The sequence below is a fragment of the Arvicanthis niloticus genome, chromosome 1 (genome assembly GCF_011762505.2).
Source record: "Arvicanthis niloticus isolate mArvNil1 chromosome 1, mArvNil1.pat.X, whole genome shotgun sequence".
Classification (NCBI taxonomy): domain Eukaryota; kingdom Metazoa; phylum Chordata; class Mammalia; order Rodentia; family Muridae; genus Arvicanthis; species Arvicanthis niloticus.
This window is the reverse complement of record NC_047658.1, coordinates 142,556,831-142,845,188: the sequence shown is the minus strand read 5'-3', so window position 1 is coordinate 142,845,188 and position 288,358 is coordinate 142,556,831. Positions and strand designations below refer to the sequence as shown.

General features: G+C 39.3%; 2 protein-coding genes, 1 non-coding gene and 1 pseudogene across 6 annotated transcripts; 2 read left to right on the top strand and 2 right to left on the bottom strand.

The window, feature by feature from the left end:
* Positions 1-4,283: 4,283 nt before the first annotated feature.
* Positions 4,284-24,499, bottom strand: Rpp30 (ribonuclease P/MRP subunit p30). 2 transcript variants are annotated; one of them, XM_034520485.2, is made up of 11 exons: positions 24,388-24,499; positions 22,943-22,998; positions 21,402-21,458; positions 20,963-21,037; positions 19,156-19,227; positions 14,046-14,135; positions 8,230-8,346; positions 7,703-7,732; positions 7,290-7,327; positions 6,701-6,780; positions 4,284-4,563 (listed from the first exon to the last, which is right to left on the bottom strand). In XM_034520485.2, the coding sequence occupies exons 1-11, from the start codon at positions 24,467-24,469 to the stop codon at positions 4,454-4,456; spliced, it is 807 nt and encodes a 268-aa protein (XP_034376376.1). In that variant the 5' UTR covers positions 24,470-24,499; the 3' UTR covers positions 4,284-4,453. The 2 variants fall into 2 exon arrangements, with proteins under 2 accessions (XP_034376376.1, XP_076775654.1); XM_076919539.1 differs by lacking the exon at positions 21,402-21,458.
* A 32,991-nt stretch (positions 24,500-57,490) lies between these two features.
* On the top strand, positions 57,491-149,239 carry Htr7 (5-hydroxytryptamine receptor 7). 3 transcript variants are annotated; one of them, XR_013106214.1, is made up of 4 exons: positions 57,491-58,038; positions 137,970-138,725; positions 147,295-147,582; positions 147,986-149,239. XR_013106214.1 is itself a non-coding variant. In XM_034509631.2 (3 exons), exons 1-3 carry the CDS (start codon positions 57,491-57,493, stop codon positions 147,335-147,337), a joined length of 1,347 nt encoding a protein of 448 aa, XP_034365522.1. In that variant the 3' UTR covers positions 147,338-149,238. The 3 variants fall into 3 exon arrangements, 2 of the variants coding, with proteins under 2 accessions (XP_034365522.1, XP_076775634.1); XM_034509631.2 differs by having other exon boundaries at positions 147,295-149,238; XM_076919519.1 differs by lacking the exon at positions 57,491-58,038 and adding an exon at positions 59,414-59,655 and having other exon boundaries at positions 147,295-149,239.
* Positions 149,240-173,688: 24,449 nt separating this feature from the next.
* Positions 173,689-173,813, bottom strand: LOC117701797 (small nucleolar RNA SNORA17; annotated as a pseudogene).
* An 86,129-nt stretch (positions 173,814-259,942) lies between these two features.
* Trnav-cac (transfer RNA valine (anticodon CAC)) lies at positions 259,943-260,015 on the top strand. Its single transcript has one exon. It is a non-coding gene; the product is annotated as a tRNA-Val (tRNA).
* Positions 260,016-288,358: the final 28,343 nt, after the last annotated feature.

Below are 288,358 nucleotides of genomic sequence, written 5' to 3'. Positions count from 1 at the left end.
GGGAAGAGGAGAGAGGGGAGAGGGGGAGAGAGGGGGAGAGGGGAGAGGAGAGAGGGGAGAGGGGGGAGGGGAGAGAGGGAGAGAGGAGAATAGGGGATGAGAGGGGAGAGGGGAAAGGGGAGAGGGGAGAGGGGAGAGGGGGAGAGAGGGGGAGAGAGGGGGAGAGAGGGGGAGAGGGGATGAGAGGGGAGAGGGGAAAGGGGAGAGGGGAGAGGGGAGGGCAGGGGAGGGGAGAGGGGAGACGGGAGAGGGTAAGAGGGGAGAGGGGGAGGGGAAGAGGGGAGAGGGGAGAGGGGAGAGGGGGAGGGGGGAGAGGGGAGAGAGGAGAGGGGGGAGAGGGGAGAGATGATGAGAATGTGTATTCAGGAGCCGACAGAGGCCAGAAGGGGGTGTGGGATCCCTGGAACTGTAGTTACAAGTGGTTTGAGCCACCCAGTCTGGGTGCTGGGAACTGAACTCAGATCCTCTGGAGGTGAAGCAAGTGCTCTTAAGTGCTGAGACCCTGTCCAGCCCCACCTCTACTCTGTTTTTAGTTGTGGCCAGAGGTTTCCTAAAATGCAAATCAGATCCAACCAGTCTCCTCTGAAATCTTTCAATGGAGTCCCCTTTCTCTTGGGATCTCATGCAAACTCCTTGTCTTAAACTATCTTTAAACTTTGGCTGCTGCTATTCTTTATTGTTTTCAGTTCTGGGGATTAAACCCAGGGCCTCACTGACCCAGACAAGTACAGCAACCTGCTGCCCTGCAATGCTTCCATGTGCTGTTCTGTTTTCTTCTGTTGCTTTCTTGTAGCAGGATCTCCTTAAATCGCTCAGGGTGGCTTTGAACTCACTCTGTAGTTTAGGCAATCTTTGAATTTGTGGTCCTCTTACCTTGGTCTTCTGAGTAGCTGGGATCCAGGTCTGTGCTTCCAGACCTGGATCAGGAACCCATTTTCTTTCAACATTGGTTGATTATGTGTGTGCTTGTAAGTGCCAGAGCACAAGTCAGAGGGCCGTTCGTGGTAGTCAGTGCTCTGCTTCTGTCTTTTTTTTTTTTTTTTACCTGCCCCTTTTATCTACTTTCTTCAGGCCTCTGGCTGCTGCACCTGGTCCTCAGCTCTCCTCTCTCTTTCCTCCCTTCTCCCCTCACATGGCTCAGGGCCATGTCTACTCTGGACTCTCCCAGATGGCCCTGCCTCTGACTATGCTCTCCTTCATGTCTATAATAAACTTTCTCTTCCCCCAACCTAGGAATAATCATGTTCTTTCCTTTTTTTTTTTTTTTTTAATTCACAACTTATTTTAGATGTCTTAATAAATGCTACTGTTTTGTTTCAATGACTGTGGATCATTTTAACTAATTTTGTTGAGTGTTTAGGTTAATCTTCCCTTCATTTTACACATTGTAGGAATGAATACCCATATGCATGCACTGTTTCTACCCAGCTAGTTCTTTTTATTCTTTTTACTAAGACAGGGAGGATCTCACTATGTAGCCAAGGCTGGCCATAAACTCAAAGATCCTCCTAAATGCAGAGATTACGGTGAGACTGACCTTTTGAAGAATACATTGTAGAAGTGTCTATAAGGTCGACATCAAACTATGGCCACTTTCAAAATAGTCTACATCCTTTCCCAACCTAACCAGCAAACATATCACCAATGACTAGTAAACTCTGGCTTTTCATATCTGTTGAGTGCTTTTTGATCCTTATTTGCTCTTTTTTTAAAAAAATTGAAGTTGGTCCCTTTTGAAATGAAGATCTTATACAAGTGTTTTATTTATTGAGAACATGCTATGCAGAGGGGAAATAGGACAGGATGAAAGAGGGAAGGATGTCAGGAGAGAGCTATCCTCAGCTAAGCCCTTGAAATGTTCAGGCTCTGGCCCCAGGCTAACCTCAGTGTAGCTGAGACTTCCCAGGCATTGTGGGGTAAGGTTAATTCTCTGGGGGAAAAGTATTTCTTAGTATCCAACATCTGAAACATCTGGAATCCTGGGAAAGGGATCTGGACAGACACCAGCGGTATTTGTCATGGTATTGTGTTTGAGACAAGATCTGACTATGTAGCCTAACTGAACTGTGTGTATTCCCCTGCTTTGCCTCCAAGTCATGATTGGCCTGTCCCAGCTTCTTGAATGCAGGGATTACAGGCATACACCACCCACCACTGCTGGATATTTACTTTTGAGAACAATTCAGAAATGGTGACTCCAATCTCTCAAAGATAACTTGAAGGTTACTTTCCTAGGTTATATTGTTTCCAGCAGAATATTCTAATTTTGTAGTGCTATAGACTGAACCCACGATTCAGTGTGTCACCAGTGAGCCAAATTCCTAGCTTCTAACGTATTTTCATAGAAATCAATTGACATTTAATTTTCTGGTTTCAATGATCATACTTGATTCTATTACAATCCAAGATCTTTTTAAATCTACATTTTCTTTTTACTTTTTTTTTTTTTTAGAGATGGGTCTTGTGTAGCCCAGGCTGGCCTTAAATTTGCTACATACCTGAGAATGTTGGTGAACCATTGATTCTCTTGTTCCCACATCCCAAGTTCTAGGTAGGGATACAAGTTTACATTGTCTACTGGCTTATTGTTTTTCTGTGCTATTTTACAAATTCAGCTTAAATTTAAATCTTCGAACCACCTGAATTTACTGTGATTGTGTATTGGTCCAATAGAGATCTTAGGTTTTTTTGTTTTTCCTCCTAAAAGGATAAGAGTAGATAGTGAATGGATACTTTTATGTCAAGCCCTGCTCTAATGCTTCTATGAATATTATCTAACATTGGTAGTAATGCCATCTGGAAGGAAAAGAGGAAGTGAGGTAGAGGGAGGCTATAGTTTGTCTTCAGTCACTTTAACACACTGAACTTCCCTAGAGAACCAGATGTTCCAATATCACAAAGTGACCAATCCAGCATTTAACTGGGGATGTGACCCTGTGCTCCCAAGTCTTTCTGAATCTGTCTCATTAGGAAGCAGAAGTGAATGCCTGTATGTGCTCAGTTGACTTTCTCTTTATGAAGATCTAGGCCCTCAGCCCATGGGATGGCGACACTCATATACAGGGTGTTTTCCTACTTTAATTAACTAACCTAATTACTCTCAGTCGATCCACGGACTTGTCTCCCAGCGATGCTAGATCCTGTCAAGTTGACCATCGATGTTCACGATCACAATGTGTGCACGTTTTCTTTACTACTCATCTGCTGATGTCTAGGCTGGTTTCCCATGAATAGTATTCAATGAACAGTCACTGATGCTGGATTTTACAGTCACCATTATGCTTTGTGTGTGTACAAACTCCACAGATGTACCTAGACAACATTCCCCCACTATTTTTGCCTCTTTCAGTGTAGTTACATAAGCCAAGTTGGCCTCAAATTTGTGATCTTTCTGTTTCAGCCATAGTTCGGAACACCATACCTAGTACTTGTCAAGGATTTTCATTGCTATGTATAAAATTAAGAATAAATACTGGTTTTTATCACATCTTTTTCTCATCTACTTAAATATTATTTCCCTCTTATTTCTATTACGATAGAAGGAAAAAAGCATTAAAAGGAACCGAGCTAGCCTTACAATCCTGGAGTAAAGCTTCACTGACTTAACACTGTGCTTGTTAATATGTGATCTCAGCACCTATGTCTGTGAAACTAGCATAGAGCACTTTTAAACACCTGCTTTCTTTATCTTCATTGTTTTCTCCTTCAGTTAATCCCACCACATCCTTGGGGTCCTTGCATCAATATGGCATAAATGCAGATATTTACAGAAATGGCTATCTACTCAGTCTAATGAGCTTGTTATTGAAAATTATTTCCAAAGGAATTTTTCTTTTTTGAGCCAGATGCTTTAAACTTTATAGTAACTAGGAAAATCACTATTAGCTATTGAGGAATTTCTCACTAAAGGGAGGAATATATCTTAAGGACAACTTGAAGGCAGGAGGGAGTGAATCAAGGGGACAAGTAACTCTTATGAGTGCCCTTCTGCTTTTACAAGCTCAGGAGTCCTTTAGGAAGGTTTTAAAAGCAGTACATGAAAGTACAAAAAATAATCAGTTGGCTAAAGTCACCCCATAACAGTCTTCAAAATAACTACTTTTTTTTGGATAAGATTTAAAAATCTGTATGTACAAAGTAGAAAAGCATTAATTTATTAATTTTCAATGTCTTACAATACCAAGGCATCTTATTTCAGTGTACCTATTATTATTACTTACATGAAGTATAAAATAGTTTTCTCTTAAAGTATATCTAAATTAATTAAACTGTTAGTCTTTAAAAATGCTTCACTGGGTTTTATTTGCTGTTTTAATGGTTTGAATATAAAACTGCTTTTATAGACTGTTGGTTTCTAGTTTAATGAAAATATCAACTCAGCAGAGTTTTATTTTTGCAGTGACTGACGAGCTATGAAGGGGAGGAGGCAGTGCGACAGAGTCAGGCCGTCTTCTCAGCCCTCACATTTAGCTTTCTTGCACACTGGAAGAGATTCATCATCCGCTTCTGATGACCGAGGTTTTTTCACTGTAGAAATAATTCCAAAAGCAGTTTTTCTAGTTTCTGTAAGATAGAAATCACATAGAATAAAGATAAAAAACCCACTGTTACTTATTTCTGTTTTTTGAGGCAGGATTTCACCATGTAGCCCAGGCTGACCTCGAACTCCTTACACAGTCTAGCCAACTCAGATGCTCCTGCCTCAGCCTAAGAGCTGAGTCTGCAGGTGTTGGTTTAACCAGCATTACCCCATTGTCTTTGGTCTACAGCCCGGTAACTAAGAAAAGCACAGAAACCACGGGTGAGGAGCTCTCAGGGTGCAGATGCCATTCAGGATCAGTATGTTTTCCATCTAGTTCCTTTCTAAGTTGGACGTCCTCTTAGATAAGCTGCAGAGCAGGGATTCTCCATCGCTCTCTCCACGGCATCGCATGTAGTTAGAACCAGCCACAGGCACTGGTCACTTGCACTGCTCCCACAGCAAGGGCTGTGCTCACCTCACTCTACGGCACACGCCGTCACTCTCACTAGGTTACCAATGTACCTGTGTACCGAACAACAATGGTCTGGAGTACAGGAGCCATCTCACACGCTCATGCTTATCAACCCTTATGCACGCTAATAATGAAGGAAAAAGGAGGGATTGATTTGTATGCACCGGTCAGTTTGGCAGCAGAGTTAGACAACTTGTCTTAAGCACATGTTAACAGGCCAGGCACTGTCATATGCAGAATATAAGATCCTTAACAGGGGTTCTTAAATGTTCAAAATGCTGGGTAAGCACACTACAATAGAGCATTAGAGTGAAGGCACACAGGACAATCACCTGCCTGATGAACTAAGGAGCACACTGAAAACTGACTCGGAGGAAGGGTGTGGTGAGGAGGAAGGAGGAAGAGCAGCATTGCAGGAGACGTGAGCTCTGCCTCACCATGGGCCTCACACTCCACTGGGGCACACAAACCATGCATGTGCAGACCATGGAAGAAGTCCAGGAGTCAGAGGGAACTGTCTCAGGATCAAGGGGACTAATGATGGGAGGTGATGTGAGGGAGTACGCCCAGAAGGACCAGTCTGGGGTTAGGAAGGGGATCTGCACAAAGAGGACTAATGGGGGTGTGAGGGGTGTGGGAAGTGTAACTAACATGCGTGAAGGGGACTAATAGCTGTGAGGGGTGTTGAGTGGTGGGGAATATGCACAAGAGACTAATGGAGGGGTATGGAGGGGTATATGCTCAAAGCACACTTATTAAAGTTGCAAAGAAATGGCCTTATGTAACCCAATATATTTACATAACCCCCCACCCCCCAAAAAAACCCTTGGGGAAAACTTACCCAAAATATACAATAGTAAATACATGGTCATGTATGCCAAAACAAGAAACATTCTGAGTTATAATAAAAACAAAAGTTATAGATTGAGTTTAGATAGCTGGATTTTAAAAAAATTAAGTTTCTGGTTTTTTTTTTTTTTACTTAATGGTTTGATGTTTTTGTTTCTTTTCTGTTCCTATTATAAAATACTCTGATAAGAAGAGCAACTCATAGAGTAATCGGTTTATTTCACCCACAGCGCAAGGGCAGAGTCCATCGTGGTAGGGAGGGGCTCAGGGGCCTCAAGCCGCTGGCCATGTCACATTCCTAACTAAGGAGCACACGTTTGAGTGCCAGTGCTCGGCCTGCTTTCTCTATTTTATACAATCCAGGATCTCTACCCAGGAAGTAAGGTCTTCTCACACCCACTAACCACACCCTCGCACTCTCGGGGGCTCACTGTAATAGACAACCCCTCACAGGCAATTCTGGAATGAGATGGTTCTGGATCCTGTCAAACTAACACTACTATTCCCACTTGTGTTTCTCAAATGTATTGCTTTTCTTTTTAAGCATGGAGAAAGACCATCCAGAAAGAAGCAGGAGGGATGTTAAAAGCCTCTGAAGATATGGGCAGGGGGCAGTGTGTAGTTTGAAAGAACACATTCAACAGTCACTCTGTAAAGTACATATAATGCACACACTACAGAGAGGAAGGCCTGGGATGAGGGTGAGGAACAGGGTGTATGATTAGAACTGGTTGAGAAGACACCCCTATAGGAACTCTGTAGGGAGGATAATAAAAGCACATAGATCTCAATTATTTGATGATAACCTGTCTCTAACAAGACCATTTAGATTCTACTATAAGTAAGAACATGCTCACCTCCATGGAGAAATATGGCGCGGCAATTTGTGGACACAGCAGCCTTGCCTTCATTTTCAGACAGCCCAAACAGAAGCCCTCTGATAGGGTCATTAAAGACTTCAACCCAGAGTCAACCAAGGAAATGAGACAACACAAACACAAACGAAGGACTGCTCACCTGCTCTCAGAGGCACACAGACTAATTCTACAGCAGTTCTTAGCCTGAATGAGACCCGTACCTGAGAAGTCTCATTTAACTGTTTTATCCTGTACAGTCCCTTGTCTCTCTTCTCTGCTGCTTAATCCAAAAACCAGGAAAGGATGAGGAAAGCTACAACTGTTGTGATTGGCTTCTGAGGCTGCCAATCAGTCAATGTACAATTGAAGGCTGAGAAACATCAGGCTAAATTCTAATAGCTCTTGTGATTACATTTCCTAAGGGAAAATTCTAGTTCAATGTGATGGCTCAGAAGGTGAGGGGACCTGCTGACAACCCTGTGGCCTAGGATGGATGCCCAAGACCCACAAGATGGAAGGAGAGAACTACTTTCTGAAGTTGTCTCTGATCAACACCTAACAGGTTTTAAACAGGACACTGAGAGGATACAAGTTCGCCACATCATACGGTCCTCTTATTTCCAAAGGCTAAAATAAAAAAAATGGAAAATAAAATGAGATGTTATCAACATTTTAATTATTTACAGTAAGTAAGATACAACTAAGTATTCAAAGATAAGTAAGCCTTACAATTGTGGTAAGTTTTTAAAAAATATAATAAACCATAAAAAGGGTTGTTTACAAGGTAAAGGGAAAAATAAAATCATTTATTCTAGTTAATTCACAAATATAAACATATATAGGTAAAACCTGAAGGCCAAATGAATGGGTTACATTTAGCAGTTTCCATGGGCAAATCAGTTAAAAGCACAAACAGACAGTTCATCACAGTTTTGTCAGTTGTTCTAAAAGCGTAGTGAAATTTTATAACTACTGGGACAAAGCATTCCATGCTATGCTTACCCTTTCTGCAGCACTGGACAGAATTACATTCTATAAAACAGAAAGTGAGCAGTATTAATCTTAGATAATTAATAAAATAATTGAAGAATTGTATAGAACAAATGTCCAGCAACCCCGTTTTAACATTTAAGGCTGAAGTACTCAGTTTAATTAGTTAATGAGAAAGCACTGAGAGCTCTCAGGTCACACTCAAGGCAGCCAATAAGAAAAGCAGAATAAACTTTGTAAGTAAATTTTAGTGCAGATGAATTAAAAGCTGTAACTTTAATCCACTCAAGAGATATTAGAAGCCTTTACATTGTGGCAAACTACAAACCCCTTATCAAAACTAGAGGCTTTCGCCACTTCTTGCCTCCATATCTGACTCCTCCCTTGAGAGTTTTTTTTTTTTTTTTTTTTTTTTTTTACAAAATCTTGTAAAGCTCATTGAAACTGAAGAATTTAATGTCTTGAGAATTTTCTGCTTAAGGCAAGGATACACTACTAAACCACCAAGGCAGAAAGCATCCTCGGTGCTGGAACTATACCTTTCCTTTGCAGATCTGCATCAAATTGAGGGCATTGGAGATAGTGTACCTTCTCATTGTTGCGTCTCGGATAGCAGGACCATAGACAAGTTCAAAGCCCAGGCCTCGCTCAATTGCCTTTACCAGAAATAAAGAAGACAAAGTGTAAACTGTCAAAGCAAGTACATTAACTACTTCCCTCGGAAGTCTCTCTCCACCTCCCTTCTCCCCCTCTATGCATGTCTCCTACACGGCAGGAGACTGGCTTAAACAAAGACCCATAGCTCTGTACCCCTACCCAAAGTGAGACAAATAGACACGAGGCTCTACTTTATGACAGAGCTTATGTCAGTGTGGGAAGCTTCCTACATAAACAGGAACTGCAGAGGCAGAGGACAGCAAGGTGTGCGGTGTGGAGAAGCACAGGGCTACTACTTACACGGTCCAAAGAAAAGAATGTGCTTCTCATATGCAGGGAAACTGGGCCAACAGAGAGCCAAGCAACTTGACCCAGGAATGAAGGAAAAGGAGATGAAGACCTGAAGGGCCTGAGGAACGGGAGCAGGGAACCTCACGGCTATGTCACTCACTACACATAGTTGAATAACTGAACAATGGTGGCCATGGCTAACAGAATGCTACCTGTGATAAACGGCGCTACTTAGAAAAGCCCTGTGGCCGAGACTCACAGACATGTCCCCACTCCACGCTGTTTAACACTGTTTAAGGTTCACTGAAAGCAAGGGAAACATGAAGAGGCTTTAGTATGGAGGCAAGAATCAGACAGGAACTGCTAAAGTTATGTAGGTTATAGTGGCTCACTGACAAGAACAGAGAGGACAGCTGGCCCATCCAAGCAGGACGGTGCCAGTCTCTGTAGGTGAGCTTCTTTCTGTTCATCTCACTGCTCAGTCCCCAGGAGTGAAGGGACTGATCTCACAGACCTGACGTCACCTAGAGGTATACAACGAAGGCTCCTTCTGTTCTCTTCCCTTGAAACTTCTTTTTCCAGGCTCTGACCCCATCTTCCTTTCATTTCGTCCTCTATCTTAAGGCTACAGATTTTCCTACATGTTTTTCCCACTTCTAGTTCTCTGGCTTGCATTCCTTCTAGGAACGGCCTTTGCTGCAACAATGCTGGCACTGCAGTTACACGTGTACCTCACTTCCTTGCCCCCCCTTTTATAGTCTCACAGCTGCTGCAACAGCTCCTCCTTGTAACTTGCGGCCACACTCAATCCTGTTCACTGTGGAATATCTAGGAACTGGGATGAACTTGGTGAAGGAAATCCACAGGTAAAGAAAAGCATCGTTTTGGTCATTTCCAGTTAACTCCTCAGCTACTTCTTTTGGCAAGGTTAATTAGACACAGGGGCTCCCTACCCTTCCAGCTGCAGATGTAAACCACCGGGCAGTAGGAAGACGGTGGGAATAAAGGCTGTGAACAACACGGTGCTGGATGATCAGATCCCTAAGTGCTTCTAGTTGAGTGAATTTAAACTTTTACAATTGTATGGGAATTACAGCAAAATAAAAACTCCCTTTGAGTGAGAGGAGCAGGGAAAATAGGATAGAAATGCCGGCTTATTTTCTTCACATATGATTCTGGTCTTGGTACATTAATCAGGTTCCCTTTAACATTGCTAAGAAAACTCTTGAGAAAGAAATTAAAGATAATGTGGTATTGAAGGCTGTATTTCTTTCACAAAACTTTACCGTTGTAGATGAATAAAATACAGTCATTACCTGGTCTCCTGCTCCTGAGAGCATTTTTATGTAAATTGCTGTGAGCTCATCATGTGATTGTTCATAATAATGTCTTCACAGAGAATGACACAGCCTGCCTGATTGGCTTTTGTTCTCGTGTCTGAACAGAAGTGCCTGAATAGGCAGATGATGAGGTTGTTTTTTTTTTTTTTTCTTCTTCTAAGAAATAACAGTCACAATGATGTCAGCAAGGGCAGCATGTGACCCTTGGATCAGGAGATACTGGCAATAAAATTCCATGTATTAAAAACTTAAGCTAAGCTTTGGAGAAGGAAGAATGGAAACCAATAGTTTATTCCAGGACAGCATGCTGATGGCTTGCCCGAAGAACCAGTGCCTCTGCTGACCTCAGGATAGAGGGCCTTCCAGTGTATCATCCCGACTCACTGAGCAAAGCCACATAAGGAAAACAGTGAGTCCCCCTTGCTCACACTGCCCTGCCCCCACTGCTGAAATCACCTTCATTTATTTCTTCTATGTTTAACCAGTTTGGTCATATAAATATAAACAACTGTGAATACGTGTCATGTTTTCTTTTTTGTTACCTAAAATGTGGCTTGCTATAGTCTTATCTTGCTTGATTTGAAAGCTTTTCCATGTCAGCTTGTAAGTTCCATTTGTTTTACAGCTGCCTAGTACTTACTCTAGAGGTGCAAGAGGCACAGTACTTGAAAGCCTTTACTAATAGATGTGGGCTGTTTCAAATTATCATAGGATGAACACTAGAGTGGGATAGCCGGGTACTGTGAGCTGATTGTGTCCCATCCATAAAAGATATGTCCCATCGCTAACCTGCAGTATCTCAGAGTGCACCGTTCCTGGTCAGTGCAGGTGTGATCAAATGAGGTGACGATGTTCTTATACAATAATCAGAGACACACACGGAAAACATGTTTACAACAAAGACAGAGAATGGTGTTACTGGGGTCAACAAATCACCACCAACCAGGACGACTCAAAGAAAGGCTCCTTGTAGATTTTGGAGACAGTACAGCCTGCTCACACCTTGATTTCAGCCATGCTGTACTTGGAATGGGCGATCTCTCTCATATACCCATGTGTTGGTGGCACTGTAGGACTTATTTAGAGGAAGTGGGTTGCTAAGGTTTTAGACCACCCTGCTTCCTGTCCTGTATCTCTATGTTCCGGCTGCCTTGCAGTCACCAAGTAGCTGTGTGCTGCCTCACCTTCCCACCCATGCTGGGCTGTGTCCCTACAGTGTGTGAACCAACACAGATCCTTCTTCTGTTACATTGCTTTTGTTACATTTCAGCAACAAAAATAACTGATACAAAATGCAAGGAGGGAAGGAATGTCTTTTGGTGCATGCTACTGAAAACCATGTCAGGACCCTGGCTTTGTCCTTTATTTCTCTCAATTTTCTGGACATCATCAAGTGACAATTGTTGTCTTACTAAATTTTAAATGGGTGTATGGTGTGAACCACACAGTTTTTACCATGCTGTACTTACTGTCTTGGCACACCTATATGATATATAATACCTATATTATACACTTTGCCCCAAATGAAAATATAGGCACCTGTTTCTAGTTTTCTCTCTTTAATCACAGTAAGTGAATACATTAAAGGGACTTTTTTGCTTCCAGGACTGCTCACTGTGCAGGCTTCTGTACCAGATGAAGACTAAAAACGTAATCCTGGGCGGCCTTTCTGCCCACGCCTCCATCTAGCTTTTATTAAACAACATATGCAAAATGTAAAAAACAGATACCATTAAATACTGTATATCCCTCTTGTCAAATTTTTAAATTTTTCAGAATTCTTAAACTGAAAATGTAGGTGGGAATCATGCCAGAAATATTAAACACTTAACAGCAACTTTTCTGTACTTCAAAAGAGAAGTGGCGGGTGGTGCTGTCCTGTGCCAACCTTATGGGCTGCTGTCCTCACACCACCCTAGCACCCCACTCCCCTCATATGTGCCTGTCCAACACTGACAACTACCTAATGACTAACAACAAGCATCTTGGCCACAGGGAATCACATGCTGTGCACTGCTCCTTCCCATGCTTTGACGAGCACATGCCACTGTTTCTTCTCCGCCAAGGACACAAAACCATGCATAATCTCGTCCAGGCAAACTGTCTAGAAAATAGGTCTCCTAGTTATTTATATGAAAATATTGTTAAATATAACAAAAATATGCACAGTGGGCTGTACTATTTAATTCTTGGAATGCTGTTTTGTGGAAAGCACTGGCAGTTGGAGGCTGGTAAAAAGTAGAGTCAAACTTTTAAGACAGAGTCTACTTTTTGAAGACAGGAAAAATAAATACAACAAGGCCAACAAGATGATCCTAACCTCGGGTCCTTTCTACTAACGGTGGTACAGAAGTACCAAGTGCTTGGGAACTGTTCCTGTGTGTAGACCACGGAGGTCGCGCCAGTCTGAGGCCTGTGAGCGAAGCTGGATGGGTCAGCAGCCTTCACGTGCTAAGTGAGCTGCTGCACACCACAGATTCCCAATTCTGAGGGGTGGTGACTGGGGTATCCAGAAGTGCCACCACCAACTCGGCTGGGTTCAGGTTCAGCGGCATGCTCACCGGAGCTGTTGGATGGTTTTCTCTATACAGTTTTGGCACTTTTCAAAAACCATCTTAGTAGCATACACTTAAAACATAAGTCATCTCACACTTTCCACACCCGATGGACAATTCACTCCCCTCATTGTTGTCCCTAATCCTCAGGATTGAGCAGAAATTCCGCAGGAGGAAAGGGAGATGCACAGTGAAGATACAATTCTACAACAGGTAAAGAGTAAGAAAACTGTCCACTTTGAAAATAATAATTGAATCCTGACATAAGTCAACATGGGCTTTGGAATACTTGCTAAACTTTTTTTCTTGGATAATAGTTTTTGATAACATAACTGAGTTCTGGAAGTCACTATGCTAAACAATATTTTTAGGTTCTGACCAGCAAAGCAAATCGTTACCAGCTGCACTGACCTCATAACTACCAGATCAGTTACTGGTGTGAGGTAATGCTACCTTTCTATCAAGGAAACAGGGTTGGGGGGTGGGGTTGGGGGTGGGGGTGTGGAGCTGAGTGTGAGACTTAGAAGGCAATAGGGCAGATAAAAGATGAAGGAATAGAAAAAAAGAGAAAATATTAGAATAATGAGAAAAGTCTATGTCAAGAGGAAGATAAAAAAAAATCCCTGAACACATGGCTCCCCCATTGTAATGGTTCTTCTGGGAGCCAGCATGCCTCAGTGCACACTGTAATCCCACTCCCTGGTGACTTCACACCACTTCCTTTTGTATCTCAATTTTCTGGTGTCTCAAGGAGTCTCTGTGTCTTTCTTTACCTTTTCTTTTCCATCTTAATGTCAATATTGAGGTTTAAAGTATCTCTCGTTATTAAGTATTGATTTGAGAAATATTTTTTATAAATTTTAGTTCCTAAGCTTTTCAAAACACATCTCAATAGTTAACGGACTCCTTTCTTGTTTTTTGGGACAAGGTCTAAGTGCGCTGCTGCTGGTCTTGAACTTCTGGCTCAAGCGCCTCTTGAGTAGCTTGGAGCGCCAGCACACTCAGCTCAGATACTCTCCTTTCTTGTGTGTGTGTGTGTTCTCATATGTGTATCTGTGTGCACGGCATGTATAGGAGCCAGAGGCGTCTTCCTCAGTTGCTCTTTACAGTATCTACTGAGGCAGGGCCTCTCACCTGACTCAGAGCTGCCTGACTCAGTCTAGCTAGTCAGATTGCTCCTGTCTGTTTCCCCCACACTGAGATTAAAAGTAGGTTGTCATGCTGCCTGGTGTTAATGTGGGTGCTGGAGATTTGAACTAAGGAGCTCATGCTTGCACAGGAAGCACTATGCACTGAGCAACCCGGCAGCTCCCACCTTAGATACTTTCAATTTTAAGCTTTCTTCTTCTTTTGTTCAGCTTAGAAAACCAAAATTCTCTTTTCTAAAACTGCTCCAATTACCAATTACCCAGGTTCCGGTTTCCCAGGAACATAAGTTTCTTCTGTTTCTTTTCTATTAGCAGACACAAGTTTCTAAAGATCCAAGTTCAGAACACTAAGAGCAACACTTACCACATTAATAGGGGGTCTTTTGAAGTAAAATGGTAATTTCTCTGTTACAGTTATACAGACTAAATCCACATCTAAATGTGTACAAGCAACCTGCCAAGAAGAAAAAATAGATTAACAGAAAACTGGCACTCACTGGAATGAAAGACATGATTATACCCAATATACAGAACCATAAATAGAATGGCTTACTCTGCAGATGTCATGATAGTTCTGTGTTGAACTGTAATAAACCTATTACAAGGCCAGTTGTTTACTATTCTTTCAGGCGTGGCTTGGATGGTTTAATTCTCAAAAGTCAGGACCTGAAGGCCCCTAACTCAAAGTTTATATATATGAATGAGCTGGTTAGTTAGGATCAGTATCTAGAATATTCCTTTGAATATTTGAAGGTAACTGTTCTGAAGTCCCAGGAACTGGAAGGCCAGGATGAATGCATGCACGGTGCATGTCTCCAAAAGCCATTTTCCTGAGCATCTTTCTGCCAGGAGTCACCCAGGCTTGTAGTTCTAACTAGACTACTCTGTGGCTAAGAAATAGCCCAGCACGGCTGATGGCCTTTTCTTCATATACTCACAGAAACAGTTTAACAATGAGTTCAAGCAGAGCTGAGAGAAATCAAATGAGAGTGCATTTTTATCATTGTTTGTTGAGCTAAATTCTCTGCACTCACCTCTAAGAGTTTTAAAAGTACTTGTATATACCACATAAGAAATAAACAAGACAAATACGGCAGCCAAGATAAACAAAATACTCAGGGAGGGAAGCAAAGGTATTGAAAGATTATAGCAAGTCAGCAGATACTGCAAGTCAGCAGAGGTCTAGATGATAATCATTCCGCCACTGCTTTATATACGGATGAGTTCTTACATAGGAATGAGTTGGTGACTTAGGATCAGATTACAGAGGTAAAAGGAACTGGCTGCTCTGTACCATGTTGACAATATTACTATTGGGGCTGAAGAGATGGCTGGGCAGTTAAGAGCAATTATTTGTTGCTTTTTCAGAGGACTTGGGTTCAGTTCCCAGAACCCACATGATGGCTTACAATGATCAATAATTCCAGTTTCAGGGAATCCAACACCTTCTGCTAGCCTCTGTGAACATTAGGCAAAGATATGATGTACATGTACACATGCAGGAGAATACTTTTATAAACATAAGAAAAAAAATAATTAAACCAAGAGTGCTGATGCATTCTGGCTAAGTCGGTGTCTGTAATACCAGTAAGATGGGCAGAATTCTTCAGCAGCGACAGATGTCACATCTCATCCATTTTCCTCAGAATGAGAAGCTTCAGTCATTCTTGTGCCAGCCCCATGGCTTAGTGATGACCGAAGACCATCTGGCTTGAACACAGGCATAGTTACTGTAAGCCTGAGAAACTATGCCTGACAGAAACCCTTGGCTCCTAAAGAAGCTGCCCATCTCAACTGCTGCGGCTGTCTAACTCACAAGGAGTCACTGAAGAAAAGCTCTGAAAAGGCACTGAGCTGAGTCACCACTGGGCCACAGGCTCGGTAAGCACTGAAACTGATATGCTTAGTGCAGCACTATCACCTATAAACACGTATTGTACAGAGACTCTAGGATTATATTCTATAGCTAGAAATTCCACACAGGCTAGGGACAATAGATCAAGAATGGTCATTGCCAGACCAATCATAAATGAGGATAGAATTAAAAAACCTATCCATTTCACTTAAGTAAATTATGACCCTCTTGGTCTCTTAAAGAGCAGAATATGGCACTGTTCTAAAGGACGAGGTACATTTGTAATTACAGATCTCATATACTGTAAGGTATAAAAAGCATGGTAACAGGAAAGACAGAGGGAGACAGGGGACAAGAAGTAGGTATGTATTTCTGGAAAAAAAAAAAAAACACAAAAGAATGCTTGTAGTAGTCACCTCTGGAGTGATCGAGCAGGGAGCTGTATCGGGGGAGGTATTTCTGAGGAGATGTATGAGAAAGTCAGTGTTGGCTGCCTCTGGAGAAGTTTTAGTTGGGAAGGCATGGTTTTTATACATATACTACTATGCTGTTTGAAGTTACTCTCAGAAACCTAATTAGTTTTAATGAAAAGATGGTGTATTTTTAATAACCCTGTTCAATGACTCCCTAGTAAGGCTGAACTGGGTTACTTCCCATCATGCACTGCTTGTGTCTTCCTCTCACCTATGGGGAAGGCACTGGTGGAAGGATATCGCTGCTAACTTTCAGCCCCAGAGGACAGTCTCATTTGGTTCCTCTGACCTCTTGAATTTAAAATGTCTCAGACTGAATTATTTGGTGATTTAACTTTCTATCAATCCAGATGTTCAACTGGTTCATTCAAAGAACTATGTGATGCAGGGGCACATACCCATGTTCTTAGTACCTGAGGAGGCTTAATCCAATATTCCCCAAATCATTAAAATGATTGAATTATGTCTAAAATAGTTTTGGAGTATCTCAATTTTCTCAGGAAATTGGCAGGTTGTTTATGAATTTACTTAGCCATCTTTAACCTTTTTTAGGAGAGAACAGAGACATCTATGATGGTTTAAGAAAAGTTTGTTACCATGAAAATATCCAAGCATATGCATATTTTATTGTTATGGTACATAGGGCCCAGGAGGGTAGGGCTGCTACCCTTTACCCTGGGTGTCTTTGATTGGTGTCAGCATTTATCATTCCACACAAGGAAAAGTCAGGCTTGCCCAGGCAGAGCTGCCCATACACAGTACCTCTCAAATGCACCTGTGCACAGGATTCACCTAAAACTATCACAAATGGAGCTGGCGAGGCTGTATTTCCAGTGATTCAATCAGCAGATTAGAGCTAATAATCTGTAATTTAATAATTATCTCAGAGAAATCTGAAGCTGAAAGACTCAGACTGTGTCCTGAGGATGCTACCTTGGAAGATTTGTGAAGACATCTTTCAACATCATCCTGCAAAGGCAAGGTCTGAAAGACTGCAGGAGCAGGACAAGACCAGAACTTTTAAAAGCTACTTTCATGCCAGGGGTGGTGGTTGTCTTAGAACTCACTATGTAAACAAGCTGGGCTCAAATACAGAGATCTACTGCTTCTGCCTCTGAAATGCGGGTAGTGGAGTTCTGGTCGTAAAGGCCACCATGCCTGGCCCACAGAGGTCTTTGATGATTAACTACTTGCTTAATCGTTCCTTAATCTACCACAAATACTTGAGAATTAATATAACCTTGAATTTCATAAAAGAAGCCACCAAAGGCAGGGTGGTGTGGCTTGTGTGTGTACAGGCATCTGAGATACCCTAAGGTTGTGTGGTGTTTCCCTCGGTTAACATAATTAGCAGTTGAGGCTGAGCACCAAGACACTGTGACTCCTTAGTCAATGGCTCCCTCTAGCGGATAAACTCAGGGAAAAAAGATGTGCCTACGGTTTTAAAAATTTGCTTTAAAAAAAAAAAAGTTAGACCAAAAACAAAGTAATATTATATGGACTAAACAAGTTATATTTAGAGACATATATGCATGTAGTAAAAATTAATAAATATATGGCCATGGATTTGAAACAGAGTGAAGAGGGGTACATGGGAGGGTTTGGAGGAAGAAAAGGAAAGAAGAACATAATTAAATTACAATCTTAAAAATAAACAACAACAACAAAGAAAACACTACAGTTAAAAAGTGGGTGTAAGATTAAAAAAATGTAAGACCAGTATTTTTCCCTGCAATATTATTTTGGCAGATAGAACCTGTTTGAGCCTAAGTTAGAAAACCATTCATAACTCCATCTAAAAGTAATTATACCTCATTTCTGTCAGTAAAACATAAGTATTTCAGGTTTTTCTTCCCACTGTAATCATTTAAAAGGACAGGGGCAGTCCTGAAGACAAAGTGAGCTAAGCTCTCTTTCCTCTAAAAAAGGAACAAAAAGTCAATTCTAAAACAAAAGGAACTCAATTCACAAAGGCTCTCAAGAGCACCGAGGGCATCATATTGGTATGTGACTGGTTCTGAGGGACTTCTGGAAGACTAAGGGCTGACAGTCACTGGCATATGGCTTACATCTCAGAGCTTGCAGAGGAGGAAGCTGGACCAGAGAGGGGCTTGCCCCTTTTTTTTCTATCACTGGTAGGAGTAGGTAAGGCCAGAAATTGAAGTGGTTACTGAGTAAAAGAGATGATACCAAGAATAAATGTTAAGTGAACAAAGTATAGAGAAAGAAACAGGAGAAAACTCATGAGCTATTTTACACCGATTCCATCAAATGTCTACCAGGATGGCTAAAACCAAACCAAACCAAACCAAACCAAACCAAACCAAACCAAACCAACATGCCACTGAAATATGGCCCTATGACAGTGGTTTTCAACCCATGGGTTTCAACCCCTTAGACAGAGAGTTGAAAGATCCTTTCACAGGTGTCATATATAAGATATCCTACATATATTTATGTAGGATATCTTCATAATGGGAGCAAAATTACAGTTATAAGGTGGCATTTTAAATAATTTTATAGTTAGGGGTCACCATAACATGAGGAACTGTACTAAAGGGTCATAGCATTAGGAGGCTTGAGAACCACTGCCCTTTGAAATCCCAGACCCTAGATTGCAAACAGAAAGTTCTAAGTTTCCAGATGGGCCCCGATGTCAGCTTTAATTGTAAATTTGACACAACCTAGAATCACCTGGGAAGAGATTCTCAATGAGGGACTTATCTACACTGATTTGGCCATAGATTATGTCAATGGGGAATTATTCTAATTAAGACAATCAATATGTAAAAACTCAGTCCATTGTGGGAAGGACTAATCCCCAGGCAGGGAGTAGTGTGGTGATGGTAGTGTCTTGAACTGTTTAAGAATGGAGAAACAGAGCTTCGCACAAGCAACAAGTACACACACATGCATTTCTCTGCTGTGGACTGTAGACATGCTATCAGCAGCTGTTTGAAGCTTCTGCTTTGGCTTTCTCATGATGACGGACAATAACTAATCCTTTCTCCCTGTTGCTTTTTACTTGGTTCTTTTACCACAACAACAGAAATGAAATACAAGTGGAAAGAACAGGGTACCTACTGTGGTATAACAAGATTTTATATATATATTGAGAAAACGCTACTGTTTTACCTGTCACTTACATGAAAAAGTTTTTCTGTCTTTGGAAACACTGCAACAATATCATACAGCCGGACCCTTGAAGAAGTTGCTCTCTATAAGACAAGGAATGTTATCGTACAGTAACAAAAATACAAACAGATGCTCGGTCGTCTATCAATACTAAACCCGTCTCAGCCTTCTGAGTGCTGAGGTACCACACCTGGCTTCAAGTCCCTGTGTTCCCCACCACTCACTTGAGAGATGACATAGGAGAGCATACACTTAGAAGTCCTAGACCGTGGCTAGATTTCCATGACTGATTCAAGGTAACAAAGATGGGAGCTGTTTAGGGAATAAACATCCTTTTTAACCCAAATCTGTAACCATTCAGAGAATATAGAGGAATGCTAAATTACTAAATTACTTGTTTTTTTTTTTTTTTTAAATAAAACAAAGGGTAAATCCAGAGACAACTTTGTACTGTACAAAGTAATCAATGAACTTTTTTCCACTATAAAAAACATGACTAAACTCTAGAGGCTGTAAGCTTGCAGCTTTGTATGTATGGGAAAGAAAACACAGAGACAGGTGATGCCCAGTTTCTTGGAGTAAGAAAGAATGTATCTTATTTTTTATTATACAGAGCTCATAGTAAAGAGACTTTGAGTTTAGGGAGACTTTGGATATTTTAGAGAAGCTTGAACTTTCAGTACTGGGATTAAAGGAGTGTATGCCAATACAGCCTGTTGAGACTGAACTTTTGAAGTGTTTGCATTTTTAAAGACTATTGGAGTTTCAAAAGTTGGAATGTTTTATATTACGATACCATTACACATATGAGATCCTGGTGATGAACAACAAAGGAAAGGTAATGGCTTAACAGTGATGTTTTTGTGTGTCAAGCAGGCAAGAGGACAATTGTGCTGGCCATTGTCAACTTAAAGCTAGAGGCACCTGGGAAGAGGGAACCTAATTGAGAAAACGCCCCCACCAAACTGGCCTGTGGGCAAGCCTGTGGGCAAGCCTGTGGTGCATTTTCTTGATGACTGATGTGGGAAGGCCAGCTAATTATGGGCAGTGTCACTCTTAGGATGGTGGTCCTGGGTGCTATAAGAAAGCAGACTGAACAAGTCATGAGGAGCACGACAGTAAGCAGTGTTCCTCCACGGCCTCTGCATCAGTTCCTCCAGGTTTCTGCCTCAGGTTCCTGTTCAGACTTCTTTTAATGAAATGATGGAGTATGATGCTGAATTGTAAGCTGAAATACACATTTCCTCCCTAAGCTGCTTTTGGTCATGGTGTTTTATCACAAGAAAAACAATAAGACAGCCCTCAGTGGAATTAGTTTAATTTGTCTTTTCTGTTGTTGTTATTATTATTTGGTAGACATAGCTAGTTAAGACCGTTTCATATGTTGTGGGTAATTCACATGACTATGACACACAAGCTCACAATAAAAATACTGCTCAATATAAATTAAAATGCCAGATAAAAGAAAATACTTTTGGTCTAGGATAGGTGAATATGCCAATAAAACACATTTGTTTACTGTTTAACAGGAAATCCTTAAACCTGATAATATATACAAGAATGAAAAAATATATTCAAATGTACAATCCCTGAATGCTGGAATCATAAAATATTTCTTCATTGTTTGTTGGCATCTTTTAGCTTTTTGGAAGAGACACATTGTGCAGCTTCTACACACAAGGGACACAGGCAGGTATCATGGATTTGAGGGATTCAAGGGGTGAAAGAATAGAGTGAGATGGAATGCGACAATATTTAACATTAGTCGATATAGTTAATACAGTTTAAGAGGCAAATGGAGAAAAATAATAAACTCACCAAAACATTACAGTGAGATGGATCTGTAACTATAATTGTCAATCTTGTTAAAATTTTAATTGGTCGTGATTTTCCCTATGAACAAACAAACAAATTATTAAAAAAGATAAAATGCAATTGACTGTCTTTTTACCAGTGGAAAATAGTAAAAATTGTAAGGACAGTAAAGATCAACAAAGCATGCTTGCTCTACAGGAATTTATAACAGCAGAAGAAGACACTATGTTCATCCAGTAAATCACATGATGAAGAATGTAACAGCTCTAGGACTTCGAGAAGGAACAGTACCAAACATGACCTGATGGGCAGTAGGAAACTGATGCAGTGATCCCTGACTGGAAGGAGAAGGCAGGCAAGGCTCAAGTTATAGACAACAGGTGAGGGTGGGCATGTCTGAAATGAATGAACAGACACTACAGTTAAAGGATAAAATGCCTACCTGTACAATTGGTAAAGTTGTGAAGAGTTCAGAAACTGCTATTGGCTTTTCAATTTCCTACAACAAATGAGATACAGCTGTCTGGTTACATGATAAAGAATGAAGCACAGAAAAACACTTTAAGTGCCTCTCAGGAAAAAAAAAATCAAAGAAAGCTAACTTCAGGTATTCAAATTACTAAATGGCTTTTGTCTTTCTTTCTTTCTTTTTTAAAGAATTATTATTTATTTATTTTGTGTATGTGAGTACACTGTAGCTGTCTTCAGACACACCAGAGGAGGGCATCAGATCCCATTACAGATGGTTGTGAGCCACCATGTGGTGGCTGGGAATTGAACTCAGGACCTCTGGAAGAACAGTCAGTGCTCTAAACCCCTGAGCCATCTCTCCAGGGTATTCTCTTTCTTTTTTAAGGAAAGAAACTAAAGAGCAGAAACTAAGAGCAGATGCTAAGATGATAAGAGTAAAGGCCAGACTTTGGTGGTGCACGCCTGATGCTTTTAATTTCAGCACTCATAGACAGAGACAGGAGGATCTGAGTTCAAGGACATCCTGATCTAGAGAGTGCATTCCAGAACAGCCAGGGCTACACATAAAAACCCTGTTAGGAAAAACAAAACAACCCTAAAAAATAAAAAAAATAAAAAAAAAAAAAAAAAACAAGCAAATCTTTAAGTCAGAAATGACATATATATAGTTTGCCTAAAAAGAAACATACATATTGATAGTCTATCAAAGAGAGAAATCAGTCAATGAGTTCATAAGACCACAGCACAGTAAACAAGATACTATGCTTTCAGTTCATTTAACAGCAATGTACTTTTAAACATCTCTGAAAGTAACTTCGTATAAACTCATTAGAAATCCTTATGCTACATTAGAGTTTTTCACAAACAAAAGTCATTTGTATGAATATATATTCAATTGCTAAATAAACACAGGATTTTAAAAGAAATATAGTTGAGGGTTGGGGATACAGTTCAGTTGGTACAATGCCTTCTAAAATGCATAAGGCCTTCGCCATGGGCCTGTAATCTCAGCATTGGGAAGGCAGAGGCAGGAGGTCATCCTTGGCCAGAGTGAGACATAGAAGATGTTATCTCAACAGAGAAACATAGGATGACAAATCCCTGATGGCCAATTTGACTGAATTAGAAATGACCATGGAAACACATCTCTGTTTATTTCTATAATGCTGTTTTCACCCTGAATTGTGTGCTACTTCATGGGTTGGGGTCCTGAGCGAATTAACTGAAAAGGAGAAGGTGAGCCGAGCCTCAGCATTCATCTCTTTCTGCTTCCTGAGGAGAAACTGTGACCAGCCACTTACTGCTCCTACTGCCATGGCAGACTGTACCTGCAGAGTAGAAGCAAAATAAACTCCTCCTTGTTTAAGTTGCTTTTGCAGATATGTGGTCATAGCAACAAGAAAAGCAACTAGTACTTACACTTAGTTTCTAGTTCCATATTCCCAACACAGACACAAATATTTATAAATGTGTGTATTTAGTAACCAATTGGCAAGAGAAATTCTACTTTACCTGTTTCTTCTCCTTAAAGTCAACAATGTGGTTGATGGCAACAACTGAGTATCCAACTGAAAAGAAAAACAGATTACTTAAGAAATATGTGATGAAACTAGAGATGTAGCTAAGTGTTAGAATGCTTGCTTAGCACACACAAAGCCCTGGAAAATAAGGGGGTGGGGCAGGAGGCAGAGTCCTACTGTTTATTGTTACTTAAGGTGAAGTTTCAGGCTCTTCATCTGTCAAGGGATATTAACAGCAGGCAGAGCTCTCAAATGTCAAGAGAACTAAGTGAAACAGCACCAGCATTTTAGAAGAGTACACATATTTAGCTGCCACATTTAGAAGCCAGGCACATATTGAGGCTGTGGTTTATATTAACACAATGCTAAAAACTCAAGTTCTTCCTAAGTTCTTCTGCGATGCCCGTTCTTTTATTCCTACCTTTCCTAAGGAGCAATGGAGCGATGACTCCTTCACACCTCTTTTGAGGTACTCTACAATAAGAGACAAGGAATACTATAGACCTACCTTACCATCACAACAGTTAGTGTACTGTTTGTGTTAGTGCCCTGTGCCCAATGCATTGAAGTCATGACTCTTGTCTTTAAGCTGCCTAAATACTGACAGGATGATAGAATATTAATATTAAAAGATAATGCATGGTAATGGCAAAATATTGGTCCTTCTCATCAGTCAGCCCAATAACTCCCTACTTTCCTTCCTCTCGAAGGAATTTGAGAATCTATTATTTGGCAGGCCCTATGCCAGGTAAGAACTCAGTGGTGGGGCACGCCTTTAATCCCAGTGCTTGGGAAGTAGAGGCAGGCGGATTTCTGAGTTCGAGGCCAGCCTGGTCTACAGAGTGAGTTCCAGGACAGCCAGGGCTACACAGAGAAACCCTGTCTCGAAAACGCCCCCCCCCAAAAAAAAAATTGAAAAAAAAAAAAAAAGAACTCAAATGACAAAAAAAAAAAAAAAAATTGAAAAAAAAAAAAAAAAGAACTCAAATGATCAATGCTCAAGGCACTTATGATGCTCGAGAGAAATCAGGTAACACTCTTCCCATCCTCTAAGCTAAGCTTCCACAGCAGAACTGCCCGAGACTCAGCTTTCTGTATTTGACAAATGTGTGACTCAAAAAGGGCTGCTATTAAAAGCACCGGCTTAGGCGCCCAGTCCCCGTTTCTATCATTCATCAGTTCGCAGGCTCTATGCCAATCCCTCGACCCCCTTAGGCCTCTGATCTTTCCGTCTGCACGAATGATGGGGCAAACACAAGCTACAACAGCTTTGTCAAGAGCCTGGGTTTCTCACCCAGGGGATCGGAGTGATACTGCAACTATTATCTGCCTCTAGGGACGGCAGGCAGATCCTACGAGAGACCCGAATGCCGCCTGAAAAACACTACCAAACAAAGCTGGATGATATGGGGGACAGCGCGAAGCCAGCAGACTCACGGTGAGCAGCAGTCTCCACGAGTCCGCGCAAAGCCTTCAGGTCTGAGCCCGCTCTTAGATCAAAATCTGCGAACGCCGCCATGCTGACATCCCAGGAGCACCCGCGCGCCAGTCTGCGCAGCCGCCGTGTGGGCCTTAAGGCATGCTGGGAGTTTTAGGTTGTTCCTTGAGCTTCCTGGGATTTGTAGTTTTCCCTTCTCAATCTTCTGTCTTCAGAGGCTTTCCTATCCCCTAGGAGCCAGCCAAAGTTAGTGTTTTGGAAGACACAGCCTCACTTATTCGTAATTTGAACGAGAATGTTTGGTACTCTCTGATGGGGCTCAAATCTCCCATGCTTCTTTCTACCATATAGCAATGCAAAGTGATTCATTTTAAAGGCACCCATAGAGCATACTGAAATGAAGCAGACATTTCTAAGGTCTTGAAATCTGTTTAAAGTGCTGGAGACCCGGGCGTGATGGTGCATGCCTTTAATCCCTGCCCCTGGAAAGCTGAGGCAACTCTTTGAGTTTGAGGCCATCCTCCTCTACACCATGAGTTCTAGGCCAGTCTGAAATACATAATCTTAAAAGTAGATAGACTGACAAATAAATGAAGAGACATGGAAGTTGTTTTTCTTTCCTGTTTCCACAGTACATTCCATTCTTTGAAAATGGCCTTTTTGAAGTATTTGGTCTGTGGCTAAGATTGTCTAAACTCTTTGGGCTAAGGCAATCTGGTACAGTCAACATCTACAACCACAAGATGGCAGAGTGCTCTCAAAGATGATGGCTTAGCACCAACGTTCCCTTAGCCAGAGGACTTACGGAGAGGGACAAAAACGAAAACATGTTTTACAATTTTCCATGAGAACCATACAAATATCATTTGATGTTTCTCTTTTAAAATGAACTCTTTTTAAAAAATGAACTCTTTAATATTGACAGGTTAATTATTCAACAACATAGAACACGATTTTCAATCTACTTGATGTAGAGGGCCAGTCGTTTACTCCTCTCCATTAATTCTTTAGTTGACCACCGTACGAACCCTTTGCATATTACTAATAAGCAGCTCCAGCCTCATGTAACTCAATAGGACTTCTGAATTGCTGGTCTCTCAAATAAGAAAAGTCCACTGGTCATGAGATTGTCCTTTGGGATTATACCAAAGTGCTGAAAGGGTTTAAAAGCATTTTCAATTTCCGTACTGATCACAAAAAATATGGAATCTTTCCCCCTCTGACCACACTACTGTAATAATCTCTAATTTTTTACAAATTTCTGAAAGATGATTATGGTGGTGGTGATGGTGAGTGGTGAGGAGGAAGATGAGGAGAAGGAGGAGGAGGAGAAGGAGGAGGAGGAGAAGGAGGAGGAGGCAGAGGCAGTATTATCATTAGCCCAGGGTGGACTTGAATTCACAGTCTTCTTGCCTCAGTATCCTTGGTTCTGGGATGAGCACTGCTACACTGATGTCTGGTTAATTTTCATAAATTATTGTTTCTAATACTTGATATTTTCCCAGAACAAAACAACAACAAAGTAACTTCTGCAACTAGAGCAAGGCCATACAAAACAACTCTTGCTTTTCATCAGAATGTCTAGTGCTAACTTTTATAGCAGTGGAGAGTTGTCTTCATACAGGATCACAAAATCCAGATTGGTCAGTAGAATTATCATTGTGTAGTGGACCTAGATAAGATAGAATTTTAATTATTGGATGCTAAGATTAGACTCAAGAGGACATAATTCTTTAAGAGTCATGGTGATGTTACTGTGGACTTCACCTTTTTAGATTTCCTTTGCTCTATACCCGAGTGTTAGCATTTCTTCTAGGCTCTTCTCAATAGTTACCTAGCAACAGCCAGGTACAAGCCTTGCTTGCTAAAAAAGTACCGTTTAGCCTCTTTCTTTCTCTCTCTTCCTGCCTTCCTCTCCCTCCTCCTTCTCTTTCATCCTCCTCCTCTTCCTCCTCCTCCTCTCTCTCCTCCTCCTCTCCCTCCTTCTTGTCTTTCCTCCTCTTCTTCCTCCTCCTCTCCCTCTTCCTCCTCTTCTTCCTCCTCCTCTCCCTTCTCCTCCTCTTCCTCCTCCTCCTCTCTCTCCTCCTCCTCTCCCTCCTTCTTGTCTTTCCTCCTCTTCTTCCTCCTCCTCTCCCTCCTCTCCCTCCTCTTATTCTTCTTCCTTCTCCTTTTCCTCATCCACTTCTCTCAGTGTCTCTCTCTTCCTCTTTCTCTGTCTCTCTCTCCCTCTCGCTCCCCCCTTACCCCCTGCCGGCCATCTTACCTCTTTCCTTTTTTATCTCTCTTCTATCTCTGTCCTTCTCTGTTCCCTCTCTTTCTCTGCCTAGACTCTTGTCATACCATCACACCCATCTTCTCATGCCCCAAATAAATTTCATTTTATACTAGACCTGTCTTATGGCTGGAACCTGGGGGACAGAGTGCCTCAGCATGGGCTGCTTAAGGCACCTCCTCCTGCTGCATCATGACGCTGAATTACAAAATGTATCACCGAACTTAGGTGAAGAGGAGAGGTAAAATATCCAATAAAATAAAAATAAAATATCCAATAAAAAAGAAAGTATAGTAAGATAAAAGGATTAGATAACATCAAACCTGGAAAACTGGAAGCAGCAGTAGAAGGCGCATCATTGTCTCCAGAGGCAACATCATTGACAGCAGCAAAAGCTATTGGCAGTGATATTATCTATAAAAGAGAATTTAAGGTAAGGCATTTTGGCTAATGGTATACATAAGAGGTGTTTCTGATACATGATTTGGAGTATTCTAATTTGTTGGGTAATGCTTAGAATAGGATCTCCAGACTTGGTGGTGAATCCAATTTTGCTCTTTCATATGCAAAAAGTTTGTCATTTCAAAGTCAGTGTATGGGAAAGAAAAAAGGTCAACTGTTGGCCTCAATGGGTGTCAGAGGCCTCAAGGATGCCACACTTGAAGAAAACCTTAGAAACTGCTGAATGGAGTACAGCCGTGTGTTTGCTGATTTAATTCTAACAGGTCAGTGGGGATAGTGGTTGATGCTGATGGTTGATGGTGATGGTGGTTCTTGTTTTCTGGGGCTCTAGGAGAATGGCTACTAAATAATTTTCTCTTTCATGGTGAAACTTAGTGTCAGGTTCAGCAAAAATTGGGGACAAATGACTAACTCTGTTGTCTATCAGTATAGAAAACACATGGTAGCTTCCAGGTTCTCTCAGCATCTCAAGTGCTTGTTACAGAGTTCATGCTGGCTGCATCCTGCCTCTGCTCCACTCTTCTTACCCTGCTGCATACCCTAAACTGTTCCAGCTCCTGGGCTTCTCTGTAATGGAGAATAAGAAGTCCAAAACTTGAACATTATTGTATTGAAAGAATCCATGAGGAAATTGCTTCAACTCTTAATGTGTTAGTTTGTGAAATATTTCCTGTTGGCGAACTTGCCCAAGATAGATAACTTTGCAGAATGGGAGAGTTGAGCAAGTCTTTAAAAACTGCCTATCCTTGTAAATTTTACTGCTTCTGGTGTTCTTGCAAGACAACGGGTCCTGGGAACTAATCTTTAGCTATGCGTCTGTAAAAGCTGCTTGCTTGCTGGATATAGCTGAGGCATCTACAGGGTGTCTATTGTAAAAGTTAGGCATGTGAGAGATAGTTCCACAGGCCTAAAACTTCATTGTGTCTGCCCTTATAAACCTGGGGTAAATATGGCTAAGTGGTGCATTTTGAGAATCCTGGTGCAGACCTGGCACCAGAATATAATAAAGCCTCTCATTTGTTAAAATTTATTCATAGCCATGGTGAATCTCTAAGTGACCCCAGACCCATTACACTCTTCCCCCAGCTTCTCATTCCTACGTGACCTTGCTGTTTGGCCATACACATTCTCTTTGCTCTTGTGATCGTTTTTGGCTCCCCTCTCTTGGCCCCTTTTCTTCTTCGCTCTCTTCTATCTCACCCAACCTCCGTTTTCTTCTTTCATAGTCAAGTTCAGTTTTTTGGGGCATGTTTAATCTACTACTTTCTCTCCCTGCTCTAGACTCTTCCAGATGCCTCTGACTGTACTCTCCCTCATATGTATAATAAAAACCTTCTCCTCAACCATGCCTTGAAGCAGTCTTACCCTCACTTTAGACACTTAGAAGATGGGTTTTTGCATCCAAAGTAGCCTTTGATCTCTTAGTGTCTCCAAAGATGTCTAAATTTGTGGGGGGGGGGCAGGAAAGAAATATTGGGGAGTCCCAGCAGAGCCATCATATGATTTGAGGGTCCCCTTTTGGGGTTCTTAGTTTCATTAATTAAAAAATTAAGAACAGACATAAATAGGCTGGAGAACAAAGAATAAGCTCAAACAGAAACTCAGGACAATTTATTAGAATTTAAAAGGAGAACCCCAAGGCAGGCAAGCTGTATACATCAGAGCTGGCTGCAAGGAAGGAGAATAGCAAAGAACAAAAGCCACACTGCTTGGAATGAAGCAGCGTGGAGGCCAGCCACCTGCTGGCAAGCATCCCTAAGCTGAGCAGGCAAGCTTTAGAAAAAGAGCTAGGAGGCAAAGAGCACCAGTCAGGGAGCTTAAAGGCTCTGGCCAGTGTAGACATGGTTACTTCATTAGAAGTCAGGTCTCATAAAGGTAAGCAGATCCGACTGCACCTTAGGGAGGGTCAGCTAGTAGAAACTGCCCTAGTGGATAAAAATAAGAAAAAGGCATTTCTCTAGCCAGGCCACTGATATGCCAGGTTCTGATTGACCCTTAAGAGAGGAGTCAAAGGCATGTATCCACCTAGAGGCAGACTCACTGGGCTTTTTTCTCCTGCTTCCCTTCTCAGGGTCTCATACTTTCCCCACCGTTCTATTCTGCCTTAGTTATACCTAAAAGGTAAGGGTTGTTCAATGATGGGTGGGCTGGGGACCCAGGAAGAGCTGGAATTTTTTTTTAAATTTTATTATTTTATTTTATTATTTTATTTTTTCGTTTTACTAAAGCTGGAATTTTAATTCGAGTTCAAAGACAGGAAAAAGCTGATGTCCCCACTCATGGTAGTCAGGATGGAGGAATTTTCCACAAGGTGAGAGAACTCAGTCTGCACAGAATCCACCTTCAATAGACAGGATAAAGCCAGACCTCAGGGAGGGCAATCCACTTTACTCAGCCTGCTTACTAAGATGCAAATCCCATGATAAAGCACACCCATAACCTAAACTAGAAGGGGATATCCATCCCATCCAAAGGTCAGTCAAACTAACCAAACCAAAGCACAGCCAGAAAACAAACCAGCAAAGCAACACTACTATACATCACTTGAAAAAAGTTGCTCAGACAATCTTTTATTGCTGGAAAGTTTACATGGGGTATTATTTATTCAGGACACAGAAAAGAGCAGATTCTATGTAAACTAGCATTTATAAATGTAATACTTAGAAACTCAGTTGCTTAGTAGGTTGTAGTGTGGCTTAGACCTCAAAGGATATTCCCATTAAGGAAAAAAGAAACTTATTTACTCCTGGAGTTTTTCATTGCAGCTTCTAAGTGCACAGAGGCCTGAAAGCTACTTGAGCTGCTGAGAATTTTACTTTATGCCTAAATTATGTGTAAGAGTGTGCATCTGTGCAATGTGCCGTTGCCTGAGGAGTCCAGAGATGTCAGAGCCCTTGGATCTGCAGTTATAGCTATTTTGAGCCACCCAACATGGGTGATTTGAATCGAACTTGGGTCCTCTGTAAGAGTAGTAAGTGCTCTTAACTGCTGAACCATCTCTCTCCAGCCCACGTTGTGAGAATTTTGACAAGACTAAAAGCCTTTTAGAAATGGTGCTCCTCAGAGGTAAAATCTTTGAAGCAGCTTAGTTTTGTGTAGGGAGAAGAGTTTTGAGAATTTGAAAGTAGACTCCTCAGAACTGGTAACCATGACTACAGATGGGCTTCCTGCAGGGGTCTGTATTCACTTTAGACTTCTGAAACACAGCACAATGTGACATGGCTTCATCAAAGCACACAATTTAAGCCAATTTATTGTACCATTGACCAAAAGCCACTTTGGGCTCTAAATTTAAAAACCATACAAATAATAACCAAAGCATTAAGCATAACCCCCACATAGTTCATGCTCCAAATAACTATAGTGAATGTTGAGAGATGTTGGAACTGTCCAAAGAAATGTACTTGTAAATGAAGGATACAATCTCCATCTTAATGAGTTAGTAAAGAGTGGGTCAAAAACTAGGTTCTTTCGTTTGATGGGACTGTAACCTTTTTAAAAACTCCACATAGTCTACCTTTCAAGAAAACATAAAAGCCAATTTGCTCATCTATAGTAAAATGATATCTCTGGAAAACTCATTAGACTAGTAGCAACATAGCACATTTTCTTAACTGCAACTCATGTCTACATATGAAAATTAAAGACTCACTTCCTTCTGCAACACACTGTGGGGGTGACATTGGTAGATATAAAGATCTGGCGGGCACTTGCCAGGAATTCTAAGTTCTTGTGTCCCAGAACAAGTTAATTGAATAGTTACAGAGTTAGAATAGAAGCAGGGACAGAATGCTAAGGAAAGATTCGTGTCCAAGGGAAAAGGGTTGAGAACAAAAGGCAAGTTTAGGAGCTCAAACAGCACCAATGTACAAAATTTCAGCTTGTATGTCTCATAACCTGGGCTTTAAGGGTCATTTGCATTGCGGGGGATTTTTGGCACATGGTCTGTCTGACTTCGTGCATCACCTATGTTATTAGCTTCATTAATCTTTACCTAGTGGTATACAGCTTTGGTATTATAATGAGTCTTAAATCACCTGCAAACACTCTGGAATGCCGATTTTCACACTTGTCGGAAAGTAGAAGAATTATGAACATTTTCATTAGGCAAACACTTACTAGTGTTCTAAAGCCAGAAAATCCCTTTGTGATAGAGAGTACTAAAGAACAGCATCTCCTGTGAATGAGGATGCAATAATACTCAACAAATTCCATAAACCTAAATGCAACAGCATATTAAGAGTATTGTATAACCACGGCCAAGTGGGATTTGCCTCAGGAATGAAAGGATGGTTCAACAATGGAAATGAATGAATGTAATAGTTCATATTAACTGAAAGAAGCAACAAAATCACGTGATCCTCTCAATGCCAAAAAGCACAATCCTCATTCTTTGTTTCAGGATATCTCCCTTCTAACCCTTTTTCTTAAATAATATTTTCAATCTTTTAGTAATTTTTATCAAGGCAAGAATTTTATAACCCAAATTATATTTTCTTGTTCAATTATCAGTTTTGTACCTTAAAATAGAACTGACATGCCAAGCTATTCCACAGTAAAGAATTACAAAATTAAAGAATACTTTGCATTTTTGTACTCTGCTGACAAAAATTTCCCCAGGTTTGTGACACACTAATTTGTTTGTGTGCGTGTGTGTTTGCTGTTTTAAAATCAAGTAATGTAGGGCTAGCATTGTTTGCTAGACCTGGTATCTACTCTATAAGGTTCAGTTTCCCTTCTTAAACTGGGTTGAAAGACAGTAGCCTTTTTTTTCCATATACCCTTCTTTATGGTTAGGCTTTAACTGCTCCCTGCATAAACATTCCCATACCATGAGTTAATATTTTTTGTGATAAAACCATTTCACAAAAAAGGAATAGAAAAGACTTTATTGACCTGTATTTAGTCAGAGTTACTTGTAGAAGAATTTTAATCCAGCAACATGGTTTCCCTGGCAAGGAATCATATTCAAAGACCTTCTAGATCTGTATGATTCAGCTGGAATGCAGACACACCTTTGATTCCAGGAGACAGAGGCAAGCAGATCAAGCTCAAGGCTAGCTGGGTATAGAGCAAATTTCAGAAGAGAAACTTAGGATTAGGCATGGTGGTACATGCCTTTAGTTCTAGCACTCAGGACACAGGGGTATGCAGCTCTCCAAACTACTCAGTCAGTTCTGTTGAGTCTGTGAGTTGAGAAGCAGTGCAGGGGAGTGGAATCGGTGGCCAGTCAGTTTGTGGAGTTCAGAGAGTTTTTACAGGGAGAAGTTTACAGAGACATGTTACAGAGAGATCAAGCTAGACAGACTGAAGACAGAACAAGCCAGAAAAGTGAGAAGGAGTCAGGTTAGAATAGATTGCCAGAGTTTGTTTGAGGTCAAGCAGAGCAATTGAGTGAGAAGCTGAGAGAAGCCAGTTTGAATAGTCAGCTTAGAGAGGAATTTGAGCCAGAATGGATGAGTTGAACCAGCCAGTCAGAGTTCAGAACTAGGTAGAAAGGGTGACTGTATTCTGCAGGTGAATAAGAGTTACTTTTGTAGTAACTACTGCTATGATGAAACAGCATCTTGGGATGAAAAGAGTTTATTTCACTCACAGTTCCTTCAAAATCAGTGAGGACAGTAATTCAAGCAGGGCAGGAGCCTGGAGGCAGGAGTTGATGCAGAAGCCATGGAGGGGTGTTGATTACTGGCTTTCTCAGTCTGCTTTCTTCTAGAACCCAGGACCACCAGCCTAGGGGTGGCACTGTTCACAATGGGCTGGACCCTCCTTCATTGATCACTAATTAATAAAATGCCCTACTGCTGGTTCTTATGGAGACATCTTAACTGAGACTCCCTCCTCTCTGATAGTTCTAGTATGTGTCAAGTTAGCATAAAATTAGCAGTGTAACCTGGTAAAGGTTAGTTGAGAAGCTTACAACTGGCATCATACTCAAATGCAGAATGTTGAAATGCTACTCCTGGCCTTCTTCCAGAGTGAGTAACAAAATGAGGGTGTCACTTCCCACGGCTATTCAATATTTCACTGTCAAGTTATGAATCAAGAAAATTAAAGACTCCCAGATTCATAAGCCATTTTTAACCTTATTTCTATGTAAAATGTTTATGAGGCCATATACAAAAGTTTCTAGCATTAGTAAGTAAGCAAAAGCTCTGGCATTTGAGATCAATTATAAAAATTAGTTTTATTTCTATATACCTGCAACAGGTGAACCAGAAATGAAAATAAAAAGAAAACATATAGTATTATCAAAAATACAACTAGGAATCAATTTAACCAAAATGTTAATAAAAAGTTATGGGAGTATTAATAAAATTAAGACCTAAATAAATGGAAAAACATGTATAAAGTAGAGGACTTGGTATTGTTAAGATGACTATATTATCCAAATTTATTTATATTTTTTTGTCAGTTTGAATAGAAATTTTATCCAGAGACTCAGGTTTTGACATGTATTCTTTGCTTGGTAATTCTGTCTCTAGAGGTTGTGGAACCTTTAAGAAGTGAGACTGGGGCATCAGAAGAAGGTTTAAAGGAGTGGATCATAGAAAGTAATATTCTAGCCCATAGTTCTGACCCAACTTTCTGCTTCTTAATACAATGTCATGTGAATGAGGCTTTTCCATCCACTCCTGCCTCCCTTGCTATGATGCACAAGAACGCTCTGAAACCATAAACTAAAGTGAACTAGTTAGAATACAGATTCGTTTGACTGCTTGTCTTTCTTTTGGAAGTCAGACAGTTTCCCCCTCAACCCTCAGTATGTCCCTTATAAATAATCAACAGCTCCTGAAGTGACAATTACAGCACACAGATCTCAGTGGAAGGATTCTAGTCTCCCCTTAGTAAGTGCAAGACACATTTGTAGCTTCTACTCTATAACTTATCTTGGCACATAGACTATATTAGACTAAGTCACATGAAAATCTATAAAAATAAGAAAATTCTTTTGTATGTATTTTTTATTTAACTTTCAGGTCCTCTGTCATGCAACACACGGCAGCCATCTCTCCTAAAGTCGCTCCCTCTAGGCATGCCTGCTCCCCAGCTTCAGGACTCTATCTTTAATAACTTAGGTCCTTTCTGAGTTAGGGAGGAGAGGCCTTTTCTTTCTCTCAGAGGCTCATTTATGCTATATCTAGTCTGATGCTCGGCCTCTTCTACTGCTCTCCTACTTCAAGGACCAACCATGACCTTCCTTCATCTTCACAATTCTTTCTCTCCTTCTCCTTCTTCCACTCCACCTCTGCCTCCCTCCCCTCCACTCACCCTCGTCTCCCTCTGCTTCCCCTCCCTCTTCTTCTCTGTCTGTCTGTCTTTCTTGATAATGATCATTCTGCGAAGCAATTTCCTGTCACATCCTTTTCAAAACCAAGCAACGTTAAGTTAGGTCTTGGTTCTCCCTCACTACCCCATGCTCTCAGAAATTAGACTCAGACTCAAAATATATTTACATATACCTTGGGTATATAGCTAGGCTCTTCTCTGACTAGATCTAACTTAAAATAGCCCATTTACTTTAATGTATATTTTGCCATGTGGTTGGTTACCTGTCCTGGCAGCTCTTCTGCCTGGCTCTATCCCAGAATTCTTTTCACCTCCTGGATATCCTATCTTCTATTTCCTGCCTAAACCATAGGGCATAGGTGATAATCCTATACAATACACAAGACATTCTCTGTATAAACCAACTTCCATTCTGTCACTTGAAAAATTTTGAAGTCCGCCTGGGATGCCATATGTTACCAGAAAATTGGGGTCCTCTTGGGATTCTTCATCTCATTAATAAAATGATTTCATAACAAAATCAGAAGTAATCTTAAAGACGATTTTATTAGACTTTAAAAGGAAAAAAAAAACCACAAGACAGACAAGCTGATAATTTTGGTAATTGCCTAGAGGGGGATAGAGAAAAGGAAGAGAGGGCCTTGGCATTTGTGAGCAAGCACATTGTAGGGAGGAGGGCTTCAGAGACAGCGTGAGAAGGTACGTAGGCTCTGTCTAGTACCCACAAGCAAGAGACTTAAAAAAATAAACAGGAAAGTCATTCAGAGAAGTGGCCAGAGTTAATTCAGCTGTAAGGTTATGGTAACATAGTGACTGTACAAGGGACAAGTTTCTGGGAAGGAAAAGTACATTATCTCCTTAAAAGGAGAATTATTCCCCTCTTTTCTTTAGCACAGCTTCTGATGAATCCAGGAAAAATAACTGAAGTTGTTTCAATTGAGTATTTTATGATAAAGATATTAAAAAAGGTAATTAAAACAATGTGTGTGTGCTTGAGCATGTATTTGTGCCATGGTGGAGAGCTCAGAAGACAACTTGCAGGATTCCGTTCTCTTTTTCCACTATGTGGTCCTTGTGGATCGAACTCAGTCTATCAAGTTTAGAGGCCAGTGCCTTTACCCACTGAGATATCTAGACAGTCTCTTGAAATAATTTTAAATGCAGTTTAATGCAGAAGCAGGCAAGCCAAGCTTAAAGTTCCTTGCATTGTAAACAGAAAACCTAGATGAAGCAGAGTATGTTGCAGGACACACCCTTACTAAAAACACAGCAGTGTGGCAAACAGAGAATGGAGAGAGTCGAGAGTATGGGAGTAAAGCCATTCATGAACACAGGATTTTCAGCCGGGCGCCAAGACCATTTCATAGGAAAAGAGTAATGTTTTCAACAAATGATGCTGACACACTGAATACTCGGACATGCATGCCTGAGTTTTATTCATATTATACATAAAAAAGTAACTTGAGGGGCTGGAGAGATGGCTCAGTGGTTAAGAGCATTGACTGGTCTCCCAGAGGACTTGAAGTCAATTCCCAGTACCCACATGGCAGTTCAATACTGTCCATCCAAAATCTGACACCCTCACGTGCACACTGACAAACACGCAGGTAAAACACCAATGCGTATAAAATAAAAATAAATAACTTTAAAAGTATCATGAAATGGGTAAAACACCCAAAAACTTCAGTTCTTTTTTTAATTGGATATTTTATTTACTTACATTTTAGATATCATCTCCTTTTCCCATTTCCCCTTCCTAGAAACCCCATATCTTATCCCCCTTCCTCCCTTTTGCTTTTATGCCATTTTAATTACATACAAGTATTAAGGTCAGTTCTAGTTTGAGGAACTAGCAATACAATAGAAGCAAATTATAAAGGAACAAGCAAGACAATAAACACAAATAGTCAAAGAAAAAGCAAGGCATTAAACCCAATTATGTGATCACTCCCATGATCACTGTTTCTAAAGGCTTATCAGGATGACCAAAGTATCTGAGCCTACTTCCCTATCCTAACCCAAGGCCATTTTCATGTCTGAAGCCTACTTCCTTGTTCTAGCCTAAAATTTAGATTCCTGTCTGAAATTACTTCTTTTTTATAGCCTAATATTTAGATTCCTGCCAGAATTTACTTTGTTTGTTTGTTTGTTTTTTGGTTTTTTTCGAGACAGGGTTTCTCTGTGTAGCCCTGGCTGTCCTGGAACTCACTCTGTAGACCAGGCTGGCCTCGAACTCAGAAATCCGCCTGCCTCTGCCTCCCAAGTGCTGGGATTAAAGGCGTGCGCCACCACCACCGGGCCAGAATTTACTTCTTTGTTCTAGCCTAATGTCAGATTCATGCCTGAAGCCCACTTTCTTGTCCTGGGTCAATGTCATAGTCCTGCCAAGCAGCCCATTTCCTTATCTTTGGCCAATGTCAGATTTCTGCCAAGCAGCCCCCAAAGCTCTACATATCCCCCCTTTTATTTCATGAACAAGACTGAGCCTGTATTAGGACATTCTGCTAAGAATGCCTTCCTTACCTGTCGTGGAATATGCATTATCAAAAGAAATGCATTTCTGTCTTTGCTCTGTGCAGAATCTTACCCACCCTTGGCTTGACAGCCTGTTAATTTAACAACTCTGTTGGGGGGGGGGTCCATTTTCAGTTTCAAGACATGTACTTTGGCTGCCAAAATGTTGATGTTGTTAAAGACAAGCTTTAACATGATGGGCAGGAATAAAAGTATTCCCAGGACAAAAAGGGCTAGCATGATCAAGCTAAATATGCCATTCTTGAAGCTTAACCAAAATAGAAATACTGACCTCAGGCCATGGATAATTTTATCAGCAGTATCTGCTGCATCAACACTCAGCAGAGCAGCATTCTTTAAATTCATAATCTCACTATGCAAAGTTAAAACATCCAGAGAGATGTTAGAATTATGTCAAATACACTGCAAGTGTCTTTAAACTTTTCCCTAATTATAATGACTACCACTGTAAATTTTAGAACTAATATGAATCCAATGATATTTGGCATGACACTCGAGATGGCTCCTTATTCTTAAACTCTGGACCTCCTTCCAATAATTTGAATAGAATAAAAAGCATCAATCTGTTGTTCCAAATGCCTATCTAAATCCTCTTGTATATTCAACATATTAGTAACATTCTTTGCTAAATGATTAACAAAAGCAATTGTCTTAACTTCTTGTGTCAAAGCAATTGCAGAGGCAGTGGTGCTAGCAATTAATGTAATTAAAGCTGTTATACCAGCAATAATCAAGCCCACTACCCTCTTGCTTCTGCTTAAAGCCTAATTCACTTCTTCCTGTACTTGCAAGCTTTTTTTTTAGAATACCAAGGTTCTGGGATACTCAGGGCAATAAAACAACAGCTGGTTGATAGACCTCTGTAACAGACATGCCAGGTTTCAACACACTAACACAATTAGAAAGTGAACAATCAGTACAAATTACATTAAATATTGTAGAAGAAACAAAAGTAATTTTAACTTGACAATTAAAAGAGCCTCAACACATGTACTAACACTTGTTTGAAACCCAGATCCTGTTTTAATTTTATCTCTTGCTAACATAACATAACAGAGAACTGCAGCTAATTTCCACATATGTCTCTGAAAATGTCCAGAACCAGCCTTCCAAATGAAGACTGTTATTTCCAATATTGGATGAATTTCTAGACCAGTCTATGATTGATTCTTAATAACTGGCCACATTTAAGAAAAATGCAAGAGTCATTATAACTTCTCATTTTGATTCTCTGTTCCACAAGGTCTAAAAGCTTGAGGCAAGGCAGCTTGTTCCATCTGGGGTATAGCTAAGCAAAGGTAGGTCTGGAACATATGTCCAATACAGCTTCCTAGTCACCATTGTCAGGGCACTCAGAAGTTCATAGGTCAGCATGATTATTAGTTTCAGCATCAGTGTGTCTGCTTTGGCAGACACCATGCTCCTTCAGCATCCTGCAGAAAAAACAAAAACATGCCCTCTTCCCTATATTAAATACCGGATCGGGATCATGCCTTATGCCAGTAAGTGGATCCTTCCCTTTCACCTATGCATAAGTATGCCTAGTTGTAGAGTGCCATAGACACTCAGCAGAAAGTTCCTTGGCATCAAAATTTTTTAAAAAATTTAAAATAAAAGGAGCATGATTTAAATGAATTTGTGCTGTACGGGGATACCTCTCTCTTTTTTATTTTAAGGAGATATCATTTTAAAGTCCTATGGGCCTCTTCCACAGTCCCTTGTTCTTGACAATTATAACGAATCCCAGTAATATGGGTGATATTAAATTGCTGATAAAAAGTCTCAAATGCTCGACTGTGATAGCCTGGTGCATTATCTATTTATTTATTTTGTTTTTACTATTGGATAATTTATTTGTCTGCATTTCAGATGTTATCTCCTTTCCCCATCCCTCCCCCCCAAACTCCTTATCTCACCCCCCTCCTCATACTTCTATAAAGGTGTGCCCCCACCCACTACCATCTACCCACTTGCACCTTTCCACCCTTGAATCCTCCCATACTGGGGCATTCAGCCTTCAAGGGACCTAGGCCCTCCTCTCCCACTGATGCCTGACAAGGCCATCCTCCACTACATATAAGCTGGAGCCATGGGTCCTTTTGTGTGTATTCTCAGGCTAGCTGTTTAGACCCTGGGAGCTCTGGTTTGTTGGTTTTGTTGCTCTCCCCATGGGGATGCAAGCCCCTTCAACTCTTTCAGTCTTCTCTCTAACTTCTCCATTGCAGACACCATGATCAGTTCAATGGTTAGCTGTGAGCATCTGCCTCTGTATGTGTCAGACTCTAGCAGAGCCTCTCAGGAGACGGCTATATCAGGCTCCTGTTAGCATTCACTTCCTGACATTCACAACAGTGTCTGCATTTGGTGGTTGCATATGGGATGTATCCCCAGGTGGGGCAGTCTCCGGATGTTCCATCCTCCAGTCTCTGCTCCACGTATTGTCTCTTTATTTGCTCCTGTGAGTATTTTGTTACTCCTTCTAAGAAGGACCGAAGTGCCACACTTTGGTTTTTCTTCTTCTTGAGCTTCATGTGGTCTGTGAGTTATATCTTGGATATTGTGAGCTTTTAGGCTAATATCCCCTTATCAGTGAGTGTATACCATGTATGTTCTTTTGCGATTGGGTTACCTCACTCAGGTAACCCAATCCATTTTCTAGTTCCATCCATTTGTCTAAGAATTTCATGAATTCATTGTTTTTAATAGCTGAGTAGTACTCCATTGTGTAAATGTACCATGTTTTCTGTGGTACATCCATTTCTCTATTGAAGGACATCTGGGTTCTTTCCAGCTTCTGGTTATTATAAATAAAGCTGCTATGAACATAGTGTCTTTGTTATGTGTTGGAGCATCTTCTAGGTATATGCCCAGGAGTGGTATAGCTAGATCCTCAAGTAATACTATGACCAATTTCCTGAGGAACCACCAGACTGATTTCCAGAGCAGTTGTACCAGCTTACAATCCACCAACAATGGAGGAGTGTTCCTCTTTCTCCGCATCCTCACCAGCATCTGCTGTCACCTGAGTTTCTGATCTTAGCCATTCTGACTGGTGTGAGGTGGAATCTCAGGGTTGTTTTGATTTGTGTTTCCCTGATGACTAAAGATGTTGTATATATCTTTAGGTGCTTCTCTGCCATTCGATATTCCTCAGTTGAAAATTTTTTGATGAGTTCTGTACCCCATTTTTAATAGGGTTATTTGATTGTCTAGAGTCTAATTTCTTCAGTTCTTTGTATATTTTGGATATTAGCCCTCTATCAAATGTAGGATTGGTAAAGGTCTTTCTCAATCTGTTGGCTGTCATTTTGTCCTATTGACAGTGTCCTTTGTCTTACAGAAGCTCTGCAATTCTATGAAGTCCCATTTGCCAATTCTTGATCTTAGAGCATAAGCCATTGGTGTTCTGTTCAGGAACTTTCCCCCTATGGCCATGTGATCTACATGCCTGCCACTGTACCAATATCATGCAGTTTTTATCACTATTGCTCTGTAGTACAGCTTGAGATCAGGGATGGTGATTTCTCCAGAAGATCTTTTATTGTTGAGAATAGTTTTAGCTATTCTGGGTTCTTTGTTATTCCAAATGATTTGAGAATTGCTCTTTCTAACTCTGAAGAATTGAGTTGAAATTTTGATGGGGATTGTATTGAATCTGTAGATGGCTTTTGGCAAGATGGCCATTTTTACTATATTACTCCTGCCAATCAATGAGCATGGGAGATCTTTCCATCTTCTGAGATCTTGGCATTGATTCTTCTAAGCCATTATTTCTCTTTGTATAGTTTTTTGTTTCTCCTTGGTTGATTTCAGCCCTGAGTTTGATTATTTCCTGCTATCGACTGCTCCGGGTGTATTTGCTTCTTTTTGTTCTAGAGCTTTCAGGTGTGCTTTCAAGCTGCTAGTGTATGCTCTCTTCAATTTCTTTTAGTAGGCACTTAGAGCTGTGAGTTTTCCCTCTTAGCCCTGCTTTCATTGTGTCTCACAAGTTTTGGTATGATGTGTCTTCATTTTCATTAAATTCTAAAAAGTCTTTAATTTCTTTCTTTATTTCTTCCTTGACCAAGTTATCATTGAGTAGAGCATTGTTCTGTTTCCATGTGTATGTGGGCTTTTCATTTATTTTATTGTTATTGAAGACCAGCCTTAGTCTCTGGTGATCTGGTAGGATGCATGGGATTATTTCAATTTTCTTGTATCTGTTGTGGCCTGTTTTGTGACCAATTATATGGGTGATTTTGGAGAAGGTACCATGAGTTGTTGAGAAGAAGGTGTATTCTTTTGGTTTTGGATGAAGTGCTCTATAGTTATCTGCTAAGTCCATTTTGTTCATAACTTTTCTTAGTTTCACTGTGTCTCTGTTTAGTTTCTGTTTCCATGATCTGTCCATTGATGAGAGTGGGTTATTGAAGTCTCCCCACTATTATTGTGTGAGGTGCAATGTGTGCTTTGAGCTTTAGTAAAGTTTCTTTTATGAATGTGGGTGCCTTTGCATTTGGAGCATAGATGTTCAGAATTCAGATTTTATCTTGGTTGATTTTTTTTCCTTTGATGAGTATGAAGTGTCCTTCCTTATCTTTATTGATAACTTTGGTTGAAAGTCAATTTTATTAGAAATAAGAATGACAACTCCAGCATGTTTCTTTGGACCATTTGCTTGCAAAATTGTTTTCCAGCCTTTTATTCTGAGGTAGTGTCTGTCTTTGTCACTGAGATGTGTTTCCTGTATGCAGCAAAATATTGGGTCCTTTTTACATATCCAGTCTGATAGTCTATGTCTTTTTATTGGGGAATTGAGTTCATTGATGTTAAGAGATATTTAGGAAAAGTGATTGTTGCTTCTTGTTATTTTTGCTATTAGAGGTGGAGTTATGTTTGTGTGGCTATCTTCTTCTAGATTTGTTGGACTAAGATTACTTTATTGCTTTGTCTATGGTATAATTTCCTTCCTCATGTTGGAGTTTTCCCTCTACTATCCTTTGTAGGGCTGTACTTGTGGAAAGATATCCTGTAAATATGGTTTTGTCATGGAATATCTTGGTTTCTCCATCTATGGTAATTGAGAGTTTTGCTCAATATAGTAGCCTGTGCTGGCATTTGTGTTCTCTTAGGGTCTTTTTGACATCTTCCAGGATCTTCTGGCTTTCATAGTCTCTGGTGAGAAGTCTCGTGTAATTCTGATAGGTCTGCCTTTATAGGTTACTTGACCTTTTTCCCTTACTGCTTTTAATGTTCTTTCTTTTTATTTATTTATTTTATTTATTATTAGATATTTTATTTACATTTCAGAGGCCATCCCATTTCCCCATTTCCCCTCCCTAGAAAACCCCTATCCCATGCCCGCTTTCCCTTTTTGCTTTTATACAATTTTTAAAAATGTTAATTAAAGGCTTTATAAGTTTGGTAATGCTCAATCAGAAGTGTAACCCAATACCCAACCTAGATATACCAACTGTCTTTGACTGGTGGAGACATGTGAACATCTGCCTCCATGTCCCCCTCCTCTTTCTCTCTCTTTCTCTCTCTCATCACCTAGCTTCTCCTCTCCTTCTTCTCCTCCTCTCCTTGCTTCTTCTTTTCGTCTCTGTACTCCTCCCACCTTAGCTCCTCCTACATATCACCCTTCCTGTTAAAATAAAACTTTTCTCTCAAAATACACTTAGAGCATAATTATGCCAATTTGTACCAGTGAGGTACAAGATAGTCCTAAGACCCAGTCCATCATTTTGTTGACTAACCAGAGCCTCTGTCATCTCTCCTAACTAAAACACTTAGTTCTGAACCTGGCTTTTTTCTTGGCTTTAGAATGAATGTCAGCTGAAAACCATCCACTCAAATTTTTTTCTCTCAAAATAAATAGCCAGGATTGGCTATGAGACTATAAGTTTTCAACCCTGTCAGAAATCCAGAATGGCTGAGTTAACTGAAATTATGGGAAGCACAAAGCATAGCTTCTAAATCTTAGCCAATTTATAGAGACTGCTGAACACCTGGACACTCCCTATACTACAAAACGTTGGAGCATCTGATTTTCAGCCTTCTGGCCCAGGATCATCTGACAAACCTTAGTGATGCAGAATTATTAAGGGCTGATTACTCTGTCTAGGCAGATATAATCAGTCAACTATTCTGCAAGTGTGTCCTTTTCTGGACAGTAATTTGTCTGTAGCTGGAAAGAGGCAATTCTTGCCTAGTGGCTGTCTCACCACGACTGGAGTAACTCCAAAGATGCTCAATTTCTTCTTAGAATCCAAGACAGGAAGCTGTCAGGAGCAGACAAGTCTCTAATCAAAATGAACATTACTATAGAAATGCTTGTAACGTCAATTCTATGGACTTCTGAAGTTTTGAAAACCAACTATCCATGTAAGGTAATCTGGACTGTTGTCTGTTAACTCCTCTCAGCTATTTCTAAATAAAATATAGAAAACACCCTAGCAATAAACTGAAAGCCATGAATTTGCTATAGGCCCTTAACTCACAGGCTACCCATCTCAAATTAGTTAGAAAAGTTAAAGAAGGACTGGGTCTAAGCCTTATATTCCTAAATGTGTTATACAGGCACAATGCCTATGAGAGTATCAATATGCATCTCACTTTTATGTCAATAAGAAGCTCATACCAATGGAAACCTTAAATTTGAAATCAAAGTAAATTTTGTACCATTTAAGAAATTATAACTTCATCTTGATAACAATTATACAGATTTCTACCACTAGGTTATGGCTATAAAATAAATCCTAGCTAATCCTCCCTGTTCCAACAAAACTACTACTTTTCCCTAGAAAGACAGCCCAATATTAACCACTTTAGTCCCCAAGCCCAGGGAATAGGGGCGCTGACTCTTCATTAACTTCTTCAAGCTGATTACGGGCATTGAGATATTAGAAGAGGGGTAGGGGGAAGAATAAATTGATAAGCTTCTGATGCTGTGTCTTCACTGCATCCAGATGGAATTCCAGGACCTCAGAGGTTTGAGCAGGTCTGCTCATCTTGCCTGATGAGTAGATACACCAAGGCTGTGTATTCTGCAATATACAATTCTCAAAACAAATTTTAGTATCAAGATAATTTTTTTAAAGAGGGCTGACATTTTACTAAAGATGTTGGTTCTAACAGCTTTTCTTCCCCCCCCTTTTATTGGCTATAATATTTACATTTCAAATTTTATCCCCTTACTTCATTCCCCCCACCACCCAGGAACCCCTTATCCCATCCCCCTCCTCTTGCTTCTATGAAGGTGTGCTCCCACCTACCCCCCACTCCCACCTCCCCACCCTCAGATTTCCCCCGCCCCCCATTCAGTGTTCAGTCTTTATGGGACCAAATATCTCCTCTCCCACCTATGCCCAACAAGGTCATCCTCCCCTACATATACAGCTGGAGTCATGGGTCCCTCCCTATGTGCTCCTAGGCTGGTGGTTTAGACCTTGGGGAGCTCTGGTTGGTTGGTATTGTTGCTCTCCTCATGGGTCCACCAATCCTTTCAGCTCCTTCAGTCTTCTTCGTTTTATGCATTTGGTGTTTTGATTATTATGTGATAAGAAGAATTTCTTTTTTGGTCTAATGTATTTTGAGTTCTGTAGACTTCTTATATTTTCATAGGCATATGTTTCTTTAGTTTAGGGAAGTTTTCTTCTATAATTTTGTTGAAGATATTTATTGGCCCTTTAAGTTGGGAATCTTCACTCTCATCTATACCTATTATCCTTAGGTTTGCTCTCCTCATTGTGTCCTGGATTTCCTGGATGTTTTGGGTTAGGAGTTTTTTGCATTTTGTATTTTCTTTGACAGTTATATCAATGTTTTTTATGGTATCTTCTGCACCTGAGATTCTCTCTTCTATATCTTGTATTCTGTTGGTGATGCTTGCATCTATGACTCCTGATCTCTTTCCTAGGTTTTCTTTTCTCCAGGGTTGTCTCTCTTTTTGATTTCTTTTCTATTTCCATTTTTAGATCCTGGATGGTTCTGTTCAATTCCTTCACCTGTTTTTTTTTTTTTTTCTTGTAAATTCTTTAAGGGAATTTTGTGTTTCCTCATTAAGGGCTTCTACCTATTTGCCTGTGTTCTCCTGAATTTCTTTGAGAGAGTTATTTATGTGCTTCTTAAAGTCCTCTATCATCAACATGAGAAGTGATTTTAAATCCGAATCTTGCTTTTCCAGTGTCATGGGGTATTCAGGATTTGCTATGGTGGGAGAACTAGATTCTGATGATATCATGTAACCTTGGTTTTTGTTGCTTATGTTCATGCTCTTGCCTTTTGCCATCTGGTTATCTCTAGTGCCACCTTCACTCAGTGTGTCTGACTGGAGCCTGTCTGTCCTGTTATCTTGATTGTGTCAGAACTCCTCAGAGTCCAGCAGTCTCAGTGATCCTGTGATACTGAGATCCTGGGTGTAAGAGCTCCTGGGAGTCAGGCTGCTTCTGGGATCATGAAATCTTGGTTTGACCAAGCTCCTGAGATCCTGTGATCTTATTATCCTATGTTCCTGGGTGTGTTAGAGCTTCTGGGAGTCCAGCATCCTCTCAGTTTTGGGGCATTGGGTGCAGAGCTGGCACCTTAGGTCTACTTGGAGCAGACCGGAAGGATCCAAACCTACATTTCTTAGGAAGAAATATAGGTACAAATATTCATGGAGTTGGGTTACAAAATGCTAAATTTTAAAAATATATTTTGTTAGTTTATTTTATGGGTATGAGTGTTTTGCCTGTATGTATGTATGTATGTATGTATGTATATATGTATGTATGTTTATGTATGTACACCATGCATGTTTCTGATGCCTGGAGTCAAAAGAAGGCATTGGATCTTCTGGAACCAGAGTTACAAATGGTTTTGACTTTTAAATTATTTTATTATATTTCTGAGGTTATAATTTAATGACAACATCTCTCCCTTCCCACTTTTCCCTCAGAATCTGCCCACACGCTGCTCCTGCTCTTTCAAATTCACTTTTTTCTCTTTTTTGTTAGTGCATGCATATATATGTATATATATTCCTAAATATAGCCTGTTCAGTTTATATATAGCTTGTACATATGTTTTCAGGGCTGCCCATTTGTCACTGGACAACCAACTAGTGTGTTATTCCCTGGGGAGAACCATCTCTCTTGATCCCAGCTATTCTCAGTAAGAACAATAAGAAATTGTTTAAATTATTTATTAAATAATTATTTTAAAAATTATTTGTTTTATTTTATGTGCATTGGTGTTTTGGCTGCATATTTCTGTATGAGGGCTTCAGTTTACCTGGAACAGGAGTTATAGACAATTGTGAGCTGCCACATGGGTGCTGGGAGTTGAACCCAGGTCTTCTGGAATAGCAGTCACTGCTCTTTACCACTGAGCAATCTCTCCAGCCCCCCAGTAAGTACTATCAACTACTGAGTTATGTTTCTCAATACTGTTCTTAGGTAGGGCATCAAAATCCTAGGGAAAACAGGAAAAAAAGAGACAATCTGATCCTCCTCAAAACTGAGAAATTTTGGAATTAACAAGGTTTATGTGTCTTGGATTGGACTGTAATTCCTGCCTTCATTTTGAGCCATCCAAGTGCTGGGATTGTAAGTGTGTGTCATGATGCCAGGTTGGAAGCAAAAACTTTGTGTGTTAAATAAAGCACATTATCAAGAAAGCAAAATATTACTCAAAAATTGCATAAACATGTAGAAATTATATATCTGAGGTGAGTCTTACATCCAGAATATGTAACGAATTCTTACAAGTCAACATCAAAACATCAACAACTCAATTCTAAAAGGGCCAATGACTGAACTTTGAACCTCTCTCCTACTAGACACACAGTGAGCAGAGAGCATATGAAAGGATGCTTACTACCATTGATTACTAAAGAACTTTTCATGAAGTATGAAACGGTGAGATACCATTTTGTACTAAATTAAATAAATCAAAATTAAGAAAGTAACAAGAATTGATGAAGACATAACAAATCGGAAGCTTCATTATTCTTTGTGAGAAAGTAATACGATGTAGCTACCCTGTGAAATATTTTGAAACATCTTAAAACTTTACACAAAGAAGTATCATGTGATCCAACAGTTTTGCTCACAAGAATGCAAGATAGCTAAAAAGACAAATTCATTCAAAATATTATATACAAATTTTTATGATAGCATTTTCCTTAATAGTCAAAATGTGGAAACATTCTAAATGGTTGTTAACTGAGAAACAGCTAAGCCAAATTTGGGTTACCTATTCATTGGGAAATTAGGAATAGAACTATTACTAGCCCCAACATGGGAGTACATTGTAAATATTTTTCAGTGAGAAAGAAACCTGACACCAAAGGATACAAACTGTATCATTCCTTTTATATGAAATGACCAAAATAGAAAAATCTGTAGAGTAAGAAGGCTGGTTAGTGATTGCTTGGCACCGAGGCAGAGGAACAGGAGAGGAACCGCTCATTTAATGGGCAGGAGTGTCTCCTTAGCTATGGGGTTGTACCGTGTGCATGGGTTCATTGTTGGATTGAATTGTGCGTCCCCCATCTCCCCTCCCATGCTAAGGGGCTAGGGCCGCTGCTCAGAGGGACAGAGGCAAGGGAATTTGACTGTGTTCACTCCATGCTGGCATCGGGCAGACGTTGGGCTGTGTGAACTGTGTGAACGTTGGACTCGGATCCATGGGTTGGGAACACAGTCTGAAGTCCCCCAGGGATGGGGAGAAAGCTTGGCTGCCTCCCTTGGGGATGAGAGTCTTGTCGCTTGGCTGGGTCATGGCTGGCTTGGCTTGCCTGCTTGGGTGGCTGGGCCTCCGTGTCTGGTGTCTGGGTACATAGAGAAATCGTCAGTGGGAGATTAGGCGGTGGCTTGGTAGTTGAAAACCTTCTTCACAGTTTCCAGTGGAAATGGATGAAACTATACCCTTGTATTCTCAGGATGGGCCTGAGGTTAAATACCTTTTGCAGGGAGGAGGGGCTGGGAAGGAATGTTTAATTGGCTATGCCCTCTGGCCTTTAGGTATTTCATTAATATCGATATCTATCTAGAGACTCCGAGGCCTGTAGTCACACTCTCTACCTGTGGAAGGGCTAGAGGACATTGTCCTATGTGCTTGAAAGGCACGAATGGATGGAGGTCTGCTGCCTTGTGTCAGGAGCCAAGAGTCTGGGAGCATGGCGAAATGACTGCTGTTCCTTGCAGAGAAACCTGTGGGGTCTCTAACCTGCAGGGTCTCTGGTCGTTTCTAGCTGGTGCTTGACCAGAAACCATGCTGTCCTTTCACAGTCCTACAGTTAGCGTGTTGGAAACTAAACCTGATCATGGAACTATCTAGAGGTGAAGGTTGTACAACTTGTTGAATATATTGAAGATCACTGAATTGCTACTGCACTTTCAAATATTAGGTTATGTAAATTTCATATCAATAAAAATACATATGCTTGTAGCTTGTCAGGAGCATTTGGCAGTACCTGTGTGAAAGGGCATTTTCAAAGATGAAGTATTTAAAATCTCATTACAGAGCATCATTAAGAAATGAACATATCTAATTGCTTTGATGATAGGCGATCACTAATTTTGAACACCAATTAAGTTAAATGTTACTCCTCAGAATGAATGACATTCTCCTAAGTAGTAAACCTTTATTACAAGAAAAAAACACATGGTACTACTGTTACATTTTGAATTTCAGTTAAAATTTGTGGAAATGTTTTCTTCCTAGCCATTTAAATGCCAAATGGCATGATTTTGCATTTTGATCTGAAAAGCCAAAAGTATTAGCTGTTTGGCCAGTAGGATATATGAATATATCTATACAGGTATAAATCTATCTATCTATCTATCTATCTATCTATCTATCTATCTATCTCTATTTGATTATAAAACCCATTGTATAAAAGACCCATTTGTTTCACAAGTATTTATATTTCCCTGCAATCCTTTTTGGTTAAGAATATAAATAAAACTAAATATTGTTTTCAGTTACAGGATTCAAAGCAGAATCCCTCCTTCTTTTCCTATTACTATGTGTTGAGAATAATACCCACCATCTTTTACATGCTCAGTATATGCTATTCCATGGAGCTACATCCGCTAATGAATAAAAGTTCCTGAAAAGAAGCTTTGCCAGCGATAATGAAAAACTCCCTGGAAGAGGTCTGTGCTGTAGACACTGATGGACAAATTGGAATTTCAGTACTGTGAGAGAGTTGAATTGTTTAGGTTCAGAGGTACTTTATTTTGGGCCTTAGCTTTCCAGAACAGATATTCCTTGCCCCACTTTGTATTGGAACTAACATCTTGTGACAACAGATAAAATCCTTTTAGAATCTATTGACTGAGCAGAACACTGGCTTCTGCAGATTCAAAAGCAAAGAATGTCGTCCTCAAACAGCATCTCAGGACTACTTAATACCCCCCTCCATCTCACTGTACCTACCAATGTATTTTAAATTTGCCTTAATTTATGTCTCTCTTTGTTCTGTGAAACCATAAAAAACTTCATGAAAGCGCTTCCATGTTGGAACATGGAACTTGGGGTAACCTAAATCTGTGTTCCTAGTCCATGGTCACTCAGAATGGTTCCAGAATAAACCATCTTTTATTCCCTTTAAGATGACAGTTGTGGTTTTTTTTTTTTTTTTTTTTTTTTTTTTTTTTTTTTTTTTTTTTTTTTTTTTTTTTTTTTTTTTTTTTGCATCAACACCAGCTTGACAATTTTCATTATGATTCAAATATGATTTTTGAAAAATATAGGAGTCTCAACATGTTAAAAAGCTTAAGAAAAAAAGCATTAGATGAATCCCAATTCCTAGTGAAAGCCCCCTCCCCCTTTATTTTCTCTCTACCACACATTCCTGCAGCTTCTGCCTGAAGCATTGACCCCCATATTTTAGAAGAAACTCCTGTAAGTGCTGCCTGCCAACTGTCTCTATTCCTGTTCTTAAATCTGCTTCAACCTGCTTTTGTTCCTACCACCCCACTGAGATTGTTTTCTTGCCTTTTTTTTCCATTAATTTATTTATTCACTTTGCAGCTTCCCTCTTTTTTCCTCACACATCTCCTGCTCCTTGTTTCCCCTCCCCTTCTCTTTTGAGAATGGGGAGGTTCCCCCTGGGTATCACCCCATCCTGTCATGACTACATATATCTTCTCCCACTGAGTCTAACCAAGGAGGCCCAGTTAGAGGAGTGGCATTCACAGGCAGACAACAGAGTCAGTGACAGCCCACTGCAGTTTTTGGCTGCGGGGGTGAGGGGTGGGGTGGGGGGGTGAGGGGGTGGGGCTGGCGCATGAAGCTCAAGCTGCACTTCTGCTACATATGTGTGTGTGTAGCTAGGTCCAGCCCATGCTTGCTCTTTGGTTGGGGGTTCAGTCTCTGGGAGCCCCATGGGTCCAGGTTAGTTGACTCTTCTTGTGGAGTCCCTATCCCCTCTGGGTTCCTCGATTCTTTCCTCAACTCTTCCACAAGACTCCTTGAGGTCCACCTAATGTTTGGCTGCTGGTCTCGACTTCTGTTTCCATTGACTGCTGAGTGGAGATTCTCAGAGGACAGTTATGCTAAGATCCTGTCTGCCAGTATAACAGAGTATCATTAATAGTGTCAAAGATTGGTTCTTGCCCTTGGGATGGGGCTCAATTTGGGGAAGTCATTGGTTGGGCATTTTTTTTCTATCCACTCCAGTTTTTGTCCCTGTACCTCTTGTGGGTAGGACACATTTTGGGTCACAGGTTTTGTGGGTAGGTTTGTGTCCTTATCCCTCTATTGGGAGTCCTGCCTGGCTACAGGAGGTGTCCACTTCAGGCTCTATATCCCCATTGCTAGGAGTCTCAGCTAGAGTCACCTCCATAAACTCCCTGAGACCTCCCCGATCCAGGTCTCTGGCACATCCTAGAGATGTCCCCTCTCCCCTTTCCCCACCCTAGTGGCAATCCAATTTCTGTTCTGTCTCCCATGCTCTTCCTGCACCTGATCCCCCAACCCTGTTCCCTCCCTTTCCCCTCTCCCATCTAATTCCCTCCCTCCCTCTACCTCCAGACGTCTATTTTATTTCGTCTTCTGAGAAAGATTCAAATATCCTCCCTTGGACCCTCCTTTGACTTCTTTGGGTTTTTCTTAATGATGGCCCTCTTTGTGGTGGTTTGAATGACAGTGACTCATACATTTGAGTACTTGGAGAAGGCTAGTTGGTAGAACTGTTTGTGAGGGATTAGGAGGCGCCAACTTGTTGAAAGAGATAGTGTCACTAGGTGTGAACTCTAGGTTTCAAAACACTGGTATTATTCCCAGTTTTTCTGTGTCTGTCTCTGTTTCTCTGTCTCTGTCTCTCTGTCTCTGTCTCTCTCTGTCTGTCTCTCTGTCTCTCTCTTTCTCTCTCTCTCTCTGTGTGTCTTTGCGCTGTCTTCCACACTCTTGACTCCTCTCTTTCCCTTTCCACCCCCCCATCACCCCCCCCACACACACACCTCATGGCTGCAGATGATGATGTGAGCTCTCAGCTATTTCTTGCTTTGCCACGTTGGACAGTAAGCAACTGTAAGTAAGTTCTGAAACAGTTAGCAAGATTAAATGCTTTCTTTTATGAGTTGTCTTGGTCATAGTTTTTCATCACAGCAATAGAGAAGAGACTAAGACGTTCTTTTTTGAAGCGTATTCTTTCCTGAACTTCAAGTGTTTAGTCTCTGGTGGGTCTCCACATGCACTGGCCTCTCCCACGCCTTCTTCAGTTTCTCTTCCCTTTCCTTATCTCAGAACTTGGGGTATTCTCTGGTTGCTTCTCTATATTTACTTCCTCTGGAGATACTTTCCCTTGAACTTTTGTCTGCTTACTTGACATCTGCACTTGAATGTCCAAGATAATCTCAAACTTTTTCTTTTTCCATGGCTTTCCTTGGCCATGCTCTTTGTAGAATTTCCATTGTTGAATAGAATCTCCACTAGAGGGTGTACATGCATCACTTATATGTTAAAATAAAAAGGCCTAGTAAGAGAAAATATTGAGCAATTAATAAAGTGCTTTTGAATGTATCTGTTCTATGACTTTCCCTCCCTCCCTCTCTCCTCTCCTTACTCCGTCCCTCCTTTTTCTCTCTGTTTCTCTTCTTTCCTCCCTTCCTCCCTTCCTTCTTTCCTTCCTTCCTTTCTTCTTGATAAGGTCTAACTTTGTAGTCCCACCTGGCCTGACACTGGCCAGACTGCAGTTGAACTTATGATGGTCAACTCTGCACCCCGAATGTTAGTGTTACAGGCCTGTGTCACCAAGCCTGCTTATTCCCTGGTTTTCTAGTCATCTTGCTTGAAAGATTTATTTATTTATTTATCTATTTATTTATTTATGAGGTAGAGTCTCACTATGTAGCCTTAACTGGCCTGGAACTCATTATGTAGACCAGGCTGGACTGGAAATCACTGAGATATCAGCTGCATGCTTGCCTCTGCCTCCCAAGGGCTGGAATTAAAGGTATGTGCCACCATGCCCAGTAGAGGAAAAAAAAGTTAAAGGTCACAAATGTAAACTTCATTTTATAAAGAGAATGATCAGTTTTTCAATGGAAGAAAGCAAGTACATTTTTTGTACATATTTATTTTATTTTAATCCTTTTCTTTAAAAAAAAATTATTGGTTATTTATTACATTTCAAATGTTATCCCCCTTCCCAGTTTCCCCTCTGCCAACTCGCTATACCATCCCTCTCCTCCCTGTGTCTATGAGGATGCTCCTGCACCCCACCTCCACCCCCCCTCACCACCCTAGCATGCAAATGAAAGTAATATGATTGCATGGATATATCTGAACTAAAGTTCTTCTGGCCTCTTCGGGAACCAGGCAAACATGTGGTGCATGGACAAACATTCAGGTAAAGCACTTATACACATAAAAATAGAAATAAATAAAAATATAAGATGTTACACAATAGTAAGTACTATAGCAAAGATAGAGAAAAACTTCTCAAAGAGCCTAGGATAAAATAGAGTAACTATGGTGACAGGAATTGTCACAGAGAAGAAGACATTTGTGTATTCCAGACTAGCTCACTTTCATCACAGTGAGGCCTCCGAATGTCTCTGCTGACAGATTTGCGTTCTGTCTCTAGAACACATGTTCTGTTATCTGTTACTGCAGTAGAGCCCTTTAGCGGCCACAGGGTAGGATTTAAATATTTGCATACAATAATCCTGGACAGGTTTAGCATCTCTAATATGGAAATCTGAAATCCCAAATGTTCTAAAATCTGCAACTTTCTGAGTGCCTGCATGACAAAAATAAATCCCACAGCTAAAACGCAGGTGCACTAAAAAGTATCACATAGAATTACATAGAACCTTTAAGTTCTGAAGTTCGTGTGAAACGTGAAGGAATTCTGTGTATAGACTTGGGCCCATCCCCAAGATATCTCAGTATGTATAGAAAAAGAATCAAAATCTGGAAGAATCTGAACTACAAAGAATACTCTGCTCATTTAGTATTTAGCACAGTGCCTGCAAATAGGGAACTGATACATGATTATGTAAGGATTAAAAGAATGTCAGGGATGGCTTCATATTATATGTACAGAAATACAAAATCCAGAAAAATATCTGAAATGAGAAAATTTTGAGTCTTTGATAAATAACAGATACCCTCTACCTATACTATGCCCATTTAATCTCTTCTCATCTAGGCCAAAGGACACCCACATTATTTGTTCACTTGAGTTCGGTAATGGGACGTTAAAATGAGAGGCTGAAATTTTGGAGAAGCCAAAGACTAGCCATACTAAAGATGTCTGCTGCCTTGGGCCTAGGGAATTGTTGGAACCCAAGCAGACAGCCATTACCATACTTGACCGAGGGAGGGGTGAGTTGTGTTGGCAGAGGAAGCTTTACTCTTCTTCTGCACGTTAGGTAAGCCTAGATTGTCAAAATGTTCTGGTTCATGGAAAAATAAGCTGTCCTAAGTTTATGTCCTATGCACAGCCGTGTGTGGGTTTACATAGCGTTGATGAAGGATGTGCAGTTGGCTGAGCCCGCTGAGCCCGAGGGAGGAAGGGCACATAGAAAAGATAAGAATTCAAATGGCAGAGTGATGTGATGTTGAGGGCAGGAGACTGCCGGCAGGGAACGCCAGAAAGCTGCGTTCTCTCCTGCCCCTAGTGATGATTCCATGAGAATCATCCATGATTTTATAGGCAATGAGTCTGGTTGAGGATTGGTGTATTTTAAAGCTGTACTTTCTCTTAGTGGGAGAAATAAAAGGGATAAAAACTGAAGACATGATTTGATTGGGATGTCAACATTTCACTTACTTATTATCTCTAGATCGAGGAGGCAAGAGGAGTGGAAGGAGCCACCCTTGACCCACTTGTTCAACAGATCAGGAAGCTACAGGGACAGACAGCAAATTCAGAGGGCACCTCTGTGTCTGTAAATAGTTTATGAATCTATACCTTTAATTTTCCCTATGTAAGGAAAGCATTGGGAAACAGATGAGAGATGTTAGCATTTTTATTACCACACAATTATTTGTTCGTGAAGGCTGGAGGGAAGCTGCAAGAACTCCAGATTGTTCTGTCAGAATTTCCTAGTAATGCAATGATAGATGAAACTTAAAGTCGTAGTAAACAAGGCGGTACTGCAGAAGCCAAGGATTTCAATAACCATGCTTATGCATTGTGACAGCTTATAAATTAAAAATCTAGCAAATCTTAGGAAACAGACCCAGCCACTAGAAGTGATAATTTAATAGAGGTGACTGTTCTAGAAAAAAGGGGAGGTTGGGCCATGTGCTGCATTGACTTGGAAAATCACATTTCATCATTACTTGAAGTATCTCTACGTCACGTAATTTAAAAGTTGTTACGGAAGGAACGGGTTTTTCCTTCTTAAATTCATATGCTGAAATCTTGCTGGCCAGTGTTACTCTGGCATTAGGGAGACTCTTTTGTCGAGGTTAGATTGCACAGGCAAAGGTCTGATGGAATTGGTGTCATAGTATAAGAGACATCAACAGGCCTCCCATCCTTACCACAGCATGAGGACAAAACAAGATGGCTGCCTGTGGAACAGGGATTACAGCCTCACCCGACTCCGAATCTGTTGACCTCTGTTTTGTACTCCTGGGTTTCCAGAGCTGTGAGAAATTATCTCTCACCTTCATAAAGTTAGTTGGTCTATAGTGTTTTTGCTATATCAGCTCAAATGGACTAAAAAAGAGCAAAGGTGAGCAGAAGTGTCTATTAGATATTACTGAAGTAGACAAGTGTGTAGCTGGAAAATAAAATGACTATAAGATTTCAGTATCAAAACTAGCACTCTCCAAATCATGGTATAATTCACCATTCTGAAACATTATTTTAAAGTGCCAAGGCAGAACATACATGGGGGAGGAATAAAGAAGGAACAAGATTAAGAGACAAGTAGAAGAGACAAGCACATTTCTGAGTTCGAGGCCAGCCTGGTCTACAGAGTGCGTTCCAGGACAGCCAGGACTACACAGAGAAACGCTGTCTCAGAAAACAAAAAAAACAAAAACAAAAACAAAAAACCCAAAACAAAACAAAAACAAAAGAGAGAAAAGTAGAAGTGAGTTAAAATTCAAAATGGCAAAAAAGTCTCGTGAGATGAACCACTTTGAGGGATTTTTCAGAAGCCGGACGGGTCTAAACCTGACACTGAGACAGTTCAATGTAGTCACACATAATCCCGGACTATTAAACTTTTCTTAGCCTCTGTGTCCTGCTCTGTATAAATGAATGAGCAAACGGTTGCAGAGTTGCCTTCCAGGTACATATGATTATTATTTTTTTGGGTTTGAGATTATATATAGCACTAGGTGAAGCTGAAGAAGCACCACTTTCCCTCTCTTCTAATGTTAGGTACTGCTGCTTTGTGGCCTCCACACCCATGATCCTCTGACCCCACCTCTCACTCCCACTGCATTGCTTATTTCAGCAGGGACAGTCTTGGGTTGTAGATTCTAGCAAAGATGCTGTGAACGATGGACCGCCGTTTAGGATATGTATTTTCCTCTTTAATTTCTTTCAGTGTACAAAGGGAAGATTATAGACCTGCAAATTAGCCAAGCCTGAGCTTGATATAGTAGGGCATGGCAGTAGTAACTCTCTCCTTACCTGCCAAAATTACCATGAGCTATTATTATCTTGAGAACTCAGAGTATTATTTAGCACCACCTTCTTTCTCCTCCTTTTCCTCCTCTTCTTCATCTTCTTCTCCTTCCTTCCTTTCCTCCTCCTCTACCTCCTCCACCTCCTCCTCTAAATCATCAGGCCTAACTAGAAAAGAAAATCCATTTAAATTTTTTTTGGGACCATGACTATAGAAATCACTATGCCTTCCAATAAAACTTTTAAACAAATGAAATAAAACTACGCCTCATGAATAATAAAAATCCAGCCACTCTGACAGAATTTGAATACCAGAGGGGTTTTAGGCAATAGCTACTATACGACATACGTCTCTGGGTCTGCAGACCATTATAATAGGTCATTCTTTACGTGTGTTTGCAAGACTTTCAGGATGTGAAGGGAAATTCAAGCCACATCTTGATATTGTTTATTTGGAAGCCTTTATGTAAAGGTAGCCAGGGTGCCTTTTCAAGTGGAGAGGCCTGTCTCTAGCCCTCAAAACGGTTAGGAAGAGCTGACGCCACCTGGAAGCTGGTGCCCAGTGCTATCCTAAGCTGCCAGGGCCTCGGGCACCCCTACTCATTTTTTTTTTTTCTTTCTTTCTTCCTTTTCATCAGAGCACCAGAGCTCCTACACCCACTTCATCTGACTGTTTCTTCCTCCACCCCCCTCCCCTTTCGATTTCTCTCATCAGTGGTCAAAATGGGAAACGAAAGTATCTATTTGATGCTTGGTGTGGTGCTCAAAAGGTTCTTTTTCCCGTTAATTTTTATTTATTTATTTTTATTAAGGACTTTAAAAATATTCCCCAACGAGGTTCTTCACTGGTTCATTCACTGACCCCCGAGTCTTCTTGAAAAGCAAACCGCTCCCAATACGCTTGTCATTTGCTACAGTGCTGAGGCCAGGGGGGAATCTGCGGCAGGGAGAGCCAGGGCTGGGCGCTCTCACGGTGCGCCGCGGCGGGGCTGCCCAGCAGGGGAAGCCCGTCCCGGAGGGCGCGGGGCGCTGGCGGCTGCCGGAGGCGGTGGCTGGGACGCGGCGCGGCTGCCGCAGGGGAGCGGCGGCGGCGGGCGCGAGGGGCGGGGCGCACTCCGCAACTTCGGCCGCGGCGGCCGGGCGCTCTCGGCCCCGGCGCGCATCGCTGCGGGGCTGCGGTGCGGCCAACCCGGCCCCGCTCGGCTCGCCACCCTGCGCCTCCGGCGTGTCCGTCGGGGACCTCTGGCGCCTCCCGCGGGGGAGTCCTCGCCCACGCGTCACCCGCAGCGGCTGGGGGGACCCTGGGACGTGCGGGGTCGCGAGGCCGAGCCGGGCGCCCCCCAGTGGCCAGCGCCGGCCCCCCATGGCTGGGCCGAACGGAGCCGAGCGGGCAAGGTGAATCCAGCCCCGGGGCCGGCTGCCGGAGCGCTTGGCGGGGGCGCCGGCTCCATGGGCAGCGGCGCTCGGCAGGATGATGGACGTTAACAGCAGCGGCCGCCCGGACCTCTACGGCCATCTCCGCTCGCTCATCCTGCCGGAGGTGGGGCACGGGCTGCAGGACCTGAGCCCCGACGGTGGTGCCCACCCGGTGGTGAGCTCCTGGATGCCGCACCTGCTGAGCGGCTTCCCAGAGGTGACAGCTAGCCCGGCGCCCAACTGGGACGCGCTCCCGGACAATGTCTCCGGCTGCGGGGAGCAGATCAACTATGGCAGAGTCGAGAAAGTTGTGATCGGCTCCATCCTGACGCTCATCACGCTGCTGACGATCGCGGGTAACTGCCTGGTGGTGATCTCGGTGTGCTTCGTCAAGAAGCTCCGCCAGCCCTCCAACTACCTGATTGTATCCCTGGCGCTGGCTGACCTCTCGGTGGCCGTGGCGGTCATGCCTTTCGTTAGTGTCACTGACCTCATCGGGGGCAAGTGGATCTTCGGCCACTTCTTCTGCAACGTCTTCATCGCCATGGACGTCATGTGCTGCACGGCCTCGATCATGACCCTGTGCGTGATCAGCATCGACAGGTAAGGGACAGGCCGCCCCGTCCCAGCTGGGGATGTGCAGGGCGCTGAGCTCGCGCCAGCCTTTCCTGGGAGGGAGGATCGATCAAGCTAGACTTCTCGGCGGGAAGAAGGGCTGAGCTTAAAATACAACCCCGCACCCATCACCCCTACACCAACCGAGCAACTTTAAGCACAGGCTAAAAGCAAACCCTTAAAAGAAACCCCGAAATGTTTCTGGTTTAGTGTAGTGATGATTCTAAGACCAGAGTTTTAAAAGTACTAGCAATTCCACCAGGGGGTCCCTTTGCTTGTTTCTTTTTTGGGGGAAGTGTGTGTGAGAAGTTGGTTTGATACTCTTTAGCCTGACAAACCATTGCTGTGATCCATAAAAGCGTTTTTCTCTTGAAGAAATCAGTCAGAAGGGAAAAGGCGCGGTGCTTCTCAAATTTTAGGAGCTACTCTGAGGATGAAGAAAGGCCCTTGAATGATCCTAGTATTGGGCTCTTAAACGCTGCACTCTTATGACGTGCTAATTCTGAATCTTATTCTCGTGGAAGTCTGGCTTTAGTGTTTGGCCATGCTGTCTGTCGGTCTCCTGCAAGCTTACTGACTGGAGTCTTAAAGGTTGGTTCTAGTCTTTCATCATATCCCCTGGGAATCTAGGAGTATAATATCAAGAACTCCCCCAGTGGAGTAATTGAAGCAGAGGTTGACCATCTGTCAAGAATGCTGGGGCAAGAGAAAAAGAAATGCCTCTTTGGGTGTCATCACAGAGTGGGAGAATCCCCGGAGTTTCTTCAGCCTCTAAAAATACAGAATTTTGATGAAGCTGGTCTTCGGCCTTAGACATATGCAAACAACAACTTGAAATATGATTTCGATACTCCTTGGCTACAGAACAATTCTGTTTCCTTTGGGATTGAAATATTCAGCCTTAATATCTATACTTGGAATTCTGCTGGTGATTTCAACCCAGCACAGGACTATACCCTGTTGTGTTTAATGATAGAGAGAAATAGTGGCTGATTTTCTTAGTGGACCTGCAGAACCTTTAAATGTGTAGCTCTTTCAGCACGGGGAGGATAATTGATATCTCTGCATTTAAAATGACAGTGCCTCAGAGGATGGACTGGCGTGTAACTGAGATTTCCTCCCATTTTTTTTTTCTCCTTGAAAACATCGCAATGTGTGGTTTGTTATGTTTGAAATGGTCTTGTATTTTGCTTTGTGACCAAAGTTTATAATTACTAAATAAAGGGTATGATAGTAAAGGGAATGTTTGTCAAGGGAAAAAAAAACCCCACATTGTAGTTGTATTTAGGTAGTGATTTAATTTTTTTTAAAAAAATTATACTGCTGTTTTATGTGTCATGACAGGAGCTTCTGACAGCAAACAAGGAATTATTTTAAGACTGGAGCATGAACTGCCTCTGTGAGAATATTGGCACCAGACTTGGCAGCTGAAGTTCTGAATTACTGTAGTTAAAAATGACAAAAACATATGCATTTACAGTCTGGCTGTGACAACAGGAATGTGGAGACTGCACTCAATACACATAATAAGTATATCCATGAATTACGTGCACTGACACCGACTGCTCAGCCAACCAAAACAGTTCTCCCATGAATGGAGTCCTTGTAAGTGGACCTTAGTGTAAGAAAATAGATACCAACGTAGGCTGCAAGTGATGTCCTTATAACCCTTTCATCATCTCATAACTGAGAAATGATAAATGGCCCCTTGCGCTAACTTGTCAGCCTGTGCTTCTGAATGCTGAGCTGCATGCAGGTTTGGCTGAGCCCACCCTGGGATTCCTGTACTTGGGCTAAAGGCATCTGTGTGCACACGCAATTTAGTACCAGCAGGAATGTTCTGAGTACAGAGTAAAGGTTAATTCTTCTTGGCAAGATTATCAGCTTTTTATTAATTATATCCCTGTGATTATTACAAATTATGGCAATATAGGTATAGCTTGTATATTTTGTTCCCCCCAAGAATTGGCCTCCCATTGGGGATTTTTCCCTAAATAAAATTTTAGGTCTGCATACTATTCCTTTGGATAAAATGAAAAATTAATAAAATTGACAGAAATATTGATTTTTTTTTCTCCCAAGAACCTTTAAAGCTAGAAGTTGGAAGAAGACGCATTTATAACTAAAGTGAATTTAGGAAAAGGTAATTTCTTCAGCTCTGCTGTAGAACCTGCCAGATGACCCAAAGTGTACCATCAAAACAATTTATTCTTCTTTCATTCCCTGAGTAGCTAAAATAGGTGACATTGTACTCTGTACTGGACAACCTAGGATGAGTAAGATTATTCTTTTTAGCTCACACTACACCATTGTATGAATTTGGATGTCTGGTGGACATTTGACCTGACTAAACTGAAACCTGGAAAGTTTCTTCACCATGTCCTACCATGTTGGGCTCTTTCCCAAGCATTTCTAATGCAAAACCATATTGTTTTTCGAAAGCCTCAAAATTCCCATCCTGCACCCTTTCAAGAATGACTCCTGTTCATTAAAAAAAAAAAAAAAAAAAAAAAAATCAAAGGCGCAACTATTAGATTACAGAACTCTCCCTCCATCCCCTCCCTCTCAAAGACTTGCCTGTTTATTCGTGCTTCCACCTTGGTCTGTCTTTGGCTTTTCTTCTCTACAAGGTCAACTTCAGTCTTCCATCTTTAAGAACATCTCATTTTTGGACTTACTTTGTTTTTCTCGTTTTTATACCACTAGATGGTTAAGGTCAAAGAATTGTGTCCACAACTGTATTTTCTTCTGTACCATTCAGTTTATGAGTTCTATATCACCAGGGCCACTGCAATATTCAAACGCATCTTTCTAGTTTCCTTTTGCCCATCCCCATTCATTTCAAACAAAGGATCTAGAATGGTTTATTATTGTTATTATTATTATTAACATAGATTTATTAAAGAAAAAGATCACAGGAAAGGTAAAGTTTTGTGTCCTATAAAGCTCTTTTGTACCTTTCCTAGACAGTTTCTGTTATAAAGTCTGATAGCCAAGGGTGGTCTCAAACTTGCTGTGTAGCCCCTGAGTGGTCTTGGATCCTCCTGTTTCTGTCTCCCAAGTGCTTGGGTTATAGATGTGAGCCATCATGCCTAGCTTCCAAATTACCTAGTATACAGAGTTTTAAAACGTGCAAAATAAACTTGATTTATTGTTTTTGGAGTTTATATAAGATATAGAAGTATTAAAAAAATGTAGCTGGGATATGGTGGCACATGCCTTTAATTCCAGCACTCTGAGGGCAGAAACAGGCATATCTCTAAGAATTTGGGGGCGAGCCTGGTCTACAGAGTGAGTTCTAAGGCACCCCAGGGGTACATGTCTTGGAAAAAAACAGAAATAAAAGATACAGAAGTATAAAATAGTACAAAGACTTGATGGACATACAGTTCAGGAAAGAGGTTATCTTGGGTGGGTTCCATCAGGAAACAGCATGTATCGATTTTATTAAATGTTTCAAAGGTAGATACAATTGTATTTTTATAGCTTTTAATACATTTGAAATGTATTTTAAAACTTATACATTTCAAATATAGAAGATATAGAGCCATGCCTGCACCTCCTAAGTGCAGGGCTTGGTAGCTAACAGCATATCTTTATAGTCAACAGTATAAGTAAGTGCAACAGTGTCAACTCTCTCTTCACAATGCATATTGTAACCTCTGTTAGGTGCTCAGGAGAGAATGTATAAAGAGTACATTGTCTTCTCCTTTTCATTAGGAAGCCAATAACATGACTTTTAGCTTCATAATTTTGCTCAACTGGAACTTTTAGAAAGGTAGAACTGAAATTGTACAGTCTGTGTTCTTTTCTGTTGATTTTTTTTGTTTGTGACAAAGTGTGATTTTGTGGCTCTGGATGGCAAAGTTCTCCCAACTCACTCATCCTAGTGCAGGGATGATAGGCATGTGTCACCATACCCAGCTGTAGCATGCACACTTTTGAATCCTTCTTACATTCATCATAATGTCCATAAGATTCATCTATAGTTTTTAGCCTTATTGTGACTCATTTATTTTTATTTCCGAGTTGTATCTCATTGTACAATGATACAATCATTATATATATGCTACTATATATAGAGCTACTCTGAAGGTTTATTGCTCATAAAGTCACTTTGCAAACCTTGTATTAGTTACTTTTTGTTTGCTGTGGTAAAATACCATGCCAAAGGCAACTGATAGAAGGAAGGGTCTATTTCAATTTATGGATCTGGAGGGATAAGAGCCCATCATTGTCATGGCAAAGAAGCATGGTAGCTGGTAGGCATAGTAGTTAGAGTAGCAAGATGAGGTCTCACATTCTGAACCAGACAGGAAGCTGAGAAAGCAAACCTGGAATGATGAGGGTTTTAAATTCTCCAAGCCCACCTCCAGTGACACAATTCCTCCAACAAAGCCACACCTCCTAATCCTCCCCAAACAGTTCTGCCAGCTAGAGCCCAACAATTCAACTTCCTAAGACCACAGGGAACATGTCATTCAAATAGATGTAAAGCTGACATATTGAGGGGTTGATTATTTTAATTCAACTAAGGAATGAGATAGATATTACTTTTCTTATGATTTTGACAAAGTATTTGATAAGAAGCAGCTTAAAGTAGAATAGGTTTATTTTGGCTTATAGTTTGAGGGTGTGGCCCATCACAGAAGGGAAGGCATGTGGCAGGACATGACTATTTTCATTGTTTTTACAGTAAGGAGGTAGAGAAAGATGGATAATGGTCATATTACTTTCTCTTTGTAATTCAGTCCTGGATGCTAGTTGTGATATAGTCATGATATAGTGTTGCCTACATTGGTGGCAGGTCTTCCTTTTTCAGTTAAGCCTTTCTGGAAACATTGTTTCAAACACACCCAGAGGTGATACTACATTCAATCAAGTTTACAATGAAGATAACCATCAAATACCACTTTCTAATTCAATATCCAAATATATCACTTAAATGGTAACATTCTACTCCTGGCTCCTGAGGTCTAATTTTCATTTTAATGCAAAATAATTTAATCCATCTTTAAAAGTCTTTATAGACTTAATAGTTCTAATACTGTTCAGAAGTCCAAAACCTATTCTGAAACTCAAAGGCATGTCTTAACTATGATTGCCTATAAACAAAAACAACAACCACAAATAATGTGAATGCTTTCAGTTTATAGTGGCAGAGAATAAACATTTTTATACCAAAAGGGAGGAATGGGAGAATGTTAAGAACCAGAACCAGAACAAGGATCAGACCAAAAGAAGACTAAAACCATTCAGGGCAAACACCACACCCATATTTGCCATTTTGGACTCACAGTGGAATCACCTGGGCTCCCACCACATCCATATTTGCCATTTGGGACTCACAATGGAATCACCTGGGCTCTACCAGCCTTATGTAGTTCTCCTCCTCCAGCTATGGTGCAAGCAGCACATACAGACTCTTTCTTTAGTCTGAGGAGAGGAGGTCAGCTCCACTCTGTGATTTTAGCTTTACTTGGTAGATCTCCCATGTTTCTGGCATCTCTGAAATGCTGGAGTCTGTATTTTGACTTAAGCTTCACTTTCTTACCTTAATGAAATTGTCTCTTAGGATTTCTTGGGGGGTAGGGTAGGGGGCTAAATCCAACTTTGCTACACATTGGTCCTGGCCTCCTTTGCTTTCTGGAATCTTACTGAAGCGCCCCCACCCCCCCAGACCTTGTTCCCTCTTGCATCTTTTATGCCTGAAAGATCAATACTGTGAATAAGACAGTGCCTCTTGAGGTTTAGCCTGGACCCCTTGGACCCTAACTGCAGCAGCCCTGAATGACTTTCAGTCTGATCCTGGGAAAACCATAGATAGCCATTTGGGGACAGAAAATCCCTTTTCTGGTTCAATCTCTGACCTTTTATATGTATTTGATTTATTACAATGCATTATTCAGTAAGTGGGGCTTACCCTCAGAGCACCTTTCTATCATCCTAGAGCTGAGGGAGAGTTTTCCCTTTACGGTTCTAATCTCGTCAACGGCTACAGCACCCCATTTTTCTCAACTTTCACCTGTCCCCTGCTCCTCTCCTCACCAAATTGCACACACTTTTTTTTCCCTCACATCTTTCTGCTTCATTTGCTCTCTCTCACTGGATAAAAGCAGTAACTGATAACCATGTCTCAATCTGTTGGTTAGCTTGTCTTGAAATTTCCTCTGTCAAGCAAATTAGTTGATTATTTTAAACTTTGTCCTCATTCCCAGCCTCAGGGCATGGGCAGAAAGCCATCAGATTTTTTGCAAGAATGTAATATGAGTGACCTCTAGCCTAGATCCTGATAGAATCATTGTTGTAATCGGGCACTTACTGGGGTGGATCACTGAGCTCTGTTTACAGGCTGCCAGGGCTTCTGTAGCTCGAAGCTCCAGTCTCTTCCATTCTCTCCCTGCATATTAGTTCTAAAGGCCTAGGAACTAGGTTAAATTTATCATGGCAACAGTTGCACTCCCGCTATCAACTTCCTTTGTTAGGTATGTTTCTTGTTGCTGTAGCCAAAAACTTGAAGATAAGCAATTTAAGGGGGAATTGCTTTATTTTGAGACAAAGTCTTTCATGAAACCCAGAGCTCACCAACTGACTAGGCTGGCCACCAGCCCCAGGGATGCACCTGTCTCTTCTTCCTTACCACTAGGATTACAGACACATGTCACCATACCTGGATTTTCTTTACCTAGATGCTAGGGGTCCGAACTCAGCTCCTGGGATTTAATTTGCAAGCACATTCCAAACTGAGCCATCTCCCAAACCCCGAGATTCAGTTTAGTTTGAAGGAATATAATTCACTGTAATGTAGAAATCATGTTTGCAGTGTCATGATACATCTGGTGACCTTATGTTCAGTCAGGAAATAGAGATGAATGCTAGTGTTCAGCTTAGTTGTGTGTGTGTGTGTGTGTTTTAATAAAACCCAGCATATTAGCCCATGATATGATGCTGATTACACACAGGAGATCTTTTCTTTTTAGTTAAAGTTTTCTGGAAATGCCTTCTTGACACAATCAGAAAACGTTTCCATGGTGATTTTAAATCCAATCAAATCGATAGTGAAGATGAACCATTACAAGCTGTCCCTGTATGTCATGCTTTGCTGATGAAGTGTCGCTACTGGCAGATGCCCCTTTCTAGAATATAGCTTTCCTAGGAGTTCAGCTCAGAGATTTGAAGGTTCTCAGTGACTTCTCCCTCTGACTTACTTATATTTTAGTCTCTTGAGAACTGTGAGACTGTTAAAACTCCCACTGAAAACTTTTAGTACGGGAGTTCTCGGCTTCCTAGCCTCCTGCTCTCCTCAGTTCCAGAATCCAGCAAATGTCTTGAGTGGGATGTCAGATTAGTGCTTGCCTTGTCTTCTGGTCCTCCCTTCTCACTGGGATCTTGGCCTCTCAAGTCTCTAATTTTTGTCTCTCTGGTCCCAGACGTTTGCCAAAAGCTCTTCTGGTGTTTTTGACTCTTAAAAGCATCTCCACATGTAAGCTCTTTCTCGGATCCTTGGCCTTTTAGGCCTGACCCGGTTTTGGCTAGTGACCCAAGGGGATTTAAGCCTACCTTCCTGTCTTCCGTAGTGGTTTTAGTCCCAAAGTTTTAGTGTTCCAAGAGCTCTGTGATACCTACAAGAAGGTGTGTGTGCGCTTTGTGTTGTATGAAGATTTTTTATAGTTGCTTTAAGTGGAAGCACTGGTCTGAAACATCTGAAAACCTCATTATAGCTAGAAGTTAGCATGTGCCTGAAATAGTTTAAACATACAAATGTATAAATAATATCATGTAAATTTCTTGCTTAAAACCCATCATCAGCTTTTCACGATGCTCGGAATGAAATTAAACTCTTCTATCATCTGTACGAGATCCTTGATTTGTCCGTCTCTCTTCTCCACATCTTGTAGAGTAGTATGTTTTATTCTCTACATTCTGGTCATAGTGATCTCTTATTTGCTTGTTTGCCTGTTTGTGTTGTTTTTTCCATTATACCAAATGCTTTCCTCTATCAGCCAAGAAAAATTATTAATTAATATCCTGTCATATGCTATACAACAACATTTTTTTATAAATGTTTTTAATCTTTTAAAATTTTACGTGAATGGGTATTCTACCTACATGTGTGTCTGTATACCATGTATTTGTTAGATCACCTGGGACTGGAGTTATTTATAGACATATATATATATATATATATATATATATATATATATATATATAGTGTGTGTGATATATAAATTGTGGTATATATGTGTATATGTTATATAAGTTGTGGTATATAAACATACATATGATATGGTGTATATGTGTAAATAAATTGACTATAAATCAGAACTACTTAGAGACCTTACTAAAACACACAGTGCTAATTAAATCAAATTTTAGAAGTCATATTATTTTAACAATAAATATTGTAGGATCATATATATAATGCTGACAAGAAGGAACAAAGTACAAAAGAATAAATATTTATGATTCCATGCTCAATAAAAGTGAGAAATAGACAACATGGTATAGAGGTGTGTATTATCCGTAACTTAAAAAAGGAGGGAATTTTGCTAAGGAGAACATGAACAGTCATTTCTAGTTGGGAAAGAGATTGTGATCCAAGTGACGTGCTTCTGGGCGAGTGCAATGCTCTCTTTCTTGACAGGAGTTGTAATTAGAGTTTAAAATGATTGTTAAGGCATCCTCATATACTTTAGGCATTTCCTAGCACAAACACACCATTTATTTTGTAGTAAAAGGAACAAAAGTGTTTATTGAAGACAACTCGTGACGTGCATTAGTTTGGCTCTCTTGCAGATATATGATTAGTCTGAGCAGATGCAGTTATTGTTTAAGTACCCTCAGCAGTCCCTTGTGTCTAGCTCCATATGTGGGGCAGGGAGTCATCTCTGGGTGGTTCACAGTTACAGGAAGTCATCTGGTGCTTTCCCAAGAGCCACAGTGTGTAGGTCTGACTGGTGTCTGGCTGAAGTCTTGCCTTCTTGCCAGGTGCTGTGAGTCATTGCCTTCGATGATCTGAGTTCTGCTGTTGGTGTTGGTTCTGCTGTGATCAGCAGTGCAGGGGCATTCTGGTCTCTCAGGATCGCCTTTCTCTTCGAAGGAAGTCATTCTTGCTCAAGTCTTATATTAATCTGCAGCTAGTACAGATATTTTAAGAATTGTCAGAATCTTCCTCTGGCTTTGCTAAGGAAAGAGGAGAAAGAAGAGACAGACTCCCTTGTTCTTTTGAGAGGTAACACTTCCCACAAGCAGCTTTAATTTTTTCTCCTGTTAACCAACAAGATTGCTTTTTTTTTTTCATAGACCACTTCCACATACTCTCTGCCTTATTATGAAATGATTGTTCTTCTATCTGTGTACTGTTAGAGGAACCAAAGGCTCAGAGAACATAGGCGACTTGTCTAAGAATATACAGTTTATATTGATGGAACTATGTTCGAGCCAATTCAAGCAATGCATATTTACATGTTTTTATGTTATATATAAGTTTATGTATTTAATAATATTTTACACAGTTATATAACATTTAACACATGTCACTATATAGAATGAATTTTATTGTGTTAGTTATATATATATAGCACATATGATATGTAACATATGTTATATATATGTTATAACATGTTATATATGTGTGTTGTATATAAACATAAATATATGTTTGTGGAAGATAACAGGAAAATACATTTATAAAATATAATAGGACTTGGAATATGGGATAAAGGTGTGGGCAAATCTTGTCTTAGGTTGCAATCAAAATGTAGAATTAGATTGGCAGTGGAAACACCAAAAAGGATCCTAGGCAAAGGAAAAGCACTCATGATGGAGGTTCTAACTTAGCATATGAGTGAGCCCAGAGAGAAAAGCAGGGAGCCTTCCAAGTGAAGGAATAGTAAGGAAGATGCCCAAGTCAGTTAGACTTTGCCCCTTATTGCTGATTTTGTAGTTGCTTTTCCCAGTGTCCACCCTCTCCTTCCTCTTTAGTTATGGAAATACAGCCCTCACACAGGCTATGGCTACCTAGAACAAAGACTGTTTCCTAGCTTCTCTCACAGCCAGGTGTGGCCATGGCACTCTATTTTGCTCCAGGAGATGCCAACAGAGCTATTAATGTCTTTGCTTTCTGATAACATCCCTCAAGACAATTAGCACCAACTCCCCTGCCTTTGTCTTCTCTCCCTTCTGGTTGTCTAGAATAGGAGCCTGGAGAGGTCTGGTCACTTTGGTGAAGGGCCATACATTAGAAGGGGGAGGAGTATGGAGGATGGGTATCTTGGCTCCCAGCATAAGGGATGCTGGAGCCCTTAAATTCTTACCGATTAGTTGTCACCATTATGCTGTCTATCACATGATTCAACTCAATCTGAACTACTACATCTAGCTACCGATTTCTTCCCCAACTTGACTGTTCTTCCTGCAAATGTTTCCACATTTCCTCAAACCTCAGTGTAGATGTGGCATTCTCCTTTGTAAATATTTCAGATATCATATACCAGTTAATAAATGTTTCTTGTCACTGAAGCTTATAGGCACAGAACAGTAACCAATGACATCTCATTGAGTCTTCTTAGCATCCTTGTAAAGTGACTTCACTAAGTATCTGACATCAATGTCTCTTCTGATCAAAAGTGAGCATGACATGGATGACCGCTTTCAAGACTGTAGGTAAGGATGCTGAGAAACTCATGGACATTGCATAGAGGAGAAGCTGTCTGATTCCAAAGCTCATTTGTTTCTTTACATCATCGTGGCCATTGCCTACTATGTGGCTGTTAAGCATTTCTGGAATCCCAGACTTAAATAGTCTCAGATCATTCTGCACTTTTTTCTAGCAGTCACTTCAATTTGTAATTAAAGTGTTGAGAAATCAACTGTAATAAATTCATGATTCATGGGCTCAGGTGTGCCATCTACAATGGCAGGAGCTGGGCTAGTCTGGCTAGAAATTGCATTTATAGCTCTCAGCAGGATATTTGGGTTATAATAAGTGTTCAGTTATCTTTGTGGATTGACTGAGGGAAAAAGGGAAGGAGGGAGGGAGGAAGGAAGGAACAGTCTCTCAGATTCCAGAGACATCTGGGCCTAACTTCTTATTCTCCAACGTCTACAGATTCCTCTTGGTGAATGTGGAGTTTACTTGGGAAACTAAATTAGAAAGAAAGAGATTCTGTGGGGGAGAACAGAAGCAAGGTGTAGGCAGTGATAACACCAGGGAATGGCCTCCTTGAGGCACTGTAAGCTGGCGAGTCATTGATGGCTCTCTGCACCTGTGGAACAGACATTAACAAGTTGCCAGTACTGTGAAAGTCTTAGCAGCGGAAAGCAAGGGGTGGCTTTCATCATCATTGCTGTAGATCAGACAAAATTAGATGGAAATACCAAACCCTTTTCTTTCAGTGAATCAGCACATTTTCAATTAAGCTCATAAACTTCATAAAGAAAAGTCATAGGTATTAGGTATGAAGGCAATGCCTAAGCAGAGCAGCGGAGAGTAGAAATACCATTTATTGAATGTGTACAGTATACCAAGCCCAATAACAGGAGACTTACATGATTCATTTCACTTAATCCTTTTAATGATTCTGACTTTTTTTATACTGAACTCAAACCTCTCTAAGGTTAGGAAGAGAAGCACATTATTTAGCCATAGAGGGTAAATATTTTTTTCCTAGGGATATGTGGAAAGAAAGAATGAATTGCAAGGGATATATGTGTATGTGCTCTGACACCTGGTCTTTTGAACCTTCTGCAGGTCCTTTGGTGTTGGCATTGTGAACACAGTCTGTTAACCTTGTCAGCTATGGAGCATTTTCTCCTCCTTTTCAAACAAGATGATGAAGATATTAATAATAACTGTAATTATAGTGTTAGCATAATTCCTTAATGTTACATCTGAAACCCTTTGGGCTTACTGGCTGTATTTCAGGGTTCTAAATTCTTTGGAGTTTAGAAATGTAATTCAGTGAATGCAGATAACATAGCTGCTGGGACAATTAATTATGAGTCATCTTGATTATATTAAAACATACCCATGTAAACGCTAAAACATTTTCTCCCCTGGGGAGAAAAACTAAAGTCTAAAAAATAATTAATAGAAATAATAAAAATAAAAAAATAGTACTATCAGCTCACATCACATTTTTCTGTCACAGAGGCTTACTGGAAACTTAGTAGGAAAGAAATTCCTTTCCCAAGCACACCTTTATCCAAATTCCTGGAACCTGTACATATTCGACTCTTCGTCATGAAAGGGTCAGGGGAGGCCAGGGAGCAGGTGGAATCAAGTTTTCCAGCCAGTTGACTTGACAGTTGGGGAATTCTGGGTTGCCTGAGTGCACTCAATATAATCATAAGGATCTTTAAATGTGGAAGAGACAGGTGAGGGAGTTAGAGGAGGAGGTAAGACAATGGTGTGGCTCTTGTAGTGGTATTCCATGGGAGGATGATCCAAGCCGCCACTACTAGCTTTGACGATGGAATGGACCACATGCCAAGGGATGGGAATAGCTTCAAGAAGTCAGAAAGGAGAAAATGGGTCCTTCTTGAGTCTTGAAAGGACTGCAGCCTTCTAATGTCAGCTCAGTGTTAGCCAAGGAAGGTGTGCGTCACACATAGGATCCAAATAACTACTGAACAATAAACTCACACTGCTGGTGTGTGCTAAGTTTGTGGCAATAGGTGATTGGATACCACCAGTTTAAGAGAAAGATCTGATTTCAGACTTTTTTGGATGTCAGGTTTATAGATGAGAGTCCTGGGGGTTGAAATTAGTTTTAATCCACAGTAGGTGCTGCTGTTGTACTGACTTAATCCTCTCAGGAACCCCCACATGAAGGGGCTTTTGTTACTTCCTTCTCTTTTATTCCATTAATTTATTTATTCGTTTTTCATCCCAGTTGCAGCCTTCCCTTCTCCCCTCAGTGTCCCCCTCACACAGCCCTCCCCCATCCCTTCTCCTCTGAGAAGGGGGACCCCCCCATGTACCAACCCATTCTGGCACATTAAGTTATTGCAGGAATAGGCACATCAGCTCCCACTGAGGCCAGACAAGTCAGCCTAGTTAGGGGAACAGGATCCACAGGCAGGCAAGAGTCGGGGTAAAATCCCTGCTCCAGTTGTTGGGGGATCTGCATGAAGACCTAGCAGCACATCTGCTACCTATGTGTAGGGGAAGGGGGCTAGGTCCAGCCTGCGTATGCTCTTTGGTTGGTGGTTTAGTCTCTGGGAGCCCCCAAGGGTCCAGGTTAGTTGACTCTGTTGGGCTTCTTGTAGAGTAGCTCAGAAGATTATCAAACATCTCTCAGGTTTCACAACTAATGAAAGGAAACCTGGGACTTGAAGCCATTGGTGCTTTGGTCAGGGAGTGGGTGTCGATGCTCAGGACTTAGTTTAGGCTCTTGTGTATCCTAGTATGAACTATATACCTGGCCTTCCTGTAAGATACAAGATATGTATCTATAAAATCGATAGCTAAGGCTTCATTTTACAGGTTTTAATAAACTGGGTGGCATGTGGAAATCATTTACCAAAGGCCTTGTTCATACTGAGTGCTGATATGTTAGCCATTGCTATTGTTAGTATTATTGTGTTAAAGTATGCATTTCTATTTAACAGGGAGTCCATTGCTGGGCACAGAAGAATTGGATCTCTAAGGAAATATTGAACAGTCCTAGTAAGTCGAAACTTGTAGGATAAAAATTCATAAGATAACCCGTGCCTTTGTCATCAAGACTCCCTTTTCTGGTTGGCTTACGGGGAGTGTTGGAGGCTCAGGATACTTTGGCTGCATCTCAAAGTTTCTGCATATAGTTGCACTTAGCATCTGGAAACAGCAGTGAGATTAGTTTATTCCAACAAGCTGGGAATCCTCTACTTGAGTATATTGGCAAGCTTTTGGCGTAGGGTTAACATAGGATCACTGTGGGATACCAGACCCACTCCTTCACAGGAGTAAGGAACTCTAATAGGGATTGGGTGTGTGAGTGTGTGAATATGTGAATGTGTGTGTGTGTGTGTGTGTGTGTGTATGAGAGAGAGACAGAGACCGAGAGATAGATACAGAGACAGACACACACAGAGACAGACACAGAGGGCAAGGAAGGAGAGTAAGAGGTTGAGTGAGTAAGCTAAAGGATTATTTAATAAGCAGATATCTTCTTTGCTTACTAGGCATTTAGGTATTGAAGATGCAAAACTGAATAAGGACACAGAGCTAATGTTCAGTGCTATCTAGCTGCGAGTATCAGGATCATTTTATTTACTTATTAGAAACTCTGGAGCTTAAAAATCACTCAGTTGAAGACATTGTATTACCACTAATTCTTTTGCGGTATGATCTTTCCTGAAGGGGTTATGAGTCATTTAGTTGCAAACATTTGGAATGTTTTTTTTGTCTCTTCTATCAGTAAGAACCAGGTACTCTGTGATCTGTTTTCAAACAGGCTTTCTGTGCCTAAAGAATTCTTAAGAACTGCTACAAAATGATGCCCTGTTGGTCAGACATAAGACAAGGGTCACTCTTGTAATGTGTGTTGAAGTTAAGGACGCCAGTCTTGGGATGAGAAGCTCTGGGCCTTTGGGGACATCTAGAGTTCTTCTATTTAGATGACTTTCCAATTGCCTATTCATCTATTTACACTTTAATTTTCATATGGCTTCTGTTATGACTCAAATCCCAGAGTGTTCTGTATTGCTGAACACTGATACTTTTTACTCTTTAACAAGCAGCTGGATAGATGGCTTTCTGCATCTGGAAGATCAGGCAAACCAATGCACTCAGGAATTCATCACTATTTTGGTAGAAACATGAGTAGACTTACAGGGCATGCCCCAATCCAGCTGTGGTCAATATGGTTCATCTGTCTCCATATTGCAGAATTTTATTTTGAGAAATGCAATTGTATGTGTTTGGATTTAAAATGTCTCTGCTGTTCTCTACAAAAGTCCTGAAAATTCTTTCTTGCTCATGAATAGATCACTTATAGTTTTACTATTGATAGTTTTCTAGGCATTACAGGCTTCTATGATACTGGCTTCATTCTAAATTCCAACAGTGAAAGCCCTTAAAATATCTATGAAAACATTAAGACATCCCTTCATTGTTAAAAGACATATAGGAGATTCATTTCTTTACTTCTTTACCTGTATTGGTTCCCTAATCTGTATTGTTTACTCTGCCATATCCTAAGCAAGGCAAACACACTATACTCTGGGATCTTATATTTTAAAAAAACAAAATGGGCAAGGAACTGTCTATAGACAGAGAGACGAATATGTCAGGACAAAGTAGGACACAGAGAATTAAAATAGAGAGGCATGTTAAAGTGGGTGATGGTGGAAAGCCTTTCTGAGGATATAAACCAGAGAGGAAAGGGGGGTGAGGATGGCTCAGCTAGTAATGAGGATTTCTCCCATGCCTGATGACCAGACTTCAGTCTCTTGGCCCCACATAGTGGAAGGAGAAAATTGCCTTCCACAAGTTGTCCTTTAACTTACACATGTGGCACCCTCCAACACACACACACACACACACACACACACACACACACACACACACCAAAACAAAACTATATCTAGATGTAAAGGATGAGAAGGATCTATACATGTGGGAAGAACATTCCAGTCAAAGAGAGCAACTGTTATGAAGACCCTGGGCCAGTGTGATTAGAAAGGAGGACAAAAAAATAACACTGGAAGGAGATGAAAGTATCATAGTGGTCTTATATTATATTAGGGATTGAGGGCAGATAAAGAGTTTGTATTTTATTTTAAATTTAATTTAAATGTGGTAGAGCCATTGGCGCTTACGTTAGCAGCCGATTCTCATCCTGATAGTTCATTGTTGTTCCTGTATCAGTAATAACATTGAAGAACAAGACTGAGAACTGGGAGGGCCACTGACAGGCTTTTGCAATGGTTCAGGCAAGAGACAGCAGTAGTCTGAAATGGATTCAGGTAGTAAAAATGGAGACAAGTAGAGGTATCCCAGGCATACTTTGAGATGCTCTGGTATGTCTTGCTGATAGACTGGACACGAGAGCTCATCACTCTTGTGCTTTTGGCTCAAGGAATTCAAGAGATGGTGATGCTGATAATTGTGATGTGACAGCAGTAGCTTCAGTGGTCAACAGAAGGAATTGTATTTTAAATGATTAATTTGTTATCAGCAAACATTTAGACGTACAGTCCTAGAATTCCAGAAGGAACTCAAGGGTTGAGATACAAGGCTAGAGATTTGTGTGTTGTGCTGGGTAGTTTTGAATGACTACTGAAGTTCACCTGTGGGCAAGCCTGTGGTTCATTTTCTTGATTGATGATAGATGTGGGAGGGTTGGACTGGGTGCTATAGAAAGGTAGGTTGAGAAAGCCATGGGAAGCAATCTAGTAAGTAGCAACCCTCCATGGCCTCTGCACTAATTTCTTTCTCCAGTCCCTGCCTTGAGTTCCTGTCCTGACATCTCCGAGTGATAGCCTACAAGCTATATAAGGAAATAAACCCTTACCTCCTCAAGTTGACTTTGGGAGAAAAAGTAGTTTGAAGCTAAGAGAAGAGAAGGAGCCAACAGAGTTTAGGAAGGGATGGTCAGTGAGATATGAGAAATGCTTGGATTGTACTGTGGAAATTAAAGAGAGGATGTTCTGGCAAAGATATAATGTAATCAGTTTGCTGATGTGGAAGTCACTGGTGATCTTGACAAGGCTAGTTTCAGGGATGTGGTGGAAGTAGGTCCAGGAGATGGAGATGATTGCAAATGGGTGAAAGAAGCAGAAAGGACAATTAGCCATAGCACGTACAAAAAGTTTAACCATCAGGCACTCATCAGGGCACCCAGATTCCAATCCTACATCTGCTGTGAATTGTTTATGCATGTCTTGAATTCCATTGGGATAGGCAAGAATTTCAACTTCATCATTTACTTCGACACCCCAAATCTCACAAGTTCTGGGCACACAGTAGGCATCTGGTCATTTTAGTTGAATGAATGGATGGATGACCTTAGGAAAATACTCCTAGAATAGAAACACCTTAGGCTTGAGACTTGTCTCATATTTTAAGTCTCACATACAACAGCTAAGATGCAAATGTATTCCTGAATCAATAAATGAGTCTGATGGATCTGGTTGTAGAGTTGGGAAGGTAGGAAAATTTAGAGATGAGAGATGTTCAAAGCAAGGTTCCTGGAGCAATGGGTATGACCCAAGTCTCAGGCCAAAGAGCTCTGTCGAGACCGAAAGTGGAGGGTAGATTGCAGGCTCTTCTAAACTTGACTGACTCTCCAACTGTAACTCTATATATCATCCTTTAAGTCTATACCTCATTCTTCATAATTATAGATACAGAGATTATATCAATAAGAAGGTTAGCCAAGGATCTGACTCTTAAAAATCATCCACAGATGGCCAACTAAGGACTCAGGTTCTCCAGTTCATCAGGACATCTGGGATTACAGAGCTGGTGAATGGGAGGACTCAGTGATCCCCTGTTGAATCTCCACTTATTATAAAAGGGATATGTAAATCAGATTTATCTTTATGAAATGTCTACAAGTGTAGTGGTTGTTGGGATGCTGACCCTGGGCTGGGTGTTCCTCCCTAGCTCTCCTGTATTTAGTACAGCAACATTCATTTTCTACCATCATCAAACAAGGTTGTTGTTTTAATTTCTGTGTGCTACCCCATCTTTGACAAGCGGTAAGACTCTTGGTGATATATTTCTCATGTCTGTTTTTTTCCCCAGCTCCTATTGGCATTTGGAAGGTATTTGGTACATATTTGCTGGATGTGTGAATGATTAAATGTGTATACTAATCAAATAAGCAGATCATGGCTATTTAATAGAATCTTGAGTATGGAACATATAGCCAGGCATACATGAAGTGATGTAGAAGCCACAGCACCGGTGATGACCCAATTTGGACTTGTTGGGCCTGTTTCCTCCCCTTCATCACAGCTGCCAGCAGCATTTGACTTTGAAAGCACAGTTATGCTTCATATGATTTATGGAGACACTGCTGATTTTATTCCCAGGATATTCTGTCAGAAACCTCTTCCAGTAAGGGCAGTCAGTGTAATGGGGTTTTACCTGCATAGCTCATTACATGAACACCCCAGAAGCCTTATTGGGTTAGCTCCTATGCCTCAGAGACACAGCTTGACAGTGGAAATCCTATACCAGGAGCTTCTCTAGCACAGATCTTTCCAATATACCTTCGCAACATGGGAAATCAAACGGTGAACTTACTTTATCTTCAGAACCTTCCCAAACACATTGCTCACTTGGCTGAATGGCAGACAATTTTTATATGTGTGCACTAGTGCCTTTTCTGAGTCTTCTCTCATGGAACAGCTCTGACAACAGCTCCTACTCTGACAATAGACCAGTCTCCAAGACAGATCTCACTTGTATCCAGGCTTGTAACACACTGTGGAAATGGTCCGAAGGTCTTTCCATCCTGGTACATGCAGCTCTTTAAAAGTATGACTTTGTTGCCTTCACACAAGAGCTCTGGGCTTGGCCTTAGAAACATGACAGACATGATGTGACTTGAAAAAGATGCCCATTTCTCCAGTTGCTGCTTTGGTAAAAAGCCCAAGTTGGATAAGAGACCCATAGCTGCTTTCTTTGTCTTCCTGTTGCCCATTACTTGAATGAAGTTATCATCAATTATTCAGACATCAGAAGAGCTATCACCTGACCACAGACATGTAAGAAAACCCAGCTGAGATGAGTCAGACCTGCCTGGGCCAAAACAGGGAGCTGAATAAATAGCTGGTGTCAAAGCCACAAACTTTAGAATGGTTAGTTCCTCTGCAAGAGCTAATTAATGAATTTACTCTCCTGTTGCCTGAATTCATTTTCCCATATTGATTTGTACATATTATGGCACAATACCTATTCTACTCTCCAGATGGGTAAGTTTATGAGTCTGTCTCTCTAGGATATCTTGGATACTTCAATGACAGGGGCAGTACCTGCAGGAGAGAAAAACTTGGTCCAAGTCTAATGCCAGGCACAAACATCCCCTGTGACAATGTATATGTAGATAAAAACTGGATAACTATATGCAGATCAATTAAGTGTCTTTAAATCTTGGCTCCTTTGTCACCAATAGCACCTTTATGTATTTCTTCACCACTTCTTCCCATGGAGTGACACAAAACTTGGTTTTGGGAATATTATATTATCATTGTTTTGTGTTTTCACATTCTCTTTTGCAGTTACAGTGCCTTTCGTCCATCTTTATAACTTCTTAGAGAACCCACAGATCAAAGCAAAGCTCCTCCAAGTTTTTAAAAATGGGATTATATAGCCATAAAAGACATTAGCCAAAGTAAAGCCATCTGATAAAAGCCAAAGTTTCCTTTTTCTAACATTTCTCAAATGGCGTTATGGATGATTGATGTCTTATTTAGATATTTTTCTTTTCAATGCAAAAGACTCGTACTTGCAAAATGAACATTTTTTTCCTGCTGAAAGCTATTAATTTCATCTTGTCTAAGGTGGTAACTCTTCAAAGAAATTCATTTAATGTGTTGCTTCAGTACAAATTGCAGTACAAACCGATCAGTTTGTGGCATTTTGGAAATCCCGCAAGTAAAAAAGGCTTCCAAAGTCAGAATGAAGGCAAAGCAAGGCGGCTCAGGTCAAAGTCATTAGCAAACTTCCAAGAATTACTTGTTAAATAAATGCCTAATGTGAGATTAATAATAAACATTAACACTGATTAGCCAAACCCTGTGCTGCGCGATGAACATCTTATTTAATCTACATAATAACTCCATGTGGTAGGATCTAAAGTTCCCTTTCTACAAATGAAGAAAGGCTTAGAAATTTTAATCCGGGTATACAGGATAACTTGGACCCTGGAACCAAATATTATTGTATCTTATTTTAGACCTGACATCTTAATTCTCACATTTCACAGAGAAAGGGATAGAAAATATCTACTCAGCATGAATCATGTATCTTTAACATTGCAAACCAACTTACTGATCTAGCCATGGAGACTTACCTAGGGGCATGAAGTCCTTAGTTGGCAGAAGCATCGTATTTATCTCTTTCTGAATCATCTTGATGTTGAGATGGTAGGTGCTAACCTAGGTGCATATGTGGGACCATGCTATTCCCAGTTGCCTACATGTTTTTTGGCTTTGCATATATTTAGGTCACATGGTCCCACAAGCTATCAAACATCAGAGAATGTAAAATGGGAAAGAGCCTGTTGTAGTTCATATCTTCATTTCCAGTCTCCACATTTCTCCAGACTTTTCTCTTCTGGAAAACTGACCTATAGTCTGGTTTCTGGCTGAATGCTACAGCAGAGATGTCAGGGAAGGACCCCTCAGAGCATGAAGGGAGGGTGTGTCACTGTAGGGACAACCTGTACTTTCTGTACTTCTTCTTAAACAGATTTTTATTTGCATTTCTTTTTTCCCCTAAATTTTATGAGTTCCTTTGAGAATGTTGAACAGTTCACGCCCCTAAGGCCTGTGACCTGCCCAGCTTATAGGTTTCTTGATTTTAATAATGGTACTAGGTATGGGTTTCAACTTTGGGAGTGATCCTTAAATCCAATCAGAAAGTGATTGGTTACTTTCATGATATTCATGCCACTATTGTGCCAATGGTCATGTCTCTCCAGGGTAATTCACAAAATTCACAGTTGTGTGAGAGTGATGAATCATTTTTTTCCCTTTGGTATCATGCATAATACTTGCTAGCATCACGAAAGCTAGCCAGTAGGAATGAGGTTTCCTAGTGAGTAACATGATTTCTTTATGTTGTATGACTCAAGTATGACTTCATGAGCGAGGTCTTAAACATCAAGTTCTGGACAGTAATCAAGAACACTGCAATATCTTATAAAGTTTGGGTTCTATGGGACTTCATTTACCAACAATGCTAAAGAGGTAATCCATTCCTGACATTGTGCCTTTATTTGTTATTTGTTATGGTGTTAACTAGGGGGCATTGTTGGATATTTTAAATGTTTCTTGGACATTTGTATTTTGTCCTTTGAGTATTCTGTTAAGTTCCTCTCTCCCTCTCTCTCTCTCTCTCTCTCTCTCTCTCTCTCTCTCTCTCTCTCTATCACTCTCTCGGTTTTCGAGACAGGGTTTCTCTGTGTAGCCCTGGCTGTCCTGGAACTCACTCTGTAGACCAGGCTGGCCTCGAACTCAGAAATCCGCCTGCCTCTGCCTCCCAAGTGCTGGAATTAAAGGCATGCGCCACCACTGCCTGGCTCTGTATCTCATTTTAAATAGAGTTATTTTCTTTCTTGATATTTAATTTTTTGAGGTCTTTGTATATTCTAGCTACTAACCGTGGTCGGATGTATAGCTGGCTAAGATCCCCTGCCACCCCTCCCCCACATTCTGTAGACACCTTCACACAAATGTTAATCTCTTTTGCTGCACAAAAGCTTTCTAGTTTCATAAGATTCCATTTATTAATTGTTGGTCTTAATCTCTGCTCTATCTTTATCCTGTTCAGAAAGTTTTTTCCTGCCAACAAGTTCAAGATTATTCCTCACTTTCTCCTCAATCGTATCCAAGATATCAGTTTTTACATTGAGGTCTTTGATCCATTTGATGTTGAGTTTTGGCAGATTGAGAGATAAGGATATATTTTCTTCTATACATAGATATCCAGTTTGACCAGCACAATTTGTAGAAAGTAATACCCATCTGTATTACTGCCATGTATATTGCTGGCCTCTTGGTTGAAAGTCAGTAAGCTTATTTTGTGGGTTTATATGTGGGTTCTCAGTTCTATTCCACTGATCAATATATCTATTTTTATGCTGTTACTATGCTATTTTTTTTATTACTGTACTGTAGTTCTGTAGCATAACTAAAAATCTGAGAGGGGTGATATATCCAGCCATTCTTTATTCTTCAGCCATTTAGTGTTTCTATATTAAATTTAAAAATATTTCAATTTCTCTGAATATTTGCATTGAGATTTTCATGAGGACTTTATTGAATCTGTAAATTGCTTTTGATAGAATTATAATTTTTACAGTGTTAAACCAAGAGCATGGAAGATGTCTCTACTTTTTGGTATTTTTTGCAGCTTCCATTTTTGGAATACAGTTTTCATTGTACAAGTCTTTCACTTCCTTGGTTATATTTATTCAAAGATTTTTTTGGAGAATATTATGAATGGAATTGTTTCCCTGGTGTCTTTATAAGTGTGTTTGTCATTTGTATATAGGAAGGATACTATTTTTGTGTGTTAATTTTCTGTTCTCTTATTTTGTTGAATATGTTTATCATCTGCAGGGGGTTACTGATGGAGTCATTCGGATCTTTTATGTATAGTATATCTTCTGCAAATAACGACACTTTGACTTCCTCCTTTTCTATTTGTATCCCCCTTTTTCCTTCATTGTTCTTACAGTCTCAGAGATGCAGAGATGGGTCGGCTCATGTAAATCAATAAACATAATCCACCACATAAATAGATGCAAGGAAACAAATCACAGGATCATCTCATTAGATGAAGAAAAGCCTTTCACAAAAACCTAATATCCCTTCATGATAAAAGTCCTAGAAATATCTAGGAATTTAGGGGTCATATCTTATCATAGTAAAGATAGGAAACCCATAGCCAACATCTTGCTCAGTAGAGAAAAAGTAAAAGTATTTCCACTAAAATCAGGAAAAAGGCCAGGATGCCCACTTCCCTTCCCCACCCTACTTTGTATTCGATGTAGCACTGGAAAGTCTTATTCTGTTTCTTGACAGTGCGTCTCCTTGAGAAGAACTTGCTATATAACACCCCCTTCCCCCTCAGCACTGGTTCCCCATCCCTTCTTCCTGTGTGCCTCGGATCCTGACTGTTCTCTTGTTGCCACACTCTGCTCTGTGATTTCCCTACCCCAGCCCACACCCCTGAAACATTCTCCTAGAACTATCCTGAGTATGCACTCTCATTCTCACTGGAACGCTGACTGGAAAGAGAGTTTTAGAGACCATGTACACTCCACCTCACATTCTGTGAAGAAAAAGTGTGAAGCACAGAGAAGCCAGCATTTTCTGTGCCAGCTATTGAGAGGTACAGCCAGATGTAGAAGGCTCACAGACTTTTCTTTCTTTCTTTCTTTCTTTCTTTCTTTCTTTCTTTCTTTCTTTCTTTCTTTCTTTTTTCTTTCTTTCTTTTTTTTTTTTGGGGGGGGGGTCTAGCTATATTCTGCTTACCCCTGTGAGGAAAACCAGTGAGGGTGGGCACCTTCTTGATGTCCTTGTAGGCAAGCCCAATCATTTGAGATCATGGCACAGCACTGTATATACAAAGTCTATTCTTGAGAACTGTACAGCCAGTTTTTAAAAAAGAAATAAATCCTAAACATTTAAGTAAGTTTGTTTACAGTTTTGTTTGGGCCACATTTATAACTATCCTGGGGTGTAGGTTTAACATGTCTGATAGAGTATCCTCATTGCTCCAAATCGTCCCATGATGATGTTTAAGCCAGGTCTCAGTCCTTCTGTACTTGGATAACTTCTCTTATGGCATTTGCTTTTGCTTTATCCTCTATATTCCAGAATAAAAAATGCCACAAAGGGACTTTTGTGTGTATCTGGTAACAGATTTAATGGTTTGCGCATATAACTAATACCATGCAAGGTAATCTGTTTTTTTGTTCTTTAAGAAATGTAAAGTATTTATCTATTTAATAACACCCCACCCACAGAACAAAATGCTCACAAGTTAAGATCTTTCCACTGGGAGGCTTCTATTACAGCATGTGCTGGTAGCAGTTATTGGGTCATGTTTGAGCTTGGGTTACTGATAGCAGGCTGTTTGCAAGGTACTGACACAAGATAAATAGCCAATAAATACTTGTTGCATGAATGTATGTTTATGCTGTTGAGGGACTACTCTTGCTGTAGTTAATTTATACACTCTAAACTCCCTGCCTAATGTTCTGAATTCCCAAATGAAGCGCACACACACACACACACACACACACACACACACACACCCTTCTATTTTAATATGCCTTAATTAGCTCAATGGCTTGGCCACTCCCAAACTTCCACATTGCTAATGCCTCCTCTCTGATACTTCTGAATTATTACTTACTAAAATCTATGTTCCGTCTTTGCTACCCTAGACTCAATGGTGAGGGTCCTGGGGCCACTCTTCCCTGGCTCTTACATGATTGTATGCTTTCTCTTATGCAGCCCTCAAGCATGGATCTCATTCATTTTCTGGCATGGTGATTCTGCTTCTTCCTTGGTCCCCTTGCCTGTGAATCCTAAAAATCCTGCCTCTGCCTTCCTGCCCAGCTATTGACCACCAGCAACTTTACTTGGTAATTAGAACCAGCTGGGAGCAGGGACCATCAGCTTGTCACATGTGGTATTCTCATGTGGCAATTTTGGGAACCCAAATAACCATGCAAGTGTTAATATAAATCCACAACACTTCTCTCTTTTATTTGGACACTAAAAAAGCCCATTCTCTCAGATATACAATAAACACGGTTATAACAGTTATGTAAACTATAAGGTATAATATACACTAATAATATCCAGTCCATCAATTTGTCAATTTAGGTACATTCCTCTAAGATCTATCCTAACTAAAAGAGTTTACAATTCTGTACCTGAGTTATGTTTTGATTTTAACTTGCATTACCATCTGAAAATCATTCTTTCAAATTTACATCATCTTCCTCAATGTCAAACAACTTAAGTTTGATTATGAGACTATAACTAGTTTTCAACCCCATCAGAGATCCAAGAGTGAATGAAATATGACCTGAAAATACAGAAAACACAAAAACATAGCTTCCAAACACAGCCATCAGTAGACATGCGACTACTACTTGGATAGTCCCCTATTCCTCAAAACATTGGAGCATCTGTCTTTAGCTTTCTGGCTCTGAATTATCTGACAGACCTTAAATGAAGCAGGCATTATGAAGCACTAGCTGACTCTGTCTTGGCAGAGCTAAGATGTTGAGTATCCTGCATCATGCATCTTTTCCTGGACAGTAATTTTTGCCTCTAGATTAATTAGGGTAATTCTTGTCCAGTGGCTACCTTGCCACAACTGGAGAAACTCTGTATGGAAGCTATAATGCTCAATATCTTCTTTGAACCACGAAGGAGGGTAGTCAGGAGAAGACATGTCTCAGACAAAAATCTATTAATAATGAAATGATTTTAAATGTCATACTCTTTGGATTTCTGATGCTTTTGAAGACCATCTATTTATATATAGTACATCTGAACCTTGACTAGTCTTAGCTATTTCTAGTTGTGTAATAATGCAAACACCTTATTATAATTAAATCAGACCTAATATAGCCATGGGCTTACTAATTAATAAAGTAATTTAGTAATGCCCTTTACTTACATTACTTAATTATCCTAAACAGTTTGTAATAGCAGCTAGTAGAAGGACTGGGCCAAACCCTTGTATTCTTAAATGAGTTGCATAGGTGCAATGCCTATCTAAACGTAACAATACTAATTTCAAATGTATCAATATACAAAGATTTATACCAATGAAAACCTTAAACCCATATCAATATATAAATTCTATACTAATGTAAGTGATTATAACTTCAACTTTGCTTCAAATATAAAGATTTCTACTAATGTAAGAGTATGACTATACAATGCTTCGTTTAAGAATAATTTTAGTAATTCATCCCATAAATTAATTTTTAAAAATTTTTTTCCAAATCTGCTTTTATACCAATTTGATTACATGAAAGTATTAAGGTCAGTTCTAGATTGAGGAACTAGCATACATTAGATGCAAATAGTCAAGGAACAAGCAAGACAATAAACACAAATAGTCAAAGAACAAGCAAGGCAATAAACACAAACAGTCAAAGAACAAGCAAGGCAATAAACAAAGTCCTGTGATCGCTCCTGTGATTACAGTTTCTAAGGGCTTATCAGGATGACCAAAATATCTGATTAATTTCTCATAATATCACTTTACCCTCACTTTTCCTTTCAACCCCCTTACTTTTACCTAAAAAGGAAAGGATAGAGAAGAGGAAAGGAAGGACAGAAATCACCAAGTCTAAGTTCTTTATTCAATTTTCTCCCGGTTCAAGATTATGACCATTTCCAAATTATCCCTTAAAATGACAACCTAGCTGTAATTTACAAAATAACCATAGCCAGACACCCAAACCCAAGTAATAGGGATGACATCTCTTCACAACTTCTTCCTGCTGAATTGGACTGATGAAAAAACATTTTTTAGAGAGGTAGGAGGGGTAGGAAAAGTAGAAAAAATGGTTAGACTTAAGAAAGCTAGCTTTAGCATCTGTTATCCAGTTTCTGTATGCTTAGAAGGCTCGGGGCTTGACTGAAGTTCTGACTGGATCTGTCTGAAAGGCTGGATGGACCGAGTCCATCGGGAATCAGCAGCTATTCCTGAAGCTGTTCTGGAAGCAAGTCTCTGAAAACAACATCAGGAGGAAGGGAGATGCAACCGCAGGTCATTTCAGCATCCCTGCAGATGAATCTTGTCAGAGCTGTACATTCTGCAATATATGAATCTTATAACCAAAATTTAAGTACTATTAAGATGGATTATGCAAGGTGCACAGATCAGTTAAGGATGAATTTTTGCTCCTTGTTTGAGCAGCTGAAAGACAACTATTCTTTTATGAGTTAATTTGATTAATAACCAATTGTAATGATCTTCATTCATGCCATGTGAAGGATGTGTAGATAACATAAGAGCATCATCAGAGACTATCTTTCCCTGTAGCAGCTGTGTCTTTCTGGTAGCCAGGATGTCTGACAGTCTCGAGACCTGGGTACCAGGCAGTAGCAGTGGTCTGAATTCATATTTAGAAACTCCTTCTATCAAAAGATTTGCTCCCACAAAATTTTTATGGGTTCATCACCTTCTTCTTCCTTCTTCCCTCCCTCCTTTCTTTTTCTCTTCCTTCCTTCCCTCCCTCCTTCCTTTCCTTCTTGCTTCCCTTCCTTTCTTTCTTCTTCCTTCCTTCCCTTCCCCCTTCCCCTCCCTCCCTTATTTATTTTCCACCCTCTTTCTCTCCTTTCCCTCCCTCATTCCCTAGCAGTCACAATAAAATATATAAGCCAAAGACAGATTCATTATTCTCTTAAACTTCTAGGGAACAACTTAAAAGATCTTTATTATGTTATTTTTCTTTTGTAGAATAATTTATCTTTCTTCAGCCTGGGAACTCACCCCTTGTTATCTCAGTTGACTAGAGCCTTCTACTTCAAAGTCTAGGGGCTGTGTCATCTCAAACAATGGAAGGACTCTCTTTGAAGCAAATCCTACATTTTTTTTTAGAATAAAGAAGTTCCTTTCAAATATTTCTTTCTGCTTTGAATAGCAGGGTTTTTTGTATCTGATAAATGTCAACACAGTTATGATGAATAAAGTGCAAATTTACTGAACATTGAAGCTATCATAGTAGATCCTGTCATTCTGTACTTTTTCAATAAACTGATATTAAAGTATAATTACTATTGTGTGGGGGTTTGAAACATCTTTAAAAATGTTTTCAGTATTTCAAGAAGAGTGTGAATTTTTTTCTGAGATACTACCTTAACTCCACCCCACCTCAGAGATAGCAGGAAGCTAAATGGTGTCAATTTGAATGAAGTTTTTGGCCTGGGTTCTGAGCTAATATTTGGGTGGTTTTGTGCCCGAGTTATGTTTTGAAGAGTGTGGCTGAACTAAAACCAGAGGTCGGGCAAAAATGAGCTAAGGAATCTAGAGACAGTAGGAGTGGTTGGTGCCAGAGGAGGAAATGGGATCTTTTTGGAGGTGATTTGGGCTTCTAAGACTACTTACAAATTAGTGGATATTTAGGAGAAATTAATAGAGAATAGAATCCTTGTTCAAAGTGAAGGGTCCCAATCTTGGCAGATTCCTGTAGATGTGAGTTCCGGCCTACAGTAGGTAAAGAGGCAGAGAAGGTATAGAAGAAAGAATGGGAATGAAAACTTGATATTTCCACCATATTTTGATCTGTTTTTGTTGCTTAACCTTTGTGATGGTTTGTATATACTTGGCCCAAGGACTGGCACTATTAGGAGGTGTGGCCTTGTTAGAGTAGATGTGTCACTGTGGGTGTGGGCTTAAGACCCTCATCCTAGCTACCTGGGAGTCAGTCTTCCACTAGCAGCCTTCAGAGGAAGATGTAGAACTCTCAGCTCCTCTTGTACCATGCCTGCCTGGATGCTGCCATGTTCTCACCTTGATGATACTGGACTAAACCTCTGAACCTGTAAGCCAGCCCCACTTAAATGTTGTCCTTTTATAAGACTGCCTTGGTCATGGTGTCTGTTTACAGCAGTAAAACCTTAACTAAGATAAACTACTTTAGTAAGGTATAATGTATATGGCACATTTATTCACTATAAGTATACTGTAATATATAGACTAGTGTGTTTGAGTGAGAATGTTGTATATCAATACAGTTTTTGATATTTTCATTATTCCCCAAAGTTCTCAGTCTATACCTACACCTATCCTTGTTCTCTGGTCTCAACTATGCATCTGCTTTTGTCTCTATAGATTTACCTTTTTCTGAAAATTTTATAATGGATCAATACAACATATAATATGTATGTTTGTCTTTGTTCACTTGGCATTATATTTCTTTAGGTTCATCAGTATTGCACTATGCATAACTAGCTCCATTTCTGTTGAATGGATTCTATTGTATTGGTATCCATTCAATGCCTGGGAGACATTTGAAAGGCTTCTATTTTTAGCTGTAGTAAATGTAGGCAGATTGTTTTAATCAAAAAATTAAAAGTCTAAATTACTCCCAAATCCAAACTATTTGAGCTCTGATACATTGATAAATGAAAAATTCCATATATGAACATATATTCCTGTTAGGACACTGCAGGAAATACATCTTATAAAATTATATATATATATATATATATATATATATATATATATATCACATAAACACAATATATATCACATAAACACATGTATATAAAACATAAACACAATCTCATGTTTCAGCTTGAGCTCATTCTCCGAGATATGTCATTATGTGTATGCAAATGTGCTAAATATGAAAAAAATCTAAACCTTAAAAATCTAAATCTATTCTACAAATAAGAACAACTTAGTCTATAATTCTTTCTTGAGAATTTGTATACAGACTTTTAATTGGTTATTTTATTTATTTATGTTTCAAATGTTATTTCCTTCCCGGTTAAACTCCCAACATCTTTCTCATCCTCCTTGCTTCTGTGATCGTGCTTCCTCACCTACCCACCCCCTCCTGCCTCATTCCCCTAAGGCTGGATCATTGAGCCTCCACAGGACCAGGGGTCTCCCCTCTCATTGATGCCAGATAGGATAATCCTCTGCTACATATACGGCTGGAGCCATTGGTCTCTCCATGTGTACTCGTTGATTGGTGGTTTAGTCTCTGGGGAACTTTGGGGGGGGGGGGTCTAGCTGGTTTATATTGTTGTTCTTCCTGTGGGGTTGCTAACTCCTTTAGCTCTTTGGGTGGACAGAGGTTTCATTTCTTTTAGGAAGAGAGCTGTGAGTAGAATTGCTATTATATATGTTTAGCTTTGTAAACATATATAATGTTTTTGTAATAACACTGACAAATTCTTTCCTAAGGAAATTATGTATTTCTAACATCAATGCCTGGAAATTTCCATCTTTTATGTTCACACAATGATGCATAATACTGATTGTCAGCTTAATAGGATCTAGAATCACCAAAGAAACAGATCTCTAGGCAAGTCTATGAGAGAGTATCTAGACTGGGTTCATGGAGGTAGGAAGACCTAATCTAATTGTGGGTGATAAAGATCCCATGGTCTGGAGTCCAAAACAAGGTGAAAATGAGTGTGAATTACTCAACTTGTATAGCCATTTAGTGACTGAAGATGTGAGTTCAATCCCCAGGACTCATGTGTGCTACTTCGTTTTTTGTCAATTTTTCACAAGCTTGGGTCATCTTGGAAGAGGAGATGTCAATGGAGAAAATTCCCCTATCAGATGAGCTGTAGGCAAGCTGTGGGCATTTTCTTGATTAATGACTCACATGGGAGGGCCCAGCCTACCATGGGTGGTGTCCTTCCCAGGCAAGTGGTTCTTGGTTTATAAGAGGGGAGGAGGAGACTGAGTAAGGCATGGGTAGTAATTCAGTAAACTCTATTCCTCATTGGCAGTCTGTGCTTCACTTCCTGTCTCCAGGAGTGCCCGATCTGCCTTCCCTTCATGATGCACTGTGACTGGGACATGTAAACTGAACTGAGCTCCTTTTGTTCAAGTCATGGTGTTTATCACAATAATAGACAACCTAGCTAAGATACCACATGAAGGTGACAGGGAAGAACAAACTGCATCGGGTTTTCCTCTGACCCCAACAAGAATGCTGTGGCACAGGTGTCCCCACCATATACAAACACATATAATAATCATTTAAAACATCAAAAGGAGAGGATGAGCTGAGCATCCTGATTCATCTTTCTGCCTTCTCACTGTTGATGCAGAGACTAACTCAGTCTCTTGCCCTGTGGCTGACCTATGATTTACTTGTCAACTATGAAATGAAATATATCCTTCCCTTTAGCTTTTGTGAGGTATTTTGTCAAAAATAACAAAAAACAATAATAATGAATAAAAAAATGGCACCAAAAGTATAGCCACCACTGTGATAAACTTAGCCATGTGGTTCTTGGGTCTTTGGAATTGTTTCTGGAAAGAGATGTGGAAGAGTTTGAAACTTGGAGCTAGAAGATCGTAAAATGTTGTGAACAGACCTAGTTAGCTTAGAGGGTACCCAGAGGCTGGTACAACTGTGGTCAAGGGGGACAGGCAATATATCAAGTTATTAAAAGAACTTGGCAATGTAGTCTGTGCCATACTGGTCTTACAGGCATGATAGATGCATGGCTGAGAGTAATTGAACCTTGTCCCAAGGTTCCAGAAGGCCACTGAAAACAAGTGGTGTGTGAAAGGTTTAGATTCCCTGCAAAGAGGCTCTGAGAATTCAGTGTGTGAAGCTGTAAATGTGAAGCGTAAGTTTCCATGGAGACCTCAGGATGTTAGTGATGGCAGGACCATAAGATGTTGGCCAAAGAAAGCTGCATGCACAGAGAGAAGGCATGCGAGGAGAGGCTGTGTGTGTTGCACAGGTGACAGGGTCGGTAGAGTGCAGTTAGACAGTTTGGAGGTTTGATGATTCCTTTATAAGCCTCAGATGCTGGACACGGAGCTGCAAGATTTGTGTTTGTCTTGCTGGGTGCCAGTCGTGTTTTGTCGTCTTTACTTTCTATGCCTCAATTCCTTCCTTTGGGAATAGGAGTGCCTACTTTGTGCTATTTTATGTTGAAAATATGTAACTTTCTTTATTAAAATGTTATTAGGGCTCACAGTTAAGAGATTGTCTCAATTTCATAGAGACTCTGCATTTATACTTTTGAACACTGAGAAAATTGAAGACTGTGGAGATTGAACACATTTTGCATCTTGAGCTTATGGTGAGAAGTAGAACGTTATAGATTCAATGTGACTATGTTCGAGTATGAAATTGACAAAGAGTAGACCTGGGATGGTTAATACCAATGGCCAATTTAACATGAACTAGAATTGTAAGGGTCTGAAAATCGCTGAAGGAAGACCCTAGATTCATAGTATGCAAAAAGCAAAGAGCGTTTATTCTGCAGAAACAGCCAGCATGCGGGGGTCAACCATTCTCTAAAATGGTGACCCCAGACAAAGGGACGCAGGCCTTCTTGTAGAGAATGGGGATCTAGAAGGATTAGGTAATCTAAAATTTCATTGGTGGGTGCTAGGGTGTCATAGATAGTCAGTGGCTTGCATTCCTGTGTCATGAACATTCAACCATGTGATGAAATAGGGCTTCCCAGCACAGATGGCCCATTCTGAGACAAGATAGTTCCCCATTTTTGTGGTTATTCCCGGGCTGTTTTTTGGGAGGGGATTTTAAGATCTTGTTCTGGATTTTATGGTCTGTTCCTGAAGCTGGTGCCTTATGACCTTTTTTTGAGATCAGGCCTGATTCTTAAGTGGAAACAAATGGGGTTTATGTTGCCCTTTTCAGAATCATGTAGAAAAATCTCTGGGCAAGTTTGTAGGAGATTGTCTGGATTGAGTTAGTTAGGGTGGGAACACTTGGCCTAACTGGGTGGCACCATTTCATGGGAGACCAGGACTGAGTAAATAATTGTAAGTGAATTGTACATAAGTGAATTGTACATTAGCGTTGTTCATCTTTCTGCCTCCCGACTGTGGGACCCAGCTCCCACTGATCCAGCTCTCCGCTCCTGTTAGTGGTTTTGATCTTTGCAGGATCTGCTTGAAGGGTTTCTCTGAGACACTGAGTCCAGCTCAGACTTCCAAAACATGCCTGTGTGCACTGTTCTTGATGCTCAGGGGAATCTGTCCACAGGGTATAAACTGCTAGTTTTCTAAAAGCCCCCTGGTGATTCAAATGCTGACCTTTGAGAAACGCTGTGGAGAACTGGAATATGAGTGCACCTAGTCTGGAATGAGCTGCATTTAAGAAAGTATTGTGTTCGCTTTTGCAAACATTGTCTCTCCTTCTTGAATAAAAGGAAAAGAAAGACAGTCTTTTTTTTTTTTTTTTTTTTTTTTTTTTTTTTTTTTTTTTTTTTTTTTTTTTTTTTTTGGTTTTTCGAGACAGTCTTGTTTTTAGAGCATTGTTTTAAACACATGACCATGTGTGTTTAAGGTCAATTACCCCTCCAGGTTTGGTTCTTTTTTTTTTTTTTTTTTTTTTTTTTTTTTTTTAAATCTCTTCATACTGAGGCTGGAGGGGGAAGCAAGGCATAGAGCTTACTTCATCACACATAAAAGGGTTCTTCCTGTGAAAGGCCTGAGAGCTTTTGTGTTGTACAGCAAACCCACCCAAACAGGAAGATTAGAAAGAGCCATCCAAGTAAGCATGGCACCAGAGAACTTGGAAACTCCCAATTCTTCAAATAGTTCCTCATTAGATTATGGTTATTTCTGGTGCGATTCTAATAAGGTTGCTTCTCTGGCTTCCCAGTTGTCAAGCTAGAAGCAGAAAATAAGAAAAGGGAGACAAGTGGCTAACAGCGGGCACATTAACACATTAAAACGGGGTGTGGGGGGGAGGTGGTGTCCTGCCTGGAGAAGGGAAAATGGCTTCCTCCGCTGAAAAGCTACTGGGTTCAGTCAGTTAATCTCTTTGTCCTTTACAGCTCTGAAATCCAATGTGTTTGAGATAAAAGCTGTAAAACGCTGGAGAAAAGCATGCAAGAATGAAAAACCTAGAAATTTGGGCTTGGCGTGGGGAAACGTTCCTAGCCTCGCTGCTCTTGAGGGTCTGGCCGAGCCACGGGCAGCATGGCATCTGACTTCGTGCTAACGATGCTGAGTCATTAGATGGGTTTGTTTTATAGATCCCCTTTTCCAAGGCTGGAAAGCACACAAGTTATTTTAGAAAGACTGCACTTAAAAATAATACTCATCAACATTTTTGCTGCTTAAACATCCACTGCTAGGAAAAAAAAATCCTTTGAAGGACTATTTCCCAGATATATATATTTATTTATTTGTGGTTTGATTTTCTTCGTTCTTCTTGACAATTCAAATAGTTGTGACCGTATCTTGCGTTTTTGTATTGCTTTATGTTAACTCTAAACATTTGCTGCCCCAAATTGTACTTTGTATTTTGACAAGATTTCTAGTTCTTCTTACTGTGTATCTTATTGAACTAGAACCCTCTTGTTTGGTTTCAGATCCCCGGGACAAAGGGCTGAATTGCATATTTTACATATCAAAGCAAACCTGGCCTCCTGGTTCTCCCAGCATCCTGCATTCCCTACCAGGCATATCATTCTCAGCTCACTTAAAGGCAGGGCTGCCCTTCCCCCATAGACTCTTCTCTATAGAATCCAGACATTTTGCTGCCCCCTCTTTCTCTTCTTCCCCACTTTTCTTTCTCTACGCATGTGCTTTCTCTCTTTCTCTCTCACCCCTGCCGCCCTCCTTCCCTGTGGTGGCTTCCCTGGCCTTCCTTGTGGCCAGTGAACTTGCCTGCCAGAGAGCAGCTTCCCAACAAACCTGAGTTTATACACACATTTTAATCTGGCTTGAGCTAGCTAATTTCCCCTTTTAAAAATAGCCTTCTAATATGGTTTTATGGTTACTGGTAAGATAATAGGTCTATTAGAGTTTCTTTTTTTTTTAATTGGATATTTTATTTACATTTCAGATGCCATCCCCTTTCCCCATTTCCCCTCCCTAGAAAACCCCTATCCCATGCCCCCTTTTCCTTTTTGCTTTTATACAATTTTTTAAAAATGTTAATCAAAGGCTTTATAAGTTTGGTAATGCTCAATCAGAAGTGTAACCCAATACCCAACCTAGATATATCAACTATCTTTGACTGGTGGAGACACGTGAACATCTGCCTCCATATTCCACTCCCCCCCTTCTCTCTCATCACCTAGCTTCTCCTCTCCTTCTTCTCCTCCTCTCCTTACTCCTTCTCTTCCTCTAACCTTAGCTCCTCCTACATATCTCCCTTCCTGTTAAAATAAAACTTTTCTCTCAAAATAAAATCAGAGCATAATTATACCAATTTGTACCAGTGAGGTACAAGATAGTCCTAATACTTAGTCCATAATTTTGTTGGCTAACCAGAACCTCTGTCATCTCTTCTAACTAATACACTTAGTTCTGAACCTGGCTTTTTTCTTGGCTTTAGAATAAATGTCAGCTGAAAACCATTCACTCAAAGCTTTTCTCTCAAAGTAAATTGCCAGGCTTGGCTATGAGACTATAAGTTTTCAACCCTGTCAGAAATCCAGAATGACTGAGTTAACTGAAATTATGGGAAGCACAAAGCATAGCTTCTAAACCTTAGCCAATTTATAGAGACCGCTTAACACCTGGATACTCCCTATACTACAAAACGTTGGAGCATCTGATTTTCAGCCTTTTGGCCCAGGATCATCTGACAGACCTTAGTGATGCAGAATTATTAAGGACTGATTACTCTGTCTAGGCAGATATAATCAGTTGACTATTCTGCAAGTGTGTCCTTTTCTGAACAGTAATTTGTCTGTAGATGGAAAGAGGCAATTCTTGCCTAGTGGCTGTCTCACCACAACTGGAGTAACTCCAAAGATGCTCAATTTCTTCTTAGAATCCAAGACAGGAAGCTGTTAGGAGCAGACAGGTCTCTAATCAAAATGAACATTAGTATAGAAATGATTGTAACGTCAATTCTGTGGACTTTTAACATTTTGAAAACTAACTATCCATGTAAGGTAATCTGAACTGTTGTCTGTTAACTCCTCTTGTAGAGTGAAAAATTATAAAGGCCATTTTATGAAATATGTGTAGATTTCTTTGCCCTTAGACCTGGGCAGAAAAGTGCAGATTCCAGAACGAGGAACTGAAAATAAGATTTCAGGCCTTCACTTTCCCCGGGAAATATTCCGGGTGGAGGACATTATTCCCTGAATCAAGCCTCAGGTAGTAGACCCACCTATGGGTGGAAAAGGCCCAAAGCAGGAAGACACATTCCTGACCATAAAAAATACAAGCCATCCAGGTGGGGCTGTGACTGGAGGAAGCGAGAAATACTTTGTAATGACGGTATAGGGAACAGTGACTTGGTAAGACCACATTTTTGAGAAAATGATTGTACTGAGTAATTTCCATGGCCATTAACCTTTTAGGGTGGGTTTCTCTGGAATGTTTCGCTATTCTTATGTTATGTATCCTTGGCAACCCCTTCCCCCCTCCCCACTCTCCTGGTTTGTGGTTTTGCTCTTTAAAAGACCCCTTACCCATCACTCTTGGCCAAACCTTGCTCTTTCGAGAGAGCTTGTGGTTTGACCGCCGGCCATTTTCCCTAATAAAGCCTCTGCCGTTTGCATTCAGGTACGGTGTCTTGCGAGAGTTCTTGGGTGGCCAAGATTTCCCGAGACTTGAGTGAGGGTCTCCCTAATTTGGGGGTCTTCACTCTCAGCTATTTCTAAATAAAATATGGAAAACACCCTAGCAATAAACTCCAAGCCATGAATTTGCTATAGGCCCTTAACTCACAGGCTACCCATCTCAAATTAGTTAGAAAAGTTAAAGAAGGACTGGGTCTAAGCCTTGTATTCCTAAATGTGTTATACAGGCACAGTGCCTATGAGAGTAACAATATTCATCTCACTTTTATATCAATAAGAAGCTTGTACCAATGGAAACCTTAAATTTGAAATCAAAGTAAATTTTGTACCATTTAAGAAATTATAACTTCATCTTGATAATAATTATACAGATTTCTACCACTAGGTTATGGCTATGAAATAAATCCTAGCTAATCCTCCCTGTTCCAACAAAACCACTATTTTTCTCTAGAAAGACAGCCCAATATTAACCATCTTAGTCCCCAAGCCCAGGGAATAGGGGCGCTGACTCTTCATTAACTTCTTCAAGCTGATTACAGGTGTTGAGATATTAGAAGAGGGGTAAAGGGAAGAGTAAATTGATAAGCCTCTGATGTTGTATCTTCACTGCATCCAGATGGAATTTTAGGACCTCAGAGGTTTGAGCAGGTCTGCTCATCTTGCTTGATGAGTAGATACAGCAAGGCTTTGAATTCGGCAATATACAATTCTCAAAACAAATTTTAGTATCAAGATAATTTTTTTCTTAAGAGGGCTGACATTTATTAAAGATGTTGGTTCTAACAACTTTTCTTTTTTTTTCTTCTTTTATTTTATTGGATATTATATTTACATTTCAAATTTTATCTCCTTACTCCATTCCCCCCACCATCCAGGAGCTCCTTATCCCATTCCCCTTACTCCTGCTTCTATGAGGGTGTGCCCCCACCTACCCCCCACTCCCACCTCCCCACCCTCAGATTTCCCCCCCTCCCCACTCAGTGTTCAGCCTTCATGGGACCAAAGATCTCCTCTCCTACCTATGCCCAGCAAGGCCATCCTCCCCTACATATACAGCTGGAGTCAAGTGTCCCTCCCTATGTGCTCCTAGGCTGGTGGTTTAGACCCTGGGGAGCTCTGCTTGGTTGGTATTGTTGCTCTCCTCATGGGGCCACCAACCCTTCCAGCTCCTTCAGTCTTCTCTCTAACTTCTCCATTGGGAACCCTTGATCAGATCAATGGTTAGTTGTGAGTATCTGCCTCTGGGTATGTCAGACTCTGAAGGACCTCTAAGGAGACAGCTATATCAGGCTCCTGTCAGCATGAACTTCCTGTCACCCATATCAGCGTCTATTTTTGGTGACTGCACATGGGATGAATACCCAGGTGGAATGGTCTCCAGACAGCCTCCCCTTCAGTTTCTGTCCCACACTTTGTCTCCATATTTGCTCCCTTGGGTATTTAGTTACTCCTTCTAAGTAAGATCTAGGCATCTATACTTGTTCTTCCTTCTTCATGAGCTTTATGTGGTCTGTTAGTTGAATCTTTGTTGTTTCAAACTTTTGGGCTAATATCCTAGAGTTTCTTAAAAGAAGGACTCAGTTGTGTTTTGCTTGGTATCCACCAAACGTCCATAAATGAATGGGCCTTAGATAAATAACTGAATCAATGAATCAGTAAATGAATGAACTGTAAAAGAAAGATATCCTTCACCTTCTAAGGCCTGCACCTTTGTCGTCCTCACATCCCCATCCCCTGTCCTGCCATACTTTTCTAATATTAAACTGACTTTATTTTCCTTGGATTAGACTCTTCCATAGTCATTACTAAGGATTCTTTTTAGTTTATTTAAAGTTATAAGTGCGTTGTCATAGATTTTTCACTTTTAAGTCCTTATTCAACTTTCCTTGATGACATCTAAAACAATCAAATTAAAGAGAGGCTAGGTTTCTTCTGGAAGTTTCCCAGGATGATTTGTTGACTGCATTGCTTTTAGTTACATGAATCATTGGGCGATGAGAGCAGAGGAAGCCTCATCCTGCAACTGGAAGCTAAAAAGAGGAAGGGGTAGGACACACCCCTGATTACTTAAGACATCCCACTAGACTCTGTCTGGAAGCTTCCACCTTCCTTTAATAGCACCATATGCTGGAAACCAACCATATAGCACTGGGGTCTTTGTTACAAAATTGTAAACCATAATAGTACTATTATAGTTACTTTTTAAATGGTTAGGATGTAAATTCCATGATGGAATTGGACATAATTTTTTCCTTATGTGCTAGCATAGCTCTTGGATCACAGTTGGCGCTTTGTGAGCACCAGGGGAAGTGAGAGAAGGCAGAACAGATCTACATGATGGAATAGGTACTTTTCACGATTGAGCCCCGTCTAGAGCTACTTTTGATTTAACATCAGCTTTATAGTAATTTCATAAAATGATTGCATAACTTTTTATCTACTTACTTAATCCATGCATTGGTAAAACTTTAACTTAACTGTGGTAAAAACACATAGTGTAAAATGTACTTACCATTATGAATATTTTAAGCATATAATTTACCAGTGTTAACCGAATTTAAATTGTGGAACAGATCTTTAGAACTTTTTCAATTTAAAATCCTGAAGCTCTGCACTTATCAGTGGTAATACACTTCCCCTTCCCCTTCCCAGCTCCTGTCAGCCTCTATTCTCTGATCTGGTCTGCTTTAGGGACTTTGTAATTGTGAACGCACACATTACTTGTCTTTTTACTGGAGGATTATATCACTTAGTGTTGTACTCAAGGTTTGTCTATGCCATAGCATGTGACAGGGTTACTTCTTTGGGGATTAAATAAATGGGGAATTGTAGGTTTGTTTTAACTTTCTTTAACCATTTTGCCAATTGATGAATATTGGGGTAGTTTTCACCTCTTGGCCATTGTACCAAATGTTGAATTGGAACCTAACTGTGCAAGATCCTGCTTTCCTTTCTTTTGGCTGTATCCCAGATGTGAGATTGGCAGATCACATGACATTGTAACATTAAATATCATGAGGAATGTTCACGATGTTCCACAGAAGCTTCTGTTCCATTTTGTATCTCCACCAATAGTAATCTATTTGATATACGTATTAAGACTTGCCAAGAATGCTTTAATGCATTGTTCTATATCTGCAAAATATATCTTTGAGATTTTGACAGACATTGCATATAGTATGACTTTTGCTTTTACAATATAGGATTTTAATAATATTAGTTTTTTTCAGTACCTGGGTATGGGATTTTTTTTTCATTTATTTGTGTCATCTTTAATTTTTTTTTCTGTAGTGTTTTGTGGTTTGAATTATACAAGTCTTTTGGCTCCTTGACTAAATTTATTTCAAATTATTTCATTAGTTTTAATTGACAATATAAACAGAACAGGTTTTGTAATCTACTTCCAGAATGTTCATCAATAGTACATAAAAATGGGACTGTTTGTTTTTAAAGGTTGATTTTATATTCTGAAGCTCTTTTGAATTTATTTTCTGTAACAATTTTTTTTTTAAAGAGGAAAACTTTCAAGAGTTTCTGGATATAAGACTATTTTATTTCTGAACATAAAGGTAGACTTTTTTTCCAGGTTGAATGCTGTTTGTTTAGTCTAACTTCTCTGTCTAGGATAAGTGGGTCATTCTATGTCAAGTAGAGGTGGCTAGACTAGGCATTCTTGGCTTGTTTCTTATCATAAGGAAAATAAAAGCAACTTGTAGTCTTTCAGTATTAATTATTGTTAGGATGTGCATGTCCTTATGGGCTCATGGGCTCATGTGTTGAAGAGGTTGACCCCGGATGTTGATGCCATTGAGAGGTGATTGGGTCTTGAGGGTGCTAACCTTATCAATGGGCTAATAATCCCTTGATAAATCATAACAAAATGGGTCATTAGGAGGTAGGATCTTGCTCAAGGAGGTCACTGAGGACTTAACCTTCCCTCCCCTCCCCTCCCTCTCCCTCCCCTCCTTTTCTCTCCCTCCACCTTTGCTTTTCCTCTTTTTCTTCTTCATGGCTGCCATGATGTCAAGAGCTTTGCTCTTGTCCACTCTCCTCCCATCATACTTGGTCTCCCCATGGCTTAGAAACAACAGAGTTGCTCACGAGGGAAGAAAACTATGAGCCCAAACAAACCTTTATTTAATTTTATTTTCTTCAATATTTATTTTATTGTAGCAGCAGGCAACCGATTGGCAATTATGATAATATTTGTGACCTCTTTATATATTTCCTTCATTATGTTGTGGTAGTTTCTTTCTACTTTTGAGTAAATTTTTGGCTGTATGTGTCTGATCATGAAAATGTGTTGGATCTTAAAAAGCTTATTCTTTTTTTTTTTTTTTTTTTTTGTGTACAGTGTACTGTGTACAGTGACTGATTCTCATAAGTTGAACCATCCTTGTTTTCCAGGAATAAATAGTACTTATGGCATACAATTCTATTAATATGTTAATTGAATTTGATTTGTTAGTACCTTGTGGAGATCATCCCATCAACATTTAGGAAGGATATATCCAGTAGTTTTCGTTCAGTATTTTTGAGCTTGGTGTGTTTTGACTATATATAAAAATATATCAGTGAAACCATTTCTGTCCCAGAACCTTGAAAAATATTTTCAGTTTATTTCAGTATTAGTCATGTATTTACAAGGTCTACTGTTTGGGGGTAAATTAGTATATATCCTACATACATTGCAATTTAGCTGAATTTTACATTCCACATCACCAGAAGTAAATGTAATGATCTGTGTATGCTTTATTTTATTTGCCTGGTGGCTGTTTTGTTCTTTGACTTTTCAATGGGTTGTGTTTTACTTTTCTTTTCTGTTCTTTTCTTTTATTGGATATTATATTTACATTTCAGATTTTATCCCCTTACCACATTCCCCCCACCACCCAGGAACCTTCTATCCCATCCCCCCTCCTCCTGCTTCTATGAGGATGTGCCCAACCTACCCCCCACTCACACCTCCCCACCCTCAAATTTCCCCCCACTTGGTGTTCAGCCTTCATGGGACCAAGGATCTCCTCTCCCACCTATGCCCGGACAAGACCATCCTCTCCTACATACACAGATGGAGTCATGGGTCCCTCCCTATGTGCTCCCAGGCTGGTGGTTTAGACCCTGGGAGCTCTGGTTGGTTGGTATTGTTGTTCTCCTCATGGGGCCACAAACCCTTTCAGCTCCTTCAGTCTTCTCTCTAACTCCTCCATTGGGAAACCCTTGATCAGATCAGTGGTTAGCTGTGAGCATCGTCCTCTGAATATGTCAGGTTGTGGCAGACCTCTAAGGAGACAGCTACATCAGGCTCTTGTGAGCATGCACTTCCTGACATCCAAATCAGTGTCTACCTTTGGTGACAGCACATGGCATGGATACTCAGGTGGAATGGTCTCCATATGACCCCTCCTTCAGACCCCACACTTTGTCTCCATATTTGCTCCCTTGAGTATTTTGTTATTCCTTCTAAGTAGGACCGAGACATTCACACTTGGTCTTCCTTCTTCATGAGCTTCATGTGGTCTGTGAGTTGAATTTTGGCTATTTCAAGCTTTTGGGCTAATATCCACTTATCAGTGAGTAAATATCATGTGTGTTCTTTTGTGATTGTGTTACCTCACTCAGGATGATATTTTCTAGTTTCATCCATTTACCTAAGAATTTCTGGAATTCTTTCTGAATTCGAGGCTAGCCTGGTCTACAGAGTGAGTTCCAGGACAGCCCTGGCTATACAGAGAAACCCTGTCTCGAAAAACCAAAAAAAAAAAAAAAAAGAAAAAAAAAAGAATTTCTCGAATTCATTATTTTTAATAGCTAAGTAATACTCCATTGTGTAAATGTACCACATTTTTTGTATCCATTACTCTGTTGAGGGACATCTGGGTTCTTTCCAGCTTCTGGCTATTATAAATAAGGCTGCTATGAACATAGTGGAGCATATGTTTTTGTTATATGTTGGAGCATCTTCTGGGTATATGCCCAGGAGTGGTATAGCTGGGTCCTCAGGTAATGCTATGTCCAATTTTCTGAGGAACCACCAGACTGATTTCCAGAGTGGTTGCACCAGCTTGCAATCCTGTGTTTTACTTTCAAATACCTACAATCAACATGTACACAAAACAACTTAAAGAAGGGAAGGTATCTTTTGCCTCTGAGCTTCAGAGGGTTCAATCCATGGTGATTTGGCCGCTGGCACTTGGGCAGAACATCATAGCAATGGAAATATGGGTGGGGGAGGTTCTTTATGGCATACTGGAAACAGAGGCAAAGAAAGGGGTAGACTAGGGACCAGGTGTAACCTTCAAAGGTATGCCACAGTACTTACTTCCTCAAGCTAGGCCCCAGCTACTAACACAGTACCTACTTCCTCCAACTAGGCCCCAGCTACTAACACAGTACCTACTTCCTCCAACTAGGCCCCAGGTTTTAGAACTTCCCATGCACTGGGAACTAATACTTTAGACTGTGGGTGACATTTCACATTTAAACCATAGCAGGAAAGATGTGTGTGAAGCCTTGAGGCTTTGAGCATGCCAAGCAAATACCCTATCTCCCCTTTAATTCTATGCCTCATCATAACCTTTATTTTTTTTATGATTTTATATTCGTGTTTATTTCATATGTGTTACTGAGTATTTCATGAGACACCCTGAGGGTATTTGTTGATGGTAGACTGTTTACTTGTGTGACACTGTGAATGTTCTAGGTTTGGTGTTCTCTTTTATAGAGAGCTTCTCCAGGTTAGCCAGGTGCCAGTTTGGGATGCTTTTCTAACACTAAAACAACCCTTTTTGTTTTGATTATTTTTCCTTAAACTTAATATACCTTTTCCATCTGCCAACATCCCCACCTGGATCTTACTTTGATCATTTATTTGCATAGTGAAAGTTCTTTACTAACCTCTCTTTCCTTCAGAATATACTTTAGTGAAGTTTAGAGTTTTCTACTGCTACATATGTCTTCTATTGTTTCTCATGAAATTCTGACATAAATTAAGTGTTCTAGTGGAATTATTCTTCCTACATGCCTTTGCCTATCTTTAAACTTTTATGTAGCATTTATTTATTTTGAACCAAATTTCTCATGCTTTGGTCCTGGCCTTGACCGCCCCCATGGTGTTGAATTGACAGCCTCCTGATTACTGGGATTATAGTCATGTGCTACTGTATCAACAATGCAGACTCTCTGTGTTCTATTTTTGTATGTTTGAGCTTTGTCTTATTTGCATACAAATATTCTCTTCTATATAATGAAATCATGCCAACTATCCCTGTCTCAGACTGACCAACGTTTTGAATCATACATTTGTTGTTAGTGGGGTGGTTTTCACACTTGCATTTAAAAAAAGGTTTATTTATTTTTATTTTTACATGTATGAATGTTTGGGCTACATGTACATATTTGTACTGTATACATACCTGGTGTCCAAAGGAGGCCAGAAGGGGAAATGATCCTCTGGGATCTGGAGTTACTGATGGCTGTGAGCTGCCATGTGTGTGCTGGGAACTGAACCTGGAGCCTCTGAAGGATCAGTACAGGCTCTTAACCAATGAGCCATCTTTCCAGCTCTATTTGTGCTTTATACTTTCAAGAAGTAGTTTTTCTTCCATGTGAGAAAAGGGCAGGAGGAGAGGCTGATGCGGTAGAGTAAATGCAGTTGTATTCTTGTTTTGGAGATGGCTGGGTCATTTATGGTGTATGTTTCATTATTTTTAAATGTAAAATAACTAAAAATATGTAAGCAAAACGGGCCATGTGTGGACCCGTGTTCAGAGTGTTTTAAATCAAGAATTAAGACTAATCTATTCTTGGGTCACTTCGGAGAAGCCGAGCCTCTCCACAAAAGACAAAAAAAAAAAAAAAAAAAAACCCAAAAAAAAAACCCAAAACCCAAAAAATAAAATAAAAACAAAAACAAAAGCCCAAACTTTTTCCTTTATCTTATCAGTTAGACACCCGTGCCCCCAGAACCAGAGGCTTGGTGTGGTCTTACTTTAATTCTCCATCATGTCTTGTATTTTACTAGAAGCCAAGACATTTGAGTAATAGAATCATGATTATGTTCCAGCCACTTGCTTGAGAGTATGGGATGTATCCACGCAAAGAGAATTTTGTTTCACGTTCCCGTTAGTTTCCTTCTTTTAACAGTATCCTAATCTTTCTGGGAGACAGAGACTTCTAAAAATGAGGAATTTGAGTCGCATGAATTCTTTTTTCAGTTCTCTAGTGTCATATGTCTTTATATATTGTGCCAAAAACAAATTTGGAGATTTCCCAGGTAAGTACTAAATAACCACAGGAAAGAGCTGCCACATGATAATTCAGACTCAAGGACTCAAAACTCCCCAAGATGGAATCAATTTCATGTTTGGGAGATACTTCTAAGAAAGACCAGGAGATGGGGTGTTATTGAACTTCTACTTTCCAGAAATATTGAAGGAATGAAAAAATTAAAAGAGACCAGGCATGGTGGTGCACACCTTTAATTCCAGCACTTTGGAGCCAGAGGCAGGCGACTCTCTGAGTTTGAGGCCAGCCTGGTCTGGAGAGAGTTAGGACAGCCAGCAGAGAAACCCTGTCTCAAACAAACCTTAAAAAATAAAATAATAAAAAAATAAAGAGGAAAAAAAATGAACCAACCAACCAACCAAAACCCAGAAAAGCTGAAAGGAAGAACAAAGTGTCAATTTGAAAAAAACGTGGCCCCTTGGTCTTATTAGACACAGGTTGAAACATAATGTGTGTTAGGATTTAGCAGCAGAGTACCTTGGTGGATTGGAGCCAAGGAATGCAAGGGCAGAGATCACTTGAGAGGGATTTTTTTTTTTTTTCTGTTTCATTTTATTTTATTTTTACAGAAGCTGCCCCTGAACAAGATGGTAGGGGAAAGAGGGCAGAAGAGGAGGCACTTGGTTTTTATAAAGGGATATGGGGGATGTGCTTAGGGAGAGTGCATTGCGTTTTGGCGGCTGCTCTTGTTGCTGGGTTACTGAAGGTGGGCTTAGGAGGGGGATTTTCTAACAATGTGTATCTCTGCTTTAAGTAACACTTGAGGAACTTGGGGGCTGTTTTTTCCTTTGTTTTTTGTTTGTTTGTTTTGTTTTCTTTTTCTAGGCCAGCCTTAAAATCTTCTTACACTTTTGTCTTAATTTAGGATCTTCAAGATGGGGTCCGCCCTTGTAGTTATTAGGAGAGGCAAGATGGAATTATTTTGTTACTTATTTATTACTTACAGGCCAGTAAGAGCATATGGATGGATACCTGTAGGACACACATGAGGACTAGGGAGTAGAGAGAGAAGAATAGGGGACCTGTGGGCCAATGCCTTAAATGGATCCAGAACACATTATCCAGGCAGGTTTTTCTTTAGGGAATTTCCCTTAGTGGATAGAAAGGAAGCTTCAAGAACTCTTCCTGTGATGGAGACTTGTTTCTGTAGTGGCTTTGTGACAGTTGTGCAGAGTATGGAAGTAAACAGGATCTGTCAAGCAGGTTGTAACTGCCACACAGGGAAGTGGCTACCAAGAGGCACTTCTAAGAGGCAGGTGTCTGGCCTGACCGAAATGAGGAACTAGGAATGTTGTCAAGTGTCACTGGCTTCTGTTAAGAGAAACTTCAACGTGTGTTTCTAGTGGTTGGTGGGCAGTATTAAATTATAAGAATTCTCTACAATGGTTCCTTTTCCTTTCAGTACACATGATCAGCAAAATCATTCCCACACATGTGAACCGTTTATCTGTCCTGAGCACCCCCTGAATCTTCTCTGGATCCTTCTGTGGTATTTTTCATTTCCCCTGAATTCTATTCAATGTTCAGTGTGCCCCCTCAGCACTAAACTGTCCACATAACATCCTGCTTAGAATCTGTCACCCCCAAATCAATTTTCTTTTAACTACTTTGTGCAGTGTATGTGTGCGTTGTGTATGTCTGTGAGTTATATGTGTGTGTTGTTATATGTATGTTATGTTGTTATATGTGCATGCTATGTGTGCTAAGTGTGTGTAGCCCCCTTCCGAGCCTGTTTTAAATGCAGTATCAGATAAGAAAGTTTAAAATGCAAATGCTTAGAATGATTAAGGGAATTCTGCTAGTACATATTTATTAGTTAAAATCTGTGATGTTTCGTTTTTTTATAGAAATTTAGTGAAGTAGCAAACTGGTTTAAGAAACTTCAGAGGCAACCTGTGTGTAAGACATTTGCAGTCACATTCAGTTAAGTTCCAAAGTTTTTTTTTTCTGTTTTTCATTATTTTTTATATATTTTTATTGGATATTTTATTTACATTTCAGATGTTATCCCCTTTCCCCATTTTCCCCCTCCACTAGAAACCCCCTATCCCATCTCCCCTCCTCCTGCTTCTATGAGGATATGCCCTGACCCACTCACCCACTCTCACCTCCCTGCTCTAGAATTCCCCCACACTGGGATGTCTAGCCTTCATGGGACCAAGGACTTCCTCTCCCACCTATACCAGACAAGGCCATCCTCCCTTATATATACAGCTGGAGCCACATGTCCCTCCCTATGTGCTCTCAGGCTGGTGGTTTAGACCCTGGGGGCTCTGGTTGGTTGGCATTGTTGCTCTCCCCATGGGGTCACAAACCCTTTCAGCTCCCTTCAGTCTTCTCTTTAACTCCTCTATTGTGATCCCCTTGATCAGATCAATGGTTAGCTGTGAGGGCTGGAGAGATGGCTCAGCTGTTAAAGGTTAGGCTCACAACCAACTTAGTTTTTTCCTTCTTCCTTCTCTTCTTCCTTCTCTTCCTCTTCCTCTTCCTCCTCCTCCTCCTCCTCCTCCTCCTCCTCCTCCTCCTCCTCCTCCTCCTCCTTTTTTTCCTCTTCTTTCTCCCCACCCGGCTCTCTCCTTCTTGGCCTGACAGAAAGGAAGCTTCAAGAACTCTTCCTGTGATGGAGACTTGTTTCTGTAGTGGCTTTGTGACAGTTGTGCAGAAAGCCACACAGATGAAAACAGCAGCCTCTTAAAAACTGCTTACTTAATTTAGCTCTTACAGTATTTTTAATAGCTTGTTCCCTAACTGATACAGTAGCTCAAAAAGTAGGAAATCCTTGCTTAAAATTAAAGTCATGGCAAGTAAGAGTGCATGTGGTTCTGAACTGTTAGTGGTCAGCTGAAGGAGTCTATTAATGGGTTCCTCTCAGCCAGTTTAATTTGTCACCATTCGGCAGAAAAAAACATGGGAATGTATCTTGTCCCTTAATTGAGGAGAACACACAAATGTCACAGGACTGAATGCGGTTGCACAATTTTAAGTAGACATGTGTTATTACGTGGAAAAGAAAAAAGCAAGAGCTGCAGTTTCCCTAGTCAGTGTCAACTGGTAAGAAGTTCAAATATGTTCTCAGTGCAGCAAGACGGTGAGGGGCCCAGAGCAAAAGCAGTTAGTAGACAGGACAGACAGGGCCACTTGGGACCTCTGTGCTGAGAGATGAGAGTGAACAAAAGGGACTTTAACAAAGGAAAGACACAACTAACAATGAAATGGGAATCCAGGGACTGCAGAGGCCTGGCAGCAGCTTACATACCATCATCTGCCATCACAGAGGCTGGCCTGGGAAAGCTCCACCCTGTCTAACACCTTTCTTTTTCAAAGTACCAACAGTGACCATGTGGGTAAGACTTAGGCATACTGTCAAAGTGTGTGTACTAAATCCTTAGTCCTTAAAATGAATGGATGAGCAAGTTAGAAAAGAAGAAGAGTGATTGTAAACTCCACCAAATGAGTGTTTCCCGTGTGCCAAACACAAAGGTGTTCATAACAAAACCAGGATTTCAATATTGTGTTTCTTATATTATGGAAGAAAATGGAGGCATTGGGAGATTATGTTCAGGGTTGCTCAACTTATATGTACATCAGAGCCTGGATTCGAGAGTGTGTGTGTGTGTGTATGTGTGTGTGTATGTATGTGTATGTATGGTCTATGTGTGTATATGTATGTGTGTGTATGTGTGTGCATGTATGTGTGTATATGTGTATATGTATGTGTGTGTATGTATGTGTATGTATGGTCTATGTGTGATGTGTGTATATGTATGTGTGTGTATGTGTGTGCATGTATGTGTGTATATGTGTATATGTATGTGTATGTGTGTGTGTGTATGTGTATGTATGGTCCATGTATGTGCATGTATATGTATGTATGTGTATGTGTGTGCATGTATGTGTGTATATGTATGTGTGTGTATGTGTGTGTATATATGTGTATATGTGTGTATATATGTGTGTATGTATGTGTGTATATGTGTATATGTATATGTATGTGTGTGTATGTGTATGTATGTGTGTATACGTGTATATGTATGTGTGTGTGTATATGTGTATATGTATGTGTGTGTGTATGTATGTGTATGTATGGTCTATGTGTGTGTATGTATATGTATGTGTGTGTGTATGTATGGTCTATGTGTGTGTATGTATATGTATGTGTGTGTGTGTATGTGTGTGTGTGTAAAGGACAGAAGACATCCTTGAATATCCCTTCTTAGGTGCCACTTACCTTTCCTTTCTTATTTAAAAATTTTCAATTTTTGATTTAGTTTTCCCCCTTCTACCAACTCCTCCCAAATCCTAGTCATCTACCTATCCACCCAACTTCATGTTTTGTCTCTTTTAAAACAGAAACAACAAAACAAACGAAAGGAAAGTAAAAATAACAACCAAACAACAACAACCCCCCCCCAAGCCCAAATGACACAAAACACCCACAACACAGCAAAATAAAACATGGAGTTCGTTTTGCACTGTCCAACTGCTCCTGGACATAGGGCCTGTCCGGAGTATGGTTGATACACAGTGATACTTCGTTGTCTAAAACTGATTTTGCCCTTTGCCAGCAGGTAGAAACTGCAAACAGCTTCTTGGTTAGGGGTGGAACCCTGTGTCCACTTACCCCTCCTCACGCTGGGATTTTGGCTAGTTTGAATCTTTTACTAGTCCTAGACTACCACAGTCTCTGCTTGGTCATATTTGTATCTGTCCTGATGTGTTTGGAAGATACAACTATTTCTTTGCGGCTTCTGGAGACTGAATTCTGGTTCTCATGCTTGTTAAGAAACATTTTACTAACCGAGTTACCTCTCCAGACCCATTGCTGGCTTTTCAGTCTCCCAGACCCAGATTTTGAACCCCTAGAGTATGCCACCGAAACGCGTGTAGCACTATGGTGTCTTCCTGCGGATTTGCTTGTAGTTTAGCTGTAACTGATTTTAGGCAATCACGCCAGGCTGATCTTTCTGTTTCATTTCTCATTTCCATGGAAATGTGATGATTCTTAATCGTCTCTTAACCTTCTGCAGTACATTTGCCATCAGGAACTGAAGAAACAGCCCCGTCTCAGGGCTTGGATTGACGTAGGATCTGATCTTGCCAGCCAGCCTTCCCACAATCCTTTCATTGCAGATGTACTGATGCGCATGCGCATGCGGCCTCCCACCTGAAGGGTTGGGCTTTAATTCTGGCAAAAGTGAAGAAAATAGCATTTTAAAACCAAAGCCCTGGCTATTTTTCTTTCTGCTTTACATTTCAATGACTGTTGATTTTGTGGCTTGGAAAGAAGAGGTTTAAAGAGGATCTAGGAGAAAAAATAAATCTGGAAAGAGGAGTAACGGCCAAGGCGGAGGACTGCTGGGTCTTGGTGCAGTCTTACATTTTGCTGTAGAACAATGCAGAACATAGGAGAGAAAATGGCATTTGTTTCAGAGATGCTTATTTACAGGCAGTGGTCATTTAGCAACCAGATGTACTGCTGGGAAACTCAAGAAAGGGGAAGGGGGGCTCATCGCACTGACACTGTTATGGTACTTGGTGGTTTAGTGGAGAGCTGCATACTGGGGGGACCTGGCTGGAGGTGGGGGTGCAGACTGGGAGGACTGCACAGTGGAGGGGATACTTGACAGGGGCTAGAAGGTTGACTAGGAGTTTGTCAGGTTATGAAGCAGGGTTGAAAGAAGAACAGATTCTGTAACTGCTCCCCTGCCCCGTCCCATCCCCCACTTCCCTGCCCCCACCCTACCTTCTTCCTTCTGCTTCCCACCCCTACCCCTACTTTCCACCCCCGCCCCCGCCCCTGTCCTGCACCCTCTGCCCTCTACCCTGCCTCCACCTCACCCTCTGCCCCTGACTTTGATTTGCTCTTGTGTTTCTGGCGTTTTCCTATTTCTTTCTTTTTCTTTCTTTATGTAAAAGAGAAAAGACACCAGAAGATTAAAACTAATAAAGTATTCTCTCATTTTTCTTTTTGTTTTTTGTTCGTTCAAAATTTCAAACTGAAATACAGTCGATCTTGGTCATAGTCACCCCTACTCTTTTCTTTCAACTCCCATAGAGAGCTAAACAAAAGAAATGCAATCGATGTTTTTTTTTTTTTTTTCCTTTTACTCTGAATGGAGTATGCATATAGGCTTCGTTTAATTTTACACTAGTGCGTCAGTATCACAACCTGCAAATATTTAATCAAAGAGAATATGGTTCCTAGCCAAAAAACAAAAACAAAAACAAAAAACAAAACAAACAAACAAAAAACCAAACCAAACCAAACCAAACCAAACCAAACCAAACCAAACCAAACCAAAAAAAACCCCAGCAAGTCTTAGTTTCCCCTCAGACTTTGTTTCTGTATGCAGTCTGATTTCTCGTCTTCAAATGATTTGTTTTATTTGCGTTTCAAGTTAAGGGTTTGTTGTGTATAATATATGTCACATGTAGTGGTCTTTCTTGTGAGAATCTCGTCTCACTATTTTCCCCACAGAGCTTTGTTAAAAATGGTCTGCTTTACCAATATTTTAAAACTCTTTTAACAAGTTATCTGTTTGGGGTTTGGAATACTGTTTATACACCAAGAAGCTAGATATTAACCCCCCTGCTGAAAACTTGTTACTTAGAGCCTACCCAGAAAGGCCAGCCTTTGGTTTGAGCTTGTGAGATGGCTCAGCAGGTTCAAGTACTTGCAAGGAAACTCTTAACAACCTGAGTTTGATCCCCAAGACCCACATAAAAATGAGAGGAGAAAAATGGCTCTTGAAGACGCTCCTGTCACTTGGCTTCCAGACATGTGCCCTGGCACATTTGTACTGACCCCTACTGCTGCTGTTGCTATATAAAAAGACATATACATATAAATATGCATGTATGTATATTATCTATATACACTATATGCAGTATATATGTATGTATATATATATATATCATCTATACATACTATATGCCATATATAGGTGTATATATGTATATGCATGTTATCTGTATATACTATATGCAGTATATGTATATATATATGCAGTATATGTGTATATATATACTATATGTATATATAAAATATATATTATATATATATATTATATATTAAGGGATGCACCTTCGGGTAAGCTTGAAGAGGTTGTGAAAGCAACTGCCAGAGGTCTGTAGAGTGTTGGCAAAGCCCCTTTGTACAGACCTTATCCCAAGTTATCCCAAACTCTGTGTTATCTTCTTCCTGGCATTGGTTGTACTGTCACCCCCTCCATAGGGTCTTCTTGCCTGTGTCAGGTGCTATCCACTAGATGGAGCTAATTCTTGCCATTGTTGCTCCAGGCCCAGGTAAGTGGAATTCAGTAATAAACAGTGAATCAAATGTTTAGTGAGTACCCACTGACCATGCCCTGTGGGAGTGCCAGCAGTAGGTGACAAAGGTCAGCAAGGGGGATCCTTTGTTGAGTAAGGAAGGGCTGAGGACCTCTCTGTGCATCTTAGCCGAACCTGTGAGATATGTAAGTTAGGCCTTAATGGGTACCTAGCCAGAAACTTTGCAGCTTACTAAATGTCCTCTAGGTTTCTAAATGTCCTTGTCATTACAAAGAAATATCTTTGTCATTAAACAATGCCATTTTCGTGAGAAGTCTTTCTGAGAAAATTTAGCAATGCAAGGGATGGTTTCTCTGCGGGTTCTGCTGGCTGGGCAGGTGCCTGCCAAGGTCTTTTGTGAGGATGTCTTCCTGGCTGGCTCTTGGGTTGCTGTCTCCATCCCTCCTGTGTACCTCCCTTTGGTGCTTTTTATGTACATCGAACAAACATCTTGACGGCAAATGTCAAGACTGAGAATAAGAAAGGCTTAATTTGTCACATCGAGTACAGCTGTGTATGGCACTGCAATTTGCATTTTAATGTCCCGCTTATTCCAGAAAAGTGGCGTTTTATAGATTTCCTGTATTATTCATGAATTTCAAGGCTTTGTAGTTTAAAAATAAAAGTTCAGGTAATCACCAAGCACAAGGGAAGCCAAGTTTGCTCATTCTTCCCAGGTCTGCTCACTCTTCCATCTGTTGAAGCCTCTCGTAGTCCGTCCCTGTGTTCTGTATTCAGGTGTCAGGACACATACACGCAGAGATGTTAATTAATGCACCACATCTGGTTTCCTTTTGGCTTCAAATTTGCAAGAGAATCTACTTGGTAAAAAAAAAAAAATCATTGACCTGCCTGGAGAAATATGGACAGATCTGCCACAACAAGCAAATGCCTGCTGGAGAGGTGGATATAGCCTCTCTTCTGGACAGAGGCCTGCCTGAGAATCTACAGTGTGGCAGAAGCTCCTAGTGGTGAATTTGATTGTTGAGGTACATGGAGTTGGTTAGGCTGAGTGAAGACCAGGAATTAATCTGCCTCTCTTCCAAATTATGTAAACATAGGCTGGTTCTGGTCAGAGAGAATGCCAGGCTTATGTGTTGAGGAGGTCTTCTCTTCAGAAATGTCTGGAATGAGCAGAAGTCAAGATGGAAGCCAATTGGTATGAAAGTACCCTGCATAAAGGACGCCTCTCTATGTTCACATGAATTTAAGGGAGCAAACACACTCCAGGGGCAGATGTGTCCTGCCCAGGCTGCTTAGCTGGCAGCTCAGTGTTTATAGCCAGTCTTTCCAGCTAGCTTTGCAGCATAGTCTGGGCTCAGTCCTTCTCATTAGACATATGGTACAGTCTGAGGAGTAGTAAGAAATGGGAAACAAGACAGTTTGAAGGACCACGTAAAGGATAAAAACGAACCATGGACATACTGAAAGTGGATCACAAATGGAGGTTGGAGGAGGCTCCTTGTGAGTCTTCTGCTGTTACTTGATTGAAATCCTGTCATACAGGCCATGGTGGAAATGTAAGGTGCCATTCGATAATCCATGCTTAGTGCCAGGTGCTGAATCTTGCGTTGTATGGAGGTCTTGTGTGTCTATGCGTGTGTTTGTGTTTGTGTGTGTGTTGGGTAGAGGGTGGGACCAACAAACTGACAGATGATGGGAACATTACAAAGTAACAACCTAGTTACATCTAGGGTTTTAAAAGTCCCTAAAGGCTATTGGCTTTTTTGAAGAAGGCATTTTGAAATGCCCCCTTTTTCTTTTTAAGACTGGGTCTCACTGTGCATGGCGGTTTGACTGAGATGTTCCTCATTGGCTCAGATATATAAATACTTGATGTCCAGTTGGTGGTGCTGTTTGCATGTTTAGAAAGTGTGTTTAAAAAGTGTAGCCTTGCTGGAAAAATGTTATGGGGGAAGTGGGGCAGTTTTGAGGTTTCAAAAGCTGTATATGATTACTTTTAATATAATGAAAATATATTGAGAAAAATATCTCTCATGTTGGCTGCCATGATGGTTGGACATATATTTAAATCTTTTAGATTTATTTATTCTTTTATATATAAGTATTTTGGCTGAATAAATGTATGTGCACCATGTAACACCCATGGGGTTCAGAAAAGAGGGTTTGATCCCCTGAAGTTAGATATAGTTGTGAACTACCATGTGGGGTCTAGGAACCCAATCTTGGTCCTCTGTAATAAGGGACAAGTGCTCCTAACTGCTGAGCCACCTCCTCAGTCCACATATATGGTATATTTTATAATAGAGATAATTTATAAAATACAATGTATGTGTTTTAAAGCATCTAGTCAGTATGACTTGTCATTACAGGAGTAAAATTAATACTTATATTTCTTTGTATTTATTTTATCATTATATGTCAAGAATTAAATTTTCTAGAACACTTGCTTGAAGCCACAGAATAAGAATAATAATTATATAGTAACCTTTCTTCTAGAAGCAGACCAGCGAAGAACAATTCACATTAAAGAGCTGGATCAGATAAAGTAGAGAGAAGAATCCTGTGCAGGTTCATTATTTTGAGTCAGGGCTCTAAAGTGTATCTGGAACAGTACAGTAACTAGAGCAGGCAACAAGGAGAGGCAACAGGACACCATTCTAGTAGTCAAATAAGTGAAATATGGGGTGCATTTTTCCATGAAGTTAAGATCTAATGACTGGGAAGTGAAAGGGAAAAAGGAAGAGATCACAGTCCCACATCTGCTTTGAGGGTATGCTCTCAGTGACTGAAGGCTTCTCAGCAGTTCCCACCTCTTACCATCACCTTCCAATACCATGAAGTTTTGAGGATAAAATCTTTGACACGTAGGTCCTTGGGCCGCTGTTCTAAATTGAAACTATAGCAACAATTATCCCCCTTTTACTTTTAAAACATATACAGTATTCTGTGAGCACACAATGAAGAGTTACTTTATTATAACTGTGTTATGTAAGTGCCATTATTAACCCTATGCTAAAATGGAGCAATGAAGTCTTAGAGATATTAAATGACTCCCAAAAGCTTATGAATTAACAGTGATGTCTGAATCAAGTACACCTGACTTCCAAACTCACATTCCTATCCTTTATTGCTTCTGGAAGCTTCTTGGTGCCTTTTTTGAGAAGTAGAGCCAACAGGGTAGTATCCAGAGAATGGAAGGGCAAACAATAGATACCTACCTATCCATGTCTATTGCATCACTATTCACAATAGCTAAGATAGAGAATCAACATAGATGTCCACCAGTGGATGAAAGCATGAAAGCATAAAGACATTGATTATATTCACAGGGAACATGTTTCAACCCTGATGAATAATTAAATCATGAAGACATTATTTTTATGTGTAAGACCCCAACTGCAGAAAGATGAGTGATGTGTGTTTTCTTTGTGGATGTTCGAAATAATAAAAGTTGACTTTGAAGTAGAATAAAGCTTGCTACTACATAGAAGCCATTAGTATGTATAATGATAATCTAAATAAATCTTATACATGATAATCTAAAATGAGAGCATGATATAAATTATCTTTTAATTTTCAAAACAAGCCCATTAATTATATGCATTTCCCTGCCTGCTTTGGTCCGTCAAGGCTGTAGCAGATGGTTTATCCAACAGCATGTGAGAAGTAGCAGGCCAGCTTTCTAGGAAGATCCTTCTCTATGGGTGTGGAGTCTCTGAAGCACTCTTTCTCTCACATGGACATGCATGACAGAGCCCTCTCACAGAGGAGGACTGTCAGAGTTCCCTTCGCTCAGAAGGGAGGTGACGTGTTAAAATTATACTGTGATTTGGAAGTTGTCTGTGACAAGCATGTAATGTATCCTTGGACTGATAGAGTATTTGGGAAATAAAATGCAGGTAGAGGCAAGGATTGCTATGCAGTGAGGTTGGGGCAAATGCAGGGGCCTGATCAGGGCAGGCCTTGTCTGTCTTGCTGTTTCCTCTATAAGACAAAGCACTGAGCATTCCTCACTCCAAACGTTACTTCTGAGCTAATTTTGAAGCATAGAGAGTTTCATTCTGGCATACCTGATGTTACCTCCATCTTCTGTTTGTCCCAACTCCAATCTTTAGAGGAAGTAAGAAAAACTTGAAAATTCTTTTGAAAGGTCAGGGAGTGATGCCTGTTTCTGCAGGAAGTGCTCCTAGGATTGCATAGGAAAACAACCATGGAGTAGCAGTCTCATATCCTGGGTACCATCTCTCTCTCTCTCTGGTGTTCTCAGTTAGGATCTGGGCAGCAGTTCTCCCTCCACAGTGTGGTTGACTCCCTTAGTCTAGTACACAGACATTGGGGGTGCCCATCTTCCCTGCTGATAGCTGAGACTAAACACAGACTCAGAGATCACACAGAACAAGGCAGAAGATAGGGGTGCTTATGATACTTTAGATGATAAATGTCCTCCCATAGTCTCAGACATTTGAGTATCTGGCCCCCAGTTGGTGGCACTGTGGGAGGTATTGGAGATATTGCCTTGTTGGAGTAAGTATGCCCCTGTTGGTGGGCTGTGAGGGTTTGAAGACTTGAATCATTTCCAGTTCTGTCTTTCTGATGTTCAACATGTGAGCTCTTAGCTTGCTGTTGCAGCTGCCATGCCTGCCCGCCTCCATGCTTCCCTATGATGACATACAAGTATCCCTCTGGAACTGTAGCTCAAACAACCCCTTCATTCTATGCTGTGGTCATGCTGTCTATAACAGCAAAAGGAAAATAACTAACACAGTGCTTAAGACTTCATGGAGAATGCCTTGAGCTCATGTCTGGAGGGGTATAGTATCAAGGCTGAAAAAGAAACTTGAGGCTAAGTTGGGAGAAGAAGGTAGAAGAGAGCAACATGAGAAAAGGTATCTGTCTACAGAGCTTTATTTAAATGGTGTAAGAGATAGGAAAGCCCAATGTGAGACACAGTGTTAGTGAGAAGAGGGTTGGATTTACTGCAGAGGCACTGTATGTTTCTGAGGAAATCCTAGTTTATTAAAGGAACTCTGTTTGAACAGTCAAAGCAAACAGAGTTTTCCTTAAGTTCATTATAGAGTCTACGTTATAAGTTAGTCAAGAGTCTATGTGTAGGGGTCTACTCTGCTAGGCTGAAATGTCCAAGGTGAAGAGATTCATGCTATCTCCTCTCTCCCTTGGGAATGATGGATCAGCCTACAGAAACCAACTTTATGGGAAATGGAAGAGGAAAGATCTATCAGAGATTTGTCTTTATAAACAGACACAGGAATTTCCAATGCTGGCCAAGGAGGAAGAAACAAAGGGAAAGAAGAACTGTGTGATTCGGATGCTGACTGGGGCAGGGGTGGGCGACACTGTAATTGCTTAACACTAGCGGTGCTCTCTTACTGCTTCTGTGTGTTTCTCACTTCCTATTTTCTTCCACAAGACACAGAAACCCAGGAGTCATCTTTTGTTTCCTTCAGTTGCGCAGTAGCTGTCTTGATACTCAACTCCTAGATGCTGTTTCCAAATCCAGTCTCTTTTTCTTTCTTAGCAGAATTCTGGTTTTGCTCAGAATAGCAATGGTTTCCAGTTTAAATACTTTCTAGTTCTGACCAATGGGATAAAAACAGTTCTTGGGACTAGCTATCAGAAAACTCTTCAAGGTGGACCTGGCTGCCTTATTTCTTGCCTTGGCCTGACTTTTTACCTGGAACATGGCTGTGGACACTTTTTGTAGAATCTGTGTTAAGGCCACAGGTATGTCTGTTTGAGATGAATCTTGGAACTTTTTAAGGCATAGAAAGGTCTTAAGTCCTTTATGGCCTTGTAGATTCATATAACCTGACCCTGCCAACTGTCCCTGACACTGGGTAAGGTTGTTATCAGCTCGAAGCTTCCCACACTACCATGTCCTCAAGAACTCTGCAAAAGTCTTGCTTTGATTTACTGTGTCATCACAAAACTTTGTCTTACTTCAGCTAAGCAAGACTCTTAATTAATTAGATTTTCTTTTCTTTACGCCTCTGTGCATGGGTGGTTATTAGAGATCAGCATTGCTGAGACTGCACAACTCCTGGAGTCTTCAAAGGAATTCTATCATAGTCAGGAGAATATATTATTTAGGTGGAAACATGCCTAGTATAGCTTAGAAAGACATTTACAGTATGGGACAAAAATCCTAATCTTAGAATTCAGTTAGTAAGATTTATTCCACAAGTAGACTGGTTAGTCAATATTTTCACATCTGCCACTGTGATTAAATATTTATTTTGTAAGAAAAGTTTTCACTACATAGCTTAGGCCAACCTCAAGATCTTTATTTAGCTCCAGGTAGTCCTGAACTCTGTGTAATCCTGCTGCTTCAGCTTCTAGAAGGCTATAATATCATACTTGGCACACGCGTGTGCACGTGTGCACGTTTGTGTGTGTGTGTGTGTGTGCATATGTGTGTTTAGATCAGCCTGGCCTCCAACCTCACAGACATCCATCTATCTCTGCTATTTGGGTGTTGGGATTAAAGTCATGCACCTCCATACTTGACTTCATATTGGGGGTTTAAAGGTAAAAATAGAAGTCATAGCTTTTCAGCCTCGCATACATTGTGATGTTTGGGAAATTAGCTATATGAATAAATTAAATTTGTTATACAGAGGAAACATTTAATCATCTGTAAGATATCCCTACTAGAAGGTATCTGCTTGTTAAAGGACATAATGATTACCTAGAGTCTGGGTTCTTCAAATAAATATGCCTGAGGTAGAGTTGGCTAATATATAGGGATATAACTTAGTGGCAGTGTGCTTTCCTGACATATGCAAGGGCATGAGTTCAATTCCCATAATACCCGGAAGGAAAGAAAAAAAAATTCCCACCAAATCAATGGAGAATATGCATATACCCAAGCATTTCAAACTGACAAGTTAGAGGTAGCAACAGAGTGATGGAGGCAGTCTATTCCTGCCACCCAAGAGAACTAGGCACTGCTGGATATTCAAGTTAGCCATTCCTTCAACAATAAAAATAGCTTATGATTTAAGCAGCAAGTACCATGGTCATAAAATAGCACTAAAAATATATTAGAAAGAACTAGAAGCAACTGGAAACTGTCATCTTAAAAAGCCATGCCCATTATAGTAGCCAAGAAGTGTACATGGAGTACTAGAAATGAAGTTTGTGAGAATTACGGGAAGCTGTCAAAATGCAAACTAGATTTCAAAGACTTCATGCAAAGAACATAGTAAAATTCCCCGCTCATTTTTATATTGATTATATATTCAAGTTATACTGAGGATATATTGAGTCAAATAAGATATCAAAATGAACTTGTGTGTGTGTGTGTGTGCACATTTGTGAGCATGCATGTAGAAGTGTAAGGACCACTTGGGTATACTTTGCTTTTTGAGAGAGAGTCCCTCACTAGCCTGCAGCTCACCAGGTAGCCTAGGCTGGCTAGTCAATAAGCCCCAGGAATCTGTTTGTTTCTACTTTTCCAGCACATTTGTACAATTTCTAGTCACCACACCTGACCAATTTTTAATTATTTACTTTTATATGGATTTTGGGGACCAAACTCGGGTGCTTATGCTTGCCTAACAAGCACTTTCTTTTTGCCCAAGATATCTGCCTAGTCCTCACCTGTTTGTTATTTGACTCCTCCTCCTCTTCTTCTTCTCTCCTCCTCTTCCCCTTCCCCTTCCTCTTCCTCCTCCTCCTCCTCCTCCTCCTCCTCCTCCTCCTCCTCCTCCTCCTCCTCCTCCTCCTCCTCCTCCTCCTCTTCTTCTTCTTCTTCTTCTTCTAAACCTAGAAACTAAAATGCATACATGGTTTACATTTGTGGCTTGCATTATATTTCTCTCGAACAATCCTGGTCTAAATTCCATACTTGGAACAGATTATCAGAGCTCCCGTTTAAAAGTTAACGAAGAGAGTTTTACTCTTGCATGTTAAAAAGAGAGAAAGAAAGTAAGAAAAGAAAAAACAAGGGGAAGGAGAAAAAGGAAGAGGAAGAGGAGGAGGAGTAAGAAGAGGAGGAAGAAGAAGAGGAGGAGGAGGAAAAGGGATGGCCTTGAAAGATTCTTGGAAGCCTGCTTCCTAGGGTTTTTCTCTACAGAGCAACCTGAGTGAGCATCACTGAAGGAAGTCAGGCAGTTGCTGTTGCTCAGCCTTGCAAGGGCTTCTCATCACATCAGCACAGAGTGGAAGGCCTTCTAATGCCGCCTGTAAGAGTTAGTTATCACCACTTGCACCATTCTTGACTTGCCGCTCTCCTTCCCGCCCATCTATACTAGCTGCTGAGCTCTTTAGAAAAGCCGAGTTTGTTGCCACGTTTTGTTCTTGAATGGGCCTCTGAGCTAAGGATTCTCTCTCATCCTGCCTCTCCACAGGGCTGCTGCTCATTTTAGGATTTACTCAGATGCCTCTGTCAGCTAGCCCACCACCTCCTCCACACTCTGAAAGAACCAAGGGTGATGATTTGCCTTCTTGCTTTGTTACTATTGTATTTTCATTGCCTAGATCAGTATAAGAACATGGAAGACTCTTAACATACGTGAAGAAACACAACAATTTAAAATGATGCAACTGGGAAAGAGGAAACACACACACACACACACACACACACACACACACACACACACACATGAATGCACACAATATCTATTTGCAAGGTATAAAGTCTTTCTTTATATGCCAGCATGTAAGTTTTGTTTCTTCTTATTTAAAAATCTTATTCGGTTCAGGTGTTGCTGTCCTCCATGTCTCAATCAATCACTGGGAGTTGTCCCAAACTCCTGCCTGCCAATGTTCAAGAAAAGACACAGAAATATTTTGTGCCCTTAGACTGTGAGTCACAAGATGGCTTACAAACAGCACTGTATTGTTTAATTTGCTCAAAGAAGAGGTGAGGTGTTCTAGTCTATCTGTCTGTCTGTCTGTCTGTCTGTCTCTCTCACATACACACACATGCATGCACAGTGTGAAGTAGTAGACCTGTGACCTCATTTGACTATGATAATTATTTTACAATACACATTTATATTTTAAAAGATGATTAAATTAAATTAAAAGCAGACCAATAAATTAATACATTTAAAAATAAGGACTGCCAAGATAGCTCAGAATGATGGTTAGTTTTAGTTGTCGACTTGACATAATCTAGACTTGCTAGGCAAAGGAATCTCAGTGAGAGAGTGTTTAGATTAGGTTGGCTTGTGGGCCTGTCCGTGGGAGATTGTCTTTATTATAATAATTGAGATGGGAAATTCACCCACTATGGATGGCACTATTCCCTGGGCAGGAGATTCTGAGCTGTAGAAGAGTGAACCCAGCTGAGCACTGACATGCATGCATTAATTCATCGCTTTCTCTTTGTCTGTGGGTGTAACGGGACCAGCTACTTCAAGTCCTGCCACCTTGAAGTGATGCACTGCAGACTAGTACTGTAGGCCAAATAGACCCCTTCTTCTGATGCTGTGTTTTGTCAATGTATTTCATCACAATAGGATGTGAAGCTAAGGAAGTGGGTAACACAGCTTGCCATAGAAGTCTGATTGTCTGAGTTTGATCTCTGAACTCACAACGGAGGGTGACAACCAACTCTGGAAAGTTGTCATTTTGAAACATGATGGGATAAATTTGCCTGTGTGCATGTACATGTCCACTCACATACACATAACCTCTATACATACATAAATAAAATAAAATAAAATAAAATAAAATAAAATAAAATAAAATAAAAAATAACTGAAGTACTTGAGTGATGATTTAATGGTTTGGTTATCAATATTCATTATAAAATTTAAGCATTTATAGAAAGTACAAGAAAGAAAGTAAAAAAATCTAAACTATTTTTATGCAGGTAGAAGTAATGAATACTAACATTTGGTGGATAGCATTTTAGGTGTTTTTTTTATTCCTATGTCCAGTAGAAGGTAGGCTTCTTGGATAGTTGGTTGGTTTAGGTAAACAGAAAGTTCACAGTTTAAAAATTATAATAATAAAGTCATAATATAATAATAATAATTTTCACAGAATGTTAAAACTAGCTTAGCTTACTTTATTATATTTATTTTAAATTTTATTATTGATTATATTAATTTTTTACTATTATTTGTGTCTGTGTGTGCTTATTCGTGAGTACACTTGCATCACCGTGCACATCTGGAGGGCAGAGGACAACCTGTACCAGATTTCTTCTTCTACCATTCTGGGGGATCAAACTCAGGTCGTCAGGCTTGGTGGTGAGCACACTGACTGGCTCTTGCTTCACTTAAAAAACAATAAAGTAAGGACTTTAAATAAATGCTATCAATTTAAACAAATATTTGCTTGTGAAAGTTTACACGGACATTAAGAAGCAAAATGGGAAAGATGGCAAGGGTTTATACTTTGAATTTTAGCAGTCTCAGTGAGTCTGTATATGAAAGTTGAAGAGATGTATGCTCTGAGAGTACATAACTTCCCCAGCTCCTGAGTTTTGTGGCTTACAATGCTTTTATTTTGTAAACATTACATTCTTTTTTGTTGTTGGTATTGCTAATGCAATTTCTATGCATTAGTTCAGTAATTAAGTAGGCTTTGTGGTTGCTATGGTACCTCTGGTTTCAAATTCTTCAGTTTGATTCACCATTTTGTAAATAACTTTTATTCCTCTATTCCAGAAAGCCTATGAGCTTCATATCCCTTGAGGTCTTTAATGTTTGCAAATGTCTGCTTGTTAACTTTGTAGTCTTGGCTAACAGGCCCAATATTATGTTTTTACACCTTGGATCTTTTAAAATAGTTTTCTGGTATTTTCTGGTACGAGATGGTGCTATTGAGAACTAGCCTGATGGTTTTTTTTTTTTTTTTTTTTTTTTTTTTTTGCATTACATATTTCTTGTTATTTGTTTTTTATACCGAATATCACTAGAGGTCTTTCTCATTTCGTAAAGCTCAGTAACGTTTCCAGGTAGAGCTCATAGATAATTATTCTGAATAAGTTTTCCTCAGTTGTGTTACATGTGCATTTGATTTTAAGATTCAGCTTTTACATGGGAAAATACATGTCCGCTTTACATTTTCTCAAGTTTATTCTTTGGTCAGAAACAGGAGTCGCCCTTCTGATCTTTGTTCTCTCTCCTTGTGTATCACCTACACTCAGATTGCTTGAATAAACTCTGTACAAGTTGTTCATGAGTGCCTCAAGTCTTTACTTCACACAAATGGTTAACTTTTAGCTTTGTGTGTTCTATCCCAGCTGCTTCTAACTTATCATTAGACCTGCACTGATGGTGTTTTGGCCTTGATTTATTTCCCAAACTCAACAATTTCTTTTTCCATCTCATTCTGCTCTGTTAAAATCTTTGAGCCTCTGCTTCAGTGGTTACGGGTACTTGCTATATGGTTCTTTACAGTGAAAAGCACTTGCAAGAAAACTACTGTTCTAACGTGTGTTTTCTTTTTGAGTCGATTCTTTTGAAGTCCTACCATACTCCTTTCTGGTTCCCTCTGTTGTTGTAATTATTGGCTAGATTGTATTGTAACATATACAGAATTCTTTGTTGTAAGTATTCTTTTGGATGTTTTGCTCATTCTTTGTGTAGTTATTATTTTTACTTAGTGTTTGTTTTCACATAGTGTGGTAGAATGCTTCTTGGTACTATTCCTTATTTAATATCATTTATTTCTGCCTATTGCAGCCAGTATTTATCGTAGGTATTTTGTAAAGCTTGAGTAGGACTGGGAGACGGGACAAGAGTGGAATTCACTGTAAGTGAACTCCTTATTATGAACTTTCATTAAACGTCCTGGCCCAGCACATATTCCACTAGGCAGATGTGTCTGCTTTTTGGAACTTGGCATATCTCCCTGTGCAGTTCTGAGAAATGACAAGTGCTAGTGTCCTCAACTCTGCTGAATGATGTCAGGATTTCCGTTCTTCATTGGTTGTCACTTCTCTGCTGACGTCCCCTGCTTCATTTGGTTCTCTGTAGATACTCTTTCAACACTTAAGTACATTTTAATTTTCAGACATATACAACATATGGAGACAGAAAAGGAGGTAGGAAGGGAAAGAGGAAGAAGAGGAGAGAAAGAGAGAGAGAGAGAGAGAGAGAGAGAGAGAGAGAGAGAGAGAGAGAGAGAGAGAGAAAGAATACGAGATTATCACAGTTTGAGTGGATGAGTTGGAGGTGGAGTCAGGGAATAACTTTGCAGAGTTAGTTACTTTTTTCTGCCTGCATGAGGGTTCTAGGGATTGGATTTGGGTCACCAGGCTGGTGTATCAAGTGTCTTTATTCATTGAGCCACCTTGCCCCCTTACTAGCCCTATTTTTTCTTTTCATTTTTTTTGTTTGCTTGCTTTTGTTTTTCAAGACAAAGTTTATTTGTATACCCTTGGCTGTTCTGGAACTAGCTCCATAGACCAGGCTAGCTTCAAATTCACAAAGATCTGCATGCATGGTCTCCCAAATGCTAGGATTAAAGGCATGTGTCACCACTGACAGTATAAAATTTAATGATTTATTTACTTTTATTTTATGTGTATTGGTGTTTTTCCTGCAAGTATGTCTGTTGGATACCCTGTAACTGGAGCTACAGACAGTTGTGAACTGCCATGGCTGCTGGGAATTGAACCCAGAACCTCTGGAAGTGCAGCTGATGTTCTTAACTTCTGAACATCTCTCCAGCCCCCTTGTCCCTATTAACCAAATTCTAAGGAATTTATTCACTTACATTCTTTTTTCATTACTGTTTCTGTGGGTAGGGTTGGGTTAAAAGCCATGCTATCATAATCCAGAATTTGTTTTCTTTTCTAAAACCTTGTGGATTTTAAGCAAAGTTCTTTTCATTTGTCTGTTTCGTTATTTGTTGTGTTTTTACTTTCCAATTTTGTTTTTTTTCAGAGGAATAAAAGGCAAAATCTTTGACATGGGAAAATTCAATTTATTGTAAGCAATAATACAGTTGAAATGATTTGCATAATTCAGTGTCATCATTAATCTTTGATGCTACTATTCATTCTCAGGATTTTCTTCAGTTACCTAAAAATCCTTTGATAGTTTTCATATACATAAAGAAAGAGACATATAGAACTGAGTAAAAATACAGCACTCCCCCCCAAAATTCCAAAAAGCAAAGCAAAGCAAAGCAACCAACCACCAACAACAAAACAACCCACCAACTTCCTCAGGTAAAGTGCAGTTGGAAACCTTGTCTCTTATTGAGAAGGTAGTGAGTAGGTTTTGGTTTAAGTCTATTTATAGAAATAGATAATTTATATTGCAGTTTCTATTATCAAATGAGGTAGAAGTTCAACGTGGCTTCTAATCTTCCACAGCCCACATACTTGGTATAATTCTTTCCCCTTAAATGTTGGTGGACATGATCTAACAAGGTGAATCCCCTTTCAAGGAAGATCTAAGGCCAGGGAGATTCAGAGTTCTCAAGTGACCTTGAAGAGGTGTCCTTCATGAGCTTTACCGTCTCAAGGAGATGAATTGTTAATAATTATGTGTCCTTGGCAGAGAACACTGAGCCTTGTCTTGGACAACATGATTGAGCCTGGTAACACCACGGGGTAGAGAACTCAGTTGACCTGTGCCCAGAGCCTTTTAGAACTGTGAGCCACACTGGCAGCGTTTAAGCCACTGAGTCATGGCAATGTGTTATATAGCAACAGTAAGCTAATAACCTGTAAATCTTAAGTGTTTGTAGACTTAACTGATTTGCTTTAATTTAGTCTGAGCATCTCTGAAAAGGAAAGCTCTTATTTCTTGTTCTATAATAATTTATTTTTCTCAGACAGGAGGGCTTTGCTATTCTATTTCTAGACTTGGTTGGATTTTGTCACAGTTCTTTCTCCTCCTCCTCCTCTTCCTCCTCCTCCTCCTCCTCCTCCTCCTCCTCCTCCTCCTCCTCCTCCTCCTCCTCCTCCTCCTCCTCCTCCTCCTCCTCCTCTTCTTCTTCTTCTTCTTCTTCTTCTTCTTCTTCTTCTTCTTCTTCTTCTTCTTCTTCTTCTTCTTCTTCTCCACCTGCTTCTTTTCCTTTGTATCACTACTTGAGGAAGAAATCTAGAGCTTTTGCTGTTCACAATTGCAACTTGGAAATGTGGGTGAAGTGGATTAAAGGAATACTGGAATTTTATTCTGTGATGGTTTTATAGAACAGATCAACATATAGATTAATGTCAAGTGGTAGGTTTAGTGTGTTTTTAAATTAATTTTTAAAGTAGTTAAATTTTTAATTAAAAATAAGATTATTTGCATGCATTGAGAACATCACACAAATTATAGCTGAACAGCCTGTTTATTTTTTAGAAAGTTCATAAATGTATATACTATTCCTAGATAAAGAGATAGGACTTTATAGGACTCTCATTTTTTTTGAATCACAAACCCCTTTCCTTCAGTTAATTACTATTCTGTTTATGTCAGCTTAGATTAGTTTTACCTACTTTTAAAGTATGTGTTTTCTTTTGCTTTGGGATGATTTAGCTCAGCAGTGTTTGTGGGAAGCAAATGTCAATGGCTAATCTGTAGATGGTCCTTTCACATTGTTTCATAGACTCCCATCTTGTCCATAATGTTCTGCTACAACCTAGAGCTCCATGGTACTTGGGTCCCTGTGCTCATGTCTATCACATAGAGTACGATAACTTCAGTTGGGCCTGTGGCAGATTGTGCTTCTATGAACATTCTTTACATACATGTGGTTCTTTGGATAAGCTTCATTCCCTATCCAGAAGAATTACTGAATCAGAAAATGTATATTATTAACTTTTATAGGTAGTTTAATCAGATCAGGCCCAGTAACAGTTTCTCAAAGTTACTGGGCCAAGTCATCCTCCTACCAGTGGTGCATGAGAACTGTAGTTGCTTCATAACAGAACTTTAGTTGTCAACATCATTATCATGATCATCTTTAATTCTTCTAAATGGTAAGACATCTTATTATCCTTTTATGTGTATTTTTCTCTTGATATGTGGTGACCATCTTTCCATATATTTATTGAACACTATTACTTCTCCAACTTTATGTCATAATACATTATTAGGTTATAAAATCAATTTTTATATATTAAGATCAAGCATTTAAAGACTAAGGATGTTGCTCAATGGCAGAACACTTGCTCTCATGCAGAAGACTCTCAGTTTGATTGCCAGTACTGGGAATAGAAAAAAAAAAGTATCAACATTTAGAAGGTCTGAAATCAGGGTAGGGAGATGCTTTAGTTGCTAAAGAACCTAGTGTGTAGACATGAGGACCTGATTTTCAGCAAACAAACAAAGACAGGCATGGCCTCTATAACCCTAGAGTTGATGAGGATGAGGCAGATCCCTGGAGTTTGCTGGCCAGCAGTCTAGCCATTTGGCAAATGGGTTTAATAAGAGATCCTGTCTCAAAAGACAAGGTGGAGGATCATCAAAGAGACACCTGAAGTCAATCTATGGCCTCCATATGTACATGTACAAATGTGCACACACATGCAGATACACACACATACACAAGCATACTAAGTCTTAAATAGTATGGCACACAACAGAAATGAGATAGTAATTATAATGGTAGATATTTTTTGGAGAATTTTATTTCAGTTTCATATGTTTATATACATACCAATCTATTACATAAATGTGCTTGTTATATCTCTTACTATGAACTGTGGCAGAAAGGTTTACAAAACCTTGTTGTGGATTACATACCCAGGGCCCCTCTAACTTGAGTATGACATAAAAGCTAAGGCTGTCTTATTTAGTGTAGTCCTTGGGCAGAAGCAGCTGAGACTACAAACATGATTGGTCATCATCACTGGAAACTGAGATGGAACATAGAAATCAAGGTACCGTGCTTGTGAACCCACAGAAGGGGACACACTGCCAGTGTGTGCAATGAAGACCTCATGTACACAACCCCAAGTACACAGTCGTTCCTGGGTCTCCAGACTTTCTGGGAAGAGAAAGGTGGCTTTAGAACCCCATGTTTCAGAAGCTGCTCATTATGTTGATCAGTTTGGGAAACCTCTCTTTTGGCTGGAGTTTTCTTCCCCAAATGGAGAAAGTCTGTGAAAGAGGCTTTCTGAGTGTGTGAACTTATTTTAGAACAATTCCAACTATTTCTTATACTTCTTGATAGTATCCTGCAGCAGTGAAGTGCAGGAGAAGCCATTTAATTAAGGGCCATTATCTACATTTCTATACAGCTAGAACAGGAGGCAAGCAGAGGAGTTAGCTTGTTTCCAATCCCTCTCTGTGCGGATTATAGCTCCTTAATCTTCTTTCTTTCAATCCCCTACTTCAGTTGAACCCCTGATGTGAGTTGCTTGCATTTCTCAATTATATATTACTTTGGCATCTTTGTCTCAGAGACCAACTGTATTTTAATATTTGCCTGTACTTTAAGGTTTATTTCTGAAGGCTTCATAAATACTTTGCTTTCTAATTAAATGCTAGTGTTATAAATATTAACTATGCACAATTAAGGGATATTCAGAATCAATCTGTGATTTTTTTCCTATTTTTTTCATTCTCCATGTTGAAGGTAAAATTTATCCTATACAAGCTTTAGGGAGAATGAATGTATAATTTGAATAAGTACTTCTCTGAATAGCAGTATTGCTTAATACAGTTAATTATAGGACTTTAAATACTCCTGAGTTCCATTGTGCAAATCTGTGACTATAATAAAACACTTTTGACATGCTAATCAAATAAAACAATATAAGATTTAATTATCCACTTTCAAAGGATTTTATGTACTAGATTGTCTCTGTTGTTAGACTCCTTTAGGTAATTTAGGAATGTTAGAATCATCTTAAATATTTTATTTTGTTCTTAAAGTGAAAAATAACATTTTTATACACTCACTAGCTCCCAGCTGCTCAGAGGAGAAATGGGGGAGTGGGGAAAGGATTGTGTGCGTGTGGGTTACCTGGAAGGCGCAGTGATCCGTATATAAAGTGAATAAGTAAAGCAGATAAGTGAGCAAGCAAAGTGAGCAAGCAAACAAGCAAAACCTTCAGGGCAAACACTGCAAAGAGAAATTTGAAATCATCAAAACCTATACAACTCAGATAAAATTTCTATTGACATTTTGCTGTGCATTTGTGTGAATATACCGTTATATATGCACAGAAACAAACATATACCAAGTTGTACATGAATAGCCAGTGAGTGATGTAATAATCTGTGACTTAGCCTCAAAGGATGGAAGTTGTTTTCTATCCAGTCTGCTTTTTTTTTTTTTTTTTTTTGGTTTTCATGTCATTCAATATATATGTGCACAATGTCTATGGATCACTGATGACATCACATTCTGGTGTGTGAGACATGCTGATTTATGTAATCTCTTGTCAAAGTGTTAAATGGCACCTTTCCCCCTCTGTCTTTTTTTTTTTAAACGTCTTTGTAAATTAGTCATTTGGTTTTGCACAACTGTCTCAAGACAAATTCTTCAAAGTCTGGTTTCTGAGCCAAAGTGTAAATAATGACGACTGTCAATTGACAGATTGCTCCCCACCCTCAGTCTCAGCCTCTCATGTGGCAGAGGAACAGAGTTCTTGCTTTTCCAGTTTTCCAGGATAGATTTTTGTCTTTCTTACACCTTGGCAAAGGATCAGAGTATATGCCACAACTCAAATTTGCTTCTCTTTGATTATAAATAAAGGTTTACATATTTGTAAGTGTTTACTGACTGCTAGTATTTTCATCTTTGGTCATTGTCTTAGTTAGGGTTTTATTGCTTTGAAGAGACACCGCAACCAAGGCAACTTTTGTAAAGGACAATATTTAAATAGGACTGGCTCAAGTTCCAGAGATTCAGTCTGTTATCATCATGGCAGGAAGTATAGATGCACGAAGGCAGACATGGTGCTGGAGAAGGAGCTGAGTTCTACATCTTGATCCAAAGGCAGCAGGAGGATGGTCTCTTCTACACTAGGCAGAACTTGACCATAGGACCCCAAAGCTCACCCCCATAGTGACAGAGTTCCTCCAACAAGAATACACCTATTCCAACATGGATACATCTCCTAATAGTGTCACTCCCTGTAGACTAAGCATTCAGACACATAAAGTCTATGGGGGCCAAACCTATTTAAACCACTACAGTCAGTTGCTTCAACAATTTTATTGGAATTTTTGTTGTTCACTAAGGAATACGAATAGTGAGATAATGTCATTTGAATCCCATGTTTTGTTTGACTATTATTTATTTTTAAAACTGCTTTTATTCCTGTGAAAATTTCACAACCATGTGTTTTGATTTTCTTCACCCTCCCTCAACTTCTTCCCTTAACCCCTTACATATTGATCCCCATCTGCTGATCCTCAAACTTACTAATTTAAAATATGTACTAGTTCATCAACTCCAATCTGTATTGTCTATATCCTTCTGAGTGTAGATCCACCAACTGGAACATGGCCAATATAGTAGGAACTGTACCCTTAAAGAAGACTGGCTTTCCTTCTCCCAGAACTGCCCATAGCTCTTTAGATAGGGGGGATCCATTAACCCCTTCCTCCTCCATGCTTGAATGCTGACTGGCTTAATATTGTTCAGATCTTGTGTAGGCAACAAGAGCTGCTATGACCTCACAAGTAGTGGTCCTGACATGTTCAGAATGTACTGATTTCTTCTGGTTATGCCTGACTTCTGGCTCTTACAACCTATCCACCCCTTCTTCCATGGTGGTTTTTTAGCTTTGGTGAGGGGTATGATATGGATCTCCCATTTGTTCCTGAATACTCTGTAGTCATTTGCCTCTGCACCTTGACCAGTTCTGTGTTAACTGCTGCCCACTGCACAAAAACAAAAACAAAAACAAAAACAAAAACAAAACTGCTCTAATGAGATCCTAGAAATGCACCATCCCTGGAGCACAACTGGTCTGTCCCCTGAGTCTTCAGCAAGTGTTGGAACTGCTGGGAGATGTTTGTTGTTTGACTTTTAGTTGTTCCTGTAGTGGTTTTTAAAATGTAAATAAATGCCACTTGTTGATCTTTCCAGGTTTATTTATTTACACTTGTGCGATGTGTCTCTGCATGTGTGTATTGCACATGTACATACATGTGCCTATGGAGGCCAGAGCAGGGTAGGATACCTTCTGGCGGTCAGTTATAGGTCACTGCAAGCCACCTGACATGAGTGCTAAGAATCAGATCTGGACTCTCTGTAGGATCAGCAAGTGCTCTAAGTTGCTGAGTCTTCTCTCCAGACACCATCACCACCATAATTGTTATTATTTATTATTTTAAATAAACAAGTAAAAAGATTCTTGAGTTCTATAGATTATATCTCTACTTTCTTGGCTAATATCCACTTCTTAGTGAGTACACACCATATAGGTACTTTTAGGTTTGAGTTACTTCACTCAGAATGGTATTTTCTAGTTCCACCCATTTGTCTGCAAAACTCATGATGTCCTCATTCTTTAGCTGAATAATATTCCATTGTGTACATGAACCACATTTTCTGTATCCATTCTTCCATTGTGAGACATCTGGGTTGTTTTCAGTTTCTGGCCATCACAGATAAGCTTGCTATCAACATAGTGGAACACGTGCCCCTGTGGTATGGTGGGGAATTTTTTGAGTATATGCCCAAGAGTGATATAGCTGGGTCTTTAGATAGATCTATTTCCAATTTTCTGAGGAACCTCCAGATTTATTTCCAGTGTGGTTGTACTAGTTTGCAATCCCACCAGCAATGAAGGAGTGTTCTTCTACCATTCTCCACATCCTCACCAATATGTGCTGTCACCTGAATTTTTGATCTTAGCCATTCTGATGGGTATAAGGTGCTTCTGGTCCATTCTAGATTCCTCTGTTGTGAATTCTCTGTTTAGCTCTATACCCTATTTTTTGATTCAGTTGTTTGGTTTTTTTTTTTTTTTTTTTTTGGGGGGGGGTTAGCTTCTTGAATTCTTTATATATTTTGTATATTAGCCCTCTATTGGATGTGGGGTTAGTGAAGTTTTTTCCCAATCTGTGGGTTGTCGATTTAGCTGAAGGGCCCAAGTGAGGATGTTTCAATCCCACTAGGGAGGGAGAAAAAAGTAATCACGTGGGGCAGAGAGAATGAGGGACCTGGGTGGGAGAAGGGGAATATGATCAGGTATTGTGGGGGTGGTGGGACAGGAATGAAGGCCTGGGGGCCAGCACAATGAATGGAAATATACAACCTTAAGAGGTGGAAGGTGGGGGACCCTCCAGAATGTACCAGAGACCTGGGAGGTGAGAATCTCAGGACTCAAAGGGAGGGACCTTAGATGAAATGCCGAACAGTGTGGAGAGGAAACTTGTAGAGTCCACCTCCCATAGAAAGACAGGACATCAAGTGGAGGATGGGGTTGCCATTCCACAGTCAAAAACTCTGACCCAGAATTGTTCCTGTCTAAAAGAACTGCAGGGATAAAAATGGAGAAGAGACTGAAGGAAAGGAGGTCTAGTGACAGACCTAACTTGGGATCCAGTTCATGGGGAGGCTTTGAGGTCTGATACTATTACTAATGCTATGGTGTGCTTACAGACAGGAGCCTAGCATGGCTGCCCTCTGAGAGGCCCAACAAGCATCTGAAAAAAACAGATACAGATATTTACATCCAACTAATAGACAGAGCCAGGAACCCTAGTGGTTGGATTAGGGACAGCTAGAAGAAGCTGAGGAGGAGGGCAGAAAACCACCAGTCTCAACTAACCTGGACTCCTGAGATCTCTCAAACACTGAGTCACCAACCAAGCAGCATACACTAGCTGGTCTGAGGTCCAGACACAGCAGATGACTACTACCTCAGTGAGAGAAGATGTGCCTATCCCTTGAGAGACTTGAGGCTCCAGAGAGTGGAGGCCTGGCAGGATGAAATGGGTTTGGGGTGGAGGTGGTGGGGGTGGTGGGGACATCCTTTTGGAGACGGGGGAAGAGGAATGGGATGTGGAACTGCTGGAGGGTAGATGGGGAGGGGGATAAAGACTGGACTGTATAAAAAGATTAAAGATAAATATTTATAAAAAGATATAAAGGCAGAGAAATAAGCATTTGAATAACACAAGGGTAAACTTACAAAAAATATCATTGTGCCTACATACCCCCTTTTTTCCTAATAAAGGGATCTTTTTAAAGAATAATACTCTACATATAGAAGAAATAATTTTCAAACAGTTGTGAAAACTATTAAGCAAGATAATGTCCAGTTCATTTATACTTGACAACTTAAATAAAGTATTATATCATCTAAAAAGGTAAAAAATTATAAATGTATTATTTATAGTTTAATATTTTATATTGTATGTGAGTTTACTCCATCATGCTGTGTTGAAGGAATCTGTATATTTTCTCATTGTAGTCCTCAGTTCAATTTTTGGCATAGTAATGTTTGACCTACCTGTGATTATAGTTAATAAGATGAAATGAAAAAGCAAGTGTTGCTTTTACTTTGCTTGCTAGTAAGTTATAATGCATGGATATTTAACCTCTTGTTACTGATTTTAAAATGTCTCATTTTACATTACCACTTCCCTCATATATTTGAACCAATTTATGAGACATATCACACCTGCTCTTAACCAAAAAGTTCCAGATGCAGTGACTCATGGGGTCTACTGTGTTGTAGTTTTTAGTTTTTGTGGTGTTGGAAGAGTTCAGGGTCTTGTGCATGTTAAGCAAGAACTCCACTATTGAGCCACAGCCCTGTACCTTCCTATTTTTATGTAAGAACAATTTATTTCTGTGGCTTTTTATACTAGCTTCAGTGAGATAGCTATCACTTTGTTATTCCTTTTCAGGTTACATGTTCATTTTTACACATTGACTCCAACTGTGAAGACATTTGGTCATGTTAACACAAGTCCTGGACTGTTATTCAACTGGGGCTGTATGAGGCTTATAATTTTGTTAAAGGAATATTATAAATTATAAAATATCTAACACTTCCACAGTACTAGATATTCTTATTAAAGAAAAAAAGGTATTTTCTTCATGGATTTAAGTGTTCTTTTATGGGTTTTAATAGCATTGTAAGTTCTTTATGTAGGTCTTGAATATTTTTAAAGCCTTTTACCAATATTTAAAATCTTTGGTTCTTAAAAAAATATAATCTTCTTTATAGTATTTAAATTTTAATCATTTACACATAAGGTATTGATTTTTGTTTATTTATTTTCTATCTAGAAGCTTTAGGGAACAATTGAGGGGTGTGTATGTTATCTTTCAGTTGATTTTAACTTTTCTAAAGTTTCACCAATTGAAGTCCAGGGTGAGTAGAGTGTGACGTAAGAACTTAAGAGCATGTAGCCAAAGCATGACAGTGTCTATGGAACACGATTTGTACACTGAGGGCAGACTATTGCCTGGCTTCCACCCCTGAAATATGTTAAGTGTGCTAACATGTATGAGTAGGAATTGTTGCCGAGTGTTCTGAGATATCATTTAGTATTCCATTGGTTAATCTCTGATCACAAATATTTGTGAATTCTCTATATTACATAGACAGGAGAAAGACTGTATTTTCAGTCGAGCTTGAGGTATAGTTTCTCCATCTGGCTAGGGGTGTGTGAAGACAACACAGGTACACTGGAACTGCATTTAATAAATGGTTAAGAATTTGTGAATTCAGAGAGTGCTAACTTCTTTGTTTTGCAGTCATCCAAATAAAATTTGTCCTGAGCAGTTCTATTGCCCCCTGGAGGTTTTACTCACTAAGCCAAATCCCTCACCTCATAAGGAGATGTTGGGTGATCTGTCCATGCCACGTCCATGATCACTTGGGAAACTGTGAACCAACCTCGGTTCTCCAGCTCTTTGGGGAATCTTACATTGGTTGGTTAAGTTAAAGTAGATCCATATGTTCATTTGGTGGAACAACTGCATTCAGCCTTATGGCAAGATCAGCCTAATCTTGAGGCTCTTATCAGTGCAAAGGTACTTTTTCAGGGTCATTTTGATTTTATTTAAAAGATTTTCTGGATATTTGTTACCATAGCTTGCAACTGGGATAATTCCACATAAAACAAATCCTATTTCACATTTCCTTTTTCTTTATATTTTCCTTTCCCCCTTCTTCTCTGTATTTATTCCTTTTGCAGTGAAACATTTTATTACAGCTGGTTGTTTTCCTATACAACCATTGTGTAGTTTTGGTAATCAAAATGCAGAAACAAACAGGAACCAGAAACATTCTTTACAGAGACTATCTAGTAGGTAAGTGCATGTGTATGTAATTACATGGAAGAACATTAGAAATACATGACAAAGACTTTCAAAAAATTTCCCTTTCTCTCAAAACTGCTTGGTAATTATAATCTTAAAGTGTTACATTAGACAAGCTATGCCTGCAAGGATCAACCATGCAATCAGTTATCACACAGCGTGTCTGTTGTTTTTGGTTGACCATCAGCGAAGTGCAGAGAATACACAGGAGGCTCACTTAAAGTTGAATTTCAGATAAGCCTTGTTACAGTTTGAGTGTGGAGTGTCCTCCTCAGGCTTACGAGTTGCATGCTTATTCTCCAGAAGGTGGCGCTATTTCAAGAACTTTTTGAAACTTCAGGAATTGGGACTAGCTGGAGGAACTGGGTCATGCTTTTGAAGGTTGTACCTAGTCTCCTGTCACCTCCCTTTCTCTTCTCATCTCTCATGAAGGGAATAGCTTCGTGTAACCCTTTTTTTTTTTTTTTTTGGTCTGCCCAGTTCCCAAATAACAACATAAAAACTATATTTATTAATAAATTCCATTGGTCTTATAGCTAGGCATTGTTCCTCACTAACTCATAATTCAATTGTCCTGTTAATACTAATCTAAGTCTGCTATGTGGCTGGTTACCTTTCCTCAGTAACACATGCTCAATGTCCTCTGAGCCTGGGTGGCCAATCCTCTGCACTTCACTATTTACCAGAGTTCCTATCTCTTCCCTTAAAATCCTGCCTGTTCTTCTCTGCTTTGTTATTGGCCATTCAGCTTTTTATTTACAGGTGATGCTTTTACACAGTGCATAAGAGATTATCCCTACATTTCCTCTTTTTAGTCCAATAAAAGGCTCTTTCTCTAACATCAATAAATTGTACACAATATGAACAATTATGAAAACTATCAGGCAAGAATTACATGCACAATGTCCAGTTCATTTATATTTGGCAACTTTGGAGCAGGTACTCTATTCTCTATCATGGTGAATTCAAAGTTCTGCACCTAATTCACATTGTATCATAACTTGTATTTACCAAGCTAAAAATGTCTTCTTAGATCTTAAATCATTGTCTTAAATCCAAGACAACTTAGGCTTAATTGTGAGGCTATAACTATCTAGTCTTCAACCCGCAAGAGACCTGAAAAGTATAAATATTACTTGAGTAAACAGTCAGCACAGAGCAAACAATTTCCAAAATTATAGAAATGACAGATGTTGCTGGCTGCTTGGTCAGTCACCCAAGGTCCTTCTGTGTCACTAGAACATCATCTTCGGCCTTCTGGCCAAGTATATCTAACAGATTTTTCTGTAAAGCAAGAATTATGAAGGATTTGCCTATCTTGTCCTTGACAAGCTTGACAGTTGACTTATTCCATGCTCTGCTTGTACACAGCTTAGAGAACATGATGTATGCACTTGAGGCAAGGACATCGTCTTCCCCAGAGGCTAGCTTGCCATATTTGAAGCACACTCCATAAGGAAGTTCTTCAAGTCTCATTGAAATAGAATGAGAGTGTGTAGGCTTAGATTTTTCAAAATCTACTTCATTAAGGGTTCTTAAACACTTTAAACTCCCTTCTAGCTCACTGAGCAGAAGTAGGAAAGAAAGATTGTTAATAGGACCAGGGTGATGTGAACCTGTTTAGAAGAGTTCTTTGAAGGAACTACTGAAGAAATTCCAATCTTCATTGTCAGAATATCAATAGTCCAGTCAAAAATATTAAGTGGGAATAAGTAGCAGCAATCCAGTCAAATTGTCAAACACCAAACACGAATCAGTAACAGCAGCTTGATCTAGAAGAAACCGTGAGGTTCTGCCAAATTGACATGAGTCCTTGGAAGTGGCAAGAAGCAGCAGGAATACCAGGAGAAATTCTCTATGAAATTATGATAAGCAAAGATCAGTGAAGACCAGTAAAGTGCTGCAAGGAATAGCAATACAAGAGCATTGTCAGCAAAGACCAGTGAGACGTTGCAAAGTGAACCAATGCAAGAGTATCGTTCACTGTCTATTGGGTATTTTTTACTTATATTCTTTCCATCCATCACTTACTTGTCTTCTTATGTGTCTACCTCAGGAAAACATCCTCTCATGTGTCTACTTCAGCAAAACATCCTCTCATAAGACAGCTTACAGAAAAACATCACATGACATAACTGAGTCTCCAAAGAAATCAGAAATTTCCACTTCAGGGGTGGTGCCAGGAGCTGATATGTCTAAAAAAATGTCTTTTATTAAAAGTCAAAAAATGACTTTTATTAATAAAAGATCTTCAAATGCCATATTCTGTTGATCTCTGAGGTTTTTGGAGACCATCTCTTTATCTATAGTATATCTGAATAGGCAAACATTGCTTATTTCTAAGTGCTTACTATCTGTTCAACCTAGAAAGCATGGTTTTGTAATTAAGTGTACTAGTATCTAACATGACCATAAGTTTGATTGACTAAATACTAACTTGCATTTCTTAACTATCCTAAATGGTTTGTAATAGTAGCTTTTAGAAACTAGAACTTTAATTACATTTTAAAATGAGTTGCATAGGTCAAATATTTTAAACAAGAGTTGAAACATCTATAGTATGTTGTAGACAAAAATCTTAACTTTGTATTAATTATTCAAAATCCATACAAATGTAAATTATTTGGCTTGTTAATGCTTTTAAGTCTAAAAGTAGATTCAATAATCTACCCTTTATTTTATCATTACTATAACTCCTTTTGTCTTTTCATCCCTTCTCACCCTTTTATCCCTCAATATTAGATATGAGAGAAAGAAGGAGAAAGGAATAAAAGAAAGACTTCCCCGAATCTAACATTCTTTACTTTGTATCCTCCCTGATCAAGGCCATTAAGGATTTGCATCCAACCCTCATAAAATGATGACAGACATCCCTCACCCATCGAACTACCAAAACCCACCCACTCTACCTCAGGTGGCATCTCAGGCTACTCAGATCACATGTACCCCTCCCTCACCCCTGCAACATGGCAGACATCCAGACATTTCCAGTGACAGTCAAGTGACAGATACCCAATTGGCCTTTGGTGGTCACTAGGACCACAGATATTGGCACAGACTTCAGTTGCAGTAGGACCATGGACTCAACCATGGCCCTTGGCAGCAGCCTGGGCCAGGACCTCAGTATGGCCTCCCGTGGTTACACAAGCTCCTCCTATCTGTTACTCACTACAGTTGAGTCTCTGGTTCTAATTTCTCCACAGTGTACAACTCCCTAGGCTTCACTTTCTCTCCCATGTATTCACTGCAACTCCATTTTTCCCATCTCTCCATCACAATTCTCCCATCATAGTGGTGCCTAAGGCAGATGTTTGGGTGTCTTTCTTGGGGTGCCCTGGCCTTTGTGGTGGGGGTGGGTGCTTCTTGTTTGCCTTTTTTTTTTTTTTTTTAATCTTTTTGGGAGCCAAAACATGGTCCTAACTTCAGTTGATAAATCCATGGTTATGGGTAATTTTTACTATGAATGGCGGCAGCAAAGCTTGTGCAATAAGGAAAGTATGGGATGAACACCCAAGTTCCTGGAAGGCACAGACAATCCCTTTCTACTTACTCTGGCTATAGCGCTTCCCTCTGTTCATCAGGATTGCACTTTGTGTTGCTTTCAAAGATTTTTGTCGTTTTTATTTACTGCCATATACTCCACATTTATGAAGTACTTAGTATGTAGTTCTATTAATATGGTCAACATAGTAATACCGTCAACACAAAAGAACGATGTATTGTGGTTTCTTTATTGGTAGACACAATAGCTCATATGCCAAATTATTAGGTATCTGTCCTGGACATGTACAGACTTGCCTTCTTGCCATGACTCCTAATATGTTATGGCAATACGCTATCTACGTAGTGTTCATATCTTTATAGTCATCTATGGTTTATGTCAACAGCTGTCTGTCTGTCTGTCTGTCTGTCTCTCTCTCTTCCTCTCTCTCTCTCTCTCTCTCTCTCTCTCTCTCTCTCTCTCTCTCTCTCTCTGTGTATGTAGGTTATGTGATATCCACATAAAGGATGTGGACAACTTTGGTGTCTGAGGATCTTAGAGCCAATTCCAGAAATGGAATAAAACTCTGACTTGCTGATTTTTACTGCATTTCTGTTTTGTAAATGATGCAGTGATGTAATAATGCTCGTCCAGAAAGAACATGATTTTTTTAAACTTCTGCGGGATAACTTAAGCATCAGGAGCATTGGCATAGATTTTGTTTAAAAAAAAAATAGTTTTTAACTACTAATCGAGAACTTTCAGAAAAAAGCTGTTGGTTCACAAGCCAGAGACTTGCTTCCATGCACGCTTCTGTAGTGTATCTTCTTTATGCATAACGGAGGCAAACCCCCACCAGAATGACAAGCTCTTCTCAAGACTATTAAATATACAGAGAAAAATTCCAAATATTTACAAATATTAAGCCTTCAGCCAAACAGCTCACAATTTACGCTTTTGTCTGTCTGACAGCTTTGTTCCTTTGGAATTGTAAATCCACGATTAAAAAAAAAAGTAGACCCATTCTTTATCTCTCTAGAAGCATAGGTGGGGAAGACACTGGACTTGCCTATCGTTTGTGAGGACTGTCCCCTTTTTGGGGATCCATCTGAAGACTGTACAAGGCAAGCTGCTTTTAATTTCAAAGAATGATCCACTGCTGTTGCTGTTCTGTGGGAATTTTAGGGCAATAAAAATAGTCACTTCCTACTTCCGTTTCCAAATTTTAAGAGTTCTCAGAATTCTCACAAACCTGCAATCCTATAGGTACACTTCCTTTCTGCTGCAAAGGGAACATTGGAAGGCATTAAGAGCTGGCTGGAATTAAGACTGTGAAGATGAGTGGGCATGTAATATCAGTGTGATACCCCTTACTAAGCTGTGAGGATATGCCACAACTTTGCACTTGAGGAGTGATGTCTTAGCCCTGCCTGGTTTTAATGATGGTGGTCACTGGGATAGGGTAGGCAATTCGTCTTTACCTCCTTGGCTGCTTAGGTTATCAGAATCTACAAGGTATGAGTGAAAGATGGGCAAACTTTATCAAAAGGGGACTTAAAACTTGTCAGTGCTTCAGTCTAACAGAATGACATGGAATAAGACAGGTAAGGCACCAGTGCCTCAGTTTACCTTTCTGCAAAATGGAAGTAACAGTTCTACTGGGCTGTTGTGAGGATGGCTACTAGGGCCTGGCTGGTAGCACTCCATGGGTGGCCAGTGATGACTGTATTCAGTTCTTATCTTTCCATCTCTCTGCTAGGTACCTTGGGATCACCAGGCCCCTCACGTACCCCGTGAGGCAAAATGGGAAGTGTATGGCCAAAATGATTCTGTCAGTCTGGCTTCTCTCTGCCTCCATCACCTTACCTCCTCTCTTCGGATGGGCTCAGAATGTGAACGATGACAAAGTGTGCTTGATCAGCCAGGACTTTGGCTACACGATCTACTCCACCGCAGTGGCGTTTTATATCCCCATGTCGGTCATGCTGTTCATGTACTATCAGATTTACAAGGCCGCCAGGAAGAGTGCAGCCAAACACAAGTTCCCAGGCTTCCCACGTGTGCAGCCGGAGAGTGTCATCTCTCTGAATGGTGTGGTGAAGCTCCAGAAGGAGGTGGAAGAGTGTGCGAACCTTTCGAGACTGCTCAAACACGAAAGGAAAAACATCTCCATCTTTAAGAGGGAACAGAAAGCAGCCACTACACTGGGGATCATCGTGGGAGCCTTCACTGTGTGCTGGCTGCCATTTTTCCTCTTGTCCACAGCAAGGCCCTTTATCTGTGGCACCTCCTGTAGCTGCATCCCGCTGTGGGTGGAGAGGACATGTCTGTGGCTGGGCTATGCAAACTCTCTCATTAACCCTTTTATATATGCCTTCTTCAACCGGGACCTGAGGACCACCTATCGTAGCCTACTCCAGTGCCAGTACCGGAATATCAACCGGAAGCTCTCTGCTGCAGGCATGCACGAAGCCCTGAAACTTGCTGAAAGGCCTGAGAGATCCGAGTTTGTGCTGTAAGGTCATTTATCACTACCATCCTTTTATCTCCCTCCCCTTCTTGAAGGTTCTTGAATATTGGAGAAAGCCTCCTGCGTCAGTGCTAGATTTATTATTATTATTATTATTATTATTATTATTATTATTATTATTATCAACCAGTTATCAGGTATGGATTTAGAATACTTTCTTTCACACAGGATAAGGTTTAAAAATCCCCCAAGACAAGTTGGTATTAGAATGGCAAGAGGAGACTGGTCTGCTGATGAATTTATCTCATATGCCTGGTGACAAGAGAGGTGATATTCTCCATTTCTTTCATCATAAATAACATCTCAATATGTCCATCTGTGAAGCTGAATTCATACGGCATCACCATTTTAATTGCTTTTGTACTTCCATTTTCGTGAAACATTTTTGGTGATCTCATAGTTCCCATGGAAATGTCTCTTTGGGGGAAGGATGTGATTTTTTTTTTCTTCTGGTATGGAGTCTCCATGCATACAGGAGATGACATGCTGGGACAAGGCTCTCACAGCTACTGAGCTGTCACAACATGCATCTTGTCATGGTAGCCAGGGACTGATTGCTGCTGGAGTTGCTCAGTTTTTGACACTGTCTGGGACAAGCTCCCGACACTATAGGGGAGTACTGAAAATGTACTACAAAGGGCTACTGCTGATGAGGACTTGGGAGTCTTGAAAGTAACTCACACATTAATAAATTTGACATTGTCACAGAAGAGGGAAGCACGATGGTCAGGTGGTGAGCAGGTAAAATTTTTTTTTAAGAAAAAAATTACATTTTACAGCTTAGGAGATTTTACAGCTGAAAGAAAAGAGAGTTGGGATGAGGTCCTAGAGGACCCAGGGGAAGGAGAAGCTTCTGGGCACCGAGGAGTGGGAAGAGAGAAGATGAACCGAGAAGGGTGAGGGATCTGCTTCTAAGGGACCCTCCCTGTCAGCTTGTCTGCAAGAGTGATGTGCCCTATACTTCTGTCACAACTAAGTCTAGATACCGCATAGACTCAATCCTAGGACCACATGTCTTCTAAATACTAGAGTGTGCTTGTCGTAGAATGGGAAGTTGTGAGAGCATAGCTAACAACTTGAGCTGGGTGTAGCATCAGAGTATACATTTCTACGTCTGTTGTATATACTTCTTGTACCTTTGCAATCATTGACAACACAAAAGGCAGCGTTTAAAAAGGAGCATGTGACATCTGGTTCTAGAATACTCATTATAAGCAATCCCATGTGCAAGAAATAAAACTGGGTCACTGATAAGAGTTCCAGGGCTTGGACTAGGTGGTTTTAAGGTTTAAGATAGTTTAAGGTGGACTGATGACAGCTGCAGATTTTTTAGATACAATAGCTTTGCATTAGTAAGTAAGAGAAAGCGGGGTATTTGATGGGTAACCTATTTTAGTCTATGTACTGCTGTATCCCTGGAAACAGCTATTTCTTAGGACAAATAGCTAGGTTATTCTGACGGGCATCAGGATTGTTTAGCTAGAGAGAGGAAAGTGTGTTGGTTTTATTTCTTAGGAGTAGCACAGTACAGAATGTGTTTGAGCAAAGTCTTTGGTGTGAAGGGCAGAGAAGAGTTAGAGGCTAGTGGTAAGAGGTCCCATTTGGCAGCCGGTGTGCAAATTAGGGGAGCATAGATGACGTTCCGCTCATCTCTCTATTTACAGGCCTCATCAGTTCACCTTCAGGATAGTTTAACTGACTAGGTATTAAATTCAGAGATAATTAAGGTACAAGGATAGCAAGTTTTTAAAAAAGTACCACGAACAGGTTTTCCTGTTTGAAGTGATAGACCAACCACATTAATGGAGGATTCATTCTCAGACATTCCACCGAGAACCACTGAATCTTCAAAACTGTATGATGGGGTAGTTTTTCCATTCCATTTTGAAGATGATAAAACAAGAGCTTGGCGAGATCAAGCCATTTCCCCACGGTCCTTCAGATGAGATTGATAGAGTTGGATGTTGGCCCAGGAAGCCTGTGTTCAGAAGTGCTTTTAGCTTCATGCTACTGTACCCTTCATAAAAATAAATCAGCTCAAATAAAGCACAAACATTCTTGCCTGTCTGTCCTCAGCTAATGTCAGAGGCTTGGGTGCTGTTTCCTGTTGGTCCTAGACAGGGTCAGCCGACTTACGTGGTGAGGGACCAAATAGCAGCATCTTGAGCTTTTGAAAACCATATGGTTCTCTTGAAACTGCTCATCTCCGCCGTTGTCATCTACTTAAGCAAGCAAGAGAACATGGGTGTGTACCAACAAAACTTAATTTAGAGAAGAAATATTTGATCCTCAGGCAATAGTTTGTTGCCCCTTGATTTAAGAAAGGATTATGTTGCCTAATTACATCTTTCTGAGTTTGAATTCATAACCATGCAGGATGAGCAAATCAGTTAAGACTGGTGGTCTGAAAATATCCAACAACTTTAGGATGTATTTACTGTCAGAGAGATTGTGTGGAGTTCACAGGGCAACCATTTTTGAACTCTATACCAGGCAGCTTTGTTATCAGCACCAATATTAGAAGATTCATATTCAGTTTGGTTATATGACTTCACGAACTATGGTGGGTTCATAAAATACAGTATCATTCTTGCTGTTGTGCATGTATTTCTACACAGAAAGTATATGTGTATTCTTTTGTGATCTGAACATTTGTGTTTCTCCCCAAACTTGTATGTTGAAATACAGACTCTAATGCCGCAGTATCCAAATGTGGGGACTCTATGGGTGACTAGGTCATGAGGACAGAGCTCTCATGAGTGGGATGAGAGCCCTTATAAATGCAACAGAAGGAACTGGTTTATGAGGGAGACAGAGAGCCTTACCAGATACCAAATTAAACCAATAATGGACTTTTCTAGTTTTTAAACATAGAGAACATGCTCATAAACTCCACTTTAAGATTTTTCATTATTTCAACCTGAATCCGCCACAGCACAAGCACAGTAGTCCTGTTTTTTTTTTTTTTTTTTTTTTTTTTTTTTTTTTTTTTTTTTTTTTTTTTTTTTAATGAAAGTCACCAGTAGGAAACCATGTCAATCAAAGGAGAAGGAAATGTATCTAGTGCTTATACTAATCAGAGAAGACTCCCTGGAAGTAGCATCCTTGAGGCTAGTCAACACAGTTATAACTAACAGTGAACAGAAGGGACATTTATGTAGAGCCACCAACTTGAGAGCTTATGCAAAGGTCAGACTAAGAACTAAACTCTAGAGGGAGATAACAGTTGGAGATCAGAGTAGATGTGACATACAAAGTGTTACTAATGAAGTGTTACTTGAAGCCTCCAAGAATTTGGACTTTAAGTATAGGCAACGGATTCTCAATTCAGAGGAACTTTTGCCTCCTCTCCTGGTAATGGTTTTCAATGTTCGGAGATACTTTTTGTTGTCATAACAGGATCGTGTCTGGATGTTAACTACCACTTACATCTGGTGAAGGTCAGGGAGCCTTTCAGTTATCCTACAATGCACACAACAGACTCCCACAGAAAAGACTTACCTAACCTGTAAGGTAAGAGGTTTGGAAAGTCATCTGTAGACTGGAATAAGTCATCCATGTCTTCTGTAGCTAGTGGATAGGGCCATCAAAGTATGGGACACTGATTCAGTGGCCCTGTGTAGAAGGAATCAGAAGGTAAAGGCTGGATGTAGAGTTTCTTCACTGTTATTTCTAGAAATACTGGAAGGATTTCTGTGTTCGAGATAGAGCACCAGGCATGGCAGGGGTGGAAAGAGGATTGTGTATTAGTCTTTATTTCTGGAAGCTCACACTCCTGTGGGTTTAGGTCTTGTTGAGGTTAGTGATACTTTGTGATAAACGGCAACTTTCAACCAAGTAAGAACCTACATGGTCTATGGGGCACAGTTACATTCATGCAAACACTGATTGGAAAGCTGCTAATCAGTTTGACTCGACATATGTTGCTTTTTGAAGCCTCATGTTTTGGTGACTTGTTCTTTGATATTATTAGGTTTGGTGACATTTAGGGTTATACTCACCCAGGCTGAGTGATAACATAATTAGTCACTGGCCTCTAGAAGAGTGAGAAAGATATCCAATCCACAGCTCAGAATAAAGGAGGAAACCTTAGACTCCTCCTACTTTCCCAGACTCCCTCACACATCTGGTGGCCACCCTAAGGACTCTGGGAAACTCCCTATAATTTCTTCAACCTGTTTCTTCCAATCCAGCTGTTTGGGTTCGTGTGTGTGTGTGTGTGTGTGTGTGTGTGTGCGTGTGCGTGTGCGTGTGCGTGTGTGTGTGTATGTATGTGTGAGTGTGTGTGTGTTACTTTTGCTTCTTGGTCAGCCTTCTTGGCTTCCTTATTTTTCTTCTACATCTCAATTTCCTTCTTTGTTTTCTGTGTGAACAATCTAGACTGTATGTTTTTACTTTCAAATATTTACCCATTCCTTCCCATTTTCTTAATCAGCATGACCAGAGCCTCAGGAGTCCAGCAGGCACTGGAGAATTTTCCTTGGGGTAACCAAGTGAATGCAGGAATAAAAGCTGTGAATTTTGTTGCACTGGTAATTTTAATTCACTAGTATCCATTTTAAGCCTTTCACTATTTACCAAGTGTTTTCATACAGGTAATAACAAAATGTAATCATGCGGCACATGCAAGGCTTCTTTCTCTTTAATTGAATGATTTTACTCATGGACCTGAACTGCCACAAATAGTTTTTAACTATCATATCACAAGAACTTGTTCTTTGACATCATTTATGATTAGCACTAAAAAGCAGTTTCTAAAGTACTTAGCAATAAAAGAATATCATGGGATTGAAGCAGCTCTTCCTCTCTGTCTCCCTGCTTCTCCTTGGTGGCTGCATTGTCTTTCTTTTTAAAGAACCTCTTATAATCCCTGTCAATTTTAGTGGCTCTTAGCACTGACTTCTCACAGAATAACCTTGGGTTTCTGCCATGAATTCTGTCAATTTGCTGCTCCAGGCTTTAGGCTGAAGCTTTAGAATCCAACCTGATTGCATGCTTCCTTTGTGGAAAGGGGTAATTTAAAGGAAATGAAGTGAAGTACATCCCAGGGGAAATTGGGAAGAAACATCAAGCCCCCTGCAATCCTGGGTGTCTGTGATGGGTCTCTGCCTTAATGACAGAAGCAAACAAAGAGCTTGCTGTTCGTGGGCATTTTTAAGTCTCTCACAGGGATTTTTTTTCTTTATCATTAATTGCCTGAAGTTCAAGTCCAGTGCTTCGCCTTTATTACATCATCAACTAGTAATAACAATAACTTCTTTGCTTCACGCTTTACAGTTACCTAGAGTTTAGCCTTGAGGTATCTTAAAGTAGGAAGGACATTGTTCTATGCAGTATTTTATTCAATGCTGAGGATCAAAACCACGGGCCTCAGAAATGCTTCCAACTTATCCAACGAGCCCAGCCCTTGCTCTATCCTATTTTACTCCTTTCTTTGGTCTTCATTTTCCCCTTAGCTGGTAATAAATACAGGTAGCACAACATAAAGTCAAATAGTACAGAAAGGTACTCAATAAAAAAATAAGGCTCGGGGGCATTCTTTGAAAGATAATTTATATGGTAAAATCATGAAAGAAGTGCTGTCAAGGTGCTAGGCTTTTCATAAGAAGAGATGTGGAGGACGTAGCATAGGGGTCGCTCAGTGCTGAATGATAGTGCAGTCCAGAGACAGTTGCACCATGTTTGGATGGAGGTGGGCGAGGGAGCTGGAACATGTCTTTAGTAATGTCAGGATGTTGGGTAGGTTGGGGTTAGCCCAGAAAGCAAGGTGTGTTTTTGACGGGAGTGATACTAGATTGTAGTGGTCACAATGGAAGGAGAGTGTCCTAACAGCAGAAGGGGTCTGTGAGACTAAGGTAAGAGGTGAGGTCTGTGACTTGGGGGCAGTGCACTGTACTAGGAAGGTGTCACTAGGGGAGAGGCTAAAGATGTCTGAGCACCCTGGAACCTGGAATCATCACCATGGCTAGCTGGTGGGTGATAAGGAAAGATGGATCAAAAGACATTGGACTGGAGGTGACATTGGACTAGGGCCAGGAGGAATTCAGTAGAGTTTAGTCCAGGTTAGTGATACTTTTTCATAAATGACAACTTTCAACCAGAGTAAGAACCTACATTGTCGACAGGGCACAGTTACATTCAAGCAAATACTAACTGGAAAGCTACTAATCTCAGTTTTGATGGGAGCAAAAGTGAGCTAAAGGATGCTGGGTATGGTCTTTCCACTGGGTTAGAAGAACCAAAGGTCCCAGGCTAGAAATGTCTCTGGAGCATCGTTAATTGAAGACAAATCTTATTTCCAGTCTCCATCCCAAAAAGCCTTTGGGACTAGGACTTAAAATACAGCTTTGTTTTCACAAAGTATTGTTTAAAGTTGAGGGTCAAAGCCAGAGATTTTGTCATATGGAGAAATGGAGTTTATTAGCAGGAAAATTCTATCAGTGTCGTGCCCTGTATGAAGGACTGGGCTGAGAGATAAAGAGATTCAGATAAAGGGATTCAGATACAGGGGCACCTTACGTGGGGCAGGAAGGCTAAGCTGGAAACACAGTACTGGGCCAGTGACTGCCTGTTCCATCTCCTAAACACAGCACTCCTGTGGTAAGTCAGGGCCTGTGAAGGTGTGGCATTGTGGGAGTGTTGTTCTGTGCTAGGAGAACGGATACTGCCTCAGCTGTTGCTTAAACTTCTTTATGACCCAGAGCACTGCCTCAGCTGTTGTTTAAAGTTCTCTATGCCCCAGAACACTTCTGTGAGTCTAGAAGACAGGCATTGAGAAAGCAGGATTCTAGCTTCGGTGTAAGTCAATCACTAGACCATATCTTTTTAGGTTTGAAGTGGGTGATGATTCTCAGTGGAAGTAATACAATTCTTGTGTGTGTGTGTGTGTGTGTGTGTGTGTGTGAGAGAGAGAGAGAGAGAGAGAGAGAGAGAGAGAGAGAGAGAGAGAGAACCATTGCATTTAGTGTTGCTTTCTTGAACATGGGTGAGTGCTTGTTTACTTGAGAAAGCTATACAACTGAGGAATAGGACTTCTCCCCCAGTAGCCACTAAACCTCAAGAGCCCCTTGTTGACTCCTGACTACCACTACTACAAATTCATGAATGTACTATCCACTCCATGTCCAGGGGATAGTGTTCCACATCCCATCTCCCCTCCTCCTGCTCTTATTCCCCATCTCTTCCCTCTTCTTCAGTGTTCCCTGGGCTTGGGAAGAGGATGGTTTGTTACTGAAGGTTGAGAATTCAGTGCTCAGTTATTCCTAACACTTTGACTGAATGTGATTGCGTAACCATTGTCTACCGAAAACAAAAACATCTCTGACCCAGGCTGACAGTAGCACTCATCTGTGGTATAAATGTGAATATTTAAAAGGCATTTTGAAACCATGCCCATTTGGCAAATTAATAATAGTGGCTAGATTTATGATTGACCAAGTCATCAGTCTTTAATCAGTTTATGGCATGAGGCATTCTCCTATAGAGCAAATCCAACCAGAAGGTGGTTGGTTATCTTCACAACCATCGCACTACAATTGCACCAATTGGCACATTGAGAGGTAGTCACCATAGAGCGAAGGATTCATAACTAGGCATGACTGTTGATGATTTTGCTTTACCAGTAGACTGCAGCATTTTCTGGCACTATGAAAACTAGTCATCAGGGAAGAAGTTTTCAGGTTAGTTCCTGATTGATTTCAAACAAAGTCTGTGATGTCTCCAGCACAGTCTTATCATCTAATTTTGGAAAGCAACCTCAGGAATGACAATAGTTGGTATTGTTTTGGTGCCTCTTAAGCCTCCCTGGCCAAAAATTCACAGGGATGCGTCCTACACCTGGTGCTGGGCTGGCTTTTCCTTTAACAACGTACAACTTCTGAGAACAGTTATTTCCATCCATGCAGGTACCCTTCTTCAAATTACTTTTTAAAATTGTATTTTAATTAGCTAACAAAATAGGTTTTCTGGTTGGCTTTTTTTTTTATTCATCTTTATATTGGACTTAGCCTTCTTTCCTCCCTTCCACTCCCCTCCCCCCACGTGCCTTGCTTAAATCTTTCCAACCCCAACATTGCCCCATCTACTCTCACACTGCCAGGATTCTTTTAACAGTCATTATTTTCAAGTAGAAAGAAAGGTTATACTATTTTGTAAAGTTTATAAGATTTTTGAAAGCAAAGTCATTTTTGGGTACATCTGTATTACAAAAGATTTCTAAATGGGTTATCTGGGGCTCATTCTCAAATATATTACAGGCTTGTAACTTACAAAGCTTTTGACATTTATTAAAAGAGGCACATTACATTTTCTTCTCCATTAGAGATGCTCACGAAACCTTGTAAGTCACTAGTGATTGAAAGCACCAACTACCATATGAAAAAGAAAGAGAAAAAGAAAAAAGAAAAAGAAAAGAAAAAGAAAAGAAAGAGAAAGAGAAAGAGAAAGAGAAAGAGAAAAAGAAAAAGAAAAAGAAAAAGAAAAAAACCCTTACCAACTGCAAAATGAAAATGCACACTTATGGTCTGGCTAATTTTCTCGTCTTTCTCTTTTGTAGACAAAACTCTGACCACTGTGGGAACAAAGATCATGACACATGATTTGGGGTGGAACCCTGGAGATGAAATGATGCAGAACAGGTGGACATAATGAACCCAGTGGCTGAGACTGCACAACGGAACATGGCTTCTGTCTTTTTGGCATGGCTGAAATGTGACAAGGGGTGATCTGTTGTACAAAGTGTATCTTGAGGGAGATGGCAAGCTCTCTCTTTTTCCTGTGGATCAGTGATAATTGTGTTTAAACCAAAACAGTGCTCAATGTCAGACAGCCAGTCATCTCTGCGGTAAGCACACTACAGAGCAGGGTTCTGGGAGGGGAGGGAAGCAGTTTCTGGTGCTTTCCACAAGTCCACATCCATGAGAGTGGGGGAGAATCCTAACGCACAATTCCCATGCTTCCAGTCTAGGCTTTGTGGTAACTTTTCAGGAATCACTCACGAGACAGAGTACATTTTGTGGTATGACAGAAGGGTCTCTTTCCAAGCAAACTGCAGTAAGCATAGTGTTGAATGTGTTGCATGTTCATGTTAGAAAACTGAAACCAGTCATCAGCTAATACAAGCGATTCCCCAGAGCAGTGTTTGTTCACAGCTTCTGTTAAATACTGTGGCTTTTCTGCAGGGTCCTTGTGACTTTCCACCAGTGTATGTCCACTGTTAAATCCTTTATTATTATGGTGTAACTCAGGAACAGATCTCAGGATGGAGAGAGGCAGAAAACCTGAATAAAGCTTTTCCTTGCACTTACGCTCCTGAAGGCTCCTGAGAGAGAACGTTAACTGGAGAAGAGTGAGTGCCATCTCACCGCATTGTATATTAACATGATTCTCGGCATGTTGTTTACTCTCATCTTCTACAAGGGTGCAAGGAGCCCCTGGGGCTGGTCCATAACTGTGTGTTATGAGGAGGGAGTGTGACAATAGCATATTCATGAACCGTTGTGGTTGTTTCTGGAGACAGTGTAAACATGGTCATCCAACTGCACTGTTTGAATTGTGTGAATCAGCAGTCACTTGAACCCCCATTGTTAATCCTCTAGAACACCATTCTGTTTCATGTAGAGGATTTGTCTCTATGTTTTCTGTATCTTAAATCAAATGTGTGCCTGATGAATTCTGTCCTCTAACCCCCTCCCACCAATAAAAATGGTCAATGTTAAGGACAGGTATGGAAACAGAAAGGGTTCCTTTGTGGATAGTATCATTTAAATGTTACTATGTAGTAGTCTGGGTGAGGGAGATGGAAACCCACAGATCAGAAGAGTACCCATGTCTACAATGGGGACATGAATGAAAACCTTTATTTGATAAAAAGAGAACTGAAAGAGAATATTTTTTTCCTACAATTAAGGAGGCTGTCCTCTCACAGGATAAAATAGAGTTCCAAAGTGGATCATGGACTTCTTCCGGATGTCAGTGGTGTTTATTATGGAAGCAGGAAAGGGTCCCTTTCCTGGGAAGAGGAGGTAGGCACTGTCCTTTCTGACAAAGTGTGTACAAATTCTTGAGCTGCAGATTTGCTAGAGTGACCGTATATACTTATATTCATAATTTAAATAACAATTATGTCAGACACATGTTGTTAAATTTGAAAATGTTTTATTACATTACATCAAATAAAGGTTATTTGTAGCTGTAATAAAGCAACTAAGTAATTGTTTTTAATAAAAGGTCTGATGTCATACATGTTATTCTACAAAGGATGGCGGGCGGTGGGGTACATACTCTCAGCTTGTTCTTGCTTGCTAAAACCCTAACAGGTACCCAGGAATGATGGTGCACACCTGTAATCCTAACACACAGGAAGCAGAGGCAGGAGGATCTCAAGTTTGAAGACAATCTGAGTTTACATCTAGAGACATTGTCTAAAAAAAAAATCCTAGACAGTAATTGACAAGTTTATCCTAAGTTACATTTCAATGTAAAAATCTATCCATTTAGTAATTTTAAAAATTTGAATAAAAAAGTATTTGTTGGTTGGCTTGTTAAACACTTGTCTCTTGCTCCTGTTGGGATTGGCACTGCTAGGAGGGCAAAGATGGGAGTGGCATAGTTCTTATTTTAAGGTATTTGCTCTCAGGATGCTAGCAGCCATATATCAGGTCATCGATGCAGAATGGAGTGCTACAGCAGGGAGCCTGGAGTGATAGTTTTCTTTATCCCAGCATAAGGCAGGGCCGTATGGCTAGATAGTTGGATTAATTTAGACATGGTATTTGTTGACTTTTTGTATTACAGCCGTCACTGTTCAAACCAATTTCTTACCCTGCCTGATTGTACTGCCAGTGTCACATCCTGCCCCATGGTAGCTGCAGGATTTGGACTCCACACCTGCATTGCAATTTATGACTGCTCGAGAAAGAAATGGGTGTGATGACTAATCTTGTCTCTCACTTCAGGGGATCAGCCATCTTCATCGTCTGGCGAGGCTGAGCATTGGGAAACCATGCTTGGGAAGGGAAGCACTTGTAAGAGACACTGGGGCACTGTTGCCTCTGTGTTTAGCTTTATTCATAAACATTTAACTTGTGATGCTCAGAGTTTTCTTGCTCTTGTTGGAACCTGAATCATACAGAACTCATGCATAGCTCTCCAAACACTTCCATGGTATCTTGTACACGAGGGGCCGGTGTATGTATTTTATAATTGTATTTTCATATAGTTTTATTAGACCAACTGTGGACATGGATTCACCAATCTGAGTTAAGAGTTTGGGTCATTTTCTCAAATAGTTTGTGTAAATATAAAATTATCTGAATTCCCACCTGGATAGGAGTTTTTCTCTCAGCATTTATTTATCATCCAAGTTCTCAAAGGAGTATAAATGTTTGCAAGCCTTGAATCATCTTCAACAGTTGATGGTTTTTCCATCTTAGGACCTTTACACACGACCCACCCCCACCCTCAACCCCTATCCCATCCAGGATGTTTCCCCTACTTTCCATTATTCACTTGACATGTGTCTCCATCATTATTTTCATTCCCAGTGTGATGGTTTGAATGAAAATGGCTCCTATAGACTTATAGGGAGTGGCACTGTCAGGAGGTGTGGCCTTGTTGGAGGAAGTGTGTCACTGGGGGTGGGTGTTGAGGTTTCAAATGCTCAAGACAGGCCCAGTGTCTCTTTCTCTTCCTGTTGTTTTTGATTCAGATGTGGAACTCTTAGCTACCTCTCCAGCACCACATCTGCCTGCCTGCTGTCATAATTTCTGCCATGGTGATAATGGATTAAACCTCTGGACTGTAAGCCAGTTGCAGTTAAATGCTTTCCTTTATGAGAGTTGGCATGGTTGGGGGTCTTTTCACAGCAATAGAACACTGACTAAGACAACCAATAAGCCCTTTTTACTGAGCAACATGCTGGGGGCAGATATATGCTAGGTATGTCACATGTGTTTCTTAATGGGAAGAGAGAAGGAAGGAAGGGAGGAGGAAGAGGAAGGAAGGAGAGTAGAACTGGAGTCAATTTGACACTTTAAAATATTTTTGCAAGAAGTGAGGAGACTTTCGATGTTGTGGACTGCCCAGCGAGGAGCAGGGAAGGGACTATGGTTAGTGCTTCTCTGCTCCTCTCAGGGCAGGCCCCCACTGCCCAGTGCCACTTGTTTTACGTGACAAACTCATATCAAGAGAGCAACCTTTTCTCAATTTTCTGCACTGGTGGAGCAGAGCTGTGCACACGCTATAGCCCCATATGCTGAAACTTGTCTATCTATAGCCGGCCAGATGGTTGTTAACAGTACACCAAGAAGCCATTTGGAAACTTCCAGTGGGTCAGCACATTTTGGAAACACCCCAGTAATGCACACTGCGGATGTCATTTCTTACTCTAAGCTTAAAGTGAGAAACGACTTGTTCAGTATTATGTGCAAACATTTAGCCGTTGAGAACCAGCTCAGGGCATACAGCTCCCATAGCCTGGAATTTATTTGAATGGGTGGCTCTTTAAGCTGACATTGTCTACATTTTAAAAAGAAAAAAGTTTGCTTGTTTGTTTGTTTATTTTTTTTTCATCCATTCTTTCTTGTGGTTCTGGGGTTTGAACTCAGCACTTTTTACATATTAAAAATATGTGATACTTTACCTTAACCCCCAATCCCTCAAAATGATTTCTAAAGCTAAAGAGATAGCTCAGTGTCTGTGAGAGCTTACTGCTCTTGAAAAGGACCCAAGTTCTACTCCCAGCACTGCCATGACAGCTTACACCATCCTTTTACTACAATTCTAGGGGGTCTGATGCCCCCTTCTGACCTCTGAGGCCACTACAAAAATGTGGTGCATGTACACATGCACATGTATAGATATACATACATAAATATGTACAAAAACTCACACATACACATAATCAAAATAAACAAAATTTTTTAAAAGAATCAATATTTTAACACAAATAACATGGGAAAAAACTCGGATAAATTTGCAGTTGGGTTACAACTTGGAAAATATGCATTCGCCTACAGATGTGACATGATCATCTATTAAAAACGTAAAGGGAACACAGTGTGTCTAGTGAGAAGTGGAAGAGGTGAGAGGTTGGCAGTTGTCAGAAGTAGGTTTGGAGATTAAAGTTATGACAAAAAGGAATCACACCTGTGCTTTGGAGGAAAACAGCAGGTGGTAAGAAAATATCTGCAGTTTATCTTTGCTGTGTATTGTGGAATACTTTTGCTACCCAATTACCCTTCTTCTGCTGTGTATCTTAATTAGGCTATTATTAAAATTCTCTTTAGTCTATGAGCCCACACCATTTCACAGTACGAAAGGAAGCCAGCTGTAGATCTAAATGTTTTGGAGTAGTCATCAAAGTGAATGATACACTTATAGGAAAATTAGATATTCCCAGAGCTGTAGAGAATCACAGAGCCGAAGACTCTCCTAGGTGGCCCGATTCCATCTGCATTCTGCTGCAGGTGAGAAATTGATCCACAAGAGCTACTTTGTCTGCATTTGTTTAAAGAATGGCATGTACCAGCACTTTGTAAATCGTCTTTGATGAAGTAAATGCTGTACAGCTTTGTGGTTGAAGAATAAAACTGGATTATAAGGGGCCCATGGAAATCTGAGATAAGAGAAAAGGACTAACTTTTCTTAGAGGACAAATGCCAAATCTACTTTCAAAGGTGAACTGAATGATACTTTTACATCTGGCTCGAGGCCTCCCAAATAGCTTGTATTTTCTGACACTAATATTTCTCCATCTTTCCTACACTGCCGTGTTCATTCTCAGTTCAGACGACAACTGACAAAGGAACTCGAGACATTAGATGTGTAAAGCACTGTAGCAAGGATTGTAAGTTGCTTTCTGCTAGCAACTTCTCCTTTATTCAAACAATGGCATTCTAACCTGGGGTAAAGACAGTCAGAGTAAGTATTCTTTTATTCCATGTCTTTTATTTGGAAATATGACTATGGCCGAGTATCAGCTAGGAGAATATAGGTAAGCTTTGGAGTATGTTCCTCCTTTATTGTCCTGTCATCTTGTAGCTGAGTGTGGATGCCACCCCTGGCCACAAAGTTCCAGCTTTAAGTGATGAGATGAGACTATTCTGTCTTCATGGTTTTATTATTTTATTGGACATTTAATAAAAAGTTGGCTTTTGCAAAATTAAAAAAAACCTGAATTATAAGGAAACTAGAGTTAAGAAAGCACAAAATATAAAGATAGGATTTTTAAAAATTTGGTTCAACAGATAAAAAACACATTTCAGCAGATTTGATTAGATATATATATCTATGAATCATAAATTGATGATTGTAGGCATAATGTTATTTATGCTGGGTAAAGTTTACCCTTGGGTTATTCAAATGCTGTTTTCTTGGCTCTTATATCTTGTTTCAATTTGGATATAGCATTGTAATGCTTATACCAAAAATCTCCTGTCTCAAGTTTGTGTAAACAGTTCTTACCATTTATTCTCTGCCTTGTCAATAAATGCTGATCACCCCATGGCTGGGCAGAGTAGAGAGAATAGGGTGGGATGTCCGCTAGTGAGAGGAAGTGCTGAAGTCAGATCTACAGGGAACATGCAGGAAATGAAACAATGAAGAAGGGGTCGTAAGAATCAGATTAATAATAATATGCAAGTATCATGGGGTGGGGCTGGGAGGTAGCCAGATTAGCATAGAAGTTTAAGACACATTGTTTAACTGCTCAGCTATTAAGGTGCAGTCTTAAATAAATCTTGGTTTGTTTGTGAAGTTATTAAGGATTAGTATAAGATACATCAATACAGCCACCATATTAATTTACTGCATATATTTATATTAAGAATAATTCATCTTCAGACCAGTGTTTTCACTGAAAATGAGCAGTGACTGAATTGGGATAGCCTAGCAGGTACCCCTGTGTAGAGATTAGTATAGTGTAGTCATACTTTGTACAGGACGCTAAGCTTGCAAAGCATTCTGGGATGAGGCCACTCTAATGCGAAAGTTTCCTAACAGGAAACTCATCTCAGTAGTACAGACGTACTCCAATCGTGTTGGAAACATTCTTGAGCTCTCCATGGATACTATATTGTAGACTTCCTCCAGAGTGTTGTGGACTCACGGGTTTAAATCCTGTGAAGTGAGGTCTTATTGGAAAGACTCTATTGTGGACTGTTAAATCTTATGTGGCCAGTACATGTGGATGTGCTGTAATTTTGGTCAGAGAAATGAGGAAGAAGCAGTTTGACATTGGGGGAAAGGAGCCATATAAGAAAGGAAAGCGTTTGTTAAAGTGAATGTCAGAGGAACAACTTTCTTGAACAAATTCACAACAGGAAAATCTGGCAAAATCCCACATCATTGAGAGATTACTTGCATTAAATAGTTAATATTGTCACTGGTTATGGAGTCAGGTAAAATATTGATGCATTTCAGTTCTGTTTCCATAGCAAAACAACTGATCAATGTGTCATTGAAACAATCAGTTCTTTTTGAAATAGGCATTGGATATTAGCCATGGAGTATGGAATAATTACAGGTATACACTTTCAGTTTTATGGGTATTTATTGTATATTTTATGACAATGATTAATGACACTGGGTTAAGTGTGTACTACTCATCAGTTATTCTAATAATCCTCACAAGAATTCTAAGAGGTTATTGTCTGTGTATTGGGGATGAGGGGACTGAATGTAAGGAATCCTAAGGAGCCCAAGCTTGTATTTAGAAACCCTGGTATTTCAGCAGATGGATACTTTTCATTATATCTTCTCTATGTTACAAAATGCATTTCGGTTACTATTTGCCAGACTTCCCTTGCTGAGATAAATAACAAAGAGAAACAGGAGGAAATATACATTTGCCTCATAGGGCATACTTTTCTTATGGCTACCAGGAGAATAAGAGCAAGAGCAGGAGGGGGAGAGAGAGAGAGAGAAAGAGAGAGAGAGAGAGAGAGAGAGAGAGAGAGAGAGAGAGAGAGAGAGAGAGAGAGAGAGAGAGAGAGAGAGAGGAGAGAGACAGGGATAGAGAAAGACACACAGAGTCAGAGAGACATAGAGAGATAGAGATACAGAAAGAGGGGGAAAGACAGAGACAGGGCAAATATCTGTGTAATTATCAGCTGCCCTCCTTGTTTTCTTTATTCCTTCTGGGTCTCCAGCCTAGTGGATGATAAAATCTACACTTCATAGCAGCTCTTCCTGAAAGTTCATTTTTGCTTTTCTGATCTATGTTTCTTTTAACCCAGTCAGAGGAACGGTCATACAGGTTTGGCAAGCCTGAAAATTTACAGATGGGTTCTGATGGAACCTACTTTTGAGCCTCCAAATACCTGTCCCCATGTGAAGTGCTGTTGAACTCCCTGGGTCAGGTTTATATTACTGATCACTTTAAATGAGTGAAGATTATGATTGCCGCTTTTTCATCTAGGCTTCGATGTCTCTGTTTCCAGGCACCTGGTGTCCCTGTGGCTTCTCTTGGTTAGGTTTCTATTGCAGCTGCTTGTGGTGGTTGACTTTACATGTAAGTCTGGATAATCTGGACATAGAGTGCCCAGTTGTTTGGTTAAACATTGTTTTGGACTCTATTTTTAAGGATTTTTCCAAGGCTAGCATCTGAATGGTACACTATATATGAGCAGGCTTCAGCCAAGTCTCAAGAACTAATTAACCAAAGAAGCAAGGAAAAGGAGTTGGCTGACTTCTTGACTTTGTAACTAGGACATTCTTTACCTCTGTGTTAAGTTTTTAGACTCTATTGAACTATGCCACCAATCTCTCTCTCTCTCTCTCTCTCTCTCTCTCTCTCTCTCTCTCTCTCTCTCTCTCTCTCTCTCTTTCTCTCTGCATATTGTAGACATTTTGTGGGATTTCCCCGTCTCTATGTTACATGGGTAAATTCCTCACAATGAATTTCTTAACTTACCTCATCCCTCCCCACCTCTTTCCCATCCTTCTCCATAGATCTTCCTCCCTGTTGGCTCTGTTCTCTTGAAGATCTTTAGTTACAACTGCTATCATGCATAATTTTCTGTTTTTTTCCTCATCTAAACTGACCTGTCCTGTGCCTCTTCTCTCATCCCCAGGGAATCCCCTCTTCTAACAACACACATAAATATACTGTGCTAAGCAATTTTCCAAATCAATATTGGAACCTGAAGACTCTTGATGGACAGTGTGACGGGAGTCTATTGAGTAGAATTCTGTAAACCTTTCAGTTGCTTACCCACAGATTCTACCAGGGACCCCAAAACTCAAAGTGTATTCTTATCCAAAGCATCTGTGTGACTCAAGCCAGATCCCCTTTCTGATATTATTAGTGCAGATATCTGAGGGAATTCCATAGCTTTTTAGAAGGAAAATGAATGAGGGTAATTAGGTAATAGCTGAGACTTGTCAGGGTAATTTGGCCAGCTGCCCACAGCTCCTGGTCTTTGCAGAGTTCAGTGAGTCTGTGAGGCAGCTTGGGCTGTGATTCTGGCCCAAGACAGCAGTTCTAACTAAGAAAGCTCAAAACCCTCTCATTATTCCATCAGCTTCCTCATGAATGGTTTTGTTTGAAATGCTTGACTCTTTTAGAATTGGAGATAAAATTAACACCTGAGCCTATTTCTAGGTGTGTGAATCAGAGATTACTCTTCATGCTGCTTTATCTCTTGGCTCCTAAAAATTGAATTGCAGAAAACTTAAAAATATTGGCAAAAATAATAGGTTTACTCAATTGAATAAGTTTAAGTGAAATTTGGCCTGATGCCCATTCATCCATTTGGATTATTTAAAGCACAGATTTTTGGATTAACCTCCCCCCCTTTTTTAAAAATTACAATGTAGATTCTATTAGGGCCTTGGGTTTTAAGAAAAAATGCCTATTAGAAACAGAGATATGCCTTTATTTCCATTTCACCACAGAAAATGTGTATGTATGTTATTTGTTGTTAATAAAGACAATTGGAGAAAACCAGATTTTTTATAAGGAGATAATAACCAGAATTCCAGAATCATCATTGTTATGAGACAAATTTGAACTTTTGAAAAAAGTGAAACAGAACTTTAAATGTGACATTTTGATCAAACAGAAGAGGATACACTGTAATAAAACCCACTGATTTATTGTGACATCATTGTGTCTCTTTAACTTCTTAAAAGAGAAGGCTAGAAGTTGAGGGCCTTTTCCACTGCTTTTTGTTGGAGACGGGTGGCTGAGGAAAGCTGCCTCTTCCTTTTGACCTTCGATTGCTTCATCTGCAAAGAGGAGATAGAGTTCACCAGGTGTCTGTTACCTGTGTACTTCTCCTCAATCTCATTCTCCTCCTTTCTTCCCCTGGGGGCAGGCATGGTCCTGCACCTTTTTGTAATTGCCACTTAAAAGTTTTTGCCGTAAAATATTTGTGCCTTAGAGTTTGTACAAGTATACATTTTACACACATCGTACTGTGTGCATCATTTGGCAACATGCCTTTCTTTTTTCTTTGGAATTTTGATGTGTGTGGGCGTTTTGCCTGAATGTATGTCTGACATCATATGTGTCCCAAGTATTTGCAGAGGCCAGAAGAGGGAGTCAGATTCTCTGGATCTGGAGTCACAGATGGTTGTGAACCATCATGAGAGTGCTGGAAATTGAGTCCAGGTCCTCTGAATGAGGACCCAGTGCTTTTAACTGCTGAATCATCTCACCAACCCAAACAGGCATTCATTTTTCATTGCTAGTTTTCTGAGACCTCTTTATATTGGGAGACATAGGTCAAGTTCATCCATTTTAATTTCGCTATAATATTTGCTTAATTGAATACATTGCAATTTTGCCTTTGCTCTCATGGATATTTCATTTGCTACCAGTTTGTTGTAATATAAAGAATACTGCTACAAGCATTTATGGACGTGCTACTCTGTATATATTAATATAGGTGAAAGGTGCTTCCATATAGGACTTACCAACGATTTCCATCTGATTTACCAGTCTCCCGTATCACCTCATTCCATAATATGGCTGCCTTAAAGGCTAAAGAAAACAACATACCCACTTTATGCAGACCTGCTGGAAAGCTTTGCTTACAGGCACTGGTCTTTAAATTAGAGTGTTTGCACTTAGCCCCTCCCTTATTATTTACATGCACACACGAAAGCCCATTTACCTACTAAACATGTGCATACACACACTCAAACACGAAAAGTTCGAAAATAGATGATTTAAAGTAGCCAGTTTCCAATTTCTATGACTGATGTGTCCAAGAATCGCATGTACCTTTTAAGTAGAATACAGTAGAAAAGACCAATTATGAGACACCGATTTATTGGTTTATTTAACGATTTGCTTAAAGCACTATCCATGATGCTTATTGCCAAGCATGAATTCATCCTGCTACCTGGAAGAGAATGACCTAGAGAAATTGCTAAAACAATAGGTCGTTGCCCTTAGCAACGTGACCACGAAAGCCTGCACCAGTCAACTGTCACATCATATGTCTTGGAAAAACGAAAGCTAACTGCCACTTATGCTTCTGGGAAGTTCAAGTTGCTCAGCCCACCTTGTAGTTTTAGAGTATAAAGTGAGGATGCAAGATAGACTTGGGACCAAAGCCTTTCAGTAGCTTTCCGGGATTCAGTCCATTGGTGATCTCTCCTGTAGACTCATTAGCATTGGAGAGACTTAGTAGCTTAGTCCAGAGAATTTTCCATAATACCTCCCCATTTCGCCATCTTTTGTACTGATAATGAGAAGTATCTGTTACTCAGGAAAGTGGTTCACTATTGCAATTCTAGCACTTGAAAGAAGGAAATAGGAGGATTGCAAATTTGTGACTAACAGGTTTACATATCAAGATCTCATTTTAACAAAGACAGAACACAATTATATTTGTCTTTTTTGGTGAAAATTGAATTTAACTCTTACCCTCCTCCCCAGCATATGTGTATGTGTGTACATTTTAATGTATGTATAGGTGTGTATATGTGTGTGTGCACACACATGTAATCCTGATTTATAATCTGGATATCTTGCTGGAGTTATAAGTGGCATGTTGACTTATGAATGCTTTAAATTCAAATATTTTTGTAGACTGGAGGATCAGGACTTTTTTGTTAAGTATGTGATTTCACCTATTTTGTCTCCTATTTGCAAAAGAATACAACCACCTTGAATCCTGTGAGAGACAAACACATTAAAAAAGTAGAGAGGAGCTTTGAAGTGCATTGGTATCCTATCTCACCTAAGCAAAGGACTCCTGAGGATGTCTTGGTCTTTGATCACCTAAGAAGGCATGCTGGGAAACTGCAGCATGGAGGACCAATACCTTACACTGAAGAATAAGAGCCGACTCTCACTCACTAGGTTCTTGTCTTGACCCACCTGTACTATTTCAGGTTTAAATAGAGAAACACACGGAGATATCCATGTTTACTTCCTACAGAGTAACATCACACTTTGAATAAAAGAAATATATTGGAAATGAGCTTATGTTTTATATTTTCTTGAGTGTTTATTCATGTTTACAGAAGAAATGTTTCTTTCTCATTGAGAAAAGATTATTGGATATTACAAATTCATACACATTTTTTATTTGGACTCAGGTCTCTGGTTCCTGGTTATTCATCAGCCCTTTTTGTTTTCATTTTTCATGGTTACCATGCACTTATTTGATTTGTATAAATAGGTGTCTATAGTAGATTTTGATGCTTAAAAATCCCATTAATACACTATAGGTAAGCCTGGCATACCAGCCATCTTCCCTTTATCTGCTGTTAATTTGCAGTGAACTCTGTTTTATTTCAGAAATAAACAATAATTATTATTGAGTCTATAAGCTGAATGAAAAACATCGGGTGACTATTATTTCTACTAAAATATTAATTTATGATAAAACTATATATTTAATAATTACTCATTACCATTTGTAATGCATTTTCTTCTAATAAACAGTAATTTAGTAGTAATTAATATAACAGAATCACTGACATTTTATACACTACTTAAAATTAATGATAATTTTTAAATATAGAAAATTAATTTAAACTATTTTAGTTACATGAAAATAAAATTTTATAAATTTTACTACATGCAGATTTTTATAATAGAGAGAGTAATAAACCAAAGACATTCAAACATAAATACATTAAGATAAACCAGCGGGAAAGTGGAACATTGAAGAGATGCTGGAGGGTTTTTAAAATAAATCGTGAATGATTGGCCTTGAAAACACATAAAATAAATTTATGCAAACTGAGTGTGTAGCACACACACACACACACACACACACACACACTGTTACTGATGCTATGGTGTACTTACAGACAGGAGCCTAGCATGGCTGCCTACCGAGAGGCCCAACAAGCAGCTGAGTGACTGAGGTGCAGATACTTACACCCAACCAGTGGACTGAAGTTCGGGACTCCTGTGGTTGAATTAGGGAAAGACTGAAAGAAGTTGAGAAGAAGGGTGACCCTATAGGAAGACCAGCAGTCTCAACTAACTTGGACCCCCAAGATCTCTCAGTAACTAAGCCACCAAACAGACAGCATGCACTAGCTGGTCTGAGGCCCCCAACACATATACAGCAGAGGACTGCCTGGACTGGCCTCAGTGAGAGAAGACGCACCCAAACTTTGAGAGACTTGAGGCCCCAGGGTGTGGGGAGGCCTGGTGGGATGTGTGGGGGTGTGGAGACATCCATCCTGTTGGAGATGGGGAAATTTATTTTTATTAATAAAGTAAAATTTAAAAAATTGTGAACAGTTGGCCTTGAAAACATATGAAAGTAATCTTAAACAGACTGAGTAGGTAACATTTAGAAATGTGCGACACGCTACCTCGCCGATAAGGAGCACGTCACACTCAAGACTTTTTTGACAGCATCTTTTATTATTACAGCTCTTTTAGTTAGAAGGATGCAAGATGGAGAACAAAGGCAGGACCCCAAGCCCCAGAATGTACTGACTTATATACTATCAAAGAGACATGATTTGTCTTTATTGGCTTACAGACTGGGGTCTCATTTACATATCTACTGATAGTACTATTAGCAGGAAAATTCGCGCCTACGCACAGCTGCAGACACCAAGGCCAAGAAGAACCAGGAACAGGAAGCCAGCGCCATCTTCTAATGGCGAGCGTATAGCTACTTCAGCAAATGCAGCATGGCTCCTAACAGAAATGTGTGCATGTAGGCGTGTGAGCACACGCGCGCGCACACACACATATACACAAATATACATAGAGACACATACACACAAACATACATGCACACACACCGACATACACACATACATATACAGACATATTCGCACACACAGACACACATGCAGATATATTCACACACATAGACACATACACATGCAGATACATACACATACACACAGATACATCCACACACACGTACATGTATAGACACACACAGACACACACAAATACACAGACGTACCCAGGACACATTCACACATACACACATACACATATATACACACATACACACACACACACACACACACACCCACACACACACCCACACACACACACAGTGAAAGAAGAGGCCATGACTTTGAAAGAGAGTAAGATGTGGAATGTGGGAGGGCTTGAAGAGAGGAAAGGAAAGGGGGAAATGATGTAAGTATATTAAAATTGCAGAAATAAATTTTTAAAAGGAGACAGTTGATTTTTGAAGGAGAAATAGATGGCAGTAGTTACCTGATACATTTAGCTGGACAGTCAGTCTTCTGTATCTGTGAGTTCTCTGTCCATGGAATCAAACAACTTAAGGTTGAGAATATTTAAGAACAAGTTTTGTCAGTAGTGAACATACTCAGTCCCCTTTCGCTCATTCTTGTCTCCTGAATACAGTAGTGTGGTGCAGATACACATGGCACTTGCACTGCTCCGGGTTTTACAGGTTGTCTAGATTACTAAAAGTGCATGAGAAGATGTGTACAGGCCATCAGAAACCACTAAACCATTTAGACAGAGAACTTGCGCATTTCCCCAGTTTTAATGACCCCAGGCATTCCTGGAAGCACTCCTGGAATACTACTGAGACATAATTGTTCTTGTAATCACTCAAAATTACATGTTTTCAAATATTTCCATTTATAACTTGTTTAAAAAATTGGAAGTAGCTACATAGTTTCTAACATGTGCAAGAAAGCTTAGATGCTTAAGAGTTGCATTGCATGCCATAGTGGAACTGCTGGGTTGGGGAATGGGTGTCCTTGCAGATTCTGAGTGACTTTCTTGTCTCCCCCACCCACACCCACAACCCTGTGTGAGGGAGTGCTTTCATCTCCTCACAGACTTTCTAGTGTTAGCTTTTATGATTTTGCTCTTCTGAGGAGCCTACCATGGTGCTACCACATGGGCTTAAGTTTGTGTTTCCATGGTGGCTGAGGAGGTTGAATGCTTTGTGTATTGGTCATCCATCTTTATTTTTATCTTTGGAAAATTGTCTGCTCGCCGCTCTGTCAGTGTTTCTGTTGATTAATATTGATGTATGTTTGTAATGTAGGGCCCTAATTCTTAGAGCATGTTGACATTTGTGGCTTCCTTGGGGGCTATTTTTCTTTTGCTATTTCTTCTAATTCTCAATCTAGTTCTCAGCTGAACTTATTTTCTTTGACCAAGTGTTCCCACATGGGGACCCTGCTGCCAGTGTCTTACCTGCAGAAGCTAACTGCAGGCTTTTGTTTCTCTGTGAGGCATGGTACTATTCATGACATCCAACGACTGCAAGGCAAGATAAGAGCAAGAGCAAGTCAGTACCAGTGAATAAAAGCAGGAAATAAAAGCGGCTTGCTACCTTCTAAAAACCTGGAGTCATATTGATTATTCAACTAAATTTGCTTCTTTCGAATCTGAAATAATTTAGAAAGATGCCTTCTTGAGGTATTCCTGAAGATTAATTGAAATGCATGTAACCCTGGACCAGGTCTTAAGTTGAACCACTGAAATAGAACGGGCTCATAGAATGCACTGAAAGGTTCCAATTTTCCTCCTGTCATTCTTTCCACCCTGATCATTAGATCTCTCTTCCTGGTCCCTGGATATCAAACTAGGTACAAACTTTCCAGTTGCTTTAAGAGATAAGAGGATTTTCTGTCCAGTGATTGACTTGGTTTAAAGCATGAAAATGTCAAAGGTTGTTGTATGAGTTACTATTCTTGCTGCTGTAAAATTATACTTGACAAGAAGCAAATTGAGAAGGGGGGGGGAGGATTCATTTTGGCTGACATGCTGAGAAGACAATCCATCATGGCCGAGGTGTGACCATAAGAACACGAGATGCTCAGCCTGCTTTTGCCTTCTTATTGAGTCCAACACCACATCGCCTGAGATGATGCCATCACATTCAGACTGAACTTTTCCTTTTCACTGAAGCATTTCTGGAAATTCTCCTAGGCATACCTAAAGGCATGTTTCTCTGTGAGTCTAAATGCAACCAAATTGATGAGGGAGATCAGTCACCATAGTCTTCTAGGTCAATCTTCCAGTCCCAGTTTTCCTCTCCCAGCTCAGTCCTAAGAGAAGGTTGTAACTCAGAGATCTTCTTCAGTAAGAAAGAGGTGGGTCACTTGCTTCATACATTCCACCCCAGTTATTTTTCTGATTGGAAAGGTGGAGTGGGCAAAAGAGAACAAAAGGAGAAAGACAAGGGGAGAGGGGACAAGGGTGTTGTCACTTAGCTAGTGTTGTTTAAGCTTCTCATTTGTAGTAGCATGCTAGCACCTCCAGCTCCAAATCTTAACCGTGCCCGTGAAGTTCACAAGTATTTTTCCCTGGTGAAACAGCAACTGCCAAGCATTCTATCTGTTACTGTTGTCGGATTTTTTTTTCACTTTGCTTGTACTGGGGGCTCATCAGCCTACGTGAAGACAACTCACCATGAAGACTTGTGTAAAATAACCCCCCCACACACAAACAAAACAAAAACCAAACCAAACCAAACCAAAACAAAACAAAACAAAAAACACAACGAAATACAAAGGAAAATTAGAAACCACAGGTAAGAACGAAGTATGATAAATCAAGCCACCATGATTCCTCCAAAATTTTGCCACTCCCTAATAACTGAAAACAAAGATGATTGAGAGGCTAGGAAAGGATTCCACAGGGCTGGAGAGATGGCTGAGTGCTCAGGAGCACATGCTACTCTTCCTGAGGACCTGAGTGTGATTCCCAGCACCCATATCAGGCAGCTTACAACTGTCTGTAACCGCAGCTCCAGGAGGATCTGACATCTTGGACTTCTGTGGCCACTTGGATTCTTGTGTACATACCCTCCCATACACATAATTGATAATAAAAATAAATATTTAAAAATATTTCAGAATCTCTTCTAAATTCTTACAATTTTTATTAATTATTTTACTTATTCACATTTCAAATGTTATCCCCCTTCCAGGTTTCCCCTCCGAAAATTCCCTATTCTACCCTCTCTCCCCCCTGCTTCTATTAGGGTGCTCCCCCACCCACCCACCCACCCACTTCTGCCTTACCACCCTAGCATTCCCCTATGCTGGGGCATCAAGCCTTCACAGGACCTAGGGCCTCCCCTCTCACATCCTCTGCTACATATGCAGCTGGAGCCATGGGGCCCTCCATGTGTATTCTTTGGTTGGTAGTTTAGTCCCTGGGAGCTCTTGGGGGGGTCTTGTTGCTTGACATTATTGTTCTTCCTATGGGGTTGTAAACCCCTTCAGCTCTTTCAGTCCATCCCCTAACTCCTCTATTGGGGTTTCCATTCTCAGTCCAATGGTTGGCTGCAAGCATCTGCATATGTATTGGTCAAGCTCTGGCAGAGCCTTTCAGGAGAGAGCTGTATCAGGCTCCTGTGTGCAAGCATTTCTTGGCATCAGCAATAGTGTCTGGGTTTGGTGGCTGTATATGGGATGGATGCCCAGGTAGGGCAGTCTCTGAATGGCCTTTACTTCAGTGTCTGCTCCACTCTTTGTCCCAGTATTTCCTTTAGACAGGAGCAATTCTGGGTTAAAGTTTTGAGAAGGGTGGGTGGTCCTAGCCCTCAATGGGGGTGGGGGGCGCCCTGCCTAACCTCTGGATATGGTCTCTACAGGTTCTCGCTCCCCTTTATTGGGTATTTCAGCTAGTGTTATCCTCATTGGGTCCTGGGGGCCTCATGCTTTCCTGGCTTCTGGGACATTCTGTTGGCTACCTCCAGTTCTCCATCCCCCATTGCTACACACCTCTGTTCAATTTTCTGACCCTCTGTACATCTCCCCTGTCTCCTTCCACACCCGATTCTTCCCCATTTATCCCTCCCCCCTCTTCTCTTCCTCCTAAGTCCCTCCCACCCTCTACATCCTGTGATTATTTTGTTCCCCCTTCTAAGTAGGATTAAAGCATCCACATTTTGGTCTTTCTTCTTCTTGAGCTTCATATGGTTTATAAGTTGTATCATGGGCATTTGGAGTTTTTCCCCCTAGTATCAACTTATCTGTTAGTACATACCATGTGTGTTATTTTGTGACTGGGTTACCTCATTCAGGATGACATTTTCTAGTTCCATCCATTTACCTAAGAATTTCATGAATTTATTGTTTTTAATAGCTGAGCAGTACTTCATTATGTAAATGTACCACATTTTCTGTATCCATTCTTTGTTGAAAGACATCTGGATTGTTTCCAACTTTTGGCTATTATAAATAAGGCTGCTATGAATATAGTGGAGTATGTGTTCTTGTTATATGTTGGAGCATCTTTTGGGTATATGCTCAAGAGTGGTATAGCTGGGTACTCAGGTAATGCTATGTCCAATCTTCTGAGAAACCACCAGACTGATTTCCAGAGTGGTTATACCAACTTGCAATCCCACCAGCAATGGAAGAGTGTTCCTCTTTCTCCACACCCTCTCCAGCATCTGCTGTCACCTGAGGTTTTGATCTTAGCTTTTCTGACTGGTGTGAGGTGGAATCTCAGGGTTGTTTTGATTTAGGTAAGAAAATCTGCACAGCACCTGGATAAAAACATTAGCAAAGCAGATGAAAGGGTTAGTGACATGGAAGAGAACATGAAAACCATGGAGGAAACATTCAGCAAAGATGTTGAGATCATGTACAAGGACCAAACCAAAATGTTGAAGTGAATGAATTTACAAAAATACTCCACAGTGCATCATCAACACTGAAGAGGAAGCAAAAGGCAACATTGTTAGTGATGGGACATGAGGCAGAAGCTATATCATATTTTTATATCAGTAAAGAAAAAGAAAAGAATAAATAATTTCTAACCAACTCGAGAATAAAGAAAAACAGTAAAACTGCAGGAACAAGTAAGTTCTCCCGATAGTAAGCTTAAGTGGTGAATAGCCTCATTCACCACTAAAATGATTCAGAACAGTTGACCAGATTAAAAAACCAGGTCAGCTGTTTGTTGTCTCCACAATACCAACAGAAAGAGAGGAAAAGGATGGAAGATAGTTTATCAAGCAAACTGTATCTGAAACAAGCTGGCATAGCTGCTCTGATCATTGATAAATGACATGTCAAACCAAAATTAGTCAGAGGTGATAAAAGAAGGCCATTGCATAAGGAGAACGATTCTTTAAAAAGATGCGACAAAGGTAGATGCATATGTACTGAATCATGAGGGTGCTGATTTCGTAAAACTGATAATAATGACCACAAATTGTCAAACAGATCTTGGTAGGATAATGGTGGCTTATATCTGCATAGTGCATTTAAACTAATAAACCACAAACAACACTTGTCAATTGTATCATAGATCAAATGAGCTTACTAGATAACTGCAGAGTAAATATTCTAACCAACATATATAAAGTACATAATCTCAGAATCCCTTGACACCTAACTGGACCATCTATTAGGCCACAACAAAAGTCTTCACAAATAGAAAAGAATTAAAATAACATCTTAAATTTACCATAGTATAGTAGTATAAAGAGATCCTCCAAATTAAAAGAAAAAAAAAACAAATAATTACAAATGGAATTCAAGATTTATAGATAATGAGCTCAAAACCATACATTATAATCAACTTGGCTTCATTCTAGAGACCAAAGTTTGCAAATCTAGAGATGAAACCTACACAAATCAGAACATAAAATATAGGACATAAGTACAATTAATATCCTATGATCATTTTGACAGAAGTCAGAAATTGGTACCTAGACATATAATCACCACAAACCCGGATCCGTATGTGCCAGAAGAAGAGCACAATCAACAACAGGGATATATGTTACCACTAGCGTCCATCGCACTACAGCAAGCCCCAAATATTCCAACACAGTGGAAGCACAAGAAATGACCTTAAAACCAACCTTATGAAGATGATGGAGGTTCTTAAAGAAATCAAGGAAAAGACAAACAAAAAATTGAGGAAGTGAATGAGTCCCTTAAAGAAAAAAATAGTTGAAGGAAATGAATAGAACTGTTCAAGACATGAGAAGTGAAATAGAAACACAAGGAAAACACAAACTGAGAAAAATCCAGAAATGGAAAATCTAGGTAAGTGAACAGGAACTACAAATTCAGGCAGCAGCAACAGAACACAAGAGATGGAAAACATAGTATCAGGTGTTGAAGGTACAATAAAAGAAATAGATATAGCGGTAAAAAATATTACAGTTAAAAACTTCCTGACACAAAAGATCCAAGAAATCTTGGGCACTATGAAAAGACCAAACCTAAGAGTAGTATGAATAGAAGAAGAATCTCAACTCAAAGGCCCAGAAAGTATTTTCAACAAAATCACAGAAAAAATAATTCCTAAGAAGAACATGCCTATAAATGTATGAGAAGCTTAGAAAACACCAAATATATTGGACCAGAAAAGAAAATCCCTTTGGTTCAGCAAAAAAGAAAAGGCCTTTGCTGCACAGCAATCAAAGCACCAAATATACAGGACAAAGTAAAAAATACTAAAACCTGCAAGGGAAAAAAGGCCAAGTACTGGATAAAGGTAGACCCAGTAGAATTACATTTGACTCCTGAATAGAGACTCCAGGAGTCACACGGACATGTACAGAGCTGGTGTAGTTATTCTAATATCTGACAGAATAAACTTTAAACCAAAATTAACCAAAAGAGATAAGGAAGGACACTTCGTACTCATCAAAGGAAAAAATCCACCAAGATAATCTTTAAATTTTCAACATCTATTGCCCAAATAAAGGGCACCCACATTTGTGAAGGAAACATTGCTAAAGCTTAAATCACACACCAGCCCTCACGCACAGATAGTGGGAGACTTCAATACTACACTCTAACCAATGGACAGGGAATCCGAACAAATATTAAACAGAGAAATAATGAAGCTAACAAATGTTATGAACCAAATGGACCTAATGAATATGTACAGAACATTTCACCAAAACACAAAAGAATATATTGTCAGGAGCCATTTAGGATAGGCTAAGGCCAGCAGATGGTCTTCCTGGAGGTGACTGACTATTTTTGCATGGTCTGAGATGGGTGAGCTCAGTGGAAAGGAGATTTTATCTCAGGATTGCTTCTAGCCTTTCCTGTTGGTATTAAATTAATATAATTATCCCTGGGCATCAGCCCATCCTTTTGATCAGGTTTCCTGCAGATCAACATAAAGATGAACTTTCACAAATTAATGCTGTCTAGATGAGTTAATGTTCTATAGAATTCCTGATTTGATTCAAATAATTTTAGGAAGAAACTTTTAAGAGATGTCTTAGTTGCTTTGCTAGAAAGATGTAATAAAATTAGAATCAAGAAGGGAATGTGTCCATTACTCATAAATAGTAAGTGAAGTCTGCATAGTAAGAAATACAATGAAATTTCATAATCACACTAAAAAAATAGTCTTGGGCCAAATTTGTGTTCAAGGAAAAACATTTAGGTCTAAAGATAAAGCACAGGTGTGTGTTATGATAAGACAAGACCATGTAAAAACTGTTGCTCTGAATTCATCATGTGCATATTAGAATAACACACTGCTTCTAAGTTAATATCAACATCCTTCTTTATGTAACATTTTATCTATGAGGTAGTTTTTTAAAGAACTTTTTGTCTAAGATGGTATAAAAAGGCAAGAGAAAAGAAATGAAGTTGTTGATTGGATGGTTTGGCTTAGGGGGTGGGCTCTGCCCCACCCCCACCCACCCACGATCATCCATTCATCTATTTATCCATCCATTCAAATGTATATACATGTTTGTCTACATGCACATGTGTAGGTATGTAAGTGGATATATATGTCTGTTTGTCTATATGTACATGTGTAGGTATGTAAGTGGATATATATGTCTGTTTGTCTATATGTACATATGTAGGTATGTGTATGTAAGCATGCTTGCAATGAATACACTTGTGGAGCATATGATATGGGTGGTTAGGCCAAACAAAATTGTGAATGTGATAATGTGTAATGAGGACATGAATGAAAATGCAAATGTGTCTATGCATATTTGCTTGTGTAAAAGATCTCAAATATTTTCCTTCCTCTCTGGTTCACCAAGTATTAACCAGCCATGCCAGTGAAGAGCTTCTGGCTGCCTGACCAGAAAAGGGAGCACTAGCAATAAATTCTTTACCTAATCTCCTCTGGGTTAGCAACAACTGTCAATAGATCCAGAGGCCTGCAGCTTTTGGCCTCAGAGTAACTCAAAAGTCAAGATAGGCATATGTTATGATAAAAAGCAACCCTACTCTCTTGCAAGAATAAGTGTTATCCCTGCCTATGCTCTTCCCCCTTGGCTGCTTCAGAGACCCACTTTTGGGCTAGGCTCCTAACAATATACCTTCTCAGCAAATCACAGAACTTTCTCCAAAACTGAACACATATTTAGTCACAAAGCAAATCTCCTTCAGTTTCTGTCCCACACTTTGCCTCCATATTTGCTCCCTTGAGTATTTTTTTTATTCCTTCTAAGAAGGACTGAAGCACCCATCTGGAGACCATTCCACCTGGGTGTCCATCCCATGTGCAGTCACCAAAGGTAGATGCTGATGTGGATGCCAGGAAGTGCATGCTGACAGGAGCCTGATATAGCTGTCTCCTTAGAGGTCTGCCAGAGCCTGACATATTCAGAGGCAGATGCTCACAGCTAACCATTGAGCTGATCAAGGGTTTCCCAATGGAGGAGTTAGAGAGAAGACTGAAGGAGCTGAAAGGGTTTGCAGTCCCATGAAAACAGCAACAATACCAACCAAGCAGAGCTCCCCAGGGTCTAAACCACCAGTCTGGGAGCACATAGGGATGGACCTATGGCTCAACCTGTTTATTTAGGGGAGGATGGCATTGTTGGGCATAGGTGGGAGAGGAGATCCTTGGTCCCATGAAGGCTAGACGCTGAGTGTGAGGGAACTCGAGGGTGGGGAGGTGGGAGTGGGGGGGTAGGTGGGAGCACATCCTCATAGAAACAGGAGGAGGGGGATGGGATAAGGGGTTCCTGGGTGGTGGGGGGAATGGGGTAAGGGGATAACATCTGAAATGTAAATAAAATATCCAATAAAAATTTAAAAAAAGCAAATCTCAACAGACACAAGAAAGTTGAAAAAAAAAACCCTTCATCATATGAGACCACCATAGATCAAAGCTGGATTTCAACAAAAATAGAAATAACAGAAATTCTACAAACTCATGGAAACGGAACAATTCTCTACTGAATGACTATGGGTCAAAGCAGAAAGAAAGAAATTGAAGACTTTCTCCAAGTCAATGAAAATAAATACCAAACACACCTAAACTTATGGGTCACAATGAGTGGTGCTAAGAGGTAAGTTCATAGCACTAAGTGACTTCATAAAGAAATTGGAGAGATCTCATACTAGCAACTTAACAGCATACCCCAAAGCTGTAGAACGAAAAGAAAACACTTTTGGGGATTGGTTCTAATGGTTTGTCTAAATTTGGCTCCCAAAACCATGTTTCCAGATGCTGAGGGTCCCTGAGCCCAGCTGGCTTTGATTGTTAATAAAGAATTGCCACACAGCCAATGGCTGGGCAGAGAGTTGGAGGCAGGGCTTTTAGATTGGGTGATCAAGGGACCAAGGGGGATGAACAGACAGAACTGCCATGACAAGAGAGCAGAGAGATCAAAATTAAAGACCCACCGACATGTAAGAATCTGGAGCAGTGGCCCCAGGGGCCACTCCCCCACTTGGGTTTGGGGAACCAAAGATACAAAAATAGATTTAGAGAATGTTAACTCAGGAATACTGCAGGGGAGTGTCTGCTAGCCACGGGGAGGTTTAGAAGTATGCAGCTATTGAGCTAGTTAGGCATATTAAAATTAAGCTGACCTGTGTGTGCATATGTGTGTGCATGTGTGTGTCTTTCATTCTTGAATCCAGAGCTCTTGAGAGGGTACAGAGTATGTGCGCACAACTCACGGGGAGCATAGACCAGATTAATGATTCACTGCTACAAACACCTAAGAGGGCTACATGGCAGGAAATAAAATGAAGACTGAAATAAATAAATTAGAGACAAAGAGAACAATACAAAGGATCAATGAAACAAAGAGTTGAAAACAAGATAGACAAAAACTTTTATCCAAACTATCTGAAAGACAGAACGTTCAAATAACAAAATCAGAAATGAAAAAGAGAACATAAAAATAGACAACAAAGAAATCCAAATATTCATTAGGTCATATTTTAAAGACTTATACTTTATAAAGTCAGAAAATCTAAAGAAAATAGTTTTCTTAATAGATAACCACTTACCAATGTTAAATGAAGATCATATAGATGATTTTAATAGACCTTATACTCCTATGGAAATAGAAGCATTCATCAGAAGTCTTTGAACTGATAAAAGCCCATGGCTAGATGGATTTAGTGCAGAATTCTACCAGACTTTCAAAGAAGATCTAATGCCAACAGTCTTCAAATTATTCCACAAAATATAAACAGAAGGAACATCGCCAAATTCTTTTCTGAGGCCATAGTCACCCTTGTAGATGTTATTTTATTTTCTCAGTTGAAGTGATGAGATGAGAGCTGTATCCAAGCTGTGCAACCACATGGTTTGGGCTGAGTCTAGAGCATTTCCTAGCTAACCCTAGGTCTAGGCTTGGAAACTTCTAGCCTTAAACAATCTCATCTTCCAAGATGACTGATTCAAACTGCCTTCTCTTATCTTCTAATGGAATTGCTCTACTTGGCCTCAAACTAATTCTGGCAATTTGTTCTAATCTTCTGGCTCCTTCTCATTTTCTGGCTTGTTTTGTCTTCACCTGAAACCTATCTCTGTAAAACTGTCTTGATTAAGCTGCTTCCTCCTCTCCTCTCTCTCCCCTTTTCCTCTTCCTCCTCCTTTCTCCCATCCCTCTCTCTCTGAGCTGCTCTCTTAAGTTGCCTCTCTTTCCTGTCTGCTCTCATGAGAGTTGGGCATATCATATCTCTGACTCACTTGGACAAATCTTTGATTCCTCATTTTGTCTGTCCCTAAATTAGACATCACTTTCAAGAATGGAAGATCTTTCCATCTTCTAGCATCTTCAATGTTTTTCTTCCATGTCTTGAAGATTTTATCCTATAAGTCTTTTACTTGTTTGGTTAGAGTTAACCCAAGATATTGTGTATTATTTGAGTTTCTTGTGAAAGGTATTAATTTCCTGATTTCTCTCTCAGTCTGTTTGTCATTTGTATATAGTAGGGTTCCTGAGTTTGTGAGTTAATTTTCTATTTTGCTACTTTTTAAAAATAAAAAAAATATTGTTTTTTTTTTTTTGTGAATTTCACATCATGCATGCCATTCCCACTCATCTCTCCCTCCCCTCTATCTGCCTTCCACTTTTGCAACCTACCTGACAATAGAGAAAAAAATCTTATGGAAGCTGTATCATGTCACCGTGTGTCCCACAGCACACCCTTTTGCTCACACTGTTTTGCTTGGAATTGTTCATTGTGATCACTCATTGGTTTGGTTTGAGACCTCTGGCTCTGCTACTCTATCAATACTGGAACCTCACTAGGACTCATCTCAGACATCCTATTTTTCCCTGGGTCATGAAGGGCCTATAGTTTTGGATCTGTAGGACCAGACCCTTCATGCACTCCAGCAGTTCATCAGTGGGATAGATGGTGGGATGGGCCAACTCAAAACCCTGGATCTGGGCCTGAAAGGTACCTGAGCTGGTCATCCAGCCTGCTCTCCCACTCTCATGCTCTTGGGGTCAGTTCACTATCATTCTCTTTACAATCAGGGACAGTTATACCCTGTTGGCCAGGTGAGGTACAGGGTCCGACCGTCTGAGTGTTACAACCCAGTGAGGAACAGGGAAAGCTCTCCTGCTCTCATGACCTCAAAGCAAACTCCACCCCTTGCCATAAGTGGCAAGGGGCAAGGAGAGGAGAGGGCATCTCTCCCTTGTTCACGCTGCTGCAAAGCAGAAGCAGACAAGATGCAGGGTCAGCTCTCCTCCTCTCTCATTCTCTGAGTCAGCTCATGTGGCCAGCTCTACTCTGCTGCCCAGGTAAGGTGCAGAACTTACACTCCTGAGTGTGGCAGCAGGTGAAGGACAAGGCCAGCTCTTCCACTCTGATGACCTCATGGCTAGCTCTCTTGCTTTTTGTAGGTGACAAGGAGCAAGGGTGGGGCATCTCTCTCGTACTTATATCACCTTATGGCAGACAAGTGGCACGGCCAACTCTCTGAGTGTCTGGGGTCATCTCAGGAGTGGTCTCAGGTGTGCTATGCCCTGCTCATGCATTACGGCGCTGGGCAGGGGCCATCTTGGGCATAGTATGTCTCCACAGGCCTTCTTGATACTGGACTGAAATTTCAGGCTAGCTCCCTGTCCAGGCCCCATAGTGCTGATCTGTTGGTTGTCTGAGGCTGGCTCCTTGCTCACCTGAGCGGCTGATTGGTCCCTTGCAAGGGACATCTGTCTCAGACTCCCAACTATCCTGCCTGTGGTCCCAGACAGGGCTCTTCTAGTCTCAGGTTTACTCCTCATCCTGGGAGCCTGTCTGGGCCTGCCTGGCTCAGGACTGGTGCTCCGCTCAAACTTGCAGTCCTTCAGGGAATGCTAGGCTACTAATCATCCAGATGTTCATTGGTCAGAATACTGAGTGTAGACATCGCCTCTCTCCTCTCTGCCACCTACTGACCAACATGTGACACAGCAGGCATACATGGTATCTTGCTATTTGTCTGAACCTGTTTAACAGCTGAAGGAATTATTAGTGTCAGCATGTGGACTATCATAGAATTTGCAAATAAAGATACTTTGATTTCTTTCTTTCCAATTTGTACCTCCTTGATCTCCTTCAGTTGTCTTATGCTAAGACTTCAAGTACTATATTGAATAGCTATGGAGAGAGTGGACAACCTTGTCTTGTTATTGATTTTAGTGGATTTGGTTTGAATCTCTCCATTTAAGTTGATGTTGAGTATGGGTTGTTGTAAACTGCCTTTATTCTGTTTAGGTATATCTCTTGTAGCCCTAATGTCTCTGTGGCATTGATCATGAAGAGGTGATTAATTTTGTCAGAGGCCTTTCCTTCATCTAATGAGATGATTGTGTGTGTTTTTTAACTTTCAATTTGTTTATATAGTGGATTTTATTTATCAATTTACATATATTGAGCACCCCTGCATTTCTAGGTTTAAGCCTACATGTATATGGTAGATGGTCTTTGTGATATATTCATTGATTTGGTTTGCAAGTATTTTAATGAGAATTTTTGCATCTGTGTTCAGAAGAAAAATTGCTATGTAATTGTCTTTCTAAGTTGTGTCTTTATATAGTTTGGATATCAGGGTAACTCTGGCTTCATAAAACAAATTGGGCAATGTTCCTTCTGTTCCTGTTTTGTGGACTAATTTGAGGAGCATTTATGCTTGTTAACTCTTCTTTGAAAGTCTGGTAGAATTCTGCACTAAAACAATCTTGCTCTGGGCTTTTTTTCCCTATGAGACGTCTAAAAAATTTAAATGATACATTATATAATATAATATATATTAGTATATATAATATAGTATAAAATAAAATATATTCCATAATATTCTTAATTTACCATAAAGGTCTTTTGCATATATATTATTACTCTAGTACTCCAGTTCACTGTTTTATATCAGATTCCTGAGTGTGAAAAATGAATGGTTCTCTGTGTCTATATCTTTTTTTTTTTTTGTCTTTTTCTTGGGCTGGCTGGTTTCCTTCTGTTTGTTTGTTTGCTTTGTTCTAATCTTATGTGTTAGTTTCTGTTTTTTTTTTTAAATTTTATATTAGAAACCTGTTTATTTTCTAATGAGAGACTGAAATAGGGTGGATCCAGATGACAGGCATAGAGGGAAGGGAAATCATAATTAGGATAAATCATATGAGAAAAACAATCTATTTTCAATAAAGGTAAGCAAGATGAAACAATACAAAATCTACCCCAACAAAACAAAAGCAAAAACAAAAACAACAATAAAAAACATAAGTTTAAAACTACTTTACGAGACATCATTCACTATGTATATAATACCTTTTCCAGAAGCTAAAAGTAACCTTTTATTTACATCTTAATACTTTTAAAACATCTTATTCAATAAAATTAAATAGCATTTTCTGACTTTTGTATTTTATGACATTTACCAGTAACATATTATAACTATGATAAGATATATGAATTTTAGCAGCTACTGTTGTAATTAGTCATTATACTAATCATATGTGTGGATTCATATGACATCCAATGCAATTATGACTCTATAACCATAACAAGGGAGTCAGGACTCAGGAAAGTCATTGTTCCATAGGATAGAAAAAAGGTCATTTATTTCTAAATTTTTAGTTAACCCATGGTATAAAACAGTCCCTGAAGATCATTTGGTATTGTCCCAATAAAACTTTCATTCATAATAAAAAGTTTACCAAGTGCCAAGTGTAAAAATTAAAATAAAATATGTGAGCTTTCACATACATATCTTTTGCACACATATTTTTTGTTACAAGATGAACTAAGTGGTTTTTTTTTTTTTTTTTTTTTTGAAAACTTCTTCTCCTGCTTGACAGATACTCTTCTGAGTGCTACATGTTTGGTCAGAAGACAAGCTTATAAGGTGATATTTAAAAATTAATTGCTTTTGTTTTGATTTTTAGTGGCGTATATTTCATATTTGGTTAGTCCATGCATCTTGTGGACAGCTTGAAGTCTTAAAAGTGATAATGCCCATAAGACAGTTCCTCTGATGCTGAACACTTCCACACCCCAACAGATCTCTTATTTCTCTACCACTCAATAATCCCTCAATGTTACCACCATTCATATCCATATTCAAATTGATTATGTTTGCCTGTTTTAGAACTCCACATAAATGGAATCACATAACATGTTCTTTATAAACATCTGGGCTTCTTTCACTTAGCATTTGTGTGAGATTTATTTATGCTGTGGGATCTATCACCGTAGAGGAATTTCCCTTAATTATCTGATTGGCTAATAACAATGACGAAATATCCAATCACTGGGTGAAAATGAGGAGGTGGGTTTTCCAGGCAAGACAAGAAGAGAAGGGGCGAAGTTGGGTTGAAAGATGATATGGCGGACAGAGAAGGACAGAGGGAGAGAAGTTGAAGGAAGATGGAGCAGAAGCACATGGACTGGAAAAACTGCAAGTAGCAGGGATTTCATAGTTGGGGAAGAAAGTGGTATAGAGGCATGTCTGCCTAATATAGACGTGCAGTTTATAAATATACAACTGAGTTGTGTCTTCCTTGTGGCTTATTGGGGTTGGAAATTTACTGCAACATATCACTAGGTCCACTTTTTAAAAATTGTATGCATTCTGATGAACAGACGCACCATAGTCCTTCCAATAAGTCATTTCCATTTGAAGACCGTGACTCCCATATGCATACCGTTTTGTAAATATAAGCAGTCCGTTCTTGTGGGAGTATACCTAGGAGCAGTGTCGCTGAAGCATAAACTAACATGCATATTTAGCTTTAGAAAATCTCACCTAATAGATCAATTATATTTTGATGAGAGATGAATTGGTATCTTCCTCAAATCTTTTTTATTTGTCTTCAGAATTAGGACTTCCGATACTGCCAGTTTGATGCTGGCAAGTTTCTCTTAAAAACCTCTGACTAGGTGGGCCACTCACCCATCTCATAAATATTAATCCAGAATTGCTCCTATCAAAAGGAAATGCAGGGATGAAGAGTGAGGCAGAGACTGAAGGAAAGGTCATCCAGAGACTGTTCTACCTAGGAATCCATCCCATCTGCAGACACCAAACCCAGACACTATTGCTGATGCCAAGAAGCTCTTGCTGACAGGAGCCTGGTATAGCTGTCCCCTGAGAGGCTCTGCCAAAGCCTGACCAATACAGATGTGGATGCTTGCAGCCAACCATCGGACTGAGCACAGGGACCCAAATGGAGGAGTTAGGAGAGGAACTGAAGGAGCTGAGGGGGATTGCAACTCATTGGAAGAAAAACAGTATCAACCAACCAGAACCCTCAAAGCTCCCAGGGACTAAATCACCATCCAAAGAGTACACATGGAGGGACCCATGGCTCCAGCTGCATATATAGCAGAGGATGGCCTTATCTGGCATCAATGGGAGGAGAGGCCCTTGGTCTAGTGGAGGCTTGATGATCCAGTCCAGTGGTCAAGGCAATGTTAGGGCACTGAGGCAAGTGTGGGTAGATGGGTGGAGGAGGACCCTCATAGAGGCAGGGGAAGGGGTAAGGGCTTGTGGAGGAGAAACTGGGAAAGGAGACAACATTTGAAATGTAAATAAATAAAATAACCATTTTTTTTAAATGGAAAAAGCAAGCAAAAACCAAACAAAACCAAAACCAAAACCAAACAAAACCCTCTAAATAGTAAGTCCTGTTGAATGAGAAGTTTCCCCCATGATTCCTTCAGAAGTTGAAGTGGTCGGCTGCTTGTGGAGAGTGGGATTCCATTGAAAGAACTCCAACATCCAGGATGACGGTGGAGTTCACAGCCTACTTCCCTCAGACATCTTCCAGTAAATTTCACATCTGTCTGTTTAAGTTAGCTCTGGGTGGGTTTCTGAGAGTAGCAGCTAAGAAGATTTACCCTTAAAAAGACTTTGTGCTGGGAAGAATATTTGAAAGGCTTTCCCAGGCTTTCTAATATATCAGAGTTCATTATCATGAGTGAACATTTTACTTCGTCAACGGCGTAGTATAATGCTTCCCACTTCTCTACCTTCTAATTATGACGTGGAGTATGGCGTGTGCCTCACATATCAAACAGATTGCCCAAGGTGTTGCTGAAGCAGGTTTTTCTGTTTTTTTTTTAATTAAACTTATTATTATTATTATAAACAGTGCATATGTGTGCATAAGTGTGTATGTGTGGACATGTATGTAAGATATGAGTGCACATGTGTAGAGGTCTTAGAACAGCTTTCAGAGATCTGTTCTGTCTTCCACGGGATCCAACTGAAGTTGTTATGCTTGGACGGAAAGCACCTTTACCCACTAGGCCATCTCATTGGCCCTTAGTAGGGTTTCCTAGGCCTGCCTGGAATCCTATGTCTGAAATCTTTGTGAATCACTGTAACAGAGAAGTTCATATTAAAGGGAGGTGAGTATTTTTTTTTTTTTTTGGCAAAACACAGCATCATATCTTGTCTCTTGGAGGCAGGATGGATATTTGTGTGCAACAGGGTAAATTAACAGCTACTATAAATGTAGACTCACAGAATCTACATAGAACAGTGGTTCTCAACCTGTGGGTCACAAGCCTCTGGGAGTCAAATGACCCTTTTGCAGGAGTCACCTGTGAAATATCAGCTATCTGGCACACCGGATATTTACAACGTGATTCTTAACAGTAGCAGCATTACAGTTATGAAGTAGCAATAAATGGACGTTATGGTTGGGGTCACCACAGCATGATGAACTTTATTAGAGGGTCACAGCATTAGGAAGATTGAGCTCCACTGACCTACAACATCTTATGATTTGAGGATGAAGAGGGAGGGAATCCAGGTGAGGGCTGCATGTTGCCAGGATCATTTTCAATATATGTTTCTCCTGCACATAACTCAATAACCAGGATCACTGGAACAAAAAATTAACTTGGCAGTCATCCCTCAAGTCATGCTTTGATTTTAAATGATAACTGAATTTCTGTGAAGCCGTTTCCCACAACCAATCATAGTCTGTGTGTTCTTTTCCAGTTACTTACTCTCTCTCTCTCTCTCTCTCTCACACACACACACACACACACACACACACACACACACACACACACACACAAATCAGTTATTTGTTTGAAAAAAAACAAGAAAATTTTCTCTTTATTCATTGTTTCTTGAACTGGCTATGCTTGGTTTTCAATTCCATAAATGTCTGGTCTCACAGGCTGTATTGCAATTGTTACCACCGTTAAGATGGCAGATGACTGGGACCATCTGGTTTCCTACCAGCATTACAATGTGGCTAAGGTTGAGCTCACCTCAGAGATGTCAAGTAAATAAATTCACCTATGTAAGTTTATATCTACATGAAATCTAGGTCTTTCAGTGTCCAAGGGTCCTCCCTTAACTTTTGACACTGAGCCATGCATGGCAGAGAGATCCTGGCTTTATTATTATTATTATATTATAATATTATTATTATATTATTATTATATCCTTCCCAGGATTCTTCGGTAGTACAGTAAAAATTACTCCTGCTTATATTCCATTCCCACTGTTCCCACCTCAGCCAAGTCTGCATGTATCCGTATCCTCTCCCTTTGTAGATCCTCACTGATGTGTGGTAACTTGTTTCCCCCTCTGGATGCTCCTCTAGTTTTGCTGCATAACAAGATTAGATCTGGGCTAAACAACTTCAAACCATGTGTGATGCTGAGCCAACATCACTGAAGTTGTGTTTACGGCACAAGTGAATTATAAACAGACAATATTACAGTGGCTGGCTTCCTGCTCCCCAGAGTCAAGTGGCCTTTCATTAGTCAGTTTGTTTATAAATGTAGAACAGACCCATAGAGGGATATGCAGGGACCTGGGACTGGGCATCTGAGCAGCTGTCATCCCCTGACCTCAGAAGAACTCAGGGAGGGACGTGTTTCAGACACCTGGGAGGGAGAGGGTTGTGGAGCTGGCTGGTCTGAGTCAGGCAGGCTCACACAGAGGAAGGACAGGTGTTAGCATTTGGGATTCCTCTTCTTCTGTCTCCTGCCAGGTCTGCTCATCAGTTCAACTCATTCTGAAGCTGGAGGACATGGGGGATTGTAGGTCAGTCTCTTAAGGAAAGATGAACATGGAATGACAAATGAAGGCATCTCTGGTGTAGTCACTAAGAAGGAAAAAATTGTGCTGATAAAACTGGAGGCAATGTTCTTCTATCATGAAGAATTTTTATTTTGAATGTATTGAAAGAGCATTGTTAAACAGATAAGAATTCAATTATTTTTTCTTATCAGACAGTACCTTCCTGGATTAAAAATGACCTTATATTTCAGTGCTAAACAATGGTGTAATCTTTTATAAAATGGCAGCAGCTTCCCCTGAACCCCTGCTAGCAAAAATGACTGTGATGCAATTTCTAGAACCTTACCCATTCTACATTATGAGGGGAAGCCTGATTTCTTCCCTTCTGGATATCAGAGTGCTTTGGGTTTGCCTGTAAGCAAACGAAGGCAGCAGGAGGGTGCGTGCGGCATAGCTTCTGAAGACAGATCAGAGGTGAGGATGCAGCTGGCAGCTGGCTTGCTGTAAAGTGTGTCAGAGCCCGGAGCCTCCATGGCAACATTCTCAGGCCTGTGACTGCCAGGCTGGCTGGACTTCCAGAGAGTCACATGGAAAAGCCCCGAGACCACATGGAAGATGATACTGTTTTCCAGCCTCTCCTATTTCCTCCAACTTCCTGTTTGTCCGTTGTCAGCCACTGTGGGACAAGGGAATGGGATCTTAAGGGACTTCCTTATTGGAACCTCATCGTGACTCCCAGAAACAAAGGAGAAATGGTCGTGTCATTTTAAGCTGTGAAGGTTTGAGATGATTCATTACACAAAAGTAACTAAAGCAATTTGAAATGCCAGTTCGATTCCACAAGTGTCCTCCAAACGCATATAAATCATTGAAGTGACACAGCATGGATAGCCACGAGCACATCTGCAAGTGGTCAGTGGCCTCCCGCGCAGCAACCCTGCGCAGTACTGCCAATTTTAAGATCTGTGCTAAGGGAAGATATGAAGGAGAACAAACCGTAGCACTTAGGATTGATGGAATGTGGCAGTGCATGCGCAGTAGGAGAGACAAAGAGAATGAAAGCGTTAGAGAACTTGCTGGTGAGATTTTTTGTTTTTGAAAAACCTTAGGAGTTTGTAATTGAAACGACAAGAGTTTAGTAAGAGGAACGACACCACAAAAATAAAGCAAAACAGAACTGCATGACTAAAAAGACAGTAAAATCGCTGAAATTTCACCTGCAAGAAATAAACACCTAGATATTTTAGCGGGTATGGATGCATAACAGATATAGCACACATAATGATTCAGCTGAGATTGTCCTACACTGGATCAGTGTTCACACAGATATATAGATATTACATATATGATATATGTCACACCACATCACTTGTTTAACTAATCATTTAGTGGTGGATATTTTTTTTCTCTTTTCAGTTTTATGAGCAAAGCAGTGGGTTATATTTGTACATATTTCTTCTCCACTGTGTAATTGTCTTTGTGTGTGTGTGTGTGTGGAGAATTTCTATGTGTATGAGATTGTTGGATTGAATGGGGTTTATTTATAACTGATTCTAAAAAATCTCATTTATAATTGTGACATGGATTGACAAAAACGCCTCCCTGAAAAGCCCGTGTTTCCTTATCCTCTTCAGCAGCTGTTGGTGAGGGCAATTCTTCCCTCTTTGGCTGTGTTCAGGTCTGGCTATTTATGTGATGAGTTTTGTGGTTTTAAAAGATCTCCTTTTCAATGTGTCTGCATCTGGGCAAGGGATGCAATTGAACCTCTTTGTACTTTGTCAACTTGAACTTTTGTGAATCGACTCTTGATTGCCTTTGGCCATCTTTCTATAAGTAGTTTGTGGGAGCACTTTGTGTAGCAGTAATTCTTTATGCATTGTTTGTCTTGCTATTTTTTTTTCTGTCTCTCAAACATTATCATGGTAGCATTTTAGTTTCGTTGCCTGGAAATTCAATGTGAATTGATTTTACTCTATGTTTCTGGCTTCGATGGCAACATTCTTGTTCCAATTTGTTGTGTTAAAAGCATTCGCCTATGTTCATGTTTTTGCATTTATTATGAATTTTATTATACTTATAATTTATGTGATTTAACTTCTGTAATGAGGTCAATTGCCCTATATCATTTGATGAATAATCACTCTCCAGTTACTGGAAATGATACATTTATCGTGTATTAAGTTCTATTTATATTTTCATCTGTGCTTAAGATTCTTTGAAATTGTTCTTTTTTTCCCCTTCCATGCTAACACATTTCATACTAGTGTTTATGTCACTGGGAAATACTGGGAGTTACTCTCTGAAGATGAAAGTTCACGCTCTTCCTCCTGCTCTTTGAATGGTTTCCAATAGGTCCTTTACAGATACATTTTAAAATAATTGTTACAATCTGAAAAAGAGGAGATAGCACAGCCAGTAAGAGCTCTTCCTGCGCAAGCAGGGGCACTACATTTGGATCTCCAGAACTCAAGTAAAAAGTCAAGAGCAATCTCATTGGTGTCTGTAACGCCGGTGCTGGAGTGGCTGAGGCAGGAACATTGCTGGGGCTCAACTGACAGTCTCACTCTGGGGCTGGGGAGAGACCCTTTCTCATAAGCTAGGGGCAAGGGAGAAGGGCATAGGGTGTTCTCTTCTGGGTGTGTGCACCCATGTACACAAGTATGTATAAAACATATACATCAGACATATACAGATATACACTGTCGCTTCTCTATCGGTCCAGCAGACAGGAATGACCCAACTCGGAGTTCTTCTCAACGCAATTTATTCAGGAACCCTTTACAATCTTCTCTCTCTAGAAGCCCCCATCCCCTTAGGCAGTCCTTTTATCCCCATGCCTGTCCCATTCAGAACCTGCCACATGGGCATGCCTCATTGGTGCTCATCAAATGGCCCGATTCTGCGTGGCAGCGAGTCTGCACAGTAGTTCTGAGGATGTGGCTCTGTCAGGGAAAGGAGGGCGGTGCGCAAACAGCCAGGAACCGGAGCTCGAAACTCTGCAGGCGCCATTTTAGCTGGCTGCACCGCTGCACCCGCTCCTCACAATACACACAATTCATGTAAATTAAAACTATTAAAATAATCCCGTGGTGATTTTGTTTGGGGTTTATTGTCTATTCCAGAGAGCTGACTCTTTTACAGTACTAAATCTTTCTGACCAGAAACAAGCTCCATTGTTTCATTTAGCCAATTAAGTTTTCTTTCTCGGTATGATTTTCACAATTTATAGTGGTAAAAATTTCCTTTTAATTTTTCTATCTGTCATTTTCTTTATTCATTGCTATTACAAATATCATAGTTCTGTATCTGGTCGTACTGACATTTAAAACACAGTAATTGTGTTTTTCTTACCTTGAAACTGGTTATCTTAATGATTTTCTTAATAGTTCCAAAACTTTTCTATTTTACCCCTGGGGTTTTCAGGAAATTATAAATTAGAAAAAGTTATATAACAGTTTATTGACTGGAAGTAATGATATTTTTATGCCCAAACACAAATATGTATAGCTCATTTAATTTTCTTACTTGACTGCATTGGCTTGAATGATCAGAACAATGTTTGATCATTGCAATTGTCTTTTTTTGGACTTTAATAGAAATATTTTCATTATTTCTCCACTAAGTGTCATACTGGACTTAGATTTACAAAGAATTTTAAATAATATTCAATCATTGCTCATGCAAATTTATTTTACAGTTTGATTTTGAAAAGCAATAACAGATTTGGAATGAAATCAATGGACAGCTAAGAAGTATATTACACTAATTTATTTACTAATATGTAATTATGCTTAATACTTAAAATGACATTTATTCACTATCTGATATCTCTGAGGGGATTTAATTCTTCTTTCTAATACTCTGTTTGGGATTTGGGGGATGTGATCAATCTACTACTTTTTAAAAAGTGTTTATTCACTTTTTAACCCAATATCAACTCCTCCTCTCCTCCCAGTAGCCCCTCACAAAGTCCTTCCTCATCAACTACTTTTTGCTTGATAAGATTTATAATAATCTCATGTTTACAGCATGCATTTGTAATATTTCCTCTTTCTCTAAAACTATTCCAGGTCTTAGTGAAGAACCTTATTCAGGTAAATGAATCATATTTATTTATAAGTAAAATGATTCTGCCATTTCCCCTCCTCCCCCCTCCCCCCCAAGCACTGTTTTCTTTATGCAGAGTCCTAACCAGTCAGTGGCAGGAGTGGGAGTTTCCATCTTCAATCCAGGGCCTCTATAATGTCGGTTTGGTGCTACCAAACACACAGGCACATGGCATCATGGATCTGGTAAGCTGATAAGGGTGTTCAGTCTCTCTCTGCTAGGACAACAAGGCCAATATCAATCTCTGCTTCTGTAAGAATCCTGAATTTAGGATTTTCAACTGTAACTACTCCAACTTCTATTTCTGTAGGTTTTAAATCAGTCGACAGAACAGTAGACAGGCATGTAATTGCAGTTTCCGCTGTCTGTTCAAATGTCCAATCAAATTTCTTCTTCACTTTTTTTTTCCAAGAAGCTGATTGACTAAAGCCACAGCAGCAGGAGTTAAAGAGTCAACCAGTCAACCAGCTTCATTTTTTTTTTTTTTTTTTTTTGACAAGTGGCCTTTTAAAAGCCCAATTTTTTACTTACAGTTCTGGTGTCACAACAAAAGTCTTCCCACACCGTGTTTAACTTAAAGTTTGTAGCTCATGTCTACAACACCAGCACTTGGGAGGTTTTGGCAGGAGGATTGCTATAATTTTGAATCCAACCTGGGCTACATAGTGAGAACCTGTCCTCAAAACAAAACAAAAAAAGTTTCCAGGAGAGTCAGAAGTGAAAACTTATGGTTTCTTTGGAAAGTCAGTTATGTGGGATGGTTTTTTGCATGGGCAAATGTGAAGGAATGTTTTCCTGAAGCAGACACAGGAGAAAGAATCCTCTGCTAAAGCAAACATATGAAAGGACGTGTGACGAAGGATTCTTCACTAACACTATGCATGTGTTGGTTCACCTTACATTGCAGAGCTGAACTTCATTTGTCATGATTCCATAGAGAGAAATGCACCAAAAAACTTCTGGTGCTGTTCTGGTGGCTTCTTGCCACTTCCGTGGACTTGGACCAATTGTTAGAGTTATGTCTGCTGATAAGGACTCAAGTGGAGCTTTGCTAAGACTGAGGCATGACACATGGTGAGGCAAAACCAGTGGAGGACATGGTTTGGAGGGAGTACAGATAGGACTCAGTAGACAGTGATGGAGACTTACATAGCTGGCTTTGCAACACATCATTGGTCTTGCATCTTAGTCTTCGTTGATCTTCACTTTGTTGAGAGAGGCATGGCAGAGAGAGGCAGGCACCCTTCTCTCTGGTGGTCCTAATCACTCCTGTTGACTCATGCAGATTTAGCCGAGGCCTGGCTGTTTCTGCTAGGTCATGTCACCACTGCTGATTGGTATCTGCTATCCTGATACTATTGAATTAGACTGCTGGATAATCTGTGAAGTGTTTGCAAGTGGATTGAGCTGCCACTGCTGATTTCTGTGAACTGAATTGCTGATTTCCTAACAGTGCATATTGAATTTGCTCCAAAGAACAATTTCTTTCTTTTTTTATTGGATATTTTATTTACATTTCAGATGTTATCCTCTTTTTTTCATTTCCCCACAGCCCAGGAACCCCCTATCCCATCCTCCCTCCTCCTGCTTCTATGAGTATGTTCCCCCACCCACCCACCCACTCCCACCTCCCTGCCCTCGAATTCCCCCACATTGGGGCATCCAGCCTTCATGGAACCAAGAACCTCCTTTCCCACTTATGCCCAACAAAGCCATCTTCCCCCTACATATACAGCTGGAGCCATGAGTCCCTCCCTATGTACTCCCAGGCTGGTGGTTTAGACCCTGGAGGCTCTGGTTGGTTGGTATTGTTGCTCTACTCATGGGGCCACAAACCCTTTCAGCTCCTTCAGTCTTCTCTCTGACTCCTCCATTGCTGTGTCTTGCTTTGTTGTTTGGAATGTAATGACACAGGAAAACAAAAGTCAGTGCATGTTCAGTACTGGTACAATATAACTTCTGGAATATTTGCAACTTGAAATATGTAACTTGCAGATGCAGAGAGATGACTGGGTATTCTATTTTGGTTGTAAGAATTAATTATCATGGTAATTTTTTTTTTTTTTTGCAAAGAAAAATTTCTCTCAAACAGTAAAATAAATCAAACACCAGAAACAAAACACTGGGTGGTGTTGGCTGCCTTCAGTGAAGTATAAAAGATGGTAGGGGCTACAGCTGTGTAGCTGAAGAATTGCTGGAGACATGCAGGCTCACAAGGACTGTTGGAATGCCTCCTGATCTCTATATCCCACGTTTTCTTTCTTGACCATGAAGGTGAAAAGGACTAAGTCATCCCTGAAAAAGTGTCGGCCTGAGACACCAACCCACAGGCACCAACATAAGTCCTGACCTACTAATGATGCTCTGATGATTTACAAAGGGCAGAAACAATCAGTGTGGTGTAAAGAGACCAGCACAGGAGGTGGCAGGCCAGGGACATGGCCTCTGCTGCAACCCAGGTCTGTTTTGACTAGGACTGAAGCCAAAAGAGCAGAAGACTGCAACAAAGACAATCCCTCCTCCTGAGTCTGAGGGCAGCCATCTCTGGAAAGCTCACACTGGGAGCGATTTCCTCATACATGATTGACTTCATCTAAGTGAATTTAACAATAATCCCAGGACAGGATAACTCTTTCTTCTCTTGGCTACTATACACAATGGGGAAAATTTTGTTTTCCAAAGCTGAAATAAAATGCTTATCATATTAGGAGATTTTATACTGATATTTAAATGATGGAAATGCATAATTACTATAACAATGTTTTAAAGGATACATTTGATCTAGGGATATGGCCTAAAAATGATTAAAAAACCAGCATAGACATTTATGTACAGATCAATTTATCACAATATATGTGTGTAAGCCATCTCCACAAGGGATGCTGTGAGCACAGAGACACAGACTAATTATAGTAAAGAATAAAACATAACTTCAGCATAATTTATGTTCTCTATTAAATGAGGACTTTTGGTAATAAAGAGAAAAGAAACTGCATGACTAAATGTACATGGGTGGTTCATGGGCATGACACAAAACTGAATAGCTCTTGTGAAAGGGGTCTCCTTATGGTGGGAATAAGCAAAGGACTTCTATAGGGCATGGCCATCAGGGCAAATTAACTCCAACGCAGCCTTCTGTCAGATGCTTTATTTAAATTCAAGATTCATAAACCTAGGAGTGACATTCCAAGTTAGTTATTTCTGGGTCCTATGTTTACTATTTACCCAAATGAAAAATATCTCATAAGCATTATACCATAATTTTGTAGAACAGGCAATGATTCCAGAAGCTGCCTGGTTTGAGACCACAATGAGTCACATATTTGATTTTTCCTGTAGTTAGGTATGTAACTTGCAACTCATTTCTGGGCAGTAGAATGGAGCAAATGTGATGTTTATTATTATTATTATTATTATTATTATTATTATTATTTGTGTGTGTGTGTGTGTGTGTGTGTGTGTGTGTGTGTGTGTGTGTGTTGTAGGGGCATGTTTACAGCTCCTACAGAAGATATCTTTGCCTTCTCATCTCCAGATGGTACTAGCTTTAGAGACTCTATGACCATTGCTTGTCACGTGAGTTCTACTACAGTACACAGACACAAGGTGAGACACAAGCTTTAATGACTTGAAGTCATTGAGATTTAGGGGTTAAAAAAGGTAAGTTACCTCAACACTTAAAGATCAACATTGGTAAGGTAGACACTCCCCTCAAACTCGAAGCAAAAATTCTCAATAAAATACTTGCAAACAAAACATCAAAAAGATCATCTACCATGATCAAATAGACTTCATCTCAGAGATACAGGGATGGCTCAACACACATAAATGTAATCCATTATATAAACAAACTGAAAGATAAAACCCACATAATCGTCTTATTAGATGGAGAAAGGCTTTTGACAAAATCTAACACCATCTCATAATAAAAGTCATGAAGACATTAGGGATACAAGAGACGTACCTAGACATGATAAAGGGCAGTTTACAGCAAGCTCATAGCCAATATTAACTTAAATGAAGAAAAACTCAAACCAATTCCATTAAAATTAGAAACTAAGACAAGGTTGTTCACTTTATCTATTCCTATAGTACTCGAAGTCTTAGCTAGAGCAATAAGACAACTGAAGGAGATCAGGGATACAAACTGGAAAGGAAGAAGTCAAAGTATCTTTATTTTCAAATTATATAGTTTTATGTAGTACACACAACACCTCTAATAATTCCACCAGGAAACTTGTACTGCTGATAAACACTTTCAGTAAAGCAGCAAGATACATAACTAACTCACAAAAATCAGCAGCCCTCCTCTCTATATAAATTACGAATGAACCAAGAAAAAAAATCAGGAAAACAGTACCTTTTGCAAGAGCCTCAAATAATATAAAATATAAACTAATATAAAATATAAACTAATAAAAAATATCTTGGGTTAACTCTAACCAAGCAAGTGAAAGTAGTAGTACCCAATTACAGTACTTAAATCAGAGTTCCTCACTACCCACCCCAAAGTTCTGGGTTCCCTCCCAAATGAAAGACACACACACACACACACACACACACACGCATGCACGCACACACATTTTATATTTTCATATGCTTTAAACAACTCAATGGCTGGGCTACTTCCTAACCTGCATATGGCTAATCCATCTCCCTCTGATATTTCTTTATTTACTAATCAGCAGCAACTGGGGGCAGGGTTCCTCTGTGTCTTAAGTACAGATCTGTTGATTCTTATGAAAACAATCAACATAATACAAGCAGCATTAGACCAAACCCATTACAGAGTTGTATGATAAAAACGTTAAGACACTGAAGAAAGGCATGGAGGAAGATATCAAAAGATAGAAAAGTCTTGCATACCCATGACTCAGTAAGATCAATATAGTAAAAATGACCAACCTACCAAAAACAATCTACACATTCAATGTACCCCCTTCCCAAAATTTCAACAGGACTCTTCACAGATCTAGAAAGGATAACTCTCAACTTCATGTGGAAACAAAACAAAACAAAACAAAACAAAACAAAACAAAATCGAAAACAAAAAACCCAGGATAGTTAAAACAGTTTTGAATAATTAAAGAACTGCTGAAGTTATTTCCATTATTGACCTCAAATTTTACTGCAGAGCTATAATAGTAAAAACAGCATGGTAATGGTACAGAAACAGACTCACTGACCACATCAGTACCTGGATGCAGCATTTTTGACTCAGTGAAGGGTTTGCACTTGCAGTGTGTTTGTCCTGTCTTATTCTCTCATACAGCTGTTTGGAGGGTTTGCACTTATGGTATGTTCATTCTATCTTATTCTCTCACATGGCTGTTCTCACACCGCATCCTCTGAGGTTCCCAGTGCCTCCCTCCCGCCTCTCATCCTTGCCCCCATGCCTCTGGTTCTACTTCAGCTTCCTCTTTCTTGGTGTGCATAACAAAACTTCAATGAACTAATGGGCAAAATTGAACTTTTCCAGAGAGTGGGAGAATGACAGAGTCTAAGCAAGAATCAGAGGAGGGAAGGGGGAAAAATCTGGGAAATGTCATGCATTAATAATGATTATATAATATCTGTGGCATTTGAAACTTAAAAGACACTTGAATAAAAATAGTAGAAACTTGCTTACATTATTATGGTTTTTACTGGCTACATGCATAAGACTGATTTAATCTCTTTTTAGTCCTCAAGCATGTAGCTTAAAAGGACTATTTTTACAGTCATCAATGGAAATGTTGTAAAAATATAGTGAATAATACAAAAAGAAAAGTGATACCATAGTTTTGTCTCTCGTGTGTGAGCTTTAGCATGTAACAGTTGAGCCTTCTCTCCGGTAAGCATGCCCACAGTTTTGAATGGGCTGCTTCAGCTTTAAGTAAGAATTAGTGCAGCAGCAGGGTTGCAGTTGTGAAAATCTTATGTGTACATGTTGTAAATGTATGTTTGTTAAGAAAGGTTGTCTCCAGATATGGACATTACAGAAGATTTATTTCCTCTTTGACTTTTCTATAGTTTGAAAATGTTAGTAGGGGGTGGGTGACAGGTCATTCCTGCAGGGGTCAGATAAAGTCCTAAGTGAATGTGTGTTGTTGGCTTGTGTATGGCTGTGTCGAGTCCTAATGATTTAGATTCAGAGGAGTAGCGTAGTATTCCCCAGGCGAGGCTCACAGGGATGGCAAAGCCTTCCTCAGATCTGAGCACAAATGATGGTGTGTTGAGAAAATGCCCACTGTAGCTTTGATCTCCTAGATGTTTATGGTCTGAGGACTGCTCCCTTACAGACAATGGGTTTAGTTAAGCCTGTCTCCTTATTCAGGTGTGTCTACTAACCCTGTCTCCACATTTATCTACATGAAATAACCCCTCACTTTGTTCAGCTTTATGTAATAAATATCCTGTTTAGTTGTATGCAATAGATACACTGAACTTCTGTGTTGTAGCTGCTTCTCCATCAGAGAGCCCAGAGCATGCCCAGCTTTTCTTAGCCAGTTTCACTTGTCATTTCATCATTTCATCCACTGCCCCAGCTAGGCTAACCCCTGGTGCTATAAAAGGCTTGACAATATTATCTTTCTTTATTATTTTCACCCTTCATAATAAATGCCAGTAGATGCCTGCTTAGAGAAATGTACCAGTTAATTCACAGTATTTGCTGTCACCCATGCTGTCACCTGACCTGTGAGGTCATCTGGGGATCAGCTTCCCCCACTTGGTCCATCTCTCTCTCATACAGTTCTGTGGACCTGAATCTGTTCATTTCTAATTACTTACCTACCTGATATATTTGCTTTTCTGTACATCTCACTGGCTGTATATCATTTACACACATGTGTGTACAAGTACATTCGCTAATTAGAATTTCACAGCAGCCTGACTTATTACTATAGTGCAGGTCACCTAGGTTTATATCTACTGTGTCACCACAGACTCTGGTGACATAGAGCTGACCTGCTCTTCGCGACAGAATCATTGAAATTTCTATTCGATGAGGCTGAAGCAAGCTCACATGCTTAAACATGGAGATGAATGTCATTTGGTGATTTTGTCAAAATTTATTTAGCAATGTTGATGTGCTATTTTTCTTACACAAAAATCTGTAGAATATTAAAATGAAGTTTATGTTGTGTTTAAAGAAAATGAATTTTGCTTAATATAATATAAAGCCATTAAAGGCTAACTCTATGACATGTTCCCCTCATGAAACTACTAAATACAGGTGAGAGGAGTGAGTAAATTATCATAGTTGATTTCAATTTAGATTATTAAAACATTTCCATAGATATTGAAGTCAGAGTTGATTAAACTTTAAACTTAATTGATTGAAGTATTTATTATATAAAGATTATAATCAGCTGATTAGATAATTATGAATAAATAAATACAAATATAACTTAGAAAATTTGTTTCAATTATTTTAGTGATCGCTATATGGAAGAAATTAGGAAACTATAATTGTCTTGATATTGTCTGAAACTGCCAAGGTTGAAGTTTTGAAGATGAATAATTTCATGATGTGTACATGGCCATGAATTTAGATATCTTAATTATTTTTGAGATATTGTTTAAAGAGACAATTGTGAAAATTTAATAAAAAAATGTGAAAATTTGAATGCTATTAGCAAAGTATCTCTAGATCATTTTCCTAGATGAATCTTTAGTGATGGCTCCGAGCAAAGAGGCAATAAGTGTCTATATCAGTCCATGTTCTGTTACTATTGCTCTGACTAAAGCAGGATAGTCTTATAAAGAAAATTATTTTATTGAGCTCTTCATTTCAGGAGGTTAAATGCTTTATCCCAATATCATTCCAGGTCAGATCCAGACTCCAGGACTGATGACATGACAAACATGGAAGTATGACTGATAGAAAGAGATCACATCTCCAGAAAGGAAGCCAGATCTGAGTCAATAAATGCACTGTTAGCAATGGCCTGTCTGAGAGATAGCATCCTGCTCACTGCAAACTTACAATCCTTTTCTCTGACTCTCTTCAAGAGCTGTTACTGGATGCCTGACACTTCATATTCCTATCAAATCAAGTATAAACTGTGGATTTATTGACTCTGATACAGCTGACTAGGGTAGGGTAAAGAAGAAATGTGATACGGTGTTTGTTCACTTGTTTCCTTTGGTCTTAGGTGCACAAAAGCACCAAGAACAGATGAGGGTCCCTGACCTGTGACCTTGCCCTCTGGCAGATGTTAACTACACAGTTCCCCTACCCTCTAGACTGTGCTCACCGTGCTCCTCATGGCTGGTGTGAATCAGTTGTGGCTTCCCAGTACACAGCAAGAAAGGTGCCAGAGAAGAGGCCGAGCAGGCAAAGCTGCAGTTCGAATCCTAGTGGCTTCTCTGTGTAGGTTCTGAACAAGTGAGTCATGGGATGACTGTGAGCAATCAGAGCTTAATTGATTGACTTGGGACACAGATTAGCTAGGAAATTCTGTCGTACTCAAATATATATCCTAATATTAGAATTTTTCATACAATTAACTCTGCTTGCTGCATAATTTTAAACATGAGTCATTGCTATTTTTTTCTCTCTCTCCCAAGCATCCCTTTCAGTTATGAATCTTTTGGTTCTAACTAATTTTGTCCTTGTTTACCTCTGGGTTAATTATTTGCCAACTGTCTTCATTACCATTTCAATGAGGAGGAGAAAGCACTCTACTGTGGGGCTGGCTGAATGACTTGGACTTCAACAGAGGTGTCACTTCCAGGAGAGCTTCTGTCCCCATGGGAAGCTAGGAAAAAAAAAAAGGTCCTTTTTATAGTAGTGACAAGTCTGCAGCTGGGGATGTATATATTTCAACCTTTTAAAATGCATATTTTATCAGAAAGGCATTTTGATGAGGAACACAGTTCTGTAGTGGACAAAGCTGTCCAGATAGCTATTTTCTTTTATTCTGCTTAAATCAATGCTGATGTTGACACAAGTGTTAACAGCCCAGAACACAGGTGGTGGTAGATTTTCTGAGATTGGCCATGATAATAGATGGCCTCGCCCACATTTTTCCTTAGCTAATAGTTGGCCCTATTTAAAGAGAAATCACTATTTTTATTTTGAAAGAAAAAGGTTAAAAAAAAAAAAAGAAAATGCACCACAATATGAAATTCCCAAACATTGAAGAGTACAGAAAAATAAATCTGTCTTTAATGATGTTACACTGTTTTCTAAAAGACAGAGCCCTACAGATTTTGAGAAAAGAATAGCACATAAAGAGAAAAATGAATATTATATCAGTAGAAATTAGAGGAGAAGCAGAGAAAAAAATCAATACAGACACAAGCTAACTTATTAGGCAACAAGACAGAACAGTAAAACCCCTGGTGTCTCTTCCAGGTTGGAGTGATGGAAGGCGTGGGGAACCATAAGCACAGAATGAAAACAAAAGATAGTTAAGATATTTTACAAAATGGTCAAACTGAAGTCAGAGAAAGCAGAAAACACAAGGATAAATGACCACAAAGAAGAAACTAGGTACAAGGAACAAAGCACCCTGAAGCATGACTTTCATACATTCAAGGGGTATTTATGAACGCTTATACTACAACTTTATACTTATGGGGAAAACTGCCAAACCAAAAAGTACTAGAGAGTAACTTTCAAAAACTAAATAAAAACAAAAAATTGCTGATAAAAGGACAGTTTATCACAGAATGATAAAAATTGGTATAAAATTATAGACATTAAGATATATCCAGGATAAATTACTGAATGCTATGAAGGAAAATCCAATAGCCAGAAAATTAAAATTTGTACACAGAAGAAAGTTTTTTAGGCTTCTCAATAGCTCTACTCATCAACAGAAGACAAAAACCAGTAGCTACCAGTAAATCAACTAGACTTTCTGAATCTTGCTGGGAAAAATGTACTTAATGTCTCTGACATCAATAGATAAATGATGTGGTCATGGTGTGTACAATGCACAACTCATGTAAAACACAGTCCATAAGACAATAGAAAATCAAGTTTCAACAATAGACTATGCAATAAAACTTGAACATGTACAATGGCTGTCTAGTAAACGTTGTGACCTGAGGAAAGGGTAGAAAAATGAAGGATAAGGGTTCCTTCCTGTATTATCAAAATGTGCTGCTAAGTAAGTAGACACAAACAGGCCATGAAAGATTTCCACGCAGTTCAAAGAATAATCCGGTATATCTTTGTTTTGGTGACATCTTCATAAATGAATATCTCTCTCTCTCTCTCTCTCTCTCTCTCTCTCTCTCTCTCTCTCTGTGTGTGTGTGTGGTATCAGTGTGTATGCATACTCACATGCGTGTGTGTATGACTTATCAGGATGTGTATGGAAAGATGTGAAAGACTGTGTGCAATGTACACTGTCTTCCTTAACCACCCTACCTTATACTGTGGGACATGGCCTCTCACTGAACCTGGAGTTCACGGATGGAGCTAGACTGGCTAGTCAGTGAATTGCAGTCATCCACTTGTTTCTGCCCCCTTGGTGCAGTACTATAGATTTGAATCCACACTGGTTTTGTTTTGTTCTTATGTGGGTACTGGGGATCCTCCCTCAGCTCCTCATGCTTCTCCTGAATGCAACTTACCCAACGAACCATCCTCTAAGTTTTATAAATGAATATAGATTAAGGAATTAATATTTAGTTGTTCTGCAATATTTTCTAATAACAATAATAAAAAATGAAAAAATTGCTCGTTGCTCAAGACACAAACATTTTTTTCACTTATTGAAAATAGATTTTTTTTCATATAATATATCCTAAAATTGGTTTCCCCTCCCTCTGTCTCTCTCTTTAGTAAACAAACAGGCTTCTAAGGGATATTAATAAAATACAATATAATGTGATAAGATAAAGCAAAAACAAACACATTAGAATAGGATAAAACAGACAGAAGGAAAAGAGCCCCAAAAAGGGCGCAAGAACCAGGTACAGACACAGAGACCCATCTTTCATATACTCAGGCAGCCCATAAAAACACAAAACTGGAAATCATAACACATAGAGGATATTTAGGGTAAAAAAGAAATGGAAAAAAAGGAGGTAAAATTAAAAAAAGAAAAAAAAATCCCTAAAACAAAGATTTTTAAAAATCCCTCTAAATATGGCACTGAGTTCATTTTATCGGCTGTCTACTGCTGGACATCAGCCTACTCTCACGTGTGCTTCATCTCCCTAGTGAGTCTCCTTTGGAGAAAACTAAACTATCATTTGCAGGTGATTATCAACTGGAAATAGTTTCTGGTCTAGGAAATGGGCCTATGTCCACTTCTCCTTCCCCTGGGCATGCTCAGTCTTTGTGAATTCATCCTGTTTCCTTGGTTCCCCAGGATCCTCCATTTCTTTTGGCTCTCAAACTCTTTCTACCTCCTCTTCCAGAGCCTGTGCTCTGAGGAGGGGATGAGGGATTTGATAGAGACATTATGTTTAGTGTTGAGTGTTCCTCTCACTCTTTGAATAAGGTCTTTCTGTAGGTTTCTGTATTTGTTCTCATATTCTGCAAATAAAGCTTCTCTGATGATGACTAAGCAAGGCACTGATGTATGTGTATAGCAGAATCTTGTTAGGAGTCATTTTACTGGTACATCCCTTTAGTAGAACAGTATTATTTGGTTTTACCCTATGTCTCTGGCCTATTTAGTCTCAAGTTCTTGGACATCCAAGGAGAGTCAAGTTCAGGTTCTATATTGTGTAAAATAGTGGGGGACTAAGTAAAGTGGCCTTTGTTCTGTCTCTGCAGGAATAACACATCTCTAACTACCAGCCTGCTAGTTGAAGTCTCAGGAAGAAAAAGGAACACTTTGAAAAGTGATTTTAGTCTTTATTTCTAACTTTGTAGTTCTACAAAGCATTTCTATAAAAGTTCTCCTCCAAAAAGTTCTTCTAAAAAGTTCTGTCTTCTCTCTTCTTCTAATCCTGCTTTCTCCTCCTGCTCTGATGTAAGTACAATAATTCCCTTGCTCTGAATTCCTTACTCTCAATTACCTCACTCCCAATGTCTTTTCTCCCAATACCATACAATGTAATCATTCCCAGTCTTATGTAGCTTTCCCAGGAGAATAGATTACATGGTTTATCTAAACATTTTTTTAATAGAAGTTCAAACACAAATTCAAATCATAAATTGAATATATATATATATATATATATATATATATATATATATATATATATAAAACAGAGAATGTTTACATGCATATCCATTAAGAGTGATAATCTGGCTAAACATTCATTATCTGTCACTAGCTCAACAGGTTTATCGAAAGTTAAAACCATAATTTTTGTGATGAAGTTATTAGTGAAGTTTTGTATAGATAAACCTAGTCAATATTTTATCTTCTGTCCTTGCACCTATAGTAAAACTCTTAGTTCTCTTTTTATGACCTTTGGTTAATTGTTTTACAACCTCTTGGAATGTGCTCTAAGTTGTAGATGTTTACTTGCTATTTCAGAAGCAATTACCTCATAACACTTAAAGACAGGTAGGGTTCTCATTGCAGCTTTGGTTATCAAAGAAGATGTAATAGTAGTCCTATTATAAAAGAGCTTAATAATTACTAATATAATTTTAGGAATTCTTATAGAATCATCATTAAGAATTAAGAAATCATCTATTTTTCTATATAGTGTCACTACAAGACAGTACATCTTCGTTGTTCTGAAGAAATCTTCTCAAAAGGATGGGCTAATACCTAGTGAGATATATATATTAATAGCAGGAATTTTTCCTCAGTCTTGCCTAGAGAAGCAAATCCATCAATAACTTTACAGTCTATAGTGTAACCTTCTCATGAAGATCACATGCTAATTTTTAGCTTCTCCATGATGGGTCCTGGCAGTCTCTGTGTAAGGATGAAGCATTCCTTGTGCATAGTCCCAAGAGTGCTATAGCTAGATCTTGAGGTAGATTGATCCCCACTTTTGTGAAAAATTAACACACTGATTTTCATAGTGGCTATACATGTTTGCACTCCCACCAATAATGAGTGAGTGTTCCCTTCACTCCACATCTTTGCCAGCATGAGCTGTTATTTTGTTTTGTTGATCATAGCCATTGCAATAGATGTAAGATGAAATCTTAGAGTAGTTTTAATTTGCATTTTCCTGATGATGACTAAGAATGTTGAATATTTTAAAGTGTTTCTCAGTCATTTGAGTTTTCTCTTTGATATTTGTGTTTAAATTGGTTCCCTTTTAAAAAATATTTGGTTTGTTTTCTTTATATCCAGTTTTTAAGAGTTCTTTATATATTTTGGTTATTAATATCATATCAGATGTGTAGTTGGTAAAAGTATTTACACTCTGCTGATTGCCACTTTGCCTGAGTTATGGTGTCCTTTGTGGTGCAGAAGCTTTTCAGTTTCAGGAGGTTTCACTTATTAATTGTTGAACTTAGTGCCTGTGCTAATGGTGGTCTGTTCAGAAAGTCTTTTCCTGTGCCAATGCATTAAAGGCTATTTCCCACTTTCTCTTCTATTAGGTTCAGTGTATCTAGTTTTTGTTGAGTTTTTTTTCCATTTGGAGTTGAGTGTTGTACAGGTGTAATAAGTATGGATCTATTTGAATTCTTCTACATTCGGACATCCAGTTTGACCAGAACCATTGGTTGAAGATGCTATCTTTTTTCCCACTGTGTATTTCTAGATTCTTTATAAAAAATAAAAATTAGGTGTTCATAGGTATGTGGATTTATATCTGGAACTTCAACCTTTTTCATTAATTAAATTTTTTGTTTCAGTGCCAAAAGCATGCTTTAAATTTTTTTCAACTATTCTTCTGTAGAACAATTTGAGGTAGAACAGTGATACCTCTGGCAGTCTTTAAAATATCCTTTATAAATATGTTATAGGTCTTTAAAGAGGATATGAATAAATTCCTTAAACAAATCTTATGAGGATACAAACAGCAATGAAAAGAAACAAATAAAACAGTTCAACACCTGAAAGCAGAAGTAGAATTATTAAAGAAAATCCAAACTAAAGGAAATCTGGGAATGAAAAATGTAGGAACTCAAACAGGACTTTCAGAGGTAGGCCTTACCATCAGAATACAAGCAATGAAAGAGATGAAAGAGACAATCTTAGGCATTTAAGACAAGGTAGAAGAAATAAATGCCTTGATCAAAGATAACATTAAATCCAATAAACTTCAGGCACAAAAACATTCAGAAAATCTGGTACCCTTTGAAACAACCAAATCTATGAATATTAGGAATAGGAAAAGAAGAAACTGAGGTAAAGGCATATAAAATATTTCCAACAAAATCATAGAAGAAAATTTCCTAACCTGAAGAAGGAGATGTCTTATCAATATATAAGAAGTATGCAGAGCACCTTTCAATGGTGTTTGAAGGTCCAAGAGGGAAAATTGTAATACACTCTCATCATTAAAGTTATCATTACTAGGGTCACAGGAGGTGGGTCCGTAACTGACTATAAAAGAGAGGTCCACTCTCAATGATCTTGAAGACTTTTCACTTCTATTTGCCTATCTGGTTATTTCTAATTCAGGTTCAACCTAGCGAGTTGAAATCTCCAGCCACAGAGGAAGTCTGTGGTTACTTAGTTGAGGAGTAGGTAAAATGATAAGCTCATCTTTAAAACACATTATGAAAAAGAAAACATTTTAAAATACCACAGTCCATACTCATGAACAAAGATAATGTCTTCTATAAGAGTGTGTTAGCATTGGAAATGAATGTAAGAGGAAAGAAGGGATTCTCACACTCACTGTGCAAACTGAATTGTCTGTAATTTATACAGTTTTACCATTCCTTAATTTGTTTCTCCATATCTCTTAATGTTCACTTGTACATGTGTGGCCTAAATAAGTGCCTAAGCAATGTAATTCCATATATAAATATATATGTGTGTATATATGTATGTGTATATGTTATATATATATATACACACACACACACACATGGAATTACATTGCTTACATACATTATACAAGTGTGTGTGTCTATGCATGTGGATGCTTGTGTATCAATTACTATTAGTCAACTTTACAAACATCTGTTATTTGGGCTGGGGATAAAGCTCAGTCAGTAAAGTGCTCTGATGCAAACAAGCAGATCTGAGTGTTGCATGAAAAGTCTGGGTGTGGTGGTAAAATTTGGTAAAATCTGGGTATAAATTTGTATTCCTGGCATTGGGAAGGAAGAGGCAAAAGCATCCCTGGGGATCCCTGCCTAGCCAGTTTATCTTAACCACTGAATTCCAAGTCAATGTATTGTCTCTAAAAATAACTTGATGGTTCCTAAGAAGCAGTTGAGGTTGACTTCTGGCCACCAACACATAAGACACCCATACACACATGGATAAAACTCATGAAAAGTCTGTTACCTATCTATTTATGTATGCATCTATCTGTTTATAATCTATGTCTAATAATTCTCTGCATATATAAGACTTTTGTGTAATATACATATATATATGTGTGTGTGTATATAGGCATATGCATTTGTATATGAATATTGTATATATGTATATATATGTGTGTATATGAAAGAATATATATATATTGTATTTCTATATAGATTATTCAGACTTAACTGGCGTAATGTTTACCATGTATTTACAATGTATTATAATTTTCAGTAGGTGTGATTCAGTTTTATTTTTTTTACAGTACTTTGCTATTTGCTATTGTTAGAAAAATTTTTATGATAATGCATAATTTTATAAAAATAATAATTATTTTTTATTCATCACACACAAATAGGTAAAATTAATTCTTAATGATATCGTTAGAGATACAGACCCGCTCAGGAGCCAGCAATGCTAAGTAACCAAAGCTGTGAGTTTGGTCTCCATTTTTCTCTCCCTGTTTTATCTGTTCTACGTTTCTGTCGATTTCTCCTTTTGCTCTGGTTTATCTTCAGGCTATTGTCCTAGACGGGATTGACGCCTACTAGGAAGGAATTGCCTGCTTGTATTGTCAGCTTCCAAGTCTTGTTTTTCTGCATCCTCATGGTCATCTCCAGTCCTTCTTGCTTTCTCTCTGTTTCTCTTTGCCTTTCTCACTGAGCTCGTGCTCATGATCTGACCGTTTGAACTGACTTTTACCTTGTCGACAATCGGATGGGTTTACTTGCTTTGTAATCTTTATTTTTAAAAGTTTTATTTAAAATTCAATTTTAATTTTAAAATTAAGGCACAGATATAGTGATTGTGCTATCAGAGTTGTCCCTTTTCACAAACAGTCCTCATCCTGGTACCCAGGGATAGCAGAGAGCATGTTTATTAGAAGTTAAGGACCTGGGCATCAAGCCGAAAGGCTGAGATGATCCCGTTTAACAGTGAACAATTAATATCTGTTGGCAAAGATAGCAGAGAATACCTTTCATCACACCTGTTTTCTGCAAATATGTGTCTGGTAGACGTTTCTCTGCTCTTCACTTGTTCAGTGCAGGCTCCTGATTTGCTATTGGAGTTCTCCTTCCTATTATTTTTAAGATTCTCTAGGGGAGAGTTTCATATACAGCCATGGCTACTGTCTCCCCATAGGTTTCCCTGCTCTTATTAATGTGTGTTGCTCATGAATTTCCCTGAAGTGGGATTTCCTCACTGCTGATGTCTTTGTGTAAACAGTTCCCAGAGAGCTCCTGAAACAGCTGCCAAACATCCTGAATCCAGATGCAGATACTCTCTAGAGAAAAGAGAACCAGATTTGAGGCTGCTAGAGTGCTGCTCATTCCTCTAGTCTTTCTATTTAGGCCTTTATGCAAAAGCCATTTGGCCTTTTATAAAGATGAATTATTGGGCAAGTACATTATTGCAAATAACTGGGTTGAGGGTTGTATCAATCAAGACGTTCTATAGGAATAGGACCTAGAGGCTTATAAATATTAAAATAGTGGCTTTACTAGAATGACATATAATTGGCACAGGATGAGTAGGCCAACATTGCCTGGTAGTCCTCTGGAGAGATAAGTAACTGGTGGTTGTTTAGCAGTCTCAGTTTGGAGCTGAAGCCAGAAAGGTTTCGAGAGTTACTGACTAGCTTTCAGTCTACAGCAGTAGGCTGAAGATGCTAAAATCTGATGTCAGTGAAAGATGTCCACATCAGCAAAAGATGTAGATTTGCTTTCTAGAAAGAAATGATAAAGTCAGGCAAATGCACAGTAGTTTAATCTTGGATCTTGATATATCCCATTAACATGCTGGGAAGTGCTGTTCACTCTGGAGTTTTTACCCCCCAGCTCACATATTGCCTAGTCTGAACATGTACAGCCTCTTTTCCTTGGCACTGTTCCCTAAATAAGCTAGTATGACAATTATTTCTGTAGTATTTACATTGTTTTAAGTATTTTAAGTAGTCTAGAGACAATGTAAAGTGTGCAGGAGAATGTGTATATGCTTTATGCAAATACAAAGCCATTCTATAAAAATGACTTGGTCATCAACAAATTTTATTATTCTTGAGATGTCCTGAAAGAAATCCCCCATTGTTGCAGAGGGATGAACATGTATAGCAATCTTTTAATCTTACCTTGGAACAATGAGTTATCTGTGAAACACATATTCAGCTAATACTGTATACCATGCCCTGTGTCAAGTGCTATAAATATAGCAAGTGAACAAATGTACCACAGGAGTTATATTTTCTCAGGGAGAAGAGAAGAGAAGAGAAGAGAAGAGAAGAGAAGAGAAGAGAAGAGAAAGAAGAGACAGCATTTTTTTTAAAGGAAAAGAGTGGGTATTGAAATGTAGTGTGTATAGAATGAAATGCTACTCAACCTTTTTAAAAGAGGAGACTTTCATTTGTAATGTCATTTAAGATCAATTTGGATGATCCTAAAGAATGCTAAAAAGAATTAAGAAATAATATATATATATATATATATATATATATATATATTCTCATTTATATATGGAACCAAAATGTTGATATGAAATCAGAGAGTAAAACTGTGGAAGGGAGAGGGTAGGGTGGACAAAAAGTATATTCCTGTTGTGAATGCACCCTAGATATTTACTGCATGGCATGGTGACTATTGATAATAGTAATTGCCAGGATTTGCAGAGGGTATCTAACAATATGTCTCCACTGTGAGATACAAAGAGAGTCTAAAGAGCCTAAGGTTTTTAAGAGATGCTGCCTTTGGGATCCCCTTAGGGTTGTATAAGCTCATCAGAATAGGACTCTCATAATTAAATATTGATGGTAACTTGGTAACCCGAGGGGGGAGGAGAGAGAGAGAGAGAGAGAGAGAGAGAGAGAGAGAGAGAGAGAGAGAGAGAGAGAGAGAAAAAAAAAAACACACACACACACAGTTTCATGTTATGCACAGCTCTAAATCATCTTGGGATTCTGACAGAAAGAATACAATCACTATTGCTGGATGAAGCCCTTCAACATTGAATTGGAGCCATTAGCCAAAATAAGTTAACTTTTCATAATTTACTCCATATGTTGCTATTTTCAGTAATAAAATCAAACAAGAGTACCAGTACAATGCAATTCTTCAAATTTACTGAGAAGGTGCATTTTCATTGCTGTCTTTACAAGTTAGCACACACAAAAATGTTAGCTGAACTAATGTTAACTAGCTTGATTATTATATGAATAACCAGTGTAGACTCATGTCTTAGTTACTTTCTCGTTGCTATGATAAAATACCCTGAAAAAAGCAACTTAAAAGCAACTTAAAAAAAGTCATGGCTTACTGCAACTGGTAGCTTCAGGGGATGACATAGTAGCTGGCAAGGAAGAAATGGTTGTGGAGCAGGAGACTGACTGTTCCCATTGTATCCAGGAAGCAGTAGGAAGGAAGAAGAAGTCAGGTGGGGCTACAAAGTCTCAAGGCCTGCTGCAATGACTGATTTTCTCCAACAAGGCTTCTACCTCCTAAAAGTTTCACAACCTTCTCAAACAGTGCCACCATCTGGGTGGGAGGACTAAGTGTTTCAACATGTGAGCCTGTGGGGAACATTTCCATTTAAACCAGAAAACATATATAGACTCATGTCATTGTGAGCTTGGAAAATAGCTCAGTGGTGGAGAGTTTGAGATCTGTTGTCCAATCACTAGCACCATTAAAAATCAAATATAACAAACTCCACATAGGACATGCCCTTGGATGGTGAATAATCTTACTTGTCAATATTCCTCAGTAAAACTAGGATAATAAAATAAATATTTTATGTGTTTTCACAGGCTAAATAAGAAAATATCACATTTATTAAAGTTACATTTCTAAACTGCAGTAAAAGCAAAACCAGTTACCATCCTAGAAATTGCCCCTAAAGAAATAGAGATGTACAAAATGTTACATAAGACACAAGTTACTGATAGCAATAAAAAGAAAAATTTCAAGCTACTAAGAAATAAGAATTAACTTGGACTATGAAAATGGCTTAGTAGGTAGAATGTTTGCTATGAAGACTTAAGAACCCAGGTTGTATCCATGGTACTTAAATGAAAGCAGGACACGCATGCTCATGCCCTAGAAGTGGGCAGCTTGATTGACTGAACCTTCACACTACAGGTTCAGTGAGAGACCCTGTCTTAAAAATAATATGAAGAGTCATAGAGAAAGACACCTTTCCCCTGTATATGCGAGCATGGGCACACACATCTCCCCACTCCTATATGTGTACAAAAAGGGTGTATCACATGCATGTAAAAAGAATAAAGAAAAAAATGTAAATGGCATCCAGAATTTTTGTTTGTAGAAATTGTGCTTTAGGACTTAAACACAATAGAAAATTATCCCAATTATAATGGAAGAAACAAAACCAAACAACAAACAAACAAACAAACAAACAAATGGTGCCCAACATACAGAACATGATCCCTATTTTGTAAAATCTAGGACAGGTTGTAGTAGAACCTTATGATTGGCATAAACACCGTACAGGCTAGCTTTATACAGAAATAATTTAAGGATTATTAGCAGGCTATACTCAATTTTTCTTGTGCTTCTCTTCAATTTTTTTTTTTTTTTTTGCAGAAAAATAGAATTGTCATTTATTCCATGCAAACATTCATTGCTACTAATTAAAATAAACTGTAAGGAAATATGGCATTAAATTACTTTGTCATGATTATTGTCTTTGTTGAGGCTCAGACATGATACAACACATGATAAAATAGTAAATCAATATACATAATACAGCATTATGAGGAGAAGGCAGTATGGCTACAATTACTAAAGGGGTTAAGATTTCTCAGTGGCCTTGGTCTAAAAAGACAATATGAAATTTAGATTTTATGGCCAAGCAAGGTAATGTTTAAATTATTCACTATATTACAACCAGGAGCACATACAACATCTCTTAATTGGAATGGGATATGGTGTATTAAAGACCTGGTACTTTACTTGTGAATTTTAATTTAAATAGTGAATGTGTCTGGGAGTTTCTTTTGTTGGCAGTGTTAAACATAAAGAAGAACTTTGGCTTCTTGTTTGTCACTTTTATCCATTCTTCAGTAGCTAACCAATGTTCTAAGTTGCTTTTATGTTTAACATTCTGAAATATGTGCAGTAACTCTTCAAAAAATATGCTTGTATAATAGATAGCTCAATTGTTTTGGACTGTAGGATTTGTCTTGTGGATTTTGTTTGTACAGTGATGGCGTATCTCTCTATTCTTTAAACAGTGTGCTCTGAAACTCACTGAAAGGAACACATACATGGGAGTTACTACAGAGAGCCTGTGGTACACATTTCTATATACAAGCCTTTGAATATGACAATGTTTCTCCATTCTTGGCCTTTTGGAAAGTCAATCGCCAGTGGAATACTAGCAGGCATTATCAACAGCTGAACAGTGGGAGCTCTGGATAGATTTAGAACAGTGTAGGAGGTACCTGAAAAGTGAGTTCAAGAGCACTGGTTAATTAAAGGAGTAAAAAAGTGGTGTTATGCAGGTGAGAAGCCTAGAATATTCTTATTTCCAGGCAAACAAGCTCATGGAAGAACAGAGAAAACAAACTGAAGCAGAGTAATAAACCTACCATATTACACAGGAAAATGGGTTACTAAATTTGCCATACCAATGTGTGGGAGTGATTCTGGAGGCCCGGAAGGCTTTACTGTTTATTTTAACCTGGAGAAAACAGTCTTGTTCATTAATGATTCACTTTTAAAAATGAGCACTAAGGACACTACAACTTTATTGATGCTAAATGAACCACTCTGTATTACCAAAAGTTGACAGAAAAATAAATATCTTGTTTGTGTTAAAACATAAAGAAGTTAGAAAAAAATTCGGAGAACCACTCAAGAATAGATATAGATTTAAAAAAGTGAAAATCACAGTAAAAATCCTCACCAAGATCAATCATCTTAATTTTTCAAGAATCAAGCAAGCAAGCATAATTCCAAAGCAGGCAAGTTATTAAAATAGAATTATTTTTATAACAACCTTAAGGAAAAACCACCACCCACAGGGAAAGGCTAGTTGAAATATTGTGTGTCTCTACTAGTAAGGCAATGATGTTACATACACATACATGCATGCACACACACACACACACACCATATACTACACACAACACACACACACACACATGCACACACACACACACACCATATACTACATACAACACACACACACATGCACACACACATCATACACCACACACACACACACACACACACACACACACACACACACACACACCTATGTCATCATGTGATTGAAAATAAGGATTCTAATACAGCATGTTCAATTTCACTGTATTTTTCTTATTCGTGCTAATAGAATTGGTAGGGTACCTTTTTTTCTTTTAAAACAATTTCAAATGTGGTCATATGTAAACCAATTAAACATTTGTTCATAATAATCCCTCTACTTAAAAATGATCTGCTAGCCTATTCAAGAATTCTTTTCAAAGGATTATGCCCTCATTAGTTTTTTTTTATTCTATAAATACAAAAAGAATAAAGTTTCTTTTGTGTGTGTGTGTGCATTAACATAGGACATTATCGTCATAAGACCCCAATTTCTTTTTAATCACAGATATTTCCTTTGGTGCCATCTGGAGACCATTTTCAAAGTTAAAATGCAGTGAAAACAGAAGATGATATCATCCAAAGCATCTCTGTTGTCAGCGGTAGAGTCATGAGTAGAAGAAGCAAGTGGCTTACATTCTTACTGCCTCTGAGACCACCTGGGTGGGACAAGCCATAGTGGTGATGCTCGCCTAGGACCAATGGATAGTTCCAAACTCGTGGTCACACAGGTCCAGCAGGTAACAAAACAAGGGAAAAATAGAAACAGAAAGCAAGCCGTTGGGAGGAGGGGAAGGTAACTGGGACAGAAGGAAGAAGGGAAAGTATGGGAGGTGGTGAGCATAGTCAGAATGCACTCAGCGGTGTTTCAATTGTCAAAAAAGATAAATAAAAACTATAAAAAGAAGTATGTGCTTGACAGGTGCTTATTAAGCTAATGAGAAAACTCATAAGGTACATGCATCAAGTTCTTTATGACTGCCTCAGGGATGCGTGACCTCAAGTGAAAACCGCATCACTTCGAGTCTCCAAATTTATGTGCTTCGAATTTAAAGAAATTTCAAAGGATGCTCGGACTGAAAAGAGGAAGTGACCAGGAGGGGAAGAACTTCATATGGACTTCAAGTATTTCAGGTTCTGTTTAGTGATCCCTGGGACACAATATCCTTTGCCTCAGGACGTTTTCTTGAGGGCATGAGAATCACCCACCACTGGAAACCTTTGCTCGCTTACTAGCTTACTAGCAAGGGCTGCAAGCGTAATCTAGGAGACCTCAGTCTGAGGAGAGGCAAGGCAGCCACCAGGTCAGCTGACTTTGGTTTTGTTATTGTTTATATGGAGTCTTTCTTCTCTATGGACTTATTAATAATTTGGAAACTGTCCCTTGGGTGAGACAGAGACAGAGGCTGGCTTAGTTAAAAGCTTAAATATTGCAATGGGGAAAATAATACTTTACTTTAAGAAACAAAAGTAGACCTAATTAAAAAAAAAAAAAAACCAGTAAGCCCTCATAAAGAAATGACTGTTCTTACTATATATGAGGTCATACTTCCTGTTAAAACACAATCTACCCAGGCATGGAAATTCTGCTGGATTCTGAGTTTCTTTTTCTTTCTTTTTTTAAAAATTGGATATTTTATTTATTTACATTTCAAATGTTATCCCCTTTTCCAGTTTTTCCCCTACCCCCTCGAAATCCCCCTTCCCATTCCCCCTCCCCCTGCTTCTATGAGGGTGTTCACCCACTCATTCCCACCTCCTTACCCTGGCACTCCCCTACACTGGAGCATCAAGCCTTCCCAGGACCAAGGCCCTCTCCTCCCATTGATGTCCAACAAGGCCATCCTCTGCTACATATGTGGGTGGTTGGAGCCATGGGTCCCTCCATGTGTCTCTTTGGTTGGTGATTTTATCTCATATTTCTTAGATATCTCATATTTCTCATATTTCTGGGAGATTGTCAGATGTTATAGTAGCTGTAAATAATGGTTGTCACCACCTTAGCTACCTGGCTTTGGTTCTGGCAGCCTTTTTGGCTCAACAGCTTCACATGTCTTGATTACTTTCCCCAAGATGGGCACAGCCACCTCCCATAAATGCCTGTCCCATGGTGCAAGGCATTAAGAAGGAGGTTTTAAAATGAACTCACAGCCCTTGGGATGCTAAATGTGGTATAAATTTGGTCCCTCTGAGTGGCTCATTCAGCTTCAAGTCCTCTCTCTATGAAGGTGCATAACCTTTCACAGGGCAGTGCCCTTAGGCATGTCTCTTAGCATTGGGCTACGTACCCTCAAACTTTACAGGCTTTGCACTTCTACTTTTTCCCATCCCTCCCTCTGCAACCATGACTAGGTACAGTCACTTGTTAGAGGGAGAGAACACAGTAGTAATACAGTTCTCCCTCAAGAGTCCAAGTAAGAACAGTACAGCTGAACAATGTATCCTTTTCTAAATTCAGCTTATTCAGTCTTTGATGACACAAAACATGGACCAAGCAGACAAAAGATAGGTAGTTGTAGTCCAGGCATAGTCTTTTTTTTTTTTTTTTTTTTTTTTTTTTTTTTTTTTTTTTTTTTTTTTTTTTTTTAATTCTTTCTTGCAGTGTGGGCTGAAGGGAGTGGCAGGATTCCACCTAGGCCTTTGTCTGAAACTAGGTTATTCACCTTGCCTCTGCAACTCTAGGATAGGATTACTGACCCAGGGACATGTTGCTTTGCCAACATATATTGATCTAAAGGACTGAGATGTGATAACTCCATGAAATAGAAATGACTGCAGCCATGACTCAAGCAGTGGAATTCTAGGCTTCCTAACAGTTCTGTGAAGTTGGCTTTTCTAAACAGAACTTGGCTTCCAATGGAGCAGCTCACATCTGGGTCTACATTTATTTCTTCCCCCGAGCTTTGTGTGGGGATTGCATAAGCAGGACCCACTCAAGTGGCTTTCCACAGAACTAAAGGCACACTTTAAAGGAAACCCAAGCTTCCACTCTTGAAAAGACAGACTCTGCATGTTGCTTTTCCAGCTTGAAAACAAGACAGTCTAAAAAAGGACATATGAAAAAAAAAATTAACCCTCAAAGGCATCAGGTACAAAAAGTCCAATGGGCATCAAAGAGGCTTTAGTTTGACAACCACTAGCCATTTCTAAAATAATGAGTGTATATTTAAAAATAATGGGAACCATATGACATGAGTGTAAGGATGTGATATAAGAATCCCACCTCTGATCAAGCCACAGTATTTGCTATTAACTTTCTCACAGATATCAACAGACTTTGTCTGAGAGTTCTAACAAACTTCTAGACACTAGGAGTCCTCGTCTGGGAAATGAGTTAGTGTGAAAGGGGTATTAATCATATATCCTGTTCATCATTTCCTTCCTAGACTCCTGTCTGGAAATCAGGCGGAGACCTGGTCATGCTGTCTGTATCTGGTGTTGAGCCTGAACTCTCCTTGAAGCCCCTGTTATCTGCTTCTGTTATCTGCTCAAGACCTTGGTAGCTCTTCTAATGACTCCTTCCTTCCCACCATCTGCTCTCCCCCCTATTGCATAACAAAGTCAAACAAATTGAGTAAGTTTGTAGCTGAAGTGTAACTGGAAACATGAGTGAAATAGAATGCAAAGATTACAAACAGGCCTACACATGATTTGGAATCTGTTTACAAGGTAATATTTTAAAATTGTGAAATAAAATTAGATTAGCAGTAAATTATGTTTGGACAGCTAAAAAAATCATGAGAAACATTTATCTAGTTCTTACCACATGTCATTATGCCAAAACATGTGATAATTGATTAAAACAGCCATACTTAAAGAATTACGTTTTAAAAGTACTAGAAGAAAAATGCTAGTTGTTGATAAAAGTTTGATGCACTAAGCCTTTGAGGCATGATAGAAAACACAAAAGTTATAAAATACAAGACAAAGTTTATTTGGGCTCTGTCTATAAAGCATACAAAAGCTCTCGTATTATAATACCACCCTATGCAAAGTAAAAGAATTCTAGAGGACAAAGGAGAAAATATATGAGTTAATATAACACATATATGTATTCATATATTTCATATATGTATTTCATATATGTATTCTAACAAATCAAGAACAACAAATAAACAAACAATAGCAAAAATACAAGTAAAGAATCCATACAGGTCATTTATAATAAAATTTACATGCCTGTGTTTGTGTATAAGTAGGACACTGTAAAGTTATACTTTGCATTTGTATTGCTAATCCTGATTTTGTTCACAATCAATGAAATTAAACTACAAAAATGAAATATGATTTTTGCACATCGGTGAACACTACATATCAGAAAGAATGTGAAAAAACAAACATCTTCCTTCTACATATTCTTGTTGAGGGGTAACTGACATTATTTATCAAAAGGAACAGGGTAAATATGTACCAGGATTTCACTTCTGGGTTATACTTGCCTAGCTGCTCAAAGACAAAGGCACAAACAACTGTACCTTGGCAAGTAGCAACCAGCAACTGAGTCACCTAATGGTCACTTAGGGAGGACTCATTAAATTACAGCCTGACCAAACACAATTTAGTCTTTGAAAAGAACAAATTAGAGCTGGATGTACAGCTATGGAAAATGTTCAAAGACACAGACCATAAAATGCAAATGTCAGGGTAGTATGTTTCATACGATTCCTATCTTAATTAAGAAAAACCCTTATGTATAGAGGTATTTGCATATCTCTTAATCATGTTCTCAGGTGAGATAAAAAACACTCAGAAGTGTGATTACTTGTGACAACAGGGGTATGAATATTTTCTTTTATGATCTATTACCCCATATAGCAGGAGATTTTTCTCCAAACTGCAGAATAACTTGTTATTTAGTCCTGGGTCTAGTTTAGCTAGGGAGGCACAAGATGCATAGAATACCTGGGGAGTGTGTTTTCTGATGACTGAAGTAGCAGCTCAGCTCATTGGGACAAACAGCATGTGTGGTCATTCCATCCTTCATATGACACCCCACGAAGGGCAGAGCCACCAAAAATCTTCCTCCCTGTAAGAAAGGAGGGAGGGTAACCAGGTCTTGCCAGCATATGGTTCTTAACTTCCTTCTTCTAGATTCTGGTAGGCCTCAGTCATCTTCCTTTCCACTTCCACTGTCAGCCCCTCCCCCCACCATGGCTTTCCCTTGCAATGTAATGCATATTCAAAGTTTCATTTCTCTTTCTTTGAGGGCTCTATGGAGAGCCAGCTTGGCAAGTCTTTGTACTCCAAAGCTCCCCTTTCCTTTGAATACAAAGATGATACAAGCAAGAAAGCAGACATTGTAACAGAAACTCAGCAAAAAGCTTTTATTCTCTTTCCTCCTAAGCATCTAACATTAAGGTTCTGGAACTGTAAAAACCGTTCCACTGTAATTACTGTAAGAGCTCCTGTACTTTAGAAAACATTCAGACGGTTTAGGTTTAAAGGCAACAGCTTGGGAACCCCTCTGGGGATGAAGGAAAACTCTTTGACACAGATCTCATCTGTTACGACAACAGCAAGGAACTTCTGACTGAAAGACTGCAGTCTGACAGCTCTTGGATGTTTTGGCCCTTCTGTGTTTCTTCCCTACCTTTGGGAAGCCAGGCATGAGGTTTTTATATCTGCCTGAGGAGATAGCTGTTGAATATTCTCTCAGCTTTATTCAAGTTTCTTCTACCCTGAAAGAAGCATTTAGGCTCCAGTTAATGGTGTGTAAATGACAGGATTCTTGTGACAGGATGGGAGGTTAAGGATCTGGAAAGTTTCGTTATTGACAAGTTGCTAGTCTGCAGGAAAAGCCAATGCAAGGAGCACAGTGTGACTTTGCTCCTAGTGAAAGAGGCTCTATGAACTCTAGTAAGCATATAGGGTAGCAGGCTGCTTCTCTCAGGCACACTTTCACTCCCAGAGTGTGTGTGCCCTCCAGAGCCACTCTCCAAGGTGAACTTATACTTGATGTGTGTGGCGCCTCCCAGAGGATAAAAAAGTGCTGGTGTGTATAAGTCAATCTCTCCCTCCCTCCCTCCCTCCCTCCCTCCCTCCCTCCCTCCCTCCCTCCCTCCCTCCCTCCCTCTGTCTCTCCCTCCCTCCCTCCCTCCCTCCTTTTCCTCTTTCATTCTCTTCCTCTCCCCCTCCCTCTCCCTCTCCACACCTCTTCAAGTGTACAAGAAAAATTGAGACCAATTCTCTTTTTAACAATTATTTGAAATACCAAGGGAACCTCCATGGTTCAGGTGCTAGATTTTGGAAGATCAGATCTCAAAGTGATTCTGTGATACATTCACTCACATGTGAGTGTGTGTGTGTGTGTGTGTGTGTATGTGTGTGCTGTGGGATTCTGAGAAAGATGTCTGGGCATCATGTAAATAAATTCAGATAAATGATTTTTTTCTCTGTTCATTTCAGATAAGCACACATATTTTGCATACTTAATCAGGGTCTAAGCTAATTCTTTAAAAAAATTGTTTATAGCCATTTTTGAAATCATAGCAGTTTTCCAAACCATTTTTTTTTTTTGGCTGAAGTGTTATTGGTGACAATAATTTATTAGAACAGAGTGGTGATTCATAACATCTGGCTTCTCAGTGAGACCCAAACTCCTCTCCTTCATGGGACAGTTTCCAGGAAGAAACATCCATATGGAACATTGAGAGGAAATCGACAAAGCAACTGTATTTAAAAGTGGGTGGAACTTGAAGTCTCAGGCATAGAATTCTGGGGAATCTGATGAACTGTACGGGCATAATTTCTATTTTCTTTCTGGTAGATATGTTTAATCCATCATGTCTCCCAGCTGTAGAGGAATGGAAAGACAGTGACAGAGAGGGATGCTGTAAAAAGGAATGAAATTGTTTCTAGTCTAAGATGATCCAGGAAGCGACTGGAGATATGAGCTCAACCTTGGCACTTGACAGAAAGGAGAGAGCAGAATTGCACAGAAACCAAACCTTGTGCCAATTTGCCACTTCAGCTGCATGGCTAAGAGCAGTAAGAGGGAGCCATTTTCAATTGCTTGGCCCTGTGCTCTGACCCTGCACAGAGGTAGAAATGACCTCAGTAGTATCCTGCAGTCTGACAATCAAATTAATCCCAGCAGTCTTTGCTGTTCCGAAGAAAACTGCTCTTGTAACTGTACTGTGCATGCGTGCGTGCATGCCTGTGTGTTTGTGTTTTGAGATGGACAGGAGGCTGGAGTGCTTTGCCTTTCTGTTTGAAGCTTCTGGGGACCTGAGAACTCATCTCATTCTGTGTATTTTGGAGATCATGAACTTTATTTAAATAACGTGTACTGTGCCAGAAGGGTCAGGATATAAGCCAGGGGCTTTGGCCTTGACCACTTGCATGTGAGAGCTGGGGAGATATTTGTGCTCATCTCTGTTAGGAAAATCCATGCTGTTCAGGTTGACTGCCCAATCTGAAACATATTTTAGTGATTCCTCATAGAAACCCCAGAAGAGTTTAATAATCATGGAATTGCTTCTGTAGTCCAGTGTGAGTTTGTGCATTTATAAGGTCTTTAAAGTATAGTCCTAGATGTTGTAGAAAAGTATTATTATTAAATTATCAATGCCACTGAATATTTTTTTCTTTTAAGTTTGGGCTTTCCATCTGTGCCACTGAAGTATGTTAGAATCGGGCTGACTGTTTTAAAAATGATGGTTTAAAGGCTTACAACTTTCTTTCGACAAACTGCCATCCTCGTTTTAGCCGTGGAGGTGGGTAAGGTGGAGCCGTTCCGAAATAAAGACTGTTCTGTTCTGCAGAATAATTTCATAAAAATAGGCCAAGTGCAACCCAATTATTTCCACTCTTGTCTGAAAATTAAGTGAAGGGTTTGAAGCACCGGTGGCTCTGGCATTGATGGTATTCCATTTTCATTGCTGATTACCAAATCTATTCATGAGAGTAAGTAAGACAGATTTGGAGGAAGATCCACCAAGTGAGAAAGTTTGTGAATGAGTAAAGAGAACATACACTTATGTAACCGGTCAGTATGAAATGACACTGTAATGAGAATCATCGGAACTCACTGTTGGCTTCTTCTCCAAATCACAAGCAGAGACTCTCCTCTCCATGAGCTCCTCTAGGTAAAGAACTGATGAGCAGGTTCTTCATTTCTGAGGCCAGAAAAAAAAACAACGAGTAACAAAATCCACTCCAAGATGCAGCTGCTTTTTGGCGACTTAGCTCAGAGATTCTGGAACTAAAATGCCTGGGCTGAAATGCTGTGTTCCACCTTAACTATCAGTACTTCCTTGAGAACTTACTTAACTTCTCCATGTTTACTTTCTCGTCTCAATATATAGATGGCAAAATTGTGCCCATCTCATGACTTCCATACAAAGAGAATGAGTTAAAGTATGTTAGACATTAGAAAGGTATCTATTACACAGTGTATGTTCAGGCCATGTTGGTCGTATTGCTCATAGATTTGTTGTGTTTGATCATCCTGACGTCTGTCTTTAATTAATGTGTCTTCCCAAATGACTATGGGTCTTTACCATGAATTGTATATTTGTGGTTATTCCATGACCTACTTTCCCCCCTCTGAATCTGAATCGCCAAAACATTCAGATGCTTCTGGATGGAAGATAGAGAAAGTGAACAACAAAAGCTGTGTATTGCTCTTTATCTCCATCACTAAATGTGTCATTGCTTTACCCACATGAATTCTTAATTAAAGTGGCCTCATTATCTTTGGGAGCAAGTGAGGAACTAAGATACATGCCAAGGAGCCATACATTTTCTTTACTGTATGTGGCAGACACTGAGGCCCTTTGTTACCTTGAATTTATCTTGAATTAGAGCACAACATTTTTGTTTAGAGTATCTAGGGCTCTATAATTAATTTGGATAGAAAAAAAAAATTGGCCTGGAATTCACAAGACTCTGGCACCTCATGAGGGAAGCAGTATAACTGTATTTCACTGTATTTAAAAGTCACTGCTTTCTCTCAGTTGTGCAAACATTTATTTTTGCTATTCACACGGTAGCAAAAGTCAAGTGCTGTAGCAAGGAGCTTCTTGGTATGGAGAGGACAGATGTTTGGATAGCTTTGTCACCTGGGACATATTTTAGTCAGCTCTTTGTTGTTTTGATAGCTTCCCTGGCACACAGCAACTTGAAGGAATAAAGCCTTATTTGGGCTCATAGATTAAGAGATGTTCATCCAAGTTTGTCACTTGGTCACATAGATTTAGACCTGTGGTGACGTAGAACATAATTAGAAGTAGTCATAACATAGATAGGGTAGTTTCTCACTTGTAAAGGCCAGAGAAGAGAAAGAACAGAGGCAGGGAGTACCACTATCACCGCCCCCATTCAAGGGCATGTCTTTTTAACTACTGTCTCCCGAAGGCATCCCTCTTTATGGAAGTTCCACTACTTCCCATCAACACCACAGTACAACACGTGAGTCTTTGGGGTATACTTCATAAGCAAGCTGCAACAGTCCGTTAGTAAGTTTTTAATTTAGGAGTTCATAATCTTTTGAATGACTGTTTTGGGGGAAACTCCAGTCTTTCAGATATCTCAGATTTCCTCTTCTTAATGTAGCAGGAGTGGTATAGGATCACATGATCAATGTAGTCACATATCAATTTTCCAAGTGTGGGGAGAACAGTTTCTGAGAACAGTTCTAATTCAGCTTAGCCAGTAAATAGGAACAGGAGCTTCTCTTAACATAAGTGGCTGCTTCTCTTTCTTTGAGAACAGAAACATTTTACCAAGCCAAGTTTCTATTAAGTGATAAGGTGTACTGTTCTTGATTTATGAACATTGCTTTTAAGATTATCTTTATATACTTATTCACTGTTTGACTTTAGACCTTGTCTCTCTGCACCTTAGCTTCTCTATGTATGAAAGGAAATTAATGGTACCATTGAGTGCTAGAGTCTTTTTAAAAGACTTAACTAGATTAATGTATGTAAAATGTGTAGAATAGCACCTGCTCACAGTAAAAAAAATCTAGAACAATTTTTTAAATGGGTGTTGTAGTATACATTAGTGTTTAGTAAATACTGTATTTAAGTGAGCAAATATATTTTTAGTCTGGAGTGATTAATCATTAAGAAATATAGAAGCATATTTTTATCTAATTTTCTGCAATTCTTTGTGCCCAGTGGGGACACTCAAGCATAACAGTTGTGGATATTGAGGAAGGGAGAAGTCTGGGTAGGGTTGTTCTTATGTTCTGAAGATGATTATGGCAGATCTTTCACACAAGGGTGACTCTAAAGGAATGATTTGTTTTGTTTGTCTGTATCTATTTTACCCACAAGAATTTAGAGTGGCATCAGAAAATATCTCCAGGTCAATATATAAGTATAGTTTGAAACTTTAGATGTAGACCCTGAGTCTGGAAATCTCTAGCACAGTAAGCATCTATGAAAAGCTGGCCTCGAATGTGTATATAACAACATTCTCCTATTGTTCCTGGAAAGACATGGAGGTTTGTACTGTTTTGTCACATCTATCTTCAAAAGAACGCTTGGCTGATGAAAACAGTAGAACTAGGCAGGAGTTAGACCGTAGCTAAGAGTCAAAGCAGAGAAGCTGACCAGGAACACATGGAGAGAGAAAGAGAAAGGAGGGGGGCAGAAAGAGGCCTGGTTTTTGAACTAGGCTGGATGTTACTCACTGTCCTTGAGTTTTGTGGAGAGGTTCTTCGTGGGCGCCAGCTGTGGGGTACTCTCTGAGCTGGCTCTGTCCACGTCCTCCACCACCTGTGAGAATGATTAGCTCCTGAGTGGGCACTGGCATGGGTTCCTGTTGGGTGAAGTTGTGGTCCCCAAGCATCTGCCAAGGCTCAGTTGGCTGGATCCATGGCTCAGAGTGGCAGAAGCATGAGAATTTGACTGAGTCCCTTCTACATGGCACCATGTGGATGCTGGGTTGTGAGGAGCTGCCAGGGTACCCCTGGGTGAGGAGAGAACTCAGTCTGAAGTTCTGTGGTGGGGCAGGGGCTCTTGACTGGACCTGAAGGCTGGTGGTTTCTATTTGGGGCTCCCAGACGCCACTGGGGGTCTGCAGACAAACAGAGACTGGAGGCTGTGGGCTGGCCCATAACCAAGAGGAACAAGGGAGAGAGAAGCCCAGACTACACCCTGTTGGAAGGGACTCAGTTACTGGCACTTGCTTGGCAGGGTCGGCTAGCTTGGTTGAATCAGAGGTCCTTGTGGCTGGAATGCAGAGATGTCCTCCAGGGAAGATTTAAATGGCTCAGTAGTTGAGACCTTCTCCACAGTTCCCCACAACAGGCCCCAAAAGACACGAGGAAGTCCAGAGTTTCAAAAAAAGTTTATTTTCATAGCAGATGGTATTGAATCTGCATGCACTCCTGTACCCCCAGAGCAGGCCTTTGACTAAATTCCATTTGTAAGGAGGAGGGTCTAGGAAAGAATACTTAATTGGCTACGCCTTCTGGCCTGTAGGTATCTCATTAATATGGAAATCTCTAGAGGCCCTGAGACCTGTAGTCATGCCCTCTACCTGTGGAGGGGCTGGTAGGGGGTTAGCCCTATGTGACTGAACAGCACAGATCAAATGGAGGAATGTTAGGAATCTGGAGTCTGGGAGTGCAGCGAAATATGTGCTGTCCCTCGAAGGCATGGACACCTGTTGGGTCTCCGGCTATCTCCAGCCAGTGCTCTACCAAAAACCATGCCATCCTTTCACGGCCCCACAGCCAAGATGCATCCAGAGTAAACAAGTGGCGAGCTATACTTTGTTTGATGAAAACAGAATTCTACCCTTCTTACAGTAAGAATTAATACAAAATGATCAAGTATCCTTGCTTTCTCTCTGTCTCAGAAGCTTTAAGGTTTCTGCTTCTATGAAGAATAGCATCACGTAAAAACCAGAAATTCTTCTTTTCCCCAGCAAGCTGATGGAAAGGAAATGAAACCCAGAGTCAGCTGGCTGGTAGGTATCTATGGTTTCAGTAGTCTCTGTTCCCTCTGCCACCTGGTATTCTGATTGTCTATGGGTTAGTTTCTATGCTGCATATATCTCATAAGACTTGATTATAGAGCTCTAGGTCCCTCTTCTTCTCATCAGTCTTCTGAAAACTTCACATTGATTGTCCCCAATGGCCAACTAAGAAATACCAGAAAGCATATTTGTAGCTTGTTACTCTATGAAGGGACCAGAAACATGGAGCTGTCACTGCCTAGGATAGCTTTTCAGCCCATAGTGATGTGGTAGAGAAGATGAAGGGATGACAATGATGTTTGACTTGAGTAGAGAAGATCAAATACCTACCAGTAATTAATAAAAGCAATGGAGTTATAGTGTAGTTTCTTGCTATCAATGCAGAATCAGACTTGAGAAGATTAAATATAATAGAGGGAAATGAGGACAACCTGTCAAAATTAAGAAGTATAATTATATTTATACACTGTGGAATGCCTGCCACTGAGCCCTGGGGGATAATACATCCGTGCATGCTGTCTCAACTAGACTTCCTCCTCTGAGGCACAGAACCCAGAAACTGATTATGGTTATGTTTTCTCCTAAGGATAATACAGAACTTTCTATGTGTTTGAGAAATAAATTAATGCGAAGTACAATGGTTAATTTGACAAACCTGATGGTTTTAGTGAATAATAATCTGAGGTTTAAAAAGTCCTTTTGAAAGGACAGAAAATAATCATTGCTTTGGTTTACTGCTAAGAAATATTTGTTGCCATTTGCTTGCCTTTCCCCCCCTGCCCCATCTTTCACTGAGAACATTTTAAAAGAGACTTCCCACACACTAATCTCCATTCGAGTCAGCTTCTTGAGAAACCTGACCTGCAAAGGGGAATCTCCATCTTCTTAGGAAATCCAGTCTACAAATGGCACTTGGCAGTGTGAGCAGATGCTGCTTGGACTTCCCCTGTCAGCCAGCAATCTCACATCATTTTGCTATTGCTGGTACCGTCATCTGAGTTTTGCAACTGTTGGGTGTATATTACATTGCAAAACAAGTAGTTAATTTTGTTGGTGTCTTACAAAATGGGAAAAAGGAAGAACAGATCTCAACAAGAGATTGTGGAGATTCAATAAAGATTTCCTCATCCAAACCAAACCAACCAAAACAACAAAACAAAACCCAAAACCTACCAACCAACCAAATCAAACAAACATCCCCTCTGTTCTTGATATTTGCATATTCCAAATGTGGAAGTGATAATGTAGATAATTCATACTCAGCAAAGACTCTTTGCTAGGGAATAGAACACATTCTCTTTATCTTCTTGATTTCTTCTCTAGGACAAATATCGGTGCTCATACCACTGTGAATTGCTGCTACCATTTACTTCAACACCAGGAGTCTCTACTAGCTGAAGGACTTCTATGAGAGTAAAAAAAGAAATGTGGGATGTTGAGGACTAGAGAGAAAATGCCTGATAGGTTTGGAAATGTTGATGGCAAGTATATTAGGAAGCAGGCTTGCTTTGAGGAGAGTCATTACCCAGTGCTTACAGGCACTGCCTTGACTTAGCTGGCACAACTATCTGATAGGTAATATTGGCCATCAAAGCAACACTTATGTATTACTTGCATAGAAATTTTATCTCTCTGCTTCACAATTACTTTATACATGCAGTGAGAGCTCCTTATAGGGTTATTCCTTCAGTGTTTGGAATCACTGTATGGCCAGCACACACAAAATAGTTTAGGATATACCTGACATGCATTAATGTTGAATAAAAAAACATAGTGAATAAATAAAAGGAACTTTAAAAACAAATGACACTGAATTCCTAAAGGTCTAAGTCAGTTCCATATTTTCTGTTATTGAATTTGGGTAATAACCAAACCTTACCATTTTTTCTTTTAATTTTTAATGATTTTTTTTTCACCAAACATTTGTAAGAATGTGATTTCAATTTTCTTTTTTAGCTTATATATATATTTTTATTTTTTCCATGAATTTATATATTCACTTTACATCCCAATCCCAGCTCCCCTCCCGGTCCCCCCCCCAACACTGTCCTTTCCCTGACTCCTCCCCTTCATCTCTGAGAAGAGGAAGTCCCCATTGGTTATGCCCCTCCCCTGGCACCTCAAGCACTTCAGGACTAGGCACATCCTCTCCCGTTGTGGTCAGACAAGGCAGCCCAGGGAAACAGGATCTACAGGCAGGCAACAGAGTCAGGGTGAGTCCCCACTCCTGTTGGTGGGGGATCCTCATGAAGACCAAGCTGCACATCTGCTACATATGTGTAGGGGGGCACTAGGTCCAGCCCTGGTATGCTTTTTGCTTGGTGGTTCAGTCTCTGGGAGCCCCAAGGGTTCAGGTTAGTTGACTCTATTAGTCTTCTGATGGAGTTTCTATACCTTCTGGATTCCTCAACCCTTCCCCCAACACTACCCCAAGACTTTCCAAGCTCCATCTAATGTTTAGCTGTGGGTTTCTGCATCCATTTAGGATAGTCGATGGGTCCATTTAGGATAGCCTTTCAGAAAACAGTTATGCTAGGCTCTTCTCTCTGCTGGCTATGCCTCAGGCAGACCCCTGATTTCAATTTTCTAAATGCAATTTCTGAATTCAATAAAGATCCTGTAATTGTGCCAGACCAGTATCTAGGAATGTATACAGATAATGAATAAATTAATGAATAAAATATGCAAAACAATGATGCCAACTATCAGTCTCAGGGATGGAGATTATGCATGTGATGGTCAGTCTTCATTGTCAACTTGATTGGTTTTAGAATCACCATGGAAATACATCTCTGAGTGTGTTTATGAGGATGTTTAATTGAAAAAGAAAATTCAACTCAGAATGTGAGTGGCACCATCCTATAGCCTGGGAATTCACACTGAATAGAAAGAAAAACTCAGGCTGAGTACCAGCCTGCATCTCTCTCTGCTTCCTGATTGCTGATGTTGTTTGACCAGCCACCTCCCAATCCTACCCTCACACCTTCCCCTCCCTGATGGACATGTTCAAACTAAACTTTTCCTTCATTAAGTTGTTTTTTGTTTACCAGATACTTTTGACATGGCAATGAAAAAATTAACTAGTAACTAGTACAGTGTGTGATCTGTCTTCACTTAGATACCTGTATCTGTATGTAGCATGTACATGCATGCATACATGAGTATGTGACATGGATTCTTGATCAGAACATTAAACTGTCTTCCTCCTTCATCTTACAGCCTTGAGATAAGGTCTGTTACTGAAATGGAAACATGGCATTTTGTTTAGGCTGGCTGTTCAGCAGCCTCTCAGGAATACTAGGGTTAAATAAAGGCAGTCATAGCAATGCCCAGCCTTTTTAAAAAACATGGATGTTGGGGATTTGAACTCAGGTCCCAAAGATTACAGAGGAGCCCAGTGAACTGTTCATTCCTCTAGTCACTGACTGCACTTAGTTTTAATAACATGACTTATTTGTTTTTTATCATCTATGCATTCATTTTGAGAGTTAATTCATACAACTGATGTTAACAACATAAAACTATGATGTTACTCATGAAAGAGAGCTCAGATCAATGAAAAGAAATTCAAGGGGAAATTTTAAGATCCTTGATCAGAAGCTTATAATTCTTTGGTGTAGATGAAGTTTAAAGTAAAATGACAGTGCTTCTTTTATCCTCTGAAGACTTCATCTAAGAAACTGGGAGACTAGATACTATGTGGAAATGAATTAACTATCACAGTGTCTCTAATAAAAATTCTTCCATTAGCAGCTAGCCCACTTTTAGAATACCTTAGCCAGTGTTACAAAGGAAAACATCCAGAGTAATACTTATAAATACAAAATGATTATTTTGGCCTTTCCCTCTTTTATTGTGAATATATATTTTTTTCTCACATGATATATCCTGATTATGGATTCTCCTCCCTCTATTCCTCACATTCCTCTCTTCCTCCCCTCCCATCTGTATCCACTCCCTCTCTATATCATTAGAAAGCAAACAAGATTATAAGGAATAATAGTAAAATAAAATATAGTAAGATAAAACTGAAACTATCACACCACGGTTGAATAAGCTTGCCTGTAACCAACAGCTTTCTAAGTGAATTTAATAAACATGCCAAACTTTCTTAAAGCAGATACACTATCATAGTACTCTTGGGGTAATTATGATGACTACAGTAGGATCTTGACAGGCTAATAGAGTACCATTGTTTTTCTAGGTCATTTCTAGTGAGAATGTAAAGATATAAAATTGGCTCTCTTTCAACTGAATGTTCTTTCTATAATAGAAAATACTCTTGGATCGTCACAAGTCTAAATTCAAACACACAAGCATTTAAAATCCATTTTGTTGAACTTTACAAAACAATAAATTTACCCTTTAATTAAATCTACTTTCAACATAACAGAAAGTTATTATTCTTTATATATATATATATATATATATATATATATATATATATATAGACAATGATTTATATATAATATTATGGCTGATTATGACTATCAACATGACACATCAAAAAAGAGAGAACCTGGCAGAGCTGTAGGAGTGATGGAGATCCACGCAGATCTCGATGTAGAACTCTCAGCTACTTCTTCAGCACCTTGTCTGCCTGCATGGTCCCTTGCTCCTGCCATGATAACAATGGACTACACTTCTGAAACTGTAAGCAAGGCTCAATTAAATGCTTTCCTTTATAAGTATTGCCATGTCATGGTGTATCTACACAACAATTGAACATGGACTAAGATAGCTAGTCAGGAAGACGCTGCTGGTTATGTTTAGACAGTTGTCAAAATAAGACATATTATGCATAGCATACAGTAAAGCTAAATTAAGTGAATTGACCTTCAAATTGCCTTTTTCTTAAGATCACCCAAAAAAAGATGACAAGAGGCAAAACCAGATTCACATATTTGGATTTTAGAACAATCATGTTGACCCCATGAAATAAAGTAAAACCATCCTTTCTAGTCACTGTTAAGACTTTCACCAAGCCATTGCACATAAACCTGAGCTATAGGACTCCAAAGAAGTCTGTGCACATAGATGATTTTGCATTGCCACCAGAGAAAAGCAGTCTTGATTTTAGTAGGAGAATGTGAAGAATTATCTTTCCATCAAAACAAAGCAAACAAACCCAACAAGACGCATGGCAACATAGAACTAAAATAGGGAAACATAATTTTATGATGTCATGTGAAACAAAATGTAAATACCAAATAGGTGTAAGAAAGTACACAACTGCCCCTTCAGCCCCTCCCCTGGTCCTTGTGGCTGGGGCAGAAACCCAGCTAGTCTGCTTCTGTGTAGATACTGTACCCTGAGACATCCTAGAGAGGCCACCGAACTTAGAGCAGCTGGTAAAAACAGCCACCCATTGCCCTACACTTCAGAGCAACAACTTGGAGTAGGGTTCTCTCAGGACCCACCAGGCAACCAAACCCAGCCCCTGCAGAATACCACTCCCTTTCTGCCCTTCGCCTGGACCTTGTGGCTGGGGCGGACACCTAGCTGGTCTGCTCCTGTGAAGACACCATATCCTGAGACATCCTAGAGGAGCCACTGTACTCAGAGCAGCTGGAGCTCAGGATCATAGAATCACAGAGACATCAGGACCCTGAGGAGTTCTGACACAAGCAAGATAACCAGAAAGGCAGGTTCCAGTCATAGACAGTGAGTGCAGGTAGCACTAGAGTTAACCAGATGGTGAAAGGCAAGTGCAAGAACATAAGCAACAGAAACCAAAGTTACTTGGCATCATCAGAACTTAGTTCTCCCACCATAACAAGCCCTGGACACCCCATCACACTGGAAAAGCAGGATTCAGAATTAAAATCACTTCTAATGATGATGATAGAGGACTTTAAGAAGAACATAAATAACACTCTCAAAGAATTTGAGGAGAAAACAGGTAAACAAGTAGAAGCCCTTAAAGAGGAAACACAAAAATCCCTTAAAGAATTGCAAGAAAACACAACCAAACAGGTGAAGAAATTAAACAAAACCATCCAGGATCTAAAAATAGAAGTAGAAACAATAAAGAAATCTCAAAGGGAGACTACCTTGGAGATAGAAAACCTAGGAAAAAGATCAGGAGTCATAGACGCAAGTATCACCAACAGAATACAAGAGATAGAAGAGAGAATCTCATGTGCAGAAGATACCATGGAAAACACTGAAACAACTGTCAAAGAAAATGCAAAATGCAAAAAGCTCCTAACCCAAAACATCCAGAAAATCCAGGACACAATGAGAAGACCAAACCTAAGGATAATAGGTATAGATGAGGGTGAAGACTCCCAACTTAAAGGGCCAGTAAGAATCTTCAACAAAATTATAGAGGAAAACTTCCCTAACCTAAAAAAAGAGATGTCCATAAATATACAAAAAGCCTACAGAACTCCAAATAGACTAGACCAGAAAAGAAATACCTCCCGTCACATATTAATCAAAACATCAAATGTACAAAACAAAGAAAAAATACTAAAAGCAGTAAGGGAGAAAGGTAACATATAAAGGCAGACCTATAAGAATTACACCAGACTTCTCACCAGAGAGTATAAAAGCCAGATGATCCTGGACTGATATCATACAGACCCTAAGAGAACACAAATGCCAGCCCAGACTACTAGACTCAGCAAAAGCCTCAATCACTATTGATGGAGAATGCAAGATATTCCATGTCAAAACCAAATTTGCACAATCTCTTCCCACAAATCCAGCACTTCAAAGGATAACTGATGGAAAACTCCAATGCAAGGAGGGAAACTACAACCTAGAAAAGGCAAGAAAGTAATCTTCCAACAACCCCACAAAACCCAAAAGAAGATAGTTACACAAACATAATTCCACGTCTAATAACAAAAATAACAGGAAGCAACAATTATTTTTCCTTAATATCTCTTAATATCAATGGACTCAATTCTCCAATAAAAAAACATAGACTATCAGACTGGATACATAAACAGGACCCAGCATTTTGCTGCATATAGGAAACACACCTTTGTGAAAAAGATAGACACTACCTAAAAGTAAAAGGATGGAAAACAATCTTCCAAGCAAATGGTCCCAAGAAACAAGCTGGAATAGCAATTCTAATATCAAATAAAATCGATTTTCAACCAAAAGTAATCAAAAGACATAAGGAAGGAAACTTCATACTCATCAAAAGAAAAATCTACCAAGATGAACTCTCAATTCTGAACATCTATACTCCAAATGCAAGGGCACCCACATACATAAAAGAAACTTTACAAAAGCTCAAAGCATACACCACACCTCACACAATAATAGTGGGGGACTTCAACACCCCACTCTCAGCAATGGACAGATTATGGAAACAGAAACTAAACAGAGACACAATGAAACAAACAGAAGTTATGAACCAAATGGATTTAACTGATACCTATAGAACATTTGATCCTAAAACAAAAGAATATACCTTTTTCTCAGTACCTCATGGTACCTTCTCCAAAATAGACCATATAATTGGTCACAAAACAGGCCTCAACAGATACAGAAAGATTGAAATAATCTCTTGCATCCTATCAGACCACCATGGACTTTAATAATGACTTTAAATAATAATAATAATATAATAATATAATAATAATAATAACTTTAAAGCTGGTCTTTAATAATGACAAAAACAATGGAAAGCCCACATTCACGTTGAAACTGAACAATGCTCTACTCAATGATGACTTGGTCAAGGAAGAAATAAAGAAAGAAATTAAAGACTTTTTAGAATTTAATGAAAAGGAGGACACATCATACCAAAACTTGTGGGACTCCATAAAAGCAGTACTATGAGGAAAACTCATAGCTCTAAGTGCCTACAAAGAGAAACTGGAGAGAGCATATACTAACAACTTGACAGCACACCTGAAAGTGTTACAACAAAAAGAAGCAAATATACCCAAAAAGAGTAGACGTCAGGAAATAATCAAACTCAGGGCTGAAATCAACCAAGTAGAAACAGAAAGAACTATACAAAATATCATCAAAACCAGGAGCTGGTTTTTTGAGATCAACAAGATAGATAAACACTTAGCCAGAATAACCGAAGGGCACAGTGACAGTATCCAAATTAATAAAACCAGAACTGAAAAGGGAGACATAACAACAGAAACTGAAGAAATTTAAAAAAAAATCGTCAGATCCTACTACAAAGGCCTATACTCAACAAAACTGGGAAATCTGGATGAAATGGACAATTTTCTAGACAGATACCAGGTACCAAAATTAAATCAGGAGCAGATAAACCATCTAAACAGTCCCATAACCACTAAAGAAATAGAAGCAGTCATTAAAAGTCTCCCCACCAAAAACTGTCCAGGATCAGATGGTTTTAGTGCAGAACTCTATCAGACCTTCCAGGAAGACCTAATACCAATTCTTGTGAAATTATTCCACAGAATAGAAACAGAAGGAACACTACCCAATTCGTTCTATGAAGCTACAATTATGCTCATACCTAAACCTCACAAAGACCCAACAAAGAAAGAGAACTACAGACCAATCTCTCTTACGAATATTGATGCAAAAATACTCAATAAAATTCTCCCAAACTGAATCCAAGAACACATCAAAACAATCATCCATCATGATCGGGTAGGCTTTATTCCAGGAATGCAGAAATGGTTCAACATTCAGAAATCCATCAATGTAATCGACTACATAAACAATCTCAAAGAAAAAAACACATGAGCATCTCACTAGATGCTGAGAAAGCATTTGAAAAAAATCAACATCGCTTCATGTTTAAAGTCTTGGAAAGATCAGGAATTCAAGGCCCATACCTAAACATAGTAAAAGCAATATACAGCAAGCCAGTAGCCAACGTCAAACTAAATGGAGAGAAACTTGAAGCAATCCCACTAAGATCAGGGACTAGACAAGGCTGCCCACCCTCACCCTACCTATTCAATATAGTACTGAAAATCCTAGCCAGAGCAACTAGACAACAGGAAGTCAAAGGAATACAAATAGGAAAGGAAGAAGTAAAATTTCACTATTTGCAGATGATATGATAGTATATTTAAGTGACCCTAAAACTTCCACCAGAGAACTCCTAAACCTGATAGACAACTTTAGCAAAGTGGATGGATATAAAATCAACTCAAACAAATCAGTAGCCTTCCTCTACTCAAAGGATAAACAGGCTGAGAAAGAAATCAGGGATATGATACCCTTCACAATAGTCACAAATAATATAAAATATCTTGGAGTGAATCTAATCAAGCAAGTGAAAGATCTGTATGACAAGAACTTCAAGTCTCTGAAGAAAGACATACAAGAAGATCTCAGAAGATGGAAAGGTCTTCCATGCTCCTGGATTGGCAGGATTAATTTAGTAAAAATTGCCATCTTGCAGAAAGCAATCTACAGATTCAATGCAATCCCCATCAAAATTACAAATCAATTCTTCATAGAGATAGAAAGAGCAATTTGCAAATTCATTTGGAATAACAAAAAACCAAGGCTAGCAAGAACTATTCTCAACAATAAAAGAACTTCTCGGGGAATCACCATCCCTGACCTCAAACTGTACTACAGAGCAATAGTGATAAAAACTGCATTGTATTACTACAGAGCAATAATGATTAAAAACTGCATGGTATTGGTACAGAGACGGGCAGGAAGATCAATGGAATAGAATCGAAGGTCCAGAAATGAACCCACACACCTATGGTCACTTGATCTTTGACAAAGGAGCTAAAACCATTCAGTGGAAAAAGAATAGCATTTTCAACAAATGGTGCTGGCTCAACTGGAGGTCAGCATGTAGAAGATGCAAATCAATCCATTCTTAACCCCTTGTGCAAAGCTCAAGTCCAAGTGGATAAAGGACCTTCATATAAAACCAGATACACTGAAACGAATAGAAGAGAAGGTGGGGAAGACCCTCGAATACCTAGGCACAGGGGAAAAGTTCCTGAACAGAACACCCATGGCTTATGCACTAAGATCAAGAATTGACAAATGGGACCTCATAAAATTGCAAAGCTTCTGTAAAGTAAAGGACACTGTCAATAAGACAAAACAGTAACCAACAGATTTGGAAAAGATCATTACCAATCCTATATCTGATAGAGGGCTAATATCCAATATATACAAAGAACTCAAAAAATTATACTCCAGACAACCAAATAACCCTATTAAAAAATGGGGTATAGAGCTAAACAAAGAATTTTCAACCGAGGAAACTTGAATGGCCAAGAAGCACCTTAAGAAATGCTGAACATCCTTAGTCATCAGGGAAATGCAAATCAAAACAACCCTGAAATACCACCTCACACCAGTCAGAATGGCTAAGATAAAAAACTCAGGTGATAGTAGATGCTGGCAAGGATGTGGAGAAAGAGGAACACTCCTCCATTGTTGGTGGGATTGCAAGCTGGTACAACCACTGTGGAAATCAGTCTGGCAGTTCCTCAGAAAATTGGACATAGCATTATCCGAGGACCTAGCTATACCACTCCTGGGCATATGCCCAGAAGATGCTCCAACATATAACAAAGTCATATGCTCCACTATGTTCATAGCAGCCTTATTTTGTTGGGGGCCGACTTTTAGCAGAAAGCGGCTATCAGCTTTGCAGCCATCTTGAGCCATATACCCTGACATGAGACTTTGATTACAATAGCCTACAACAGCTGAGCACACTCCGATAATCTTGGTTTAGATACCTTGGGTGTGTGAGATTAAAGGTGTGTGAGATTAAAGGTGTGTAACTTAGAATTGTAGAGATCAGAGTTAGAGACAAGACCTAAGGGCATGATTATAGGTGTGACTTAGAGGCATGGCTTAGAAGTGAGACATATAAAAGGCAGAGACAGAACAGATCAGAATCAGACATTAGGGAGACACAGAAGAGAGAATCAGACACTTCAGAGAGTACAACTTGGAGTACAACTTGGAGTAGGAATTAGGCATTAGGTAGCAGGCACTTGGAAGAGCACTTGGAAGAAGTAACTTGGAACTTGGAGGCACTAGTGACTAGGAACTAGGAACTAGGAACTCAAGACTTGGGACTTGGACTAGGAAGAGAGACTGAAGAATAAACGGGATTGAATCACACTCTGTCTGGTCTCCATTCCTTGCGACCGCCCTCACTCTCTCTCTTGCTGAACCCTGACCCGTGGACCGGAGTGGCAGCTTGAGCCAGGATACAGTGGCCGCCAAACGAGGGGCAGCCCAGGCCTCAACATTTTGCTTGAGCCTCGACATTATTTATAATAGCCAGAAGCTGGAAAGAACCCAGATGTCTTTCAACAGAGGAATGGATTAAAAAAATGTGGTATATTTACATAATGGAGTATTACTCAGCTATTAAAAATAATGAATTCGAGAAATTCTTAGGTAAATAGATGGAACTAGAAAATATCATCCTGAGTGAGGTAACCCAATCACAAAAGAACACACATGGCATTTACTCACTGATAAGTAGATATTAGCCCAAAAGCTTGAAATAGCCAAGACTCAACTCACAGACCACATGAAGCTCATGAAGAAGGAAGACCAAGTGTGGATGCCTGGGTCCTATTTAGAAGGAGTAACAAAATAATCAAGGGAGCAAATATGGAGACAAAGTGTGGGACAGAAACTGAAGGAGGGGTTGTCCGGAGACCATTCCACCTGGGTATCCATCCCATGTGCAGTCACCAAAGGTAGACACTGATGTGGATGGCAGGAAGTGCATGCTGACAAGAGCCTGATATAGTTGTCTCCTTAGAGGTCTGCCAGAGTCTGACATATTCAGAGGCAGATGCTCACAGCTAACCACTGATCTGATCAAGGGTTTCCCAATGGAGAAGTTAGAGAGAAGACTGAAGGAGCTGAAAGGGTTTGTGGCCCCATGAGGAGAGCAACAATATCAACCAACCAGAGCTCCCAAGGTTATAAACCACCAGCCTGGGAGCACATAGGGAGGGACCCATGACTGCATCTGTATATGTAGGGGAGGATGGCCTTGCTGGGCATAGGTGGGAGAGGAGATTCTTGGTCCCTAGGAGGCTGAATACTGAATGTGGGGGGGGGGAATTCGAGGGTGGGAGTTAGGTGGGCGTACATCCTCATAGAAGTATGAGGAGAAGGGATGGGATAGGAGGTTTCTGGGTGGTGGAGGGAACAGGGTAAGGAGTTAAAGTCTGAAATATAAATATAATATTCAATAATAAAAAAGAAAGAACATAAAAAACCAACAAAAAAAGAAAGAACCCCCACCTGGGGAATTTCCTCTACTAGATTGGTCTGAGGGCTTGTCTATGGAGTGTTTTCTTCATTTCTAACTGGTAACGGCTAGCTTACTGTGAGTGAGTCCATCCCTGGTAGATATAATTCTCAGTCATAAGAAAGGCAGCTGAACATGAACCAAGAAGCCAGTAAGCAGCATCCTTCTATGGTCTCTGAGCCAGTTCCTGCCTCTATGTTCCTTCCACTGAGTTCCTCTTGTGGTTGTAATCTTATCAGTCAAATAAACCTCATTCTTTTATAAGTTGCCTTTGGTTAGTGTTTTATTACAATAGAAACAAAGTAGAACAAATGGACTTCATGCTTAGTATAGAAATGGGAAAGACATCTTGGTAATATTTTTTAATAGTTTTATTTAGAAACACTAACTTGAAAATATGGCTTTATTATGGTTAGCTCCTTTCATGATATCTGAAAGCCTAATGAAGTCCCTGCAAACAGACAAATGGACATATGACTCGGTCCACAAAATGTGAGTATTACAGTTATTACTGAATAAGGAGCCACCATCCACTTTCACATGCGTGAGTGGCTCTTGACCCTTCTTTCCTTTGTTCTTCCCCTTCCCAACTCCCTTTTTTCTTGGTCATAAATATTGAGTGTCCTGAGAACCACACAAGGCTTATGACACAATGGACATTAAAATCCAGACAGATGAGGATTCTAATTTCACAGACGTTGCAGTCTAGCAGGGAAGACAAGTGTTAGCAATATCTTGTTATGTCAGGATGTGCTGAAACATCTGTGAGTGTCTCTTTTGATGTAGAAATGGAAAAATGTGAGACTACAAAAGAATGATTTCAGTAAAGAAAACACTGCTTGCAAACAAGAGGGAGAGAACACTGCATCTTTAACATGAAATGGAAGGTACATATTTTCCTTGGAGAACTAGGTCAAATCTGTATTACCAGGGTGAATTAATTTTTAAATATAAACTAGATTTTATATTTCTCCAGAGAGAAATGCAGTGGTAACTTGTGTCTTATCACCAGAGTTTAATTCTTACATGAAATTGGCCAGCAAATGACTCAAGCCACAGCCTCTCTCTAATCCCTTTGTGTAAATCTCTGTTGATCTCAGGAAGATAACTGGGGTCATAGGGATGACCACAGGATGGTGTGGTGTTTGCTAAGTGTTTTTACATTAAGTAGTCTCCCATGGGTCTAGCTTCGATTTATGAGTATTATTTACAAAATTTTAATTTTATGGTTTTCAAATCTCTCTCTCTCTCTCTCTCTCTCTCTCTCTCTCTCTCTCTGTCTCTCTCTCTGCCCCCCCCCTCTTTCAAAAATTGTAAGCACTTCAGAATGGACATAAACAGAGCTCAGTTTACTGCCCCTCCTATTTTTATGCTCTGCTACTAAAGGTCTTGCTTTCTTTTCTTGACAGGGGTTCACTACTCCCAGACTTGTCTCTACCTTCTGGGCTTAGTGATATCCCAGTATCAGTGCCCTAAGTGCTGGGACTGCAGGTGCTTGGCATCATCTTCAGGTAGCTCTTAGCTTCTTCCAAAATAAAGAAATGGACATTTATGATGAAGCAACAACTGTGGGTTAGTTCAATTTAAGAACAATCGTTTCAAGATAAAATATGTGTGTTCCTAGTTTATGATTCCATTGATTTGTAGAAACTGAAAAAAACTAAGTAATAGCTCACTGAAAAAAATGCAAGAATAAATTTTGTGCATCACCCAAATATATGTAAATGTATATACATATGTGTGGTGAGATCATATGTGAAAAAAGAGAAAATTCTTCTTACCTTAAGTTATTTTTCCTTTTTGCATTTGATTTTTAATAATTTAACACAGTGATTATGCAATTCACTTATGAAAAATCAACATAACACCAAAAACTAAAATATGAAATGTCAAGACAAAAGATCAATACCTGCAAATTAATCACAGTTTGGTTGGCAACAGATTCCTCAAAGTAATATTATGTTCCAAGGCAGAAGGATAATGACTTTGAACAACTAAAGTAATATAATAGCTGGACAAGGGAACTGTGCAGTGAGATGTTTAATTGGTGAGTATACAGAAGGGTAGAGTTTTCTATTATCCTTTCTTCTAAAGTTTGTATTATTCACAACTCAGTCTTAAATCTTAAAATGTTTTATAATTAAAATTTAAAACAAAATGTAAGTGTATGATTTTAATCTTAAGATGACTTAAACTCCTAACAATGTTGTTGCTTTATAAGGCAAAAGTGTGGATACCTTAAACCCACTTAGAAGGGGGAACAAAATAACCATGAGAGGCAGAGGGAGGGAGGAACCTGTGTGGGAAAGGGGAAGGGGAGGAGCAAGATCAGGTTTGGGGTGGGGGCGGACAGGAGAGAAGGTCAGGAGAATGAATCGAAATATGAAGCAGTGGGAGAGGGCTGGGGGGCACCTCTAGAAAGTCCCAGAGACCTGCGATGTGAAAGGCTACCAGGACTTAATGGAGATGATATTAGCTGAAATGTTCAACAGTGGGGAGATGGAACCAGGAGAGAACAACTCAAGTTGGGGCAGAGGGCCACCCACTGTTCTTCAATTTTTTTGACCCAGAATTGTTCTTGTGTAAAGAAAATGCAGGGCCAAAAAATTGAGCAGAGATTGAAAGAAAGGCCACACAGTGACCAGCTCAACTTGGGACCCATCCCATGTGCTCACACCAAACCCTGACACTAATACTGATGCCACATTGTGCTTGCTGACAGGAGCCTGGCATGGCTGTCTTCAGAGAGGCTCTACCAGCAACTGACTGAGACAAATGCAGATACTTAGAGCCAACCATTAAACTGAGGTTAGGCATCCCAATGGAAGAGTTAGGGGAAGGACTGAAGGAGCTCAGGGGGATTGCAGCCCCATAGGGAGAACAACAGTGTCAGCTAACCTGGACCCCTCAGAGATCCCAGAGACTAAGCCACCATCCATGGTCCATGGACTGGTCCACGACCACAAGCAATTCTGTAGCAGAGGACTCCCTTGTATGGCCTCAGTGGAAGAGGATGCACTCAATCCTGTGGAAACTTAATGCCCCAGGAAAGAGAGATGCTGGTGGGAGTGAGGTGGGAGTCGGTGGGAGCATGGGTGAGCACCCTTTCAGGGTATGGAGTTAAGAACTCGGGCAGGGGGTGGGGAGGACCAGGAAAGGGGGCAACTTTTGGGATGTAAGTAAATAAAATAGTTAAAAAAAACCTAAACCAAACCAAAAAACATCATTTTGCCTGTCTGACACTTTTTTTTCTATGACTACATTAGTCCTACCACAAATTGTTGTCTCATAAGTAAGCGTTCTTTTAAACATGTTCAATGAACTACACTTATGAGCATCTTAGTCAAATAAAGGGAGAACAGAGAGGCAGATGCTTAGTTAGAATAAAAGTTCTTCAGGAGACTCTTACTAGCTTTTGGTTTTATCTGTAGGCTTTGGTGGGGTTAGAAGAAACTAAATACCACAGACAACCAGATAGTGTAAGACAACCAGATAGTGTAATCATGAGAGCAACAACCTGAGGAGGGAAGCCAGCCCTGTAATGAGCTCATTGGTAATCAGAAATGTAATCAGAGTACATTTGTATGGTTAATAAACCACAGGGTGAGTGTGTTGCAGAGGAAGACTGGGAAAGTACGCAGACAGGTAGGTACAGAGGACAGGGCCGGGAGGAAACTTTGAAATTGTCTTTGAAACGGACTCCATCTAGAGTTGGAAGCAGCAAGGATAACCTCTGGCCACTTCATCTACTTTTCTTCTAATTAATATAATCATCTGAAGACTATTTTGTTAATAACATTTTAGATAATTCTGCTAATGTAGTTTCTTTGTATTTTCGTATGAGGGTGTACACATATTTTCTCTCAGATTTTATCCGTCTTTTCTCCTTTGTTATTCCCTTGACACTCTGAGCCATGATAACTTCAAACGTTTTCTACATCTGCTTAAATGTCTATTTTCTCGTCTTACATATGTGATGTGTGATTTTTTCCCCCCTTTGTCATTGTCACAGAAAATATTAAGCCCAATTTAGTACATTTTGATTTTTTATCACTCAATGGGTGTACAAATTTCGAGTTTTTTTTTTCCTGAGTAAAGGAACATGTATCAGTAATGATATAGATTTTTATTTTTCAATATTTCTAGCCATTATTTTCCATTTTTCATCTAATTGAATTTTCTAGAACTTCCATGATAACTAAAAAGAATATTTATATCATATATAATCTTTGCTTAGTATCTAATTCTTTGACATTAGGGTGTCAAATGTCTATTCACCATGTGTTAATATAGTATAAATATTTTGATACATTTTCAAATTCTATTTGGCAAATGTATTTTTATTTTGGTATCTATATCCATCTGGAGAATTCACAAGACACTATGGAACACCTGCCTTATGTCATGTACTGTTGGTGTAGATGTTAAGTATGTTAAAGTCTTAAGCATATAATATTACCTATAAGCATTTCTGTGTGAAGTTTAGACCTAAGAGAGGATTACCCTTTTTTCTTTATTTTCTTCATTAATTTTCTTCCTGGATGATCCATTATTAAAGGTGGCGCATTAAATTCAAAGTAATATTGAAGTTTTATTTATTTATTATTTCAGATACTTTAGAATTTGTTCATATGTTTAGATCTTTTTATATTCTGTGAATAGATTTTTATTTTATGTTTTACATCAATTGACCTCTTTATCACTATATAATCACATTATTTTTTTCTTGGGATCATCTATGACTTGTAATTTAATTTTGTCTTTACAATACAGGCACTCTATTCCCTTACAATTTTCATTATCATCGGATACATTTTCCATTTCTTTACTTTTAGCCTGTGTCTCTGTAGTAATTTTTTCCTATAAAACAAATGATAGGAGTAAAAATAATGTAATCACTTTGTGTATTTTGATTGTGCAATTTAATTAATTTATGGTTGAAGAGATTATTGTTACAGAGAAAATTAACGCCCCTATTGTGTATGAGACCTCTGGTTATTTTATAGTTCCATTATTAGACTACCGCTTTCTTGTTCTCTTTGTGTTTGAGGATTTTTTTTTGTTATGTGTTCCTATTTCTTTCCCTTAATATTTAGTTACTAAATACAATATTGGTTATCATTGTGTTTGTATTACATACTTTACAGCTGTAACATTTTAAGGTGGTAATAACATTTTTAATCATTTACTATGTTACTATACTGTTACCTTTTACTTTCTCATGTTTAAGTTTTTTATATTATATAATTCATGTGTTTTAAATATTACATGAAAATTGTTATACCCAATTTTTGTATATTTAAGATGTCTCAGCCATAAATAAATAAATAAATAAATAAATAAACTTTACTGCAAATTCTATAGTGATTTATGAAACACTACACCCAACCAATGGATAGAAGCTGCTGACTCCTGTGGTTGAATTAGGGAAAGGCTGAAAGAAGCTGAGGAGGAGGGCGACCCTGCAGGAGAACCTGCAGTCTTAATTAATCTGGACCCCTGAGACCTCTCAGACACTGGACCACCAACCAGGCAGCATACACCAGCTGACATGAGGCCCCCAACACATATATACAGCAGAGAACTGCCAGGTCTGTGTTCAATCAGAGATGATGCACCTAACCCTCAAGAGACTGGAGGTCCCAGGGAGTTTAGAGGTCAGGAGGGATAGGGGGTTGGGGTGGGGACATCCTCATGGAGATGGGGTGGGGAGGAGGTATGGGATGTGAAACAGTTGGAGGGTGGACGAGGTGGGAGGGGGAGGATAAAATCTGGAGTATAAAAAAATAAATATTAATAATAACAAAAACCACTACACATATATGAAGTGATGAATATGTTCAGTAACTTGATTTGGCTCTTCATTGTAAACATAAATAATCACATTGTACCCTATAATTATAAAGAGTTAGTATTTGTCAATTAAAAATAAAATTGAAAGAGTAAAAGGTTAAAAAAAAGAAGTAATTGTGAATCAGATATGTATTCAATTAGTGTGTATTATACATTCATATCCTCTTACGCTGTTGATAGCTGCTTTTCATTTCGGATGGTAAAACCCGTTAAGATTTCCTAAGACTAGTGTTGATGAACTTTCTGAGCATGTGGAGTAGCTGGCTGTTCTTACCAGCTGTACAGTACTGGCCTCTCTGTAGGACATAGTCACTGTGTGCCATCTGCAATCACTGGGTAAATAGAGGGCCAGTTTGCTCTCTGGCTGGATGGCGCGGTTAGAAAGATTTCATATTTTACTGTGACCATAGATAGTTTGAAAATTGGATGGGGCCTCGGGTTTTTCCCATTGCCAAGTGAGACAGCTGGACTCCATCATCGATCAGGCCTCAGCTGAGCTCCGTAGATGTGCAGGGCCTGGCCTGTTCTTTTTTCCAGGTTTTTCACCGTGCTGATTAGTTAGTTGCACTTAGGCAGTCAGGTTGGGAAGGGCTGCAGGCTGCTGACTGCAGTTGTCCAGCGCTACAGTCTAGGATCCATGATTAGAACTGTAGCTTCTTGTTCAGATGAGGATAGTGGGCTGTACACATACGTGTGCACGGCTGTATGCTAGCTAGGGTCTGTCATAGTATAGTGTTATTAATTTTGCTCCATAATACACTTTTTGGGTTTTCTGGCTCGATAACACTAGAGGAACTGCACTTTATAGCTTTGTAGAGTTGCTGGGTAGGTGCTGTGATTAGCAGGGCTATGGGATCACTATGGAGAGCTATAGGCTGGGTGCCTGGATCATATAAACTTTCCTGTTAATTGCTTAAATGTGGCTGTTGGTGTGACTTTGTGCTTAGACAAATGATTTTTTTATTACATTTTATACAATTCCAATTTTCCTTTTTATTATGATTGTTTGATCTAAGACTTGCAAGATATATTCTAAATTTCTCAGCAGTACTTTTTGTTACCTTGATATTATAAAGTTTTAATGTCATTGGTGTTTTGTCAAAAACATATAATTTGTGAAACCAGAAAAAAATTGCATGATTGATTTTTCAAATTGTTCAATGAAAACACATATACACAAAAATTATATTCTCTATTTGAGGAATATAAATTTCTATGTACAGTTTCAGTGTTGTGGTGATAAATGTTTAATCCACAGCTCTCTGATAGGATGGTTTGTAAAACTGATAGCATTTGATAATTTCTGTCATATATATACTCCTATTCTGACTTATTTCAAGCCTCCTGTGTGACCTCATCAACTATGTAAGAGAAGCGATGCATAATGAGCTCTCAAAACCTGATAAAAGCAAGCTCTGAAAACTACTGTGTATTTCTACTAAGTCAAGTTTGTTGATAATATTATTAAATATTTCTTTTAAAAGATTAACTTTACTTTTTAACTCTGTGTACCTGTATTTATTTGTACACTAGTGTGGGTATCAGCAGAGGCCAGAAGAGGGTGATAGATCTCCCAAACCTGGAGTCACAGTCTGTTGTGAGCCATTAAAGTATGTTTAGGGAACTAAAGAAGGGTTTTCTTCAGCCATCTTCTGTGTTTGCTTAACTGCTGAGTTGTATTTTTACATTAGATGCCTAAGAATTAAGAATTGCATCGAAGTCTTCTGTTAGAATAGGATTGAAACGAATTATTTTGCATGTTTGTATTTGTCCAGGGAGTGTCCTACAATGTGCAAATGGAGATCAGTAGACAATGTATAGAAGTCATTTGATATGTTTTCTACTATGTGGGTCCTGCTGTCTGAACTCTGGTCATCAGGCATGGTACCAAGCAGCTCTGTCTGCTGAGCCATTCTGCAGGCCCCACAACAGCATTCCTTCCCCAGCTCTTTGAATTTGAATGGATACTTAACTGATGTGCTTTCAGTGCATATAGTTCATAATAATAGCTAATCCATCAACTGCACTCTATCGCTGCATAATGTCTCCTTTATTCCTATATAATTTTTAAGAATGAATTCTACCTTTTCTGATAAGAACACTGTCATTTCTATTTTCTTAGTTTGTGTTTTTCTGGAAATTGCTGATTATTTTATTTTTTATCTCTGTCACTTCATCATGATTCAATAACTATTTTTTTTCTACAATTTTGGTGTTTGTTTTTAATAGCTGGCTGGTTTGATGGGTATTTGTTCTATTTGTTTTCCCTTGCAAATTTGGATGGTCTGCTATCATTTTCCTTCTATTAATGATTTTCTTGAGCTCTGCTTCAAAATTTGTGGCATAAAGTCAGTCATTTCTCATATTCAGAGTGCACGCATGGTCGGCTAACCCATTTCCCTTGGCATTCCACTTTACATGATAAAGCTTGTTTGAAGCCATCACGTTCTGTCTTTCCTTTCTCCCATTAAAAATTTATTGTACCCTCCCACTGACAACCCCTAGTTCTTCCTATCATAATTGTATTTACTAACATAATTTTGCTAGTGTAAGTACTTTTTAACCCTCAGTATTGAGCATTTTTAGACAAATTATTACTGTTACTTTGTCTATGAATATGTTGAGATTTCTGTCTTCTCTTTTTACATATTGACATCTTTTTGTTGTTGTTTAGCTTATATTTGGGTAATGCTTCCAGTTCTTTTCCTTTGACTGTATTTTCTATCCGCTGTCTTGTATATCATCAATGAAAGAATTCTCATACCTTGATGGGCTAAATAATAAGTTTCATACTTTATAGGTTTTATTCTGCTATTTTCCAACTTTTTTTTTTTTTTTTAGGAAAAAAGCCCTTTTTATATTTATTTATTTGTTTGTTTAAGATTAAAGTGTGCTTAATCTTTGTGCCTTTAAAAAAATTTTTATTGGATATTTTATTGGATATTTCAGATGTAATCCCCTTTCCCCATTCCCCCCACCCCCACCCAGGAGCCCCCATCCCATCCCCCCTCCTCCTGCTTCTATGAGGATATGCCCCCACCCACCCTCCCACCTCCCCACCCACGATTTCCCCCACACTGGGGCGTCCAGCTATCACTGGACCAAGGACTACCTCACCCAATATTTAAGTGATTGTAACTTTATTAAGGTATGTTGAATTTCTGTTTTTGATTTGAAAGAAAAGAGCCTTTCAGTTTGCAGATGTTGTTTTTATTAAGTAGGGAACAGCTTTTATTTGTTTAATAACTTTGGCCTTTCATCAACTCCATTTTGTTCTAAAATACTTGGTATCCATCTTAGGTCTCCTGCTTCTAATTCTCTGTTCACAGAGCTATCCGTTTCCAACCCCTACTTTATGATTTCTCCACCCCCTAGTTTTTTGAGATATTTTTTGTAGGCTGTTTTTTTTTAAGGTTAAAAATTTATGTTACAATAATTAATACCATGAAAGAAAGAGAAATTATGCTTTTTGAAACAATTAAGGGAGCTGGAGAGATTACTCAGTGGTTAAGAGTATTTCTTGTTTCAGAGGAGCCACTTTGATTTCCAGTGCCCATATGTGAACTGACAAGCATCTGTAACTCCAGTTCCAGGGGCTCTGAGACCCTCCTCTGGCCTTTTGTGAGCAATGTACACACATGGTCACAGACATACCTGAAGGCAAAACATACATACACATAAACTAAAAATAAGTAAGCCTTAAAAATTAAAAACTAATAATTACCAGGGACATTGATGAGTTTTTAAATCACAGAAACTGGAAGCTACATTGTGTCTCTGTCCTTAATGTCTCACAACATTGGAGAAGGCACTTGACCCCCTAAAGTTTAGTTTAATCATCTGTTAAAAAGATCTATTTTTGAAATATATAATAATGATTGAGTGATACAGGATAGATATTTCTTTTATAGCACTTGTTTCTTAAACCAACGCTCCACAAATATTTAGTGTGACATTCAGACTGAATGAACTGAAAGATATTCAGATAACTGGGAAGCATATTTCTGGGTATTTTCACGACAGCATTTCTCGAAGAGGTTGATGCTTGAGTCAGTCCAATGAGTGGGGAAAGCCTGTATCAGTGGATGCCGCCACTCAGTGGAGAACTCTGATTGGTCAGAATGGCAGAAGAAAAGGGAATTTTCTCCTTGCCTTACTTTCTGCCTCTTCTGGAGCTTGGCTCATTTCTCCTGCCCCTAGACATTGTAACTGCACGTTTTCTTTGCACTTTGAGATTTGTACAAATAGTGTTCCCTGCCATTTTATGCCAAATTCTCAGGACTTGAGCTTTGAGCTTTAGATAGGGAGGTACTATCATCAGATTCCCAGTATCTGGGGTTTTTAGACCTTACAGAGCCAAGCTTCAGGCTTTCTTGTATCCTTAGGTTATAGTCAGTATGTTGTGGAACTTAGGTCCATAATATGTAATATGTAAGTGAATACAACTAACAAGTACTCTCTTGTGTATCTACATCTTTCATATCTTAATGGTTCATTCTGGATCATTCTGACTAATATATTAAGCAATATAAAATTAAAGTTTGTGGGGGAAATTGCAAAGCTACTCTCTTCCAAGAATTAACTATATATTATATATTTCATGGCTTTTATAGATAAACTTTTAAACTTTGCTAATAAACTATAATGTTTTTATAAGCCCTGACAGTTTATCCATAGCATTGTGACTAAAATCAGGGAAGATTTCTATTTCTATTCTATTGAATTAATTTTTTTTCCTGAAGGTTACCTATTTAGTAAGTGATATGTAGTTTGAACTCAGAATCCCAAAGCTGAAGGGATCTCTTTTACTGAGAATTAATATACATAAGAATATTTAAACTTAAATAGTCAGCAAAATGTATGTGGCTGTACTGTATGTATTGTATAGTCATTCAATTTTATATTTCATGTATTTATTTAGTACAATCTATTTTCTTATGAACCCTTTATTTTGCTTCTTGCAGGCACAAATGCAAAGCAAAATGTGATCACAGTTGACTGAAGATAATTGAACCAACCAGGTTTAATTCTTACAAGCTAATGTTGAAGCTGAGGTTCTGGGAGTATAAAATCTAAAAGGACTGAAAATAACAAATGTTTAGTATTCCTGTTCCCTCCCACCCCATTCTCTTTCAACTCTCTTCATTATTCTTCCCAAGGATAGCTTCATTCTTACACGTCTCAATCATCTTTCTTCTTGGCCTATATTTTAGTGATCCAAGGGATGCTTGGCATATTTCAGGTCAAACATTGGCTCAGATGAGCCAAAGTGCATCAATAGCTCTGATGTTGTTCATTGTTTACATCTCTATGAGGTACATTGTGGAGGCTGCTAATTCATGCCTATTTTGAAGCCAATGGGACATCAATTAGCTTCATGGAATGAATGCTGCATTTTGCCTTGATGGTGGCAATAGCACCACTGACATTTTTGGGTGATCATTCTACCAGGTTAAAGAGGGCAAGAAGCTGTATTTATGCCATGGTTAAGGTAGAATATCACCATGTGGTTGACTGAGTCAAAAGAAAGGACTGATAGAGTCTGTTACAGAGAAATGTTCTTAGAGGGACTCCTCAGTGACAGGGCTTGTTTTCCCTGAGGGAAGTAAACTCAGGAATAGTGCAACAAGTTGGTCTGAATTTCCGTTATAGTAAGCACTCAAGAATTCATCAAATTTCAGGAAAGACATGGTAAGTTATTCAATTTAGCTAAAAAAACAAACAAAGCAACTGAAGGCGACATGCTCAGCTCTGAATTTTTAGGACAGATATCTTTAGAGTTTGTAGTCTAATATCTTTATTTATCTTAATTGAATGTAAATTTTTCTCACAAACAATACATCCCAACCACATTGCCTTCCCTCTCCTCATAGGTCCTTTCTTCGCCAGATAAACTATCCCTCCATTTCCTCTTCAGAAAAAGGTAGGCTTCCAAGAGACAATAGCCAAACAGGACAAAATAAGACAGAATAAGACAGGGCAAAAGTTCTCATATTAAGGTTGGACAAGGCAATCCAACAGGAGAAAAAGAGTCCTAAGAACAGGCAAAGAGTCCAAGACACACCCATTCCCACCCTTAAGAGTCTCTAAAAACCATCAAGCTAATAGCTATAACTTAGACACAGGGCACAGCCAAAGTATCTCATGGTACGATGAACAGTGAAAATTAAGTTACAAAATGTTAATACAGCAGTAAAATCATCAGCATCTGGGTAAATGGAGAATTTTAGTTTGATGGGATTTTTGTTGTTATTGTTTGTTATCAAGAGAGATGAGATCCATCAGCATCAAGTTCACAATGAAGTGGCTCCTCCCTCAAAGCTGTGGAAAACCAGAAAATCCTGACAAGGAGTAGTGACTAGGAGTATAAAGAAGATCAATGATCTCCTTGCTAATGCACACCTGATCACATGTCAGTGGCGTTTTCATTGTTGGAGAGGAGCTGCTCAGAGCGGGAAAGCTTGCAGGTATTAGCAGGATGTAACCAATGACCACATTTCTGTAGAGTAGCACATGAAGGAGAGTGTTTGAAGTGAAGCTGCAGAGCTAAGTAAGGACAAGATGCTGCAGCATGACAGGCATTTAATGACTTCTGGCTTAAGTAGCTGAGTAGATAGTAGAGCTAACTATTGATCTAAGCAACACAAAGAAGGCCAGATTTATGTGGATGAAAATCACTAATGTAGAATTGTAGTCACATACACTCAATTCACAGTTCCTTTCAAACATCATAATTGATCGAATCATGTGTCTATAGAAAGTTACTGACACTATTGGGTATGATTGGAACAATGAACCAGATATTCTCTTATGTTTCTAAGACATTTATTTCTTTTTTATATTAAATTTTCATCATTTTAATATTGTATTATAATTGTAATTACAATTAATATATTTTAACTTAAAACATGTTATTATACATATCTATGGATTACAGTGTAGTGTTTCACTACATGTATACAATGCATAATGATCAGATCAAGGTAATTGGCATATTTATCACCTCAGACATAAAGAATTATTTTTTAAAATCTTAATTGGGTCTGGGTCTGAGCACTGAGCAGATCCTGGGTGGCAGCTCTGCTCCCAATCTCACAAAACCCAGAGGAAGCGGGCCTCCCAGGAGCTCTAACTTGGGCAGTATCTTAGGTAAGGAGACAGCAACACCTGCCCCAAACAGGGACTGACTAACTGGGACCCACTGGGACCCAGGAAGTCACTCCTGGCCTGGAGCACTGGTTTTTTTCCTGTCTGTGCCTGAGCACTGAGCAGATCTTGAGCCTCTGCTCTAACCCCAGTAGTAACACCCACCCCACACAGTTCTGATACAAGCAAAATAATAGGAAAGACAGGCTCCAGTCAGAGACAGGGCAGGTAGGACTAAGGAGATCCAGATGGTGAAAGGCAAGCACAAGAACATAAGCTTCAGCAACCCAGGGTACTTGGCATCATTAGAACCTAGTTCTCCCACACAAGAAAGTCCTGAATTCCCCACATCACTAGGAAAGCAAGATTGAGATTTAAAATCATTTCTAATGATGATGATAGAGAACTTTAAGAAAGACATAAATAATACTCTCACAGAATTTGAGGAGAACACAGATAAACAGGTAGAAACCCATAAAGAGGAAACACAAAAATTACTTAAAGAATTACAAGAGAACACAATCAAACAGGTGAAGGAATTGAACAAAACCATTCAAAACATAAAAATGGAAGTAGAAACAATAAAGGAATCACAAAGGGAGACTACCCTGGAGATAGAAAACCTAGGAAAGAAATCAGGAGCCATAGAAACAAGCATCACCAACAGAATACAAGAGATAGAAGAGAGAATCTCAGGTACAGAAGATACCATAGAAAATATTGACACAACTGTAAAAGAAAATGCAAAATGCAAAATGCAAAAAGTCATTAACACAAAACATCCAGGAAATCCAGGACATAATGAGAAGACCAAACCTAAGGATAATAGGTATAGAGGAGAGTGAAGATTCCCAACTTAAAGGGCCAATAAATATCTTCAACAAAATTATAGAGGAAAATTTCCCTAATCTAAAGAACGAGATGCCCATAAACGTACAAGAAGCCCATAGAACGCCAAATAGACTAGACCAGAAAAGAAATACTTCCCGTCACATAATAATCAAAACACCAAATGCAAAAAACAAAGAAAGAATATTAACTGTAGTAATGGAAAAAGGTAAAGTAACATACAAAGGCAGACCTATCAAAATTACACCAGACTTCTCACCAGGTACTAAAAAAGCAAGAAGTTGCTGGACAGACATCATACAGACCCTAAGAGAACACAAGTGCCAGCTCAGGCGACTATACCCAGCAAAATGCTCAATTACCATAGATGGAGAAACCAAGGTATTCCACGACAAAACCAAATTTACACAATATCTTTCCACAAACCGAGCATTACAAAGGATAATAGCGGGAAAGCTCCAATACAAGGAGGGAAATTATACCCTAGAAAGAGCAAGAAAGTAATCCTCTTCCAACAAATTCAAAAGAAGATAGCCACACAAAGATAATTCCACCTCTAATAACAAAAATAACAGGAAGCAACAATCACTGTTCCTTAATATCTCTTAACATCAATGGACTCAATTTCCCAATTAACATAGGCTAATGGACTGGATATGTAAACAGGACCCAGCATTTTGCTGCATACAGGAAACCCACCTCAGTGACAAAAACAGACTCTACCTTAGAGTAAAAGGCTGCAAAACAATTTTTCAAATAAATGGTCCTAAGAAATAAGCTGGAGTAGCCACTCTAAAATCCCTAGCCTGAGAACACAAAGGGAGGGACTCATGGCTCTACCTGTATAGGTAGTTGAGGGTTGCCTTGCTAGGTATCAGAGAAAGTGGATGACCTTGGTGCCTGAAAGTTTGGATTCCCTAGTGTTGGGGAATTTGAGAGCAGGGAGGCGGGAGCAGGGAGGATGGTGGGAGCACACCCTCATAGTAATAGGATGAGGGGGGATGTAGTAAGGGGTTTTGGGGGGGGAATGGGAGAGGAGATAACATTGAAAGGTAAATAAATAAAATATCTAATTCAAGAAACAATAGATAATGGGTCTGGCAATTTTAGTTGAGCAGTCGAGACTTTTCATTAACAATTTATTTACGGGAATTTCATATAATCCTCAAGGACAAGTTACTGTAGAAGAGGCCCATGGAATTTTAAAAATATTGGTGAGACATACTGTTGCTGAGACAAAGAATGATGCCGACCTGTGAGCTTGCTGAGTGCCCTGACAAGGGTGACTGGGGAGCTGTATTGGACATATGCTCCTGACTTACCTTTGCTTGATATCCCAGATGGGACAAGCTGCCTTGCCTCAAGTTTTTAGACCTTGTGGAATAAAGAATCAAAACGAGAAACTATGTCTCTTATTCTTCTTAAAGGTGCCCAGCTATTAGGACTCAATTATGTACTGGTCTAGAAATCAATCCAATATGGGAAATAACAGTCTACTTTTGGAAGGCTGAATCTGAACTTTGTCAGGAACATATCTGGAAGCTAAAAGTCTACTTTTGGAAGGTTGAATCTGAACTTTGTCAGGAACATATCTGGAAGCTAGCTATAGCTTGCTATGATGTTAGGATAGCAAGTGATAATGTTGGGACAGGCTCTGGATTTCAAACAAGGGTTAGTGAATGTTTTAAGGCTCTTTTAACTGTCAAGCTAAAACTGGTTTTGTCTCTTCTATGGCATTTATTGTAAGTTACATTGACTGTATAATTTCCAATTATGTTAATGTGTTGAAATCTGGCATGTCTGTTACGGGAGTCTATCAGCCTTCTTTTATCTTACTGCTCTGAGTATTAGAAAACCTTGATTCTCAAAAAAAAAAAAAAAAAAGAGCTCAAAAGTGTCAAAAGAAGTGAATTAGGCTTTAAGCAGAAGCAAGAGGGTAGCAGGCTTGATTATTACTGGTATAACAGCTTTAATACCATTAATTGCTAGCACTACTGCTTCTGCAATAGCATTGACACAAGGAGTTAAGACAACTATTTTTGTTAACCATCTAACAAAATTTGTTACTAATGTATTGAGTATGCAAAAGTATTTATATAGGTATCTGGAACAATGCTTTATAACCTATTCAAATTATCTGAAGGAGGTTCAGGGTTCAAGAGTTAGAAGCCATCCCAAGTGTCATGACAAATATTATTGAAGTAGTGTTAACTTTTGAAATTCACAATGATTATCATTATAATTAGAAAAAAGTTTAAAGACACCTGTAGGATATTTGGCATAATCCTAACACCACTCTGGGTGTGTTAACTTTGCATAGTGAGATTATGAATTTACAGAATGCTTCTCTGTTGACCTTTAATGCTGCAGATAATCCCAATAAAATTATCCATGGCCTGAGCTCAGTATTTCCATTTTGGATAAACTTCAGTAATGGCATATATAGCTTGATCAGGCTAGCTCTTCTTGTCCTGGTAATATTTTTATTCCTGCCCATCATGTTAAAGTTTATCTTGAACAACATCAACATGTTGGCAGCCAAAGTTCATGACTTAAACCTGAAAATGGACCCCCAGACAGAGTTATTAAATTAACAGGCTGGCAAGCCAAGGACAGGTAAGATTCTGCACAGAGCCTTACCAACCTAAGACATAAGTGCATTGCTTTTGATAATGCATACTCCATGATGGGTAAGGAAGGCATTCCTGTCAGAATGACCTAAGACAGGCTCAGTCTTGTTAATGAAATATAAAAGGGGAAGAGGTGGAGAGCCTTTGAGGATGCTTGGCAAGAAGCTGATATGGGCTAAGGACAAGGAAGGGGCTACTTGACTGGAATATGACATTGGCTAAGGACAAGGAAGTAGGCTTTAAGCAGGAATCTGACATTAGACTAGAACAAAGAAGTAATTTCAGGCAGGAATCTAAATATTAGGCAAGAACAAAGAAATTCAGACAGGATTCTAAATTTTAGGCTAGAACAAGGAAGTAGGCTACAGACATGAAAATGACCTTGGGCTAGGATAGGGAAATAGGATCAGATACTTTGGTCATCCTGATAAGCCTTTAGAAACAACAGTGATCACGGGAGTGTTCATGTAACTGGGTTTACTGCCTTGCTTTTTCTTTGACTATTTGTGTTTATTGTATTGCTTATTCCTCGACTATTTGCATCTATTGTATTGCTAGACCCTCAACCTAGAACTGACCTTATTACATGCATGTAATCAAAATGGTATAAAAACATAAAGGAAGAGGGGGTATAGTATGGGGGTTCTTGGGAGGGGAAATGGGGAAAGGGGATGACATCTGTACTGTAAATAAGTAAAATATCCAATTTTTAAAAAGTAAAAAAAAAAAAAAAAACCAAAACGCTTCTCAATTAGCTATTGTGTAATATGCTGAAGGTCAGCTTCACCAGATCAGGCACTGGGGAGGATGGGTGTAGTCCATGGCTAATCACTCAGCAGATCTTTTCTCTGAGGAAGCAAAACTTAATTCTCTGGAGCTGACTAAAATGGGGGGGGGGGACCACAGACACACACAGATGCACACACACATACACACACACACACACACACACACACACACACACAATCACACTCACACACACTTGGTGGATGAAACAAGGGTCCAACAACATTAAATTTTCTCTTAGTCCTTTTTATACCATCTAAGACAAAAGTTCTCTATGTAAGAAAAAAGATCACCTCATGACCACAAGTTACATATTCTCCAAAAACAATCACTACAAAAACATATTCTCCAAAAACAAACTAAAATTGTTATACAAAAGGAGATTACAATGTGATTACTGATTATATATTATTTTGAAACCCATATCTAACTAAGTATTTCCCATCTTTCTTTTCACAAACTCATCCTAACCCCAAAGCAATAATTCTTTTGTCATTGATTAGCAAAATTTAAGCAAGCGAAGTCTATTGCAGGTAGTTTCCCTATACTAGCTGATGGAAATTTGTATTTACCAAGAAACAAGTCATTTATCTTACATCTTAGAATTGTCCATTCTCCATTTTTTATACTCATAATGGGATTATTTACTTTTTGTTCATAATCCTGCTCTTTCATAGAGAACACCAAAACCTGTGACCATATCCTTAGATCACAAGATCATGGAACTCAGATCCAACTGAGAATGAATGTTTTCATTGACCTTAAGTCTCAAACTTATTCACAATTACAACTATATTCTTGGAATGCATTTAAGCTCACTGTCCTCCATTTTTAGGCTCTACTGCCATTACTACTCTACAAAGAGGAGGCACATTCTACTCTTAATTTTATCTTTATTATATCTCCTGGCAAAACCAACATAAACCTTCTTCTGAATCTTCCTTATCAACTACTCTAATTTCCTAAAACTATTTAAATCAAATCAGGAATTCTGTAAAATCATTAATTCACCTAAATAGCATTAGTCTATAAACATTCATCTTCATATTGATCCGGAAGAAAATTGTCTAACTGAGTGGGCTGTCTCCCATGAAAAACTCACACCAGGCAACAGCAGTGAGGGTCTCCCCATGACCAGTCACACAATTCTAGATACAGAGAGACTATGGCAATGACATACATGTGAAGACACAGCAGCAGCAAGAAGCAATCTAGAGATAACCCCTCCCCCACTGCTGTACTTCTCTGAGGTACCTCCATTGCAGCTGTGTAAAATGGTGGATCAACTCCAGGAAGCTCACTTGTCCACTGCAGTTCTTCCTGCATGATGTCTGCCAGAAAAATTCACTTAATTGTGGTTAACCAGCTTTGTGTGTGTGTGTGTGTGTGTGTGTGTTACTGATCCTTAGAAATTATTCCTTCTATTTAACTGCTTTCCTTTAGCCTCCACATGTACATAAAACAAAAAGTATTTGGATTTGTGTCTGGCTTATTTTACTTAGCACAGTATCTTCCAGTTCCATCTATGTTGCCATAAATGGTTAATTTTGTACATCGGTACAGAATAGTATTCTTGTAGTATTCTATTTTATAGATGTAATACATTTTCTTCATTCATTCTCCTCCAAGGAACATGGGGCTTGACACTTTTGGTTGTTACAAATAGTTTTACAATGAACATGAGCTGCAGTTTGACTTTTCAGTACAGTCATCATGCCTTTGATTAGCATTTCCGTCTTAAATTGCCAATGGTTCATACTATTTCCAACTATCTGTAGGAACGGGTGCCTGGCAATGCTGTGACCAGGGTAGAGAAAAGCAGGACTTTTGTTGTTTCACACATTGTATTGTTGTCTTGTGCAAACTTGTCCTGCTATAAGACAGTTAAAAATCTAGATTTGTTTGATCCTTCAGCTTAGTATAAATGTCACTGTGCCTTACAGAGTTCGCTACTTAATGGCAGAGTTGGAGGCAGATGAAATTCATATTTAATGTTTAGTTTTAAGACCTATGCTTAAATAAAATCTGTGCCTTAAAACCTTTTGTACCTGCCTATTTTTAATCCATACCATATCTTAATGGAAATATAATTTTCAGTGTTCCTTTGATAGTTCAACTTTTTCTACAGGCAACTAATAACCACATATATAATATAAGAATAAATATATATAACATTAATTTAATACCATATATTTTCATCGGATTGTTCCCCACAATTCCATGGGCTGGAAACTTAGTCTGACAGGCACTTTAAGAGGTGGAACCTAAGGGGAGAGAATTGAATAATGAATAATTTGAAGGGGTTCAATATCCATTTTCTGGTGTTGGATTGTGTCTTTCAAGACTGGATTATATTCTGAAAGAGTGGGTCCTTATAAACCAAAGTTATACTATATATATACTTACTGGCCACTCTTGCCCATTTCCCTTCCCTGTGATGCAATGTTATCCTTTACTAAAAGCTGAATAGGTGGGGTCACATATTCTTAGACTTTCAGTTTCTAAAACTGTATAGTAAATAATACCTCACTTTCTTAGTAATGTATACTCTCTCAGGTTTTTTGTTATAATAACACAACCTAGAATAAAACCATCATCTACTGCACAATTCTTTTTCTTACAGAGCTAGAAATTAAACCTAGAACTTTGTACTTGTTAAGCAAGTACCCTACCACTGAAATAATACCACAACCTTATTTTTGGGATTTGGTTCTCATGAGAACAAAAGTGGAAGCTTTCATAAAATAAAATAAAAATAAAATAAAATAAAATAAAATAAAATAAAAATAAAAATAAAATATTAAAATTATTTATAAAACAGAATATTTTGTTATAGTCCTACATATAAGAATTATGATAAAATCATCCCTGCTGTATCCTGATATCAATGACTATTAACACTTACACAGAAACGACTGGGTAAAGAGCTTAGCTTCACATCTGGTGCAATGGAACTGAGCAGGTGTTCACTGTTTCAAGAGTAATGAAATCACTAATGAAATCTATTGAGTAAGTGGAGTAGTTAAGTTTGCATTCAGCTTTTCCAGCTTGTTTAGTTAGGGATATCCACATTATGAACTTTTTAATTGGGCCCCGAGTCTGGTTCAGAGAATAAGCAAGCCATCAGAAGTCATCAAGTGCCTGCATGTATTTGATTCTTTTATCTGTTATCAATTCTACCAATTCTAGGTTCTTGGGATCTCGGAGAAATGAAAGTTTAGAGTGTCCATAACTGTCATCCAAATCAGGGCTCAAGAAACGTGAGTTGCTGAGAAATGCAAACTGGTAAATTATGGAACTTAATGAAGAAGTTGTATAACAAACTAAAAGCAGAACTGCTGTATGTTCCAGCTGTATCATTCTTGGGAATCTTCCTGAAGGAGTTTATGTCAATATACACCACAAAGATACTTATATACTCATGCTTTCTGCATTATTACTTATAGTAGCTAAAACATGGGAACAATCTAGACATCCATCAATAGATGAATATGTAGATTATGACACATATACACTGAAGAAAATGAAATTACGATGTTTTTAAGAAAATAAATGAAAATGAAGGTCATTGTGTCAAGCAAAGTAACCCAAACTCAGAAAGACAAATGTCCATATTTTCATTTTGCATATATATGTGCAGTCCATATATATAATATATTAATATATATAATATATATAACTGTATAGTTGGTATATATATTGTATTATATATAGTATAATATATATAGTATAATATATATTGTATTATATATTATATATATATATGTGCACATAATCATACACTTGCCAGTGTAATATAGATCATAAAAGTAGAAAAGGGACCTTGAGATGGGAGGATGAGATCTTAGGATGGGAGACACAAGAGAGGGCAATGGAATACATGTGACATGAAAAGTGGGAAATTCTATTTAGGGAGAGAAGGAAACAAGCATAATGGGAGACTAGAGGAGATGGAAGAGGACAATGGGAGAGAGGATGAATAAAAAACAAAGAATCTGACATCTTGTATGAACGTGATATAGTGAAACCCATGAATTTGCATGCTAACTAAGAAGTGATAAGAAGCCATGTATAGTGGTGCTAGCCTTTAATTTCAACACTCAGGAGGCAGAGGCAGGAGGATCTCTGTGAGTTTTTAGTCTAGCTTGGCCTACATAGAGAGTTCCTGGACCCCCGCCCCCCTCAAAACCAACCAACCAACCGAACAACCAAACAAACCAAGAACAAAATTAAAAGAAACAACAAGAACAACAACAACAAAAGAATAAGAATAATAGGAAAGAAAACATATCAAATAATTAAACTCTTACAATATAGAGGGAAATCTCCCTGATACTGGATTTGCCAACAGTTTCTTGGATATGATATCAAAGAACTAAGCAACTAGGGAAACATTAGACAAATTGGATTTCACAATTGCTTATTTTTTCTGCATCAAAGACCTCTATTAACACAGTTAAAAGGGACCCAGCAGGATGGGAGGAAATATTTATAAATATTTACATATCTGAGGAGACTATAGAGAAGTAAAACATAATGACAAAACCAATGAATCCAAATGACCTGAATAGATATTTGTGCAAAAATTTACAAATTGAAAATTGAAACTGGTGTTAGGCCATATTCATTAAATGGCTAGTATTAACCCCTACATGTGCACATGTGCATGTGTGTGTGTGCACACACGTGTGTGGTTAGGCATACAGTCATACTTGGGTTTGGAGAAGAGGAGAATAGGGAGGAATTGTATAGTTGGTGTATTCTAGAGTCTCAGTTTTGTAAAAAGAAATCTGCAGATGGGTAACAGTAAGGATTGCATAGCAAAATGTATTTAGTGTGGCTACATTATACAATTATAAATAGTTAAGGCAGTCAATTTTAAGTCATGTGCATTTTATTCTCATAATACTTGGGTAATAAAAAGGGTTCACATGGGATATCTGTTTGAATGGGACTGTGTCATAGTTGGGCACAAAGCTTTTGTGTCTTTCCTCCTCTTTACAAATGTTATTGGTTGGATAAATTCTATGCTTCATTTCACAAATTGGAATTTAAATATGCATAATTAGCCCTGTTACCTTATACTGGTGTACTTAATGGGAAAATCTGCTTGTCTTCTGAGTGATGGAAAATTGCTAATTTACTAGCTTTGGGGTTGCTGACTTGTGTCCAGTATAGAGCCCAAACCTTTAGGCATTTCCTTCTGTTTAAGTCAATGAACATCCTTCTGGTATGAGGAGACACCATGACCACAGAAACGCATGTAAAGGAACACATTAATTGTCATCATGGTGGGAAGTATGATGGCATGCAGATAGACTTGGTGCTAGAGAAGTAGTTTAGAGTTCTACATCCACATGCACAGGCAGCAAGAAGAGGGAGAGCTACTGGGCCTGGCTTGGGCATTTGACACCCCCCACACCCCTACCAAGTGACCTACTTCCTGCAACAAGTATATTTTCACCTATCCCTGAAGTCCAATATCTTGTTTACCAATTCTCAGCAACCTAAAGAATCACATGATTATTCAGAAGGTGAGATTGGACAGGAGTTATCTAGATGAAGCCCTTCAGACTGGGCTCTTCTGATGTTTGTTTTATGCATTCAAAGGGTTTTTTCTGACTAACAATGATGATTTACTTTGTCTTGATTTTTCTTGTCACAAGTATTTCTTTAGTAGAGCCTATAAGTCACCAGTTATTTAAACTCAATGCCATTGGCAGATAAATGGCATTATCAGTAGAATAGGCCTCATGGGTTCCAGATGTCTTTCCTAGCAGCAGAATAATGACAAACATCTTAATTTAAAGAGACCAAGAGGCTTGCTGGTAGTGTTTCCTGCTGTTATGTTCCACATCTCCTTTCCAACATGTCTTTTAAGGCTTCCACTGTGAGAGGTGCAGTCTTTAGTTCACGACTCAGTGTTTTCTGCTCTGGATCCTTGCTGCAATTCTGTCTCCTGTTTTGCTTCTTCTTCTCTAACTCTTGATCTTCTCATGACAGAAACTGACAGCTCCAGACAGTCTTGCTTTCTATGATACCGTTTGAGGTATTATTAGGGATCAAGCCTCTATGTTTTTAAAAAATAAACTTTGTTTCTTTGAACTGTTTTAGATATACAAAAATAATTAAAAATTGAGTTTCCATACATGACACATTCAAAATCTCTATTATTGTCATTTTATATTAATATGGTACATTTTATAAAAATAACCAATATTCAGATGCTATTATTAACTAAAATTTATACCTTATCCATATTGCTAAAGTTTCTACTTAATGTTTCTTTTTTATTGTCTCAGGTTTTATTACCACACCATTTATATACTATACACTATTTATATATTATATACTATTTATATTGATCCCATCTTATTAGACTCTACTTGGTTATGACAGTTTTTCATACTTTATTATGCGTGTATGCTTGTGTGTGTGCATGCATGTGTAACTACACATGTGTGTACATGTATGGGTACATGTGTGTATGCATGTATATGCATATGTGTTGCTAGTATATCCTTCCAAGTTGTTCAGATGAAGATTAGAGGTCAATGTCATGTGTTTTCTTCTGTTACTCTCTGTCTTATTTTCTGAGTAAAGGTTTCTAACTCAACCCGGAGCTCAGCATCCAGACTGGTTATCCAGTGAGTTCCTAGAATCTACTTGTCTCTGTCCTTAGTAGTAAAGTTACAGGCATGGGCCACCTGCTTCCCTTAAAACATTGATTGGGAATTTTATGCCTGCATATGTATTTTTATTAAATCCACCCCATTCCTTTCCCCAACTTCCTTTCATATCCTTATCTATCATTTTCCCCTCCAAAGTTCATGTGCTTTTGTATTTTTAAATACTCTGAGTCCACCTATTAGTGCCACTGTGTGCATGGGTACAGTGCCACAAACTGGAGCGTAAGTGACCCTTCACGAACTGAATTCCTAATGAAAATTGACTCCTAGTCTCTCAACAGTCTTCTGTTGTCAATAGCTCCTCTGCTAGGGGTGGAACTTCATATCCACTCTCCATCTAGCTTGACCCTGTGCAGTCTTGTGCATGCATTCACTGTCACTGTGAGTTCATATGTGTAGTGGCCCTGTCACATCCAGAGAATTGTTTTGCTGCAGACATCTGTGACCTTTAGTTTCTATTTTGTTTTTGTCTCTTCTTCCATGGTGGCTCTTGAGCCTTGGGATGGAAGAGTGACATAGACGTCCCATTGAGGGCTAAACATCCTAGTGAGCCTTGGGAGGAGGTATGCCATAAACATTCAGTGAGGACAGAACATCCCACAGTCTCTTTATCTTTGCACACTGACGACCTGTGGATATCTTTCCATTACCAACTACTGCTTCCAATGGGGTTTGAGAGATTCAGCAATCTATGGTCATAAAGATAAATACTTAGGGGCAGTTTAATACTGTAAAGTTATTGCCTCTCCACCTCTTCCATATGGTATTTTTTGAAGAAAGTTACTACACATTCAAGGACTAAGGGTTTTCGCTTTTCCTATTAAGGCAGAATATTTGTATAAATACTTGAAAATTTTCTTCAGGGGATATTTATCTCTCTCCCCATTTAATTATATATTGTACATATAATTTCATATTATGTGCTTAGCATAGGACAGAACAATAACAATCACAGTACATTTTAGTAGCTATTGTTTTCCCAACTTTGTTACAATTCTCTCTTCCATGTATTATTGTAAATGTCGCTTCAATGACAGAAATGTCAAAATGTTTTAATAGAACTACTCCATACATTCTAGTTCTTTCAATCATCACAAATAATCCTATAAGAATGAAACTAGTATTACAGTTGAATAAGGTTTCAGCTTAGTTAATATTGTACAGCTAATAAATGGTGAAGACTAAAGTTAAACATATGTTGTGTGACTGAGACCACACTGTCAGAACTACAGGGGCTGGAGTGCCCCTTGGTCTCCACTTAAAACCACCTTGGCCTTGTTCTCTTTAATTTATTCTGCATGAAAATAAATTTCAATGTACACATGGGACCCAGCTTGAAGAGTTCTAACTGCCTTATTGTTTACATCTACTTCTCCTTAAATCTTTGAGGCTTTCACCAAATTAGAACAGATATTCTTAAGAATTCTCGGGAGGCTTCTCTTCTTAGGTTGACCTTGAACTCTGAGAACATTAGGAATGAGAGGGGTTGCCTGGAATCCCATTACTACTGTTCTCCACAGCTTGTATTTGACACTTGCCTTGTCTAATCATAGGATAACTAGCAGATGTAATGAGAATGTTCCGCTGCTAGTGTCTCCAGTAGAATTTGAGTTTTTGCTAGGAATAGTCTAATAGGAGTCTATAACATTGAGACTATGGAGGGAATATGAAATACAGTATCATATACTAATTAGATATGAGTTGGAGAGATATATCAGATGCCCAGATTTTTATTTTCTATGATGCATGAAGTCTGACCAATTTAGAATTTTTTTTGTATTGTCAAGATCTTTCTACATGGCTGAATAAAGGAAATAGATTAGTGCATAGATTTTTATTGTTACACATCTGTGTTCCAAGCATTCTCAGCCATTATAAATGATAAAACAAACAAACAAACAAACCACTACAAATCAAGAAGGAAGGAAAGGTACTTTTTGAGACAGAGTCTGAATTTGTAGCTCATGCTGGCCTGAGAATTGTGACAATCCTGTTGGTTCAGACTTTGCAGGGATTATAGGCATGGGTCTCAGAGCCTGGCTGAAGTTGAAGTTTTTACAGTAATCATCTATAATTCTTTAGTAGTTAGGAATTATGGAATCTTATATAGTTTATCTAGGCACAGTTTGTTTATATACTGAGTAAGAGTATCCCCAAATAGGGTCTATTCTAAGCTTGTAATTTAAGAGATATCTTAACAGTTTATTTTAAACTCCACTTAAGAATACAACAAACACTTTCTCGAAAAGTACGTTCATGTGTTTTGACTTTACAACTCTCAGAAATCCAAGAATAAATTCCTTTAGTCATAGAATTCTTTTAAGTCAAGGGTTGCAAAAATTTCAAAGCACATGCTGAGTCTTTCAGAGGCCACGATGAGACAAGCCAATCTGTTTGCCACAGAAGAAATATGTTAATCTCTGGCATGCGCATGCAGCTAAAGACAGCTCCTATGGAAAAATCTTCATGAAAAAAACATGTGTGCATTTTTACTCATTTTTTGGAAAAGAAATGATGTATTGGGAAGGCAGTGTGCAGCAGGCTACAGACCGCACTGACCCATGATGGCTCTATTACACCACTCTTGTTAGCTCACACTGGTAAATACTAAAAGGGTGGAATTTGCTCTTAATTTTACACAGAGGGTCAAAATCACTTTCTTGTCTGCATGCTTTTGGAATGAATCTAGGCCATCAGAGACCAGACTCCAGTTCCTCTTTCTACTTGGCTTATTGGCAGAGACTGTTTGGAGCATTTTAGGTACATTAACTCATTTCATCTTCACAAACTATTATTTCCCCCTTTTTATTTGAAAAGGCTTGAAGCCTGGAGAGGCTGAGTATCGCAAGCAAGATTTCACAGCTAATGAAGGGTAGAGTTAAAGTCTGAACTCAGGTGATCAGATTTCGGAGTCTCTACTAGCAACTAACATAACGATTTTCCCCTTATGAGTTTAGAGTGACATGCAAAACCAAGAACAATTTTGAGTGTCTTCTCATAATGTGCCGCAGGCATTTTAAACTCCGTATGCTGGTAAAACAAATTTAGTGAGTGCTTCAAGTGACCTAGTTATCAAAATTAGTGTCAAAACTACCATTAAAAAAGTCTGTGAACCTTACCCTGCCTTGGAAAAAAGGAATGAGGTGAAATATAAACATCAACACATATTATAGAAGATTTGTCTATTGTAAAGTCACTTGAAATATAGATTAAGTGTAAAAGGAAAGACTGTCACAGTATGATATTTAGTTATGGTGGTTTTGGTAAGAGGAACAACTGAATGTCTGCCTGCCTCTGTTGAGACATTTGCTTGACAATTTTCTCTCTCTTTCTTTCTTTCTTTCTTTCTTTCTTTCTTTCTTTCTTTCTTTCTTTCTTTCTTTCTTTTGTGTATTTGTTTGTTTGTTTTTCGAGACAGGGTTTCTCTGTGTAGCCTTGGCTGTCCTGGAACTCACTCTGTAGACCAGGCTGGCCCTGAACTCAGAAATCTGCCTGCCTTTGCCTCCCAAGTGCTGGGATTAAAGGTGTGCGCCACCACTGCCTGGCTTGGCAATTTTCTTGATTGGATTTCCTCTGCATTTTAAAGGCAGTCTCATGTTTTCCAGAATGGCCTCAAACTAGGTAGATTGATGGTGACCATGGTCCTCTTGTCTCCATATTTTAGGTACCCTCTCGCTGCTGTGCACCATTCAGTTCTAGGAAATAAATTTAGGGATTCTTGTACAGGCAAGCAATCTATCAACTGAGCTACAACTCGAGATTTTCTTCAGTTGAAACATAAGTCTAATATATTCCTATGATACTCACTGTGTGCCAGGGACTGGTATAAGTAAATATTAACCTTTAAAAATCTCATCACAATCCCACGAAGTGGATATTGTTGTCGGTAACTTAAAAACACAGTGACAGAGAACACAGGGAAGCTAATAAGTCTTCTTTCCCAGAGCAGCTCGTCCAGGAGCCTAGCTCAGGTCATCTGGCTTCAGAGACCAGGTTTTAGCTATACCTTTGGATGAGTTGAGGCACCTTCGTTTTGTTGCACCAATTTGCTTGTTCCCCTCTGTTGTCTTCCTCGGAAACATTTCAGATTCATCTGCTCTGATCTTTAGTGATTCTTAGTGGTTCTGTTGTGGATACTCAGCTCACTAACTGGTTTAGGTGTTACAGAATATACAAAATCCATTAGCATCTACCGTTTTTACATTTTCCAGATGGAGAGGGCATAGAAGTCTTAGTCCTTCTGCACCCTTTTTACTTCCCCATCATAATTGCCTATCTTCTCTACCTACATCCAGAATTCAATCAGACAATGTTAAGTTTTGGTTCAACAGTCAAATATAATTTAGAAAATATAAGAGAAAAAATGCATTCTTTAAAAAACTGTTTTTGTTCTATATTGCCATTACAATGTTCCTTCATATATATATATATTCTCTTTAAAGAGGTTACTTTTACCATAGATCTACTTATTGCAATTTCTTTTTTTTTTTGAGGTATATCTGTGTTACATTTTCTTCAGAGTATTCTGCATAATAGTATTGCTAGTTACAAAATTTTGGAATGTTAGTTCTTTTACTTCTACACTTAGAAAATATGCCAAGAAACCTTCCTTACTTCATTGATCCTGATGAGAAATCTATATCAATAAAATTGCCTTTTATTTTACAGAAAATGTTTTATTTCTCTTTGGTTGTCTTCTGGTTTTTCTTTTTGTCTCTATGTGTTTGAAGTTTACCCATGTTGTGTCGTTTGATGGTTCTTTTCAGTTCAATCTGTTTGAGTTTTTTTCAGCTCAGTTCCTTTAGTTCATAGATTTGTCTTAACATGTTTGTAAACATTTCAAGTGATATGTTTTTAAAGAAATTTCAGCATTTCTCCCTTTCAGATAATTATTTTAAATTTTCTAATTATATATATTTTTGAGAACTCATACACGAGTACTGCATCTATATTAAACCTGCCCCTCTAACTCCCCCTGTTCATTTTGCACTGCTCATATATACATGTTCCAGGGTTCATCACTTGTGATTATACAACCTATGATAGACTTCATCCCTGGAGGAAACTGATTCTTTCTCACTCAACAGGCATTGCTACCTACCTACAGCTCTTCATCTAAGAGTGGAAGGGAACCATGTGGGATTTCTCTTGTCTACATTGACATGTCAACTTGAATCGCCATTATACTAACCTTGTTCAGGCAGCCATAATGTTGAGGGTTTATGGGTGCCTTTTCCCTGTGATGTGTAGAGGAATACTTTCTAACAAGCAGACATCCTGAGTGTCTGGCTTCAATCTTTCCACTGCTTTTTCTATAATCTTCCCAGAAAGTAGGTATATAGGGGTTGTGTTACAGATACATTAGTTGGAGTTGGGTACTCAATGGTCATTCTCTATGTTTTGAATAATTGTGTATCTCTATGATATCCTCCATTGTTGCAAAAAGAAGCTTCTTTAGTGAGGAATGAGGCTACATTTATTTGTGGGCACATACTTAGAAAATAACCAAAACTTATATAGGTTTTATGAACCTGGCAGTAGTAGGTTCATCTTTCAGATCTATGCTTCATTCCTTGACAGACATTCCCTAGTGAATAGGCTATAAGCCAAGTCCAACTTCATTTCCCTCTAGTTTGATGTCCAAAGTGTGTGGTATGTTCAGCACAGCAATTGGATCTTACCTTCAAATTCCAGAAGGCAATGCACAGTAATGGAAATAGCCTGTATTGTTTGGGGGTTTTTAGACACTACTGACCAACAACTTGAGAGGAACTTTTTCATGTCTAATTTTGCAGTTTTTATTGTGGCAGCCATGAGAATCATTACAACTCTAAATGGCATAGCTTCATTCAAACTATATATCATCATATACATATGCACATTACATGCAATTTTAGGTGAACATAAAATAATATGACCCCCTATACCTTTTTGAATTATCCTTAGTGCTGTCTGCCTCTCCTCCTAACCTGTTTTTGGTCCTTTTACTTTTTTCCCAGGACTTCAACTGAATCTCCATGAGTTTGATTTTCCAGTTTGTTTCTCTTCATTGTTCAGGTGGAGTATATTCTATGGTTTAATTTTCAGCTTCACTGATTCTTCCTCTAGCTTCATCAGTCTGCTGTTGGGTCTTTCCAGTGAGGTTTAGAATTTTGTTTATTGCAGTCTTTATCTCTAAAAGTTCTATTTGCTTCTTCTGTGTTGTTTATTTTTTATTCTTGATTTTGTATATACTGTCTTGGTTTCAGTACACTCTCAAACACTTATTGAAGCATGTCTTATGATGGACTATTTAACATTTTTATTAGATAATTTCACCTTTTTATCATATTGGTACCTATTGATTTTTTTGGGTACCTATTGATTTTATTTTTCATTTTTCATTTGGTTTGATATCTATCTTTTTCATTATGTGGTTTCTGTAGTGTAGTGGTTATCACGTTCGCCTCACACTCGAAAGGTCCCCGGTTCAAAACTGGGTGGAAACAGAGAGTTTCTTTTTCATCGAGAGACTGCCTTGTGGCACCTAACACACTAGATTTCACTTATCTTGTTTATCTAACCAGACAACACTTAAAAAAAAAAAAAGCAAGTATTGAGAGTTCTGGGCAAACAAATCCAAAGCTCCAAGTCATGCTGCTGTTTGAATAGTGCCTTTTCTGTCATTCCAGTGGCAAAGCAAACTAAAATGTTGGGTCAGATTTATGAGGAGAACAAATCAAACCTGATCTCTAGTTCTGTACCATGTCAAACTCACCTTACAAAACAGCCTACCAGAAGGCAACATGGCTGTGGTCATCTTCCAAATAATCTGCCCCATCATGTGCCTTAAGAAATTATGGATCATTCAGAGACATTTTTATATGACTTTAGTGTTCTATCCATAACATGACAATGCTGCCTACAATCCAGATTGTTGACAATGGGACAAAAATATCTAGGTTTCCTGTAGTCACCCAGGCATTTATGAGATTTAATACAATGATAAAGGTGAAAAGAACACTTTAAATTTCGTAAGGCGGTTTAAATGCTTCCCCCCCCCTTTTTTTTTATCATGCACTGGTTCCTTTTCAAAACTTGAAAATGAAGAAACTTAGATTCACAGAAATTAGGCAATTTACCAGTTAATTATGCAGAAAGAGTTGGCTTTGAGTTATAACTATCTCCTAGTTCAGAAGTCTTCACATTTCTATTATAGTTTCAAATTATTTTATGGCTTGAGGAAGTCTGTAGAGGCTTGTAATGATACTAAACTTTGCCAGGCCTCGTGTCTTACTCAGTATCTGATAATGCAAAGTCTACTTGAGCCACAGGTGTACCAAGGGCAAGTGCAATCATAATTTTTGGAATTGTTGAAAACAGCACTTGCAGGTATGGGAACTGTCCACATGTTTCACATGCAATGACAGAGTTGAATATCTATTACAAGGGGGATACCAGCTTACCATAACACATTTATTCTGTATTTCTGCAGAATTTTTCCTTATCTTTTGTTATTATCTCCCAAACTATAGAGATAGTGACTTTAAATGATAATATTTCATACTCCATGAATATTCCATCAGTTGATCTTTTCAGCAACTTATTCCCAGCTGAATCAAGGGAGACAATTAGAACTCCTCAACTATTGCTTATTTTCTCCCCAAGAGAAAATAATGGATGCATTTATTCCTAGAAGACTCTCTGGCCCTAATTTCATCAAACAATAAAACAGGAAGGAGAGGCATTTGGGAATCTACCAATCAGCATGTTTACTTAAGGAAGGAGAAAATAGAAAACTTACAAAAAAAGAATCTACTCCCCTCAATTTAGGTGCTAGTTGGTAATTAGATGAGACACTGTGTAGTAGTTTAGTGATGCTGAAGATTGAAACACACTCACTATAGGTGTGAATTTGTGATGAATGGGACAAGGCTACAGAGATCAATATATCATTATAAATCAAATAAATCAAGGTGCACAATTGAGAAAGTTCATATTATGTTCTGTGATCTGGAGCCTAAATATGCACACAAAACATATTCACTAAGAAAAGTTAAAAGGAAAGGACAGACTGTACTGATCATCTTTGTATTTCTGTCCCTGATTTAACCCTGTCTTCTGATGATGGAGCAATGGTATCAGGAGACAAAACTAAGCTATGACAGTCACTAATAGCATGGGTGAGTTAATCAAAGGCGGCAGTTGAGAGAGTGAAGCTAGTAGACTGCCTAGCGTTTGGGCTTTTTTGTTTTGTCTCTGCATGAAGAGCACAGTGCTTTGTTTGTATAGGTCTGTCAGTGATAAAAGCCAAAAAGCTTAGGTCTTCCATGTGATTGACCCACCAGGCTCATGGTATTTTATAGGTCACTTCACCAGAAAAAAAAATAATGTTTTCCCCAAAGCAATGAAGATTCGTAAGGTTTTCAATTTATCATATAAGCTAAAATTCTAAAATGGCTAATGGCAAGTTGGTATGTTATTAGGAAGGTAAGGTCAAGGGCATAGTTAAGATGCCCTTGGCAGGTTGTTTGCTTTTTAAAGTAATAACTTTTTTGCAAGAATGTAACCATTGGGTGACAGCTGCATTAACTTGAAGGCTAGGACTATGTTGAGCATTATCATTTGGGCATCGTGTGCAGCACTATCACTTGAGCAAGATGTGCTGTTACCATCATTAAGCCATTAGCCCCTCCCCTGGTAACCCCTGGTAACCCAGCCTCCACTCAGGGAGCTTCCACTGCTCCCTTAGTATCCTGTTCCATCTGCTCAGGGTCTTGACAGGTCCTACAGAACACATGAGAGGGAAGATTAACCAAAGGGAAGACTTTCATTTCTGAAGCTTTTGGGAGACTATTATCCATTTAAAGGTGAGACTTTTTTATGATATAGCTTCTTTCTGTCATCCATGCTCACAAAAGTAACTCCAGCAAACTCTTTGCTTCCTTTTTCTTGACTTTTTCTTTTATCTGTCAATGGCACACTGTCTGGGGTGAATAGACATTTGTTCACATCTGCCCAGAAAATGTGGGTCAACAGCCTGATTTTTCTCTGCCCAGCATCTATCCTAGGTAGTAGTAACAGGGACAATAACCTTTTGCCTTTATAGAGCTATCCTCTCTTTGTCTATGTTCCTTGAGTGGAATTTTCAACCATTAAGTCTTTAATCTGAGATCAGAGACATAGTCATGAGATATAAGCAAGGCCATTTGGCCTATTCCTTCAGCAATTTATTACCTGATCATAGAAAGTTGATGTAGCTGTAGCAGAAATGATGGTACAAGTGCTTAAGATTCCATGGGCATGCCAAACTCTGCCCTGACCTAGTCTTTGTAAGGCTTGTTGGTTCTATCTTCAGAATTCTTGCTCACCTAGTACCATTATAATTTATTTACGTCTGTTTTTGACTTAGTACTTCACTACTTTTGTTGTTTACAGAATGTCAAAATGGGGACACAGAATATCTGGGTATAGCATATTCTGCCTTCCATAATTAACAAAACCCTATGAACTACATACACATTGTTAGTTCTGTAGCGTGCATGAAGGGACTGAAATCAAACTAAGTTCCCATACTTTATGCCAATAATAAGGGAAAAAAATAAGATTGGAACTCAGGGTGTGAAGAGTCATGAGTACAGGGAACAGCTGTTAAAAGTCTGCATCTCAGGCAGTACTTACGAGACTGTAGGGAAGCCAGACACCCACCAGAAGCCCTCGTCAATGCTGGCCTTTTCCTCCCCACTTTTTATTTCCTCAAAGCAGTATCTCTTCATATAAAAGAATCAGGATGCACTTTTTACAGGTGAGGCATGGAGTTTCCAATATGTCAAATGGATGTTGACATACAAAAGGTAAATAGCTCTGAGGTACACAGCATGAATTAACAAAGTGAATATCAAATTAGCGTCTTCCAATGCCCAGCCTTGCAGCCTAGCCTGGCAGAGCTGCTCTGATTTTCTGTGGGAGTTCTGACATGTCGAGATTTCTCTCAATAGTGTAGTGGGGTCACACCTTAACTTTTATGGACTTAAGTGTTTGAGCACTGCTAAGACAGAGAAGTAGAGAATTTCAATATCACAAATGATTCCATCTATCTGAGAACAAAAATATGACTTCTCTATGGATTTCAGTCCCCATAGAGCTCCTTTGTTTTTTTCTTTTTAAATGAGCACCTAACTATGCTGAGTAACCACATACTTATAAACAGTTAGTTAGCATAGAGCCCAGAATAGATTCCCATTGACATCTCCCCATCCAAATCTGAAAGAATAATGTAGTTGGCCTTTCTGCAGCTGGTGCTGTGGTTGACAGGCAAAGACATTTTCAGGTCTGTTTGCCCACTGTCCTGAGTGAGCAAATTTCATCTTTGGAGTTTTGGCCCCACCTAAATTGGTGCACCATAAATCTACCACCACAATGGCAGCAATGTAATGATGTTGTAGGGCATTGTCTCTGGTGTCAAAAAGATTCATATTTGCTTGGTGGTTACATATGTGATTCCGATTATTAGAATATGTTGATACAAAATGCATAACATAATTCCTCTTCTATGTTAGTATTTGAATGGTGTCTACTAATGTAGCTATTAAAACAGAACCATTTAAAGAAATTTTAATGTAATATGGCCTGTCTAGTAAAGAGCTTATTTTGATAATTCATATACTTGATGTTTTATCTTTCTTTACACCATAAGAAAGTTGGGTCCTGTATTGTTTGTGAAGATCTAGATTTCCAGTGATGAAAATGTAGATGTGCTTATCTTTTTTTCTCCATCATTGTCTTTGTATACTAAACCTTTTCAAGTCCAAATACATTAAAATCAGTATTTATGTCACAAGCCTGGGTCAGTAGGCAGTCTGCTGTGGGCTCATACTCTGTGATCAGAAGTGTGTTATATAAACTACTCTTATTTTAATTTGATATTTTATTTATTTATATTTTAGATGTTATTTCCTTTCCCCATTCTCCCCACCAGAAAACCCATATCCCATCTCTCCTCCTGCTTCTATGAGGGTGTGCTCCCACCTACCCACCCACTCCCACTTTCCCACCCTCAAATTCCCCTACACTGGGGCATCCAACCTTCATAGGACCAAGGACCTCCTCTCTCATCTGTGTCCCACAAGGCCATTCTCCCTTGCACATACAGCTGGAGCCATTGGTTCCTCCCTGTATGCTCTCCCCCACACCCTGCTGGTGATTTAGACCCTGGGAGCTCTGGTTGGTTGGTATTGTTGCTCTCCCCATGGGGCTGCAAACCCTTGCAGCTCCTTCAGTCTTCTTTCTCACTCCTCCATTGGGAACTCCTTGATCAGTTCAATGATTAGCTGTGAGCATCCACCTCTGTATATTTCAGGCTCTGGCAGACCTCTAAGGAGACAGCTATATCAGGCTCCTGTCAGCATGCACTTCCTAGCATCCACAACAGCATCTGCCTTTGGTGACTGCATATGGGATGGAGTCCAGGTGAGGCTGGAATCCTACGTGTATGCCAATCAACTTTAGGTTGGTCAAGAACAGTCTTGCTTTGTACATCTGAACTTTCCTCTATCGGGCTTTTACTGTTCATGTGGTAGTAGGATTCTATGACAGACTGGCACAGAACATGTGCTTTCAAAGCTTAAGTCCAGAACTGGTATTCTATCACTGTGTCAATGTCTTTTTCACTAGAGGAGCTCACAAGCATGCCCTAAGTTCAAGAGGTGAAAGGCAAAGGCTCATTCTTGAGGAGTTAATCTGACAAGTGCCATTTTAAATGAAGTTTTGTTGTTTTAGGTACCTTGGTTTGTGTCAGTGGTCAGGTGTCTTAAGTAGACAAACATCTCTGCTCTAAGTGAGATGTCATGTCCTCTACTACTTGCTGAGGTCTGCTACTTGTGGGGCAACAGGCTTTCCTTATTCTGTTTTCCAATAACATGATCCTAAGAGTGATATAAGATTTTTTTTAGACTTTGTATTTTATTTATTTTTTTATTTACTTTTATTGGATATTATATTTACATTTCAGATTTTATCCCCTTACCCCCACCATGAAAGATTTTTCTTTAAAGAGAGAGCATTCTAGTTTTATTAGAACTTCAGCAGGAAAGGCAAGTCTGCACTTCAGATGTGCAGTTAAACCTTCTGCCTGTTTGCTCACAGAGCAGTAGTCATGTGACATGAACTGAATTTGAAAATAAGGTTACACAAAAATGCAAGAAAAACATGTTCAGGGACTTTTGCATCCCATGGTACAGTGCTGCTTCCTGTTTTTCTTAGAATTGGCAGAGGTTGTGGCAGTGACCGCAGCAGTGTGGTTTTGACAGATGTTTGTGTGTGTGTGTGTGTGTGTGTGTGTGTGTGTGTATGTGTGTGTGTGTGTGTGTGTGTGTGTGTGTGTGTGTGTGTGCATGTGTATGTGTAATTAAGCATGGTCTTCAGGAATTCTTGATAGAACAGTAACTCACCTCATGGGATAAAAGTAAGAGTTCTATAACCTGGATGTTGCTGCTGGTGGTACAGGCACTGGTTTGGTCTTGATGCGGAGCCATTTGTCAGCTCCAAATTTTAGGAATAAAGAACAAGACTCCCAAATTCCAGAGTCACTAAAAAACACAACAGATAAAAGCAGAATTTACTCTACAACTAATTGTCCTATGTGGTTGCTGACTTTGGCTTTCTTTCTTTCTTTCTTTCTTTCTTTCTTTCTTTCTTTCTTTCTTTTTTTTTTCTCTCTTTTTTTCTTTCTTGCTCTATTGGGAGAATTATTGGGATTTATCTTAATGTTTAATTTTTCTTCATCTATTGGTGGTTGTTTGTGCCTGTTTATTTTTCCTCTTGGATTTCCTAAAGATTTCACTATATATACACCTTCTTCTCCTTTTCTTCGTCATCTTCCTTCCTCAAGCTGATACTGTATCATATAATGCACCTATGGTGTTATTTCCTTATGTTTCTCTGACTCCTCCCACCAACTCCTTGTCCCCTGACATAATTTGAATTATCTCTGTTAGATAATGTTATGGATTTTACTTTCAATGGTGATGTTTGGTTTAAGGGATTTCAGAAGAAAAGCGGGCAGCTGCATTTTGTGTGTCTGTTCACCATCTTCTGGCTCTTCATTCTCAAAACTAAAAGCTATCTTGACGTTGTTAGCTGAATAGCCCCCCAATTTTTCCATATTTCATTTTTGTTAGCTTGTGAAGAAGAAACTTCTAGTTTCTTAGAAAAATAAGTTATGTCAAATGATGTTTTGCTGGAGCACACAGGTGAAAGGATGTCTTGCTAAAGCAGACGAAGAAAAGAATGTTTTCCTGAAGCAGACACAGATGAAAGGATGTTTTGCTATAGCATATACCTGAAAGGATGCTTGCTGAAAAGAATGCTTGACCCCACAGACAGTGGGAGATGAGCACTGAGCATTAGTTTGGTTTGCGCTGGCCTTGCTATTCTCTGCTAATGACATGCATAGTATTGCTGAGCTCCACTTGTGGTATTGCCACCATTTGCTGGTGAGGTTCCTGCAGCAGTTTGCTTTGTCTAAGGCTTTGCCTCAGGCTTGTTGGCAAGCCTTGCAGTTTCTTCAGGATTGAATTACAGCTGCTGGTTTGTACCCAGTGTCTATCTGCTGAAATGACTGGACCGTAGCTGCCAGTTTATCTGTGGTGTCTGCCTACCTAGAGGACTGTTCTACAGCTGCTGAGTTGTATTTGGTGTTTGCTATGGGACTCAACTTCTGAGAAAGAAGATTGAGCTTGTCCCCAATGAATTGTTGCTGAACAGGTGCCCTTCCCCCAAATCCTAATACCTTTTCTCTTCTACTACCTCGGCTGGGTGATGGGCTAGAAGAGAGGTTGAACCCTTATTAAAAGTACGTTGCAACAAGCTTGTGCCTACAAGATTGTATGTCAAATTAGACTTTCCAGATAAGATTAAAATCTTATGATTGCAGATTTTTACTTTAAGGATTCAGTGGAACTTACATGATAACAAGGATCACATTAGGAGAGCAAGAGATCAAATTAGCAGTGTGCTGAAAGAAGCAAATATTGGTGTGATGTGTACACAGCAAAGGAATCCTGGAAGCTGACAGAATCTGGAAAAAGCAAAGAAAAGACTATCCCTTATGGCGTCTATATAAAAAATAATGTCTGTTGCTGACACATCAATTTTATTAACATATCTTACTTCTTAATCAAGAAATATAAAGCAATAAGTTTGTATTTGAGCTACTTAATTTATGGAATTTATTGCAATGATAGTAGAAAACTATATATGAGAGATAAAAAGCCATAGGAGCAAAATATGTAATGTTTTTTCCCACAAGAAACTTATTTTCCAAATAGTAACAAGGATGAAAGATTAAAGTCCCCTGGGTAAAGAAAGCATGAGTGAATTGCCTTCATGTGACTTTACAAAGTCTTTTTAAATTCCAGCTTGCCAGACCTAGCCATTTATAATGGTTACCATCTTCCTTTAATTATGTAATTTACTCATATTAGTCTGAGATAATTTGTGCTTTGGTGAGACTAATTCTGTCTCTGTAGGTTTGATTTTTGTATCATTTTTGCCTTGGTGTACTCTCTGTTGATTTAAAATTTGTCCTTAGAAGTCAAAGCCATTCACATTTTTTTCTGGATGATTTGGTAGGAACTCATTCTCATTCCATGTACTAAGGCTACTCATAAAGAAAGATATTTAACAAAGAAATTATCCAATGAACTGAAATGTCTCTTGTTCAGCATGTGAAACAGGAAAACCAACACCTACTAGTATCTGGGTGATATTCAGAGGACAGAGCCAGTGCATGTCCATCTGGGTGAAACTACATTTCTTCTACTACTCATTTTATTTTTTATTTTTTAATGCTAGAAGAAAATCATCTTTACTATAAAGGGAACTAGGTGCTGCTCTGTAGTTTTGACTTTTGACTCTTCAATCAACTGCATGTTTCAGTTTTTGTTTTGCAACCACGTAATTTTGACATGCAAATTCTACATACATGTAAGGTGTATACTTTATGTTTTGATGCAGATTGTGAAGTTATTTCTACTTTCTGTTATTTAACATGTCTATCATCGTTAGCATTTTGTACACTTTAATAAGGAAAATTGTAGCAAAAATCTTCAGTGTGTGCTGCCATACATTACAGTTTTCTGCTGACAGTCAGTTGTATCTCTGTGTTGTTGAACAGAGCCCAACTCCTCACGACACTTATAGGGAAAGGTAATAAAGCTGAACAGTCATATAACTCCAAAGGTCTGCAGTGTGTGTCTATGCGTGTTGTCACTAGCAATCCAAAGATAACTCTATTTCCTTATTGTAACACTAACACATATTTCCTTGTATAGTCTCTGAATTAAAATTGTATTCTATTAAAATACATTGGCATTGAAATGTAATAGTATTAATATGTGTGTGTGTGTGTGTAGAAGCCCTTAGAAGTGAGAGGCTTTGGATAACATTTGAGCTGAAGTCATAGGCAGTTATAAGCTTAAAAATTGGGTACCAGAATCAAGGGTGGTGCATACAAGGGTGGTACATATGCTACAAGAGCAGTGCATACTCTTAAACACTAAGCTGCTCTTTAGCCCTGACATTTACATGATTTTAAAGGATAAAAGTAAAAGTAATTTTCAGCAGAAAGCTTCTATGACTGGTGAGGTTTCAAGGAATATGATCAGACATATGTATATGTTATAGTGTGTTCATGGAACATGCAGGAAAATATCATGTTATTGACTGAAGTTTCTACTAAGTTAAAACTCAGGACTGAAGGAAGGGTCTAAAATTGAGAGACTGGCAAAAGAGCTTAGAAATCAGAGCTTGGTCTCAGAAGGAAAAATTACAGTCGAGAGGGTGTTTCTCTTGTTTTTGTTGTTGTTGTTTGTTTGTTTTACAAAACTTAACACAGGAAAGAATTGAATGCATTTTACTTGACTGTGGCTAGCACAGGGGCAGGGAGAAGTCCACTTGCATCTTCTGAGATATGAAACGCAGGTGGTCCAACCTGTCAGACTTACTCTTCCTATATAGCACTGAATAAGGCCCCAGCCCAGGTTTACCTAAGAGATTTGTAACAAGGGGCCTGCCCCCTTTCATGGCCCACCCATCTCAGGAGCCACTACAATGTGCACATATGCGGTGGAGAAATGAGAGAGAAAGAAAGTGGAACTGTTTGAGCACTATGGAGACAGGCTAAACTAGAGACATGGGGGTAGTGTGGAACAGCCTGATATGAGAAGCCTTAACTGCCACCTGAGGTCATGGTGAAATCCCAACCCATGCTGCCACAGATATTGGGCCCACCCCAACATCTATGAACTCAACCCAACCCAAGCTGCCATGTCTGGGTCTTTGGCTATGCAGAAGCGTGGGTCTGTGTCGATGTCTTGGCCTATGTTACCACCAAAAGCTATTCAGACATCCTTGGTCTGGTCTTCTGTCTGGGATCATGTTGATATTCAAAGGCTTTGCAGGGCTGACCCAGCCCCTCAATGGCTGTGGAAGGCAGGAGAGCTGACATCACCACTTGAAGCTGCAGCACTTGGTAGACCTAGCCCTGTAGCTCTCCCGGGCAACACAGCAAACCTGACCCTGTGGCATGGGTGTGGGTGAGCAGCCTTGAAATGAGAGCCAGAGAGCAGGCCCTGCCCCTTGGTGGCTGTAGCACTTTCTTGAGCTAACTAGGGCAGTTTGTGGAGAACTGGCCCTGATGGTGTTGCTGAAGGAGATCTGGCAGGATGTCCAGTTTGGCTGCCACCCAGGCCTAGATACAGGGCTTTGAGTTGTCCCATATCAACCTCTACCCGATATATGAACTGCTGGAGCACATGATAGGGGTGGTTCTGTGAATCCAGGACGGAAGGTTCTCCATGACAGAGCAGCAACAGGATACCTGAGAGGAGCCCTGGTGAGGATTCAGTATTGATGGTGTGGTAGAAGCCAGAGCCTGGAACCAGGCTAGTGGCTCATTGCAATGAACATTTGTAAGTAAGAATGTTTGGACATATGTACCACACTGCAGTTTCCATGGTGAGATTTTTGTTTGCTTGTTTTTACTTATTTAATTTTATTTTCTTTGGAGGAATAGGATGAAAAGGTGAAGGGTGTATATGAAGGGATGAGAAGATGCATGGGATTAGAATGCATGGCATGACATTTAGAACGAATCAATAGAATGTTTAAAAAAAAAAAGAAGAAGAAAAAGAGTTGATGTTTGGGTCAGCACCACGGAGAGCACCCGCGAATGGGGAGGTGCTGCTGGTGGCTCAGAGTGAGAACTTCAGTAGCTGAATCATGAAATCACTGAAACATTCTGCGGCATTATAACTGGACCACTGGTGGACTAAAATATATGAAAATTCCTGAAACGATTTACAAAATTTGTTCTGTTGAGTTTGTAGAGTTCTTCTTCACAGGTAGATAGTTTAATGCATATCAAATGAGAAATTGAATGAATAGCGGATAATAACCAATGATGAATAGTAAAATAGAAATCAAATTTAATAACTTTTATTACTACTTGTCCAGGTCAGACATTTTAGTTGCAAACAAATTCTACAAACTCAGTGCACTCGATCAGTATAAGTCTAGAAATATGCAGTGGCTTTTTAAATTACAGATCTGTTAGAAGGTCTGATGTGAGACTTTGGTATCTGTAATTTTACAAGGTTCTTGACAACATGCAGCTCAAAGTGGAGAACAGAGGCAGTGAGTTTATAAGAAAGACGGTCTCTGTGAGGAAACCCAATCTCCAGTCCTCATGAATCAGAATCTGTATTTTAAAAATGATTCTTATGCATTTCATACATGAACCAGTGTTGGTGAATGCTTCCAAGAGTGAGAAGTGATCCAGTTGGCTTTAGGAACTGGTAGATCACAGCCTCCATGTGCCTCACTCATTATCAATTTCTTCTAATGTAAATAAATTCCAATTAGAACAATAATATTTTGCTCATTATTTGTAGTTGTTTCAAAGCATATTTCATGTGTAAATATACACTATTTTGAGAATAAACTAAAGCTCTTAAAAATAACATTATGAATTAATGTCATTTGATAAGATGAATATATATATGTGTGTGTGTGTGTGTGTGTGTGTGTGTACTGAATTCTTCTTAGAAGCAAGCTGAGACAGGAACACATCTAGATAAACAAGGCTTTTCTGTGTTGGAAATTGTGAACTTCTTTGCAAAGACACTTTGACTTTTACATGATTCTCTCAGGAGCAACTTGAACCTTCAGAGTAGGCAGTCTTGTCTGTGCCTCAAAGATTTGTCTGTTCTTCTCTCATCAGGGCATCGCTCTCCAGGATATAAGTGAGATGTTGCAGACTCACCAACTCCAAGGGAAACTGAAAGAAAGGCAAGCAGGGTTCTGGTTAGGCTTGATTCATCACACTTTCCCCAAGGGTTTCTTCATTTCTGGTCTCCAGTGTCATTCAGAAGTCATCTTATACTTCAGTTTTCTTTTTCTTTTTTCCCTGTGGTTAGAACTGAAAAACTCCAGGGAGCAAAAGCACAGGTTTTCCTGCCATGCTCTTTTCTAATCAGGATTTGAAATAGCTCAATTATCAATCAAGAAACTACAGTTTGTGCATCTTTCTATAACTCTCTTGCCTTTCTCTACTAGTCATCTAACATTAAATGTGTGGACTTAGTCACTCTCTGAATTTTATAATCTCCACTCTCCTCTTGCAAGAGATTCAAGGCTGCTTCTTACTAAGGAACTAGTCCTTTCCAGAATATTTGAAAAAAATTATTTCCAAATATAACTTGACACAGTGGTTCCTGTGTCGGTGCTCATGCAAACTGCTTTGTGACCCAGTCATTACACCTACACAAAGAAAAATATAATTTTATTGCCATGAAAGTGGGCCTTCAAAATCCCAGAATTAATTGGAGACTAGATATAGTGCTGTTCTGGAGTAATTTTCTCAGGAGTGAAAATTCTCTTCTAGAGAAGGAGAAAAGCTAAGAAAGAATCAGGATGAGGAAGCCGCTTCCTGAATTTCTGTCAGTAATGAACAGGTGCTAGAAGAGACTTGAGGACTCAAGGGGAGACTTGAGTGGAACTGTCTACGAACTGGGCAGGAAGCTTCAGAGATGCATTTCACGAGTTGTTCCCCAGTGGGTCCAGCTGTCTCTGGGACCCTCTTGCTCTTTGAAGTGACCCCATGGAGTCACTAGTTCACCAAGCTGTATTTCAATGGCATTAGTTCTTTGTTCTCTTGTTAGAGCTCTATGTGGGGTTAAATAGACGTTTGTTCACATTTTCCCAGGGAAACTCATGCAACAATTGCTTGTAATAATTCATTAAAATTTCCATGCTTATTCTTTTAAAATCTAACCATTGTCAATTGTGATAGAACAATGTCATCCATAAAGGTGCCCTAATCCCAAGTCCCTGACCCTGTGCTAACTTTCATAGCAAAACATACTCTCCTAATATGACTAAGTTAAAAACTTTGAGATGAGGGTGAGTTTAGGCTCTCTAGGTGAGAAACTGAAGGAGTCCTGACAAGAATGGTACCAAAAGACCCAAATGAGAGGCAGCCATGAAGATAAAAGCAAAAGTTTGGAGCAATGGAGGATGGAGCCCTCACCAAGAGATGAAGGAATACTTCATAATCTGAGAATTACCCAGAACGAATTAGTTTTACTAAAACCTTAACTTTATCTTCCAGAAATTTATCTTTATGTTTCAACTTTCAGGAGTGTAGGAGAATGAGCTTGTAGAATTGTTTTATTATTTTATTTTATTTTTTTAATGAGGCAGCGTCTCATTATGTAGCCCTGGTTGACCTAGAACTTACACTATGTAGGTAGATCAAGCTGGCCCAGAAGTCATGAGATCTCCTGCCTCTGCCTCTAGAGTGCTGGGATTAAAGGTGTGCACCACCAGGGCTGGTGAATTTGTGTTGTTTTAAGCCACTAAATTTTTGGTAATCTTTCTACAGCAACTATGAGAAAATAATCACACTTCTGTGGACATCTTATTACTTATTCTAGAATGAAGTTTATGTAAATTCTGCAGCCATTGCTGTCAAAACCATAAGTTGTCATCCCTTAATTATTATGTATGTTTTGTCTTTACACATTAAGTGCCACTGTTATCAATGTAGTAGGTGTTTAGTAAAGACATGCAAAAAAGGGCTTCAGAGGCTGAGAGCAGATTTTCAGTTGGAAGATCATGTTCTCCTTTGGAGCAGAACTCTTCAGTTAAGCAGCATTTTCTAGTAATATTTGTTGCTACCAATTCTTCCTGGGAGTCAGATGTGTATAAAATCCTGCTTCCCCTCTTTGAACTCACAACTCAATATATGTTTTTCTAGTCTATAGTTTTCTTTTACCTTATGGATTGTATACTTATAATGGGTTTTCCAGAAGATTTTGAAAGTTGCCTGACATAAAAATAAATATGAAATGCCTACTAGAGTTCTCTACGTGATGACTGCCGTTACTCAATGAATGCTACTCACTGGGGTTAAGATTGCAGTATACATGGGCATGACCCACGTGCTTATTTATGACTGGCCCTGAAATATGATGAGCAAAGCTTGATGACTTAGGTCATAATCAACCTGTACTCTTTCAAAACTCAGATGAAAAGCATGCTCTTAAGGTGAGAAATGGTGTCTTAGAGGTATCTAATCTCACCCACAAACTGCCTCTCTTCAGGAGTGAGTTGTGATCACAGCTCTGGACTGCATGGGACAAAGAGCTCCTACTGTACAACATGCTGATGTGTGCTTAGTGTGTGGGATGTGATTCTGAAGCTGATCTTAATCTCCAAGCAAAAATAGCCTTCTTGAGTTCATCACAGAAAATAGAAGCTTTAGGTGGAAAATAGTTTTCTCATCAGATATAATTATGCCACTTGCCAACTGAGGACTGCTGGCTGATTTCAAGAGCATATTTATATTTTGTTTTATATCTGAGGCAGAGAGGCAACACTTCATTAGCCCACAGTACATTAACCCATTATTGTCCTTGTTTGTGAGCATAGACATGGAGACCCATACACAACGTCGAAGACTCAGAAAGAAAGGAAGGCACTGTAAAAAGCTCAGTCTGAGTCTCCCTATGTAGAAAGTGGCTGTAGCTCCAACTATATGTCCACTGTTACTCTTTCACGTTGCCATAATTCCAGTGGAATCATAGAATGGGCCTGGATTGGGACTAACAAGCCCTTGTTCTTATCCCACTTTTATCATCACTTATGTAGTATCATAACACAGTAGCTTTATCAAATAAACAAAACATTATCTCCTTCTTTGTGGAGAAAACAAATCACAAATAGTCTAAGCAATTTGTCCTAAGTTATACAGAGTAAACGGTGACAAACCAGGATTCCTTAGGAGACCAATGCCTTGAAAACACCCACAGAGAATCTAATTTAATTGGTGCCTGAATATCAGTTTTGCAAGTTTTTCACATGAGTCCAGTTTGAGCACATAGGTATGAGGCTTTCTGATAAATCTCCCCAACCCTTTTTGTTTTTGGTTTCTTTGAGAGAAGAGGGTCTTCCCTTAACAGCAGTGTCTGGAAACAAAAATCTTAGTGGCAATCCCTGAGGGGAGATTGGGTTAGGGTACTTTCATTCTGTTGTGTCTGTATCATATCTACAAAACCCCAGTATACTGGGCCTTTCTATAACACAGAAGCCACCAACTTCAAGAGGACTAAATAAGCATGAATTCCTGGCACAAAGTTTCTTTTATTATATGTTTGTAGAATGAGTGCTAGAGGAGAAGAGATATTCTGTTTTCTTTAGATTTTCATGTACTTAATTTTCCTCTATAGAAATGAACCAGATGTATCACTCTTTTTGAATCAATATTAACTTCTGAATAACTTGTGGATACCACATTATCCCAAACTTTGTAATAGAATGCATCTTGTTATCAAGTTAACTAATATTATTGTGGATAGTCTCTGTGACACAAAGTAATGCTTTGGATGGTACCAAAATAATACAAATTGCGTGTCCCTTCCTCAAAGGTCCATTGTGCTATAATTAGAGATAAATAATAGTAAAAGAAAGCACAGACAGTTATGGTGATTTAACAGAGGTGGCCATGTGCTCACTTGAGGTAAAGGAGGAAAGTAGTTTTTGTCCCAGGAGAGCCCCAGGTAGCTTTTAATGGCCAGGGTGAAACCTCAGTGTCAATTTCAGTTTCCTCATGTTCCCTTGTATGACTCAAGGACTGGCCCCAACAAAAGCTGTTATTTTTACTGAGAACACTGTTTGAGCACTGAGGTTCATAATAAATGGCATTTCATCTTTCCAGGATCTGCTTGCCTATGTACCCAGGCACACATCCTTGAGCTCCCAGGCTGTCTACTCTCTTTGCTGGTCTCTATCACCATGTTCTTTATTTTGATCACCACTAGCATAATTTTCATGACTGTAACAACCAGCACTGATAACAAAGGACAGATACCTGCTAAACACCCTGAAGGTATTTACAAATTGAATTAGCCACTAAGAGGTTGCTATTCTTTTATTTCAGTAAGAATGATCCTAATGGCAAAAAAGTTTGGTGGCATACTAGAGTTAAGGTCACAAGTTATTATGTAGTCAAACATGAGTTTAAAACAAGCCAATTTTGCTTGAAAATCATGCACTTAAACTTTCCCCTATTTGGACTTTATTCACATCAGAAGTAGTATGACAAAACTGGTCTTACTGGGGTGTGGTATTGACACTCCTGTCCTTGGTGGGGAGTTGCAATTATTATAACAGAAACCTGAGCAAAGCCTGATACATTCCTGATGGTGAATCCTAAGGCGGAGGTCTCTCTCTCTCTCTCTCTCTCTCTCTCTCTCTCTCTCTCTCTCTCACACACACACACACACATCTCTTCTGTTTCCTTTGAGAGGAACCACTTAGCTTATGCCTCATTTTTGAACATAGGAATTGAGCTCATGCTTCGTGTAAAACAAGCTCTGATCATTGAAATCATTTTGTTCTCAGAACAAAGTGGCCATAATTTCATGTAAGAGCTGTCTTCTCTCATTGTCACAAGCAAGCAGTTGCCTTGGTAACAGCATTTGAAAAGGGCAAAGACCCTGGGAACTTCTGTCAAGACCCACTAAAATGCTTGGAGAAGTTCTACCTCAGCTAGGCCTGTGCTTACCACCTTTCCAGCCTCCAGTGAACCCCCTGTGGCCATGTTTGAAAGTGAGTAAGAGAGAAGGTAGAAAATTGAGGCATTCGTTGAGCCAATTATTAGAGAATGTGGAGGTTGGATGGATTCCAGAGGATAAAGGGTTTAAAGAATCTTTTCTGAGAGATTTCAATAAGATGGAAGCTCTTTCCTTTAGCAGAAGTTTCTTACACTTTGATTTGATCTGATGGTTACAATTCTTTCATTAACTCGGAAGAAATTCTTACTTAAAAAATTTTCCCTTTATTGAAAATAGATTTTTTTTCTCATACAATATATTTTGATTATAGTTTCCCCCTCTATATTCCTCCCAGTTCTTCCCCACTTTCTCTTCCCTCTATATCCATCCTCTTTCTGTCTCTCATTACAAAAGAAGAGGCTTCTAAAAGGTAACAACCAATCATGGCAAAATAAATATGCTAAGATGAAGCAAAAACTATTATATTAAAGTTGGACCTGGCAACCTAACTGAAAGAAAAGAGTCTCAGGAGCCAGCAAAGTCTCCGTCAGGAGTACAGAAAATTACTAAGCTAAAAGCTATAATCTATACACAAGGGAGTTGGTCAGACCTATATAGGCCCTGTGCTTGCTACTTCCATTCCAGTGAGCTCATATGTGCCTTGCTTAGCTGAACCAGAAGTGTTGTTCTGCTGGTGTCCTCCATCCTCTGTCTCTCCAGCTCCTACTGCCACTGGCTTCTGTTCTGTAGGATTCCCTGAACTCTGAGGGTAAGGTTTTTGATGGAGAATCCCATTTAACCCATTTAGACTCCCTCTGCATAATGTCTGGCTGTAGGTCTCCTATGCACTGACAATCTTATGCACTGACAAAGAGAAAACATCTCTGATGATGTTTGGATAAGGCACTGATTTATGAGTATAGCAGAATGTCATTAAAATCATTTTATTAGTACTTTGTTTTTTTAGGCAAGAAGTAGTTGGTTTTACTCTAGGTCTCTGGGCTATCTAGTCTCTTGCTTATCCAAGCAGCGTCAGGCATGGATTCCCTCTCATGAGTGGGCCTTAAGTCAAATCAGACATCAGTTGGCTATTCCTACAAGTTCTGTGCCACCATTGTCCTAACATATTTTGCAGGCAGAACAGATTGTAGGTTAAAGGTTTGTAGCAAGGTCGGTGTCTATGTTTATTTTTGAGTAGATTGCAGAATATCTTCCAACACCAAAGAGACTAGAACATAGGGATGAAGAAGACTCCATGTATGCACCAGGTTAGCTTTTCTGTATCCTATGTGTTGTATGGGTTTTGACCTCAGCAATGGGATCCCACTGTTATTTTGTGGAGAGAAGCCCCCCCCCTTTTTTTTTTTTTAGCAAATCCCCATCAAAATTTTAACCCAATTATTTACATACCTTGAAAGGATAATTTTCAAATTCACATGGAAAAAAAAATCCCAAGATACCTAAAACAATCCAAAACAAGAAAAGAACTGCTGGAGGTCACAGGATTCCAGATTTCAAGTTGTATGGCAGAGCTACAGTAATGAAAACTGTATAATATTGTCATAAAAATAGACATGTTGATCAATGGACTCAAATAAGACCCAGGCATAAATCCACACACATAAGGACATATGGACACCCAAATCTGAATAAAGAATTTAGAAATACACACTGGAAAAAAGACAGCATCTTCAACAAATGGTGCTGGTCTAACTGAATGGCTGCATGTAGAAGAATGCAAATAGATCTACATCTATCACCCTGCACAAAACTCAAGTCCAAGTGGATCAAAGACTTCAACATAAAACCAGAGGCAGTGAACATGATAGAAGAGAAAGTGGGGAATAGCTTTTTCTCCATTAGCACAGGAGATAAGACTGCTAGTGCAGGCACTAAGAACAACAATGAATAAATGGGACCTCATACAACTGAAAAGCTTCTGTAAGGCAAAGGGTACCATCAACTAGACAAAACAGCATGCAGAGTGGTAAAAGATGTTTACTAACTCCAGCTGTGAAAGAAAGCTAACATCCAAAATATATAAAGAAATCAGAAAACTAGATATAAAAACCCAGATAATTCATGGACAGGGTTGGGGAGGGGGTTAATAAAATCTGGAGTGTAAAATAAATGAATAAATAAATAAATAAATAAATAGCAAAAAAAAAAAGAAAAAAATGGGGTAAAAATCTAAACAGAAACTTCTCAATAGAGGAAACTAAAATTGTTGAGAAACACTTAAACAAATGTTCACCATCCTTAGCCATCCCTTAGCCATCAGGGATATGAAAATCAAAATTTAGATTCTCTCTTATACCTGTCAGAATGGCTAAGACCAACAACACAGTGACAGCTCCTGCTGGAGAGGATGTGGAGCAAGTCAGAACTCTTCTCCATTGAGGGTTGTAGTGCGAACTTGTATAGCTACTTTTAAAATCAATATGGCAGTTTCTCAGAAAGATGGAAGTTAATCTACCTCAAGACCCAGCAATAACACTCTTGCGATATACCCAAAGGACGGTACATTCTACTACAAGGACACTTGCTCAACCATGTTCCTTGCAGCTTTATTCATAACAGCTAGAAACTAGAAACTGCTTAGATGTCCTTCCACAGAATAATGGATAAAGAAAATGTGACTCATTTACACAATTGAGTATTACTCAGCTCTTTAAAAAAAATAGCATTATGAAATTTGTAGTAATTCTTACTCTTAGCTGACATGTCTATTAGATCAGCTTCTCTTGAGAGTTTTATTCTCTATATCAACTCTGCTATTTAGAGTAATATGGTATACGCTTGAACTTCCCTCCATTGTGATATATCAGATATTGGGGACAGGAGAAATACTTTCTGGGGCTTTTCTTTGTCTTCTCTAGTTTCTCCTTGACTCACTGTCAGTTATATTTTTAAAATAATTCAGCATCTTCAAAGCTCTTTTCTAGAAATTTCAGTTTTCTGTTTACATTTATGGTAAAATATGATTCTCATTACATATAGTTTATATTAGTCAGGGTAAGATACAATCATCATTCCCTCAAATTTTGATATTATTATTCTACATAATCTAAGAATTATGGCTTATTGCATGGCTTCTCCTGGAAGAACTAAAAAATAGACTGATCTATTTCATTCATTTATGACCAGAAAGTCATATTTTTTATAACACTGAAAAGAGGTGTGAAGATTATTTTGTTTGAAACATAAATTAAAATGACATTTATGTTTCCATTTGTCAGTGTTCTTTACATGAACTGTATTGACACACATACTAAAAAGCATGCTTGGTGGTTCAAGGGCTTGTTCCTCTGGTTAAACCGACACTCTGTCAGTAGCTGCAGAAACAAGCCTGCCCTGAGCCTCATTGACAGTGCAATGTCAAGGAAGAAAATAGGAACAAGGAAGGATGGTATTTGACTTGGAATTTCAGGCTCAATGGGGTGAGTTTCTCTTTGAATCTCAGGAAGGAACATAAGAAGGGAGGGAAGAAAAGAGGCCATGTGGAGACTCTTCTCCATACTAGAGTCAGAGATTAGAATGGGGAAATGAAGTGCACCTCTTTTTTGGGGGGTGGGGGGAAGATATGGGAGAAAAAAAAAGAACGTTCAGTTTCTTAACTGAGTCTGAACTCTGGAGTTAGCATGTGCTAGCTAAGACCTCTCAAGAAAAATGTATGGACTGCAGTGCAGTATCTATTCTCACATGTAGTATGGTGAAGACAAACACCTTAAAATATGTTATTTGTACTTACACAAAGAAATACATGTAAAATATTTAATTTGACAGACCTAAGTAGCCACATAATAGACAGCAACTTTCTTTCCTTAAAGAATTCTTGTCTGTATTGGTAAGGCTCTGGCCAAGCCTCTCAGGAGACATCTATATCAGACTCCTGTCAGCAAGCACTTCTTAGCATCAGCAATAGTGTTTGGGTTTGGTGGCTGTATATGGGATGGATACCTAGGTGTGACAGTCTCTGGATTGCCTTTCCTTCAGTCTCTGCTCCACTCTTTATTCCCATATTTCTTTTAAACAAGATGCTTGCAGCTAACCATTGGACTGAGCAATAGAGGACCCCAATAGAGGAGTTAGGGGAAAGACTGAAGGAGCTGAAGGGGTTTGCAACCCCATAGGAAGAACAACAATATCAACCAACCAGACACCCCAGAGCTCCCAAGGACTAAACCACCAACCAAAGAATACCCATGGAGGGACCCATGGCTCCAGCTGCATATATAGCAGAGGATGGCATCAAAGGTAGGGGGGCCTTTGGTCCTGTGAAGGCTTGATGCCCCATTGTAGGGGAATGCTAGAGTGGTGAGGTGGGAGTGGGCATGTGGGTGGGGAAGTACCCTTGTGGAGGCAGGGAGAGGGTGTTGGATGGGGGATTCTTGGAAAGGAAACTGGGAAAGGGGCATAGTGTTTGAAATGTAAATAAACAAAATAACAAATAAAATATTTTAAAAAAGAAGTCTTGTCTGACTGGTGGAGAGATTGTTCAGTGGTTAAGAGCACATTTGGTTGCTATGCAATCATGAGAACTAGATCCATGTAAAAAGCTGGTGTTCCAGAAACACCTGTAACTCTAGCATCCAGGGATCTGAAGTCCTTCCCTGGCCTCTGCATGTACATAAGCATGGTCACCTGCACACATAGGTTCACAAACACTCATTGACACACACGCATACACAATAAATAATAAATAAATAAATATTTATTTAAAGAGAAATAAATCTTTAAAAAATAGCTTTAATAAAGGCTATTGTCTGAAATAAGCCAAGCACCAATCTGAAGATCAAGGCTACTTTTGGATAATAAAGTATTGTCCTGTCAATCAGAGTTAACTAGAACAGCTTTGGGGCCTAAATTAGACAGAGAGAAATACTTTCTCCTCTTTTTATTCCTGGTATGTTTCTATCAAGTGGAGAGGACAAAGTTTTACAAGAGAAAAGATGTTTGAGCAGCACAAAGGAGGAAAGTATTTTGGGTAATTTGAAACTGTCTTCTAGAAAGATGCCTCGTTTAAGCTAAGCCTTTACATCAATAGTCGTTTGATTGGCAGGAATTGCAAGGAGTCAGAATACTGGGTGGGGAAAGCAGAGGGGACAACAACGGAGGGCTAGAGAGGGAGAGTAGAGCGCTGCACACATGTCCAGGCATTCTGGTGAGTCATTTTATTGAGGAATACTTTATAACCCAGACACACAGAAATAGTTTGATGATATTCTGAGAGTCTTTACTTTCCCCCCTCTCATTTCTTTTCTTGATTTTGATTAAACCATCCTCGGTGAACTGATGTCAAGGGCTCTCTATTTGCAATTATTGTATGAATTCTCTTCCTTTTCTCTGGCCCTGTCAACTAGATTGAAGCATTCACAGCTGTGAAAAGTTGGGAGTCTCGTTTTAGGGGAATAAAACAAAAAAACTGCAGCATGAATTTACCAAATACTGCATAGGCCACGTCTTTCAGTCCTATATAATTATGTATGAATCTGCTTCTTAGACTGTAGAGAACCCTCAACAAACAAGCTTCCTTAGCTCTTTATAGGGAGGGCCCTTACAGACAGAGTCCTTAGAGACTGGACTCAGCCAGATGCTCTCTTAAGATTCATGTAGCGATAAACGCTAATATAGTGACATACCAACACCAGTTTATAAGTAGCAGCAATTACGTTGGGAAATAGGAGAAAGGAAAATCTTTTTCCTTGGATGGCAAATGCAGCTAGAAGTTCTTAGTATAATATACACTGCTGGAAATGTCATTGCCTAAGGTCATCTCTATTACTTTATCTATTGCACATCTGATGTTCACTGAACAAAGCTATGACCTTATGAGATGATGTCATCTGAGAACAGAATGTAAACACCAATCTTTGGAGTAGATGATTGAGGTAGTACTTTCTATCAGAGGCCAATGAATGCAAGCACTTGAAAAAGCCATGGCAGGGAGCTGGAGAGGAAGCGGGTGCTCTGCTGTATTTTGCCTGTGCTTGTTGAATGGCTTATTGTCACCCCAGCAAAGTAGAAGTTTTTTCATGTTTTCTCATCTTTATTTGACATATATGGGTATTTTCCCTGTGTGTACATCTGTGCACCTCCTGTGTGCCTGGTGTCCATGGTAGCCTAAAGAGGGTACTGGATCCATTGGAGTGATAACACCCAGATACTCTGAAAGAAGGGCCAATGTTCTTAACTGCCAAGCCATCTCCTAAGCCCCCAGGTTATACCTTCAACTTTAGGGAGCATTTTAATAAGGTTAGGAAGCATGGTTAGCAACCCTCTTGGAAATCTGCTTCTCTGCATGTTTTGAGTAAGAACTGGGTTGCAGTGAGTTTGAGACCTTTATTGAGAACCTCGAGGGCTTGATGACCAGGTCACTCCCTGTTTTATAATATCTGAAGCTTGTATCCACCAACCTTTTGATTTTATTTTTAATGTTTTAATGTGTGTGTGTGTTTGGTGCATTTACATGTATCTGTATATTTGTATGTGTAGGGGTACACACATGTATGAGTGCATAGAGATGAAGGTCTGAGGTTGATGTTAGGCATTTTCATCTATGTTTGTCCACCTTATGGTTTTGAGTCAGGGTCTCTTATTGAGTCCTGAGCTCATCAGCTCAGCTTGACTGGCTGGCTAGGAAGCCCTAGGGAATCTACTTGCTTTTCTTTCCCCAGACACCCAACACTGTTACTGGTATTACACATGTACATTGCTGAGTCTGATACAATGTATCACTGAGGTAGCGGTGAGCCATCTCCCTAGCCCTTTGAATCTAGGAATCTAGGTTATATTGCTGAAGGTTTTTGTACTACAATATGATCCTGCCTGAAATGGTCATCTTTTCTTATGTCTGTGATGATGTATATTTTTCTTCTTTTGTTGTTTGCTAATGCACTGTTTTTTAAATCAGAAAGACACTCATTTAAGAAATATCACACATTTAGATATCTACCATTAAAATATAGTGGTAAACACAATAGTCCTATCTCCAGGGAACTTACTGAGAAGGCTTTGTTAAAGGACATTCATATGTTTATAATCCATAGAGTTTTAGGCTGTTCAGTGAAACATCTGAGATGTGTGCAATTTGGATCAGAGAGTGAAATTATGTATAAAATGTGCACATATCTAAAGATGCAATAAATGTCAGCCTTCTTCTCTTTTCCTTCTTATTTACAATAATTCCTGTGGTCATTAGTCACCACAGAATTAAAAGATAAGCACTGAGTTACTATGAAAATGATCTTCTGGAGGAAAAAATGACTTTGGCTCTATTCCTTAAGACAGGATCAAATTCTTTAAAAAATATTTCATTGCTTAGTATAGATGTGGAAAGTATTTTATTTCCCAGAGGCTAAATGACTTAGAAGATAGCAGAGATGGAATAGCAAGAGATTAAGTTCGTCTTGTGTGCAGGTGGGGGAGGCACCTGAAACTGGGAGAAGCTAAGCATGAAAATGTCATTACATATTATTTTTATAACAGCTCCTCTGAAGCTCACATTACATTTCTAATAATCAATAAAGTGACTTTTGCATTGGTAATCATTACTGTTGGTGAAGTCTTAAAAATTAATATCTGAACAAAATTAAAGGGTAGGTTTTCATGACTCACTTCTACTTTAGAGCAAGGGAAGGTAGCGTGACAACCAAGTAGGCTGAACACTAGACAGCTGCAGAACTGTCTAGAACGTGTGAGGCACATTCATGGTTCAGGACAAGAGGTGAAAATCATAACTGTTTAAAGATAATCCAAGAGAAGAACTTAGGCCAACAGGGGGCTTGCACATCAGCAAATACGTGGTGTGTGCTTCAGAAGAGCATCATCCTGTAGTTCAGTGCTGCATTGGCCAGTGCAGTGCCTAGGAATGAAGACTTGGGACCAGGAAGATACTTTTATTTTTGAAGATAAATTTAACAGGATAATTTTGAATGAATTATATTTGTTTCAGACAAATGCCCTGGTTGTGGTATAGAAAATAAATATAACTTAACAAGACCAGAAGTTTCTTTAAAAAGCAGACCTCCTTTTACTTTTCCTTATAGGGAAGAAAATATACCTTTGATCCATCCTCAAGAATTGTAACCTACAAGATCTTTTCTTTTAGAGAGTGCCATGTCCTTTACCATTAAGTGTTGACAGAGCTTGGATTGGGGGAATGTCTGTTAGAAGAATGTGAACAAGCAGTGTGCTTGCTTTTGAAGTGTGTGCTCCTAAGATAAGGCTTAGGACATGCCCAAGCATTGCCATATTCATTTCTTCTTCTTTTTTTCTTTTTTACTGGATATTTTATTTACATTTCAGATGCCATCCTCTTTCCCCAATTCCCCTCCCTAGAAAACCCCTATCCCATGCCCTCTTTTCCTTTTATACATTTTTTAAAAAATGTTAATCAAAGGCTTTATAAGTTTGGTAATGCTCAATCAGAAGTGTAACCCACTACCCAACCTAGATATAAAAACTATCTTTGACTGGTGGAGACACGTGAACATCTGCCTCCATGTCCCCCCCCCCTTTCTCTTTCTCTCTCTCATCACCTAGCTTCTCCTCTCCTTCTTCTCTTTCTCTCCTTACTCATTCTCTTCCTCTCAGTACTCCTCCCACCTTAGCTCCTCCTACATATCACCCTTCCTGTTAAAATAAAACTTTTCTCTCAAAATACAGTTAGAGCATAATTATACCAATTTGTACCAATGAGGTAGTATAGAGACTGTTCGGGTGTTTAGAGGTCTCTATAAATTGGCTAAGTTTTAGAAGCTATGCTTTGTGCTTCCCATAATTTAAGTTAACTTAGTCATTCTGGATTTCTGATGGGGTTGAAAACTTATAGCCATATTCATTTCTAAAGCAAATATTTTGTAGTGAAAACATGTTTTTGGTCAAAATGTATCATGCCTTTATGACAGATGTAGTGGAAAGGGCACATGACCTTGTATTACCTCCCTTTCCTACAGATGACCTCTCATGGCCCTATGTCTGATTTCATGCAAAACTGTTGCGCGCGCCTCCCGTGTTGCGTGCACCTCCCGTGTCCCCCCCTCGCCCGTGGGAGAGAAACACGAGAGGCAGAATTCGGGTAGTTACTGCAAAACGAGGCTTTACTCTGTATCAGCAAACGTGGAAAACGCGGAAGGACTGAAGACAGGAAGAGGCCTAGCTTAAATATACCCTAGAGTGACGTATTCACTTCTGATTGGCTGTTCGCTCACCACCCAATATTACGCCTCGGGATTGGCCAGTGACTTTGGCGGGCTTTCTGCCTTTGCAGCTGCGCAGTTACTTGTTTACTACTGGGAAGACACGAGGCCAGCGCCATCTTGGAATGGCAAATGTATAACCACTGACCATGGCTTCCTACACAAAACATCTATGTTTGTAAAGATAAAATGTTTTATATAAAGCATTTTTCCAAATTATACACACACACACACACACACACACACACACACACACCAGTGCATATTAGTGATTATTATCACTTGCATCATCATCATCATCATCATCATCATCATCATCATCATCATCGTTGTCATCATTGTCATCATCATCATCCTGGCTTCAAGTCTAGATGAAATGTCATAGAATGTGGAAACAATGTCAGATACAGATCAGAAAGTATACGGGGGATGGGATGCCTAGACTGTTTACTTATGGGACCACTTAGACTAGCGTACTGAAGACCTCTAATTCTTCTGCTTTTGACTACAGTCGTGTGATTGTTAATGTGAAATAGAGTGTTATTCATTCCAGAGGCCAAACCAGAGTGGATTGACTTTGAATGGTGGTTGGGTCACAGATTACACTTCCAAGCTCATGAAAAGCCGCATACTCCTGCTTCAGTTACACTAGGCTCCTTTACCACAACATTCTCTTGACCTCAGTGATGTTGCCAATGCCATGACCTTGGTCTGAAATACTTTTCACATGACAGAATGACACTTTCATAAAAAAGTTTCACTCCTTTTTGTTTGTTTGGGTTTTTTTGGTTCTTTGCACATGTCTTTCTTAAAAATATCAGTGAAGTTCCCAGTACTTTTCTCAGTTTATGAACAGGTATTTGTCATGTATGAGTTGGCTATTCACTTACTGTTGCCTAGGTGTGTACTTTCTGAGTTGTCATGTGATGGGTTCCAGTGTTTTGGGAAAAATTCAGATAGTTACAAGGCATGAACCAAAGATCAAGGATTAAGCTTTAATGGGGATAGAGAAAACTTCAAGGCCAGGATACAGCAAGAAAAGTAAAGGTACAACTTTTCTATTATCCTATAGATAGATGTATGGTCAGAGATTCTTCTGGCCATGTCAGCCTATGCTCCTATGGAGGTTCATTTTCTGCTATTGATTTCTCCTTTTAGAGGTAAAAATCTGAATCAGCTCATCAACAGGGGACTAATTGCTTAGCCATCATCCAGTTTGGATATGTTGACTATTGAAGAGAAACTTTAAGTTCCTGAATTGGACTCTGGTTCCTGGGAAGCTAGAGCATCCTTCGCTGAGACTGGAGGCCTCTGGTTTTATAAGGAGGTCAGCTGTGGTATAATCTCTAATCCTGAGGAAGAAGCAAGTAGTTTTGATTGTTTTCACTTTTGGGGGAAAAATTCCCATTTCATCATGTAATGTATAATAGTGACTAGGCAATGACAGATATTCAATAAATATTCTAACACATCAAGGGATTGATATCTGAAAAAAGTAATAAAGGGGCTTGGAGACAATATGCAAAATAGAGTTTACCATTATTATGATACTAAGAATGTATTCTTTTGGGACACCCAGTAAAGTTATTAATTATGTCTTTAGAAGGATTTGTTATGCCATTTAATCTGAGCATCTATGGCATGTTCTAGTCTCTCAGGCTACCAGTTCCTGGTGTACTATAGACATCCCATAAGCCATGTTGTGACATTTTAGACCTCTAGGCCATATAACCCATATTTACTCCAAAGAAAGGCACACTTCCCAGAACACATACAATAAAAAGGATGAATGGAATCACTATTTAGTCTCTGTACATTTTCCATTTCGACCTTGTCATCTTGTTGGCTTCCAGATCCTCCTGGGAATAGTGGAATTAGTAGGTAGGAAGTTATTTGCCTAAGGAAACCTCTAACACTGTTCTTGTTCTATGCCTCATCTCACCAATAACTAACATACCTCGGGATCAGTAAAAACCAGGGATGAATACATTGCTTCCACCCTCAGCAGAGTCTCCTAATGGAAATAAAATATTAGAGCTTTCCAGAGCAACTAACAGGGCATGGCAGTGCCAAGCCAGTATACTGAAAGAAATAGAGAACAGGATGACAACAATTGGAAGGATCTAAAGATTGAATACAATCTGTGATGAGGGAGAAAGGTAGAGAAGTTGCAATTGGGACTGTATGTGATGAAGGTGGGTGGTCTTCAAGGAGAAGGCAATTATGGTGATCAACAAACAGAATGCCTGAAGATGCTTCACGGACATTTAGGGACACAAAATAGTGAGTGGCTTAACTCTTTTAAAAGTATTAGTTTACTTATTATAATTTAAAAATTCTTATTTTTAAGATGATTACATTTTTTTTCTTCCCCTTTGCCCATTCAAACCACCTCATATACCCTATCTAATTTCCTACAAATGCAAATCACTAATTATCATTGTATAAATATATTTGTATGTGTATGCATGAGGACGGGATGTCTATCTATATGATATACATATAGACATGTGTTGTCACCGACTGTGAGTCAGAGGA

Bases quoted from the DNA above. Each gene is read 5' to 3' on its own strand.
- Rpp30 (XM_034520485.2), bottom strand. From the start codon at position 24,469: ATGGCGGCGTTCGCAGATTTTGATCTAAGAGCGGGCTCAGACCTGAAG. The intron at 19,228-20,962 runs GTGAGTTTATTA...CTTGTCTTATAG, and splicing joins CATCTCACTGTAATGTTTTG to AGAGCAACTTCTTCAAGGGT. The intron at 7,328-7,702 runs GTAAGCATAGCA...TTTTTATTTTAG, and splicing joins TGTCCAGTGCTGCAGAAAGG to CCTTTGGAAATAAGAGGACC.
- Htr7 (XM_034509631.2), top strand. From the start codon at position 57,491: ATGATGGACGTTAACAGCAGCGGCCGCCCGGACCTCTACGGCCATCTC. The intron at 58,039-137,969 runs GTAAGGGACAGG...TCTCTCTGCTAG, and splicing joins TGCGTGATCAGCATCGACAG to GTACCTTGGGATCACCAGGC. The intron at 138,726-147,294 runs GTAAGGTCATTT...TCTCTTTTGTAG, and splicing joins GAGAGATCCGAGTTTGTGCT to ACAAAACTCTGACCACTGTG.